General features: G+C 41.6%; 1 pseudogene; it reads left to right on the top strand.

The window, feature by feature from the left end:
* Positions 1-45908: 45908 nt before the first annotated feature.
* On the top strand, positions 45909-46310 carry LOC142439991 (ergosterol biosynthetic protein 28 homolog pseudogene; annotated as a pseudogene).
* The last annotated feature ends 242048 nt before the right edge of the window (positions 46311-288358 follow it).

The following is a 288358-nucleotide window of genomic DNA, read 5'->3' as shown; positions in this document are numbered from 1 at the left end:
GAAACACAGGGAATCCAGAACAGATGATCCCTTCAGGACCAGTGCTGAGAGTGGAGATACCAAGAGTGGGGGAGGGGGGAGAGAAAGGGGGAACCAATTACAAGGATCTACATAACCTCCTCCTTAGGGGATGGACAACAGAAACGTGAATGAGGGGAGACGTTGGACAGTATGAGATATGGCAAAATAATAATAATTTATAAATTATCAAGGGTTCATGAAAGATGGGGGAGTGGGGAGAGAGGGGGAAAATGAGATGCTGATACCAAGGGCTCAAGCAGAGAACAAATGTTTGAGAATGATGATGGCAACATTTGTAGAAGTGTGCTTAACACATGGATGGATGTATAGATTGTGATAAGAGTTGTATAAGCACCCAATAAAATTATTTTAAAAAGAGAAAGAAATGATGAAAAAGAACTAAACTGAAATTTTCAAAGGGCAGCTTGAGATGACAAGGTTAAATATTATAATGAAATGTCTAAAGACCTAGAGTTTGAAAACCAAAAAGTAAGAACATGTTCAGCATATCCTAAACTAAACTAAACAAACAAACAAAAAAAACAAGGAAAAATTCAAGCCTTGTACGACAATATCAAAAGAAGATGGAAAGAATAGTCACTCTACCAAAAAGAACTAGTTGACATTTAACCATTTCAAGAAGTAGCTTTCGAGCAAGAACAAATGGTACTGAAGAAAGAAATTCTAGCTGCCCTGAAAGCACTAGCCAAAAACAAGGCTCTAGGAATTGATGGAATACCAATGAAATGTGGAACAGATGATCTCATTGATGATATCAGATGGATCTGGGCTGAAAGCAGAAAACACCAGACAGATATTTACTTGTGCTTTATTGACTGTACAAAGGCATTCGACTGTGAGGATCACAACAAACTACAGGTAGCCTTGAGAAAAATGAGTATTCCAGAACACATACTGTGTTCATACAGAACCTGCACATGGAACAAGAGGCAGTTGTGTGAGCAGAACAAGTAAAAACGGTATAGTTTAAAACCAGGAAATGTTCTATCAGGGTAGCATTCTATTACAACATTTATTCAATCTGTATGCTGAGCAATCTGTATAGTTTATGCTTTATCAGAGAAGATGTATTATATGAAGAAGAATGCAGCATGAGGATTAGAAGAAGGCTTATTAACAACTTGTGATATGCAGATGACATAATCTTGCTTGCTGAAAGTGAGGAGGACTTGAAGCACTTGCTGATGAAGACCAAGGCCTAAAGCCTTAAGTATGGACTGTAACTCAATTTAAAGAAAACTGGACCAATAGAGAAAAGGTTGCGATTTTCAAGGATTTTGTCTTACTTGGATCAACAAACAATGCTTATGTAAGCAGCAGTCAAGAAATCCAGTGATGCATTGTATTGGGTAAATCTGCTGCACAAGATCTTTTTAAAACGTTGAGAAGAAAGGGTATTAATTTGAGGACTAAAGTGTGCCTGACTCAAGCCATGGTATTTTCAATGACCTCATATGGATGTGAAAGTGGAATATTGAATAAGGAAAACTGAAGAAGAATCAATGCATTTGAATTACAGTGCTTGCAAAGAAGATTGAAAATACCATGGACTTCTTAAAGAACAAACAAATCTGTCTTGTAAGATGGCCAACCATAATGCTCCTTAGAGGCAAGGATAGTGAGACTTAGTCTCATGTACTTAAGACACGTTGCCAGAAGAGACTAGTCCATGGAGAAGCATAGAGGGACAGCAAAGGATAGAGGGGCAGTAAGTAGATGGGCAGCAAAAGAAAAAGAAAAAGGAAGGCCCTCAACAAGGATTAACACAGTGGCTTCAACAATTGACTCAAACATAAGAACAATGGTGAGGATGCCACCGGACCAGACAGTGACTCATTCTGTTCTACAGAGGGTTGCTATGAGTCAAAACAGATTCAATGGCACCTAACAACAACACCAAGTATTGGGTCCCTGACCCTCAACAGCTACTGGTCCAACGAGAATGAGAGGTTACTTATAGACTAGACCCAACTCCAAACAGGAATCTGGAGCAGAGCTTACCTGAAGATCAAGTACAAGAAAAAGAAATATATATATTTTTTAACTTACAGGGTTTGAGGTTATTAAATAGCAAAAATTGACTGTCAGGTTCACCAGAAACTAGAAACACCCAATCAAAACCAAACATACTGCCATTGATTGATTCCAACTCATAGCAACCTTATTTGACAGAGAAAAACAACAACTTACTATTTCAGAGACGATAGGTCTCTATGATAGCATATAGCCTTATCTTTCATCCAGGGAATTGCTGTTGGGTTTGAACTGCCAACCCTGTGGTTGAGAGTCTAGTACTCAACAGACTGTGGCACCAGGGATCTTAATAGAAAGATGGAGCGAACTTTTAAAATTTGCATATAAAATTATATGTACATAAATATGTTGTTGTGGTTCTTGTTAGGTACCATCACATTACCTTTATGTATAAGGTAATATGAAAACCTTATATATAAGGTTATATATGATATGATTATGAGGGCTGGCTAGTTTGAAATTTGTGAGGCATTTTAACCAACCCCTTGCCATCAAGTCTATTCTGACTCATCGCAACTGTATAGGGTAGCTGGAAAGGGTAGAGTAGAACTGCTACCTGGGGTTTCCGAGGCTGTCTATCTTTACAGGACCACAAAGTCTCATCTTTCTATCACTGAGTGGCTAGTTAGGTCAAACTATTGATCTTGTGGTTAGTAGCCCAAAAAGCAACCTACTATGCTACCAGGGCTCCTGGAAGGTATGCTAGCAGGCTAACAATACAGGTATAATTTTTATGTTACCATTTCTGGGCAGAATTTCTTCTTTGTGGAACTTAAGACCTTGAATGGATTAGATGAGTCCCACCTAGAATATTGAGGCCAATCTCCTTTACTTCAAGGCCATTGACTATAGATGTTAAAGCACATCCAGATAATACCTTCACAAAAATATCTAGATTAATTCTTCATTAAATGACTAAGCACAATAAATGCAAAACATATTGTCATCAACTTGATTACAAATCATAGTGATTTTAAATAGGGCTTCTGGGCCATATAAAACTTATGGGAGCTTTTTATGGGAACATAAAGCTTTGTATAGTTTTATAGGAGCAAACGGCCCATGAAGCAAACAGCCTCATGTTTCTCTGGAGGAGTAACTGATGAGTTTGAACTAGGGGCATGTGGTAAGCAGTCCAAAGCTTACCCGACAGCACTAGCAGGGCTCCTTAGCTACTACTATAGTATATTCAAATTGCATATAAAACTAATCATCACACTGTTCTGAATGCACTTTTTCTAAGAATTTTAATTCCAAGTATTAGGGAGAAAGGATAGAAGAATATGTTACTAGGGATGGAGTGAATTCAGGACAGAAAGAAGAGACTTAAAAAAGCCAGAGGCACATTTGACGAACTTCATAACCATGATATTTGCAATCTCCTCATATGCATGAGAAAGTTGGACAATGAATAAGGAAGACCGAAGAAGAATGGATACATTTGAATTCTGTATTGGCAAAGAATATTGAATATATCATGGATTGTGGGAAGAACAAACAAATCTGTCTTGGAAGAAGTATAGCCAGAATACTCCTTGGAAGTGAGACTTTGCCTTGCTTACTTTGAACAAGTTATCAGAAGGGACCACTCCCTGAAAAGGACCATCATGCTGGGTAAAGCAGAGGACCTGCATTTAAGAAGACCCTCAATGAGACGGATCATCATAGTGGCTAATCAATGGGCTCAAACAGCAATGATGGAGAGGATAGAGCAGCATTAGGCAGGGTTTGTTCTGTGGTACTTGGTGTTACTATGAGTCAGAACTGGATCAATAGCACCTAACAACAACAGTATAGATTGGCCAAAGGGTCTGTTGAGCTTAAAAAGCTCTGATCTGACATGAGCATCTTTTAAGTGTTGACACTTCTCAGAGCTCTTTCACACTCCGCATACATTCTGCCCAGGCAATCTCATCCACTCTCATGTCATATGCTCATACTTAACATGTTACTATCTTCTAGAGTGCCGTTTTCGGCAGCTACAAGCCTACCCTTGGTGACTTATACTTGGATGGTCATTGACCCTCAAACCCAATGGTCCCAAAGAGAGCTTGTCAAATTGGTTCTGCTGAACCCAAACCCCTGCTCCTTGATGACATCCTGTCATCCCATCTCAATGAATGACACCCTGGCCACTGTGTGGCTGTTGGAATTATCCAAGGAAAAAAACTGAAATATCTTCCTTGACTTTCCCCCTTCTTCTCTTACATCAATCAAGCCCTCATTAGAATTGATCACTTAAAATCATGTTGTTCAGATAAAAACCAAGTGAGGACAAATCTTTTCCATCCCTTCAGCATCATTATTTTTCCAGCTATATTACACTTCCTGCCAGTGCCTTCTTTCTGTAGTCTGTGCCTTCTTTTCCTCTGGGTTCTTGCATAGTTCTTGGCTGTGCTTGACAGGCCTCCCGTGGTGAAGTGAAATTATCAGCATGATTTTTCTATCCATAGTCTCTGTAACTAATTCCCACCAAATAGCTAGATAAATAGGATGTATGGGCTGATATGAGAGGATTGGTGGGCTTGGCTATTCCACTGGGAATAAAGTATCCACCTCAGAAGTAGGAACCAATAATCTCATGACCACCCAAATCAAAGAGCCACAACCAAAGCAGAGTACATCTGAGCCCTCTGCGTGGAAAAGCAGTGGTGTAGCATAAGACAACATGCCACTCTTCCAGTCCACCGAATGAGTAAAGCTGAATGCCTTTAGGCAGGAGGCTGGCTTGCAGAGTGGGGTGCTCCTTGGGCATTTATCAGTGCTAACGGAGCTTTATAATACTTCCACAAGCAGAGCAGAGGCTAAGGGGCCTTGCAGCTGAGAGGCCAAGCACCAGAGAGAGCTGTGTCTGCTGACACAGCCGAGAAATGTTGCACACAAAAGAACTGCGTCCTTAATATTTTATCATCATTAACTTCGTGTACACTGTTACCTTCCCTAGTAAACCTCACAATCCTCACAATGTGTGCTGTCTGGGAATTCCGTGTTGGCATTGCAATGGATAATTGTACCCTGCAGAGAAGTAGAGCGCTGTCGGTGTCAGAATGGGAGACAGAAAGTTGGCGGGTACAGTCATGTCGGACCTCTGCCTTGCAGGTGGGGGTGGCATGGAAACTCTCTTCCGTGTGTCACAGGAGGCCATTCTTGAGTCCCATGCCTTGTCAGCACCTCCTAATCACTTTCTTCATAACACACTTTTCTTAGATGACTCGGAGTCATCTGTAGATCAGCATAGATCAGCAGTTCTCCACAGGGGGTGATGGCCCTTTCTCTGGGAAATCCTTCCCTGAGCTACCCAGGACGGGTCACGTGACCCTCCCATGGGGTCTTAAGCCCCTCTTCATAGTCTTATCATAACCCTTCCCCCCTGTGTTAATATTCTCCCTTCACTTGCCTGTCTCCTCCTCTAGAAGGTGACCTTCTGGAAGACAAGCATCACAGGCCGTTTCCCAGCACGCTGCACTCGAGGGTGTGCAGTATGCATTTCTTAAATGAGTAGACAAGTGGATAAACAAAAGTCTCTATAAATAGCTCTAGCACACCAGACTTTTTCCAGAATGAATGTTATTTACACGCAGTACAAAGCCTGTCTTCAGAAACTTAGTCATGGCAAAAGGATTCAGGCTGAGAGATAAAGCTCAGAGTGGAGAACTGCTCTAATCCATATCTTTGCAGTACAGCCAAGACAGGCAGTATTTCACAATTTCCTTGTATATGTGGGCGACAGGAAACTGCCCATGTTTCTGTAGGAAATGGGCACTTTAATTGTTATTTTGTTTTCCGGGGCTCCTCCTGCCAATATCGTTCTGGCCATGGAAATCTCCAGACCACAGCAGGATGCGAGCCTCAGGATGATCACTACTATTGATATTCCCACAACCTGAGGTTTGCATTAAATAAAAGCTAAAACGGTTTATGTCAAGACTTTCATTTATAGGTGAAAATGCCACATCATGCAAGTTAAGGCAGCGTAAACCAATATATTTCATCACCCAGTGCCATAATCTATTAAGCCTAAGATATTTTCAGGGAATTGTCTTAAATCCTTTGGTGGTTTAAAGTCGCTTCAGAGGGATTAGTGGCTTAGAGGTAATTGTTATTGCTAATATTTTATTTGAAATGTCCTGTTCCGCAAAGGTAATGTGACATTTTGCTCATTGGCAAGGCTGGTCTTTCACAGAAAAAAGATGAGTCAAAAGGTCAGTGCCCAGGAGAGGGAAGTCTGGGAGTATGTGAGATAAAAGACAAGGGCCTGAGCGGAGGTGACCAGCTCAGCTATCTGAGTCTGAGCTATTTTTATAGTGTTCCATGAGGAGCCAAATTAAAAAAAAGTTATTCTTGCATTGCGAGATTAATCTTGTTTGAGTTATCTAGTTCTGCTGAAGGAGAGTGGGTGACTTTAAAGAACAGAAATCTCTTCTTACAGTCTAGAGGCTGTGTCCAAATCACAGTCTGACTTCCATGAATTCCTTCGTTTCTTGTGGTTCCAGTGTTTTTGTTTTCGAAGGGACTCTCCAAATGGGTTTGGGGTTGTCCCCATCACCGGCAGCATTCCACATCCAGGTATTTAGAATTTAGGCCCTGGTTTCATTCTCTCCTCTAGATTGTCAATCCTTGGATCACACAGTCTAGTGTGCTTCTTCTGTGCAGACTTAGTTGATTCCTCATGTGGATACTTGTTCTGAGACAAGCCTTTAAGACCACTGATGCTATTTTTCAAGATAGCTGGGCACCGTCTGATTTCTGTGCCACATTTTGGTACAGTATTCATATTTTCAGAGATCGCCTCAGGAGAGTGAATACCAGGAAGGGCGATGTCATAAAAAATGAATGGTTTATGAGGGCTCTGATTAAGTGAAAGCTCAAAATCCATTCATTTAACTATTGCCTCTGTAATGCCCTGCTTCCCTTTTGGAGATATTATGGACATCCTATTGCAGTGCATCATAGATCCCTACCTGGTCTTAAGGTAACACCATTGATAGTAACATTATGTTAGTCTATGCTAAAGCTCTGTTGAACATAGGCTTTCATATGCATGTAGTACTTCTTAGTAGACTCTAATATATAAGTTGGTAACTTGTATAGCTTCAAAATGTTGGTGACTGGACACTAGTTACATATGCTGTGAGAGTTGTAGATATGACACTACTATCGGTAACACTCATTTATGAGGGTCTTAGCCAACTCTCGTCTCTTGTTTGTGTGTATGCAACTCACCTTTTTTATTAGTTAGAACATACCTTCTCAAACACTGAAAACTCGGTGCCTTAAAGTCAATGACAACTCATAGCAACCCTGTAAGATGGAGGAATTGCTCCTATAGGTTTCCAATACTGTAACTCTTTATGGGAGTAGAAAGCTTCATATTTGTCCCTTGGAGCTGCTGCTGGTTTCAAACAGTTGACCTAGTGATTACCAAGCAAGTTGTGCTCCTGGAACCCACCTTACTCTCATTTCATTAACATAAGAACAAAAACTCGCTTTTCAAATAGGATTCCATTTATAAGCATGGGGGATAGGATTCTAACACCTCTTATGAAAAGACACAACCTAATCCCTAACAATCTAGATAATCAGCTCTCAAAAAAACAACAACTTGAGTTCAGCTTTTTAAGGAAGAAATAAGAAGGGAGAATAAACACCTTGCAGGCTCTTTGCAGGCTCATTGCCTTTGATTTAGAAGACAATCCTTGGAGAGCTCCTAGAGGTTTTTATCTGTCCCTCTGCCAGGGATCTCAAAGGATGTTTGGAAGCCACATGAGACAGATGTTATAAACAAAGGTTACCCTGGCTCCATTTCCAGCAACTCTGATTCTATGGTTCTGAGATGGGTCCAGGAATCCTCATTTTAACGGGAGCTCCAGAAGATTATAATACAAGAGTTTCTTATACCACACTTGGAGAAGACCTTATTAATTTGTCTGCTTCTTGCACATGTCAGTATATTTCTCAATCTATATCTATGGCTCGGATGTATTCTCTTAGTTCTAGACGCACTTACCCAAACAACTATCGAAATCTCCACCTGAATTCCTCGTGGGATCAAAATTTTCAAGCTCAGCCAATCCAAACACAAACCTATTCTTGTTTTATTATTTTCTGCGTCTGTAAATGGCACAAGAACCCATCACCATCTAGAACACGGAAGCATAGTTATTACTTCCCTTTCCTTTCCAACAGCTAATCTGTCCTTGACAACTCACACCATCTCTTAGCATCCCTTGTTTGGACCACAGTGGCTCACTAACTAGTCCGTTTGCGTTCACTCTTTAATCTGTTCTTCACAATGAGCTCGAGGGATCTTTGCAGAACATAAATTTTGATTTGCACCACTCCTTGGTAAAATATGTAATGATCCTTCATGGCCTTTGGAAACAGGCCCTGACTCCTTTACTTGGTTTAGAAAGCCCTGCTCATTGGTACTCCTGCCCACCGGTGCAATCTTATCTCACATGATGTCCTCTCTGGCTTCTGAGCTGTAACCCACGGTATTTTCTTCAGGTCTCCAAAAATGCCCCACTCATCCCCTCTGCTCCACCCCGTTCACGAATTGGCTTTCCTCCTGCAGTCGGTATCATTGTGCGTGTTTAGTGAGATGGAGGAGGACCTTGTAGATTGGTGTTAGACATTTGTAGATTGGCGTCGGGCATATGGGCTAATGTTGGACTTATGGGCTTGGACAGCACTGGATTGGGATGCTTTCTTAATGTACATTTACCTTTACATAAAACTCTCTCTTATACATATGAGTTTCTGTGGATTTGTTTCGCTAATGTACCCAGATGAACACATACAACAACAAATAATAATGAAGATACATTTAGTTCTGTGTTTGATTAATGTCCGTATTTGCTTAGACTCTAAGATCCACAAAGGCAGTAGTTATGTCTTTCTTCTGCTTTTATTGCTCACCATGGAATTTCCAGTGTCTTTCAGGGTCCTTGGCACATGGAAGAAAACATACAACAACCCATTCCCGTGGAGCTGATTCTGCCTTAGGGTGACCCTGTGGATGTCAGAGTAGAGGTGTACTTCATAGGGGTTTCAAAGGCTAATTTTCTGAAAAGGAGTTTATCTCAAGGTGGAGTTACACCTCCAATTGAAACTCCAACCATGCAGGTAGCAACTGATAGGGTTTGTACCCACCATGAACTTGTTTGACGCATGAAAGTCCTCAGTGAATGTTTGTTGAATAGAGTGTGTGAGACATATCACTGGTAGAACAATTTCCATTGAGTTTCTTTAGACAGAAATCTCAGTTTGGCCAAGCATTCAGAACTTCAGGCAAAGTAAAGTGGAATGCCAAAGTCATTAGCTAAATAAAGTAGGCAGGTAAGATAACATAGTTTTAATTTATAGCATTAAATGTACACAAATATTATATCCAGTGTCTAATTTTAAGTTGAGTTGACTTCTTAGTAATAGAGAGATAGGTTCTATTACTTTTTATAATAGTGATCCTGAATAAGAGGGTCTTAGACTTCACTTGGCATTAAGGATATTTAGAGAAATAAGTGTTCTTGGTTTAATATTTAATTGGAAAGTCTGATGTTAGACTGTAGAGTTGGAAAGTATGATACTTGGTGTCATTCTTCTGGGCCATTTCCCTCAAAACAACACCAATCCAATTCTTGTGAGGGCCCTATGGGACTTGCTGACTCATTCAGAAAACCCTTTACCCTAATTTCCACACTTTGGTTTAAATATGCATAGACTCACACACAGAGTGATTTGCTTCAGAAGTCTTAAACCTATTTAAACAATAGCTGAACACACCCATTAAGTGGACTGATATTTTAGATTTACCAGATTTTGTGTGTAATGGAAATCTATTATTTATGATTCACAACTCCATCTTTATGGTGTTTCTCCCAAAGAAGTCCAGAGAGTTTTTCAACTAGAAATCATAAACTCAAGAGATAGAAGAAACACTTAAATACCCCAAAACTTTCAGGGTAAAGACCAAAAGGGAAAGTGGTTTAAAAAAATAGCAAATGGATAGGATAGCATAAGACATGGATTATGTGTGTGAAATAAAAACATACGTGATATTATATCCGCAGATAGAATATACTTAAGAGATAGAACAACTTTGAATTCTATTTCTGATTTTGCAGAATCCAATCTAAGAGCAGGAAGCAATTCCTTTAACACCTGTATTCTTTAAGAAGAATGTCTGGAGAAACTCCTGCTTTCTGCACATCAGTACCTGGCACCACCATCTTCAAAACTGTGCTAAATTAGTGATGAAAAACTGCGAGCCTGCTATATGACTAATGCTATAGTAGACATTTTTATGGAAAGTCAAATTTGTAAGCTAGAAGCTCATAGACACATTCTATTTAGCCTGCAGAATGCTATTAGTAAGTTTAAAACAGGGATATTTAATGTAACTTTGAGGATACTTAGTTTCTTTGTTATCTACTAGGGACACAGACTCCTATTGTGATTGGTTGAGCTGATACCACTTACCTTACTTAGTTTGCTTCTCTAACTTATAATAGTTGCCTGGCCTCCGGACTAATGTGTCCCTGACTCAACCTATAGCATTTTTCAAGCACTTCAAATGCATGCAAAAGCTGGACAGTGACTAAGGAGGAGCAACAAAGAATAGATGCCTTATGGTGCTGGTGAAGAATATTGAATATACCATAGACCAAGGGTCAGCACATTGCAGCCCTCGAACCATAAGCTGCTCTTTTGGTGCATACATGTGGCTCTGAAGTAAAACTGGGGGAAAATGGAAGAGTATTATTCAGATAATGGTGATTTCATTTATTTGTAAAAATATGTATGGTTCTCAAAGAATTTTTAAATTGTCATAAGGGACAGGGTTGACTCTTCAATTTCAAAAGTTTGCCAACCCCTACCATAAGCTACCAGAAGAACAAACCACTCTACCTTGGAAGAAGTACAACCAGAATGCGCTTTCGACGCGAGGATGGTGAGATTCTGTCTGGTTTGCATTGGCCATGTTATCAGGAAGGATCAATCCCTGAAGAAGGACATCATTCTCGGCACAGTAGAAGATCAACAAAATGAGAGAAAGATCCTCATGAGATGGATTGACAGTGGCTACAACCATAGGCTTAAGGATAGCAAGGGCGATGAAAAGGGTAAGACAGGGCATGCTTTGTTTCGTTGTGCTTGTTGCTGCGATGATTCAGAATGGACACAGTAGCACGGAACAAGTCTGTCCTACATACCTCTCCTTTTGCCAGCCTGTTAGAGCTGGCTCATTTCACTGTCACCACAATCCATTTTTTTTGTCCCTATTTGACAGATAACGGTGCTGCATCAGAGGTTGCTCACCTTGAAAAAGCGAGAGTCCTTACCTAGTCCACCCAATTCTGATCCCACGTTTTCCCATTATTTAAGAGTTGGCTGAAGGACAACATTAGCACGTCTGCAACCACACTCCTAATGGAAAACATTTTAGAAGCCTCTGCTTAAAGATTGTGGTTGAACATGTGCATTTACCTCTGTTCCCTCTACAAATCACCCTAACATGAAAGTAAGCCCAAAGCCAAACCCATTGCCCTTAATTTCATTCCATCTCACAGCATCCCTATGGGACAGGGTAGACTGGCCCCACAGCATTTCCGAGGCTGGATGTCTATGGAAGAAGACTGTAATCTTGTTCTCCCATGGAGCGACTGTGGGTTTTGCCACCAACCTTTGAGTTAGTAACTGAACACATAAGTGCTATGCCATGAAGGCTCCTAAATGTAGAACCAAGGGATTCTAAAAAGAATGTAAACCCAGAGAACTACAGAGGAAATGGTAACATTTGAAGAGCACGTTGGTAACTGTTTCCCTTGGTGGTTACTGACTCAATTGAACCGGAAGGGGGAAAGGCCAAAAGTGGGCTGTTCTATACCACAGACTCCATAAGAGACTCAGGAATTGGCAGTAACAGATAGGGAAATGGGGGATGAAGGTGGGGGAGATTCTGACAACTGAGGAGAGTTTAAGGTTAGCTTAGTAATAAGTACATAAAAATGGAGCCAATACACTCATATAAGGATAGTTACTAATTCCCTTGAGGTTAAAAAGTTATGCAAGAAAAGAAACCACTGCTTGGAATTTTTACAGTTATCATAACATAATATAATAATGTTAGGCTAATGTTCCTGCCAAAAATCTGGCACAGCTCTCTTGGGGGGATTGAGAGACAGAAAGGGCACTTGGGTGAGGAGGAAGGTGGTAAGAGAGAGTGGGAAGTGACTAGATAATGTCTAAAATGGAAAAATAAAGAAAACTCAGTGTAACTCTACTTTTCTGACTCTGTGGGTGTTGATACCGGGAGAGAATTCAACAGAATTATTTTATAGAATCTTGCATGTCTTTAAACTCTGTGTGTTTTTCATGAAAAATGAGAACAATGTTAAAAATATAAGCAAAGTCTTTTGGAAAGTGAATAGATAAGAAAGTGAAAACATTTGTTTAATAGGCAAGCAATGCTTCTTCCAAGGAGCTCTGGTGGTAAAATGTTTAAAGTTCTTGCCTGTGAACGGAAATATGAGCCATTCAAACTTGCAATTTGCTCATAGGTTGCAGCAAAGGCTTTAAGCACCAATAGCTCTGGGGTGGGGGGGAAGACGTGGTAGAGGGTGTTGCTTTACCTCTTTGCAAACTCAAACCCAAGCTCATTGCCATCAAGTGCATGTCAACTTGCAGTGACCCTATAGGACGGGAAGAACAGTCCCTGTGAGTTTCCTGGACTGTACCTGTGAGCAGAAAGCCCCATCATTTACAACCTTGGAAACACTATGGAGTAGTTCTCCTCTGGTCTATAGGGTCACTATTAGTTGCAATTAACTTAACAGCAGTGGGTGAAGTACATGTTCCCAAGAAGTCAAAACTGGCCAAGTGTGTATATGAATGCACAGTTCTTCCTCTCTGAAGGAAACACACTTCTCCATAGATTCATTCTAAATTTCTTTGTGTGTCAGGGTGGCTTAATCCTGCTACGGTCTCTTGATCATACCAGAGGTATTTCATAACCAAGAATGATACCTAGGGCCTGAATGGTAAGAAGATAATGGATGTGCTCATTGCTCAGGTCTTCCTTCCTCCATCCACCAAGAAATACTACTGAAATTCAGATACATGTTAAATACTTTGCAGATTAAAACAAAAAAGTAAGAATAGGTCTCTGTGTTGTGCTGTAGAGTTACCTTTGGCTAAAATCGCCCTGTTGGCCATTCACACTTTGCTCCTCAAGCCCTGGTCTCAGGTCAGAAGCATATTGAACCATTTGTAAATCCCATTAATTACAGATATACAAGACAGCGCTTCTCTTGCTTTCTTTTATCCAAAAGACAAGCAGTGTTTTGTTCTCTTTTCTACAACCTAGAAAGGTAATCTTCCCAAGTAATATTAACATTTAGAGTGCATATTTCCTCAAATGACCCATACATTACTCATACTAAGGATCAAATATGAATACCTTTTAACAACATCTGCACCTGGCCTCCAGATGTCCCTCTAGAGACCCAAGGAGAAACAAAGGAGGTCTAGAAATATCACATTGCATTTGAGGTGGCTTTGTTGGAGCATTCTTTAGCATTTGGATATTGAAGAATTCTTTAGCATTTCTGTCATATAGATTTTTAAGCATATTAAATTACAATTAATAACAGTCCACTTCTATATGTTTTATTGGACCATTGTGTTAATGTGGGTAGACTAGAGAAACAAAATTCGTAAACACTCATATGTGCATAAGAGAGTTTTATATTAAGGATAATTGTACATTAAGCATCCCAACTCAGTCCAGTCCAAGCCCATAAGTCTGCCATTAGCCCATATGTCCGACATCGATCTACAATGTCCTCCTCAATCTCACAAAATACAGGCAATGATGCTGAATGCAGGAGGAAAGCAGAATCAGAGAGCATGTAAGCATCTCAGCTCTGGCAGGGGTCTCCAAATGGCTTCTCCAGCACCCAGAGCTGCATCAGGATCCATGTGGCTTCTCTTCAGGGATGTCTCATAGGAAGTGAGCCTTGCCAGCCTTGCTAGCTAAGGCAGCTGCAACTGGTCAGACCATCAGAGAGCAAGAGATCAGAGAACAAGAAAGGTGAGGGTCACCGAGCCATTTATCTATCTACCTTTCAATTAATACCTCATGTGTTTATCATCCAGGTTGGCACAATAAACCTTAACTATCATAACTATATTACTGTAGCACGTGTTCTCTAAATACCCATTTATCTGACAGAAAAGCAAGCAAACAATTGCAGTGATCAAAATGTACTCACAAACTGACTGGTACAGGAGGATAGTCTTAGTCTTTTATTTTGCTTTCCCATGTAGTCTCCATCCCATCCGACATACATTCCATTGCACTATATTTATATAAGAATGAGCAGAGCTGCCTACACATAAAATGGTCATGCGATTTTTAGTCCTCTTACTTTCATCATCTGAACCTTTTAAGATACATTAATGGATTAATGGGTCATTATGATTTTACAATGATTGGGCCTAAGGGAATTGGTAAAATCCAGAGGTGCGTTATCAGAGAGACTTCCCAGACTTGAAGACAATCCTCTGACTTTGGCTACTATGGTCTAGTCAATTTGTACTCATAGTAATCCGATAGAAAAGGCTGGACCTGTCCCATAGGGTCTCTAAGACTGTCATGTGTTATGGAAATAGACTGCCACATCATTTTTTGTTTTCTCCATGGAGAGGCTGGTAGATTTGAACCATAACTTTTGGTTAGTGGTGAGCCTTAACCACTGTGCCACCAGGGCTCCTTGGGGTTGACTACAGATTGATAGAATTCATTGGTACAAAAGATAACAGTCTGCGAAGTTTTTAAAATGAGTTATGCTATCTGGGAAATTTCAAACCTAGAGCTAAATTTCAAAATAACAAGAGCTGGTGATTGCTTTTAGATCTTCCTCAGGCCCCAGAAATAGCACTAATAAAAAGTAAACTGCTAAAACAAGGACGTTTCTCAAATGGGTATTCTCCATTATGCCTAGCTCCATTGTGCTTATAGAAGACAATGGCCAAGAGAGCTCCCCTCACACGGCACATAGGAAGAAGAGTGATACCAAGATGAGGTGACTTAGGCATTTATGTAAACCAGTGATTCTTAACCTCCCTAATGCTGCGACCCTTTAATACAGCTCCTCATGTTGTGGTGACCCCCCCAACCATAAAATTATTTTCGCTGCTATTTCATAACTGTAAGTTTGCTACTGTAAGAAAACATGCGGCCCCTGTGAAAGGGTCATTCAACCCTAAAGGGGTCGCGACCCACAGGTTGAGATCCACTGATCTAGAACTTGACCTGAGCTCAAGAAGGATTCAATATTAAACAATCCACTGTATTGTTTCACAATATCTGTTTTTCCTAGATGGAAAATTAAAAAAGAAAAAAAATCCCTTTTACTTGTAAATTGGGTGAAGGTTTACATTTCAGATGATCACTTTGCATTCAACAACTTGAACTCAACTTATTCAACCTCCACATAATTCACCCTGTTTCTCCCCACCCCAATCTTTTACTCAGCTCTCCCTCTTGTAGGGTACTACCTTCCCTTGCACCTAAGCGAACAATTATCTACTTTCTCGACCAGCGGTTCTCAACCTGTGGGTCATGACCCCTTTGGGTCGCCTAAGACCATCGGAAAACATGTATTTCTGATGGTCTTAGGAACCGAGACACCACTCTTCTATCCATCTCCAGGTGGCTCCGCCCGCATGCAGACACGCCCATACACAAATATCCGGCGTGAACACTGTTACCCATGCTACACCATGCTTCAAGACAAAATTTCATTTATTTATAATTAGATATAAATATTTCACAATATATAATTACATATTGTTTTTGTGATTAATCACTATGCTTTAATTATGTTCAATTTGTAACGATGATTCATAATAGTAGCAAAATTACAGTTATGAATTAGCAATGAAAATAATTTAATGTTTGGGGGTCACCACAAAATGAGGAACTGTATTAAAGGTCGTTGCACTAGGAAGGTTGAGAACCACTGCTCTAGACTATTTGTGATAGGGAGGTTTGTTGTGCCAACATGGCCAATGAGCATGTGTGAGATTAGTTGAAGGGCAGAGGGATAAATGACTCGGCGAGCCTTCTCTCTGCCTCTCTTGCTCTTTGATCATTGGACGAGTGTGCGGCTGCCTTGCTTGTTCTGTGCCTCCATTTGTAAGCTACACTATCTTTAGGACACCTAACCCATGGACTGTGTTGCTCTAACTTGAGGTTCTAAGTCTTGCTTTGCCGTGCTGCTGGAAGATACATCTCTTCAGCTGGGGACTGTCAGACCCTGTCATCTGGTTGACTGTTGGTGACCTGCTTGCTGTTTTCTGCCTGTGGCCTGATAGTCTGAATTGTTCCACAGAGGACTGCCTAGCAGCCCTCAAGACTTAAAGGACTGCCAGTGTTTCACAACTGTCTCACAGGAATGAGTTGCACTGAGCCACTTGTACTATTTTATACAATAATTGTTCATTTCTTATGTTATCTATCTCTATCTATCGCTATAGCTATCTATCTATCTATATAATTATTAGTGTCCTGGTTTTGTTTCTCTAGAGAACCCTGTCTAACACACGATTGTTCCCCTTTCTTCCTCTTCCCTCTCACCCCTGTTAACCATCAAAGTCTGTTTCTTTGGGTAGGAAAACCTTTATCTGGACTTTTCATTTTTCTTTTATAATACTAGTGTGTTAGTCAAGGTAGACTAGAGAAAAAAATCCAGGAGAGACTCCTATGTGTATAAGAAAGAGCTTTATATACAAGAGCAACTGAATATAGAAAAAACATCCCAGCCCAGTCCAGATCAAGTCCACAAGTCCAATATTAGCCCATATGTCTGATACTAATCTATAAATTCCTCTTCAGACTCACAAAACACATGCAATGATGTTGAATTTAGGGAGATCACAGGCCAGTTGATGGAAGGTCTTGTGGATCCAGTGGCAGTGTAAGCATCTTAGTGCTGGCACGAGTCTGCACATGGCTTCTCCAGCTCCGAAGCTCTGGCTGCCATCAGCTTGTCTCCATCTGGCTTGTCAACAAGAATATATCACAGGGACTGAACCTGTGTCCCACCTTAAGCAAGCTATAGATCTCCTTAGTGTCTCTAAATGAGGTCATCAAACTACCACCTGATTGACAGGCTAAACTCCCCTCCTTCCCTCTTAATCCTTTCAAATTGACAGGGGATATGTAACTACCACGACTAGTCTTACAGAATATTCCTCCTTTTATCATTAACTAACTTAACTCTGTATAATGCCTTCCAAATCCATCCATGTACTGATATATTTCATAGTTTGATCATTTTGAAACTATGTGTAGTATTGTGTGTATGTACCAAAGCTTATCTAGCTGTTCTTCTACAAAGATTATTTAGGCCGTTTCCACGTTCTTGCTGTTGTGAATAGTGCTGTTATGAGCATGGGTATGCATATATCTACACATGCTTTGGTTCCAATTTCTTTATGGTATATACTGAGTAGAGGGATTACTGGGTCATAGGTTATGCCTATTTCCATTTTTTAAAAAGAAGTGCCATAGTGCTTTCCCCCGTGGTGTGCAGTTTCAAAGTGATACCAGCAGAAGGTGAGGGGGTTTTAATAGCTTCTCATCCACTCTAGCATTTGTTATTTTCTTTTCCTTTTTTATTTTTGAGTGTTGCTGTTAATGTACCATTGTCTGTTTGTGGTACTGTGTTGGCTTGTGTGTTGCCGTGATGCTGGAAGTTATGTCACTGGTATTTCAAATACCAAGAAGGTCATCCAAGGTGAACAATTTTCATTAATGCTTCAAGAGTGAGAACAGACTCCAAAGAAGGTATAGGCTGTGCATTTCTGAGAAATCTGCCAGTGGAAACCTAATGAGCAGTATAAAGCTGTTATCGATCCTGAAAACCTAAGGGATAGCGACAAAAGACTGTCAGCAATAGTGCAGGAAGATGAGTCCCTCAAGTCTGAAACTATGACTGAGGGAGAGCTGCCTTTTCAGAGTAGAGTCAACCATAATGATGGAGATGAGTGATACTTGTGGGAAACGAATTGGGCATAACTCAAAATGAGAAGAACAATTGTAAATATCTACTAATAACTGGAACTTGGAATGTCTTATAAATCTAGAAAAACTGGAACTCCTCAAAAATGGAATGCATAAAGAGTGATATTCTAGGCTTTAGTGAGCGGAAATCAATTGGAAATGGTCATTTTGAATCAGACATTGATGTCATTTACTGTGTTGCTAATAACAAATGCAAAAGGAATTGTATCTCATTCATCCTCAAAAAGGATATTTCAAAATCATTTTTGAAGTTCTGTGTGGTCTGTGATAAGATAATATTTATATGTACACAAGGAAGTCCAGTTACTACAAGTCTTAGTCAAGTTTATACACCAACCACTAAGGCTATCGATGAAGAAACAAGAATATCACCAACATCTTCAGTCTGAAATTGATCTAACATGCATTCAAGGTGCATTGATAATTATTGGCAATTGGAATGCAAAAGGAAATAAAGAGAAGAGTAGTTGGAAAATATGGTCTTGGTGAAAGAAATGAAGTTGTAGATTACATGATAGAAGTTTGCAAGACTTCATCACACAGACTTTTTTCAACAATATAAAAGGCAGTGTGATACACATGGACATCTACAGATGGAGGACACAGACATCACATTGACTAGATCTGTGGGAAGAAACCATGGAGAAATTCAATATCATAAGCCAAAATGAGGTGAGAAGCTGACTGTGAAAAAGACCATGAATTTCTCACATGCAAATTCAAGTTGAAGCTGAAGAAAATTAAAACAAGTCTATGAGAGCCAAACTATGAACTTAAATTTCCCCACCTGAAATTTAAAAGACTCCAATAAAATATTCAACACATTGAACATTAATGGCACAAAGCCTGAGAAGCTATAGGATTCTGACATAAAGAAGCAGAAGATCATTAAAAAGACAAGAAAGAAAGAAAAGATCAATGTGAATGTCAGAAGAGACTCTGAAACGTGCTCTTGAAAATGGAATTTCTAAAACAAATAGAAGAAATAAAGAAGCAAAAGAGCTGGGTGAAAGAGGAGGCAGTTTGTGCCCATAAAGATCTGTCTCAGGAGGGAGGAAGAGAAAAGGAAATCGGAAAGATCAAGTAAGTAAAGCTATGGATAGTGGTATACACATTGGTGTACACTTATGCAAATATATTAATTCATAAAAATAGAGGTATTGCCCTAGGTACATATATTTATATGGCAATACATTGAGGAAGTAGACAGACTTTGGGCCTCTGTTCAAGCCCTCCCTCAACGCAAGAACACTTTGTTTTAACAACCTGGCCTTTTATGATGCTCACCCTCCTGACATGATCGCTGAAGACAAATGGGTGCATAAGCAAATGTGGTGAAGAAAGTTGGTGGTGCCTGCCTATGAAAAGATATAGCATCTGGGGTCTTAAAGACTTGAAGTTAAGCAAGCAGCCATCTAGCAAGGAAGCACAGCCCACATGGAATAAGCACACCAGCCTGTGTGATCATGAGGTGCCAATGGAATCAGGTGAACAGGCACCAGGAGACAACAAACAAACAAAAACATATTGTTGAGAATGAGGGGGACTGGAGCAGAGACACAAATGCCATCTGTAGACAATAGAACATCCCCTCACAGAAGTGTCATAAGAAAGGGATGAATCGCCAATTCATAGCACCAATGAAACACACAATATGTCTCTGGTTCTTTGAGGTTTCCTCACTCCCCATGATCATGACCCCTGCCCGTCCTGATTTTCAGTTCTGGCTAGACCAAAGGAGCATGGACACTGGTACAGATAAGAGCTCATGACACTTAGAATCCAGGCCAGATAAAACCCATGGGAACAGAATTTGGAGTAGTGATACTAGAAGGGGAGGGAGAAGGTGGGACAGGAAGGGAGGAAGAGGGAACTGATCAGAATCATCGACAGTTAACTCTCCCCCGGTCCCCACCCCAGGGGGATGAACAACAGAAATGTGGATGAAGGGAGGAAGCAGTAATTATAAGACATGAAAATAATAATAATTTATACATTATTAAGGGCTCACGAGGGTGGGAGCGGGGAGGAAGAGATAAAAAGAGGAGCTGATACCAAGGACTCAAATGGAAAGTAAAGGTTTGGAAAATGATGGAAACATATGTAAAAATATTCTTGAAATAATTCATGTATGGAATATTATAAGAGCTGTAAGAACCCTGAATAAAATGATTAAAAAAAATAAAAACATGAAACAAACCAAAAAAATCTACTGTTTCAGAAACCGTATAGAGCAGTTTTCCTATGGTTTATAGGGTCGCTATGAGTCAAAATGGACACAATAGTAGTAAATAATTTTCCTTATTGATTGCTGTGGACCTAAATTAAAAAAAATTATTCATTTATTTTAGACACAGTCATAAATGGGAACAAATTTTCATCAGTTTATTAAAGACTGAAGAGAAGGTTGGTGCTTTCCCTTCTTTCATGAAAGGAAGCAGGAAAATGTGGGCAGGGAACTTGAAGGTTTGTTCCATGGTATCAGTGAAGAAATAATAAAACTTTCAATAATCTTCAGATGCACTTTATGGGATGGGTGGAGACAGAAATCCAGCATGGGGTTTATGCTGTTTTAGTTTAGATGTAAGGCCAAATCTGGAAGATTGTTCAATTATTTTTAAGGGTTGTAGAATTCAGTGGCTATCTGTAACCATGAGTCATGCTATTGGAGGAAATGAGTGTGAAACAAAAAGTGTGGGAAAGGGCTCTGTCCTTTGATTTCGGGAACTGTCCTTGTAGATTTAAACTCGAGGTGTGTGGAGGAAGCAGGTGGTGCCTGCCAATCATTTCCCATTGCAGAAATGCCCTGAGCCCGAGAAAGACAAAGATTTTTTTTTTAAGAGGCATGGTTTTTCACTAGGGATGAAGTCACAGTTTCCAGCAGATTCACAGGCAATGTTGCTCAAGCTTTGAATCCTCACAGCTACCCCCAGAGTGTGAATCTTTGGGGCTTGAGAATCAGCAAGCATCTGCCCTAGTAGTGAAATCCAGTTTCCCAAGGGACTGAACAGTATGAACTGAGCCCACCAGGAGTCTTGACGTCCCTTAGAATTTGAATAGATGCAAACTTCTGAGTTAAGCAGATGTTAGTGATGACTTAGACAAACTCTAGGAAGACTGGTGGCATTGTAAAAATAACAAAGCCTCCAAACCTTGGTGGTGTAGTGCTTATAAGTTGGGCTGCTAACTTCAAGGTGAACAGTTTGACACTACCAGCCACTCCTTGGGAGAAAGGTGGGACTTTCTACTTCCATGAAGAGTTACAGTCCCAGAGGCCTTTGAGGCAGTTTTCCCTGTCCTATACGGTTCTTATGAGTTGGCATTGACTTGATGGCAGGGAGTTTGGTTTTTGGTTTGGGTCACCCTAAATAGGGTTCCAATGAGTCAGCGTCAGCTCAATGATAGTTTTGTTTGGGGGATTTTTTGGGGTTGAGGTGGGAGTGAAGGGGTAGTGATAAAACTCTGGACATGGAAGGCTGGCCCCAGTACCAAATATTAAGTGAATGTCTGCCCCTCCCCCCAGAAGAATTTATTTCAAAGGACAGCATTGAATCTGCAGCTCCAGGAGAGGGACATATCTGATCAGAGCACACGGGAGCAGACGAACGGGGAGTAAGAGAGAGTGGAACACATCCTGGCCCACCAGGCCCTAGGGACGATGACCCAAATTAGAGCAGCCAGTCCACAGAGAGGACCACATGTCCAGCCCCACTATGAGACATGATGTCCTTCACTGACCCATGGCCCTTCAGGGGACAGCACCGGAGACACAGTAGGGGAATTGCGCCCAACCTGATCCCACCACACTGAGGCAAAGCACTTGGGGAGTGCAGTGGAACAGCAAGGGAATGGAGTGGCAAGGTCCCCAGGGAATGCTGAAAGTGGACTTTGGGGCCAGGGCATGGTGCCCCAACAGACTGGACTGGAAAACACTCCTAAAGGCCAACAAACGATCCTTGAACTAACTATAAGATTTTCTTTCTTGTTGTGTTTTGTTTTTTTGTCAGTGGTTTGTTGTATATTGTTGCTTGGTTTTGCTCTGTCTTGTTTTTGTGCATGTTATTATCCCCGCAGGTCTGTCTAAATAAGATAGGCTGGATGAACTATCTGGAGGAAAAACAACGGGACCGACAGTTCTGGGGGGACATGGGATAGGGGGAGGTGGGGGCAAAGGAAGTGGTGTTAACAAACCCAGGGACAAGGGAACAACAAGTGATCCAAATTGGTGGTGAGGTGGGTGTGGAAGGCCTGGTAGGGCATGATCCAAGGGTAATGTAACGAAGAGGTACAGCTGAAACCCAGGTGGAGATGGAGCATGATAGTGGGACAGGAGGAAAGTCAAGGGAAATAGAGGAAAGAACTGGGAGGCAAAGGGCATTTATAGAGGTCTAGAAAAAGACATGTACATATGCATATATATATGAGGTTGGGGAAATAGATCTATGTGCCTATATTTATAGGTTTAGTATTAAGGTGGTGGAAGGACATTGGGCCTCCACTCATGTACTCCCTCAATGCATGAACACTTTCTTCTATTAAATTGACATTCTATGATGCTCACCCTCCTGACACAACTGCTGAAGACAAAGTGGGTGAACAAGCAAATGTGGTGAAGAAAGCTGATGGTGCCTGACTATCAAAAGATATAGCGTCTGGGGTCTTAAAGGCTTGAAGATGAACAAGCGGCCATCTAGCTCAGAAGCAACAAAGCCCACATGGAAGAACACACCAGCCTGTGTGATCACATGGTTCCAAAGGGATCAGTTATTAGGCATCAAAGAACAAAAAAATCATATCATTGGGTACACACCTCCAGGATATAATCGCTGAAGACAAATGGGTGCATAAGCAAATGTGGCAAAGAAAGCTGATGGTGCCCGGCTATCAAAAGAGATAGTGTCTGGGGTCTTCAAGGCTTGAAGGTAAACCAGTAGCCATCTAGCTCAGAAGCAACAAAGCCCACATGGAAGAAGCACACCAGCCTGTGGGATCACGAGTTGTCGAAGGGATCAGGGATAAGGCATCATCAGAACAAAAAAAACTTACCAGAGTGAATGAAGGGGGAAGTGCAGAGTGGAAACCCAAAGTCCATTTGTCAGCCACTGGAGATCCCCTCGCAGAGGGATCTAGGGGAAGAGATGACTCAGTCAGGGTGCGATGTAGAACTGATGAAGAACACAGCTTTCCTCAAGTTCCTAAATGCGTCCCACTGCCCATCCCCCCCCCTCCGGTCAACTATCATGATCCGAATTCTACCTTGCAAGTCTGGATAGAGCAGAGGATGTACACAGGTTCAGATAGGAGCTGGAGGCACAGGGAATTCAGGGCAGATGATACTTTTAGGACCAGGGGTATGAGTGACAATACTGGGAGGGTAGATGGAGAGGGGGTTGAAAAGAGGGAACCGATTACTAGGATCTACATGTGACCTCCTCCCTGGGGGGTGGACAACAGAAAAGGGGGTAAAGGGAGACATCGGGCAGGGCAAGTTATGACAAAATAATAATTTATAAATTATCAAGCGCTCATGAGGGAAGGAGGAGCGGGGAGGGAGGGGAAAAAAAAGAGGACCTGATGCAAAGGGCACAGTGGAAAGCATATGCTTTGAAAATGATGAGGGCAAAGAATGTACAGATGTGCTTTACACAATTGATGTATGTATGGATTGTGATTAGAGTTGTATGAGCCCCTAATAAAATGTTTTAAAACAAAAAGAAAATGATGATGGTAACATATGTACAAATGTGCTCGATATAATTGATGTAAGGATTGTTATAAGAGCTGTCAGAAGCTGCAATAAAATGATTCATTTAAAACAAAACAAAAAATCTCTGGACAGTGTTAGGGCCTACCTGGGTTGTGAAAAAACATTATTTTAAAGGATATCAATGCAACTAAATCTGAAATGCAAACTTAATGTATGAATGGAGTCATGCTTTATAGAAATAAAGTCCTGTTCTTCAACATAGTCTAATATAGCATCTTAAATTATGATTTTTATTGATTTGGTAAAAATTCCTCAAAGACTAATATTTTATAGCAAAAGTTGAACAAATTGATTTTATAATGTTTTCATAGTATAGTCAGAATTTTTAAATAGCTTGTAGGATTTATGCCTAATTATTTTATCAAATAAAAATACATATACACATTTCTGATGGTATGAACCACTATTTGGAAGTGTCATTTTACTATGCCATTCTGTTTAGCTGTTTAGCAGAAAGAAAGCATCTTCGATGGCACAGTGGTTAAGTGTTCGCTACGAACTGAAAGGCTGGCATTTTGAATCCACTAGCTGGTCTATGGGAGAAAAGACCTGATACGTTGCCTCAAAATGTTTCCACCTAGGAAACTCTATGGGGTAGCTCCACGCTGTTGGAATTGACTCGATGGCACACAAGAATCACAAGTGAAAATGACTAATGTGCTCGAGAGGTTGAGGCTTCCTTGTACTCAGAGGCAACTTAGCAGAAGGGCATGGAGATCTATGTCTGAAACAGCAGTCACTGGAAACCTGGTGGAGCACACTTCTGCTTTAAAACACGCGTGGGTGATTGAGTCAGAGTCAACATGATACCAATTTTTGTCACTTAGCAAGGTTAGATCTCCTAATAGCAAACCTGTAAACACAATTTTCCCCATTTTTAAATTGCTATTTTTTTTAAGATCCTAAATGATGAATTTTTACAGTGGGCTTTGAGGTCTTGGGTTTGCTGTAGATCATATTTTGGAAACAAAATATGGGACTGAGGTAGGTTTGTCAGGGAAATTACTTTATCTGACACTTCTAAAAAATCTCATTTAGTTTCTTTGTAATATTGAAATGGAGAAACTGAGGCATAGGGAGCTAGTATCTATTTTAATCCTCATAGCAGCCTCAATTTTTCTTCATAACACTTATTATCATTGAAATGAAGTGATTATTTGTATAAAGTATTCAATATCTGTGCCCCATAAAAACATAAATTCTGTGTGTGCAGAGTTTGGGTCTATGTTGGACATGTTATCATCCCATCTCTGAGCCCAGTTCTGGACACTGAATTATTGCTGAATAAATAAATGGAAAAAGGGTAGAAAAGAACTCGCTCAAGGATACCAGAATCAACAGCTGAAAAGAATTTGAAGGGTAGTTATGAAGTAAAAGGACTAAGAATTAAAAATTCAAATTAAATGTAGCTTTCTTACTTAAAAAGTGAGGTAACAATGTTATGAAAAAAGCACATTTTATTTTATAAATGGTACAAAGTTTGTGGTAGGTTTACACAAATAAAGCAATGGCTCAATAAAGTTCTTTTCTAAACACCTGGTTAAAATGAGTATAGATTAAAATATATTCCAGAGAAACATTTTATTGCTTGAGCAAACATTTGTAAATGAATATTTGTAGTAACATGATTTATAATAGCTGAAATGTGTAAGCACTCAAATGTGTATCAAATGACAAATATATTGAGTGAGTTAATTTATTTTGCCAACCTGGCCAATAAACACATGTGGGATTAATTGAAGGGTGGAGGGATAAATGGCTCGGTGAGCCTTGCCTTTTGAGTTCTTGGGGCTCTTGCTTTGTGATGGTAGCACCAAGGTGCAGCTGCCTTAGCAGTTCCCTGCTTCAGCTTGCAAGGCTGACTGCCTGCAAGGCATCCCCGAGGAGAAGCCACATGGACCTACTCTGATTCAACCCTGGGTGCTGGAGCAGCCCTGGGTGCTGGAGCTGGACCCCTGCCAGTGCTGAGATGCTTACACATTCACTGATCAGTTTTCCTCCTGCAGTCGGCATCATTACATCTGTTTTGTGAGATGGAGGAGGACTTTGTGGATTGGTGTTGGACATATGACATATGGGTTGATAGGTTAATATTGGACTAGTGGGCTTGGGCAGCACTGAGTTGGGATGTTTTCTTGATACACACTTAACCTTTATATAAAATTCTCTCTTATACATGAGTATCTGTAGATTTGTTTCTCTAAAGTACCTAGACTAATATATGTCTAAATAAACTTTTATATACTTCCATATAATGAATTTTATTGAACCATAACATGGGACAGGGAAAGATATGACAAAATAATAATTTATAAATTATCAAGGGCTTATGAGGGAGGGTAGAGCGGGGAGGGAGGGGAAGAAAAAGAGGACCTGATGCAAAGGGCTTACGTGGAGAGCAAATGCTTTGAAATTGATGAGGGCAAAGAATGTACAGATGTGCTTTACACAATTGATATATGTATGGATTGTGATAAGAATTGTATGAGTCTCTAATAAAATGTTTAAAATAAATAAATAAAATGTTTAAAAAAAGAATGAAAAAAAAAAGAAATTCTGATGCTACAACATGAGCGAACCTTGAAAACTTTATTTATGGAAAGACACCTGATGTGAGAGGTCATATACTGTATTTTGTTGCTAAATCAATGGTGACACATGGTGACCACATTTATGCAAAGCTAAAATATTCCTTAAGGTTTTCAATGCTGTGACTTTAAAATTGGATCACTAGGACTGCCTTCCAAGATGCTTCTGGGTGGATTTGAGCTGCCAACCTTGCAGCTAGTAGTCCAGCAGTTAATCATTTTCACCATACCATTTATATGAAATGTCCAAAGTAGAAAATTCATAGAGGAAGAAACAGGTTAATGATTTTTAGGGGCTGGGGTGAAATTAGGAGGGAGGGTCAACATAGGTCAGAATCAACTTGATGGCAGTGTTTAGTTTTGAAGTTTTGGTTATAAATATAATGGTGCCCTGTGAAAAATATGTTTATGTCTTAAGTCCTTCACCTCTTGTCTGTATTTTTTTCTATGATGATATTTGGAGTAGGAAGAAATGCAATCTGTTTAAAAATATTTCTGTAACGACTTTTTCTGAGAAGTAATTTTCAATATAATAGAACTAGAACCTTCATCGAACAATTAGCTATTTAGTCCAAGTTCTATCTTCATCCATTAATCACCACGATGGCAACAGTAATGTGGCAGATGGATCTGTACAACCATATCAGAGGAAGCCTCTGTCGGTTCAGACAGTAAGTTAGCCAGGCATTCTGTATCTCGGTCACTTCATCTGACGCAATTATAGGGTGTTATTGTTGTGAGGTGTCATCAGGCTGGCTCTAGTGCATAGTGACACTATGCACAGCACAATGAAACAATGGCAGAAGTTCAGTCTGTATTCAGAACAGTGCATCATTGAACAAGGGGTATCATTGATGATGTTAGATGGATCTTGGTTCAAAACAGAGAACACCATAAAGATGTTTGAGTCTGTTCACTATGCAAAGGCATTTGGCTGTGTGTGCAGGTCATAACAAACTATGGACAGCCTTAGGAAGAATGGGAATTCCAGAATACTTTATTGTGCTCATGAAAAACTTTACACAGATCAAGAAGCAGTTTTACAAACAGAACAAGGGAGTACTGCGTGGTTTAAGATCCTCTCGCCATATTTGTTCAATCTGTATTCTGTGAAAATCATCAGATCCGTTGGCTAATTATGTGGCTCCTCCAGCTCCATGGCTCTGGTTCCATGTGGTTTGTCAGCAGGAAGACAAGCAGAGTGTCTGTGTGTCTCTGGCCTCCAGTCAGCTATTTATCTTCTTCACGCCTCCAAATGAGGTCATCAAGCTGTTACCTGATTGACAGGCTAGACCCTACCCCTGCCCAAGTTGACAGGAGATTATGTAACTGCCACAATAAGTATCAGGGATGAGGACTTGAAAATACCTTTTTAGGGTCATAAACTCATAACAAGGACCTTATGTCATATAATTTAATAAGATAGAATGTGTCTGTTACATCATAACAAGAGATGTGAGAGGTTAGGAATTTGTGTGTGGAAGGAGGAAATATTTTTCTCAGAAATTTTTATATTTTTTCAACAAAGATCATTGTACCTTCTGTAGTCAATATGTGTTCTCATCTATTTTATCAGAAACTCTCTGCTGTTTTATGAAATTTACCTACAAGGTTAATTCACCCAATATTGTTTAGAACCTTAATTATTAGTGTGTTTATTCTCACGAACCACTCTCCTGTTTTGGTGTACTTCATTAATATCCCCAAACCAAACTCAACTGCAATTGAGTTGATTCCAGCTCATAGCAACCCTGGAGGACAGAGTTAAACTCCTGTGAGTTTCCAAGACTGTAACTCTTTATGAGAATAGAGAGCCTTGTTTTTCCTCCCTCACACTCGTGGTGTACCCTGCACCATCTCAGAGGATGGCACCAACTGTCCCCAGTGTCACGCTCTCGCTGATAGTGGAGATGGGGTCGCTGAGTCCTGTGAGCCCCCAGCTGCAGGTGGGCCACATGATGGTGTGAACTGTGGCGAGTCAAGGTGAAAGTTGGCCACCTACTGGCCTAACCTTGGGCAGTACATGCCATCAGTCCTCCCAGTCCATGACTGCCAGCCAGCTGGGGTCCTGGGTGTGAATGCAGTGTTTCATGTGTTCATGCTGTATCTTCAGGCTCACCCAGAGCTGCCATTCTGAAGCACGCCACCATGCGTAGACCACCCTGCTGAGTCAAGCAGTGGTTACAGGACCAGCCAGTGCTTGTAGAAATGGTAACATTTTGGTTCACTCAAGTGAGGCCTGAAGATCCAGTGGCACCTTGTGGCGCTGGCCACACTCCGGTGTGGGCAAGCTCCATGCAGCTACAAAGGGCTGGCCTGGGGAGATGGGAGGTGCTGCAGGTCTGAGGTCTATGGCCCATGCCACTGCCAGCAACAAGATCTTGTGACAGTGAGGCTCCTGGGGCTACTCTCAGATGGTGACACCTGCTTGGCACCAGTTCAGTAACTGCCAGAAGGTTTTGAGTGAGCAAGTCAGACTGGAGAGACTTGTCAGTACCCCCAGAAGCTGATCCACCCTCCCCAAACCCACTCTGCATGCGCATGGTACCCATGGCTGTTCATACCATACGCGGGGCTCTATCCAGGATGTCCACAGGGGTCTTCAAGATTCCAATCCAAGGCTTGAGTTTTCTTCTTTATTCTTTCAGCTTGAGAGATACTGGTTCAGGTCTAACTCCAGGTCTTTGCACATTTCATTATAATGCTCAGTTTTTATCTTCTTGAGCTGCCCTTTGACTTCTTCTTTCAGCTCTTTTACTTCATCATTTCTTCCATTGACCTTAGCTGCTCTATTCTCAAGAGCAAAGTTCAGAGTCTCTCCTGACATCCATTTGGGTTGTTATTTTCCTTTCGTTCCTGTCTTTTTGTGATGACCTGCTTTCTTCATGTCCTCCCTCAGCTCATCAGGTCTCCTGTCATTGGTGCTCAGTGTCAAATCTCTTCTTGAGATGTTCTCTAAATTCTGGTGGGATATTCTCGACGTTGTATTTTCTCTCTTGTAGACTTGCTTTAATTTTCTTTAGCTTCAGCCTGAACATGCATATGAATGATGGATGGTCTATTTCAAAGTCAACCCCTGGTCTTGTTTTGGCGGAGCGTGTTGAGTTTCTCCATCATCGTCTCCCACAGATGTAGTCAGTTTGGTTCCTGTGTAGTCCATCTGGAGAAGTCCATGTGTTTAGTTAATGATTGCGTTGTTGAAAAAGGTATTGGCAATGAAGAAGTTGTTGATCTTGCAAAATTCTGTCATGGACTTTCCAAGTTTTATTTTTCTTTTCTATACTAAGGCCCATGTTTTCCAACTATTTTTCCTTCTTCTTTGTTTCCATTTTTACATTCCAATTCCTAATAATTATTAATGCATCTGGATTGCATGTTTGATTAATTTCAAATAGAAGAAGTTGGTACAATTCTACAATTTCTTCATTAGCTTTGGCGGTTGGTGAGTAAGTTTGAATAATAGTTTCATGGTTTCCCTTGTTAAAAAAAGAAAATCAAACTCACTGCTAGCCAGTCAATTCCCACTTACAGTGCCCCCAGAGGATCAGTAGAACTGCCCCTGTGAATTTCCGAGACTGTAACTCTTTACGGGAGTGGAAAACCTCGTCTTTCTTCTACGGAGCTTCTGCTGGTTTCAACCTGCTGACCTTGCAGTTAGCAGCCCAGCTCTTAAACATGATGCCACAGGGTTCCTCAGTTTTCCTTGGGGACACATAGACATTATCTCATCACAGCTGGCATGCTGCTTCAAGAAAGATCTTGAAATACGCTTTTTGAGGATTCGAGAGATACCATTTCTCTAGAGTCTGTCATTCCCGGCACAGTAAGCTACATGAATATCTGATTCAAAATGGCCATTACAGTCCATTTCTGCTCACGAATACCGAGAATTTCAATCTTTATGCATTCCCTTCAGTTTTGATGATTTAAAAATTTCCTAGATTCACACATTCCAAATATTAATGGACGTTCCTTCTCATTTTGAGGGGTGCTCTGTCAGCAAGTGAAGTCCCTGAAAGCTTTTCTCCACCCAAGTCATTAAAATCAACTCTACTTTGAGGATGCAGCTTTTACCCAGTCTTAATTTGCATGCTTCCCATGTGAGGGGTTCACCTTCCAGTACTATGTTTGCAATATCCGGTGGCCATTCATGTTTCAGTGGCTAATAGCTCTGAAGTGACCTATTCCTTCTTTGTAGTCTGTTCTTAGAGGGGAAGCTCTGCTGACACCTGTACACCTGCTGGTAACCCTTCTGGTCTTTGAAGCAGTGGTGATCTAGCTGTCAGCACTGGAACAATAGACAGGTCACCACAAATTGACAGTTGTGAAATTTGACTTTAGGTAGGATGACCTGAAGCCACTGCTGTTGAGTTGATTCTGACTTGTGAAAACACTGTAGGAGAGAGAGGCACTGCTCCACAGTGCTTCCGAGGCTGTAACGGTTTATGGAAGACGGCAGCATCTCTTCCCAGAGGAGAGCCTGGTGGGTTCAGATGTTGACCTTTCCCTGAGTTAGCATCTGCGAGACCCAGTCATTTGGTAGGAGTTTAAAAACTATGAATAGAAGAACTATACTCACGAATTTCACCTCCTGCAGCCATCAAAAGCATGATCAACAAAGGAAAAAAAAGATAGATAAATGTCACCTTTTCTAAAAGACAAATTTTTGTGTATGAACTACTGCTTTACCAAAGATCAAAACCCATCACCATTGTTTCCAATTCATAGCTACCCAATTGGACATTGTTGAACTGTTCCATAAGGTTTCTGAAGCTAAACATATTTATTAGAGCAGGCAGCCTCAGCTTTCTCCCACAGGGGCTACTGGATTTGAACTGCTGAGCTTGTGGTTAGAATCCAATGCTTAACCCATGGGACCACAAGGGAGCCTAACAATATATAAAGAACTTAAAAACTTTAAAAAATGGCAATAGACATGTCATCAAAGAAGACAAGTACATTGCTAATAAGTCTAGGGAAAGATATGCAACATCATTACTCTTACAACTCATGGTATTGGAATCAATTCTGGCTCATAGCAACATAGTTATGACATGCAACTCAAAACTCCAGTTAGATATTGACTCCCATATGATAGCATGACTATTACTAGAAAAACCCAAACCAACAAGTGTTGGTGAAGATGCGACCCCTTCCAATGTTACTGAGGGTGCCATTGCCGCAGAAAGCCATTTGGTGATTCCTCATAAAGCCAACCACAGCGCTTTGTGTTTGTTTGATGCAGAGATCCCACTCCTGGGGCTATGCACAACTCATGAAAGCAGGTACTTGGGCAGATATGTGCACACCAATGTTCACTGCAGCCTGATCCACAATAACCAAAAGCCAAGTGTCCATCAGAGTAATGGACAGGCGGTACATCCATATGATGGAATGTTACTTAGCCGTACAGAGAATGTGCCACCTGGGTAAACCTTGAAATCATCCTTAATGAGATGAATCAGACACAAAAGGACAAACACTGTAGGACTTCATTTGTAGAAAATAATCCCTACACCACTATTGTTCATATCAAGTTGCAAGACCATCCCCACTTCTGAGGCTATCTAGAAATATGCTAGAACGTGTGAACAAAAGTACTAAGGGGAAAGGATTGTTCAAATGAAACAGTATTGTATTTTAAATATTTTTCATTTTGGTTATATTTCTTTTTCTTTCATTTCATCTCACTATTAGTTATCACAGCTCCTGATTTCATACCATGCAATATTTTGGTTTGTGATATTACAAATGTTTATTAGAATGCAATTTTAAAGTACATAATGTTCAATGGTTTTTCCTGTTCTTTAAGAGTGATGTTAAGAAACATCTTTAGTAGTCCCTCCCCCACCTCCCCCGGGTGGAAATGTATTTCTCAAAGCCAACTTTTGATAATGTATCTACTCTATGAAATGAGAAAACTGTGCACTGCGAACAGATGTAGATATTCTTAAAAATTAGATAGCAGGTGCTTTGGGCCAGACATTTCCAAAAGTAATTATAGTGATCTCATGGATACATGGTAGCAAAAGAGGTAAAAGATTTTCCATTAAAGAAAGAAAAAATCAACAGTTAAGAATAAACGTGGTTACAAATCTAAAATCTGAACTTTTGACTTTGTCTGGGGTGAGATTTTGGGTACTAAGAAAAGATTCCCTGTAACTTGGAAAGATAGGTTCTACCCTCAAGGGAAAAATAACAGGATTCAAACCAAATCCCGTGGAGTCACTTCTCACTCATAGTGAGCTGAACTTGATCTGAGGGGTTGCTCATGTGGTGAATCATTGGGGAAACGAACAGCCTTCTCGTTCTCCAGCACGGCACTGGTGAGTTTGAATCCCTGACTTTACTTACAGTTCGCGGAACAACTTTTCATCCATTTTTCATTCAAGGGAACATATCTGTAGTGATTGCTACCATTAGATAAGTTTAGAGAGACAGACACTCAGATTCTTTTTGTGTCTTTCAGCCTTGTTCAGGTTAGGTATTCCTTTTAGTAACCATAGTGATTAGCAACTGTGATGTTGGGTTGTTTCTGTAAAGATCGCAACTCCGTGGGAACCCACATACGTCCCTTTGGGTCCTGCCACACTTCCCTACCTGCCCAAGGAAGTCATCATCCTGGTGAACCTCAAAGCCATGCACGCAGCAGTACCCTTGATGCTGTGACTGCTTCCCTAGGAGAAACTGCCCTTCACAAAGAATCGCGCCCTTGCCAAGCTTCACGAGTCGCGGCCTTTACTCGAACGACTGATTACAGCCTCACGTACGCATCATGTGACCCTCATGCTAATATTGTTAAATCAACTGTGTTTATTGAAAGCATAGTCACTCACTGTTCAGTTTTATATAATGTATTTAAAGGCTCCCAGAAGATTAAATGATGTTCAAACTCCTGTGTTGATTTTTCAAATGACAATAGCAAATTAGAGATGGTCTTGCAGGTGTCCTTTACAGATATTTTTCTACGCTTATTCTAGACTATCCCCTTTATCTTTATTGATTCTCAGTGCTTTGATAAAAGCCAATCTAATCATCCTATGCTAAATATTTTTCTTTTAAGCTACACTTTTCTCTGAGAGTAATTAGCAATTTTACAACAAACAGCACGGCTAATGTGTCAAGCAGCATAACTTGCATTGATTTCATAAATTGGAAGGTTAACTTTAAATTGTTTCTGTAATACTTTTTTAGTATTCACCACCAGGTTCGCACTGGTCAGCTCAGACTCTGGGGAATTCAGAGGCTATTTTGTATACTCAGTTCATCTTTTGAAACTATATTGGCCAACTTGTAAATTTATGTGTAATATGCCTGAATGGTTATGTAGAGAAAGCCCCGACTCTCTGGGGGCTAATGGCTCCTCTCCACCGATCGGAATACAGTTCATGATTCATTAGATTTGTTGACTAGATTATTTAACTTAATTCAACATAAATTTTTTAATTCCATAGGTCTTCCTGGTACTCAATGTGAATGAAACAATTATTCCTGGACACAATCATCCAAATAAGACCACACGGTTTGACCAACTCCCGAGGTGGTCGTTAAATCCCTCCTGTCCATTGCTCTATGTAAACTACTCATGCTGAGTTTTTAAGGGTTATAATGTTACTGACATTGTTTGGATTCAATAAGGGACTGTATGTTATTTTATATTTAATGAGGGAAGGTCCCAATTACATAGCATTGTGAGAAATCATAAATTATTTCTAGGTAGCAACTTCGCCCTATCAAGATACCTTCCTTTCTTTTGTTATTTGTTCTTGTCCATGGGGAAAGAAATGATTCAATAATTTTTTTCCAAATGTGAGTCTGCTGCGGAGAAGCCTTATTTTAGGTTAGCCACATCTTGACATCACTTCGTGCCGGTCGTTGACTATTGAAAGGAGCATGGACGGCAGTTCCGTCTCTCTCTTCAAGGTTAACTTTTATGGCATTCTTACTGCGAACACTCTCAGTTTGGTGCCGTGAAAACAGATGCTGAAGCATAGAATTTCCTGTCGAGAAATGATGAACACAAGTGTGATGGAAGTAATTGTGTCCCTCCAAAATATGTATTGGAATCCTAACACCTTTATCTGTGTGTATAATTTAATGTAACCACTTTCTATAATGTAATATAGCCAGCCAGCAGTCACAGCCATGTTAGTGTACAGTGTATGGCGAACCTAATCACCTCTGAGTTACATGAATAGCAATGTAGACATAGAGACACACCCCGCTAGGGGGGAAGATAGATACTGTGTGAGGATTGCCAAAGAACCAAGTAATGCCAGGAGATATTGAAAAGAATAAATTAACACATCCAGAGTCTTATTTTTACTTTTAACCTCCAGAATTGTGAGAAAATAAAGTTCTGTTCTGTAAAGCCACCGACTTGCCAGCATTAGTTAACTAAGGCAGCAGCAGGATTGAGTTACTGTTGTGGTTATTGATGTTAGGTGCCATTCAGTCGGCTCTGACCCATAACAACGCTATGAACAACAGAACGAAACGCTGCCAGCCCTTTGAGGACATCATTTTTCTTTTGCTTGAGCCCATTGCTGCAGCCACGGTGTCAATCCATCTCCTTGAGAGCCTTCCTCTTTTTCGCTGCCCCTCCACTTGACCAAGCACGATGTCCTTCTCCGGGGACTGGTCTCTCCTGATAATATGACCAAAGTCTGTAGTATGAAGTCTTGCCATCCTTGCCTCTAAGGCACCCTCTGGTCGTACATCTTCCCAGACAGATCTGTCGGTCCCTTTAGCAGTCCATGGTGCCTTCAATATTCTTCTCCAGCACCATAATTTAAAAACATTGATGATTCTTTGGTCTTCCTTATTCAATGTCTTTCTTTTCTTTTTAAACTTTTATTTGGGACTCTCATAGCTCTTATAACAATCCATACATCCATTGTGTCAAGCACATTTGTACATATGTTGCCATCATGCTTTTCAAAACATTTTCTTTCTACTTGAGCCCTTGGTATCAACTCCTCATTTTTCCCTCCCTCCCACCCACCCACATGGACCCTTGATAAATTATACATTATTATTATTATTTTCATATCTTACACTATCCACTGTCTCTCTTCACCCATATTTCTGTTGTTCATCACCCTGGGTAGGTGGACATGTGTGTGTGTGTGTGTGTGTGTGTGTGTGTGTTATGCATCTATCATTGCGATCAGTTTCCCCTTTCTCTCCCCACCTTCCTCCTACCTGCATGGTATCGCTACACCCATTATTGCTCCTGAGGGGTTTATCTGTCCTGGATTCCATGTGTCAAGAGCTCTTATCTGTACCAGTGTACATGTTCTGGTCCAGTTGGATTTGTAAGGTAGGACTGGGGTCATGATAGTGGGTAGGTGGGTGGGGGAAGCATTAAAGAACTAGAGGAATGTATGTTTCATAGGTGCTATACTGTACCCTGGCTGGCTCATCTCTTCCTTATAATCTTTCTGTGAGGGGATGTCTAACTTTAACACGCATATGAAGCCACTGAAAATACCATTGCCTGGGTCAGGAGCACTTTAGTTCTCAAAGTAACATCCTTGCTGTTCAACATTCTTAAGAGGTGTTCTGCAGCAGGTTTACCTTTTGCATATGTCTTTTGATCTCTTGACTGCTGCTTCCATGAACATTGATTGTGGATCCACGAGAGACAGAATCCTTGACATCAAACTTTTCTCCATTTTTCATGATATTACCTATTGGTCCAATTGTGAGGATTTTGGTCTTCTTTGCATTGATTTGTAATCCATTCGGAAGGCTGCAGTCCTTGGTCATCATCAGTAAGTGTTTCAAGTCCTTCTTGATTTCAGCAAACAAGCTTGTGTCGCCTGCATTGCAAGTGGAAAAGAAGTCTTTCTCCAATCCTGATGCCGCATCCTCTTTATATAAGCCAGCTTCTCTGATTATTTGCTCATCATACAGATTGAATAAGTACAGGCCCACACTTTTCCTGATTTTAAACCACACTGGATTGGGAAGAGGAAGAAATTCATGGGCACCACCATTGCAACTAGGTTCAGTGTTTTTCTGGGGAGCCCTGTAGCTGGGCTGGCCTTCTGGATTTTCCTGAATTGAGACAACAGGATTAAGTCTTTGTACTACCACACTAGTCATTGGCTGCAGGCTGCTTCTTGGGGAGGAGCCTAACCCTGTGGTTGACGGAAATTTCAGGTAGCAGTGAGCAGACAAAATCTGCAGGGGCTTATGAAACCAGTCCTAAAGGGAGCGACCTTGAGCACTAGCCATCCACCTCCTCATTCTAAGGAAAACCTGGGTGATGGATACAAGGGAACTTCAAAACATCTGTCAGCAATTCTATTATCTTTCAACTCCATTTTCCCGGAACTTTTTGAAACCCTTCGTACTGTACAAGACGGAACTGTCGAGGAACACCATTCGTCTACAACCATCTTGTTTCTTTTCTTTCCACAATGCTCAACGAAAATCCTTAAAAATTGAGGAATAGGAACAGGAAACACCAGGAAGAAGTAGAATAAACAGGGGTACTCTGTGGGCATTGACATGGATGAGTTGAACCAGAAATGTATATAACTTGTTGACTGTAAAATGGAGGATATACTCTATCTAAATCACAATAAAAAATATATTGACCTAGTTTCCTCTCTTCTTTTCTCTCTCTCCTTCCACCTAACACAGACCAGTAATGGAATAAGGAAGACCGTGGGGATTCTGACATCAAACCAGAGGAACAGCAAACAGTGTAGTGTCATTCCTGAGGCCGTTCGACGTATCGGAGTTGGCATCACCAAGGCTCAGAGAACTAAGAATAAAAGGCCACTTGGAAAAGGAGGCATGGAAAGGAGCCAGAAAGTAGGTCATGGTGACAGTTTGTCTCTTTCTTTCGCTGCTCCTTACTCAAGCAGTCAAACAGCAATTTTACACACATGTGTACTTCTCAGGCCAGCCACATGGAATCACTTTTTCTTAAAAGGAGTTTCTTCACAAGAACTCTCAGGTGGAGGGAAACGGCTGTCTTTGCTATCAAGGTTCTCCTTTATACCTGTCCTACTGGTTGCTTTTTCATAATTTTCTTTCAATTATTTATTCAGTCATTCAGTTACATATTCCTATATTGAACTCCAACTATATCCTAGGAGTCCCTTGGAGGTACAGATGGGGACCTCACTCATTAGCTCTCTGAAAGTTAGATGAGACATCTGGGTGACTAGACCAGAGAACACACGTTGGTACAGAAAAGAGCTCTCGACACATGGAATTCAGCACAGATAAATCCCTCAGGAATGGTGGTGGGAGTAGCAATATCATGAGGGTAGGGGGATGGTCAAAGAGGGGGAAAGGGGAAAAATGGGGAACCCATCACAAGGTTGGATCTATAGCTCCTCCACCCCCACCCCCGAAGGGGACAAATAACAGAAATGTGGGTGAAAGGAGACAATGGACAGTGTAAGATATGAAATGATAACAATATATAATTGATCAAGGATGCATGAAGGGGAAGGGTGGGCGAGGGAGGGGTAAAAAGAGGAGCTTATACCAAGGACTCAAGTAGAAAATGTTTTGGAAAGGATGATAGCAACATACATACAAGATATGCTTGATACAATTAATGTATTAATGTATAGAATGTTATAAGAGCTGTAAGAGCCCCCGATAAAATGTTTAAAAAAAAAAAAAGGTCTGGAGATTTACTTGTGGAAAAAACCCAGCCATTGATATCCCTAAGGAACAGGGTTCTACTGTGATCCACATGAGGTCACCTTAAGTTGACTGACTTTCACTTTTCGTATGAGCCACTCTTTTCTGAGGATCCCAGGTACTGTGGTGGATTAGAAGTTGGGCTACTCACTACAAGGTCAGACATTCAAAAACACCATCTACTCCACAGGAGAAGGAGGAGGCTTTATGCCCCCATAGAGATTTATAGCCTCAGAAACTCACAAACACCATTCTACTTTGTACAGAGAGTCACTATGAGTCAGCGTTGACTTCATGGCAGTGAGTTTAGTTTTGGGTTTTGGAGTTATATTCTACATACGCCACCTGTCTCACTCCCTCTGTGCTACATCTGTCACTGTGAGGATGAAAGTGCCCTTGGATCAGGCCATGCTATTTCCAATAGTCTCATGTGTGTGTGGAAGCTGTATAATGAGTAATAAAGACCAAAGGAGAAATGATGGATTTGAATTAGGTGTTATCAAAGAATACTCAATTTACCAGGAACAAATGAACAAAGCCAGCAAATCTCTTTTGGTAGAAGTAAAGTTAGAATGCTTTTTAGAAGTGGGGGTGGCAGGCAAGACTTCATTGCAATTAGTTTGGACATGCTATTAAAAGGTACCAATCCCTGGACAAAGACATCATATTTATTAGAGAAGAAGGTCAGCAAAAAAGCAAGAAGGCCCTCAGTGAGATGGATTGTGACATTGGCTGCAGCAATGGGCTCAAACACAGCGACACTTGTTACGATGGCAGAGGACTGGGAGTGTTTTGTTTTGCTGTGAGTTCTTATGAATCAGAGCTGACTTGACAGCACTTAAAATCAACAATAGCACTATTGTGGATATCCTGGTTCTTGATCAAGTGCTTCAGACTTTTAACCTTTGTTTTGCTTGGACTTTCTGATTATTTTTTTTCCTCCTTTACTTTAATTACTACATCATTCTAAAAAAAAAGTTGATATAGGTTCACAAATACTACTTACCACAATATTGTCGCTAACACACCAGGAAATTTGACATAATCAGTGAGTGTAAAACACTGGAGCAACAAAATCAACAGCCAGTGTATACGTGTGTGCATGCAGCAACCATGAGTTCCATTGTAATTGCACAATAAAGCCAACACTGTCCTGACCTTTGAACAAGGTTCAACAGGTCAATTAGCATAAAGTTTGAGACTTGTTAGGTATATGAGTACATAGAAGCTTGGTTTCCAAAATATTTTTTTCTTTTTAACTACTTTTAAAATTTAATTTTAACAGTTTTGTTTATATACAGTTTACATATCATACAGTTCAATAGTTTAAGTATATTGAAAAGGGTCATGCAGTGATCAACACAATCAATTTTACAACATTTCCTAATTTCTTATGCTCATTATTTATTAGCTCCCCATTTCCTCCCAACCTTCTCTGCCATAACCCAAAAAAATTATTAATCCAGTTGCTGTCTCTATAGAATTAAATATCTTGGATTTCACATATAGAAAAACATAGAAACAAAAATGAAAGCCAACAAAACAGAACAAAAACACCCAAAAATAATAACAAAATGAAAAAAAAAAACCTCAAGAAAAGAAAGCAGAAAATAACAAAAACTAGAAAACATACACGATTCTTTCTGATACCCACACACAGCCTGATTTTTTCACTACACTTTGCTGTAACATACATATCTTCACTGATCTCTTTGTACTGAGTAGGGTCAAACATATCTTCACTGACATCTTTAAGCACTGAGTAAGGTCATATCATAAGTACCAATTGCACTCAGCTTAGGGTTATGATTAACTACATACTTTAAATTCACTGATATCTTTATGGTTTATATATGTCTCTGGTCTACCTTAGAGACATCATTATCCATTTACTGGGGAACATTATAAAGCACCCTCATGAGGCATGTAGTAATTCTCTTGATAGTATCCTTAAGTTAGCCAATGCTATAGAAATTTAATGCTGTTTAGAAAACAAAAGCACACATGTATACACCAACTTTTTAGACTAAAATATATGGATTATTGACTTGTACAGATTAAAAACTAGAGTAGACATTATTTATAAAAAGTGGGGCTGGAGATAGGACAAAATTTTCAATGCTGCTCATTCACAAAGGCAGAAGTATGCCTGCTAGATTAAGACATGTTTTAAAAAAGCAGAAAGTCTGAGCATAGCAAGTCTATGGTTGTCTTGAGTTGCCATTGAGTGGACACTCTCAAAGCAAGAGATTTGAAGCAGAGTCTACTGTGTTTCATCTCTCTAACCGTGGGCGAATAGTCATCTGTTTCTTCTCACGCTGTGGTATTTCAGCTTTAAATCCAGGGAGTATTTCAGTTTCTATAATCAGCTGCAGACCTGTTTAGTCTTTTCGTGGGGTTTCCAAATTAGATCCTTCTGGTGTGACCTATAACAGAGTTTGTACACCTCCAAAAGACAGAATTTGAAGTCTCAGTTGTCGATAGCATGTGGTCCGGGTCACCAAAGACTGGACAGAAACTGGATCAGAAGTACCCAATGGTTATCTAGGCGTTCTGGCTGAGATTTCCAGCATGATGTTGGCAGAGGGGTCATCCTTGTCCCGTTGCGATTCCCAGGAGAAATAGTTTCAGTTTTGTCTGGTTGAGTATGATGTTAGCCATTGGCTTTACATATATCACCTTTATTATGTTGGAGAATTTCCCTTCTATTCCTATTTTGTTGAGTATTTTTAAAATCAGAAATGGGCGCTGGATGTTGTCAAATGCCTTTTCTGCATCTATTGATTTGATTGTGCCATTCTTATTCTTTGTTTTGTTTATGTAGTTGGTTACATTGATTGTTTTTGAATGTTGAACCATCCTTGCATCCCTTGGTGAATTACTTTTGAGGTATGTTGTTAGATTTCATGGACCACAGTTTGTTTGTTTTTTTGAGAATGTTCGTGTCTGTGGTCGGTCATGAGGGATATTGATCTTGTAGTTTTCTGTCTTTGTGGAATCTTTGTCTGGTTTGGGTATGAGGCTCACTTCATTCATAGAATGAGTGAACTCAGTGAATAGAATATTTTGGGATTTTGCTGTCCTTTTCTATATACTAGAATAGTCTGTGGAGAATTGGTGACAGCTCTTCACGGAATACTTGGTAGAAGTCCACTGTGAAGTCATCTGAGACTGGGCTTTTTCTGGTTGGGTGTTTTTTGAACTTCCCTATTTATTCTTTTGTTATGGGTCTGTTGAGGTTTTCTACATTTAGCTGTGTTCATTTGGGTAGATTGTATATTTATAGCCATCTGTCCACTTCTTCTAAGGCGCCTGGTGATTACACATTGGGCTACTAACTGGAGGTCAGCAGTTTGAAACCATTAGCCACTCGTAGGAGAAAGATGGAGCTTTCTACCCCTATTAAGAGTTACAGTCTTGGAAACTCACAGGAGGCAGTTCTGTCCCTTCTATAGGGTTGCTATGGGTTAGCATTGATTTAATGACAGTGATTTTTGTCCCCTTTTGGGTACATTTTCTCTAGGTAAACATGCTTTTCTGATTTGTGTCTATTTTCTTGACTTCCAATTTGTAGTTGACACTGATCTTTGCACTCTGTGTATGTCTTAGATTTAGGTAGTCTTCTTGTTTCTGATCAGAAACCATGGAAGCCTGCTTGACAAGCCTGGCCTAATAAATAGTTGACTTTTAAATCTATTATCCATTTCATTTAACCATTGATTATCCGCTTGTACCTACAATCCACTTCCAACAAAGGTTAGCAAAAGCTAAATTTCCCCAGATAATGATGGCTGTGGCGAACAGCCAAGCTATGGTGGCCAGGGGACAGCAGACAGGGATGAGAAAATCGAACGGCAAAACCAGAATTGATTTGTCATCAATTCTATTACATTTGAAGCAAATAACATTTGAATTTGTATCCATAATTATTTTCCTTGTTTTAAAATTTCATTTTCTTCCCCAGAAACCAAACCTAATTAAAAAAGTGTTTTACCTTAGATTGGAAAACATTTTGGTGTTTAGGATTTTATTCTTCTGTAATGGTTTTAGATTAGTTTAGCTATGGTTTGAAGTTGCTCATTTAGTGGATTTTTTTTTTCCAGATTAAAAAAAAAATCCCTTGCTACGAGCTATTGGATTGCTGTTTTAGGATGTATGGCCGAAATAATATGTAGGCACTTAATTTTCATTTTACAGAGAAGAAAACAGAAGGATGAGTAACTTGTCCTCCATCAACAGGAAATCAAACCTCCAAATTTGTGCTGTTATCCATTGAGTTATACTATTAATTAAAAATACACACAAAGATAATTGCAAACCAGCTATTCTGTTTTGAATGCCTCCTTGCTACTCCTTGTGCTATGGAAACCTTTTCTTATGCTGTTTATTCAAGCTAGTGAGCCAAAGCTGGTGAAAAACGCCTTGCAAGGAAACGGCCTGTTTCGCTTCTTTATTGATTCTCTCTCTATTTCCTATTTCCACTTGAAGATGTATCTAGAGTCCCTTGGCTACCCCTGTTAATTTTTTGCCTGTTGCCTTGTTTTGTTTTTTGTTTTTCATTTAAATTTTGTAACAGTATTATGTGAGTTAGTAAAGATAAGGGTTTATGAAAGACTCAATATCAAAATTAAGTTGCATTGCAAGGTATTATGGGTAAAACTGGAAGAAAGGGCATTTGAAAATCTCTATTGAGGTTCTCTAACGGAGTCTATTTGAGGCTAATGCAATAGGCTGTGCTTGATTTGTGATTATGCATTCTGACGTATGAAACATTGTTTGTAAATAGTTTAATAAAAGGCTATTGCTCAAAATTCCAAATTAGCACCGAAGGTGATTTCTATTAGAGAAGACATTTGTGGAGGATTTCATTCCTGATGCTTTATAATACGAGTCCTTTTTCTCAACACAGTACAGACTGGTGGCTTGTAGCACAGCCCTAGAGACATGCTGTATTCAAAGAATGAAAACATCTCGCTTTTCATTGTTTATTTACTACCTTTAAGGGTATGTATGGAAAAATTATTTTCCCTACAGTTCTTGCTTTTGTCCCCTTTAGATTATGCCTTTAAAATATGTGCATAAGGCTCCTTCATATCTCATTTTAACCATGTGAATCTCCAAGTCCCTTTTATTAAATGCCATTTCTAGTTTTTTAATGAGGGTTTGACATTTTCACATATTACAATTTTGTTTTATTTTTATATTCATTAAAGTGACTTTCACACTGCGTCTGCATGCTGTCGAACTATAATTTCTCAAGGTGCTTGGAAGCACCTTATGGAGAAGAAGTACCTCAGGAACTCAGTCAGGATTCTCAGTGCTTGGGCTCAGAGGAGTTCCTTTTCAACAACTGACTTGCAAGGCTTTACGGGTAGAGTTTTTGTTCTGAGGAACATCAAATAGTAGACTCTTTTGAAATGGCAAAGGCCATGCATGATTTAGACCAGGGCATGCAAATTTAAATACTCGGAGGGCTCCTGGGCGACATAAACAAAGAGGCGGGTCTAGGAACCTTGGAGGACTGTGACAGGCACGCCTGTCCTGTGAGTGCAGCTGTGAATTGGCTTTCAGATGGTGGCTAGAAGGAAGTACCCAATATCGTCAGATTTTTTGATTTTCCAAGGGAATCTGGGATTCTGGGTGCTTATGTGAAATACTGGGATTTTTAACTTTGGCTATTTCTGGCTGAGAATGTCTAGCACAGAATCAGACACATATGCTATGTTCACAGAAAATGACTAAATAAAGCGGTTTGTTTTCAAGTACTCAAGGCGCCTTTGCAGTGAAATGGTTAAGCGCTCACTTGCAAGCAGAATGATTGTCACTAACGGAACGTGATCCCAGCCAGGCAAGCCTATGGGGAAGTTCCACTCTGTCGCTATGGGATGGCTATAGGGCCATTACAAAGTCACTATGAGTCAGAATCAACTTGACAGAGCACAGTAACAGGCAAGTAGAGAAGGTGTGACTATAGGTCTGTGTTTCAAATAACCCAGAAAAAATAGAATTTCATCCCAGGAATCTTAAACTGCTCATTAAGGACAGAGCATTGTGTGATAGCCTGTTCAGGTAGTAAAAATAACCTAGCTGATCTCTCATCCTTTAAAGAACCTAGTGAAAGATCAAAGACACTACAAGTATTACTAAAATGTAAGATGAAGTCATAAAAATTGCCAAAGAAATTTGCAAACAAAATTTAAAGGAGAAGAGGCTCATCCACTTGGGACACGGGACAGATTCCTGGCTCTTGAGCTGGCCCTCAGCAACAGATCCACTTATCCGAGAGGTGGGCTGGAGGACTGTCCCCTAGAAGAAACAGCTAGACTGATGACATGGGCATGGGCGAACCCGGGATGGAGGGAAGAGAATGTCTAGTACATAGGGAAGAGAATGTCTAGTACATAGGAATTAGACCATCCAGCACAACAGTATCGGTGGTTCGGTGGTAGAAGGTTTGCCTGCCATGTGGAAGACTGGCGTGCGATTCCTGGCCAGTGCACCACATATGCAGCCATTGCTTGTCTGTTGTGTGTTGCCATGCAGTTTAACTGGTTTTTAATCCTAAAGCAGACTAAGAATGAAAGGCATGACAATCTGCTTCTGAAAACCAGCCAGTCTAAGCCTCCTATGGGTCACAATGGCCCTGGGGCCCATAATGAGCTAGCAGCAACATGGCAGTGGTGAGGGGAGATAGGAGGTCTCAGGGGCAAAATATATATTTTAACTTCGTTGTTCCGATTTGAATAAGGCGCTTCATTTTGATAGACTTCTCCCTTCTCCAAGCCTTGTCAGAGAAGCCCCAGTTTGGTGTCCATTTTCTGGTCAGCTGCTGCCATGCTGTTTATCTCCCCAAAGCACCTTCAGGTGCTGCGCGGGAAGCTATCACAGTCATGGATTTTGTCTGTGCCCCAGTATTCTGCCACGGTGCCATCTCTGAAGTGCAGACCTCAGAACAAGGCAGAAATGCCCTGTCCGCTCTGCCACTGTGGAGGAGCAGTATGCGATCTTAGTGTGTGACTCCCTCTCTCTGTCCCCGTGCCCAGAATTGTTCCCCTGACCTCTGAGGCAGGTCTCTGGATTTGTCTTGGACCCTCCTTCCTTGTTTTCAGTTTGAAGATGTGGTGAGTATAGGGGCAGGGCGGTGGTGGTGGTGGTGTTGGTTGGTGGTGGTGGGGTATCTTTATAAACTATTGGACCTCAACTATTTTTGTGGAAACAAAATATTAAAATGGGGACCCAATCTGTAGTCAATGGTATCATGTCATATCATCAGCTTCTTGGTGTTATCAGCTTCTTGGTCTGCTAGCGTATTATAATGGTCTAAGACGCTACCATCAGGGAAGCTGGTTAGTGGGTCCACGCCCAGGATTTCCCGGGACTATTTTTGTAAGTTCTCAATGGCACCGAATAATGCAATATAAAACAAAACTTTTCTCTAACAACTCAAAACGAAAGCCTACCAAGATAGGACTGGCAAAGTAGGTGGACAAAAACTTATTTTGTGACCCTTAACGGACCCTGAAAAGAAGTTTGAAAAGACAGAAAAGAGGTTAAAATGTGGGAATTGGTCAGATAAGTTCATGTCAGAGATGGGTGATTTTCGATCAATAGACTAGATAGCCAGGTGGACTCCTGGCTGGAGGTGTCTTGCGGGAGCTTCTTAGCCACCGCCGGCACTGCTGCGCTGGGAGACCAGTCTCCAGGGGAACACACCATGGGCCGGTTCCTGAAGGTGCCAAGCGGCTGGTGCTCCTGGTCCCCATCATAGCCATGGGGAACATGCGCAGAGCTTCCAAGACCGCACCTTCCTCTGCCAGGAGCTCTACACCGCCAGCCAGCCGGGCGAATGGCCTGCAAGCTGAGACCTTTGGGACAGGACCCTACTCTCGTCCGTGATTCGCGGCCTCTGTGCCAACCACACCCACAATAAGACGCTCTAGCACCTCGCGCTCTGGACCTGCCTCCTGGCCCTGGGCCACTTCCTCTCCGAGCTCTTTGTGTTCGGGACAGCGGCCCCCGGGCCCCCCTGATGGTGGCAAGCTCCGTCGTCCTCGGCATGCTGGCTGGGCTGTGGTCCCTGGAGGCAGAGCCGGTTTCAAGGCAGAAGAAGAATTGAAGCCAACACCGCCGCTGCCGAGATGCCACCGTCTTCCACGTTAGGCAGCCTCTTCCTCCGCCACTCGCGGCTCTTTCCTTCCTTTCTGACCCATCATTAGACTTCTGATCCGCATCTAGCTTTTTTTAGGTTGTTGGGTTCATTTTTGTACATTTAAAAAAAATTTTTTAAAGATATAATCCATCGCCACTGAGTCATTTCCAACTCACAGTGATGCGACAGGACAGAGCAGACCTGCTCCTGTGGGTGGGGTGTCCAGCCTGAGGGGAACTGAGTGCCTCCTTCACCCCAGAGCAGCCGGTGGGTTCACACGGCTGGCTTTGCAGTAACAGCCTAGCTCCTCCCCCACAGTCATTGCCACTGGGGCGCCCTTTCAGATGCCATCCTCTCCCCAAAGTGTTTGTGCACAGGGTGTAAAGTGAGCAGTGTAGCTCTGGGCCAGGGCACTGCCAGCACTGTGTTACCGCTCCCCCACCTTTGGCCTTTTATTTCCATCTCTGGATTCCACTTGTGGGGGGGGGGCACATGAACTGACTAAAGCGACGCTCTTGTTCCCGCCCAGACCAGGCCGCTCTGCTGCTGGACCTGGACTCTGCATCAGCTGGGGGACAGACTTCCTCTCCCGAGGCGGCAGACCCATGACTCTCCTCCCGGGTATTGGGGTCCCCGGGGTCAGAAGACTGCGTTTAGACCTTCTGGTCAGCTGCCTTTGTGTAGTAAATTTTGTAATGAAGAGAAAAAAAACCCCAGGCTGACCCCATGTGTGCCGAGTAGAGCGGCTTCACGAGGCATTCAAGGCTATGGCCCATCAGACGCGGATTTCCAGGCCTGTCTTCTACAGTGGCCCCAGGTGCGTGGTCATCACGAACGTTTCAGCTAGTAGTGAGGTGCTTAACTGTTGGAGCTACCCAGGGACTCTACACCCAGTTGCTGTGGTTATAATGGTGAAAACTGAGTTGGTTCCTGAGCGGGGGCTTCGGGAGAACTCGTAGAGCCCCGTCTGTCACTTCAGTGACAACTCTGCCTGGAAGTGCCAGCCAGCCAGGATGGAGGAGGGCAGGAATGACTTCGTTCCAAAGAGACCATGCTCCCAGAGTTTTCTGGGGTGATGCGACAGTTAAGGTTTTGTGTCAAGTTGGCTGGGCCTGGATTTTCAGTGGTTGGCACCTAGTGAGCCCCATGACCTGACCTAACACAATGTAATCAACACCCAGTCGGTTGTAAGCCCCCACAATGGCATGAGATTAGCACAGAATAAAACACGCTTACTTGTGCCACAGACTTGCTGCAATACATTTCCTGGGGTTGTTGCTTGCTTCCAACATAAGTGTGATGCAGTGGTTATGTGTTGGGCTGCGATCTGCATGGTTGCAGTTCACAATCAGCTGCAGCTCCTTGGGAGGAAGACTGGGCTTGCTACTCCTTTAAACAGTTATAGTCTCGGACACCCGCAGGGGTCTTGATGAGTCAGCATTGACTCTCTGGAAATGAGTTTGGTTGGGTTGGGTTGGGTTGGGTGGGAAAGCTGGCTTGCTTTTTGTTGGATCTAGATCCTGAGCCTGGCTCATTAATCTTCCTTTCATTGGCCTTGAGTCCATGTCCTGTCATGTTTACTGCCAGTGGATCCTGGGTGTCTTTGGTGGTTGGCTGTCCAACTTGCTGACCCTGGATTCATTCATTTCCGCAGTCACCAGTCTGTGACCTTCCTGTAGATCTCAGTTTTATCAGCTCCCCTAGATACTTGGTTCAGGAGAAACCTCCAACCTAACATCTAGCATTGGATTATATTGCTTCCACAACAATGTGAGCCATTTTCTTGATAAAAAAAAAACCCCCCAGAAGCACTGGGTTTGCTTCTCGAGCGCACCTAGCCTAAGACAAGTAAAAAGAAAGCGGTACTTCCTGTATTAGAAGTGAATAAATGGCCCACACAGAGAGAAACTAGTTTGAATTGTCTTCTATTCTGCCTACGAGGGGTGCCGAAAGGGGAAAGGAGACCTCATTAGAGAGAGGCCGAAGGTGTTTGCTCAGAGGCCCAGAGGCTTAGAGAATAATTGACCAGTCAGAGGAGACCCAGTCATCTGTATCAATAAAATCACTATTGAGAGGTCTCCAGTGATGGGGGTGAGGATTGTCTCTAATAGCATCTCCTGGAGAGTCTGCTTCTAATATCTGCCAAGGGCAGAGGAACCGGCCCCATCCTTTGAGGTTGCCTGTCAAGAAAGACTCCCTCTTGCATCTCCTCTTATCTGTCTAGCCCTTCTTGGAGCAGACAGAAATCAAAATTCGAAAACCAGGGGCAGTATGGAAGAAATGCATAACCTAGCAACATCGATGAAGATGACTCATCATCTTCCATTATAGATAGCAAACCTGAAAGAGGCTAGAGATGATGAGGGGAGTAACTAACTTTGAATTAAGCTCAGAATCTTGATTACTACTCAGGCTAAATATGCCAACAACTTAGCTGAGATAATTTACAGAAGGAAAAATGTAGAGCTTCTGCTCTGTAGCTCAGCAGTCTGACATGAAAGCACTGCCTGGCCCTTTGCCATTCCCACAATAATTACCAAGTTTGTGTCCATTGTTGCAGCCACTGTGTCAATCCATCCCCTTGAGGATCTTCCTCTTTTTTGCTGCCCCTCCACTTTGCCAAGCATAGTGTTCTTCTCCATGGACTGGTCTCTCCTGACAAAATGCCCAAAGTATGTAAGACATATTTTCACCATCCTTGCTTCTAAGGAGCACTCTGGCCATACTTCTTCCATATTGCTTATATTCTGGTACTTTTAATATTCTTTTCAAGCACCACAATTCAAACGCTTGATTCTTCCGAGGTCTTCTTTATTCAATATCCAACATTCACATGAGAAATTAGTCAGATTCTCCCAGACATACCTTGGAAGACTGGTAATCTACTTTGAAGAGATTATAGCCTTGAGAACCATTTGACACAATTCTTCTCTGTACACATGGAATCACAATAAATTGTAGGTGGATCTACGGTAGCTAACAACAACAAAGACTATTTTAATTCATTAACTCACAAAGCTAGCAATGGAAGGTCAAGTGTTTCCCACATTGTATCACTCTATCCTGATCTTCTCTTTCTTCCTGTCATAATTAGATGATTTTATGTCGACTAGATACTCGGACTCGGGGTAGAATAAAATCTGCTCAGTCAGGTCACAGACAGACAGGTGTGTCCTTAAGGGTTTGTCCTTATAAGTGGGGAGGCCTGGGTCCACCCTCTCAGTCACTCCCCTTTCACTTTCCTGCTTGCCGGCCACCCGAAGAGCTGTCGGAGCCCTGCCATGTTTATACTGCCCTTGGATCCACATAACTCTGCATCCACTTTCCTGTGATCCGCCTGCATTCTGCATCATTGCCTGTGGATGCGAATGCTGCCAGGGGGACTTATGGACTAGTTATCGACTTATAGACTTGAGCTGAACTGGGGTGGAATGCTTTCTTGATACATAATTACTTCTTGATATAAAGCTCTTTCTCATACATATATGAGTATCACTGGATTTGTGTCTCTTGTGAATCTGGCCTAACAGACTCCCTCTTCCACTTTTAGGGACCCTCATGGTTACATTGAGACTACTGATAGAATCATTGCTAATCTGAAATTAAAGATTTGAAAATTTAAAGTCAGTTTATTAGCAATGTTAGGTTATCTTTGCCATATAGTTTAACATATTTATATGTTCTAGGTATTAGAACAGAACATTTTTGTAGGGTTATTTTTCTGTCTACCACAGAAGGCTTGATAAAAAAACATGATGCTTGAACTAAGGTTTACAAGATCAGCAGTAATTAATTAGGTAAGAGGGCGGGAAAAGACCATCCTAGTTAGAGGAAAGCATATGTGCAAATACCCTGTGGCGAGGCAGAACTTGTTGGCTAGAAGAACTGAAAAATAGGTAGTCTTTCTTGTAATCTGACCTCAATCAAGCTACGCGACCCAGTTCACAGCCATGATTCTCGAGGGGACTGGATTGGAGTCCCACCCAGTCTTTTCTAGGGGTCTCCTGTAGGTGCAAAGTGTCCGTGAAGGAGCTCTTTGGCAACTGCTTTATTTCAACTAGCATTGTAGCATCTAATCCCCAGGCTTCCGGAGAGCCCAAATGCTTTGCTTCATTTTACTTCCCTGCACAATGAGTGTATATTTACCTTGAAAGTATAACAGAAATTAAGGTCATCCAAGTGATTATTTTCTCAACAGTGTCATTATGGCTACAGGCAAATTCTAATATCCACCCTCAGATCCTCTTTATCACCCCCAAACTGCTTGCTTTCCAACATCAACAGCCCAGTCTCTGCCACACCCTCAGTTCATAAGATTTTGGAAGAAGCCCAGTTCAGCGAGCATCTATAGAAGGCGTGTGTTGAATTTATTCCTTTTTTCTAAAGCTATCTCCACATTACAGTCATTTAGGATGGCAATTACAATACTCATACTGCAGAGTGAGTTCATGTTCTTGAGTAATATTTCCAATGATGTTAATGTACTTAAGATTAAAATGAATTTAATTGCACGATGAAAACATTGTGATGAAAATGCTAATGTGGCTTGTGGCACTTGCTTTATGAGACAGCGAAAACAAGGGACCTTGGTGGGCTTCCTTCTACAATGAAAGTCACCAACCAAGTCTCTGTTCTGCACCCTGTCTCTCACACAGAATCTGGCACGTAAATATGTGGTCAGAAAATACAGGTAGAAGAAATAAAGACTGTAGTAGATGGGTGCTTCTTCTCCCCATTTGAAATGATCTATCTCTCCTGAAGTCTAACTATCCTTTCATTCACTTGCACTTCTGCTACTGCTACTGCCACGCACGCCTTATAAATCTGGACTTAGAAAGCAAGAAGGGAAAGAGACGAGGAACAAAAGGGACTGGGGACGTCTCCACAATAGTACAGAGTGCACGCACATTTTACTAGCATGTAGGTTTTAAAGGCAGAACTGTCGGTAGGCAGATCAACATTGACTTGCTACTTCTAGGCCCTACTTGCTGTATTAAGATATGTATTATTTGTGATTGACATTGTCAGTGAATATTATTGTAACTTTTGTCTGACAACCAACTCCCATTGTTTGGGTAAATAGCGTCCAGTCACGTAAGGATTTATTCTGTACAAGTGAATAATTCAGGTATTGTGATATGAAGTAATCCTACACTTTTTCATTCTCCCACTCTCAACAGTGTTTTGAAAACTAGTACCATGAGCTAATCAATGACACCATAAACAGGAGGTCCGATGCTGCAGGGAGAGGATTGGGAGATTCTCTGCCATATGTGAACAAGGAGCTCTCTAAGAAGAGCCAGAGGCTGATAAAAAAAAAATAGGTTCTGGAATAGATTTGGGGCACATACTTGATCCTAGCTCCAATCTGAGAACAATGAATTCTTACATCATGGCCCTGCTCAATACTTGTCCTCAAGAAGAAAGCACAGGAGAAGTGGGTGCTATAGCAAAGTGTGGTGAATAGAGTAGGTGGTGTGTGGCTATCAGAGCAAATAGCATCTGGGGTCTTTAAGGCTTGTTTTCAAACAAGCAGCCATCTAAGTAAGATGTCAACTAAATCCACATGAAAGAACCACACCAACATCTCTAACCCAAGGATTATATATTATATAATCCAAATCCAAAGGAGAGAATGGGGTCAGAGTTTAAACTGTGACATTCTAGTTTGCAGAAGGCTATGGATGACAGTGGGAACCCAAAGTACATTTGTAGGAACTAAGCCTCCGGTGATTTCTCTCTGACTATTATTGGGGGATGGGAATAAACTGGTTACAAGACAGAGAGTACTGCAGAAACAGCTACAGTAGATTTAAGTGATAAATCTGACTTGAACAGTTAAAACTTTAAGTGTATCTCGGTTGCATTTTGCCATTGTGGGTAGCATTCTTAAAACTTTTCTATGTTTTTCTATGCTTTTTGGTGTATGAAATCCAGGATTGATGAACCTCTAGGGACAACTAGCATAAGACCCCCTCTTAAAAAAATAGTTTTGGGGGGTACGCTGGGGGAATTGGGTAAGTAAGGGAGAGTTGACATCAAGGAGTTCAAGAAGAAAGAAAATGTTTTGAAACTGATTTTAGTAGTAATTGTACCATACTGCTTGATGTGATTGAACTATGGAATGGAATGGTGTGTGGATTAGCATCTAATAAAATAGTTTGGAAAACAAAAACAAAGCATTCCACAATTCTCTAAGGCCTACTAAATTAGACCCATTTCGTCCTTGGTGTGCAAAGGTTCACCACAGAATTGCTTTTTGCTCCCTTTGCTGTTTCATTCCCTTACGGTCACCTTCGAAAACCCAAGACTGAAAAAAAAAAAAAGGTCTCTTCTTGACCAGTACCTGTATCTCGCCGTATTCTTCCTCTGTTTCTTGTTTCTTAAATCTCAGTTCCTCTTCCTCTGTGATCAGCCTAACTGTCCCTCACTGAATGCTGTTTCTCTAAAGCTTTTAAGTTTCTCCTCAAAATGCTTGTACTTTGTTTTCTGTTGGACCCACTCACTGTCCTTGAGGTTCTAGCTGCCAGGGAAGGACCTGTCGAAGGACAGGCGGATCCCGCTCACTTTGTCTTACACATCTGACCATTTCTAGTGCGCTCCCATTAAAAGGTCCTTTGTGCTGTCAGATCTCAGGAAAATATGTACTTCGACTGGTAACTAAGAGAACGACCCTTGAAAACATCCGCTTGCAGAGCTCTGAAAGAAACGTGTAGCTATTCACAGTCAGGTTCTGGAAACAGGGAAACCTAGATGACATTTATTTTAAGCAATATGCAAAGTTTCCTCCAGAGGAAAGAGATTATAAGGCAACATTAATTATTCTCGACTAAGAGACCTGATTTGCACTAATTGGTTAAATTTGCCACCTGCTTATTCTGCCTAGTGACATTCGACTGGTAGGAATCCAGGCCTGCGGAGAGAAGTTTTCCTTTTGCAAGGCCCTTCTAAGTCTCTCCAACATGTCTGATGTGTAAGGAGGCAGAGCCAGGACTAGGGAGTTCCAGTGACTGAATCTGAGCCTCACACCCTCAACCACCATTTCTCACCAGTAGCGACAATGTAGGAAACCCATCCTATCGTGCTCCATCGTGAAGCCATGTGACTTTGGTTCAAATCCCAGGTCCCATCTTTCTACCTGGATGACTTCATGACCCTGGACAAGTCACTTAATTTCTCATGCCTTAGATTCTTTAGCCCTAAAGGAGGGTGATTTTATGATGTGGCTTCAAAATATTTGCGGATAAATAGAATTAAAGAAAAATAGAGTTCTTCCACAAACTTTTTGAAGAGTTCTTTTAGGCTTATCTCAAATGATTGCTGTGAGAATTCAGGTGAAAAAATAAAAACATTGCAGCAAATTGATTCATGGAGATCCCATCTTTTGGAAATAGAGACTAGGCCCTCTTTTTCCCCAAGGTGCCCTGGGTGTATTAAAAATGCAAGCTTTTGACTAGTAGCCAAGCGCTAAACCATTTGTTAGACATCTCATAATCTGTCTGTCTACCTATAAAACCTAACCTACTGCTGTCAAGTCAATTCTGATGCATAGGGACCCCTATAGGCTAGAAAACCCCAGGTATCTAGGAGATATATGTATACATATCCCTTTAATCTATAAATTAAAATACCCAAACCAAGTTCACTGGCATTGAGTCAATACTGACTCATAGAAGCCCTATCGGATAGAGTAGAATAGCTCCCTGTGAGTTTCTAAGACTGTAACTGCTTAGGGAGTAGAAAGCCCTGTTTTTCTCCGACGGAGTGGATGGTGGTTTTGAACCATGGACTTGGCAGATCATGGCCCAATGTGGAACCACTGCACCACCAGGAATCCTTATATGTCATTATAATTAGGCTGTGAGGTGCCATTGAGTCCATTCCACCACCTAGCCACCTGATGTGACAAAGTAGAACGGCCCCTAGAACTAGTGCGTTCTAGACGGAATTCGTTACGGGAGCAGGTTTCCAGGTATGCTGCTGCAGAGCCACTGATGTATTTGAACTGCTGACCTTTTTATTAGCAGCCAAGTACTTAACTGTTGTGCCACCTGGGCTCTCAATTATAATCATTATCTATAATTAATATAATTGTATTTTCTGTACCTCAGAAAATAGATAAGAGTAGAATTACTATCAATACTATATTTACTTCCATTTCCCAGGTGTTTGACTAGATTTGAAGACTGTTATCTAAATGGCCCCTCTCTGTAGCTCCTTCCCTCCTCTAGAGCTTCATAAAGCTGCTGTCAGAATCTCCTGACATTATCAGGGGCTATCCCAAGCCTAGAAATAACTGTTCCAGGGGCTTAGTTTGATCCACCTTCCCCTTAGGGTTTCCAACCTCCCTGTCCGCAGGCTCGTTTCCTGTGTGATCTGCCCAATTCCATACTCTATGGCCTTGACTTTTCTTTAGCTGCTCTGCGTCAAACGGCTGAGATTCACAAATTACTGATGAAAGATCAGGCAGCAAAAAATGTAACCCCTGGCCTTCAATAGTATACAGTTTCCTTCCCCCATTCACTTAACTAGTATTTATTAAACACATACATGCAGCAGCTTAGTCAGATTAATAAATTCCTATTGAAGCTCCAGGGAGTGGAACGGCTGTGTTGTTCGCTGCTGTGGAGTGGATTCTAACTCAGGGTGACCCAACATGTGCAGAATAGAACTGCCGCTGGGTGCTCAAGCTGTGATGTTTAAGAATCGGATCTCTTTGGTTGAACACCTACAAAACATACCTACCAGGAGGTAGGTGCTTCAGCCCCACTCCCGAAAAACAGATTTTTTTCAAAGCTGTGTATTTTATTTTATTATTATTCTTTTACAAAACAACCTTATCACCTTCAAAGGACTCTCCAATACATGTAATACATGCGTCAAATATGCGATTCCATTCTTGGAAACATTTTTCAAACTCATCTGTTTGGATGGCTGACAGCACCTCCTCTGGGGTCCACCCACACACACACCTCTTCTACATTGTCAAATTGCTGTCCTTTCATGTCCCTCTTCATTTGCGGAAACCAAAACCAGTCCCACGGAGTGAGGTCAGGTGAGTAAGGTTCACAGGGCAAGAGAGGCCTGCTGTATTGTGCCAAATACTGGCACACTGAGATGGCTGCGTGAGCAGGTGCCTTGTCGTGGTGACAAAACAGACCCCTGTCTGCCTCAAATCAGCCCTTTTTTGTCATACACTGTTAGGCAATCTTTCCAGAACCTCTGAATAGAAAGCTTGATTAACAGTCTGACCTGGTGGAATGCACTCCAAATGCATTACAAGTTGACATTTTCATCTGTTCGGGAAGTTGATGGATGTCCAGAACGAAGTTTGTCATCAATCGACATTTTGAAATTTCACCTGTTTTGAATGAGAAAACCACTCCTACACTTGAGTTTTTCCCACAGTGCTATCCTTGCAAGCTGTGTTCAACATCACAACAGTTTCTGCAGCAATTTTCCCAAGCAGGAAACCCAATTTCACAGCCACACACTGTTCTCTTAAATCGGCCATCACAAAAGCACAAGGTTAGAGTGAAACTGCTTTTATGATAAATTCACCGTGACCAGAGAGAACCTTCCAAGGTGACACTACTCGGAGCACTAACTCTGAGCCAGTTGTTCATGCTCACCTGGCAGGGAAAACTGCTGCGACAGTAGCTCCACCCTTTTCCCCATTTTTTCTGGGGAGCTACCCACTCGTATGTAATACACAAGTCATGAACTTACTTATTAAGCATGGGGAAAAATGGTTTTATTCACACATTCAACTTATATGCTACTTCTATTATAGTGGGTTAGGTTGGGTTCTCTGACACAAAACCATTGACACGTGTATGTGTTGTAAACAGGAAGAGAGATATATTAAGACATGGCTTACACAGCTGTAGAAATAGGTTAAGTTCAAGTCCATTTAGTCTACTGATGGCTCCTGGGATCTGCAGGTGACCACCCCTCCCACCCCCACCCCCCTCTGGCTAGGAGACTGAGGAACCAGACCCAATATCCAGCTCTAGCAGAAGTTGAAGGGCCAAAGAGGATTCAACTCTCCCAGGACTCTAGTATGCAAAAAGGCTTATGGGGCCAAGGAGGTGTCATCAGATTGTTATGCATTTAATAGGGTAAGCTCCGCCTCTACCCTTACCCAGGAGTATCTAATCAACAAATCCCTAACCATTACATGTAGTCCGAAACCATGAGCACCAGAGTGAGGGAAATTCAGAGGGAATGTGGAAAGAGCAACTAATCCAAAGTTAGGACTTTGGAAGAAGTGGTTTCTCAGAAGAGGCCTGGAAATGAATAAAAGTTTAGCATCCAAAGATCAGGGCACTGGGGGATGGGTTTGATGTGTGCAGGAGAAAACGTGCTCCAGACAGAAGTATTGCACCTCCAGAAACATCTGACTGGTTTGGGTTTTATTTTCTTTTCTATGTTCTTTCCCTCATGTTTGGACCTTATTTATTGATGGTCATTGTCTAGGCCATTCTTTTGTGGGGGAAACAAGAGTTAAACTTTTCTTCTTCTATCCGCTACCAAGTTGTTCTTTTATCCACCCCCTCTCTGTAGGAACTTCTGAATTGTGTGCTCTGCAATATTGTCCGATTTCTTACTGTGAATCTAGTCTTTATGTGCCCCCAATGAGATTATTACTTCCTGACTACAACTTGTTTTATTCCACGTTGCCTTGGCTGCCCAGAATAACTTCCAAACGAATCTGTATCCTGCCCGTCTCTCTCCTTCAGACATCATTGCTCAGAGCCACCAGGATCCACAAAGCTCATTGCATTGACGCCCTCCTAATGTTTTTGGTCATCAACCAAACTGGACTGACTCACACATTTCAATCGCGGTCTCTTTCAGGCTTAGATTTCATTTCACTTTCTTGTTGTTGTCCACTATGTCTTAATAGCTCCAAAGAACCATGCATCCCTGGCACCCCATGAATAAATGCAATCACACACTGTAATAATGACGAGAGGCCATGCACTCCTCTACCTGCCAACAGGGCGAACCATTCTTCTGACTGGTTTGCAAAATCGTAATGACTCACTAGAGGTTTCTTCCCACCTACTTGATTCGGAGCCCAGTGAATTATAAACATATTTTATTTAAAAAATTCATTTTTATTACTACAGTCAGCTCCTATCCCAATTGTTAAAATACTGTTTGCAGGTTCATAACTCGGCTATAAAATTTTGCTTCAGGCAGATATTTTGGTCTAATGACTCTTGGCACAAAATGCCATTATTAGAAAAAAAATTAAGCACTAAAGAAAAAAATCCATTGACTTAAAATTTTTTTCACATTCCGTATTAAAGAAATACTTCTCTCCTATCCCAATAAAAAAGAAATGCTAAACCGCAGCCAACAAAACTTGTAAAGTAGAGTAGTTTGGAGTTTTCCTCACTGTTTCTTAATGGAGTGCTGCTGACATTCTGGATGGGACAGTTTCCTTTGTTCAAGTCTGGCCTTGCAGAGCAGGTCGTACGTTCAGCATTCTTGATGCCCCTATTTTTGCTACCTGTCTGCTCCGCCAACCCTCAAACTGGAAGGACTGCATAGGCAACAGAATTCACACATTGCGCCCTCTCTGTCTCATTCATATCTTGTAGGAGGATTGTGGCCCGTTGGCTTGAAATGGCTTTAATTATTCAGAATGGAGGACTGGAGTAGACAAGATACAACATTGACTTAATTACCAGGCCAGCTACCGGTGAAAGTATGCAATTAGACAGTGGTACAAAGGATTGACTCACTTGGCTGCTAACCAAAAGGTTTGAGGTTCAAGCCCACCCAAAAGTTTCTTGTCAGAAAGCCCTGGTGACCTAATTCTGAAAACTCAGCCATTGAAAACTCTGTGGAACCAATCCTACTCTGACACACATGGGGTCACTATGAGCTGGCGATAGTTTCTTTTTGTCCTCAGAAACATCCCACCTTCCTTTTTCTCCTCTTTCCCCATTTCCTTTTTAAGAGCACCTCCTACAAATTGGTTGTTTGGGGATGTCTGAGTCACTCCTAGTAATCTCTTCTTGGAAATCTGTTGTTTCTCCATGCATCCATCACAACATATCTGATTTTCACCCATGCTTCCAGACTCATGTCGTCCCAACATGGCAGATACCGCTATAAATAAACCTTGGAAATGACTCAGTTTACCATAACTCTTAGCTCCAAAGACGGAACCACTGATTGGCGGACTGGCAACTCAGAATGGTTACAGGCAGAGGCTGCTCCTGATGTCGTCTGCTCCATCTAGTGGTATTCCTGTAGTTGTTGAATCTTGAGGAGGTTGGCAAGATTGGGGTGATCACAATGGTGTAGAGAAGTCACTTGGGTGTCCCAGGGCAATTGCTAGTTAGTAACTAGAATGAAAGTGCTTCTATATTTAAACAAATGAGGAGGCAAATGATCACCCAGTGTGGTGCATGCTTGCTGACGATAAACTCTGCTTCTAGGGAGCTTTGAATTTTAAAAGGACATCCATTAGGTTCTCAATACCTTATTTTAAAACAACAAATGATATTTTAGGCACGATGGCATTTATAAGGAGTAAATTTTTACCTGAAAATATTTAAAATTTGTCTCTAGTTGAAATTTCCATTCTTATTGATTTCATACACCCTCGCCACACATTGAACATCCTAAACTCTAACAGATATACTTATATTTCCCTTTGAATTATATTGCAAGTGGAATTTATTCTGGTATATGGTATGAGTGGTAATCAAAAATATTTTTTCTAAGCCACTTTTCACAACACTATTTGTTGCAAAATATAACCATTTTTGTTGTGGATGTTATGTAATTGGTTTTTATTTATATTGGATTTGGTTTTTAAGGCAGCAGTTTCATTCTTCTACTTGCTCTGTCTTGCATCAGCAATACATAGTTTTGATTGTAGTGACTTGAATTAATGAATAAATTGAGTATAAGATTAAGGAGAATTAGCCACTATCAAACTTTCCAAGCTGTTTTCCTGAACAAAATTTTATACAGTTTTATCAAGTTTTTCTCTGTGATAGTTAGGGTTTTTTGTGCCAGCATGACCAATAGGAACATGCGAGATTCATCAGGTTACATTTTGATTGGAGGACAAAGAGATAAATGGCTCTGTAAGGGCTACCCCCTTCTCTCTTGCTCTCTGGTGATCAGACCAGCATGCTGCTGCTTTAGCTAGTTCTCTGCTTCAACCAGTAAGCTATACTAACTGTGGACCAAGCCAACCCATGGATCATGTTGCTAGAGCCTGAGGCTCCTTCGAGACCTGCTTTGCCATGCTGCAGATACATCCATCATTTGAGCTTGAGGCTGGTGGAGCCTGTTGCCTTGCATTGTTTGCATTTGATATCCCATTTGGGCCTGCTTCCCTAAGCTTTCAAGCTACTGACTGTTGCTACTCACCTTACTGTTTACTGCTTATGAGCAGATGCTGCATAATACACTCTCCCATAATAATATCCCCACATCATTTTATTACACTTTTGATTAGAAGTTCATTAAATACAGCGTTAGGCTGATTTTTTTTAAGAAGTGAAACCTTTGACAGACAAACTCACTGACATCAAGCAATTTCTGACTCACAGAATCCCAAAAAGCATTGTAGGCTTCCGAGAAGACAAAGTCTCATCTTTCTCCAGCAGAGTGGCTGGTGGGTTCAAATTGGCCAACATGTAACCACTATACTTCCAGGGAGGATATCTCTATCTCTATCTCTGCATCTCTGTATCTATCTATCTATCATATATATGGAGAGAGAGAGAGCTTACAACAAGAAAATGGCTTATAACATTTCTCATAAACTCTAGTGATGAAATGTATAATGTGCTTCTACTCTTCTAAACAACCAACAGGTCTGATCCTGAGAAATTCAGTTTCTCTCTCAAGGAGGTTGAGTTAAGACAGACTCACTCAAATTCAAGGAAAATTGACTTGAATAGCTCTCCAACATGAAATGAAATGGAACGGGGATTGAAACAGCTTTAGGGACCACCAACCTGTGCCTAGAAAAATGTGTTAGTTGTATTTGAAGTGCAAAAAAGAAAGAATTGTGACTACAAAAGCTGTACCTTAAAAGACTCTGGATTATAAAACACTGTAATTATGTCACTACATAAATAATTCCAGAATTCAAACTTTAGAAGTTTGCATCTGGTACTGTTTATTTTCAAGTGACAGGTGGAAAATGGAAGTAAGGTCTATTGCTTTTTGTTCCCAAATAAACAAATGGAATTTCTTTGCTTTGGGTTAAAATGATTATGGAGTGAGACAAAGTACTTTCCATGCTGATATACTAGATTATTGGCAAAAAACCCAAAGGTTAAATACATCAGTGGCTACAATTCTACTACAGCACATTCCTCCAGTCACTCTAAGTTACTGAAACATTTCAAGAGGTAGCAGATGATCAAGAACTGGTGGTATTGAAGGAAGAAATACAAGCTGCATTGTAGGGATCAATGAAATACAAGACTCCAGGAATTAGTAGACTGCTGATTGAAATGTTTCAACAAACTCTTGCAGCCCTGGAAGCACTTACTTGTCTAAGTCTGGAAATTTGGAAGGCAGCTACCTGATCAACCAACTGGAATAGACCCAACCCATATTTGTGTCCATTCTAGAAAAGGTAACCCAACCGAGTGTGGAAATTATTGGACAATATCATTAATATTACATACAAGTAATGTTTTTTTCTGAAGGTAATTTAAAAATTGTTGTAGCAGTACATTCACAGAGGAACAAAATCTCCAAAATCACTACCATTGAGTCAATTCTGACTCATAATGACCTTACTGGATAGAATAGAACTGCATCTGTGGGTTTCAGAGACTATAAATCTTTACAGGAGCAGAGAGCCTCCTCTTTCTCCCTTGGAGTAGCTTGTGTGTTCAAACTGCTGACTGCGTGATTATTAGTTCAATGCATAACCACTACGCCACCAGAGCCTGCAGCATCAACAGAGAACAACCAGAATTTAAGACAGATTCAGAGAAGGATGTAGAATTAAGGGACATCATTGTTGATGTCAGTTGAATATTGCTAAAAATGAAATCAGACATATATTTGCCTGTCTTTTATGAACTATGCAAAAGCATTCAGTTGTGCAGATTATAACAAACTATGTTCAACATAATGATGAACGGAAACCCCAGAACACATCATTGTCCTTGTGTTAGCCTGTTCATGGACCAAGAGGCAGGGTTTAGCAGAAAGAGGGTATACTGAGTGGTTTAAAAGAGGAACAGTGTGTACCAGGTTTGCATCCTTTCACCATACTTATTCAATTTGTATGCTGAGCAAATAACTTGCTGGATTTTGTGAAGAACATGGCATCAGGATTAGAGGAAGGTTAATTAATAACTTGTGAGAGTCTTGGGGGGGGGACATAGCTACTTAGCCAAATGCTCTGTAATTACCATCTCTGAGCAAGGTTAAGAAAAAGTGGAAAACAAGCAAGCCTGAGTTCTGAACCTTGGTAGAACAAAGGTCTGGACCAGAGATAGACTGAAGCCCCTCAAAAGAGCAGGTGTTTGTCTGTACCAAGAACACACTGATGAAAATAGTCTCTCCCCCAAGTGCTTTGGTCCCTAAAGCAATGGGAGAGAGGAAAGGGTGAGAAGACAACCTGTTTCACACTCCTGCCTGGGTTCCAAGTGACCCCATTGGGTCTGTGGAATTAGAAGAAGGGCAAAGCAGAGCTGGCAGATCTTTCCTCACAAATACTGGGACCTGAGCAACCCCTTCTCCCAGTGTGTGAGTCTATGGTGTCAGAAGAGGGGGGAAGGTGTGTTATTGGCTCTCTCCCCACACCTGCATGGTCCCAAGACTTGATCTAATCTGGAAAATTATGATAGCACCCCTTTCCCAGGAGGGGTGAGCCTGCCTTGAGAGAGGTAGAGATGAGGTAAACCTATATCAGGGAGGGAAGAACTTGGTTGAACCAATGCATCGAAAATTAGCATGGGAAAATATTGAGTTTATCAACACAGACTACTTGTCAGCTCCTGATCAGAAAGGGTTAATTTAAAGAACCCCTGGCCCCTGCTCTGGAATTTAAACTCAGAGAAGACAGGGTGGACGGGATATTGTATTTTGGATATTGTCTTCTCTCTCCCTTCATGACAGCTGTCTTAATCATTGGTATACATCCTTGAAAACAGAAGTTTTAAGACCTTGAGATTGAGACCTTCACAGGAAGTAGTATTTAACTTTTGTTGTCATCAACCCCTGCTCAGAATAATCTATTGTCAGATGATACACAGACCCTTGAATCTTCAAGAAGTACAGCAAGTGCACAGAGAATACTATACAGCCTATTATTATCTGAACAACAAACAGAGGCAAATAGAAAAGCAACTTCATGTCTCAGGAAAACAACCAGTTTTTGTACACATGAGAAAATAAGAGGACAAGTGAGTGGCCCTACATGCAGAAGTAGTTCAGAAGACATTCCACATAATAAGGCTTTGGGTACTTCCATAAGGGAATTTAGGAGAATGCTTTTAAGCTGCTTTAAACAGATGGAGGAAAAATTCAAGGGCCATGCAGCAAATACAGAAGAAAAATCAGTGGAACTTAGGACAATAAGAACAATCTGACAATATAAATGAAAAATTTCAGATAATTCAGAAATTTAAATAGAAATCCAGAAGACAAACATTGAGATATTAGAACTGGATAATATTCTACAAGAACAAAACATCATAATTGAAATAATGGAAGCACAAACTAATTATCTCCAAAATAAATTTCTCAAGAATATGTACTTTAATATAAGATCACCTTATAAAGAAGATTTTTAAAAGTTGAAGAAACTTAAGAATTCTATGGGACACGTGTAAAAGGAAAACTTACAATTGATAAACATTCTAGAGCAAAACGAAGAAAAATTAACCACAGGTAAAATAAGTGTAGGAAATATTAAAAGAGAGCTTCTCCAACAGTGTAACAGAACACAAATCACTGCACAGGCAGGTCAAAGAACCCTAAACAGAATGAACCCTGTGACACATCATAGTCAAACTTTCTAACATGAAAGGCAAGGTAAGAATCCTAAGAGAAATTCAAGAAAAAAGAATAGTCATGTATAAAGATGAACTAATAAGTATAAACTCAAATTTTTCACTGGAAACATGTAAGCAAGAAGGCAATGGAGCAATATATACAAACCCTTGAAAGAAAAAAAAAAAAACTTCTGACAAAGAATCCTGAAACTCAGGGCCATTGAACCTATATGGAAAGAAAAGAAAGTTTTCAGGGGGAGGGGGAATGTAGAAGAGTGGGGGAGACAAAGGGAGATGATGTCAAGGAGTCCAGAAAGGAAAAACATATTTGAAGACATATTTGGAAGCAATTGAACAGATAAGAAATAGAAGAGTTTGCAAAAGACAGCAAACTGTTTTAAAGTTGAAAATAATAAAACTAACCTCAAAGAAAATAATAAAAATCTCAACAAAATAAAAAAGAAAAACAAAAAGCCTACTAAACAGTAAGATAAAAAGCAGCAAAGAAAAAATTAACAAGAAAATCCACAACAAAATTGAAATCAGAACAAATTGCAATGAACAAAGAAATTAATAACATCATAAAATGTAGCAATGTGTAAACATAAAGCCAATAATGAATGTCAATGGGTTAAACTCAGCAATTAAGAGACAGATATGAAATTATAACCCATTAAAAATGCTGCTTACAAGACCTCATACACAAAGAAAAAAACTCAGATACTGCCATCAAGTTGATTGTGACACATAGCGATCTTATCGGACAGAGTAGAACTGACCCTGTGGGTTTCTGTCTTAGTAAATGATTACTGAGTAGGAAGCCTCATCTTTCTCTAGCACACAAAAAAAGCAGACTGAAAATTAGAAGGATGGAAATGTAAGACAGGCAATACTGCAATATCAGTAGGGGAGTTGGATGCACCACTTTTAAAGTAAAATCACTGGAAAGAAAGTCAACAAATATATAGAAAAACTAAACACAGTTAATTAATGTGATCTCAACACTTCATCCAACAACAGCATGCTAAACATTTTTCCAGTGCTTATGATGGTATTTTGCCCTCTAGAATAGATCATATGTTGGCCACAAAGCAAGCATCAATAGATTTTAAAACATTAAGATACTACAATAAATGTTTTCAGATCACAATGCTATAAAACAACAACAAACATAAAATTTTAAAAAAAGAAATCAATATAAGGATGATTATAAAAAAATAATTTAAAAAATTTAAAAAAGGACGATTATATAAAAAAAGAAAAACATGGAACTTGAACAACACCTTACTTAAAAACCACTGGGTAATTGAAGATATGAAGTGTGCAATTAAAATTTTTCTCATAACTAATGAGAAGGGAAATACAACTGAGTGAAACTTTTGGGACACAGCAAAAGCAGTTCGCAGGAGGTAATTTATAGCAATAAGAACTCACATCAAGAAGAAAGAAAGAAAGAAACATAAACCTTAACAAAACAACTACTGCAATTAGACAAAGATCAGCAAAACATACCCTTAACCACTAGAAGGAAAGAAATAATAAAGATGAAAGCAGAATTATAAACAAAGAAAAATCAGTAAGACAAGATAAACCACTGGCGAACATAACAATGGAAAAAGAGGAGAAAAAGCAAGTAAAATGAACAATAGCACAACAGAAACAGCCAAAATAACAAGATGATTCTCAACATTATTAAAGATGGTACCAAATTCCAAAACCGAAAAGGAGTGGATTAATTTCTAGAAGCATATTACCTACCTAAATAAACACTGATTGATGAGAACTACAGACTACATTCTTCAGTGTTGATTGAAACTCAATTAAACAAAACCAAAATTCTAACAATGGGAACCGTAGACAACATCACAATAAATGGAGACCAGATTGAAATGGCCAAAGATTTTATTTTATTTGGATCCATAATAGATACATAGGATGAATAGCCTGGCCACTTGGGAGGAATTAACCACGGAAAACCTTATGAACAGCAGTGGAAAAAAATCAGTATTGTCAGATACTGAGATATCATGAATGACAGTGGAATAGATATAGTGTCAGGAGATGAGCCCTCTGACTGGAATGCACTCAAAATATAACTGTGTTAAATCGAGTTGTCTAGAGAAAAGAGTCTCTGTCAAGCAGTAATTATATATCAAGAAGCCATCCCAGCCCAGTCCAAATGAGATCCATGAATTCAGTGCTAGTTCCTTAGTCCCTCTTCAGACTCACACGGCCACATGCTAGTGATGCAGAATGATGAGCTAGGGAGCAGGAAGATCACAGGCCGGTGGGTGCAGAGTTGAGTGGACCCAAAGTTGGGGGAAACATGGCAGGCACTGACAGCTCTCACTGTTGACGGACCTCACCCAACAGGTTGAACTCCATCCCTAGCCAAGAGTATCTAGTTGATTGAAAATCACCTAACTATGACAATAACTGAGGTGGAACTACCTTCTCAAAGTAGAGTTGACCGCAATGATTTGGATGAAGTAAAGCTTGGAAACAGATGTAAACTCTACTAATAATTGGAACTTGGAATGTACAAAGCATGAGTCTAGGAAAACTGAAAGTCATGAAAATGAAATGGAATGCATAAAGGTTGATACCCTAGGCTTTAGTGAGATGAAATGAACTGATATTGGCCATTTTGAATAGAAAAACCTTATGGTTTACTATGATGGGAATGACAAATTTAAGAGAAATGGCTTTGTAATCATCAAAAAGGACATATCAAGATCTGTATTGAAGAACAATGCTGTCTGTATAGGATAATATCTATCCATGTTCAAGGAAACCCAGTCAACAACACTTATTCAAATTAAACACAGTATTCATATTGTGCACAACTACTAAAGATAGTGATGAAGAAATTGATGAAGTCTACCAACTACTTCGATCTGAAATTGATCAAACATGCAATCAAGATGCATTGACAATTATTGGCAATTAGAATGTCAAAGTTGGAAACAGAAAGGAAGAGTAGTTAGAAAATAGGGCCTTGGAGATAGAAATGAAACTGGAGATTGCATGCAGGACAGAATCTGGAAGAATTTTGCAGTGGCTTCTGAACAGGAAGAACATGCTAAGCATATCTCAAGCTGAAAGAGCTGAAGAAAAATTCAAGCCTCCAGTTAAATGTTAAAAGATGCTTTGGGGAAAATATTGAACAATGCAGGAAACATCAAAACAAGATGGAAAGACTACAGAGTTGCTATGCCAAAGGGAGTACATGATCAAGAACCAGTGCTGCTGAAGGAAGAAGACTAAGCTTCACTGAAACCATTAACCAAAGCAAAGCTCCAGAAATTGACAGAATACCAACTGAAATGTTGAAGCACTGAAAGTACTCACTGGCACACTGTCAAGAAATTTGGGAAATATCTACTTGGCCAATCAAGTGGAAAAAAATAATATTTTTATTCATTCCGAAGAAAGGTGACCACACAGAATGTGGAAATTATTTTAAAATATCATTAATTTCACATTCAAGTAAAAATTTGCTTAAGATCATCCAACAATGGTTGGAGCAGCACAGTCCAGAAATTCAAGCCAGATTCAAGAAGAGGACTTGGAACAAGGGATAATTATTACTGAAGTCAGATGGGGTCATGGCTCAAAGCAGGGAATAATAGAAAAATGTTTCATTTTGTTTTACTGATTATACAAAGGCATTTGATTGTGTGGTACATAGCCAATGTGAATAACATTGAGAAAATGGGAATGAGCACCTGTGCTCATGTGGAACCTGTATATGTATCAAGAGTTGAGGGAACAGAACAAGGGCATACTGCATGGTCTAAAATCATGAAAGTCATATGTCTGGGTTTTATTCTCATGCCATACTTATTTAATCTGGTTGCTGAGCAAATGATAAGAGGAGCTGAATACATGAAGAAGAATTTGGTATTATGATTAAAGGAAGGCTTATTAATAGTCTTCAATATGCAGGTGACACAACTTAGCCAGTTGAAAATGAGGGGGACTTGAAGCACTTGCTCATGAAGATCAAAATTTTCAGTATGGATTAAAATTAAATGTAAAGTAGACCAAATCCCCACAACTGGAACAATCGGTAACATCATGATAATTGCAGAAAAGGTTGAAGTTGTCAAGGATTTTGTCTTGCTGGGACCCATAGTCAATGCTCATGGAAGCAGCAGTCAAGATATCAAAAGATGAGGTAAATCTGCTACACAAGGTCATTTAAAACTGTTGAAGAGCAAGGATGTGTTACTAGAGGACTAAGGTGCACATGATCTAAGGTATGGTCTTTTTCATTGCCTCCTACGCAAGTGAAAATTGGTTATTGAAGAAGAAAAACTGAAAAAGAATCAATGCCTTTGCATTGTGGTGCTGGTGAAGAATATTGAAAGTACAATGGACTGCCCAAAGACCAAGCAATTCTGTCTTGGAAGAAATACAGTCAGAATGTTTCTTGGAAGTGAGAATGATGAAACTTCGTGCCATGTACTTTAGACATGTTATCAGGAGAGATCAATCCCTGGAAAAGACTTCATGCTTGGTAGAGTGGAGCATCAACAAAAGAGAAGTCAACCAAAGAGATTGATTGACACAGTGGCTATAACAATGGGCTCAAACGTAACCATTGTGAGCATGGAACAGGACCAGGCATTGTTTCAGTCAGTTGCACATTGAGTCACTAGGAATCAGAACGGACTCAATGACACCTGACAACAAAAACATGTTAATAGAAGCATTAGTCAAATAAGCAAAGGATGTGTTATATTGGAAAACTCTATTGTCTATGACCTCTTTGAAGGTTTAAAGAGCAAAGATGCTATTTTGAGGACTAAGGGGTGCCTGACATAATCTATTCATTTTCAATTGCTTTGTATGTATTTGAAATCTGGACAATAAATAAGGAAAACCAGAGAAGAAATGATACATTTGAGTTGTGATATTGGTGAAGAATATTGGATATTCTTTTAGAGAACCAATAAATCTGCCTTGCAAGAAGTGTAGTCAGAATACTCTTGAAAATGAAAGATGGCAAACTGTCTCAATTACTTTGGTCATGTTATAGAAAGCGACCCTGAAGTAGGATATCAGACTTGGTAGAGCAGAAGGTCAGCAAAAACGGAGGTCGGCTTTCTAAAAGGTGGATTGACTCTGGCTTCGAAAAGTGGGCTGCAATGTCCTCCTGGTAAGGATAGTGCAGAACTGCCTAGTATTTTTACTCCTGTGCATACCAATATGGTTGGAGTGCATCAGATCCAACTCAGTGGCACCTACCAATTACAACCACCAGTTAGTGATTGATTGTCATGGTGCCTGGGATGCTGGGTAGTATCCCCTGCCAGTCACTTTAATGATCTCTCATCTTAACGCTAAGTACATTGCCAGGCCAGTGAATGTAGCTTGGTAAAAAGAATTGTCACATTTGAGACATCTGTTGGTTTAGTTGGTGGGTTATACTGCAAGGTGGGCACTTAGAATTAACCAGCCATCCTGTGGAAGAAAGAGGGAGTCCTGTAAAAAATATCAACTTCCAAACCCCAGGGAGGACTTCTACTTTGTTGTGTAGGGTTTCTATAAGCCAGAATTAACTCAAAATGGCAGTTTTTATTTGTTTAGTTCCTTTTTTGTTTATTTTCAATCCATGACAAGACTGACAGTGTGCAAAAACAAGCAATAAAACAGTTACTATCAACTGAACTTCATCTAATGACCAAATGTGTCAAAGCATAAATACGCTCTATTAGGTTTTCAGGCTGATGTTTTAGAAATAAGTCATTAGAACCTTTATTCAGAGGTTCCTCTAAAACAGCTGTTTAACTGTTTTCTAAGATCATTATGATCTGACTACCAGCATCAGCATTTCCTAGGAACTTGTTAGAAAGGCAAATTCTTAGACCTACCCCAGAGCTACTGAACATAAAATTTTGGGTATGAGAGCCGGCAATAATTTACAAATCCATACAGATGATTTTTCACCACTTGACTATCAGTTTGTCATACTCTAGTGGCTTGCAGGCTGCTGTGATACTGGAAGCTATGTCATTCGTATCTTGAAGAAGGAATAGGCTGTCCATTTCTGAGGAATTGGACACTGGAAATTTGATGAGTAACAGTGGAACATTGCTAGATAACAGTGCTGAAAGATGAGCCCTCAGATCGGAAGGCACTCAAAATATGGTGTGGAAAGAGCTGCCTCTTTAAGTCAAGTCAGCCATAACTGTGTGGCTAGAGTAAAGCTTTCAGCACCTTCATTTGCCGATGGGACACTACACAAAATGAGACTAACTATCTGCAAACATTCACTAATAATTGGGACATGGAATGTATGAGGTATGAATCTAGGAAAATAAGTTGTAAAAAATGAAATGGAATGCATAAAGATCAAGCTCCTGGGCATTAATGCACTGGTAGTTCTCATTTTGAGTCAACTATGACAAGGATGAGAAATTCAAGAGGAATGGTGTCCCATTGTCTCAAAGAACATTTCAAGATCTGTCCTGAAGTACAATTCTGTCTATGATGGATAATATCTGTATGCCTCCAAGGAAGTCCAGGTAAGTTCTCCAAACCACGCTTACTGCCATTGAGTCGATGCTGATTCATAGAAGCCCCCTGTGGGTTTCCTAGACTATAATTGTTTGCAGGAGTGGAGAGCCCAGTCTTTCTCCCAGGGAACTGCTGGAGGTTTTGAACCGCCAACCATGTGGATTGCAGCCCACATGGTGGTGGTGACCAGTATATCACCAAGACTCCTCCAGTTATGCTAGTGATGAGGAAGTAGAATAATTCTACCAACTTCTTCTATCTGAAATTGATCAAACATGTAATTGAGACACATTGATAATTATTGATTATTGCAAAGAGAAAGTTGGAAATAAAGTGGAAGAGACAAAAGGTCATGGACACTAAGTCAATTTTAACTCACCGTGACTGTACAGCAGGATAGAAATACCCCCTGTGAGTTTCTGAGTCTGTAACTCTTTACAGGAGCATAAAGCCTTATCTGTGGCTGGTAGTTTTGAACAACCTACCTTGTAGTTAGCAGACCAACATGTTACCACTACACCACCAGGGCTCCTCTCAGTTGTTGTTAGGCACCATGGAGGGGATTCCAACCCATAGTGACCCTATGAACAAAAGAAGGAGACACTGTCCTGTCCTGCACCCTCCTCACAACTGGCCTTACGTTTGAGCCCATTGGTGCAGACACAGTGTCAGTCCATCCCGTGAGGGCATTCCTCGTTTTTGCCTCCCCTCTACCAAACATGATGTTCTTCTCCAGGGACTGGTCTTTCCCGACAACACGTATGTGAGATGAAGTCTCACCATCCTTGCCTCTAAGGAACACTCAGGCCATACTTCTTCAAAGACAGATGTGTTGGTCCTTTTGCCAGTCTCTGGTACTTTCACCATTCTTATCCAGCGCCACAATTACATGCATTGATTCATTTTTTATTTTCTTTATTCAATATCCAGCTTTCACAGGTGCACAAGGCAAGTGAAAACAGCATGGCTTGGAATAGGCACATCTTATTCCTTAATGTAAAGTCCTTGCTTTTCAATACTCTAAAACAGTCTCATCAGCAGATTTACCTAATACTCTTCTCAGTATTTGGAAAATATAGATTTGGTGATTGAAATGAAGATGGAGATCAAATAATGGATGTTTGGAAGACCAATGACTTCTGAATCTCCATTAGCTTTTCAACAACATAAGTGGTGACTATACATGTAGACTTCTCCAGATGGAAGACACAGAAATCAAATTTGCTACGTCTGTGGGAGGAGATGATGGAGAAGTCAATATTAGCAGCCAAAACAATGCTAGGGTGTGACTGTGGAACAGACAATCAATTTAGCATAAGTAAGTTCAAGTTTAAGAAAATTTGAGCAAGTCATTGAGAACCAAAACATGACATTGAGTATGTCCCACTTGAATTTTGAGAACATCGCAAATGTGACACATGGAACACGAATGACAAAATTCTCCTTTGAACAAGTTATCAGAAGAGATAACTCCCTACAAAAGGACATCAGGATTGGTAAAATGGACGATCTGGGAAAAAGAGGAAGACCACCCAGGAGACGCATTGACACACTGACTGCAACCATGGCCTCGACAAGTGTGAAACTGGTGCCGGCCTTGGTTCTGGTGTGCAGGGGATCGCTATGAAGCTGGGCCCATTAACTACAATTACACGGATGATCCTCATGCTGGATGTTTGAGAATCGCTGACTCACATAAATTTTTTAGACCCTTCCTTTGCTTTGGACTTTGACTTTGACTTGGTTCTAGTCTCTTGCACATGTTAGCAATGTGTTACTTTCCTTGGCTCTAATCCTTTTGCGCTTATGTAACCTTTGGATGGTCAACTTGAATCTCTGAAGAGCCCACATCCCAGACTGACCTTTCCAGATCCATGACGGTAGACATACACGAATCTTTCTCTGTAATGATTGTTCCCATTTTAGCAAGATCAACATTTATGTCTCTGAGACTGAATGAGTCAGCACTGGCAACTATAAAAACAGGTCAATTCCTGATAGAGACAATATAGCAAAATAGTTAAGAGCCTGGCTTTGAACTCATGCGGACCAAATTCAAATCCTAACTTTACTCTGTACTAAGCAGGTGAACTTCAGAAGCAACTGAAGATACTGGTATCTACCTGTGATACAGTGAAACAATTGATCAGAGCCAAGGCACAATTGCATACCACATAAGGTGTAAATATTAATTTCAGTTTTGCCCAGCAGCCCCCAGGGTTGCTGTCTAGAATGGCGGGTGCTCTGAACAGCCACGGCCATCCCAAGCAACCTCATTATTTTTTCCCCAGTGTGCTGTAAACATATTACTAATTTACATGTGTATCAGGTTATAAAAATGGTGGGAAGCATATTTCTCTGTGAGCACCACCTTGTCCCTGGAGGAGGACATAATGCTTGATAAAGGGTCAATGAAAAAGAGAGAGACTTTTAATGAGATGGATTTACGTGGTGGCTGTAACAGTGGGTTCAAATATAGTGACATTGTGAGGACGGTGCAGGACCAACAATGTTTCCTTCTGCTGTTCCAGAGGTCCTTATGCATAGGAGCTGAATCAACAATGGCATCTAACGCCAACAACATAGCAATAATCTCTTAGCCACATTGGTGTTTCAGGCTGTGACTTTAGTCAATTTTTAAATGCAAATTGATTTAGAACAGTGGAAGAAATAAACATTGGTATTGTTTCATTTAGCTGCTTTGTCTCATTTAAGTAAAGCTACATTAGGTATCAAAGATAACTTGAAGAAGTTCTGTATAGCAGGAAAGGAAGACAGTTGAGGAGGTAACTAACTTCAGGTTTTCTCCTCAAACATTCCCAATTTATCTAATTTAAATAAGTGGATAGTAAAAATAACAAAGATATTTTTAAAATGAGATTGAAAAATAATAACAAACACATAAGAAACCTCCAGGGAGAAATCTGTACCAATATCCCATCATGATCTACAGCACGAACGAGTGTTCCACTGACTGTCTGGAAAAACAGGCAGGGCCTGCTAGCAGACTGGAACAAGTGAACTAACGGGCCACTGGAGACAGATAATCAATGGGTTAACTGTGAGCTCATGGATCTGTCATGACACAAGTATGACACCCTGCAGTTTACTTGCATTACAGTTATTCTTGGCTTGAGATTCCTAGAGCTGAGGCAAGAGGCCATTAGAGACGTTCCAAAGGCAGTGAAGGAGCAACCAAATTAAAACTTTTCTACCACTGGCTTATCAAATGAGCACCGGTTCTCCTGAAAGCCGATTTTTCCACTGAGCAAGAGACATGGCCTCAGATTGAATTCTGCAGCATTCTTTTCACACTTCTATTTAAGTGGTAACACGTTCCGCCCCATCTGCCCTGTATATGCCAGCAGAGGGGAGCGCTGTGGCGATCTTGGGGCATTGATGTTGAAATGCCATTTAGAAAGGCAGTGTCCTGGCGTCAGGGGTGAAGCCAACAAGAAGCAGCACCTGAAAGACTAGAGTTGGGAGAGTAATCCAGACTTGGGGTTCTCCTGAGATATCTAATATTGCTTTTGAGTCTCCCACTAGCGTTCCTCATATTAGACTCCTTTGATAGAACATTATTATGGCAACAAAAATGCTATCAAGAGTCAAACGGTTGGAAATATTAGATACAATAGATGTCACAGGTGTTAGACTGGGTTGGCTAGAGAAACGAATCCAGGGACACTCATATGTGTAAGAGAGAGGGTTTTTTTTTGAAATTTTATTCTTAATTTTAATCAAATCATGGATAAAATGATTAAAAACTGACTCCATTAACAGACATATATACAGGAATCAAGAAATATGCTGTACAAATCTCTGATATATTATCTTTTTCTCTCTCTCTTATTTTAGTATACACACGTGGTTTTTTTTTTTGCTCTTAAATGTCTTTTTTTTAAAAATCTTTTTATTGGGGCTCATTAGGCTCTTATCACAGTCTGTACATATATCAATTGAGCAAAGCACCCTTATACATTCGTTGCACTCGTCATTCTCATAATTCACCTTCCACTTGGGTTCCTGGAATCAGCTCAGTTTCCCTTTTTTTCCCCCTGTCCCCCTCCCTCCCCGATCCCACCCCTGGTCCCTTGATAGTTTATAAATAATTATTATATCTTATCTTACACTCCCCGGCATCTCCCCTCACCCGCCTCCCCACTGCCCACCTCCCAGAGAGGAGGTTACACATAGATCTCTGAGATCGGTTCTCCCTTTCTATACCTCCTTCCCTCCTGGTGTCGCCACTCCCACCGCTGGTGTTGAGGGGTTCATCTGTCCTAGATTCCCTGTGCCTCCAGATCCCCACTGCACCGCTGTACATCCTAAGAGAGAGTTTTATATCAAGAAGTAATGATAGATCAAGCAAACATCTCAGCCCAGTTGAAATCAAGTCCATATGTTTTCTACTAGTCCATAAATCCCTCCTCATACTCACGCAGCCACAGACAATGGTGCAGAATGCAGGAAGATCAGTGGCTGGTGGGGGCAAAGTTTTGTAGATCTAATGGTGGTGGACACAGGGCCCTGGCTGTCATCAACGTGGTTCATAGTGGCTCGGGAAGAGATAGAGAGAGAGACAGACAGACAGACAGGAGGTTACCAGGACCTTCCTTAGGAGAAGGCCATGCCCACAAGGAGGTACATCAGGCTGTGACCTGACAGACAGGCTAGACTCAATCCCTCCACTCTATTTGTCAAGTTGACAGGAGATTGTGCAGCTAACACAGCGCCATAGTGGTTATGTGTTGGGCTGTTAACTGCAAGGTCAGCAATTCAAAGCCACCAGTCTTTCCCTGAGAGAGAGACAAGGCTTTCTACTCCTGTAAAGACTATAGTTTGTAAAACTCGCGGGGCCAGTTCTAACCTATCCAATAGGGTCGCTATGAGCTTAGAGATTGATGCCAGGCCAAATTACCAAGATATACACTGCTCTCTTATGTGCCAATAGTTCTGGGCTTCTGCTGCCAGCACTCCAGCTCAGTCTGTGAGCACTCTTCAGGTGAACGCATGCTCAGCGTATCTGGAGCAGGCCAGAAGCAGGCCAGAAGGCCACACAAAGAGGCCCTGAAGCAATGACAGAGAAAAATCGGTGGATAAATCCTCAAATGTCCCCACCCTTAAGGGGGGCAACTCTGGGTGTGCTCTTTGTGTCATTTCCATTAGGACTGAGATTAGACTAAAGTGTAGGCTAATTGAGAGATAAGAAATGTGCAATAACAGCTTCCCAACTTCTTATTAGACTATATAACTTTAGAGGTGGACGTGAGAGACTATATTTCTGCCTTAGGAAAAGCCAGAATCTGTTGGAACGCATTTCTTCTTCTCAGGATTCCAACTTTGGCTAATATGACATTCAGTCAAACAATATGATTATGAAGATTCCAGTTCATACGTGCATGAGCTTATTTCCAATAAAACATATTTTAAAGTGTCTCTGTAGCCAGTGGATAGCTGGAGACATCTTTGTTCAGTAATGTACTTATCTCAGTCTAGTTAGGATGACTTCAAAATCAAAAGACTTAGACAAAACAGGGGCTTTTGAGGTGATCTAGGGGACTAGTTTACTGCGGACAGGCTGAAAGGGGTAACCTGGACAGATTTCCTCTAAGGACATAGGTAAATCATGGGGGCTTATTAAGAAGTAGTCTGAAGAAAATTGAAAGCAGCATTGGTGAGAAACAGACCAGATAGTTGTACTAAGAATGTCTTTTCCATCATAACAATACACCTGCTCATTCTTTGTAGTCAGCAAGGGCTGTTCTACAAGGCTTTTCTTAGGAAGCCTTAAGTGATTCAGCCTACTCTCCTGATCTTGTCCCTCCAGACTTTTTTGTTCCTCAAACTCGAAGAACAATTAAAAGGAAAATGATTTGTGACCCTCGAGGAAGCAAAACTGTTGTTTTGATGTGATAAAAATCTAAGAGCACAGAATTCTTTAGGGAAGGGTTACAGAGATGGAAGCACATCACCATCGAAAGTGTACAGACCTACATGAAGACTACGCCAAGAAACAATAGCTTCGTGTTTTGATATTTTTAAGAATTGTTTCTGTGCTATGATTTTCAAAGCACTTTTATGATAGGTAATTGCTAAGATTTTTAGTAATACTTTTGGCCACTATCATTGGCTCAGTTACTTAGGTGAGAAACCTGAGATTTGAATGGACAATGCTAAATTTTACCAGATCCCTGTACTCCTGAAATACAGTTATAGTTAAAAACACCCATCACTCCTTTGTGTTCTTAAAAATGACTTACTGCAAAGAACCATTCTACTTTATATGGATTTTTCAGTTTTCCTTTTCTTTTTGATTTCTAGTTTTATTTCATTTGGTTGAAACGGTCCCTGGGTGGCACATATCTCTCAGTAATACAAATAGTTTGTTCGCAGTGACTAATTAATAAAAGTTTGGAAGTTTGGACTCAGCCATTCATGCAACAGAAGACAGACATATGTGTCTCTATATCTATCAAGATAGAGCTCTGTATCTACCAAGGTTGTTGTTGTTGTTAGGTGCTGATGATTCAGTTCTGCCCCATAGTGACTGTAGGCACAACAGAATGAAACACTGCCTGGTCCTACCCTGCCTGGTCCTACGCTGCCCCACCTCACAATTGTTCTCATGTTTGAGCTTGTTGTTGCAACCACTGTTCCCATCCATCTTGTCAAGTGCCTTTCTCTTTTTTGCTACTACTCTTCTTTATCAAGCATGATGTCCTTTTTCATTAAGATTACAAATAAGAAAATCCTTTCGAGTTCAATTCTACTCTGTAACATGTGTTGTCACCACAACTTAGAATCGATTCAGAGGCAGTAGTTCTGCGTTGATAAGGTCTCATTAACAGAAAACAAAATAACCCTAATCACAAATGGAATTATATGCACAGGTATAAGGGTTAGGATTCTGTTTTTGTTGGAGATATTTTGTATGATTTCAATCATTTAAAATTTGCTAACTAAAATTGTGACCTAGCACATGCCCTATATAACATATGTTATATAGTGGAGAGTGTTCCTTTTGCACTTAAGAAAAATGTGCATTCTGTTGTAGCTAGATGGAATATTCTATAAATCTTTTATGTCTGGTTGATTTATAGTGTTGCTCAAGTCCTCTATTTCTTTATTGATCGTCTGTCTAGTTGTTCTATCTAGCTTCAAAAGTGGGGTATTGAATTCTCCAACTATTAATGTAGAACTGTGTATTTCTCCCTTCAATTCTGTCAGCTTTTGCTTCATATATTTTTAATACTCTGTTATTAGGTGCATATATGTTTATAGTTATTATATCTTCTTGATGAGTTTACCTTTTATTTAATATATAATATCATATTTGGTCTTCTGTTGTAATTTTTATGTATTAATATACACACACACATATATATATATATATATATTCCTGTGTATTTACCACATTGTCTAGCTTCTGTAATACAATGTTTTAATATCCACATCCAGGCAATCATCTCCACCTGTGTCTGGTATACCCAGAACGGAAGCTCTCTATTTCTCTTAAGCCTTAGGCAAGCATTTCAAATATCAATAAATTCCCTGCATGTTTTGACCTCTTGCTATCACATTTACCATGAAAATCACAACTAAGGTGTTTGCCCATCGTTCCATTCCATCTCGGTCTTATGACCTTCCTTTGCATTTCCCCCCATGAAATCTAATAGGGCAAGCTGTGAACATCACAGCCATACCTGCTCTTTTTCGGGTTACTATTATGTATGAACTATCTTTGTCTATTCTTCCTCCTTTAATTTATTTATGTATCTGGCTCTAATGTGCATCTCTGCACACTGAAAATCCACTGCCATCAAGTCAATGAAACTCATAGTGGTCTCATAATTTGGAGTAGAACTGATTCACAAGCTTTCCAAGATTGTAAATCTTTATAGGAGCAGGCAGCTTCATCTTTCCCCATTGGAACAGCTGGTGGGTTTAAGCCATCGACTTTGAGGTTAGCTATCCTTAACACTTAATACATGCATAACCCAATACTTAACTCATTACTTAACTAACTGCACCACTAGGACTCTTATGTAAGTCTCTAGTAGAGAGCATGCAGCTTGATCATTGTTAAAAATCCATTTGCCAATCTCTGCCTTTTAGTTGGAGAGAGTTTTACCTATTTGCATTTAAAGTAATTACTGCCAAGGAAGAATTTTTGCCAAGCTGTTTTCTATTTGTCATATTTTTTCATCCCTTAATTCCTCCAATATTGTCATCATTTGGGATTAAATTTCCCTAGTATACCTTAAAATTTTTCTTTCTTATTTCTTTTTTCAGCATGTTTCTTAGTATTTTTCCTTAGTAGTTTCCCTGGGGATTACAATTACTATCTTTATAACAATCAAGTTTGAATTAATATCAATTTAATTTCAACAACATACAAATTCTGCTCATTTATAGCTCCTTCCCCTGACCTTGTTATGTTGATATTGTCATAAATATTTAATTAACATAATAATTAACATGTATGCATAATTGTTGTTTTATTTGTCTTGAATCATATAGGAAGGAAGGAAAAAGACATTGAAAATCCAGAATGTGATAATCTGGCTTTTCTAGTTACCTCTTTATTATCTTTCACACCAACCTAAAGGGATTCCCATCACTATTTTTTATAGGGCAAGTCTAGTGATTAATGACCTCAGTGTTCATTTATTTGAGAATGTCTTCATTTATCCTTCATTACTATAAACTGGCTCTACTGAATATAGAACTCTTAGTCGAGTTTGTTGGTTTTTAACACTTTCTGATATCAGAAACACTTTCTGATATATCACCTTCTGATACAAAATACTGGTGAAGATAGAAGTGCTACCTTGAAAAAGTAGGCTTTTCACAGGATGAGGTCCAGGAATGGTTATAACCATTAGTTCATATGACATGAAAGAACTTGGTTATTCACTAACCAGTAAGGTTTCTATACTTGGAGCTCGGGTTCTCAGTTGGCCCCAAGTAGGGTATCTTGAGGCAGGGTAGATTTTAAAGGCAATTTCAGTCTTAGGTATGGGTGTGTAAGGGGATTACTCAGGCGGTCCTGTCTTAATTACCAGCAAGGTGAGTTTATACAGTATTCTCTGAAGGATATTTCTACAACTTCACAGTGAGAGCACAATCGTGTTGCTAGACTGTGAAAAACACATGTAGGGGGGTGGGCGTCCATCCTGGAAATCTTCCCATGGGACCTTGAAGGTTCAGTGGTCCCCATGACCTGGAGTCCAGGTCAAGGCTCATGAAAAGCTGATCTGCAGGAAGTTGTTATTTGAATAATTTCAAAGTAATCAACAATTGCACTGATTTTCTTGTTAATGAGACATTTATCTTTAGTTGGAGAGAAGTAGGTGGTAGTGATGGTACTGACGAGCTTACAAACACAGTAGTTTCTTCCAATCAAGTTTCATAAACTACACTTAAAGATCTTGTTGACACAGACAGTCATACAGTGTGTAAGAGATCAAGCCAAAGCATATTGCATAGGAATTATCATTTGTGCATATGTGTGTGTGTGTGAGATCAACAGTGATATTGATTAGAACATAGAGAAAAGCCCAAACTCTCTTGAAGCATAATTAATCCCTTTCCAGGTAAAGCTACATGAATGTAGCCTTCAGAATGTATAAGGGCTTGACTTACTTTGTGTTTTGAAAGATAAAGCACCTATTTGGTGCTTTAGCTGGTCTAGCTCTGTTTTTCCCCTTTTTCTTTAAAATTTTTTATTTTAATAAATAATTGTATTGAGGGCTCTTACAGCTCTTATAACAATCCATACTTCAATTGTATCCAGCACATTTGTACATATGCTGTCATCATCATTTCCAAATATTTCTTTCTACTTGAGCCCTTGGTATCAGCTCTTCTTTCTTCCCCTTCCCCCACCCTCCTACCCTTGTGAACCTTGATAATTTATAAATTATTTTTATTTTCATATTTTACACCATCCTCTGTCTCCCTTCATCCACATTTCTGTTGCTTGTCCCGCTGGAAGTGGGGGAGGTGTATGTCAATCATAGCTATCAGTTCCTCCTTTCTCCCCCTTTTCCCCCCACCTTCTCCCTACTCTCATGGTATCGCTTACTCTCATTATTGGTCCTGAGGGGGTTATCTATCCTGGATTCTGTGTGTTGAGAGCTCTTATTTGTACTAGTGTTCATTCTCTTTCTACCCAGATTTGTAAGACAGAAGTGGGGTCATGATAGTTGGTGAGGGGGGGGGGGTAAGGGAGGGGGAGGAAGCATTAAAGAACTAGAGGAATGTTGTGTGTTTCATTAGTGCTATACTGCACCATGGCTGGCTTGTTCCTTTCTTGTGGCCCTTCTGTGATAGGATGTTCAATTTCTACAGATGGGTTGGGTCTCCATTATGACTCCTCTCATTCACATCAAAATGGTTGTTTGCTTTGGGCCTTCTGATGCCTGATATCTGATCCCATTGACACCTTGTGAACATGCCATAAAGCTGGAGATAAACAAAAGGACAATAAAAAAACCAAGGACAAACAATTGGAAGATAAATAAGGATCCTTTATGGAATGAGTGGGTACTGGCCCAAGTTAGAGAGGAAATTAGGAGTTTTTCAAATGTAATGAGAATGAGAACACAACATACCAAAACCTATGGGACACAGCAAAAGAAGCTATCAGAGGTTGTTTGATAGTGATTAATACACATATGAAAAAGGAAGAGACTGATACACTATCACAAAATCTTCAGCAACCAGAGCAGAGTCAACAGAACAATTCCTCCAATAGCAAAAAAGAAGAATAATAAAAATTAGGGCAGAGATTAAGGAGTGGGAAGACAAGATAACAATGTAAGAATCAATGAAGCAAAAAGACTGGTTCTTTGAAAAGATGAACGGAGTGTTTCTCAACCTGTGGATCATGACCCCTTTGAGGGTTGAACAACCCTTTCACAGGGGTCACCTAAGACCATTGGAAAACACATATTTTCCGATGGTCCAAGGAATTGAGACACTGCTCCTCTATCTGCCTCCAGCCGGGTCCACCCACATGCAGATTCGCTCACATACAAATACCCAGTGTGATGACAGTTACCCATGCTATACCATGCATCAAGACAACATTTCATTTATTTGTAATTAGAAATAATTATTTCACAATATATAATTACATATTGTTTTGTGATGAATCACTGTGCTTTAATTCTGTTCAATTTGTAACAATGAAAATTTATCCTGCATATCAGATATTTACATTAAGATTCATAACAATAGCAAAATTACACTTATGAAGTAGCAATAGATATAATTTTGTAGTTGGAGGTCACCACAACATGAGGAATTGTATTAAAGGATAGTGGCATTAGGAAGGTTGAGAACCACTGGATTAATAGAATCGTTAGACTGCTGGCAAAACTAACCAAGGATAGGAAGGAGCAAACATCAATGGCCAGGATGAAGGATGAATCAGGGGAAATCACAATGAACCCTAATGAGATTAAAAGGATAATTACAAACTACTATGAAAATCTGTATTCCAATGAATTCAACAATGTGGAAGACATGGACAAATACTTGTAAAAATAATCCCTTCCTAGAATGTTCCAGATAGAAGTCAAGAATCTCAATAGGGGAAAATAATTCCTTCCTAGAATGTTCAAGATAGAAGTCAAGAACCTCAATAGATCTACAGCTATAGAATAAATTGATATGCTTATCAAGAAACTACCAACAAAAAAACCTACCGGGACAAATGGCTTCACAGGAGAATTCTCACAAGTGTTTAGGGTGAGCTGACACCAATCATACGCAAACTATTCCAGAACATAAACACTCTTTCTACAAAGCTGGGATAGCACTCATACCGAAACTGGGCAAGGATCCCACACGAATAGAGACCAAGAGATGAATATCTCTAATGAACAGTGCTGCAAAAATCCTTAACAAAATATTGGTCAATAAAATTCAAAAGTATATTAAACAAATCATCCATCATGACCAGGTGGGATTCATTCCAGGGTTGCAGGGATGGTTCAACACCTGGAAGTCTATCAACATCCTCCATCACATTGAGAAGAAAATGGATAAGAACCACATGATAATATCAATAGATGTAGAAAAAGCATTTGATAACATCTAACACCCGTTCCTAATTAATATATTCAAAAGATAGGAATGGATGAAGAATTCCTCAAGTTAATACAAGCTATCTATGAAAAAACAACAGCCAATGTCATAGTCAATGGAGAAAAGACAAAAGAAAATCCCACTGAAAAAGGAGACCAGACAATGATGCCCCTTGTCCCCGTTCCTATTCAACATCGTATTGGAGGCTCCAGCTAACAACATAAAGCAATGAAAGTATATTAGAAGCATTTGTCTGGGGGAGGAAGAGGTAAAACTATTGTTATTTGCAAATGACATGATTCTATACATTGAAAACCCCAAAAGCTACACAGCAGGAATGCTGGCAGCAATAGAGCAATATGAAAGAGTGCCTGGATACAAGATCAACAAATAGAAGTCAATTGGATTACTATGTACATCAGACAAGACCATGGAAGACTAGATCAAGAAGACAGTGCCTCTCATAATAGCCAAGCACAATATGAAATACCTAGGGATATACCTAACCCCAAAAACCCCAAAACAAACCCCCAAACTAAAAGATTTATATGAGGAAAACTACAGAACCCTACTACAAGAAGCCAAAAGTGACCTCCACAAATGGAAGAATATCCCATGCTCATGGATTGGAAGAGTCAATATAGTAAAGATGTCATTCCTACCCAAGGCACTATTTAAATTTAACACTATACTGATACAAATACCAATAACCTTCTCAAAGAAGTGGAAAAATTGGCTACCAATGTCATATGGAGAGGGAAGAAGCTCAGAATTAGCAGACCACTCCTCAAGAAGAAGACAAGGTCGGAGGACTTGCTTTACCTGACTTTAAAACAAACTACAAAGCAACAGTGGTCAAGACAATGTAGTGCTGGTACAATGACAGATACTCAGAACAATGGAAAAGAACAGAAAACCCAGAAATAAAACCAGCAACAAATATAAAACTGATCTCTCATAAAGTCCCCCAAAACATCAAATGGGAAGTGGTGCTGGGAAAAATGGACATCTACATGCAGAAAAATGAAGCAAGATCTTACCTCACCCAATGTACAAGAACAAACTCAAGGTGGATCCCACACCTTGAAGGAAAATCCCAGACTATTAGGGCCATCAATGAAGGAATCAGGACAAACATGAGAACTTTGGCACAGGGAATACATAGGTTAACCGAAATAAGGACACACACACAGAGAAGAAGCTAAAATTGACAAGTGGGATATACTAAGGATAAAACACCTGTGTGCATCGAAAGATTTCACTAAGAGAGTAATAAGAGAACCCACAGACTGGGAGAAGATCTTTAGCAATGACACATCAGATAAAGGGTTTATTACTAAAATATACAATATACTAATATCTTGCAACAAGTAAAAAGCAGAGTGCCCTCTGAGGAGGTGGACAAAAGATCTGAACAGAAGTTTTACCAGGGAGTAAACCCAAATGGCCAATAAACATGTGAGAAAATGTTCATGATTGTTAGTCATCAGAGAAATGCAAATTAAACCAACTATTAGATACCACCTAACACCCCTGAGCTTAGCACCGTTCAACAAATCAGAGAGCAATAAATGTTGAAGGGGACGTGGCAAAATAGGATCTCTGCTCTTGTAGATATGTACAGCTACTGCGGAAAGCAATTTGGCAGTATATAAAGCAAATAGAAATTGAGCTGCCTTATGACCCAACAAAACCCTACTGGGCATATACCTAGAAGAAGTAAGAAGCAGACCAGGACCAGTCATCTGTGCTCCAATGTTTATTGTGGTGCAATTCACAATCACAAAGATCTGGAAACAACCCAAATTTCATCGATAGATGAGTGGATTAGAAAACTCTGACACTTACACACAACAGAGTACTATGCATGCCTAGAAAACAGCAATGAACACTTGATGCACATTGTCTCATGGGAAGGGTTGGAGGAAATTTTGCTAAGCAAAGTTAGCCAAGCACAAAAAGACCAGTACAAGATGAGTCCACTGAAGTAGGTCCAATCCACGCAGTGGTAACAGAATTAAAACTATTTAATTTATGGGTTGAGGGACAGGCACACAGGCAGGGGAGAGACCAAGCCCAATGATGCATACAGCATACCAACCTAAAGAAGGGGGAAAGAGGGGCTTGGGGGCAAGGGTTTGGAGAAGAAAAAAGGTGGGGTAAAGATGAAAGCATTGAAAGTGGGTGAACAAGTAAATGTGATGAAGAAAGCTGATGGTGCCCAGCTATCAAAAGAGATAGTGACTGGGGTCTTAAAGGCTTGAAGATAAACAAGCGGCCATCTAGCTCAGAAGCAACAAAGCCCACATGGAAGAACACACCAGCCTGTGTGATCGAGTGATCCCGAAGGGATCAGTTATCAGGCATCAAAGAACAAAAAATCATATCATTGACTGCACACCTTCATGATAGGATCGCTGAAGACAAATGGGTGCATAAGCAAATGTGGCGAAGAAAGCGGATGGTGCCCAGCTATCAAAAGAGATAGTGTCTGGGGTCTTAAAGGCTTGAAGGTGAACAAGCGGCCATCTAGTTCAGAAGCAAAAAAGCCCACATGGAAGAAGCGCACCAACCAGTGCGATCACAAGGTGCCAAAGGGACCAGGTATAAGGCATCATGCAAAACAAAAAGATATATGTATGTGTATATGTATATATATATGTGTGTGTGTGTGTGTATATATATATATACCATATTGAATGAAGGGGGAAGTGCAGAGTGGAGACCCAAGGCCCAAGGGTCAGCCACTGGAGATCCCCTCAAAGAGGGATTTAGGAGAGGAGATGGGTCAGTCAGGGTGTGAGGTAGTACCAATGAAGAACACAGCTTTCCCCCAGATCCTGGATGCTTCCTCCCCACAACTACCATGATCCGAATTCTACCTTGCAGGACTGGATAGGGCAGAGATTGTACACTGGTGCATATGGGGGCTGGAGGCACAGGGAATCCAGGGTGGATGATACCTTCAGGACCAAGGATGTGAGGGGCGATGCTGGGAGAGTGGAAGGTGAGTGGGTTGGAAAGGGGGAACTGATTACAAGGATCCACATGTGAACTCCTCCCTGGGAGATGGACGGCAGAGAAGGGGGGGAAGGGAGACTCTGGATAGAGCAAGTTATGACAAAATAACAATGTATAAATTACCAAGGGCACATGAGGGAGGGGGGAGCGGGGATGGGGGGGGGGGAAGAGGACCAGATGCAAAGGGCTTAAGTGGAGAGCAAATGCTTTGAGAATGATTGGGGCAGGGAATGTGCGGATGTGCTTTATACAATTGATGTATGTATATGTATGGATTGTGATAAGAGTTGTATGAGCCCCTAATAAAATGTAAAAAAAGAAAAGGAAAAAAAAAGAAAATGATTAGGGCAAAGAATGTACAGATGTACTTTATACAATTGATGTATGTATATGTATGGATTGTGATAAGAGTTGTATGAGCCCCTAATAAAATGTTTTTTTTTAAAGATGAAGGCATTGGGGGGAACAGGGCATAATCCATCACAGGAAGGATATTGTTTTTGTCTCCACAAGAAAGGGAGAGAGGGACCAGACCTCAATCTGGTGTGCCAAGCCTTGAGGGCAACATACCAACATGAAGTAGTGAACTAACAGAGATCTGTGGGGCCAGCCCTTATCCAGCTATGTCCAACCCTCTCCCAAGAATAATGCACTACAGAGGAATGCACTGAAGATCTAGGCAGGGGAGAGTGGCAATTCTGCCCAGACCACATGGGAGCAAATTAAGAGGGAAAGAGAGAGAGAGCGTGGACAGCATCCTGGCCCATGCAACTTCAAGGACAACATTCCTGCTCAGAGCAGTCAATGCACAGAGAGAACTGTAGGGTAAGCCTTACCATGAGACATGACGTACATCCCCTTACTGACCCACACCACTATGGGGGCAGCACTGGAAACACAGTGCGGGAATTGTGCCCAGTCTGACCCACCCATACCAGGGCATAACACGGAGTGGAGTGCAACAGAGCAGTAAGGGGGGGGGGGGGAACAACAAAGTCCCCGAGGAATTCTGAAAATAGACTTCAGACTCAGGGGATAGGGCTTAGCACTGCATCAGACCTGATCGGAAAACATTCATAAGGGTCAGCAGATAGACATGGAACTATTCATAGGTGATTGTTTTCTTTTCACGTCCATCTATATAAGATAGGCGTCATAAACAATGGGAAGAAACAATGGGAAGAATGGTTCCAGGGGGACAGGTGAGAGGAGGAGGTGTGGGAAAGGGAAGCCAACATACCCACGGACAAGGGAGCAACAAGAGATCTAAAATTGATTGCAAGAAGGGGATAGAATGCCTGGTGGGGTTCAATCAAGTGCAATGTAGTCAAAAGGAAGTAGAGAGTCGAATGAAGGTTCAACAAGATAGTGGGACAAGAGGAAATTAAAAGGAAATAGAAGAAAGAAGTAGGAGGCAAAAGGCATTTATAGAGGTATAACAATAGGAATATAGGTCTATGTACATATATTTACATGGCAAATATTAAAGTAGCAGACAGACAGTGGGCCTGTACTCAAGTCCTCCCTCCTTATTGTAAAAACAACTTGTTCTAATAACCTGCCATTCTGGGATGCTCACCTTCCCAACATGATCACTGAAGACAAAATGGGTTCATAAGAAAATGTGGTGAAGAAAGTTGATGGTGCCTGGCTATCAAAAGATATAGCATCTGGGGTCTTAAATTAAGGTGACCAGACGTCCCGCTTTTGGTGGACAATCCCGATTTTTAACAATTTTTCCTGCTTCCCAGGGCATTTTTGAAAAGTCCTTATTTTTGGAAAGAATGCACAAAAAGCTATGGTATACGGTTTTAGGCTGCCATGTGGCTATTTCTTCAGGATATGAGTTTTATAAATGGTGTCCCGCTTTACCAATGTTAAAATCTGGTCACCTTATCTTAAATGCTTGAAGTTAAACAAGTGGACGTCCAGCTGAGAATTAACAAAGCCCACATGGTCCAGCTCTAATATGAAGTCAGAGACATGGTCATTAACATGAGATGCATCTAAGTACCATCAACTCTCCATTATTTGTGGAAATTTATGCAAGGGGGATCACTGCCATGGAGTTGATTCTGACTCACCATATCCCTATGGGACACAGTAGAACTTCCCCTTTGGATTTCTGAAACTGTTTATCTTTACAAGAGCAGAAAGCCTCACCTTTTTCTTGAGCAGTGGCTGGTGGTTTCGAACTGCTTGCCCAATATGTAAGCAGATGGGAGCAGAAAAGATGGAAGGGGGGTTATGGATGACTCCCAATGGCAACTAATGCAAAGCCAGACAAAATTTGGTCTACAATGAATTTAATGAGCAATAATTTTATTAAAATAACATTGAATATTTTGGGACACATTTTCTGTTCTGCAGATGACTTCAATGTATAAACATAATATAAGAATTTTACTTTAGGGATTCAAAGAATCACATAAATTGCTTGATGAGAAGTGGCAAAACAGTCTGCTATTATTATGTTTCTTTGTGGAGTTCTTTTGTGGAACATTAGAACAAAGTGGCATTAGTTTGTCACTTAGCAAATGATACTCTGTTTTTAATGCCCATCCAGCGCACAGGCTAGGTGATAAAGCGTGGCACCAGCTGGCTCTGGTTTCCTCACAGCCTTTCCCCACGTTCCCGTAATTGTTCAGCTCTTCTCTACCAGCACACTCATCCTGGTGTCAGCGCTCAGCATCCCACAGTCCAGTTCACATGCATCACCGTCAAGCCAGGTGCTCCGAAGTTAAATCACACGCCTTTTTAATGGCAGCTTCTTCAATGGCTTTGCCTCCTCATTCTTCACATGCTCTGTTGCTCTCTGTAAGATTGCTTTCTCCATGTTTCAGCACTAAACCAAAAATCCTCGTTCCTGGGTTTCTGCAAGAAAAGTTGAGTTTTACTCTGCAGACAAGTCACTCCCTACCATTCTCTCTAATCTCAGATTAAAAGAATGTCGTTTGAGGACCAAGCAGAGCAAAGCACACCTTTAACTTCAAAGTAAAAGAAAAGATTTTGCACAGATGTAAATCTTTAATCACCCAGAACTGTCACAGTGCTGTTGTTTGGCCCTGGTTTTTCTGGCCTCGCTGTAGAGGGTGACTTACATGGTTTTAAGCAGGTAAGAGTTTTCACAACTGGTCAATGGTAGCAGTGGCCTTGCATCTTTGGTATATAGCTTCAAAAATTAACTCTAAAATGTAGACGTTTTTGTTTAGTTACAGTGTTACTTTTCCCCAATAATTTATTAGGAGCCTGTCTTGAAAGGAGTATAGCCAGAATATTCCTTAGAAGCGAGGATGATAACACTTTGTCTCATCTACTTCGGACATGATATTAAGAGGCACCAGTTCTTTCTTTTTCTTTTTTTTATTATTAAAAGACCATTTATTATTAAAAGATTGACACAGTGATGTCAACGATGGATTTAAACTTAGCTACAATTATGAGGATGGCATAGGCCCAGGCAGTTTCTCCTCCTGTTGGACATATGATTACTATGAGTTGACACTGGTTCAACAGCACCTAACATCAACAACTGAGAGTGATTTTTTTACCCCATGGCTAGTTTGCAGGTCGGTTAATTCAGTCAGGCACAATAATCAAGAACACAGTGCACTATCAATAGCAGGAAAGAGGAAAGGGGAGGGATGACAACTCCCCAAAGATGGCGCTGCCAAGATCTGTGGTGTTCTACTCATCCCACCGGGGGAAATGCAGCTGTGCATTTAGGTATAGAATCGTGGTATCTGAAGGCATATATTTAAATTCTGATGCCTACGAGTAGCTTCTGATAATTATATGTAGTTTGTTGATGTTAATAAATGTTTAATGCATAAAACATGAGATACTGTTATACTTTAACTTCAGAATTATGGTAATATCAAGAGCTGAATGCCGATGTGGATGTAACCCACATGGTATGCTCATTAATTGTATGCATCATTCACCATCATTCACTGCCACCAGCCAATTCTGACTCATAGAGACCCTCTAGGGGAGGGTGGGACTGCCCTTGTGGGTTTCTGAGACTGTCCCTCCTTATGGCAGGAGGAAGCCTCATATTTCTCCCTGGTGCCCTCACTAGTAACTAAGCTCCTGACTATTTATGCTGAAGGACAAATGGTTGGGAAACAAGGGAGAATGGGTAAGCAAAGATATAAGAAACAGATTTTTTAAAGTAAAAAAGGTAGAACTTGGTTCATGATAGTTGTGGGGAGGAAGCATTAAAGAACCAGAGGAAATCAGGGTGCAGTGTAGCAAAGATGAAATATACAACTTTCCTGTAGTTCCTAAATGCTTCACCCCCCCTCCCACTATCATGATCCCAGTTCTACCTTACAAATCTGGCTAGACCAGAGGATGTACACTGGTACAGATAGGAACTGGAAACACAGGGAATCCAGGACAGATGATTCCTTCAGGATCAGTGCTGAGAGTGGTGATACTGGGAGGGTGGGGGAAGGGTGGGCAAAACATTTCTTTCTACTTGAACCATTGGTATCAGTTCCCCATTTTCCCCTCCCTCTCCATCCCTCCTTCATGAACCCTTAATAATTTATAAATTATTATTATTTTGTCTATCTTACACTGTCTGATGTCTCCCTTCACTCATTTTTCTGTTGTCCATCCCCCAGGGAGGAGGTCCCATATAGATCCTTGTAATTGGTTCCCCCTTTCCAACCCACCCTCCCTTCACCCTCCTGATATCGTCATTCTCCAATTTTTATCAGACATCTACACTGGTCAAATGGAAAGTTAAAGGATGATGTGATAAGAATGACCACTTTTGCTTTTCTTAGTGTTTGAAGGTGAGATTAATCTCCATAATACTCCAGAAATTCAGTATTGCTCTGGCTTACTTTCTTGGTAGGAAGGGGCGTTCCTCATAGCTTTTTTTTACTGATATACTCATACTGAATAGGTCAGAGAGCTAATGAAGGGTTTCTGGTAGGGGACAAGTTTTACATATTCAGGAACTGGGGAAATAACTGCATTGTGGGTTTGGGACCAATGTGGCTCACTGTGAGTCCAACTTGAGCTAAGAACCCATCTATCACCTGATGTGGCATTTTGCATTCCCAGAAATTAGCATCAAGTCAGAGCTAGTGTCTAATAATTCCTAAAAGCTTTGGCTATTTTATTTCCTCAGTGCACAGTCACACTAGTGAATGGCAGAAAATACCTTTGGAGAGTGCTTGTAGGAAAATTTATGGCATATACTTGTGGCAAGTGTACAAGATTTTTGTTTACAAAGACCCAGACTCACTTCAGTCAAGAATCTCTGAGTCTGTTGAGCCAGGTACGCACATTGGAAGAGGGGCCATGAGTCACCAATGTAGCATCTCAATCCAAGATTTGGGGTATCTGATTTATTTATTTTTCTGTTATATAGATCAGCAAATAACCTAGTAATTTGAACACCTATATTATTCCAGGGCACAGAGTAACAATAAGGCATTTCCAGAGATTTCTGTAGAGCAAGACCTTCTGATTACCTGGATGCCTCTGCTGCCATTCATGGTAGATGCGGCCACTTCATCTTTGGAAGTTGCAGCTCTGCGATCCCATCATTCCCACTGAAAGCAGGGCACCCACCTCAGTGATGGTACCCCCCTGTGGTTATTCCTCAACTATCATGAAAGAACAACTTGAATTCTCAAGGATGTAGGCACTTACTAAGGGATTTTTCCCATCTTCCTGTCCTCCTGGAACAGAGTGGGAAATGAATGTGCAAGATAAATCCAATTCAACCTTCCAATCTCCATAAGCATTTGAATTCCATCCTCTATTTCATTCTGGGCAGCTCTGACATCGTAATATTATTAGTCGTAGGTTACTTTAAGTCCAGTTACCTAACTAAGGAAGATATTAGAACTATTTCCAGAAGCACAAACTTATGTCAGTTTTAAATCTCTAGTAAGTTCATGCTATCAGTGAAGTCAGCTTGATTTAGTTTGATATTGTGCCCTTCTTGTTCAAACACGCAAACATTCCTACACATATTTTGCATACATAGGTCCACATACATTTATACATTTTTGCCATTCTTCTATGTGTTATCTATTTTTTCCTGACCAATTGTGTGTACCTGTGTCCCCGGAGCGTGATAGGATCTGACAGCAAGAGATGGTGGATGAAGTGAGTTTTGAGGCAACATGTCCTTCAGATGAGATTGTCACATAATTTTAAGTAAAGAAAGGCTAGTCTCTTCAAACGCCACAGGGCAAAGTATCTGCACTAATGATGGAGGCCACTGGGCTACATGAGATCTCCTTATTCCAAGTTTCAAGGTACGATTATTACGTCCAACTTGATGCCCTAGATCTCACATGAGAGAATTGATAAGATTATGAATTCAACTGTCATTTAGTAGCTAACTCAATTAAATTTTGATTTTCGACAATATCAGTCCTATTGCGACAATAACTATGAGGTTCTTCAGGCTTGTCATGGATGATTTCTGGTTCTCAAGTTGTGCCTTTAGTTTTGATTTTAAGGATATGAGTCTGTCATTTTCTTTCATGAAGTACTGGAGGGAATTTGCAAGTATTCACATATAAAAAAATCCCTCTCCTATTACAGTCCTCATAGTAATTATCACTACCATAATGGTCAAGAGCAGCAATCACTTGGGATTCAAAGGCACTTGTCTTAGATGGCAGTCCATCACAATCAACGAGTTGATAGCTTACATCATTATGGTGTCCCGGCATGCCATAGATCACTAGCATCCCACTTTTCTTGACAAAGAGCTCAGCTTTTCACTCGTGTCTAAGGACATGACCTTGAAAGTCGCCAAATTTCATTTCAGGACTGTCTTCTGGAACCAATTCTCTAGCAGTCTGGCTTCAATCAGGAGACAGAAATCATTATCAACAAGGAGTCGGAGGAATTGGTTAACACGCTCAAGGGTGGAGAATACAGGAATAGGATTCATAAGAAGCAGTCCCTACAGAGAGCTGAGCCAGAACGGCCTAGGCAAGGCCCTTGCCGCACAAGGCTGGCATTCAGACTGTGCAGAAAACGCAGCCCAGGTGCCTTCCATGGTGCTGAAGTTTCATGTCTTGGAACTCTACACAGAGCCACTCCTGCGGGTTTTCAGATACCTTTCTGAGAGGACCGCCTGGCTTAGGAGGCTCATTGGAAAACCATTCTCCTAAGTGTCTGGGAAATTCCTGCTTTACTGACAGCACTTCCAATCTGAAGTCAGTCGCGGCGGATCCTCGGGAAAGCTGCCTACAGGAAGGTGCTGATCGTGGCATGCTGCAGGAGCTGAATGTGGCTGACACACGTGTCGCAGGATCCAGGCCCGGCAGAAACTATGCACGCCAGGAAGTGCGGGCTCCATTAGTCAGAAAAGAGGAGGGTATCAGAACCTGGAAAATAATGTCTTTCTTATTCACTGCCCCCCTCTCCCTGGGCCCCATCCCAGTGCGCCCCCCCCCCCCCGCCACGCTAAGGAACGTAAGTAATTGTGCCAGCTATCCAAGAAGAGATATTCACAGGGCCCATTTCGATATAGCAATGATTAATGCATCAATAATTGGTACTCAGGCACGCGAGGCCAATGGGAAAGAATATTAACAAGTAGCCCCAAAGGAGATTATCGGGAGAACGGGGGAGTCTGGGCAGAGCAGCCAGCTTAGCACAAGGCTCCTTTGCTGCTGGTGGACTCATGGTGAGAGTGAGTTGGTTCTAGCAGATTATGAAGCTGAGGCCCAAATTCTGTTGACCTGAATACTCTTGGTTGACTATTTCTCTGACTTGTGCAGTTATCTTAACTACAAAGGACATCCCTGTCTGTATGCTCTGAGGCCACAGTCAGGCTGCACAGTCAACAGTGACACACAATGCGGCAACAGGAAATGATGACATTATAAGCCGGTCAGCTTTGACATTCTCCCAGTTCCTCATTTGGAAGCTGTTCTGAGTCTCCTCCAGACTGAGTAATTCCCTTGAGCAATCGAGAGTGTGGGAGGCCTAGAGAGATGTACAAACTTCTCTTGCAAAGGTTAGGAGGGATCATCAGCAATTAATGGGGTGAATGGCAATACTTTCGCACTCCAAGTTCAAGTAAGTTGTACCAATTACCCGAGGAAAGAAGTTGGTTGTGGCAGACCTTTTTCTCAAATGCAACCGCAATGCCGCTACCACTACTTCCTCCCACCGCAACTCTGCCGCCTATGGGAGGGAGATCTGGTCTTAAAAATCTTGCATTTCAGACTACAGACCTGACCGGTCTAAAGAGATTTGGTGAACTCTGTCTGCTTGGTCAGAATCATGCTTCATTACCTGAAGCAGACGGTCAGACTGCGAGGGTCAGCGAGGCCTGTGACAGCAATAAGTGATTCTCTTGATAGACTGTGGATGTCTTGGGGTTTAGCTGCATCTAATGGCAGTGAGGAACTGTATTTGTTCAGTGTCCCTGCAGGCCCTTTGATGGGGTCTTTTATACATACGTTCTTTGTTGTGTAATTAAAATAGTACCGGCGAACCCCTTTACCTTTTTAAAGTGTTAAAAGCAAGGTTGATACTTGGAGGAGTACGGTGTACCTCCCCCCAGTGCTGCCATCGGCACGTGAAAGTGGGACACTGAACAAGGAAGATCAACGAAGAATGGAGGCATGTGAATCATGGCGCTGGTGAGGAATATGGAAAATGCCAGGGGCTGCCAAGAGAAAGTGATGTCAGCCCCTGGAGAAGGACAGCATGCTTAAAGCAGAGGGTCAGCCCCCAAAGAAGACCCTCGGGGAGGACGGCAGCTGGGGGCTCAAACATCACCATTGTGAGGATGGAGCAGACGGGACAATGTTTCCTTCTACTGTCCCTTTGGGTAGCTATCAATCGGAGCTGACTCAGTTTTGTCTAACGACAACAATGTTGTTGGGTTCTCTAGTGGCACACGGGGTTGAGCGTTTGGGCTGCTAACCATACGGGGAGCAGTTTGAATCCACTTGCTGCTCTGCTGTGGAAAGACGAGGCGGCCTGCTTCCATGAAGATTCAATTCTCTTGGACCACTCTTATCTACAGGATCATTATGAGTTGGGATCAACTTGACCAGCAGTGTGTGTAGTCAAATATTGTTGTTGCTCAGTGCTATTAAGTCAATGCCAACTTATAACGGCCCCATGGGACGTGAAATGTCCCGGTGTTTGTGACTGCTGACTTTACGGGAGCAGAAGGCCGGGTCTGTTCATCGCGGAGCCCTGGGAAGGTTCCAGCTGCCCATCTTGCAGTTAGTGGTTTAGCATTTAGCTGTGGTGCCACCAGGCCTTCGTTACCATCTATATACATGTATACTTTTTGTCGTCTCCAAAATTTTATTTTACCATTTAATATTGTTTCTATTTTGGATTTAATATTGGACAGGAAAGAAAGGAAGACGGGGAAAGAACAGCATAATATTTACAGTTCCCAAAATTCCCTGAGCAGATGAGGGTCTGGTTGGTTAGTCCAGACTCTGCGGGTCAAGGCAGAGGCTGGCTTGTGGAATAGGGTTATGGATTACGGCCTTGTGCAAGCTACCTATCCGGCCCAGGTTTACAGGGGCTAGCAGTGCAGAGGACCAATGTGCAAGTGGACTCCATGTGGCCTGGCTTGGAGTCCTCGTGTCTGCTGAGAAGGGATTAGCTTGTTTCACAGCCTGAGATGGGTTGTTCATTCTGATAGAGCAGTCAAGGGACTTGACTGAGGACAGAGGAATACATGAAGCAGAAGCTGGGCAGGACTAGGAGCATCCTTTGCAGGTAGAAATATCAGTAAATATGAAAGGCCAAGATGGAATGTGTGTTGTATACTGGGGGAGGGAAGAGCCAGCTAGAGGCTACTTTGGGATATTTTTTCATCTTATTAGGGAAAAATCAGCCCAGTGTTAAGAATGGGAATAAAGCATTGTTGCTATTTTGTTGAAGTCCAATTCCTGTGTGCCACCACCACTAACTAACAAAGAAGTGTCCAGTGTGGTCAGAATGATATAGAGTGAAGATCGGCTTAAAGGAAGAATAAGAACAAAGGAAATTCTTCCAGAATCAGAATCAGAATATCCAAAGCACTTCTACGCAGGCAGTTGAAGTCCAGGTTTCATTCCCTAACTTTAAAGCTTGGTGACCCTGACCTTCACATTAAGCTGAAAAATTGGCTTCTGGCTCCCCGCTGGGTGGTTAGGAGGTGTCATTGTCCCCGCTGTCTCTAGCCTTGGTCATTAATAGTGGCCAGGGAGTTGTTCCCTGGGGTAGACTTAAAAACTCTTTGGATGAGTACTCTCTTTGCGCAGCCCCTTCCCACCTGTGGCCTCCTCTAACTGTCATGCACTGGGAATTGAGAGGCTGGGATGCAGCGGTTATGCAGTGTGGATTCCAGCACCCTAGGAGGCATGCACCCTTTGGGGATGACTCCCTAGGTCCCAGTGTGAGGATCATCCCATGTGAACGATCCTTTGCTTCTGTGTCATGGATTTCATCTTGAACTTGACAGTTATGCTACAGCCTATAAAATATATTGTTTATCTAAATATTGATCATTTACAGTTACTCTAGAAAATATTTACATGGGAGTATTTTCCTAAAGATACTGTATTCTGAAAATGAATTCTATGTCACTGTGCATTGAACTGGTTGTCAGGGACACTGGATTCTGGTTCTGCTTTTGATTACCTGGCTGTGTGACCTTAGGAAGTCAATTGACATCTCTGATTTGCTCATGTGTTAAGTAGGGTCCTGGACATTAAAATAGCCATACCTCTTTTAGCTCTATCACTGTACACTTCTGTTAGGTGTCATCAAGCCCGTTCCAACTCTAGCGGGGCTATGTGCACCAGAACAAACCCTGCCTGATCCTATGCTAGTCTCACAATTGTTAGTATGTTTGGGCTCATTGTTGAAGCGACAGTATCAATTCATTTTGCTGAGGTTCTTCCTCTTTATCATTGAACCTCTGCTTAACCAAGCAGGATGTTTTTTCCTCCAGGGGCTGGCCCCTCCTGACAACATGTCCAAAGTATACAAATCAAAGTCTTAACATCCTCTCTTCTAAGGAGCATTTTGGTTGTACTTCTTCCAACACAGGCTTGTCTGTTCTTCTGGAAGTCTGTGGTACTTTCAATATTCCTTGTCAACACCATAAGGCATCAATCAGTTCCTCTTTGATCTTCTTCATTCATTGTCCAGCTTTCACATGCATATGTTGGGTCAGGTGCACCATAGTGACATCTTTCTTTACTTTTTAATGTTTTAAAGAGGCCTTTGCATCAGATTCCCCAATGTAGTATGCCATTCGATTTCTTGAATTCTGATTCTTTGAGCATTGATTACGGATCTAAGCAAAATGAAATCCTGTCAATAAGCAAAGTTGCATTATCTGTACACTGCAGGTTGTTAATGATTCTTCTTCTAATTCTGATACGATGTTCTTCTTCATATAGTCCACTTTCTCAGATTATTTCCTAAGAATATAGATCGAATAAGTGTGTCCAGAGGATACAGCCCTGTCTCACACCTTACTTAATTTTAAATCAAGTAGGATCTCATTGTTCTTCTTTGAATGACTCCCTGTATATACAGGTTCTACAAAAGCACAATTAAGTGTTCTAAAATTTTTTTCTTCACCCCAGTCATAAGTTAGAATCTAAATATCACATTCGTGTCTGGGGCTAACAAAAGAAAACAAAACACCTTTTCTTAATTATTTTGAGCAATTGGGATCCCTACTCCAAAAACAAGACTAAATAGGCATATAAACAGCACACCGTTCTCAGAGCTTCCCTATGGAGTGTGCAGGCCTGAGCCACGCCCAGATGGACAGAGGCCGGTGGCACTGCCGGCCCATTGGTGAGGGGATCCAGTGTGAAAGCTCTGGCGAGATGACTGCAGAGGCTCCAGGCCGGAGAACATTCCTAGAGACTGTCCCAGGGATCCTTTAAAAGCATCCCTCGCAGAGAAGGACATTCTGCAGCTTCCCTTGGTGACTTATTCTCTGCTTACAAACTTCCGACTGACACAGTAATAACAGGATTACTTAAGGATTACTTTGTAAAAAGTCCTCATACGGGTACTTAAGAAACAGCAACTTTATGTTCTGTAGAACTTCAAGGCATCATTGCCACAAATGCTGGTGGAAATAAGGAGTTCCTTTGTATTCTTCTTAAACTCAGGGAAAATGGGCCACATTTCCACAGCAGTGGGGGATGCTGAAGAGAGAAGGGCTCTGAAATAGACTATGCAAATTTATGAAAATAACATGCAAATCAGTAGAGTTCCACTGTCTGAAAACAAACAGAACAACAAACAAATGATGGGGAGCAGAGTGATTACTGTGCCTCCTGGAGGATTCCTGACCTCATTCAGAGAGCTGTGAGTGTGGGGTGGGAGTGGAGGTGGAGGTGATGATGGTGGTGCATGTGTGTGTGTGGTGTGAGAAGGGGTGAAGATGTAGTGCATCAGTGCCACCTGAACACAAAGGACATGTTTTTGTTGTTGTTATTTTCTGTCACCTAAGAGCTCCTTCCTACCAGGAATAATGATGACCAGGTTAAAGTAGAGTTATGTGTGCATTGAAAGGTGTAGAAGGGAGAGCTGTCAGATGGAAAGGATATCCCCAGACATCCAGACAGGAGTCAGGAGAGGAGCCCAACACCAGAGGAACAACTCTTAAACACTGGCAAGAGAGTTTGCCAGGCCAGGCTCTGGGGACCTGGCTCAGGTACTCCCAGGCACTCTTTTGAGCGTTTCTCTGGCCCTTGGGAGAGGAATTTGCAGCCCTGTGTTCCTCTAGGCCTCATGTCCCCATTTGAATCACATCCGGGTGCTCACTGCCACTGAGTCAATTCTGACTTGAAGGGACCCTCTAGGAGAGATCGACCTACCTCCGTGGGTTTCTGAGCCTCTAACTCTTTATGGGAGCAGAAAGCCTCATCATTCTCCCTGGGAGGGCTGGCTGGTTCAAACTATTGACCCTGTGGTGACAGCGCAACTCATAACCACTACACCACCCGGAGACCCAAAACCCTCTGTTCAATGATTCTAGGCTAACGAGGTTCAGGACCTGTATGTGTCCATTCTCCTGAGAGCTAGTTAGGCAGTAGGTGTGGACAGAACTTAGGCACGGCCTGTGCTCATCCATGTGAATGCAAACTGGAATAGGCATGCCAATAGGATGGAAAAGTGGGTTTAAAGACTGTGACTTTTCCCAGGATACTGCTTTCTGTAGCAGGACTCAGAAGAATCTAAGAATACGAACCTTGGACTTGGCTGTCTGTGTTATTAAGGTCTGCTTGTTAAGGAAGGCTAGTGGACTAGATTCCATAGCTTGCTAGCCTGACTTTTAACATTCACACAGCTTGTCCATAGAGGGTGAGCCTCAGTTTGTACTTGAATACTGGCACTTTCTCTGATAGGAGCAGACCTCGCAGGGGATGTGCTCTGTCTAGTCTTAGGTCAGCCTCTAATGGGTACGTCAACTGGGGCAAATTTGTTTCCTCTCTGGACCTGACACCTTGGACTGGTGATCAAGATCAGGGTGAACACTAAGATGCTCAAATAATAACATCTCTGAGAAAAGGTGGAACATTCAGAAACAGTCTCCCGAGCACAGTGACCTGTAGAGGGCATGAGGTCAGCGGGAGGCTGTGTGTCCTCAGGTCCACGTCAAGTTTGTTTTCGGTGTTTCTGAGCCAGAATGAAATTCCGTGGTTTAAAATTCTGTTACATTCTTCATTTACAGTAGTAGTCTTGAAATATTAGATTTTCACACAATTGTAGGGTATTACACTAATTAATTTAATCTAATTTAATTGTGCATACTTGGAGTTAGAACCTCTGAACTGGACATGTAAATTTATGTAAATGACATGCAAATAAGACTTCAAGTGCTTTAAATAACACACCAAAATAGGACTACAGTACAATAACCCAGAACTCACAATCATCAACATTTATCCAATGACGAAACACAGTACAAGGTGATATAGCTTATGAAAGCATTTTCACACATCTTGCTCCCTGAGGGAGCCCTGTGCCTAGTGAAATCTGAGGCACACTACTGAAAAGTTATAATTAATAAATATTTTCATTTCCCACACCCAGGTCAGTCTCCCCCCCACCCTCCATACCCACACATACTCCCAGGTCCATTGTCCTCATACACACACCTTTTAGGTCAGAAGCCCCCTACACACACACATACACACACACACATGCACACCAGTCAGATACCTACAGAAAAGGGATTATGGTAACATTTTTTCCCACTTTAAAAATAAACCCATTGTCAGCTAGTCAATTCCAGTGACGTTATGACAAAATAGAATTTCTCTACAGGCTTTCTGAAACTGACTCAGTATTAGAACAGACAGGCTCATCTTTCTCCTGAGGAGTGACTGTTGGATTTGAACTACCAACTCGGCACTTAGCAATCCAAATGCTTCACCCAGTGCACCTCCAGGCAAGCAGCCCTCAGAGTGCAGCCTGCCCTACGCTCAGAACCCAAACTGTTTCTCATCGTGTCCGTTCTGACTGATGGCGGCCCAGAGACGCAGAGCGGAATTCCTCGGGTCCTTCTGGGAGCAAATCACCAGGCCTTTCTTCCCAGGAGCACCCAAGTGGGTTTGAACCACCAACCTTTTGGTTAGTAGTTGCGTGCACAACTGTTAGCCTTCTGCCCTTTGGTTTTCATGAGTATGTTGGTGTGAAAAGTTGTGCATCCCAGGTGCATGAGGGTGGCCTGCCCAGTTGATTCACCACCGTTCTCACAACAAGGGGAAGAGGCCTTGGTGAAGTTATCTTCTCATTCGCTAGCAGAAATGTTGCGGGGCTAGACGGTGGCCTAGGCAGGTCCAGGGGAACGTCTGTCTCTGATTTCTACTCCCACGAAGTTGGAGTCAATTCTCCAGAGCAGCATTGCCTACTAAAAGCACACTATAGGCACAACTGTGAGCCACCAGCATAATGCCAAGTTTTCTAGTAGCCATATTGAAAAGGTAAACTAAATAATTGATCAGTTTAATCATGTATCGATTTGTAATCAATACAAAATTCTCGATATAAAAATGATCAGGGAGGCATTTTATGTTCTCCCCCCCTTTCCAATCTAAACCTTTGAACTGGGTGTATCTTTTATATTCACAGACAGTCTCATTCGGGCTTAGTCATCTTTTAATAGCCGCCCGTGGCTCGGGGCTACTGGCCACCACAGAAGAAAGCTGAGGTCCATCCAGAGTTTTCATCTGCCCAGACAGTTTGTTTAGCAGCTGTAGAAGACCGAAGATGGGAGGCAGGGAGAAGCCTGTATTTGTGTTTATCTTTGCAGTAATATGAATAAGCATTCCCAACCTGGATGCCTACTTATGTAATTAATTAGCATTTATATAGCAGTTTATATTTGCAGAATGCTTTATTGATATCATTGCCAGTATATTTATCAACTGGCATGTTATACATTCATGTGTGCCTACCTGTGCTAATTGCTGCTATAATTATTGAGGTTATTTAAAAACACAACTCGGTTACCTCCAAGAAACCCAGCAAACATTTGAACAGCAACTCTAAATCCCATCCTCTGAGTACCCTCTATTTCTCCAAGAGGTTTCTTGCCCTAACCCAACTCTCCAAGTTCTCAGTCAGTGGAAACTGCATTTGCAAGCAGTCTTATAATGGCCTTTTCCTCCCCCTGGTCAGCTTAAATTTTATATGACTAAGATAGAAACGTGACAGTCACAACGGCAGCCGTAAAACACAGGGCTCTAGCATGGAAAGGATCGGTTCAAATCACGGTCCCGTCATCAAACAAGGCTACCTTTGATATCAAATGGCATTTCCCAGTTCCGCCCAAAACCTCTTTCTGAGAAACAGCAGAGCGCCTGGGCAGGAGAGACAAAAAGGGTGCAGGATGCAGGTCAGAGGACTCTACACTCCGACCAGCCAGCATAGGGGTGCCCTCTTGCTCTGCGACCCTGGTTTTCTGTGGAAGGAAGGATTTGGGTCTGTGGCCAGCAGGATGGAGAGACAGGAGAGCTTGACTCGGCGGTTCTGTGTTCTGGTTAGGAGATGCGAAAGAACATTCCGCCTTACCCTTTCCCCTCACGATCCCCTCCAACCCAAAGAGGGGAAATGGCAGTGCTTCTGCAGCTCTGCTCTCGGGGACTGGAAACGCAAGCGAGGGAATGATACACATGGCATGATGAAAGGCGAGAACAAAGTCCTCACCTCGGCACTGACCGGAAGACCCTCACAGCTCGGCCCAGAACACAGCGCACAGCGCACAGCGCCGCCACCCAAGAGACTCAAGACCAACTCCCGCGCTGAGCGATTTTGTGAGCCCAATATTGGGGATTAGAGACAAGAACACGAGAAATTTTCTGCCACAAATCACTTCCTACCCAGTGCTTCCGCGGCCTCCTTCGGTCTCTCGTGGGGAAAATCATTAAGCCTCTTTCTGTCCCTCTTCAAAATGGGAGTTAAATTAGCAACTTACCACAAAGGAGCGTTTTCTTAATGACTTGCGTACAAATTGCTGGGCATTCTTGGGTGAAAGGTATCAAGGAGGATGCGGCTATTACCATGCTTATTTTTGTTCTAATATGAAGCAGCGAGCCACAGTCTTTTCTATGTCTCGATTCGGTTGCGTTCAGCGGTACATCAGGGAATGGCCTCCTAAGACTCCAATTGCCATTAGTACACCTATCATTCCAAAGGCGAATTAGGAGAAGCGACGATCCCAGCTGTGGAGTCGAGATTGGTGGGAGCGGGAACACTGGAAGGAGAGAGCAAATCTGCAAGAGTGGAAGGTCTGAGTGGCGGCCCTGACCAGGATGGACAACCCCCACGTGGATCTGGGCAGCGTCCTCGCTCTGGGCCCTCTCAGAGACTGCACGGTGTGGACGCCTAGGGACCTTACAGGACAGGGTAGAACTGCCCCCTTTGAATTTCCAAGACAGTAACTGTTTACGGAAATGCAAAGCCCAGCCTTTCTCTCTCAGCACCTGGTGGTTTTGAACTGTCCACCTTTTGTATTGCAGCCTAATACCTACCCATTACGCCACCAGGGTTCCTCCTGGGTTTTTTACAAAAAAAAAAAAAAAAAATCCTCTTTTAGTTAAACTGTGTTTATGCGTCTCCACTAGGAACGTGAGGTTAATGAAAACGTGACACAATGTGGCGATGACACTAGAAAATTGGGAGACACTAAGATTCAGTGTGATCATTTTGATCAAAACATTTGCTTCATTGTGGATAATATGCTCGACAACAGGAAACCTTTGAATAATTAGACAGGCTCCCTGGCAGGATGGCAGAGGCAAATGAGTTTATCACAGGGCTAATCCCTCTGTCACAGAAAGAGCCCTCTATTCATTTGCTAAAAGTCTTCCTTATGAGTCTCACGATATTATTTTTTTTGCTATTAATGTCTTCAGTTTAGTGACAGGAGAATATTTAAAATCCTGCTTAGCTCTAACTATGTAGGAACACTATTTTCCCTCCCATATGCAATCTTCTGTCCATTCATTACTTGTACTGTTGCTTTTCAAAGTTTATTTACGGCCTCCTAAATACTTGTCTTCATTTGCTCTTCCAGTCCCACTGGGAGCTTATAAAATGTAAAATCTTATATAATAGCAGAAGTAGCCACAGATATTTTAATATCCACGGCTGCTTCTGAATCCTAACTTTGCAGATGGCGTGAAGTTCATTTTATAGCAGCTATTGAGAACTAATAAATGCCATCCACATCACTCAGCATTGTCAATAATCCACCAGATTGTGTGTGCAGGGAAGCCGGGGAAGGAAGTCGGAGCAGCCCCCAACCCTCGCCTCACCAGCCTCCACTAGAGACTCCAGAGCAGGCTTGCCTTATCAGCTGCAGCAATTCTATTTAGGTCAGCGGTGAGGCGAATCTTTTTGAACTTGTAATCTGCCAGGAGAGATACTCAGGAGAGAATCATTGCTGCACAGAGCACGTAGAGAAGGGAGGCGAGCAGGTCCCACCCTCTGCATATTCGATTTGCATTCATCCAGCATAAGGGATGTGCTAAAAGAAGGAGCAGCAGGCAGGTGATCAAGGAGCCAGGTGTAGTGGTGAGCTAGCTGTTGTTAGATGCAGCCACCCCTCACTCCCCACGCAGAGCCATCCTGTGTACAACACAGCGGAACACTGCCTGGTCCTGCGCCATCCTCACAATCGTTCGGATGTGTGAGCCTATTGTTGCAGCCAATGTACCGATTCCCTCTGCGTTATCGAGCGTGATGTTCTTCTCCAGGAACTGGTCTCTGCTGACAACCTGTCTATCAGATGCAAAGTGAAGTCTCCCCACCCTTGCTTTAAAGGGCATTCTGGCTGGACTTCCTTCAAGACAGAGATGCTTGGTTTTTATTTTGGGCATTGGAGCCCTGTTGGTGTAATGGTTATGCGTTGGGCTATGATCCGAATGGTTGGCAGTTCAGAATCACTTGGGGGAGAAAGACTGGGCTTGCTACTCCCGTCTCAGAAACTCACGGGGCGCCAGTAAGAGTCAGCACTGACTCGATGGCAGTGAGGTTTTTATTTATTTATTTATTTATCGGTTTGGCAGTCTACGGTACTTTCAGTATTCTTACCCAACACCACAATTCAAAGGTATCGGTTCTTTTTTGGTCTTTCTTTCACATGCATTCAATGTCCAAGTTTTACACGGATATGAGGCAATTGAAAGTCATGGCTTAGGTTCCTCAAAGTAACATCCTTGCTTTTCAACCCTTTGAACAGATCTTGGGTAGCAGATTTACCCAATCAGTGTGACTTTTGATCTTTTGACCACTGCTTCCATGAGCATTGATTGTGGATCCAAGCAAGATGAAATCCTTGACAGTGTCAATCTTTTTTCTGTTTATTATGGGGGTTCCATTGTGAGGATTTGGGTTTCTTTACATTGAATTGTACTCCTCCTCGCTGAAGGCTGCAATCCTTGATCTTCATCAAAAAGTACTTCAAGTCTTCCTCACTGTCAGCAAGCAAGGCGATGCCATCTGCATAACAAGGTTGTTAATGAGCCTTCCTCCAGTCTGGATGCCCCATTCCTCTTCATAGAACCCACCTTCTCTGATTAGGTACTCGGCATAGTTTGAATAAGCATGGTGAAAGGACACAGCCTTGTCCCACAGCTTTCCTGATTTTAAATCATGCAGTATGTCCTGGTCCTGCGCGCACAGCTGTCTCTTGATCCATGCACACATTCCTCAAGAGCACAACTGGGTGTTCTGCAATGCCCATTCTTTTCAAGGCTGTCTATAGTTTTTATGGTCCGTGTAGTCAATGCCTTTTCATAGTCAATAAACAACAGATAAACACCTTCTGGTATCCTCTTTCAGCTAAGATCCAGCTAAAATCAGCAATGATATCCCTCTTCTATGTCTTCTTCTGAATCCCGCCTGAATGTCTGGCAGTTCCTTGTCAATGTACTGTTGTAACCTTTGCTGTATGATCGTCGGCAAAAGTTTACTTGCAAGTGATATTAATGATACTGTTCTACAATATAAGCATTCTGTTGGGTCACATTTCTTTGGAATGGGTACCAATGTGGATCTCTTCTAGTCAGTTGGACAAGTTGCTGTCCTCCAGATTTCTTGTCGTCGATGAGTGAGTGCTTCCAGTGTGTCATCAGCATGTTGTGTTGGTATTTCAGCAATTCCTAGAACCTTGGTGTTGGCTAATTTATTAGTTACAGCCGAAACTTCTTCTTTCAGTACCATCGCTCATATGCTGTCTAGAAGTGTTCTTCTTGGTACAGTGAGTCGTGGATTCTTTCCATCTTCTTTTGATACTTCCCATGGCATTCAATATTTTGCTCGTAGAATCTTGAACTCGAGGCTTGACTTTTCCTTCAGTTTCTTCTGCTTAACTTATGCTGAGCATGCAAAACTTTTTGGCTTCTAACTGTAGGTCTTTGCACATTTCATTATAGTGTTTTATTTTATCTTCTCAAGCTGCTCTTTGACATTCTCTTTTCAGCTCATCACTTCATAATTTCTTCCTTTTGCCTTAGCTCTTCTATAGTTTTCTTTGCTGATGCTCTCGACCTTAAATAGTCTGAATCTTTTAAAGAGACAATGCTATCTACCTATCAACCTTATTCCAGGAGAAAGATAGAGTAGTGTACTTTCCCGGCAACTGAGAGTCTGAAGGAGATAGACTGTTCTACGGGATTCCAGGGCTAAAATTATAAGCTGGGGTGGTTCACCACAGAGAACACCCTAGAAACGAGCAATGAGCTCGGTCCAGCGTGAGACAGATGGGGCTAAAGGAAAAGCACATGCACACGCCCTATCTGTGGAGGGGTTGTTGGCGCTGAACAAAATGTCAGTGAAGTAAAAAAAAAAAAACCCTCCCTTTTTTTCCTTAAGGTAGCAACTTTTTCTGTATTTAAAATAATCATCCTAGATAAATGAAGAGTTGATAAACGAGTTCAATGTGCATAGTGCCTTGTAAGACCGAGCTGTGGATAATTACAAGATTACCCTGGGGGCCGTTGCTTTACTTAACTGAGTGGAGACGACAGCAAAGCTTTTTGAAAGGGCAAGCCAGTGTTCTTGCAGTTATGCAAAAGGAGGAAATCCTTTTACCCATTGCTGCCTTTGCTTTGTCATGGGGCTCCCCAGGAAACTCCTCCCAAAGAAGCACAGTATTCTTGCCCCTAATTGAATGAACCCACTCATTATGGTTTGAGATGCTGAAGGACATTCCTTTTAACACACATACAAAGTAGCTATAAAGGACTACTGACAGAGCTCTATTGAAAAGATGCGAGGGGAAAACTATTCAAAATCTAAAAAAAAGATAGAGATGGCAATAACAGCAAGAATGACTGTAAATGGAAATTAGAGGAAAAGAATTCCAAAGAAAAGTGAAAGCAGTCCAGGAAAGAATGCCACGTTCTCTGATGTCATGAGCTGTGTAGTTCTTACACGCAGCCCTTCCATGAAGGAATTATTTGCTTGGCTCTCACCATTGTTGGGCCCTCACTCGTCACTAAGCTTGTTTCTCAGTTGAGATTTTCCTACTCATGGAAGAATGCTGAAGGCCTTGTGATATTGCACATTTAGACCCAAGAGCAAGGGCTTCAGACTCAAATCTTCCTTCTTTGACATTGCTTGGGGGTTGATTCTATCGCACCAGCTATGTGTGACAGCATACATCTATCTGTGCTCCTGAGGGTCCTCTTGGCCGTAACCTTGACAGAAATGGATTGCCATGCCTTCCTTGTGTTGTGAGTTTGAATTGCCAATTTTGGTTAGCGGTCAAGTTAATCGTTTGTATGCCACCCAGGGACCTACAGTTAGCGCTACTCAAACTCACAGCTGTCCAGTCCATTCTGACTCAGGCCGACCCCATAGACATAGTAGAATGGCCCTTGTGGGTTTCCTAGACTGTAGCCTTTACAGGAGTAGACAGCTCCATCTCTCTCCTGTAGAGCAGCAGGCAGTTTTTGAACTGCTGATTTTGCGGTTAGCAGCTCAAGGCACAATATCCTACACCACTGGGGCTCCAAACAATTAAATTCTCTCAAAAACTCAGTTGATTCTGACTCATAGTGACCCTATAGAGCAGAGTAGAGCTGCCTCAGTGGGTTTATGATGCTGTAGCTCTTTAGGAGATAAGATAGCCTCATCTGTTCCCATGGCATATCTGGTGGTTAGCCGAACAACATGAAACCACTATACCACTTACTAAAAATAATTAGGCTCTGTAGTTTATTCTTGAATGGGCTTAAGTATTAAATACTTTCTTCTCAGGCCCCTCCCATTTTAATATGAACTGATTCATTTTGTTTTAAAACTGGATCGTGCTGTTTTCTCAAAAGTTTAAAAAATGTTTATAAAATAATTTTATAAATTCCAAAGTGCTATACAAATATGGCTTTAAAATAAGTTTAAAATGGCGTGAGAACTTGGTGGTCCGGGATAGCAACTGCTTGGGGACAGTTTGGGAGGCATTTGGGAGACTCAATTTGGACACCAGAAAATATTGTTCTTCAAACAGCATCATACCAAACAAGACTCACTATGTGGCCACTTTTGTTTGGTGTACTGTCTAGCAGTCATTTCATTGTCTTCCCGAATTCCTTCCCTCTCTATTTCTTAGAAAAGCTAAAGCAAAATAGAAGTCTGGTTTATTGTTGGACAGAACGGTTTCACTCAGTCATCAAACAGGTCAAAAGTAACCAAACAGACAAAATAAACAACTCTGGAGACCAAAACCGAGGCGAGAGAGAGAGAAAGAAATCTTTTATGGGTCATTTTCACTATTCACATATACCAACTACTTGTCGTACAGCTAAATACATAACAATGGCTCCCTGTTGTAGTCATACACTGTCAGTGGGTCTGTAAATGTGTACAACCATTGTAGCAAGTGATATGGTGTCCCCTCAAACCCCTAGGAATAGAAAGCCCATATGACTCAAGATTAATTCTGCTGGGTATATACCCTAAAGGAGTAAGAGCCTTACGCAGACCTATGCTCTCTCATGTTCATTGCAGTACTGTTCATAAAAGCAAGAAATAGGATACCGTCTAAATGCCCCTCGGCAGAAGACTGGATAAAGAAAATTTGGTACATGTATACAATGTAATAGATGCATTGCGAAAGAACAATGATGAAACCATGAAGCAATGCGTGCCATGGATGGGCCTGGAGAACATTATGCTGAGTGAAGGTAATCACCAAGGACAAATGTTGCACGAGAGCACTCTATAACAGCAAAAACTAAGACAAAGACTTGCATACCAAAGAGAACAAACTTTGGAGGTTTCCCAGGGTTGGAGTGTCAGAGTGGGAAGATGCAGTAATGAATTAGAAGGTTGACAAGGGTTGACTTAGGTAAAAGAGAGGAAAGAGATCTTTAGAAGGGAGAAGAGAAATCGGGGCATGGAGGTTTGTGTTGATGAGTGCTATGAAATCTTGAAGGTAGAATTAATGTTGATGGTCTGAAATATAAAGCCCTAGCATCACAACCTAATTCACAATAAAAAAATCATTTTAAAAATGCTGAGTGGCAATAAGGACTGCTTCCACTCTTTTATATCATTATTGTGAGGATCAGTGATATGATTTTATGCTGTACTTATCTGAAAAGCAAAAGTCATTTTAAAGCTTCAGTGTGTTATGACTGGTTTAATAATATGCAAAAGAAACATTATCCTATGGAGTAAAAGCAGATGTTTTGATGAAGATGTCTCATAGAAGAAACTGTTCAGTTTATAGTCTTCTAGAGACTTACCTGTTCAAGAGTAAAAGTATCTGCAGGAGAAATTGTTTGTTGCCAAACCACAAAACTTGCCTAAATTGTTAGTGGCCTTTTAGTGATCCCCATAAAGAAGGGCTCTTCTGTCATTAGCAACAGATAGATTTCCCAGTTTGAGAAATTTGATGAAAAAAAATCATTCTGCCAAGGAAACAGACAGATGTATAACAGCTGTACTAATATACAACAGGTTGATTGTCATGGTGGATGTCTGTGTACCTGTATTGGTGAAGTTGAAATTGGAGACCCCTGACATTGAAAAGCTCAATGACAGTTGTTGGTGATTCTGCTCACTGTATATACTCTATGTTGCTTTCAAATGACCCAATTCATCTTCCCCACACTCGACAAGATCTTCCCATTATGAATGCCCACAGAGGCTTCTCTTAAATATGGCATCCCAAGGCTAACCTCATTACTTGACCTTCTGCATGCATGGGGATGCAAAGTTGGGCATCTTCAGTTTTAACCTATTTAATCATCATCACTTAAGTGTCATAAGGTAGCATTTGAACTGTCTTTCAAGACTCAGTGTAGTTTATGGAGTGGGAAGGATGTTACATGGCATGTAATAAGTCGAGGGAAGGTCTCTTTAAAATGGTCAATCATGAGAGATAAAAGGACCCTCTTCTCTCCTCTTCCCTCTTCTCCTCTCCTACCCCACCCCATCCCATCCCCCCACCCTATCCCATCCCATCCCACCCCATCTCATCCTATCACACCTCACCCCATCCCATCCCATCCCACCCCACCCCATCCCATCCGATCCCATCCCATCTTATCCTAGCCTTTTCTATCTTATGCATAAATCCAAGGATAAGACCTAGCAGTATTTGCAATAAAATAAAAGGAAAAAGAGATCAAAGTAATATGATGATCTTCATATACAATTGCCAAACTTTGCATAGACATGTAGAATTTTAGACTATAATATTCATGAAGTCCTGAAATTTGCCACAGAAACAAGATTGCTGAAATACCTCATTACTCTAGTGGGACATATGCTGGAAGTATCATCTGCTAAAATCAGAGCATCTGGTAAATTGTTTACTTGCCTTCCTGACAATTGCATTGTTTAGATGAGTAAGAAATGAGGGCATTTTCTACTTGCTTCTCAATTCTGCCCCGAAAAGAGGCTAGGGATGTGAGAGAATGATAAAAAAGAACTTGGGAAATACTGACCACATTGTTTTTAAATTGGTGATAGCAAAGAATATTGAGTAGCATGTCATAGTCAGGCTTGTTCTCTAGAATTCATCAAAACAGATTTGCATCAAGTCAGAGAAATAAAATCTACAATCTAATAGTAGGAATATGTCACCTCCCCCATAACCCGTTTTCTAGGAGTTTTATGCAACAATGAGCTTAGCTGAGGAGGTCAGCCTAAGCAAACATGTTTGTACGCTGCAGCCTGGATTAGGAATAGCCCCTGACCCAAAGCCAATCAATGGCCAGCTACAAATTTCTAGTTGGTACACACTTGAAAGGTCTCAGGGAATCAGAGGCGAATTCTGGGTGACATGGTGAGCCAAGTCGTACCTGTTGAACTTACTGAGGAGCAGAGACTAGGTGAACCAGAGATACTCATTTCTAAAAAGAAGAATGCAACAGGTGCACAGTCAGCTGTAGAAATGGGCAAAAAATGTAAGAGAAGAAAGCTGGAGGAAAATGTCCTACAATCATGGGATCATTGTATGAATTGTTTCTTGATAAAGTGTTAATAAAAGTGTAATGATTAGGAAGGAGAAGGAGAGAGTGATTTCTCAGGACCTCAGTTACCAACTTTCCAAGACTTCAAACTGCTTCTCAGCAGATTGAGTCAGTTGGAAGCAAAGAGTTTTAGTTCCAAGTTTCCGCTCTATGGGGCCTAACTACATGACCATGGGTGTCTATGATTGCCTGGTGAGGTCTACTGATTGCTGACTTTGATTCTTTCTTAAATCGAACTAGTTAGAGTGAATCTTTCTCCTTTGTAGTGAAACATTCCTGACAACTGGTATATATTTCCATGTTTAAACTCCTCCCAATGGATCTTAGCTAACAAAATTCTCCTTGCATATCATCCTCCCTTAGTTAACTGTATGGCTAGTGTTCCAGGAAGTCTTCTTCCAGTAGGGAACCACTGGAAGCAATTTACTGAACAAGGCCTTCTTGACCGTCAGAATCCTACTCTTTAAACAATTCCCCCTGCTTCTCCACAATCGAGGTTCTGCTTTTTAGATAGTAGTGTGTATAGCCAATCATTTACTCACTACTCTCTCACATCTTTGATCAGATACTATGTATTAAACTGCTTTTTGAAGCTTCAAATGGAAGCTTCTCCATCTCAAATGGAATACTAAGCCCTCAATATCTCAACTATCAGGTGTCAAAGTCCAAATGAATCAGTCCATGTTAGTGAAAACATTCCTAGTTCAGAGTCCAGACAGGGATGGTATTCCATATATTACTGATGATTCCATATGCTTTCTTAAAATGTGATAAGAGGAAACAAATATAATAACACTTTCTAATATTTTCTTTCTCTTAAAATTTTAATCACTTATTGGGAGCTCTGACAGATATCATAACATTCCATAGTTCCCTCACATCAAGTAATATTGTACGATTACTACCACAATCAGTTTCAAAACATTTTCTTTCTTCTTGAACTCTTTAACTAAATTTCAAATTGTTATTTGATGACCTCAAGCTTGTTTATTTTATTTCTATTGTGAAGAATCTGGAAGTAACTGATCCTTTTCCTATTATGTCTTACTAAAGCCTGTAGATTTCTATGGACTTGGAAAATGCAAAAGAACAGATATCCCTCAGTGGCACATCTGTTGTTGTTAGGTGCCATAGAGTTGATCCCAACTCATAGTGACCCTACGTAGAACGGAATAAACCACCGTCTGGTCCTGAGCTATCTCACAATTGTTCTGAGGTTTGAGCCCATTGGTGCAGCCACAGTGTCAATCAATCCCTCTTGTGGAGCATCTTCCCCCTTTTGCTGCCCGCCTACTTTACCAAACATGATGCACCCCACCCCAAATATCTGTAAAATAGGGATATTGACTTAGGTGATCATCTCTAAATTTCCTTCACTTTTAGTTATTTTATACAACGCATTGAGATCAAGTAAGATCAAATAGCAAATGGAAAATAATGGAGGGTCTTGTTAGGGTCTCGTCCAGCGAGACCCTCACACGGTCACCCGGAGGGGCAACGAACCTGGATGGGAAAAAGAAAGAGAGACATGGGGCAAGACAAGTGCTGATCAAGCCCGTTTATTTTGCCAAAACTCTGGGTATATATTCACAACAGAGAAGGAAGTGGGAGGCACATATTCCAATGAAGCACACTGTGTAACAACCGCACACTGTACAACAACCAATCAGCCACATGCTCCTAATAAGGTACAAAGGGTGCGCGACAGTACTCAAAGACGTCCGTGGTGACGTCCGCATGCAAATTAAGGCTTACCGGGTGAATTTATCACGATGTTCCTAATATGGTATATCTGCAGTTCAATGGGTGCTCAGTACTTTGACTAATGGCAACAAGGTCAGTTATCGGAACTGCCCATACTACTGAGCACGTAGTTTGGAATGTGGGGGCAAAGTTGGGCAGGAAACAAAGCCTTGCTGTTAGAAAGCCGCCAAGTTTCTGCTACGTGTCTGAGGCCAGGGTCTTAATGGCTATCGGCTCCCAACAGGGTCTAGCCCTAGGAGGTATGGTCTGTCATGATTGGAACAAGATGGATTTAGTTTACTTGGGAAGAAAACTTCTGATCAGAACAGCTGATGTTTTCTTTGTAGAAGCTTCAAAAAGAAAAAGAAGTGACGAACTAAATGTCTACATTTGCTCCATCGGGTTCAGAGATGTTGAGGCTCTGTTAGAGGTCTCTCTCAGGTTTTGTGGAGAAAGACAATGGGAAAGAACCCATGCATTGGTGGTGACCTGCAGTTCTTATCCAGATTCCTGCTTCCCTGTTGTAATAATCCCCAGTGAGAACCCAACCTCTTCAAAACCAGCCTAGTGTGGTTGCTATTCCCTTCTTGTTTGTGTTTTGTATGAATTTTTATATATGAAGTCCAGACCGGTAAAGAAGTCCCGATGCTTTTGATTGGTTCAACTCGATGCTTGTCACAGCATTGAATAGCCTCTCTCTACAAAGGCATCTCTTTGTGGTAATAGACCATTGTGGTTGTGACAAGATCGTCTATTCAAACTGCCTTTTACAGAAACTGACTTCAAAAAAGGTAGAGGCAACATGACGCTTCAATTGTCTGAGTAAAAAAGAATCAAGCCTGAGGTTTCCTTCCTCTGTTATTTTGTCCCTTTCTTCTTCTTACCTACATTTCATAAAAGTATTTGGTCCACGACTCCTTGTATTTCTTTTAAAAGGGAAACCCAGTGCTTTGGAAAGAGCATCTTAAGAGAGCAATTGGACAGAGAATTAAAACTTGAGACTTTTTACCAAGTAGAAGTAAAATGAAGTCAACTATCATGCATCTAGCTGGCTCAGTCCCCTTAAGACAAGGTGAGGAAGCCTGGGGACTTAAGCACAAAGACCTAGTTGCGTTTAGCATGTTTCTCTTAATGTTGCTTCTATGGGAGAAGCCACTTGGATGATTGCTAGTTGGAAAAACTGTGCAGGCAACTCATTTGCACTCAGAGCACCAAGTATGATGTCCTAGCTTTGAGACGCTCTCCTCCCACCCCACCCAGCTTATTCAAAGGTATGCGTTGTTCCTCATTAAGTCCCAAAGGCTCTTAGTACCAAAGGAATTGACGCTAAGGCAAGGGTGGTGTGCTTAGACCCAAACCCTAGGTAGGCAATTGGAGGCCTGCACACTTGTGACCGACACCAGGAGCCACTGGATGGCACTGTGGGTCCACACAAATGTGCATGCAGGGGCATTTATCTTTCTTCTAAAAAGGCATTTTAGCCTTGACAGGTAATTTGGCACATTTTTAGTTGAAATGTGCCAAATGGTTTGGCAACTATTTCACTTACCTCTGAAAACAGGCACACCTGCTGTTCTGGCATGCAGAAGGGTGGAGGAGGGTAGCTCCCCCCTCTACTCCCATAGTTGTTAGTTTCAAAAACTGTGGAAGATTTTGGTCAAAAATACACGAGTCAACCGCATGCTAAATGTGGTACCATGTTTGTAGGAAAGAGGAGGAGTTGGTTTTCCTTACAAAGCCAGTGTCTTCTGCCTCAAGGGAGCCGCTTTTTCTCATACCAGCACCATCAATCCTGCCAGTAGCTGGCTCATGATGAGATCAACTTGGATTTGGTTGAAGATATAAGTCCCCAACAGTTCGTGGAACCAAAAGCATTTGGGAAATGTGCGGCCAAGCTTTCTTGTTCTAAAAATATGTTTTGGAGAATCACCTCTGAATAATCCAGGGATATGAATAGCCTGGCCATCGGACAGGGAGCACTGGAAAGTTGATTATGGCAGACGTAGTTAGGCTACAATGTCATACCTTATCATCTGATTGCTCTTTGGACATTTTTAATGTTGTTTCAGTTTTTAATACTTTCTGCTTTCTTTTTGATTGAGGCTTCTTTTTTGCTGTGTCTAATCATTTTTGTTGGGTTTTGGTGTTGTTGCTATTCCCTTCTTGTTTGTGTTTTGTATGAATTTTTATATATGAAGTCCAGGACCGGTAAATCTCTAGTGACAATAACTAGATAGATTATTACCTATGGGCAGATGGGGGACCGTTGGGGGAAATGGGATGCTGAAAACAAGAGGACGAGAAAGAAATGTTCTGAAATTGATTGTGGTGGTGATTGCACAACTCTTCTTGATATGATTGAACAATTAAATGATATGATATGTGAAGTATATGCCAATAAAACTATTGTGAAAAATAACAATGTTTCACACAATCTTTGGTGTGTTTAGTAACGACAAGAATAAAGCAACGTGAGAATATTTCATAAAGAACATCTGTGCTGCCTCTGACCATCATAACAGTAATTTACCATCAACGATGGTAACATTCACCAGTAGAGAATTACTCAATTATCTAAATAAGCACAAGTAAACCTATGCTTATTTTAGATCAAGTTCACATGTTTTCATCACATCAAATATTTTTCTTCTAAGAATGACTGTCATCTGGCCCTGGACAATCCCGTATCACCTTCTTACATAATTATAATCCTTGACAGGGAAGGAGTCCCCAGTAAACAAGGTGAACATGGACTTATGTGGCCTACTTACTAATCCCAGCAAAATTTCACATTTTTCACCACAGATGTGAAACTATTCACAAGTAAGCCTTGTTTATTGACAAAATTTCCCCTGACATTCATTTGTGAGTATTCTCATTCTCATGGGAAAATCCAGAGGACAGGCTGAATGAAGTGTCACTAAAATAAGCCTGGAGTTAGCACTAGCTTTAACTCCCATGTATTTGCTTCTCAAGAAAGCTTATTCAGGTACAAATGAGAAAAGAGACATTATTTTGGGTAGAATGTGGAATTTAAAATTGAGTTTTAAAATAGTAGAACATTTACAATTCTGCAAACTTCATCTATCACTTCTATAATAGTGGTGCCAGGATGGGGTTTGACTTCCTGCTACTGACTTCACGAGGAGGATTATTATTGCGAGGTGCCATGGAGTCGGTTCTAACCAATAGCAACCCTACGCACAACAGAACGAAATATCGCCTGGGCCTGTGCCGTCCTCACGGTTGTGCCTTGTTTTACAAAACTCTAAGAGGTCCCGTGTAGCAGATAAATCTAATACAGTGAGCCTTTTGATCTCTTAACTGCTGCTTCCATGAGCCCTGATTGTGGATTCAAGCAAGACAAAATCTCCTTGGGAAGTTCGATCTTTCCTGCATTTACTATGATGTTGCTTATTGGTCCAGTTGTGAGAATTTTGGTTTTCTTTACATTGAGTTGCAACCCATTCCGAGAGGTGCAATCCTTGATCTGATCTTCATCAGCAAGTATCTCAATTCCGCCTCACTTTCCGCATGCAAGGTTTGTCATCTGCATATCACAGGTTGTCTAATCCTGAAACCACATTCTCCTTCATATAATCCAGATTCTCTCGTTCTTTGCTCAAGATACAGCCTGAATAAGTATGGTGAGCAGATACAGTGCTGGTGCACACCTTTCTTATTTCAAAACATGCAGAATTCCTTTGCATGTTCCAGCGATTGCCTTTTGATCCATGGACACTTTCTGCGTGAGCACAATGAAGTGGTTGAGAATGCCAGTCCTGCATAAGGCTGTCCACAGTTTGTCATGATCCTCGCAGTCGAATGCCTTGGCGTAATCAATGCAACGCAAGTGCTTTCAGCCAAATCCACCTGACATCAGCAATGGTATCCTTTGTTCCATGTCCTCTTCTAAAACCAGCCTGAACCTCTAGAAGCTCACTGTCAATGTACTGCTGCATCTGTTGTTGGATGATCGTCAGCAAAATTTTTACTCACATGTGTTATCAATTATATTCTATAATGGTCACATTCTGTCGGGTAACCTTTTTTTTTTTTTAGAATGGGGTATAAACACAGATCTCTACAGAGCTATGATTAGAAAAGCCATATGAAGTAAATCATTGCATCACAATATTTTTAAAATGTCTTGAGAGTATGTAGTCAAAACACATCCTGAAAATAGTTTAGGAATAAATGAGTTAGAGAGGAGTGGCTTAGATATTCCTTTTTTATTATTACTATTAAATAATTTTATTGGGGGCTCGTACAACTCATCACAATCCACACATCCATCCATTGTGTCAAGCGTTTTTGTACACTTGTTGCCCTCATCATTCTCAAACACTTGCTTTCTACTTGAGCCTTTCTACTTGAGCCACTCCTCATTTTCCCTCCCTCCCTGCTTCCCTCTCCCCGATGAACCCTTTATAATTTATAAATTATTATTATTTTGTCAAGATATGCCTTTTTTGTCTTTGTTTGCTCATCTATTGCTAACAAAACGCACCTTTTATTGTATTAAATCCACTTCACTGTAGAAACACACTAAAGGACATAGATGACTCTGATTTTGAATTTTGAGACTTGGATTCTAGTCTTCAAGCCAGTTGTGTGGCATTACATAGAACAGAGGATTGAATTGGGCCTCTCTGCTCTGAAAAACAAGGTGTTGTTTAACCCCAGTACCTGCGAAGGTGATCTTATTTAGGAATATAGTCTTTTAAGATGTAATTATCTAAGCTAGCACAAGGTCAGATTGGAATAGAAAGAGTCCGTATTTAATATGAATAGTGTCCTAATAAAAAGAGACACAAAAAGACAGAGGCAGGAAGTAAATGGCTTTGTGAAGATGGAGGTAGAAATCGGAGCAATGACGCTACAAGCCAAGGAGTTTCAAGGATTTCCAGAAGCCACCAGCAGTTAGGTGAGAAATATGGAACCGATTATTAAGTAGAACCTTACAGGGGGCATGGTCTGCCCAAAACTTGATGTTTAACTTTCAGCTTCTAGAACTTTGAGAGAGAAATTTTTGCTGAATCAAGCAACTCAATTTGTGGTGCTGTGCTATGGCAGTCCTAGGAAGCTAATCGGCTCTCATTGGCTTTCATACCGGGCTGTGAGGAAGGTCATTTAGAGCATCTGTGGCTGGGGAACATTAAGAATTCCTTAGTTTGTGCAGGTTTTTTAAAAGTCAGTCTCATAATAGCATCAGAATATGTTACGGTAATATGTAGCAATTGTGAATTAGGAGAGCACATTTATTTCATGAAAAACTAATGATGCATATTTGATTTTTGCAATTAGCAAGATTAAGATTTCTTAACAAGAATAGTAACTTAAACTGCTGTATTGCTTCTGTAACTTTTTTTTAGTTACTCCTGTTTCTTCCTACACCAAAGGAAGGATTCCTTGGAGTTGTAGGTGATCACGACAAGCGATATTTCTGTAAAATGGTGAATGTGTCAGACTAGGTTCTCTAGAAGTGATATCTATGTACACACATATATACATCTCACTGGTTTAGATCAAGAAAGTATCTCACACAGTTATAGAAGCAGGGAGGTCTAGTCAAGTTCAAGTCCATGGTGGGTAGGCTCTAATAGCTCCCAGATTTGATAGACAATGTGGTGGTCCATTGGTACAACTCCAAAGAACTGGGGATTGGTGAGCCAGATTCAGGAGACAAACTAGCAAGAAGCAAAGCAGGTCCCCACAGTCTCTATTTATACATGAAGTAGACTGGACCCCTGAGGAGGCCTGGAAACTGAGTAATGGGTTGTGGTCTACCCTAATCACAACTGCTTGGCTGTTTACAGCATATCTTATCATGGGGTTGGTTATCTTATGTTGGATCACATCATGGAAAGGGCATTACTTGCCAAACTACTGAGAAGCTTAGACCAGTCAAGTTGAAATAAAACCTTACTATCACCATGGGGCTAAAGCCTGATTGGAGTAGGTTGAGTATAGAAAGAAGAAAATACGGTGACAGCAAGTCTGGACTACGCTTCTGAGACGTTTGCTACATGAAGGAGCAAAGAAAAGGGTGTAGCTGGAGTGATCCATAACATTGAGAGAGGGACTTTTTAAAGATAGTAAGGCATTCTAAGATTTACTACACAGAGTAGGAAATTGCTGATTCACTTATTCATGAACCTACCTGGAGTTTCAACCCAAAGATTCAGATCTAGTTGTAAATCTTGAACTCTTGCTTTAATCAAGATCAAAGCTGTCTTGCCTCTGTAAGTAGAGTTGTCATGGTTTTCAGGGAGCTGATGGAGAAGGGACCAGAACCACTCTTTTTCCTGCTATGTTAGCAGGACTTCGTTTAACAAATCATTTCAGAACTGAAAGATAGTATCATCCAATCCTCTCATTAAACTGCTCGAGGAATCTGATGCTCAAATAAATTAGGTCTTGAGATTTGCTCTCAAAGCAATTGGGAATGTATTAAGCAAGTGGCTTTGGGGTTGAATCCCTTCTCTGTCCTCACTAACTGGGTGACCTTGGGAAAGCCATGAAATCTCCCTAGGTCTCAGTGTTCTCAGCAGTTAGGGAAAGGGTTATATTGCACAGTTAGTGATATTAATGGGTGGCGTTGTTAAAGGTTGTGAGAATAAACTCAGGCAAGACGGGGAGAGGGTTTAGTACCACACCAGGGTATGCCCAAACTGCTGTGGTTGTTGTGAAGTCCACTCCGACTCAGAAAACCCACGGGCCATAGTACCACTGTGCTACTAGGCCTGTCCTTGCCTTGGCGGGTTTGAAAGAAGATCAGCAGGCCTGGAAACTGTTGCTCTGTCAGCCCTAGAGTGCTCATACCACTCTGTTTACACCTTACTGCGTAGGCAATAAGCATTAAGAAGTGTTAGCTAATAATATTGCTTTCATGCATATGAGCATCTGCATTCACAGAAAAGATTCAATGCATGCTTACCACATTTAACATGTATTAATTTTTTAAACTTCATGTGGAGATTTATACAAATAGAAAATAATAGACACTGAGAAGGTACCTTTGCCACAGTGGCTAGTCCAAACTTTCCTAAAAAAAAAAAAACCCACCTACTGTCATCGAGTCATTTCCTTGAGACTGCAACTGTTTATGGGAGTAGAAATCCTCCCTTTTCTCTGAGGGAGCGGCTGGCTGGTGAGTGGGTTTGAACTGCTGACCTGTGGTTAGCAGCCCAACTCATAACCACTATACCACAAGGGCTCCCCTAGGCCCTCTTTAAATCATCTGTCTAGCTTGCTGGTGTGGAATCAGTAGCTCTTATTTTAAAACCCTCGAGCTATGTACTTACTATCTGGCTGCTGTCTAGTGGTTCTTTCTGTTTCCCCCCCTCATTTATTTTCTCCCTCTGGCTTTCCCTTTTGAAGCCAGCTATGGGCTTAAGTACAGCTGGCTGTGGTTGAGGACTGCCAGGTGGTGGATGGAAGCTATAGTCAATTGTCTTTATGGTACAGCCTCAGCGTTGGCTCTATCGGAGTGAAATGAGGGAGAAGCAGACATGGGCAGAAAAAAGGTCAGGAGTCGTAGTAATGGCAACCAGTCCTCCCTCGCCCTTCTGTAGTCTCTGAATGTGTGCCATAGAGATCTCTGCCTCTAGCATGCCAGCCAACTGAGATCCTTGATCCCATCAAAGCCACTGGGTAGGTGCCCACCTTTGTTGTAGCCCATTAGCCCGAGCACCGAGAGGTGATCAAACATTCTGTGTGTGATAGTCAAAGTAGTTTAGACTGTTTGTTCTATCTCTTGGGGACCAATTTTTTTTTTCAAACAAATTCTCAGGCACTACTTTGCTTAAACTCATTTCCTATGTTGGTTTTCTTCTCACTGGAGATGAGCAACACGGATCTGAATTAAGACCAATGTAACGGCAAAAGTTAATTGGAGTCTGAAAGGGTCAAAGCCCTTGAAGCCTGCCTTGAGAAACCCCACCGGGTTTGGAAATGAGGCCGATGGGAACCAAAAACCTGGTTTCCATTGCCCCAGGGATCCACTTACCAACTTCCCGTAGTAATCCCTCATCTATAACTGAATGTTTTGTCTCAAATAAACAAGATAGCTATGCCTCTATTTTACATATGCTGTCAAAAGGGTTATTCCATGAAGAAATTCCGAAGAAGCATTTTGTAGTCAGCTCCTGAGGTAAGCTATAATGCAATAGGAAAATAAGGAGTCCCCCCCCCCCCCACGCCCAATCGGAGCCAATGGATTTGTCTTGTTTAAGTATGCCAAAACAGGGCTACAGGATCTTATTCTTATATCTTAAATAGCTTTGCTCAAATATATTCCCGCTATTTTAAAAAAACATTTTTAAAATGTATTTTTCCTAAAAAAATTGTTTTTCATACTAACTAGAGAGAAGGTCTTCTAAGCATCAAGCGGTAAGAAGTTTAACCAGGAACTTAGTGGAGGCTTTTCGCAATGTGAATAGGAACGACTGGTGTAGGCTTCTTGGTAATGGGAAGCGAAACTGCTAACCTTAGCCCATCAGCCGAATTTTGGCTCTGTATAGAATGACACAAAGTCGTTACCCCCTGAAGGTCCGTGGTCTTTGGGGAAATGAATGTATAGTGGTTTCAGCTCCATCCTTAGCAGCCAGAGTCTTCGTCAGCCTGGCTGCCATTACAATTAGAGTTAATTGTCAGTAGAGCAGCCGAGGAAAGGCATCGAATGAGATAGGAGAGTAAACTGCCTCTCCTGGACTGCTCGAGGTGGTCCCTGGGCAGCCAAGGGCTGCTCTTCTCCAAGGCTCTTTGAAAACTGGATTTGGAAATTTAGAGAAAATGAATGGGAGGCATGAAAATGTCTACTCATATGTTCAATCACAAAGTCTTGCTTTACACGCAGAATAACATTTTAATAGCAGGTGTCATTTCAAATTATGTTTGATTAAAATCCCATCTGTGCTCCGTGCTTAGATGAGGGAATGACAAGTCAGCTACTCCACTTCCAATAAGAATCAAGTATCTCTTTTGAAGGGTACCATTGAGTCTGAGTTATTGCAGATTTATTTTTTTAAATTGCTTATCCAGCAACAAGAAGTCAATGCTGTCTCTTTGGAAAGGCTTCCTTTGTAGAGCTTTTAAAATTGGCTTTGGTTGAAGATTTTAGATGCACAGTTTGTTCATTTCCATGTTTATTGCAGGTTGTGCTTAAGCCTCACATGGGAAATAGCATCCATGATGTAGCCTTAGAATAAAAGGGGTAACTAAATATAAAGGGTGGATAGAAATAACCCTAGCCTATGTTCTTTACATATTTGTAAAAGATTTTTCCTCTCTTTTAACCTTATCCTGTGAAACACCATGAGAGATCTTGGACAACTTCCCTTCTGATTGATGTTTCTAAATTGGTGACATGCAATTACGTTTTCCATATTCACACTGCTGAATAAGCTGAATTTTTAAATTATACACTTGTAGCTGGTTGAAATCTTTCCCTAAGTATAAAATGAATGTTAAGTGTCTTGAGAGTTGATTTTGAGAGGTTTAATTCTTTGCTCTTCTGACAAGCAGAACTAGTCTTATTGGAAAACTCTTCACAAAGATTACTCTTCTGCTATCCACTTTTTGATCTTTGTAACTATCCTGTGATTGTATTTCATTGCCTTGTTCCAGTATCATCCGATGAACTCTATCCAATGGAAAATTCTGCTATGTTTACAATCTGGAAACCAGGGAATTCTAATGTGAAAAGTATTCAGGTAGTGGAGGTGTTGGATAGATGAGATTCTATGATCACATATTTGGTAATCTCACATTTTAAGCTAATTTGTAGAACAACCAAGCAACTCGATATAATTGGATATATTCTAGTACAACTCTCGGCTTCAGAAATTGAGCTACTCGGTCATCTGAGTGTTTATTTGTTTTCAAACTGGCTGATTATGAAAAGGGAAATAATTATATGGAGAGCTGTCCTTACCAAGAGACTCTCATCTCTTCCACCAACACACACATCCAGTCAAGTGGAATTGGCTGGAATTTAAGGAAGAGGTAGTGATGTTAATGAGAGAACCATGTCCATCCCAACACATGGAAAGAAATACACACAAGAGAGTGAATTATGGTCTCAACAAGTATGTCTACGGAGAGCATTTGGTTTTTGAAGGTATAATGATATAGAAACCCAGAAACCATCGATTTGGTCAAATTCATGTACGAAGCATGTAAGTAGGTGAGCAAGGAAGTATAGCAGTGTTTTAGGGGAAATAAAAGGATGAATAAAGGAAGATGAGAAAGAATAGCTAATTAGGAGAGCAAGAAAAGTAAGTTTTTAGTGAAAACAGCTCATTTGTTGCTAACAATAGCTTGGAGATTCAAATCCATCCGGAGGCATCTCAGAAGAAAAAGGTCTAGTGACCTACTCAGGGGGTAGGTGGGTGGAGGGGAATCAACCAATGAAACTCTATGGAGCACAGCTTTACTGTGGCACATATGATATTGTCAAGAATTGGAATTGCTTTGTGGGTAATTAGTACTGGTTTAGTGTCCCTGAAAGAAATAAAATGAATTTCAAGCAGGCAGAAGTTGTCATGCTGCAGAGTAGTAAGATAAAGATGGAAGCATCCAGTAGCTATGTCAATCCTGAGACCATTATAAACTCTAGGCTCAGAAAGTATCCATGGAATAGTGGGGCAGAAGACGTGTGGCAAAACACAGAAATTAGTGGGAAGGGAAGTAAAGTGAGAAGATAAAGAAATATGGAGTAAATTTCAGTTGTTTTAGAATTTAAATACTTAAATGTTTCTTAATTGTATTTGAAGGAGTAGAGAACCCTGAGGTTATGGGTCCATCCTGCATAGGAAGAGGAAAGGTTAGATGTACAGGGAGGAGCATTTGTGACATAGACAGTTAAATCCTTGAGATGTGGAATAGCTGATGATGTAGTAGTTAGTAGCCAGTGGTTAGATGGACAGGGTGGGAGAAAGACTGGGCTTTCTACTCCCATAAACAGTTACAGACCCAGAACCCCACTGGGAGTCATTGTGAGTCAGTATTGACTCAATGACAGTGAGTTTGAGTTTTGCGATGGAGACCCAGGGGAGATCAAGAGCCAAAAAGGGATGAATGATTATTGCCTGTTGGAGGGGAGAAAAATATAGGTATGTCGTTGTTAAGAGCCCTCAAGACAGTTCCAAGTCATAATGATCATATAGAAAACAGGCTTGCACAGTGCTCACAGTTTGAGCCCATTGTTGCAGCCACTGTGTCAACCCATCCTGTTGAAAGTCTCCCTCTTCTTCATTGCCCTCTACTTTACCAAGCACGATGTCCTTTTCCAGGGATGGCTTCTTCTGAAGCAGATAAACTCAAAGAACTTAGAAGCCGGTTTAAGACACACAGTTCCATGGGAGGAATTTAGACTCCCTACCCAGATTCTCACCCACAGGGAATGCAGCACAACCATGCTGACATCCCCTTTCCAACACACCATTGGAATTCCCTCTTTGGCACTGGCTGGAGCTCTGCACCCCTACCAAAGCAGGCAAGCACATGAACTTAGAAACTGGACTCAGACGCAGAGCAATTTAGACTTCCCAGCCAGAATATCACCCATGGGGAATATTGCACAACCATGATGAGATTCCCTTTTCCCCGTGTGTTAGTCCAGGTAGTCTAGAGAGAAACAAATTCATAGACACTCATATGTGTATGAGAAAGAGGTTTCTATATGAGAGCAATTGAATATAGAGAAAACATCCCAGCCCAGTACAGATCAAGTCCATAAGTTCAATATTAACCCATATGTCTGATACCAATCTATAAAGTCCTCTTCAGATTCACGAAATACATGAAATGATACCAAATGCAGGAGGATCAGAGGCCTGGATCACAGGCCTGTGAGTTAGAAATCTTGTGGATCCAGTGGTGGTGTAAGCATCTCAGCACTGGCAGGGGTCTCTATGTGGCTTTTCTGTCTCCAGAGGTCTGGTTGCATCAGGGTAGGTCCATGTGGCTTCTCCAGCTGCCAGAGCACAGCACCAGGATCTCCATGAGCCTCCTTCAGTTCCCAGGGCATGGGGTCTATCAATGTAGTGTCATGTATCTTGTCAGTAGAGCATCTCCAAAGGAGTGAGCTGAGAGTGTGTGTCTCCTGCCTCCAAGGAGGAAATATATGAGTTCCCAGAATTCTCAGGAGGCCTTTCCCACACAGAGGCCTCATTGGCTATGACCTGATTGACAGACTAGACTTCACCCTTTCACTCTTAATCCTCTTAAGTCCCAAATTGACACCAGATGATGTAACAACCACCCTCTTCAAAATTGAAATTCTGCTCTAGCTCTGGCTGGAACTCTACCACCCTACCAAAGCAGTCAAACTCAGGGAAGTAAGAAGCTGAACACATACCAGGGACCATGAGAGCAATTCAGACTTCCCACCCAGATTCTTGCCCATTGGAGTACAGCGGAACCTTGCTGAGCTTCCCCTCACCCCAGCTTGCCCAGTGCCTCCCTTGCTGCTCACGACCAGACTGGAGCTGCTGCTCTTGAACACTGCCTTCTACCAGTCTGCGCCCAGGTCCCCGGAGTAGCTACCTCACCCCACACCCTATGAGGTCTGTAAGCAGCAGCCCACTCTGCTTGCAATTGGCCGGCTCAGCACCATCCTTGTTGCCTGAGATTTCCCTGCCGAAGCTGCCTGAGAAAGCCACCTACACTGCCCTCCAAATAGATAACTGTGGCTGTCTAGGGAGAGAGTCAACCCAAGTGAGGCGAAGAAGCAGCTGCAACAGTGCAGCTGGCTCCAGGTAGTCTTTAGAATCATTCCTACTAACCCCTGAGAAAAATCAGAGGATTCCTGGATTCCCAGGAGAATGTCACTGAGCTCCACAAAAAGGCACGTAGACAACAACCCATGTCAGCAGCCATTACAAAAGAGCAAGAGAAACAAAATGCAATATCCAGGGAGTACCTGAACCTAGCAACATACATAGAAGAAAACTTTGGACTGCCACAGAAACAAATTTTCAGAATGCTGCTTAGAATCATACAAGATATGAGGGACTCAATACAGAAAAAGGACTAAAAAATATTGAGTCTGCTTATTGAGGGAAATACAAGAGTTAAGGGAAAATGAAGCAAAAATAAAGCAAATAGTAAAAGACCTTACCACCAGGCTGGAAGAGGCAGAGAATTGTATCAATGACCTCAAAAATAGTCCAGTAGAATTCATCCAACTTGAAAGACAAACAAGCAAATCAAAAAAGCTGAAGAAAAACAGAACAATAAGCAATGCTTTGAAGAGAAATGATATTTCAATAACTAGAATACCAGAGCAAGACATAAAGGGGAAAAATCAACAACCACAACAGCAAGAGAATTCCTGGAAGAAAACTCCCCCCATTTAATGAAGGAGAATCAGACAGTCATCCAGGAAGCAAAGAGGACATCAATTAGATTTAACCCCAAGAACACTTCAAGTCCTACAGTAGTCAAATTTATCCAACTTTGAGCAAAAGGAGAAAATCATAAGGGCAGCTAGAGGAGAAAAATACAGTCACCTATAAGGGTATTTAGAAAATAATATGCTCAGACTTATCAGTAGAGACCATGAAGAAGAGGAGAGAATGGAATAGCATCCTCCAAATGTTGAAGGAGAATAATGACAACCCAAGAATCCCCTATCCTGTCAACCTCTCCATCACAATAGATGGAGAGGGAAGTGTTTTTCCAGATCAGGAAAAATTTAGAGAATACATAATTTTTTAATTAAAAAAACACACCAAAATCAACAACAATCACAACCAAAAAAACCCCCCAAAACTACAAAAATTATTTTGCAACTCCCTTTGGTCAGAAGACATAAACACAGAGCACAAACATGAGACCAGTGCATAATGTAACGCTATCCAGAACTCAGAGCACTAAAAGCAATTCCCAAGACATCTTTGACCCAGTGGTGAAAAGAAGGCAAAAATTAATTCCCCATAAATACATAACACACTGCTAAGGAAGGAGGGAGGAAAATATCTATCACAAAAGATATGAGATGACAGCAAAGAATCCACAGATGGATGTAATAACCCTGATTGCCAATGGTCTGCATTCCCCCATCAAAAGACAAAGTCTAGCAAACTGGGTTAGGAAAAAACCCCCAGTAATTTGTTGTCTACAAGAGATACATCTCAAGCTCACAGACAAAAACAGGTTGAGGATGAAAGGTTGGCATATATCAAGCTAATAGGAATCTAAAAAAAGCAGGATTCAAAATTCTAATCTCTGACAAAATCAACTTCAAGGTATAGGATATAATAAGAGATACAAATGGGCATTATATAATGCTTAAGGGATCAGTATACCAAGATCTAGTTAACATAAGAAACATGTGCACAACTGTGTTCCTGTGTTAGGGTTCTCTAGCGAGACAAAACCAGATTGCTAATAATTTTATATATATTTATATTTATAAAGATATATATATAACACAAGAAATGAACTGTTAAATTATATGCAGATAGATAGATATATAATACAAGAAATGAACAGTTAAATTATAAAGCAGTACAATGGCTCAATGCAGCTCACTCCCATGAGAGAGTTATGAGATACTGGCAGCCCTTCAAGTCTTGAGGGTTGCCAGGTAGTCTTCTGTAGAGAGAGCTAGGCTATCCCAGTACAGGCAGCAAACAGCAAGGCAGGTCACCAACTGTCAGTCAGGTCACCAACAGTCAGTCCCCAGCTCAAGGGATGTAAATTCCAATCATGTGGTCTTAAAGGGACCTCAACTTACAGCAACACAGTCCACAGGCTAGGCATCCCAAAGGTAGTGTAGCCTGTAAATTGAGGCACAGAACAAGCAAGGCAGCTGCACACTGGTCCGATGATCAAAGAGTAAGAGACAAGCAAGGCAAGACTCGCTGAGCCATTTAGCTCTCCGCCCTTCAATTAATCCCACGTGTGTTTATTGGCCAGGCTGGCACAATAAACTAATTATCTCAGCACCCAATAAGAGACCCACGAAATACATTAATCAAGGAAGAAACTCAACAAGGAGGCTACAGAACTAAACTCTACAATTAGACAACACAACCTGAATCGAGCTCAACTCGAGTCAGAGCTCTCCACCCAAATGCCAAAAATTCAAATTCTTTTCAAGTTTATATGGCACAGATTCTAAAATAGACCACATGCTGGGACGCAAGTCAAGTTTGAGCAAATTAAAACATATAGAGGTCACTCAGGCATCTCTCTCTGACCACTATGCCACAAAGCTGGGAATCAACAAAGGAAAGATAAAAAAACAAGGGCAAATACTTGGAGGATGAATAACTTACTTCTTCAAAAAGGAGTGGGTATTGGCTCAAATTAGAGACAAAATTAGGGCGTTTCTAGATACCAGGCAGAATGAGAATGCAGCATACCAAAATCTATGGGATACAGCACAGGCAGTTATCAGAGGAAGCTTGATAGCAATAGATGCACATATGAAGAAAGATGAGAGACTTGTGGTGGATACCATGTCACAAAATCTTTAGCAGTTTGAAGAGTCAACAGAATAGTCCTTCTAATAGCAAAATAAAAGAAATTATGAAAATCAGGGAGGAGATAAAGAGTGGGAAACCAAAAACTATGAAGAAAATTAACTCAAAAAGTTGGTTCTTCAAAGGGATTAACAGAATTGACGAACTGTTGGCAAACCTAACAAAAGATAGGAAGGAGAAGTCGTCAATATCCAGGGATGAAACGAGAAATTCCAAAGGACTCTGACACAATTAAAAGGCTATTTACACCGTCGTGTGAAGTATTTTACTCCAATGAATACAACAATGTGAAAGACATAGACAAATATCTGGAAAAACAAACTCTGCAGATTATCTCATGTAGACATCAAGAACTTCATCAGACACATAGAAAGAACAGAAATAGATAAGGTTGTCAAGGAACTACCAACTGAAAAAAGCCCTGGCCCAGATGGCTTCACAGGAAAATTCCACTAAGTGTTCTCAGAGGAGATGACACCAATTCTACCCAAGCTCTTTCAGAACACAGAAGATGGGAGACTTCAAAACACCTTTTCTGAAATTAGTGTAACACTGATACAAAAAAAATCAGGCAAGAATAGAGAACAACAGGCCAATATCTCTAGATGCAAAAATCCTTAACAAAATCTTGGTTAATAGAATACAACTGTATAAAATGAATAATTCATCATGACCAAGTGGGATGTATACCAGGGATACGGAGTTGGTTCAACATTTAAAAAACCATCAGCATTATCCACCACATTGAAAAGAAAAAGGACAAGAACCACATGATAATATCAATAGATACAGAAAATCATTTGACAACATTCAAAACCTTGTCCTAATTAAAACACTCCAGAAGAAAGGGGTGGAAAGAAATTTTCTCAATATGATTAAAACTACATATGAAAAGTCAACAGCCAGCATTACAAATAATGGAGAAAAGACAAAAACATTCCCACTGAAAAAAGGAACAGTTAAGGATGTCCCTTGTCCCCACTTTTATTTACCATCATCCTGGAGGCCAAAGCTAATCACTTAAGGCAACAAAAGAATATCAAATATATACATCTGAGTAAAGAAGAAGTGAAATTAATGCTATTTGCAGATGATATGATTTTAAGTATTGAGAACCTCAAAGATTCCACAACAGGAGTGCTGGATATGATAGAGGAATATGGTTTAGGGTCAGGATACAAGACAAACAAGCAGAAGTAAATTGGATTGCTGTATATTACTGATGGGATTACAGAAAAAGAGATCAAGAAGGTAGTACTCTTCACAAGAGCCAAGCATAAATTGAAATATCTAGGGATATACTTAACCAAGAAAACAAAAGATCAGTATGAGGAAAACTACCGAACATTATTACAAGAAATCAAAAGAGAGCTACACAAATGGCAACATATTCAATGCTCATGGATTGGTAGAATCAATATTGTAAAGATGTCAATCCTATCCAAGGCACTATATACGTTCAATGTAATCCCAATACAAATACCAGCATCATTTTTCAAAGAAATAGAAAAACTGACTACCAACTTCATATGGAAGGGAAGAAACCCAGAATTGGCAAAGACCTCCTCCATAAGAATAAAGTGGGTGGGCTTGGATTACTTGACTTAAATTTTATTATAGAGTCACAGTAGTCAAAACAGCATGGTACTGGTATAATGATAGATACTCAGAGCAATGGATAAGAACAGAAAATCCAGAAATAAAAACAGAATGCAGGCAGCAGATCTTTATAAGGTCTCCTCCAAAATCAAATGGGAAACAGATGCCTTTTTTTAACAAATGGTGATGGAAAAACTGGAAATCAACCTGCAGAAAAATGAACCAAGACCCGAACACAAGGACAAATTCAAGGTGGATCACACCTCTAGGTAAAACCCAAAACTATCAGAATCATCAATGAAGAAATTGGGACAAAACTAAGAACCTTAGTGCAGTGAATACATGGATGGGTGTGTTAGTCTGGGTAGACGAGAGAAATAAATTCATGGACACCCATGTAGGTATAAGAAAGAGCTTTGTATACAAGAGCAATTGAACATTGAGAAAGCATCCCAGCCCAGTCCAGATTAAGTGCATAAGTCTGCTATTAGCCCATATGTCCAATACCAATCTATAAATTCCTCTTCAGACTCATGAAACACATGCAATAATGCCAAATGCAGGACAATCAAAGGCCAATGGGTGGAAAGTCTTGTTGAGTCAGTGGCCGTGTAAGCATCTCAGCGCTGGCAAGGGCCTCCACGTGGCTTCTCCAGCTCCAAGGCTCTGGCTGCCATCAGCCTGTCTCCATGTGGCTGTCAGTAGAGAGTCTCTCAGGGATTGAGTAAGTGTCCCACCTCCAGCGAGCTATTTATCTCCGTCATGCCTCCAAATGAGTTCATCAAGCTCCGGCCTGATTGAGAGGCTAAACTCCATCCTTTCACTCAATCTAGACAACAGTTAGACTGGGAATTATTTGTATGGTCTTTTTTTCCCCTTTGGGTGTCTATCTAGATAAGATAGACAGGATAAGCAATTCCAAGGAGACAGCAACGGGACCGATGGTTCTGGGGGCTGGGGTGGGGGAAGGAGAGTAGGAGGTAGGAGGAGTTGAGGGAGAGGCCAATAATGACAGGGACAGAGGCATAGCAAGGGATCTAAAATTGACAGTGACAAGGATATTGGTCTTTATGTATTCCATTTCATGTTTTGTGTTTGCTGCTATTTGTCCTCAATTTGAGCTGTGTTCTAATATCAAATGAAGGTCTCAAATATGTGACTCCTGTACTTTGAGGAGCCGTCTCTTCCTTGGTCATATTTTGAGTGGATTCATCTTGAAACGGTATATGAGACAATGTTCGGTATTATTTGTAAGGTTTCAGTGGGTAATCCCTCAGAAGTGAACAGATTATATCTTCTTTTAGTCTGCTCTTACGCCGAAAGCTTTCATGAAACCTGTTCACCTTGGGTAATAGCCCTGTTGATATTTGAAATATTAATGCCTTGGTGTTGGTATTTGAAATACTAGGGACTTAGCTTTTAGTATCACAGCAACATACACGACACCGTAGCACATACAGCAAACAGACAGACAGACAAGTGGTAGCAATATAGGTCTACTTATAGATTAATTTGTTGGGATGGAATGTAAAATCAACTGAGCTTGCTTAATCTTGCTTTTTTTTTCTACAAAGAGAAAATATGCTTTTCTGCTGACAATAAGAAAGAAACTAAAAAAGAAGGACTTAATTTTGAAAACTTTTTATAGAGGCCAATATCTGCAACAGCCACCAAGGTGAATAAAGGAGGAGACTATCTAGAGAGATGGAAAGTCAAGATTTTTAGTTGAAGAATGTATTTGTAGCTGAATGGAGGTACTAGCATCAGTGAACTTTAATTTGCATCTCAGACATCAAAAGAGGAAGCAGATGGGCTATGGAAAGGTTTAGAACATTTGGGATGGGTGGGAAAGCAGCAGGTAATGATATTTGAAAAAATAGTTTATGATACTATTCAATATGCATATCCTCTTTTGGGAAATCACTGGGTATATCTTGTATTTGAAGCATGGCACCATTTTCAATTTTCAGTCCTCAATACATTTTAATTTCTGAACTGGTTCTATAGTTTAACAAAGTAAAATTAGAAAGAGGGATATCATTACTGATAGTAGATGGATTTTGGCAGAAAGCAAAGAATACCAGAAAGATGTATACCTGAAAGATTTTATCTGTATTTACCTGCGTTTTATAAACTATGCAGAGGCATTCAACTTTGTGAATTATTACAAATTATGGATAACATTTTGAAGAATGGCAATTCCAAAACACTTTATTCTGCTCACGTGGAACCTGTGCATACCAAGAGACACTTCTTCAAATAAACAAAGAGATACTACATGGTTAGAATCCAGGAACGCTGTATGTCAGACTTGTATCCTTTCTTCATACTTATTTAATCTATATGTTGATCAAATAGCCTGAGAAGCTGGACTATACGAAGAAGGATGTGGCATCAGGACTGGAGGAAGATTCATGAACAACTTGCTACATGTAGATGCTTCCTAAAAATGAAGAGGTCTTGAAGGCCTGATTGATGAAGAATGACTATTACTGCCAGTATGGATTATAGCTCAACATAAAGAAAACAAGAATTCAATAAAACAATAAGCAACATCATGATCAACAGAGAAAATATCGAATTTGTCAAGGATTTCATTTTACTTGGATTCATAATCAATGTCTATGCAAGCAGCAGTCAAGAAATTAAGTGTGCAGCCAATGATATGAATTTTTGTTCTTTGATGCCTGTTAACTGATCCCTTCAGGACTACTCGATCACACAGGCTGGTGTGTTCTTCCATGTGGACTTTGTTGCTTCTGAGCTAGATGGCCGCTTGTTTATCTTCAAGCCTTTAAGACCCCAGTCACTATCTCTTTTGATAGCCGGGCACCATCAGCTTTCTTCACCACATTTACTTGTTCACCCACTTTGGCTTCAGCAGTTGTGTCGGGAGAGTGAGCATCATAGAGTGCCAATTTAATAAAAGAAAGTATTCATGCATTGAGGGAGTGTTTCAGTAGAGGCCCAAGGTCCTTCCGCCACCTTAATACTAAACCTATAAATGTAGACACTTAGATCTATTTCCCCATCCTCATATATATGTTTGCATGTACATGTCTTTGTCTAGACCTCCATAAATGCCCCTTGACTCCCAGCTCCTTCCTCCATCTCCCTTGACTTTCCTCCTGCCCCACTACCATGCTCCGTCCCCACCTGGGCTACAGCTATACCTCTTCTCTACGCAACCTTACCCTTGATCGTTCCCCACCAGGCCTGCCACTCCCCCCTCACTACCATTTTGGGTCCCATGTTGTTCACTTGTCCCTGTGTTTGTTGACACCACTTCCTTACCCCTTACCCCACCCCCACCCCAAATCCCCCGGAACTGTCTGTCCCATTGTTTTTCCTCCAGTTAGTTCATCCAGCCTGTCCTATTCAGACAGACCTGTGGAGACACTAACATGCACGAAAACAAGACAGAGGAAAACAAAGCAACACTATACAACCAGACAACAAAACAAAACAAAACAAAAAAACCACTGACAAAGAACAAAACAAAACACTTCACAAAAGAAAAGCTTGTAGTTCATTCAAGGATCGTTTGCTGGCCCTTAGGAGCGTTTTCCAGTCCAGTCTGTTGGGCACCACGCCCTGGCCCCAAAGTCCACTTTCAGCATTCCCTGGGGACCTTGCCACTCCATTCCCTTGCTGTTCCCCTGCACTCCCCCAGTGCTTTGCCTCGGTGTGGTGGGATCAGGTCAGGTGCAATTCCCACACTGTGTCTCCGGTGCTGTCCCCTGTATCGCCCTTAGTCACTGAGGGGCATCATGTCTCATAGTAGGGCCAGCCATGTTCTCTCTGTGGACTAGCTGCTCTACTCAGGAACATCATCCTCACGGCCTGGTGGGCCAGGCTGTGTTCCACTCTCTCCTCCTGCCCCTTGATCTGCTCCCGTGTGCTCTGATCAGATATGTCCATCTCCCGGAGCTGCAGAATCAATGTCGTCCTTTGAAACAAATTCTTTTCGGGGGAGGGGCAGGAATCCACTTAATTTTTGGTGCTGGGACCAGCCTCCCAGACCTCTGCATTGGTTCCCTACTCCACACCGGGATATTGCATTCACACCTTGCGGCACTGGTTTGAAGTCTGGTCCCACTTTCCCTGGGGAGATATAAACAATACCCTCCCCTTGGGTGGATTAGTGCCCCATGACCCCACTCCCCTTTTCTTCCTTGTATTCATCCTTTTGTTTTCCTTTCCCCACCTCCTCCACCATTGTCTACCATGTGCATCCCTGGTTTTGGTCTGGTCTCTGCCGTACTACACAGTCTTCACCCCAGAAATGTTTGTATACAGTAGCTTTTTCCCCTATGACACTTTTGCACTAAAAAAAATTTTTTTAATACTTACCTCAGCAGGCTCATGTTGTACTTGTCCTTTTGTGCCTGACAAACAAAAAATCATATCATTGGCTGCACACCTCCATGATAGGATCGCTGAAGACAAATGGGTGCACAAGCAAATGTGGCGAAGAAAGCTGATGGTGCCCGGCTATCAAAAGAGATAGTGTCTGGGGTCTTAAAGGCTTGAAGATAAACAAGTGACCATCTAGCTCAGAAGCAAAAAAGCCCACATGGAAGAAGCACACCAACCAGTGCGATCACGAGGTGCCAAAGGGACCAGGTATAAGGCATCATGCAAAAAAAAAAAGATATATGTATATATATATGTATGTGTGTGTATATATATATATATATGTATGTGTGTGTATATATATATATATTATACACACTATATTGAATGAAGGGGGAAGAGCAGAGTGGAGACCCAAGGCTCAAGTGTCGGCCACTGGAGATCCCCTCACAGAGGGGTTTAGGAGAGGAGATGTGTCAGTCAGGGTACGAGGTAGTACCGATGAAGAACACAGCTTTCCCCCAGATCCTGGATGCTTCCTCCCCACAACTACCATGATCTGAATTCTACCTTGCAGGACTGGATAGGTCAGAGGTTGTACACTGGTGCATATGGGGGCTGGCGGCACAGGCAATCCATGGTGGATGATACCTTCAGGACCAAGGGTGTGGGGGGCGATGCTGGGAGAGTGGAGGGTGAGTGGGTTGGAAATGGGGAACTGATTACAAGGATCCACATGTGACCTCCTACCTGCGAGATGGACGGCAGAGAAGGGGGTGGGGAGGGAGACCCCGGATAGGGCAAGATATGACAAAATAACAATGTATAAATTACCAAGGGCACATGAGGGAGGGGGAGCAGGGAGGGAGGTGGAAAAAAAAGAGGACCTGATGCAAAGGGCTTAAGTGGAGAGCAAATGCTTTGAGAATGATTGGGGCAGGGAATGTGCGGATGTGCTTTATACAATTGATGTATGTATATGTATGGATTGTGATAAGAGTTGTAAGAGCCCCTTATAAAATGTTTAAAAACAAACAAACAAACAAACAAACAAAAAAGAACAAAAGAAAAAGAAATTAAGTGAAGTTTTTCATTGGGCAAATGTGCTGTGCAGGATTTTTTTTCAAAGTGCTAAAAAGTAAGAGAAGTCATTTTGAGGACTAAGGTGTTCCTGATGCAAACATCATATACATGGGAAAGCTGGATAACGAATGCAGAAGACTAAAGAAGAATTGATGACTTGGGATTTTGTTGTTGGCAAAGAATCCTGAATGTGCCATGGAGAACTAGGAGAAGGGGCTGAAGTTGTTAAGGATTTTGTCTTGCTTGGATTAAGTCAATCAAAGTTCTTGCAAGCAGCAGTCCAGGGGATCAAAAATACACTTCACTGGGTAAGTCTGCTGTACAGACCTCTTTAGAACATGGATGCTACTTTGAGCGCTGTTAAGGTGTGCCTGAGCCAAGCCCGTGGTATTTTTAAGTGCCTCACATGCCTATGAAAGTAGGACACTGAATAAAGAACACTGAAGGAGAATTGATGCATCTGAACTGTGGTGCCGGGGAAGAATAGTGAACACACCATGCCAAACCGACAAACACATCTGTCTTACAAGAAGTTTGGCCAGAGTGATCCTTAGAGGCAAAGATGGTGAGACTTCGGTTCACATACATGTTGTTAGGAGAGACCAGTCCCGGAGAAGGACATCACGCTTGGGAAAGTACCAGGGCAATTAAAGACAGGAAAGTCCTCAATGAGATGGACTGACACAGTGGCTGCAACAATGGGCTAAGAAACATTGTGAAGACAGTGTTGTGCATAGGGTCACTAAGGGTCAAAACCAACTTGATGGCACCTAAGAACAACAATCAGAAGAACAAACAAATCTATCTGGGAAGTAGAGTCAGACTGCTCCTTAGAATCAAGATTAATAAGACTTCATCTCTCATGTGGACTTGTTATCAAGAAGCCCAGTTCCTTGAGAAGAACATTATGCTTGGTAAAGTAGCGGATCAATGGGAAAGAGGAAGACTCTCCAGGAGATGGATTGACATGGTGGCTGCAACAATAGGCTGAATCATAGAAGCCATTGTGAGGATAATGTAGGTCCTGGCAATGTTTTGTTCTGTTGTAAGGAGTCCTTCAGAACTGACAACAACAGCAACAGTAGTGCCATGTTAAAGGAGCACTGGTAGCACAGTGGTTAAGCGCTTAGCTGCTAATTGAAAGGTTGAAAGTTTGAGTCCAAGAGCTGTTCTGCCGGAGAGAGATACAATGTTATGCTTCCATAAAGATTTTGCAACCTATGAGTGAAGTTAGTCAATCACCAAAGGACAAATACTGTGTGAGTCCACTGCTGTAGGGACAAGCAGCAGAAGGGGCATAACCTCCGGTTTGTAGGGCAACCAGTGGGTGTCCAGACAGCCTAGTAGAGAGCCTGACCAGTGCCAATGAACCATACACCATCAACTCTAGGAAAGTATTTGGAAGATCACTTGGCCAGAGGGTGCCTTATGTCAACTGGGATCAAAAGGTCAAGAGAGAGGAAGGGGATGTTGTTTACTGAGTGGCTGGAGCAAAGCTATGATGAGGTCCCTTAGGTAGACAGCCTTATCAGAGGGATGACAGATACTGATGGAAAAACAAGTCAGGAGAGGGGGAAGAGAACAAACTTGTCTGGGGAACACAAATGCACGTCTCTTGGTAGGGAAAGAGGGAGGACTGACCTCTGATGGCAGGAAGAATAACTGAAAATGCTTTGGGGCACACTAGGGAGGAAGGGTCTTTGGTGGTATGCACCTGTGATAGTTACATAGTTTTATACAAACCTGATAAAAGAATTAAGGCATGGAGTCTACCCTGTCAATCAGGTCACATCCTGATGATCTCTCCTTGTGGATGTGGCCTTCTCATGAGGATTCTGAGAACCCTGTCTTGATTCTGCTATCAGAAGAGGCAGGTCTCTCTCTCGCTCTCTCGCTCTCGCTCTCTTTCTCACACACTCTCTCTCCTTCATATTCCTATTGACAAGCCACATGTAGCCATGCTGATGACGATCGGAGCCCTGGAAATGCTTCCACTGCCACTGGATCAACAAGACTTTCCACCCACCAGCCTGTGATCTTCCTGCATTCAGGATCATTGCATGTGTGTGTGAGTCTGTAGAGGAATGTATAGTGTAGTATTGGACATATGGGCTAATATCGGATTTATGGACTTTATCTAGACTGGGCTGGGATGTTTCCTTAATATACAATTGCTCTTTAATATGAAGCTCTCTTTGACACCTATGAATGTCTCTGGATTTTTCTCTAGTCAACTCAGCCTAACACAGCACCAAATGGGCCATATTGACGCAGGTTTCTGGGTGCATCCTGGGGACCCAGGCTGGGTGCTATGGAATACTGGGACATTGAATCCTGGATCTTTAAGGCACTTAGCATGCTCCAGAGACGGCATCAGTGAGATTTGATGCAGAAGCTCCATTGCTAAACTTGACTCTACCTCAGAAACACTTGTAACTTGAGGTCTTGAGTTGGAAAATACATGGTGTTGAGGAAGTAGAAGATAGCTGTTGAACTTCTGGTAGGCAGACAAACGTGGTCTTGCTACATCAAGGTCCTATATGTTGTCTTAAGATATGTATCATTCTGGAAAACCTGTGACTGACATTCTCAGTGATTATTATTGTAAAATTGCCCTGACAATTAACTTCTGTTGTTGGTGTAGATAGTGTCCCGCTATGAAAGGATGGATTCTGTACAATAAATAACTTAGACCGTGTGATATAGATAGAGTTAGCATACATCGACCCAATATCCCTCTCTCAAGAGGGCTTTAAAAAATTAGTACCATGGGCTCATTAAGACAATATTAACCGAAGATCATTATACCTCAGGAGGATGCTCAATAAGACTCTGGCCATAAATTAGCAAGGAGTTTTTGAAAGGGAGCCAAAGGCAGATAAAAATAAAGCATAACATAGATCCAGGAATGGGTCTTGGGCTCACACTGAATCCTAGCTCCAACTTAAGAACGAACAATTAGTTCTTACATGATGGCCCTCAGCAAGGGATCACAGGAGATATGGACGCCATAGCAAAATGTGGTGAAGAAATTAGATGGTGCCTGGCTATCAGATAAAATAGCATCTGGAGTATTAAAGGCTTGTCTCAAAACAAGCAACCGTCTAAGTGAGACGTCAACTAAGTTCACATGGAAGATGCACAGCATCACAGTCAGCGAAGGATTGTAAATCATATAATTGGTAGTTGAAGGAGGGATTCGTATCAGAACCTAAATTGTGGGACTCTGGTTTGCAGAGGGCTATGGATGACAGTGGGAGCCCAAGATACATTTATGGGAACTACATAGGATCTAGGCCTCCAGTGATCTCCTTCTACCCATGAGAGGGATGGGAGGAAAGCAATTGCTAAACAGAGTGCATTGGAGAGATGAGTATAGAAGATCAAGGGGCTAAACCTGACTTGAATGATGGACTTGGTCAGTTGATTTCCACTCTGCTGCATGCTGGACCGGATATAGCTTTCAACATTTCTGTATTTTTTGTCTATTCATATTAGGGTTTATCTCAGATGTGTAATGTCATTCGGGGGGGTCACCTTCTTGAATTTGTGTTATATGTTTTTCTTTTTTTTGGTATATGAAACCCAGGATTGATGAACCTATAAGGACAGCAAGTAGAATAAATTTGTTTGTTTGTTTGTTTTTGGGGGGCTGTGTTACAGTGATGGTGGGAGGGGAGGGATGGTAAAAGAGAGACAATATCAAGAAGTCCAGGAAGGAAAAACAGTATTTGGAAACCAATAGTGTTAGCAATTGCACACTACTTCTTGACGTGATTGAACTATGCCATGATATGATATATGTATTGACTCCAAATTTAGCAAAATAGATATGCAGCCTAGAAAAACATTATTGGGTAGTTCTATGCTATCGACAGAGTTGCTTTGTGTTGGAATTTACTTGACAGCAATGGTTTTATTAAATGGGTTTAATCTCACATAAAAGTCCTTTCTACCCACTGGATGTTGGTGACCAAATTAACTTGATTATTTTATGATTCTTCAACATGGGTTAGCCACTTATTAATTGTAGCATAGAGAAAATGTTTTTCTTTTTAGGTATAATCTGAGAATTTCTGTTTGTTTTCAACTGTTAGGGTATTTAAAAATTCTCAATATGGTGGAAGGATTTCTGTTTGCTTCACTTAGGAGAAAGGGTGGCTATGATGAGAACTTAAAATGTGTGGCTTACAATATTTCACTTATGCCCTTTGCATGTTCTTTCTGAAAATTAGGGAAGGCCAAATTATCTTAAAAAGGAGACGCAAAAGGAAAGATTAATAAAACTATTTTCTTATTTCCCTTCTTTGTGCAATGGTTGTATTAGAAACACATTCACACCAGTGGGGGATGTAGTTTTCTACCTGTCTAAGTTCTCATTCTCGAAATAAAGTAGGGAAAGTGGCATTGAAATAATCCATTCTCGAAAGCATCTTAACATTATAAGCAGAACAAAGTGGTACAAAATGTATTCAACCTCACGGATTTCTCTAGATTGTAACCAGAATAGAAAATGGCAGAATGTATTAATTCCTAAGATAAAATGATAATGAGAACAGAAAACGGTGCGGGATGAATTAATGTAGTGGCAGGCTTCTGCTTGCAGAGCACGAGTGCTCTCTGAATGCCACATGGCAGCACTTTGTAGTCCGCCTCTCTCGTGTAATCTATATTTTAAAGATGCTCTATAGATAAAACTAGCCCATCGTGTCATCGTCCAGGGAAGTGCCACAGTGCTCTGGACATGGACTAGCCCCAGGGAAGTGGGGAATGGATTTACCTGGTGGGAACAAAGGAGACTTCAGTCAGGCAGTGAATAGATCTCTATTACTGAAAATATTGAAGTTGACATGCTGCCTTCACTAGCGGATTACCTTTAAGCCTGGCCACTCCAAGGACAATTTAGTTGCTGTGGTTGTGGATATAAAAGAAAAACTTTTCTCCTTTGCTAAAAACATTTCATTAATTTACAATGTAAAAAGAACGACTTTATACTTTCTGCCATCACCGCTTAGGGGCGGGAGGGGGTGTCTAAGTTTTAAACACGGATGGGATGGCCACTTATTTTCCGCGGTGGGCTAAGGGGTGCTGCCCAAAGTGCTGAAGCCTGATGGTCTTTTCAGGTATTTTGCTCTCATCTTATAAATAGGCATATGAGTGGACGCCGTGGGCTCAGGGGGAATGTCAGTAAATGCGGGGCAGCAGTCCAGTGAGGTTCCCACAGTACCCTTCACATGCCGATGTCTGGAAGTCAAGCAGATGTGTCTCCATCATGAGCAAGGGAGACTCAGGTTCAGAGACTTCAAAGGGGACTCGAGAAGCTACAGTGGGAAACCTCAGGTGGCTCCATTAGAACTCTGAACTGTATAATAATGCTTGCCCCACGTAGCTTCGTATACTACCAAAACCTGATCGGATTGCAGATTTTTAATCAGCAAATCTGGTCCTTGGCTCAGAATGGCTGTACCAACTAGATTGACGGCAATAATTTATTTTGCTAGGAATTTTCATGATGCAGAGAATTTGGATCCAAATTTCTTTCTCTCTGCATTAATGTTGTGGCACAGGGCATGGGTAGGTTATCTAAACTATAACTTAGAGTTTTTAATAACATCAAAGTAGGCCATTAACGGTCCTGACTTATCATGTGGCTGTGATTTCAGAAAAAAGAAATCTGCTAGCTCTGGATAATAAGCAAGAGCAAATTTTGACTTGTCAGAGTGGGCAAAACACACATGGTTTTACTATGTAGGCTGAAGCTCTATTTCTTTCCTTTCCCCACATATTAGCCCCTAAGAGAGTTCTGAGATCTCACCACTTCAAGTGAATCTGGGGACTTATGCCTGTACTTTGTCTGAGACAAATTCTTAGCGAGTCTCTGCCTATTCCTTCTCACTTGGCCCCTAATCCTACCGACAAGGATGCCTTCCTTAAAAGCATCTTGGAAATGGAACTGTTTATTTCATCTGGTGGTACAGTGGTTAAGTGCTTGGCTGCTGACCAAAAGGTCAGCAGTTCAAACCCACAAGCTGCTCTGCAGGAGGAAAATGTGGCAATCTGCTTCTATAAAATTACAGCCTTGGAAATCTTGTAAGGCGGTTCTACTTTGTCCTACAGAGTCGTGATGAGTTGGAATCAACTTGACAGCAGCGAGTCTATTTCTTCTGAACCCTCTAACTTGTTTCTCGAGTTTCAACCAATCACATCGCAGCCTCTTTGATATTTGATGTAAAAAGAGAGAAATTCAAAGAGTGAAAGCCCAAGATGGCCTCACCGCTTTCAGTTTTGAAAAATCAAAAACATTTAAGCAAATAGTGTAAATGAGCCTGTATTTCGCAACCCCCAAGTGAGTCAAACAGCCTCTCCTTCTGGGGAAATTTAAACTAAAGTATATTCTCCCCACTGTTTGCATGGCCTGTGCCTGAAACATTTGCATTTTCTTTGAAAAGATAATAAGGAGAATTAGAAGCCTATGATTAAACATTTAACATAGAATTAAAGGACCATGGTTATTCATTAGGAAAGTACTATGCACCTAGAATTCAATTAGATTTCAAATGGACTTCTTTCTTTCTATACAAAATAGCAATTTATGGATTTTACAGTTTGCATTTTTCAGTCAGAATTTAGAGTATTTTATTAGTGTCTGCAGTATTTTAGGGATAGGGGGACTCATTTTGGCAAGTTTAACATGGGCTGGACTTCCAATTTCCTGTAGGAATTCAATTCTGCTATGCTCTCCTGAATTTCACAAAACTGAACAGAGAATGGTAGGTGATAGATAGAAGGTGGCACCACAATAAATGCACCTGCCTGCATGAAGTAGGGAAGGCAAAATTAAGAAACAGACCTCTGAGCACACAATTTAATTAAGAAACAGATTTCTGGATATAAAAGGAACTATGAAATTGACCACAAATTAACTCGTTTGCCACTTTCCGTACTTTGGTGGTTTGTGTGTTGCTGTGATCTGAAAGCTAAGCTACCAGGGTTTCAAATCCCAACAGGGTCATCTATGGTAGAACACCCATTAGTGAGGCTTTTCGTCTAAGGCACAGTAGAAAGAAAGCCTAGTGTCTATTGTCAGGAAAGACTGTTGTCATCCATCAGGGAAACCCTATGGATCCTAACAGAGTGATGACTGACATTGCTGGAAAGAGGTGCCCCCCTACATTGGAAGGGACTCAAAATACAACTAGGGAGAAGCTGTTTCTTAACAGTTGAGTGCGTCTTAGTGGCTGAGCTAGTTAGTTTATTGTGCCAAACTGGCTGATATACACAGGTGGGGTTAATTGAAGGGCGGAGGGATAAATGGCTCAGTGAGCCTCGCCTTTCTAGTTCTTGGGTCTCTTGCTTTCTGACGGTTGGACCAGGGTGCAGCTGCCTTAGCCAGTTCCCTGCTTCAGCTGGCAAGGCTCATTTCCTGCAAGACATTTCTGAGAAGCCACATGGACTTACCGTGATGCAGCCCTGGGTGCTGGAGCAGCTGTGTGGAGACCCCTGCCAGTGATAAGATGCTTACACATTCACTGACTCGACTTTCCTCCTGTAGTCAGCATCATACTGTGTGTTTTGTGAGATGGAGGAGGACTTTGTGGATTGGTGTCGGACAAATGGGCTAATGCTGGACTTGTGGGCTTGGGCAGCACTGGGTTGGGATGTTTTCTAGATGTGCACTTAATGTTTTTATAAAACTCTCTCTTTTACATATGAGTTTCTGTGGATTTGTTTCTCTAATGTACCCAGACTAACACAGTGGCAGTGATGGGTAAAACCTTTGGGATATTGATTTGCTGAAATGACATGACTCAAAATGCAAACTCAATGCTGCAAGCAATGTTTAAATGTACCAGTGATCATGCACATTACACAGGACCCAGCAGCATTTTGTTCTGTTATACATGAGCTTACCATGACTGAGAGCCAGCTCCATACAACTCACATGATAATGTCACAGGAGAGGCTGAACACTTGGAATCTAAATTCAGTGTAGAACTTTATTTCCTGCTATATTCCATGATGTTGTTGTTAGAGACCATCAAATTGTTTCCAACCCATAGCAATCCTATGCACAACAGAACAAAACACTGTCTGGTCATGCACCATCTTCACAATTGTTCCTATTCCATGACACCTCCCACGTAAATTGACAGAAAAAATTAATTACCATATATACTTGTGTTTAAGCTGAGGGTTTTTTCCAGCACATTTTAAATGCAGTTTTGTGGTAAAATTAGGTGTCTCAACTGATATTCAGGTAGGTTTATAGTCGGATATGTAGGCAAATAGTAAAAAACTAAACAAAAAACAAGGTGATTATTTATTGGTTCTTTGTGTGGGGAAGGATTATGTACATTTGAAAATGAGAGGAAAAAATGTTTTAGACTTGAGTTAAAAAAGGAAATCCTAAATAAAACTAAGAGATCAGAAAGGGAGCAGACAAATTACAGAAGAGAGAAATCAAGAATACAAAGTGGGATACTCAATGCAAGTACACGTTGTTCTATTAAATTGGCATTCCAGGGTGCACACCTTCCCGACATGACTGCTGAAGAAAAATGTGTGCATAAGCAAAAGTGGTGAAGAAAGCTGATGGTTCCCGGCTATAAAAATATATAGCATCTGGGTCTTAAAGGCTTGAAGATAAACAAGCGGCCATGTAGCTGAGAAGCATCAAAGCCCACATAGAAGTAGCACACCAGCCTGTCTGACCACGAGGTCTTGAAGGGACCAGTTATCAGACATCAAAGAACTAGAAATCATATCAGTGGGTTCCCACCTTCTTGATACGATCACTGAAGACATACGTGTGCATAAACAAATATGGTGAAGAAAGCGGATGGTGCCCAGCTATCAAAAGAAATAGTGTCTGGGGTCTTAAAGGCTCGAAGATAAACAAGTGGCCATCTAGCTCAGAAGCAACAAAGCTTACATGGTAGAAACACACCAGCCTGTGTGACAACGAGCTGTCAAAGGGATCAGGTATCAAGCATCAAAGAACAAAAAATCATATTGTTGTCAATGTGGGTGAATGCAGAGTGGAGACTCAAAGCCCATCCATAGCCAACCGGACACTCCCTTACTGAAGGGTTGTGGGGAGGAGATGAACCTGTCAGGGTGCAGGTTAGTAATGATGAATCATATAACTTTCCTCTAGTTCTTAAATGCTTCCCGCCCCCCCAATATCATGATCCCAATTATACCTTACAATCTGGCTAGACCAGAGGCTGTACATTGGTACAGATAGCAACTGGAAACACAGGGAATCCAGGACAGATGACTCCTTCAGGACCAGTGGTGAGAGTGACGATGCCTGGAGGGTAGAGGGAATGTGGGGTAGAAAGGGGGAACCGATTACAAGAATCTACGTATAGCCTCCTCCCTGGGGGGGTGGACAGCAGAGAGGGGGGTGGGAGGAGACATCTGACAGTGTAACATATGATAAAATAATAATAATTTATGAATTATGAAGGGTTCACGGGGTAGGGGGGTGGGGAGGGAGGGGGAAAGTGAGCAGCCGATATTAATGACTCAAATAGAAGGCAAATGTTTTGAAAATGATGATGGCAACAAATGTACATATGTGCTTGACACAGTGGAAGTATGTCTGGATTGTGATAAGAACTGTATGAGCCCCCAATTAAATGATTTTAAAAAACTAAAAAGTGGGAAACAATCCAAGCTCATGAATGTGCTAATCAATATGAAATAAAACTATAGTAAGTTACCATTTTGAAACTGTTAAGCAGCTTATAGCAATAAGGATTGAGAGAGTTACTTCAGACTCTGCTGACGAAGAGCCCTTTCAGTTCGACCAGCAACAAAATCCAAACCCCTGCCATTGCGCCTCTTCCATCTCAGAGCAAAAGAGTTGAACTGTCTCTTTGAGCTTCTGAAGCTGTGTATTTTTTATGGGAGTAGAAAGCCTCATCTTTCTCCCATGGGAGAGCTAGCTTCAAACTTTTGGCCTTGCCATTAGCAGCCCAGTAGGTAACCCACTATGCCACCAGAACTTGTTTCATAGCAAGAGCTTTATAGGAACAATGCCTCTTGTGTCCATAGTACAGTGTCAGGTGAGACAAGTAAACTAAACAACAATTGTGTAATAGTATGATCTCATTGTTTTTCTTAGCAGGAAGGGAAGGCAAGCAGAAAGAATGGGGAAAAGGCAGCAGTGCTTGAAAGCAGAAAAAACGACAAGAGCTGTTCATATACAGAGACAAATTTTAGTAATTGTGTTTTCTTTTAGATAGGTTGGTTTCTGTTTCTATAGTGAGTCTGTATTGTAATCGGAAACAAGAATAAACTTATCTTTGGAAGGGAAGGATGCTTTCAAAAATGTCCGTGGCCTTTGGCCATGTAGAAAACCATCTAAAGTAAAAGGCAGATACAAAGATAATGATTTATGGACAAACATATAGTTCACATGGAAAGAGCACCACGGAGAGTGGCGCGATAAATTCTGAGACATCCAGAAGGTAGATATTATGCAGGAAATAGTCTGATGGAAGAATTTTCAATGACAAGGTAACCTACATTCGACACATTTTAAACAAACAGAATGAAACAAAACACAATACCAAATTACCCAAAAAGAATGATTCCAACCTCAAAAAATGTGAAAAGACAAAGCAGAAACACCAGAATGTTCGTGGTGACTGTTCCTGGCCAGATTAATTCTGGAGGATTTTCGTTTCTTTTTTTCTTTGTCCTTTGCTATGCTTTACAAAAATAAGCATTATCTATTAAAAACAAAGCCAGTTGCTGTGGGGCCAATGCTGACTCTTGGGGACCTTGCACGTGCCAGATCATGCTGTGCTAGCTAGGGGTTTCCATGGCTAATTCTTTAGTGGATACAAGACCTTTCTTTCAAGACACCTCAAGGTGGCCTTGAACCTCCAATGTTTCAGTTAGCAGGTGAGTGTGTTAACTGTGTGTACTACCCTGGATCCTCAAGTGTTGGGTGGTGTTTGTGTATTTTTAAAAACAGATTTTATGACCCTCCAGTTAAGTTATTTCTACTACCAGGTAATCTCCAACTTACAATGGGGCTCTGTTCTGATGACTCCCAAGTAAGTTGGTTTGGACGTAAATAGAGTATCTTATAAAAAAAACAATGTTTTCATTATTATTGTCTTTCATCATCAGTCTTTTTATAAATATGTTCTTTGTTTGCCTTTGAAGGTTAGAAACTTACATGTAAACTTATACAAACATTTTAAGACACACATAAAAATACACGAATGATGCAGAAGAGTTGGTAACAACTCGACAGGTGGAAGGTTCTCAGGGTTACCCTTGAGCATGGGGATGATGGTTTTAGTCAGAAAATAGTGAGAGCTAGCTGTGTGACCCTTTTCTTTTTCCCTTCATATGCATTGTGGGAATATCTCGGGGTTTCCCTAATCTGTCTATCCACTTTAGCCAAGTGATCAGCATTTCAGTCCATGTTTTTAAGCAACCGAAGCCCCTGATTTAGTTTAGACAGCCAAATCAAAATGGCAGTGTTGTCAACAATAAATTATAAAATCGAACATCTGCAAATGAATATTTGAGTGATAATATCAACAAATTGCATACTGCGACATTTTTTCACTAACCATAAACTGTACCACATATATATATCTATATTTGATGTGGTTCCTCATATCTGGAATTCATTGTAAGTCAGGTCCTACCTGTACACCAGAGTACCACAGCTGTTCTCTTTTCAAATAAGGCTCTCACTACCTTGCCTTGGACCAGATATAATGAAGGATCAGAAACAGGACATAGAATCTGCATGCCGTTTGGAAAATGAAAGTTCTTATAATAAGTAATACTGATGCATATCCTTCATGTACTTTGCCCAATGACACAGCAGCCCGCTAACATCCACTATTTAGAGTGACAGGCTGTCATCCTAAACCCAAAGAGCCACTAATCTACACTCGGGGGACATTATTTCTAGAAACGCAGCCTCCAGAAGGTCTGCTTCCCATAAGTGGTGTTCTAACACTGAGAAGCAGGATCAGTGAGCGCTGCTGAACACAGCACCTAGACTGGCTGTGTGACTTGGTGCATCAGGTAATAACTGGGCAAGCAGCAGAGCACCAAGTGCAAAAAGATACTCTTGTGGGTAGTAAAAAATTCTCTGTTTCCAAGCCGAGGCTTAACCCTGTGTTTTGGAGATACCTGAATTGGTTTGGCTCGTTTCCAACTACAATCTGTTCGTAATCACCCAGGGTCTGTAACATCAAGCAGTGTTATGAGGGAATTAATTCTTTCTATGTGACAGTTGTTAGCGTAATTCATGTCCTTGTTTTTAATTGCTGGATCAAATTACTTTGTAGATTATTTCATATTTCATCCCAAGAGAAAGGACTAGGGGAAAAATGCACGGTGCCTGTGGTGACTTATTTGTTTAGTCTACACAGGGGGAAAAAAGTAGAATTAAAAAGATTGATTTTCTAAACAAAATGACTCTTCCCTATCCTTGGAGTGTATTTTGGATGGCTTTCGGTGGAAAGTTAGCGTGAGCACATTCTTCTGTGGAAACACTCTAGGAATTAAGTTTATTTTCATAGCGGTTCTGCCAAAATATTGGCCATAAAGGTCACAAAGCAGTGTCTCCTAATAAATACTTGGGAACGGATTTACAAGTCAATGCTCTTTCATTAAAGAAGCACCTGGAAGATAAGAAATTAATGAGATTTAGAATAATTTATTAAGGAACACCTAATAGACTCTCATGAGATTCAAATGTCAAGATGTTAAAAAGAAATGTAAAAAAAAAGTCACAAAGAAATTTAGAAAATGCAAATTATATTTGGGAGTACAGACAAAGAGTTTTTTGAAAACTCTTATAAATGTTTGTTTTTACAGCACTGGAGTTTAATTTTTGTATTTGAATACAGACCCAGGAGGCATTTTATCCTTTTTTGAGTCATGCACACTGCTGAATGCTTTTCACCCGAATATTTGGGTTCTCAAAGAGAACAGAGGCAGTTACTATTTTTTAGGTGTCTTTATTTAGCTGAGAGTTTACTTGTAGGCTGACAGAGAGGTGAAGGCCCAGATAAGACCGGCTCGTATAACTGAAAAGCCATAGAGAGAATTCATTATTCTATTTATTTCTACCTTGTGTTGAGTTGAGTTGAGAATGAAATATATTTATAACAATGAGGCACTTGAAATAAACGGTTGCTGTAACTAGGCAAGGCCAGCCAGCACTCATATTCCCGCATAAATAGTCATGTTATAAAGTAGACCTGAGCAATAAACTAAAGAGGAATTAGAGATCAGTGATCACTTAAAAAGCAAGCAAGGAAATTGATAAATACTGCCTGGCAAATAAAAACCACGACCATCATTAGTTAGAGTGGAAGCTTGCTGATTGCTGGGAAACTGCAGCAGTGGGTGAAGGAATAGATCCGCTTGTGTAGGGCAACGGAACCTTGGAGTTGAGGCAACCCTGAAAGTATGTCACTATACCAAGGTCCTGGAACTAGGAGCTGACCCTAGTACCCAGGAAGCAGAAGACACACATGCAGACATAGTGTGGAAAAGCTAGCAGCCCTGAATCAGTGTTCTCAGGCAAACTGCCGATTGCTTGCCATCCATGAATGGCGTCTTTCAAAAGGGTACAAAGATATCCATAAGAATTGATCCCCTCAGGACCAGTGCTGAGAGTGGCGATACTTGTAGGGTGGAGGGAAGGTGGGGTAGAATGGGGGAACTGATTACAAGGATCTACATATAACTTCCTATCTGGGAGAGGGACAGAAAAATGGGTGAAGGAAGATGCCAGACAGTGTAAGATATGACAAAACAATAATAATTTATAAATTATCAAGGGTTCATGAAGGAGGGGGAGCGGGGAGGGAGGGGAAAATTGAGGAGCTGATACCAAGGGCTCAAATAGAAAACAAATGTTTTGAGAATGATGATGGCAACAAATGTACAAATGTGCTTGACACAATCGATGCATGTATGGATTGTGATCAGAGTTGTACAAGCCCAAATAAAATTATTTAAAAACATAATAAATGTCTTGTACATTGTTGGACGGTCACATATGATATCTCTCATTGTGAACACAATCCACTCTCATCTATTTGGGAAAATCAAGAGATTGGTTTAAAATTCATCTCTCTTGCTCTCTATTTAAAATCTGTTGTTTGTTTGCCTATTTGTTCATCGAAAGAAATGCTATCTGCTACAAGCTAGATGGATGGATGGATATGAGTTTTCTAGCTTAAGCAAATCCCCAATGTTAAGCTGGCTGAAACGCCTCGAAACAAACTTCTTTCCCAAGTGAACAGGAGGGTGTGGAGTTGCAGGCATCCCAGGCGGAGAAGCAGGCCGCATGGCTTTTGTGTGTCATGCCAACTTCCTTTTGACTGGCTTGGAAAACCATCTGACTACGTAAGGACTGCTGCTGCTGCAGTACCGTGCCTCAGTGTTTAACTCGGGCAGGCTGGCTCTTCTCTGTTTCCTTTTAGAAGGTAAGCTTAGCCCATCTCCACCTGAAGGACAGGGCTAGCTGCGAAACAATCGCTGCAGCTGTAAGGCTGGCTCACCCCTTCAAGCAAAGAGAGCAAACTGACAGCCAGACGGCCTGTCTCTTAAACCAGCCCGTTCCAAAAGACCTCTCCCCCACATGCCCGCCCCCCATACCCTGGCCACTGAGCGTGCCCTTACCTGCTGCTTGTGGAAGCATGCCACTGTGAGTCTACCTCCGTTGTCAAACTCCGTTCATTCTAACTTCGTGTTCGAACATCAAAATAGTCACGAACCGAATATATTTTTCCCATAAAGAATCATGGAAAACCAAATAACTGGTTCTGAGGTCCCAAAATTACACTAATAAATTCGTTTTCCCAGAACTTTTCTATCCCCAAGGAGGCTTTCGTCTTCTCACACATCACTGGCTCAGTTAGGCGATCATCATGGAGTTGTTTCTGATTTATCCAAACCAACTTGAAGCCTCTTTGATGGTTTGGGTTCTTTGTTTAGTGATGAACCATTTCACACTTTTCATTACACTAGCCGCTACAATCACATTTTTTCCCTCAAAAATGTTGATAAGGTCCACTTGGCCAGGTTGTATTCAGTGGCCCAATCAGACAAGTAGAGACTTGATTCAAATTTCGCACTGATGGCTTTCTGTAACTCTATCCTGGTTCTCACAGTCCCCCTTATCTTTACTGCTGGGATCTCTAATTTTCTTTGGAGCCATAGTGACCGTATTTTATGCAAATAAAATGCAAAAATAGCACAAGGGCGGATGTTTTAATGCACACGCACTACATGTGGTCTCAGCAAGAGTGGCGCTTAGACTGGAGCAACGGCCCTTCATGTCTGTGGCAGGACGCAGCACATGACTCACTCTCGGTCTGTACGGGTTTTTCATGTCAGAATTTTGATTTGTCTATTGAGCAAAGCTATGAACACCAAACCGATTTTCCCATCTTTCTTATTCAAGTAGTGGAAAGTTTGAGTTTGAGGCCATTCAACAAAGTAGCACTGTATTTTGCAGGGTAAGGTCCGCTCTGTTTTGCCTGGGTGCGGGCACTCAATAAACATTCTGCTCTCTTCTCTGCCCCTGGCGCTGTTGAGTCAGCAACATTATGTACACACAGAAGGAAATATGTTCTGGTCCTGCGCCATCCTCATAATTGTTCTTAGGTTGGAGACCATTGTTGTAGCCACTGTGTCAATCCATGTTGTCGAGGGTCTTCTTTTGTTTTTTTGCTGTCCCTTTACTTTTAAAAAAATAATTTTATTGGGGGCTTGGACAACTCATCACAATCCATGCATACATCCATTGTGTCCTTTTGTACATTTGTTGCCATCATCATAATCAAAACATTTGCTTTCTACTTGAGCCCTTAATATCAGCCCCTCATTTTTCCCCTCCCTCCCTGCTCACCCTCCCTCATAAACCCTTGATAATTTATAAATTATTATTATTTTGTCATATCTTACGCTGTCTGATGTCTCCCTTCACCCACTTTTCTGTTGTCTATCCCCCAGAGAGGAGGTTATATGTAGTTCCTTGTAATCTGTCCCCCTGTCTCCCCCACCCTCCCTCCTCCATCCCAGTATGGTCACTCTCACCATTGCTCCTCTACTTTATCACACATGATGACCTTCTCTAGAGGCTGGTCTCTCCTGACAGCATGTCCAAAGTATGTGAGACAAAGTCCAGCCATCCTTGCCTCGAAGGAACATTCTGACTGTACTTCCGCCAAGAAAAATCTGTTCATCCTTTTGGCAGTCCATGGCACTTTCAATAACATCGATTCTTCATTGTCTTCCTTAGGAAGAAGGTATAAGCTATCCACTTATGGAAAGTTGTCATTGAAAAGCTTCTGTGGAGCATGGAAACATTGTCAGATATTGAGGAACTAGTGAACAGAAGTGAAGAGTAGACAATGTTGCTTTATTCCTCACTGTCTTTATCACTGACAACTGCAGTCCGAATAACCAAGATAATTATAGAATTAATGAGTACATGGCAGCATTAGCCAGAGAAAACCTGAGCACAGGGTAGGACAACTTACATCCTGGATGAAGTAAAAAGAATCCAGAAAACCAAGAAGAATCACAAGTGTCAAAGAATATAATAAATTAATATTCCCTGGTTCTTCATATTGTAAAATTATTAGTAGAGAGTCGACATAAGTCACCGTGTAAGTTCTTTTTGTATACTTGCTCCAGAATGAAAACTTTGATTTCAAGGATAAGTCATAATGATGAGTTATTTCAGGATAGCATGATGATTTACTACATGATGAAACAAAAGGATTGACCATTTTATAGGCTACCTTTTGCTCGATAACCAATCATCTAGTGCTTAGTGGCTTAAGACAATATCTACTTAATGTAGTTCACAACTTTGTGGGTCAGTTAAATAATTGAGCTATTTGTGACATCTCTTTTGGGTAGGGTCAACATGGCTCGGTATAATGGTCTAGGGTGGCTTCATTTGCATGCCATGTGACTGGTTAGCTAGATGGTTTAAGGGTGTCTCCATTCTGCTCATGTAGTTTCTTATCTGTTTCTGGACCTCCATTGATTTCTTTGAACTTTTAGTGTCAAAGTCCCAGAATGAAAAGAAGAGAGAGGGCAAGCCCTAAAATTCTGTCAACTTGTTTGTCTGAGTATGTATTTATTTGACATTCTTTTTAAAAGATTATTTGTGTTGAGCATAGAATTCTAGTTTATCTGTTATGTAACATTTTAAAGACACATTTCCTTCAGATGATTCCGTCCAAGGCAGAAAGAGAAGGCGGGAAACCACTTGCTAATTTCTGCAGGGCCTTTCGATACTAGCAGCCACAGAGAAACACAGATGGCCGGATTTAATCTAATGGGGATACTTCTCAGCATGGAGAGGCCCAATCATAGACACAAAAGCGGGTATGATACAGACTTCCATAGTAAAACCAAAAACCTAATGACTAATGCTAATCAAGTGTTTAATTTATATGTACTTTATATATGCCAGACTATAGTGATCATATCTATGAGGATAAATCATATCTATAAGGATATACTGCACTTACATTCCCCCCCCCATCCCCAATGAACAAACACAAAAGTTTATTTTTCATTTGAATTATTTGTTTAAAAGAGGCTGTTGGAGGGCTCAGGGACTCGGTTGATGGTAACCCTTTGATCTTGCAGGTGCACCATCTGGACTATATTACCATCCTGGTGACACCATGGGGCAGCGGTTCTCAACCTGTGGGTTGTGACCCCTTTGGGGATGAAACAACCCTTTCACAGGAATCACCTGATTCATAAGAGTAGCAAAATCACAGTTATGAAGTAGCAATGAAAACAATTTTATGGTTGAGGGGTCACCACAACATGAGGAACTGTATTAAAGGGTCACGGCATGAGGAAGGTTGGGAACCACTGCCCTAGGGGAAGAAAGTCTTTCCCTCAGAGCCCACTATTAGTATTGTCCACATTGTCCTACCTAAGTTTACTTGTGCCAGAACATATGAAGGACACATGGACTATTTGGTGGGCATTACTGATGTGCTTCTCATGAACTGCATCATTTACCTCGATACCAAACCCGAGGTCTTCTTACAGAGGACACTGGGATTTAATTCTTCTACACAGATAACCCTGCCACATAATGTCTGGACAGTCTTTAATTGTGCTCATATTACACCGATCTCTCCTGGAGGGCAGTTTTCATCCCTACCAGTATTGTTCCTTCAGATGACGACTTCCAACTTAGCAGGTAAGTCAGCTCTGGCCAGCTTCTAGGAACCACTTCAGTTGTCTTCAATCCGTCTGCTTTATTCCTTAACCTTAGAGAACAGGCATGAAACCAGATGATCATAACTAACAAGCAGCTTGGGGACACTAGAAGAGAAACTGAAGTGTTAGCCTTGCTTCAGGGTCTATCCTTGAACTGCAACTCTTTTCTTGGGCTCCTCGTTCTACTGTAACATTTAATGCTCAGCCCGCAACAGCAGTGCCTTTCTAAGTCCCTCTTACTCAAACGAACACATTTGCTCCTGGAACTCAGAAGAAAAGTGCTTCACTTCCTCCGTTTTACAGCCATTTGCTTCAGGGGCAAGCTGTGTTCTCATGGACAGTGTGTGGTCTGGCCCTAAATGCTCAGACAAAGCAATCACAAAACTTGAGGGTAGATTTTCCAAGTCTAGATTATGCCACCTGAAATAACACCACATGTGGGCTTTTGGTTTAGGATAGACTGTGGCATGTCCCATCTGGTTCCTTTTAGATCCCTATTTCCAGTTTAAGGTAAAGATATGCCCCCCATTCCTTCTACCGTCATCTGATTTCTGCTCCTGACCACCTATGACTACTTTTAAGAAGAAACTCATGTGTTCCCATACACAGGAGTATCTTCCAAAAACAGTAATAATCTACCAAGGCAATTTAGTTTTAAAAGGTCACATTTAGATGGATAATCTTTTCAAGGGCACAATACTGGTAAATATATATATATACTAGCTGTTTCTAAACAAAGCATGTAGCATGTCAGTTTGAGGAATGTACATCTATATTAATGTGTAACTTCCTGATCTCCAAAAATGGTTCATGCATATTTTCTCTTCTTTGGGGTCAAAAAAGGATCCTCTCCTATTATAAAATAAGGAAAGTCTTCTGCAAAGATAAATTGGTGTCTTTACTGGTAGAGATAGAAAGTTACTAGCAATTTTTAAAGGACATCCAACTAGTTTTTAAATAAATGTATATTCCATTTGGGTCTTGTAATTAGGAGAAAGGACTGGGCTTTATAAGATGTCAACGAGCTGTCTGCTCATATTTATTATTGCAGGCTGAAACAAAGAAGCCGGTTTTCAATCATGGAACTAAAAAGTCCAAAGCAGCATGGGTCAATAGAAATATAATTTCACGTTCTAGGGACTATAGGATATTAATTTTATTACAATATTTTAATTTAACTCAATAGGCCAAAAACACAAACATTTATTTAATAAATTAATAGGACATGTTGATGGTTGTTGTTAGGTACCATTGAATCAGTTCTCACAAAACACTGCCCCGTGCTGTTTCATACTTAGAATTGTTGTTATGTCTCAGCCCCTTGTTGCAGCCATTGTGTCAACGCATCATGTGACATGTATGATAGATAAATGTAATCCATCATTTGATAAATGTGATGTATAAATATAATATACATTAAAATACACAAAATTCAGTGGCCATATGTGACTAATGACTACCATGCTGAAAATTGTAGGTCCAGAGACACACCTTCTGTTAGTCTGGATTGTCTAGCAAATCAAATTCATAGACTCTTATGTGTATAAGAAAGAGCTTTATATAGAAGAGCAATCGTATATTGAAGAAACATCACAGCCCAGTTCAGATCAAGTCTGTAAGTCCGAGATTAGCCCATGCAATAATGCTCAGTGAAGGAAGATCACAGGTCAGTGGGTAGAAAGTCTTGTGGATCCAGTGGTGGTGGATGCATCTTAGCATTGGCGTGGGTCTCCATATGGCAGCTCCAGCTCCAGGGCTCTAGCAGAGCTCCTGTGTCTTGTCAGCAGGAAAGGAAGCAGGGTGTCTCTCCCACCTCTAGGGAGGAAGACAGAAGTTCCCAGAATCCTCAGGAGAAAGTCATGCCTCACAGAAGCCTCATTGGCTATGACCTGATTAACAGACTAGGCTCCACCCCTTCACAAGTTGACAGGAGATTATGTAACTGCCACAAAGCTAGATGCAAGATCTATTTTGTCCCCCTGGTTTCTATATCCTGCTTCCTCTCTGTTTACTCCATTCTCCGAGATGTTCCCTGGTGAAGGTGGCAAGATGGCTGTAGCAGCTCCAAGCTACAGTTTTTTCAGGTGTGGGTCCCCTAGTAAAAGGAGATTCTTCCAACATTTGGAATGAAATCCTGAACTAGCTGGTCATGTGTATGTTTCCAAAGGAATCCCTGGAGCAAGACGTGTAGAATGAAGGGTTACTTTAGGCCCAGAGCACACGGCCACCATGGATGTGGCAGTTACATAACCTCCTGTCAACTTGAGTGAAGGGATGGAGTCTCGCCTGCCAATTAGGTCATAACCAATAGCATGGCCTTCTTCTGAGGATTTTGGAATTTCTGCTCTTCCTCCTTGGAGGCAAGACACACACTTTCTCTCTGCTACTCATTCCTGTTGACAAGGCACATGGAGTCATGCTGATGGCAGCCAGAGCCCTGGAGATGCCTCCACTGCCATTGGATTCACAAGCTTTTCTACCCACTGGCCCATGATAATCCTGAATTGGGCATCATTACATGTGCTGCATGAGTCTGAAAGGGAATTCATGGGCTAATATTTGATGTATGAGATAATTTTGAACTTATGGACTTGATCTGGACTGAGCTGGGATGCTTTATTGATGCATAATTACTTCTTGGTGTAAAGTTCTCTTACACATATATGAGTGTCTCTGAATTTGTTTCTCTAGTCTACCTGGACTAACACAATGGATTTCAGTTCCACTAACCATGTGTGTTGAGATTCAAAGTAGATGAAATTCCTGAGAGGAAAATTAGGTGCTAGACTGGAAGAGTAGCTGATGGTGGGAAGAAAATATTGAAACAGAAACAAAAATTGTGATCTTTCTAGAAATCAAAAGAATGCAGACGGTCTCTGAAGCCTGGATGTTGATAAAATCTTTCAGAGATAAGTGGAGAGAGAATGAAAAAAGAAAAGGGTTTCAAACTGAGCCCCAAAGGGTCTTCATATCTAGAGGATGGATCAAGCAAGAGGAGACTAAAGAGGAAAACAGAGCTTTCAGTTGATTCATGAGAAGATCAGAACGATGCTTGCCTAAATAAGTCAGAGCATTTGTTATGAGAATTCAATGGTTTGACTGCGGCCAAACAAAATTAACTTTCAGGAAACCAACTCTAGATTGAGTGAAATATTGGCTGTCGCTAACTCTGGCAAGAACAGTTTGGGTGAAGGGATGGGGCAGAAGCTAGGTTGCACTGTTAACGACCTTTACTAGGGTGCATATAGAAGTGGGTGGTAAAGAAATGGACGCGCAGAGTGGAAAATCCTGAGTGTGAATTCAGAAAAAAGCGTGACTAGGAAGATAAACCTAAGATGGTCATTTAAGGAGTTTATCAGGTTGAGGAAGAGTGTATTAAACACACTGTATACATTATTTAAATATTATGCATAAATATGTTGAGGGAAATAATGTGCATTATTGTGTAGAATTTGGTTTGAATTTTAACTCAATAACTGATTACCAGTACTCCCCCCAAAAAGTCAAACGACAATGCCATTGAGTCCATTCTGACTCTCAGGGACCCTATAGGACAGAGGAGAACTGCCCCCGTGGGTTCCGGAGACAGTAACCATGGGAGTAGAGAGCCTCCTCTCTGTCCTGTGGAGCTGTTAGTGGTTTCAAATTGCTGACCTGGAGGTTAGCAGCCCAACTCGTAACCACTAGGCCACCAGGGCTGCTCACTGTAGTATCATTATCAAATTACTTGACTTCCCTGCCTTGGCTCTCTCATTTTGGAAATGGACATACTTATATTTATCCCATGGGTATGCTAAAAGAATTAAATGAGATAATGGATAGAAGAAGTACTCAGTGAATGTAGTTAGTATTATCCCGCTTTTACTAGGTGAATGAGCCATACAGTTTGGATTTCTGTGCTTTCAGGTTTCGTTTGGAAAATTTGCTCTCTTCCATGATCCACTTTCAAAAGTAAGCAAGTGTTGGCTGCTCAGCTGCCCCTTTGTGCCACAAAAGTCCTTACCACAAAGGACATACGGCTCTGTTTCCCTCTTTTCTGTTGGCTTCTAACCTTCTTCTGTAGACTGACCCACATTTCTTGTCAGAATGTGGATCCGTCTTGATCTCCATCAGATCATCATCCATCCTTGTGAATGTCATGTTCCCCAAGGGGCAGTGGGGCTCTGTGGATCCTCTTGCCTTCCATGTGGAAAACTCTATGGATCACAATGGTCTGATTTGCAATCACAGGGCTGCCTCAGGACTGGGAAGAATTTTATTTTGTTCCATTGTACGGGGGTTACCCGAGTTGTGGCCTACTGGATGACAAGCTCAAGTTTACTGCCATTGAACCAAGTCCACTCACAGCGACCTCTAGGACAGAGTAGAGCTGCCCTTGCGAGTTTCTGAGAGTGTAACTCTTTACAGAGTAGAAAGTCTCATCTTTCTCCCATAGAGCAGCTGCTGATTTGGAACTACTGATCTTCGCAGCCACCAGGAGATGACAGTTAACAGTAATGATTCTAAGTAGCCCAAGTCTTTCCTCCTGTAATTGTGGAAATGTAGTCTTCTTAATTCAGGGTCCTTCCCTTTTGAAGTATGCAGCCTGGCGTATTTGCATTTCACTTTCTAGCTTTCCTGTTCCTATATGTGACCATCCGTGTCCCTGGTGGTATAGCGTACGACATGCACTCTCACTGCCATGGACTCGATGCCGACTCCCAGGACCCCAGAGGACAGCGTAGAACTGCCCCTGTGAGTTTCGGAGACTCTCACTGTTTATAGTAGTAGAAAACCACTGGTGGTTTCGAACCGCAGACCTTGTGAATCGCAGCCTAACACATAGGTGGACAGCACAGTGAACTGCTAATCACAAAGGTCAGCTGTTTGAAACCACCAGCCACTCTTTGGAAGAAAGGTGAGATTGTCGGCTCCTGTAATGATGTGAAAACTTGAAACCCGAAGAGAAAGCTCTGTGCTGTCGGCATCCACTGGATGGCAGTGTGTTTGGCTTCGTGTGTGTGTGTGTGTGTGTGTGTGTGTGTGTGTGTGTGAGACCTTACAATTCTAGGCAAAGCTGAAAAGCTAGAAGGGAGTTTTTTGATAACAAATGTGTTCTGTTAGAGCCTTGGGCAAAATGCCTCCTTCCGAATGTTACTCTCTGTGACTAGCTCTTCCTATGCAAGGCGGGCTGCGGTTACAGGGTGCAGAGTTTACTGTGAGAAAATACGTCTGCATTTCTCTCTTCCAATTACTCAAAAGTTCACTTCTCTATATCTGCTTCCTGTTACCCAGCCTCAGATGCTCCTCCCGAGTCCTTTCTGGGGTTAAGCACAGATCTGCTTGCTGATTCGCTAGGGTTGTGTTAGTTAACTCTTCCATGGCTTCTTTTTAAAAACAAAGTTGTGGCTCGGAGGAGGCATAATTCAGTGAGGCTTGAGGAGCTCCGATCTTGGTGTCCTTTCAGCATATTCTACATTCCTAGTCCATTTAAACTGGAAGACTAACTGCCTGTGATTGTTCTCCATCCATTCCTTCTGTTCAGGGACAAAACTGCGCATGGACGTTCTGAGTTCCTAGCCCTCCGGAGTTGAAGCCCAGATGTGAAGAACCTGAAGAAGACGAGGCACAGGGTGAGATCCTGGGGACGGAAAAGTCTCTACGAAGCAGTTGCGCACTGGGTTGCTATCTGCATGGCCGGAAGTTCAAAGAGCCCAGGGGCTCCTCCAAAGAAAGACTGGGCTTTATGCTCCTGTAAACAGTTACAGTCTCAGAAAGCCACAGGGGGCAGGGCACGATGAGTCAGCATTGACATGATGGCAGTCAGTTTGGTTTGGGTTTAAACGACTCCAGCTCTCAGTGACTTGTTATAAAAAAAGAAGTTCAGTGAAGAATAGATTTAGGTACATAACTGTGTTGGCCATTTTAAAATACTGCCATTGCTTAGAAACCACTGAGAGAGAGAGTTGCAAAGATAGAAGTAGAAGGAAAGGAGGGAGGGAAGAAAGAAGATGGAAAAAAAAGAGGAAGTTGAGAGGGAGGGAGAAAGGAAAGACCATGAAGGGAAGGATCGACAGATAGATGGAGAAAGAGGCAGATAGCTAGCTAGATGGATAGATAGATAGTACAATATTGGACACATCTAACTCAAACCCACTTCTGTAGAATCAATTTTGACTCATTGCAACCCTATGGACATATAGATCTAGCAAACTGTTCATTTGTAGATGTTTCTGTGATTGATATGTGTTAGTCTGAGTGGACTATGGGGAAAAATCCATAGAAACTCATATGTGTAAAAGAGAGCTTTATATAATGGGTCATTGTACATTAAGAAAACACCCCAACCCAGTTCAGTCCAAGCCCATAAATTTGATATTAGCTCATATATCAGATACCAATTTATAAAGTCCTCTTCAGACTTACAAACCACATGTAACGAGGCCAAATGCAGGATGCTCACAGGCCAGTGGGCAGAAAGTCTTTGGATCCAGTGGCACTGCAGGCATCTCAGTGCTGGTAGGGGTCTCTACGTGGCTTCTCCAGTTCCCAGGGCAGGGGATCTATCAGCACAGTGCCATGTGTCTTGTCAGCAAAGAGTCTCCAAAGGCGTGAACCAAGAGAGAGTCTGTCTCCCACTTCCAAGGAGGAAATACAGGAATTCCCACAAGTCTCAGGAGAAGGCCATGCCCACAAAGATTATTTTGAAGTTTGGGTAGGTTGAGTTTTCCATATATTCTGGGAAATCAGAACAATCAGAAAGACCATGCCGCCAATGAGGCCGAGTCTGGCATGCGCAGGATGGTGTCTGGACCATAGCAGGAGCCCAATAACTGTTTATGGAAGGACCTAAACTTCCATTTGGCCTTCTCCGGTTCGAGCCAGCGCCTCTGTGCTCTGTCCTTGTCAACAGACTCTCTCAGCCGTGGAGGCAAACCAGAGCAGATTGATGGATTTCACCCAAAGTTGTTAATCCGTTAACAATTGGCTGTAAGAGTATGCTTATGGAAGGAAACAAACGGGAAAACTAAAAAGCAGATTTTCAGCTGCAGTGTAAAGTCGTAATTGGCATGCATTAGCCAAAAGAAAGGCCTGGCACAGATTGCAAATGTAATTTTAATACATGAGGAAAATATATTGGGTTTAATGGATTTGCTATGACTTTCAGCAAAATGGAGTCTGGGATTTGAAGCTCTGAACTTGATTCTTTGTTATGGCTGCTCTCATTGTTCTTTCTCCCCCCCCCTCCTCCCACCCCCATTCGGTTGCTTGAAAAAAAATGTGCTGCTGACAAACCAACTAGGCAGTTCTTTCATTTATTGGGTATGTGACCTTGGGTAAATCACTTACACCCGTGCCTCTTGATTTCCTCCTATTTTAAATGGGTGTAGTAATATATGTGTCTTGGATGATTGCATGAGATGATGTGCATCAAACACCTAGTAGAGTGCCTGGAGCACAGAATGGGTGCTTAGTAAACAGTAGAATGGGCTGCCACAGCGGCTGTGTCAGTATTGCGGGGGCTTATGCCCCTCTTTCTTTATTACGCAGCCCTGTATCAAATGACCATACTCTCCCACAGTTCTTCCAATGTTCACTCTGATTTCCCTTCAATGCATTTTCATACTGCAGCAAGAATAATCTTAACCTGAAAGCTGGATCCCTTCGCCCTCCCGCTTCAAATCCTTTAAGGAGTTAATATTGCCCTTAGAATGAGTGCGAGTTTCTCATCCAAGCACATAAGGCATGACACGGCCTGGCCTGTTCTGACCTCTCTTCACCAGAAACGTGTGCTGCTACTTTCCCTCGGCATCGCTTACGGACATGGTAGCTGATACAAGAGTGAAAGCCTAAAGTCTCCAGGACTCAATTCAATAGACGTTTATGCCTTACAGTGGAAGGCAGCTGGCTTCTGACAGGGCTCCCAAGAGTCCCATCTCAAAGTACGCATGCCTGTGTACAATCCTTTTCTCTTGGATGTGCGCTCAACCTAGTGACTTGCCTCGCATGAATCCACCAGCCGTTACTGTGAAGTGGATTGCAACTCACGATGACCCCATGTGTATCAGAGTGGAACTATGTTCCACAGACAGAGATTTTGATGGTTGGGTTTTGTTTGCTTTAAATAGATGACCAAATCTAAAAGTAATCAGATGTTACTTGCATAATTAGATTATGAAAGACTGTGACTTACATCTTGCTAGCATTTCCTCATTCCCTCTTTGATTCTTTTTTGTTCACTTTGTCTCCTGCAGCTGGAAACAGCTCTCCCCTAACCCCTCACCACCACTGAGTCTTGACTCGATAGTCACAGCTACCCTATAGGACAGGGTAGAGTTGCCCCTGTTGGATTATGAGACTATAATTCTTTACAGGGACAGAAAGTCTTATCTTTCTCGCACGGAGCAGGAGGTGGTTTTGAACTACTGATCTAGTTAGTGGTTAGCAACCCAATGTATAATTACCACATCACGCAGACAGTCTCTGGTCAATTATGAGCAAAGAACTGAGGTCCACTGTCCAACAGCCTTTAAGAAATTGAATTATGTCCAGAACTTTTTGAGTGAAATTGGAAGCAGATTCCTCCCCCATTGAGACTTCAGATAAGACTAATTCACGCCTAGATTCAAGTCTTGTTGAGGAACCCTGAAGCAGAGAAATGAGGTAAATAGGGCCTTAAATCCTAACCCACAGAAATTGTAAGCCATTTAACCTTTATCCTTTCTAGCCACTACCTTTGGGGTTAATTTGTTATGCTCAAAGCCCAAACTCACTGTCATAAAGTCGACTCCAACTCACAGCCCCCTGATATAGGGTGTTGACGCTATACAACTGTATCGGAGCAGAAAACCTCATCTGCCTCTGGTGGAGCAGTTGGTAGCTTAGGAACCCCAGCCTCATAGTTCTCAGCCCATAGTGCCACCAGATAATTAACACACATCCATAATATCCTCAATGGACAGGGGTGGTAAGGACGGTGCCCTGGGCAGTTATTTAGAAACTTGGATTGACTGATGGAAATTATTATTTGCAACATATGACTGTCAAGTCCTCCTTGAGTGCTGACATTCAGAGAGTATAGAAAGAGTAGGGGACTGAGAGTGAGGCTGCACTTGGCCTGCAGGTGGTATAAATTACTTCTTGGATATAACTCAGTCATGTGGCCCCAACAATCTGGGTGGGTAAGGGAAATCATGCCTGGCCAGGCAGCCACTATCCTGCCACCAATCAACACTGTGGAAGGAGAACTTTGGTACAAAGAGAGTGGTCTCTACCATATCCCTCAGCCTGCTTTTCTCAATTACACGAAGCTGACAAGTTCTGGTCTTCCCTTGGGGACTTTGCTGGTCTTTCTGTTTGAAATACGCTTCCCTACATGGTTAGCATCCTTTCATCTTGTACACATCTTAGTTTAACTACTACTTTTCCCTTTGCATTGCCTCTTCTGAATACCCTACATAGAAAATTTCCCCATACCACTATTTTTCTTCAAAGGGTCCTTCTTCTACCAGAGCACCTGTCATAACTAGTGATGGTCGTATAAGTCCATTTGCTTGTCTTTAACTCTCCTGGTTTGGTGGAAGCTCCCTGAAGGCAGGCGCTGTGTCAGTCTTGCTCACTGCTCTCGTCTTGTACTTTGAACAACATCTGGCACCGGTTATAAGAATGCTGTAAAAAATGCTGATGTGCCACTTTTCCAGATGATCAATTGTGCAACCAGGTAAAAAAATTAGTCTCTTCTCAATATCTTTCAGAGAAACACCTTGACACACTACTGGAGTCTGGAGAAAGGAGCTCAAGAAATGGAGTAGAACCGCTGTCTTCTGTTTGAGGCAAACAAAGGAATTAGAGATTTTACCGCAAGGAGTGAGACTCCACACACTCACTGCCGTTGAGCAAATCTGACTCAGAGTGACCCTGCTGGACAGGACAGACGTGCCTCTGTGAGGTTTCCAGAGTGTACGTCTTCACAGGAGTAGTAAGTATTGTCTTCCACTCATGGAAAGAGACACTAGGGAGGAAAGCCAGAAAGCCAGTGAGGTATGAGGCCATTGTCTTAGGTTCACAAACTTATTTGGCCTGCCTCGCCCTTTTCAGGAGAAAAAAAAAAAGACTCAGTGTCTCCTGGCAATTAAAAACTTTTGTACGATAGCCCATAACCCGGGATAAAGCGTAGGTGTCTGCTTTTGCAGTCTCCCTGGATTGTTTCAACACTGCTCAGGGGACAGTATCGCCCACTGTGGGTACCACTGAATTGGACGATTCTGGGGGTGCCAATGACCATGAGAAATTCTCAGAGGCAGTGCTAACACATGGGACATTGTTTGCCATGGCAATTGAATGTGATCCACAAGTCACCTTGACCTATAATCTTAACAGTGTCTATGAATGGGGTCTACATCGATATACAAATGGAGCTTATGTGAGTGGGACATGTGTATGTGCAGAGTCATTCCCCAGGAAAGACGGGTTTGTAGATTTACACAGACTCTTTCACTGCAGAATGGAGACGAGTGAGAATCAAAAGGCAGCTTTCATCTTGAGAAGTTAAATCCCTAAGATTTCACCCAAACCTCTGTAAATACTTCTGACTGTTCATGGGATATATGTGTTGGCTGCGACCTGTGTGGTTGGCAGTTCGAAACCACCAGCAGGTCTGCTGGAGAAAGATCGGTCTGTTTTGCTCTCATAAACAGTTACAGTCTTGGAAACCCAGAGGGGTTCACTGTGAGTCAGCATTGACTTAATGGCAGCTAGTTTGGTTTTCGAGAACTTGTAACCACTTTTCAGACTATGACAGGTGCATGGAAGGGATATATCTTATCTTGGGCTTGGTACATGACCAAACCACTCTTCATTTCCAATGTTTTCTTGTTTCTACTTTAGAGCCAATTTAGGGATCAACCTCAAAGTCCATTGTGCCTTGATGGTAGCAGAGTCTCTGTGAGGCAAGGCCCTTCAAGGACACAGATCAGAAAATCTCTCTGGGAAGAATAAGAAAACCAAACGTTGACTCAGAAGCATGAAGAGATGTACAAAGAGAGAAGTCATGAAGTCAGTCTTTTGGAATATTGGTTCCAAGAGCCGTTGGACCAGAGAGTCTCCTTTACTGCTGGGTCCTTAGAAGGGTCAGCTCATCATAAGAGGTGTGTTTCAAGTAATTTAATTTTTTTGTTTTGTTCTATTTCTTGATTTTGTTTCACATGATTTTTCCATATTTGAAATACAGGATTGGCAAAATGGTGGGGACAGTAACTGAACTGATGATTACCGGGGTCTGGCAGGGAGTGGCAGGGGAAACGGGCAGCTGACGAGGAGTCCAAGAAAGAAGAAACTGTTCTGAAATTGATCGTGGTGATGATTGCACAGGCTTCTTACTATGGCTAAACGATGAAAGGATACGATTCACGGATTAGATGCCAATAAAGGGACTAAAAACACTTAGTAAGTGGGATCTCCTCTCTGGGCTGTTCACACTCCCCTTTCTGAGGGAACATGGGAGCTTTTCACAGCACCACTTGTAGAGAGCAGAAATGAAGTGATTCTCCCATGTGCCACTGAAGCATGCTGTGAGTGTAACGTTGGGTAGGAAGAGGCTCAGGGTCATTTTTAGCCAAAGTCTTTTCTCTTTTGAGAGAGTTTAGGCAAAAGTCAATGAAGCTAGATTTTCTCGTCCCCAAATATCCAGGGATGGAACAGAGAATGCCTTGCCATTCCAGGATGGAACGAGAGTGGAGGCTGTGGTGTTTCTTTACTACTCTCAGAAGTGGTTTCTCGGGAGTTACTGGTCGCCCATACAAACTTGAAGGGAAGTGGCCTGAGTGACTTCCTGAGCATCTAGGGACACATTGTTGTTAGCTGTCATGGAGTGCTTTTGACTCATGGAAACGTTTTAAAACCATTTATTAACATGTCACTTACATATCATACAGATCCACAGTTTGACCATTTTTTAAGAGTTGTGCAATCACCAACATAATCAATTTTAGAACATCTTTTTTTTGTTCTTCTCATTTTTATTAGTTCCCCACTTCCCCCCTACCCTCTGCCCTACCCTTAAGAAATTTAGTCCAGTTTCTATCTATATAGACTTACCTATCCTGGATTTCATAGACAGAAAAATGTATAAAGCAAACAACCAAAAACCCAACAACAAGAACAAAATACAGCCTCAATTGAAAAACTGAAAGCAAACTCCTAGCTGTGGAATCGAATGTGCAGCACAACACCAGGGAATGTCGGCTGTGATCCGTAGTGAAAACTGACTGACTTAGTGTAGTAGGCCTCTCCTCCTAGTTTGCCTTGGTCATGAAACTGCTCAGCGGGAAATTCTGCATAGCTTTCAGCATGCTACCAACATATATGCTACCACACAGGTCAACCTGGCAGACGGATAGTGGAGGGATACTATAGGCTCTGTCTATTCCACAAAAAATTTGCAATGCCTCTGGAGAAGAGGTGCCATGTAACTTTTTTTTTTTTTTGGTAAGCATCACCTTATAGAGAGTCCTATGCCATACCCTCTCTTCCTTAAATAAAACACTTTAGAGTGAAGCTTAGCAGAGTCTTCGTTCAAGGTTATCATTTCGCAAGTCAGCCTTGCGATGTTAAGTAAAAGGAAAGAGACTGTGTTTTTTCCATGTCAGCTCCGGGAAAGCATTTGTCTTCATCACCCTCGTCCTCAACCAATCGAAGAGTTTGTGCTAAGGAAAGACAGATGTGTCCTGCAGGTCTTCCCCACCTCACAAGACGAAGCCAGCCGTGCATCATTCCTGGCTTGTGAACAAACAGAAAATCTCAGCCTCCATTTCACAAATACATCCATTCACTCAGACGAGAATTTTTCCTCCAGCTGAGGGAGCAAAATGCCCATTGCAGCGTATTCTCCGTGTCCCCAGGCTTTAATATATCTCTGAGCAGCTCTCCTCAGCAGTCCACATTATAAAATCAATCTCTATTTAAGTAAGAGGGAGATATTTATTTCTTAATTTTTTAATAATGTATTTTGTGATTTGTTATCGCTTCAGTGTTGTATTATTTATTTATTGTGCCTATAGGGTTCACTGCCACTTGGTAATAGAGGAGCTATGGAAACTTGAGACCTCAGCAGAAATGAGTTCAGTAATACTGCTGCACTCTAGACTTTAATCCAACATTCACCAAAGAACAAAAGTGCCAGGCCACGGTAATCTGTCTGACGGCATGTGGGGAGCGCTTAGAAACCAATGCCGGTGGATGCTGTGAACGAATGGCAGGCCAGAGAAAAGTGACAAATAGATCGTCTTTTTAAATTCAGAGCCATTTCATAAACTCCTTAAAACGGAATTTACTGGATTCTGAGGGTAGGTCTGTGTGTGCACGTGTGTTGGTTTAATGTTTTATTTAAAAAAACAAAAGCTGTCCAAGGACCTGATCAAATGGTCCTTTCAAATGGTCACTTTCCTTTTCCCCATCTTCTCGTTCTTCTTGCAAATAGAACATGCAAGGGCGCCAATGCCCGCAGCTCGGGGCGGAGATGCCTTCCTTTGGATCCCAAGAGCTGCTGACACAGTACTGAACAAGACGGAGCTCTTCCAACAGAAAACAGCGCGCCCTTCGGCTTTCTGCGCTGACCCTTTATTCAACCGCCTTTATTTCTCTCCCTCTCAAGGGACAAGGAAGGAACTGTAGTGGGAAAGTGTCTAATCTATATACAGATGATGTCATGAAAATTGAGGACATTTAGAGAAAAACCAGGACTTTAGTAATGTGTTTAGCCCACAAGCTTTCTATATCTGTAAGACATTCCTCAAGCTCTATTAGTAATAACTCTATCCTAATGATAATGAGTACCAATACCCTCCAATAATCCTGAATTCTTTAACTCTCTCATTAATCCTGATGTGCACTTCAGGAAAATGATATCACGCTGAATATGCCGCTTGACATTAAGCAATAAATAAAGGCAGCGAAGGACACTTGCCCTTGGTGGAGATATGCCATCTTTGGTCAGTCAGGCAGTCAGCCAGTCTGTCAACAACATTTATTGAGTGCCTAATGAGCGGAGGTGCTGTGAGACAAAGAGGAGACTTGGGCTCGGGCATTCAGGGGCAGCCAGGACCATGATGGAGACAGAAAAGACAGGATTCTTCTCTGGGCAAAAGAGTGTTGGAGAAGCACATTGCAGCAAGGACAAATCGGAAGATGTGGCTGTGGCATCTCACATTGGTTGAGCACTGACTGAACAGGGCCCCAGGAGATGTTGTTTTTGCCAAGTCAGCTCTGACTAAAGTGTATCTTCTATCTAACTGAAGAAAATGTCTGCACATGCCCCTCGTCACAGTCATTGGTATAGTGCAGTCCACTGTTCGTCTAATGAAGGTTCTGCATACTCCAGCAACCCGTGCCTTAAGCGTCTGCGCTGATGCTACTCTCAACTTGCTTAACTGCCAAATGAACTCCGATGAGTCGCCAGAGAGTCGAAAAGCCAGTGTGTTTTCGCTGCTCACTTTACCACACAGGAGGCGAGGCGACCTGGAGAATTGACACAGGAGAGGAGATGAAGTGAAAGCTTCTCACTCCTTCAGGTTCATTAAGAAAATAGAGGATTTTGAATGTTTGAAAATGAAAGGCAGAGATCTGGAATTATTATTTTCAGACTGGTTAAGGAGATTATAAAGGAATCACATATGCGCATCGGATTTTAGCAACTGCTTCAGTCCTGTTACGTTTGTGTGATTTGTGTCAGTGAAAGCAAATTCTGAGCTGGACGCCTCTGCCATGCAGTAACTAGCTTCTCCATTGCATGGCAGGATAGAACCTGCTGACTCTCCATTCTGTTTTCCCCAGTGTGGGTGACAGAAAGTTTAAGAGTGGAAAGTTTCATGGGTGGAAGATGGTCATTCATTCCCTATGTGTTGTGGGTATGTATCCACAAAGAGAGATGAGATGAGGACATTCTTGTTGTAGAGATGGCTCTTCCAAGATATGCTCACTGACAACATCTTGGTGCCCTTTGGGGATGGCAGCACTGAGAGAACATTCCTTGACCTTTGTGAAAGGACAAGAGTTGTGCCGTCTTTCATGGCAGTCCTATGCCACCTATAGAAACTGGTGGCAACTGTAGACACAATTAGCTAGTTTTATTCATTCTTCACAGAAATGTAAATAAAACTGTTTTTATTATTTTATTTATTTTTTAACATTTTAATAATTTTATTGGGGCTCATATAACTCCTATCAAGAGATATAGCGTCTGGGGTCTTGAAGACTTGAAAGTAAACAAGTGGCCATCTAGCCCAGAATCAACAAAGCTCACATGGAAGAAGCACACCAACCTGTGTGATCACGAAGGGTCGAGGGGACCAGGTATCAAGCACCAAAGGGAGGACAAAAATCAGATCATCGTGAATGAGGGAAGCACGTGATGGGGACCCAATGCCCATCTGTAGGCAAATAAAAAATTTAAAAAATGTTTTCCTTTATCCTTTTTCTCATTCTCATTCAAATAACTGAGTTGGAGTTGGTAAGGCTTGGAGGAATGTGTTCTTATTAGACAATTAAGCCTCAGGGAAACCTGCACCCAGTACCACCAAGTCCGAGGCTATAATTCTTTATGGGAGCAGATACCCTCATCTGTCTGTCTGAACCATCAACCTTATGCAAATCACAGCATAACTCTCATGCAAGGGCTCAGAGATCATAAAAAAGATGTATACATATAACAGAGCCATATTGGTCCCCTGAAAGACATATGGGTGTACTTACTCTTAATTTCGAAGGAAAATTCTTCCAAATCAGCTGAGAAGGGATTAAGTTTCATTGTAAGTATACCATTCACCCACTTAACAAACTATGGGTCAAAGATAATCCCAAGACGAGAGATTTAGAAAGGATGGTCTCCTGTTTTCATGAAGCTTCATCTGTGGTGAGGGATCTGTATAAACAAGCACGCAGAACATAACACGACACCTGTTCATGGTGGCCGGATGCACAAGGTAGCATGGTGGTACAGAGAAAGACCACATTTCTTGGAAAACATATACACAGTGAGTCTAGGAAGTGACTTTGGGCAAACATTCTGAAATAAAGTAAGTGACTTACTGGTTTATGTACGGTCCCATTACAGTTTAGAAATGTATGGTCTTGCTAAATGGAGGTGTAGACACTCTTTGGTTAATACAGGTTAATGCATGAAAGCAAGGATGGAGATGAAGCTAGAGGGTCGGCTTGAGGTTGCTCAATAACTGAGTGTGCATTGTCCCCAATTCCATCGCAAGGGCGCCAATTCCATCGTGTATCCAACTGGAAGTGGAGAAATATGCACAATTTCCTGGGACGCATCATGAGGACATGATCCTCAGAAGGCTGAGAGGTGTCATGGCCACAACAGCAAGGGAAGGACAAGCACTAATGAGGATCTCAAAGTCAACAGGAAGGGCATAGAGAGGCATATTATGTAATATACTCCTCAACTTCAGAGTGAATTTTTATCAGCTGAATCATTATTTCAATGGATTTGGAAATTTGGCTTCTTAGAATAGCTCCATGAATAAGATCAAAGCATCCTAGTTCGAATTAAGAAATTTTACTCATATCAAATTTATCTGGATTTTTAAAAACCAGGGCATTCCTAGAAGCAATGATAGGCAAAATGAAAGGAGACAAGAAGCTGAGGGTGCTAACACTGCTTTATTCCCCCCTCCTTTTTAAAGGACAGATCATTTCAGGCATGACAATAATGGAGCTTATGCAATAAATACATATGTTCTCATCACCAGCCTCAATACTTTCATTAGTTCATGAGCAAACGTGTCTCATTTATCCTCCACTTCCCCCACCGCCCCAGGAGTTCAGACTGTTTTTGAAAGGGAAACAGCACCAGGCATAGCAAGTAAAGAGAGTGGTGAGCAGGAAGAGTCTATGCCAATTGTGAGGCTGTGCCAGGTGGCACCAAGTGAAGCGGCAGCATATGTGGGAATCAGCTTATTTGTTCCTTTGTCGACTCTCTGCTTTTGTTTCCGTCTAGTGCTTGCAGGGATAGAGATCCAGCACAGGTTTCAATGGCTGTCGCTCTAATGAAGGACAGTCTCTGAAAAGAAAAATTGAGGGGGAGGAATAGACAAGAGGTGGAAGAAGAAAGGAAGACTTGGAGATGCGGCGCAATGATCAGGCTTTTAAGTGACAACTTAGTCCTTGGAAGGCTAATAGACTTACCCCACCTCAGCCCTTTCCTTCCTTCTATTGTCCATGTGAGCATCAGTTCCGTGGTAGTCTATTGTCTCTTTTGATTCCAACTTTCTTCAAATGCTGTCACTCAGCTTGGAATGTCATTCTCCCCTTGAACGTTCCCTTTGCCTCCTCGCTCAGTCTCAGCACTTCCACCACTTCCACCATGAGGTCCCTCAGAGCTCCAGGTCTAGGCACAGGACCATCCCAGGTCATCCGACAGCGTCCTCCACCCAGTCCCTCCAGTGCAAGCCCCACATTCTTGTTTGGTTACCCTCTGAGTTCCCTGATAGGCGGTGGGGGTCATAAGGGTAAGCGTGTGATTGTGTGGAAGTTGTGTACTCAGTATATGCTAAATACTCACCCAAAATGTAGATGCTAACTGTATTTTCAGTGACTGTATTAAAAATGAACTGATACACAATCTGTGGGATATGTGCATTCTGAGAGTAGGGAAATAACCCAGGGCTCGCTTTGTGGGAATTGCACGATAGACCGCTCTGTTTTGAGAACGAAGCCGTCCTCAAACCAAAGCACATTGATTGATGAGCAGAGAATGCACTGAAGTTCAGTCCTCACCAAATTCTTCCAGTATCCCTGTGAAGTTAACAACCTGCCCAAGCTGATTCGGCTGATCTGGGAACAATGTTTACACCACTGGCTTTTAACTCTGGCCGCGTGTCAGAACTGCCTGGGGAGCTGTTTGAAAATACCTATGCCCAGTCCAATCTCAGACATTCTTCACCAGTTGATCTTGGGGCACTGCTTTGAAACCTAGTGGCACAATGATTAGAGTGCTCAGCTGCGAACGGAAAAGTCAGTGATTCAAACCCACTGGCTGCTTTGTGAGTAAAAGATGTTGACAGTCTGTTTCCATACATGTTACGGCATTGGAGACCCTGCAGGACAGTTCTACTCTGTCCTACAGCATAGCTAGAGATCAATGGCAATGAGTTTGGTTTTGTTTGGTGGGAATGAGGGCACATTGGCTTATTTTTAAAGAACTCCAGGCATTTCGATGTCCAGTCCAGGTTGAGAGTTGCAGCTAGGCTTATGGTGATGAATATCCCAAATTAGTCTCTAGTATACATGTGTGTTTACATCAAATAGGCCTGCACAGAGATGCTGATAGGGTTCAATACTGAGCTAAAGTGCTGATGCCACCACCAATCACTGACACTTCCAGATGTATGATCAGGAGACCACTCCCGGATGTTAAGACATCCCCCATATTGATGGGGACGCTGACCCGGAAGTGGACCATAGCAGTGCAGGAGCAGGGATTCTGAAGTGAAGTCCTTGCCCAGCCCGAACCTGACTGTGACCTTGACAAAGTTACCTAACAATCTCTGCTTTGGTTACCTTGGCTGTGCCTTATTATTAAACTAACGGTATGTGCCTGCTTGCCAGAAATGTCATGAGATTTCATGAGTAAATAATTGTAAAGTGCTTCATAAATATAAATGGTTGTGCAATTGCTACATAGTCTCCTTGTCTAAAATTCCTCAGAAATCTAGGCTGTTTCTTTGGGTTGTTCGTTTGTTGTTGTTGTTGTTGTTTTTAAATCACTATGTATTTGATTTATGCCTACAAGACAGCATTTGCCTAAAACCCCTTTCTTATATGGTATTCTCTTTGATTTATTCTCTTTCACTCTGCCGGCACACAGCCTGACATATGTATAAAGGATTTGCAAGAAAAATCACTTAATGCACAGCGTTTCCTTTGTTGTGACTGTCTTATCACGAACTGTTAGAGTTGTCACTTATTCTCAGAATTGTTTGTCTAGTTTTCGCTCAGGCTTATAAATACTCACCTTGGACATGGTTTATAGACAGTGTGGGGGAAACAAATACATATGCTGGAATAGTCAGCCTAGATTTATTCTTACTCAAGGTAGGGGAAAAAAAGAAATGAACGGCTTAAAGGTTTCATGTGTCCTTGATCAGCTGTAATTCAGCCTGAGAGATGCAAGTGGTTTCTATTGACTCTCCTGGGTGAGCTTGACATTTATGGTTTCATCCCTTCTCAGCACTTCTTTGGTGGGTTATACCTTTCCCGGAAGGACTGATCTCAAAGTACAATTTCTAAGAATATTATTGTCAGTGGGTTGGGGACTTTAACCAAATATCTACTGTGGAGGAACGCAGGGGCTCAAGAATTTGAGTGTTTGTTGAAGGTTGGTTTGGTTGCTGATATACCTGGGGCTTAGACAAATTTTTAGGTAGAAAACCTCAGGGTCGTCAAATCACCTGACAACAACCTCCACCCCCAGACATCAATGTGGTGCTAATAGTTAACAAGCTCCGCAGCTTACCAGGGGGTTGGAGTTTCAAGTCTACCCCGGAGTGCCTTGGGAGAAAGATCTGGTGATCTTACTGCTGAAAACCCCATGGAGCACAGCTCTACTCAGGCAAAATGGAATTGCCAAAAGTTGGAGCTGATTCAATGGTGGCTAGAACTGGAATTCTAGAAGAAAACCATCCAGTGTTCTAAGGAGCAATGGAATGGGTATGGTGTGTGGTGAAGACCGGATCGCCAAATCCAGAAGCCACATCCCACCATCCTTCACCAGCGAAGGTGTGGTTTATCTTGGAGTCAGAGAACTTGGCTTTTCCTTCACATTCTGAAGCTTTGGGATTTCCTGGATCTGTAAGTGAGGATGCTAATCCCCAATAGGATTATTGTGAAGACCCATGAAATGACCTATGTGATACGGCTAACCCTGTATCATACACCTAGAAGGAATTCATCAAAGATTTCCCAAATATCATAAAATCCAAGACCTGTAATCAAAAAGAAAAAGGAAATTAAAAATTAGAGATGGGCTAATGCATTGGGAAGGAAACACCTGCCCTCCCGACCGGCTCCCGCCTAAAAAACAACAAGAACATAAAAAAAGAGCTGCATACCTCTCTCTACCACTAACTAAACATGCGTCCCTGGGTCCGTCAAACAACCTGTCCCGTCCGATTCCCTCCCAGAGAAGGGGGATAGTGGTACCACCTCAGGGTTGCTGGAAGGATTACATGAAATGACGGAAGCGCATCCCTGGGAAAATTAAAGGGTGTGATAGTGTCAGTGGTACTGCGTTGACTCCGGTTTAGGAAATGACTCCTTGAAAAGGTTGCAATGGATGATGGGTTGTAGATTTAAAAGGAAACAAACATAATGGTATCTTTACAGACCGATGGACTCTCTGTGGACCAAACGTGGGGTGATGTATTACTAGCTACTTTTTTGTGGTCTCAGATATACAGATCAAAAGCTTCATACAAGGCTGGCATTTTTCTCAGCCAAAATATTGCACAACAGCGCTGATGAAGGCCCGTTGAGCCTCTTTTCCCTTGTAGCATGTTAATAGGTTAAGTTTCCTTCATGATTACTAATTTTATATGACTTCACGGGATGATTACATATTTATGTATTATTTATTATGCAAATCTAGCATGATACATTATTTAAAGCCATATTAAGAGTATGTATTATTTATGATCGAACTGTATTAATATATATTATTTCAAGTAGCTTTGGCTAGGGCTTTTTCCCCCCCTCCAGTGGATCACTGTTATTGGATGTTAGTATTCCACACAAGCATCAATGCAGCTCTCCTTTCGGGGACATTGCCCTCGAGTTCTCTACCGTTGCCCCTTCTACAGAGCCATGGTCCTTTAGAGGACTCTACCATTAAAGGCAAAGACTATAGGAGCACTCAGGGCTGTGGCTAGATAGTGCCACCCCTTTGAAAAGTTATACAGAAAGAGGCTTGCCATTTGAATTTCACATTTTTCTGTTAGAAACCTTCACTCCTAGGTCGTTTCTTTGCTCTGCCAGTAGAAAGCCATCAGATCAATCCGAGTCACAATAAAATGGACTATCAGTTACAATGTGTGCGAACCTGGAAAGCAGTGCCTTGAATCCGGGGAGTATCTACAATACTACTTACCAGGGAGTCCAAAGAGAGCGGCGTTGAGGTTTTGTGTTTCAAGTAGGGTGATGCTCTTATTCTTTCTGGTGCCATAGAGGTTATGGGAGGCTAGCCTCAAGGTCAGTAGTTGGAACGACCAGCTGCTCCTCAGGAGAAAGATGGGGCTTTCTGCTCTGGTAACTCACAGCAAACCACAGGGGCGGTTCTACATGTCCAGTAGAGTGGCTATGAGATGCAATCAAATTGATGACATGGAGTTTGAGGTTTTGTTCTTCCAGAATCACAGTTGACCCCTGAATATAATGGGAAGCTAAGGGTATTGACCTCTTATAAAGCTAAAAACAAACAAACAAACAAGGGTGCATAATTTGCACAGTTGGCCTTTGAACAATATGGGTTTGAATTTCTCTGGCCCACTTATGGGATCACTAGGAGTCAGAATGGAGTTGCAGTGAGTTTGAGGGGTTTTTTTTTTGACCCCCTATAGATACAAGATGGCTGACACAGATACAAGCATTAAGTCCAACCTTAAAACGCCCCAAGGGCAGAACAAGGGTTGGAAGGGATTACAAAAGGACCCTTTATCCTGTCTCCAGCCCTAGGTCTCATCTGGGAGAAAATATTTTTCACAAATCCCTCAGCAGCTTATGCCACATGCTCACATCTTAACCAAATCATTTGCAATGAATAATCGAGCTACATTTAAAATAAATGATAGCATAAAACAATCAGTTTTACTTCCCAGGGCTTGGAACATTCCCATCTAAGCAAAATTTTTGCTTATGTTACCAAGGAAAAAGAAATAACACCTATTAGATGGGTAGCCAAATTTATCTGTCCAGGGGTTTAATGCACCATCCTTCATGATAAATGTTACGTTTGGAAAAGGATTGAGATTTGTAAAAGGGACCTAGAAGGAATGTAAATTTTCTGCCAAGAAGGAGTAGAATGGACCAGATTTACTTTCCCACCAAGAAGGTGAATCACACTTTTTTTTGTTCTCTGTAGTATATTATAGTCTGCAACAACATCATAAACAATTAGAAATCTTGGAACAATTACCAATACATGACACAGAGTCATCAAGTGAGCGCAAATTGTTGGACATATGTCATTGACAACCTTACTCAATTCCAGGTTGCCACAAATCTTAAATTTGTAAAAATTCATATCTGTGGAAAATGATAAAGTAAAAGTCCATAAAATGAGGTATGTCTATGTATGTTAGAGGGACAAAGTTAAGTATGATAACAGTTTTTAAAAGAAATAATTTCTTAAATAAGAATTAATATCAAACTAGTCTCCCAAGAAGTTAAAAAATTGAAAAAGTCCCCAAAGTGTAAGTACTGCAAGATGATAGTCCACTCCATTTCCCTACCGCCCCTCCCACCCCCCGCCCCTTCCTTGAACATATTACCTCATGTCTCTGGGTTCTACAGTGAATTGCTCTACTGTCTTGCAGAACTCATGAAAGTTCGAGGAAATGTGTCAAGCAGTGGTGGGTGTAGTTCAGTCCAAACTCTGTAAAGCAGGCAGGGGGTAAGCCTGCCTGAAGCTGGGGCCAGAGGATGCACTCCAATCCTGGCTCTTTGTTGGTGCTGAGATCACACCCCCTGATTCTTAGTGGACTCATTTTATATGCAGCAGGATGGCATTTCAGGGAATTAATATTCAGGGAATTCTGATCACAATTACTCAACAGGAAAATCCTATCAGTATCTCCCCCCTTCCTTATCAGATCCAGCAGGGAAAGGTTGTTTGGTGGAAGTTACATGGAGTAATCAAATTTTACCCACATATAATAATCTGTTCTCCATCCTGGGACGATATCTTATTTATGCATAAATGATCTGGGGCCTCTGGTAAGATGTTTCCAATAGGCCTCCTACTAATCTTAATGAGTCACATTCCCCCAGCTCCCAAGGTCACTCCAGAAACAGTTTTCTTTCTCCTCTCAGCTGTAGTATATGCTTCCTTACGTCCATTGTAAGTCATAATGATTAGAACTAACTATTAAGCAATGAGGTCTGATTTATACCTTGTACTCAGATCAGAACTCAGTCTCATCCATTCCTAGCAGATAATCCCTCCAATATGGGACCAAGCCACAGGTATGTGAAACCCAGAGCTATTATATATCACATAAGGGATTATGGCTAGAAGATCCATATTACTCGAGTACAACTCATTTATATTGTTTAAGATAAAGGTAAAGAAGTTTATTAACACCAGATGCAATTCAAACCAAGGAGTTGCACGGAACACAAGAAATGAAATCAAATAGTCCATTGCAGCAAAGCTACAAACACATTTTTATCGAGTTAATAAGGAATTTTAGCTTGCACTATTTTGATTGAAGAGCATGCCATTAGAGACGTGAGAGGTGGGACAGCTGAAAGGAGGGCTTGTACTAGAATTGGTCTGAAGAATATATATGTAGGTTGTAGGGATTGGTTACAACGTATCATTGCAAAAGTATGTGCTTTTTAGGGAGCTTCAGGGGAGTCACCAGAATGTCACCAAATGTCTTTCTCAAGTCAAAAGGTGTTTCGATAGCCCTCAGGCACACATGTTCCTGGTGTTGGTTAGTGTATGAAATTTCTGATAAGAGCCTTGTATCAAGCCCCTCAACAAAGGTATATCCTTTTCACATCTGTGTCTGACCACAAAGAAAACCATTTATTTCACTGCATCCGTAAATTTGTTTAAAAGTCAGCATGCGTTAAAGAAGCAACTTAAAGAACTTTATAAGAAATTGGAACTGATGTCAACAGCAAAGGAACGAGGCCCCAGCTGCGGGACACGGCTCCTCAGAAACCAACGACTTCAGAATTTGGGACCGCATGCATTCTTTCTTTCTGAACAAGGGTTTTATTGAAAATTAGTTTATCATAGTTAGGTTTGTGTGCTTTCTTTTGTGGAGACTGAATAATAGCTCCTTTTGATAGGCCCTTGTTTAGAGACAAGTCTCTAAGACAGTAGACCTTTATAGCTAGCTGGCCAACATCTAATTTCCTCATCGCGATCTCATGTACTCAGTTTTCAGTGGTTGTCCTGTGAGGGTCAGTATGTGGCATGGGCAGATTGGATGGATGAATTGGCATGTGGATGGGTTCTGACCCAAACTCACTGCATCGCGTCTATCCCGACTCATAGCAGCCTTCCTAGACACAGTAGAACTGCTGCACTGGGTTTCCCAGGCTGTAAATCTGTGCAGGATTAGGAAGCCTCATCTGTCTCCCTCAGAGCAGCTGGTGATTTCAAACAGCTGGCCCTGAACACCTGAGCACAATGCATAACTTACTTAAAAAAAGAATGCAGGCCTATGGAATATATTGGCTCAACACATAATCCAGTTCACGAACAGCATGTTTGTTAGATCAGATTAGAAGTAAATTTCATAGAACATTTGATAGTTCTAATAACAATGAAAACTACAATGCGTATCATTAATCTAGTTACTAGTGCAGATCTAATCCAAGAGTTCTTATCCTTAAAGACATTAAAGGAATGAAGGTCCGTTTGGGGACTCATGGAGTCACCTGGCAGATTGAGTTACTATCTTGTTACATGTTATCAGATGTAGAAATCCAAGTGCAGCAGAAACGATTGGCAGTAGCATAAACTATTGAGCTGAAAGGAGATCTAGTTATTTTGTTGTCTAGTACAACCTTGGTAAGGGAATGTAAAGGTGTGTCTTCAGTTGGCACAGTATTTTCATTGTCTCAGAAAGGCTGAGGATAGCAACTCCATATAAAGTAACAAAGAATCATAAAGAGAAATATCTTAGGCCAGGATTTACATTAAGTGTAATTCCATTTTTACCTTGTTTATCACTGATGATCTTGTTTTTCTTTAAAAACAATTTTTAATCCATGGTCTGCTATATACGGCCATTACATAAACAGAGATTTAAACGAAAGTGTCCCATCCGCTCATCTAGGCAGGGTCATGTTCAAGTGTGGGGTTCAAAGTTCTTCTTTCTTCTTAAGTAGACTGAACTCCCACATAAAAAAGAGACCCATAGGTACCAACATGAATACTGTTATGGTTTGAATATTGAGAAAAATAATAATCTGGTTTGCTTCATCAAAATCATTGTTCCGTGAGGGAATCATGATAAATGAACAATCCTTCTAATGCTTATTGCTCCTTAACATGGGAGCAAGAAGGAGTTTCTTGTCTATTACAAAAGTGCACAAGCGTCATTTAATATTGACCATCAGCAACAATAGGAATAGAACGTCAATGGGCATACATAATTTTGTGGTGTGTTCCAACGAAAGAGAAATAAAACAGAGCACTGAAGAATAAGTAGGGAAATTAGATGGGTACAAGAGTTTAACACAACTACCTCTTTTAATATTAGCATTATCGCCATGGTAGCAGGGGGTACAAAACTGTAACCTTTCATTACATTTGCCATGGAGTCTGACTTCAAATCCAGTTTGTGGTAAGAAATGACCAATGGAACATTTTGGCACATTGGCTGTATTAGCTATGTTGTTGTTAGGTACCTTTGAGTTGGGTCTGATCCACGGCGACCCTAACATACAACCTAACGAAACACTGTCCTTTGCCCACCTTGTTTCTAAGCTTGAGCCCTTTTCTGCAGCCACTGTGTAAATACATCTTATTGAGCGCATTCCTCTTTTTCTCTAGCCCTCTATTGTACAAAGCGTGATGTCCCTCTCTAGGGACTGGTTTCTCCTGCCAACATGTACTAGATGAAGTCTCACCATCCTTGCCTCTAAGGAACATTCAGCCTATACTTCTTCCGAGATATGTTTGTTTGTCCCTTTGACAGTCCATGGTGCTTTCAATATTCTTCACCAGGACCATCATTCAAATGCACCCATTCTTATTTTGTCATCCTTGTTCAATGTCCAAGTTTTACATGCCCAGGGGGCAGTTGAGTCAGGCGTACCTTCGTCCTCAAAGTAACATCCCTGCTTTTCACCATTTTAAGCACGTCTTGTGCAATGGGTTTACCCAAAGTAGTCTGGCATTTGATTTTTTAACTGCTCTGTCCATGTGCATTGATTGCGGATCCAAGCAAGATAAAAATCTTTCATAACTTCAGTTTTTCCTCCGTTTATCATGATATTATGGGTCCATTTGTGAAGAAGTTGGTCTTCTTTACATTGAGTTGTAATCGATACTGAAGGCTGAAATCCTTGATCTTCATCAGCAAGTGTTTCAAGTCCGCCTCACTTTCAGAAAGCAAGCTTGTGTCGTCTGCATTTCACAGGTTGCTAAGAAGCCTTTCTCAAATCCTGATGCCACATTCTTCTTCATAAATTCGAGTTCTTTGACTACTGTATATACAAATCTGGGCCAAACCTCTGGCAGCTCCCTGTCAATGTACTATTGCAACCATTTTTGGATGATCTTTTGCAACATTTTACTTGCATGTGTTATTATTGACATTGTTCTATAATGTGAGCATTCTGTTAGGTCACCTTTCTTTATAATGGGTACACATACGGATCTCTTCCAGTCAGTAGGCCAAGTAACTGGTTTCTAAACTTCCTAGCATAGATGAATACATGCTTCCATTACTTCAAAAGCTTGTTGAAACATTTCAATTGCTATTCCATCCATTCCTGAAGCCTTGTTTTTGGCTCATGCTTTCAATGCAGTTTGAATTTCTTCCTTCAGCACCATGGGCTCTTGCACATATGCTGCCCCCTGAAATGGAAGCATATTGACTAGTTCTTTTGGGGACAGCACTCTAGTCATTCCATCTTTTGGTGTTTTCTGCTTCATTCAATATTTTGCCCATGGAATATTTCAAGACGGCACCTCAAAGTTTTAACTTTTCCTCCAGCAGTTCTTCCAGTTTCAGATAGGTTGCGTGTGTTCTTCCTTTTGGCTTTCTAACTCTGGGTCTTTGCATATTTCATTTTCATCTTTGACTTTGTCTTCTGGAACAACAGTTCTCTGTTCAGTTCGTGGACTTCATTATGTCTTCGACTTGCCTTAGCTCACCCTACTATGAAGAGCAAATTTGAACATCTCTTCTTTTTTAATTAAACAGTCATTTTATTAGCTCTTATATTAATCCATACAACAATTATATCAAGCATATTTGAACATATGTTGCCATCATTATTTTCTAGACATTTACTTTCTATTTGAGCCTTTGGTATCAGCTCTGCTGTTTCCTCTCTGTACCTCCTCCCACACTCATGATCCCTTGATAAATTAAAAATTATTATTTTCATATTTTACACCAACCACTGTCTCCCTTCCCCCCACAATTTCTGTTGTTTGTCCCCCTGGGGTGTGTGTGTGTATGTGTGTGGTTATATGTCAATCACTGCGATGGACTCTCCCTAACTTTCCTCCTCTCCCCACCTTCCCCCTACCCTCCTGGTATCCCTACTCCCATTCCTGTTCCTGGATTCCATGTGCCATGAGCTCTTCTCTCTTATCTGTACCTGTGCATATGCTCTGGTCTAGCCTGCAGTGAAAGGGTCATGATAGTGGGGGGTGGGGAAGAAACAAAGAACCAGAGGAATGTTGTATATTTCATGAGTGCTCTACCACGCACTGGTTGACTCATCCCTTCCTTGTGACCCTTCTGTGAGGGGATGTCCCATTGTCTACAGATGGGTTTTGGGTCTCTGCTCTGACCCACCTCATGCTCAACAATATGTTTTGTTTGTTTGTTTGGTTGGTTGGTTGGTTGGGGTCTTCTGATGCCTGTTGCCTGATCCAGTTGACACCTAATGATCACATAGGCTGGTGTGCTTCCTCCATGTGGGCTTCTTGTATTTCTGCTAGATGGCTGTTTGTTTATCTTTAAGCCTTTTAGACGTCAGACGCTATAATTTTGATAGCCGAGGACCATCAGCTATCTTCACCACATTTCCTTATGCACCTGTTTTGTCTTTAGCGATTGTGCCAGGATGGTGGGCATCACAGTTTGCCAGGTGATTAGAACAAAGTGTTTTTGCATTGAGGGAGAACATGAGCAGAAGCTCAAAGTCCATCCACTACCTCAGTGTATTGCCATATAAATATATGTACATAGACCAATACCTCTATTATTATGAATTAATATATCTACGTATGTGCACACCTATGTTTATACCTCTATTTATAGCTTTGCTTCCTAGATATTTCCCCCGTTTCCTTTTACTTTCCTCCTGTCCCACCATCACGCTCACCCTTCTTCTGCCTTTTAGTAATTCCTCTCAGCTAGATTGCTGTTGCTCACGATGATTTTTTCTTCTTTTCTGTCTTTATAATAATCTTTTAGTTTCTTTGTGAGGGATGTTCTTGATATTCTCCCATAGTTCATGAGATCTTCTGTCATTAGTATTTAATGCAGCAAATCTGTTTTTGAAAATCAGGCAGAATACTCAAGATTGCATTTTGCCTCTTGTGGAGCTGTTAACATTTTCTTCAGCTTCAACCTGGACTTAGGTTTGAGCGATCAATGTTCTTTTCCCTAGTCAGTCCCCAGCCCCTAGTTTTAGCTGCTAATCCTGAGCTTCTCTTCCCAGTCAGTTGGTTTCTGTGTATTCCATATGGAGAAGTCCATGTATGTAGTTCTCACTTGTGTTGTTGAAAAGCATTTGCTATGAACAAGTCATTAGGCTTGCAAAATTCTTTCATGTGATCTCAGGTTTTGTTGCTACCCATATTTTCCAACTACTGTGCCTTCTTCTTGGTTTCCAATGTTTGCATTTCAATCCCCAATAATTATTGTGCAGCCTTTAAAAAAATCGTTTTATTAGGGACTCATGCAACTCTTATTACCATCCATACATACATCAATTGTGTAAAGCACATTTGTACATTCATTGCCGTCATCATTCTCAGAACACTTGCTCTCCACCTAAGCCCCTGGCATCAGCTCCTCATTTTCCCCCTCCCTCCCCACTCCCTCCTCCCTAATGAACCCTTGATTATTTATAAATTATTATTTTGTTATATATTGCACTGTCTGATGAAATTATCAGTTCATCTTGGTTGCATGTTCGCTTGGTTTCAGACTGAAGCCTTGGTATAATTCTCTGATTTCATCACTAGTTTTCTTGGTTGGTACATACATTTCAATAATAGTTTATTGGATTTCTTTGAATTTGGATAGATACAGCTCTGTCACAGACAGCATGGTGCTTCAAGGCACGCCTTGCAATGCCCATTTTGAGCATGAATGAAATCCCATTCTTTTTTTATTGTATCTCTCCAGGTTTAGTAAACCATATGATTTTTCTGATTCAAAATGGCCAATTTCAGCTCACTAATGCCTATGATATTGATATTTAATTTCATTTTGTTGACTTCCAACTTCCTAGGTTCATATTCATATTTTAAATTTCTGATGATTATTTGATGTTTACAGCTGAGGTTCTCATTTTGAGTTGTGCCCCATCAGCAAATGATGACCCTGAAGGCTTTACTCCCACGAACTTTATTTAATTCATGTCGTTATGGTCAACCGTACTTTGAAAAATCAGCTCCTCCTCAGTCACATATCAAGTGACTTCTGACCTGAAAGGCCCATCCTCTGGCACGATCTCTGACAATGTCCTGCTTCCATTTATTAGGCATTCACTATCTGACAGTGTTTCCATCCTATTCATAAGGTTTACAGTGGCTACTTCCTCCAAGGTGGCCAGCCTATTCCTTCTTCATAGTCTGTTCTCAGTCTTGACACTCCACTGAAATGGATTCACTTTGGGTGACCTCGCTGACATTTGAAATACCAGTGAAGTAACTTCTAGCAACACTTAAGTCATCCCAGTGTAATAAACTGGCAGGTGTGAGTTGGATATACTAATGAGCACATTCTCAAGACATGAATTTCAAGAAGTTATGCAGACGCGTAAGTAGACCTAGGAAGAATTTCATAGTGAAGAAACACAATGCAAAAAGAATATAATGCAAATACCATGAAAAATAACTATATAAAATAAATTCCTTCAGATGCTAGCATGGGAATGAAGGAAGTTTAAATGGCATATTAATATAAACAGAAATGTAATGGGAAGAATACAAATAACATAGTAAATAAGGTCTAATTTATGAAGGAACTTCTGTTTAAAAATTAGAAAATTGGGTACACAGGAAAGAATAAACTGTCAAAACAAAGAACAATGCTACAGCATCTAATACTAACTACCATGAGAATACCAATCAGCAAGAATTAAAGGCCCAAAGCTCCTAAAGTGAAGCAGGTTACATGAAATCTTGGTCAGAAGGTCCTGGGATCAGCTTTCTACCCATGAGGTTGTCTGCTTCTGGTCAGTAAGAGGCCCCAGATGACTTTCAAATCTCTAGTGGGCTCGTTGGTCTATACCAGGAAGTTTCTTTGCATTTCTTAAACTGTCTAAGTTTAGCAACACAGGGACTGATGAAAAGAATTAAGTAAGGTCCCTTCTAATAAGGCTTAAAGAATCTGTCAATCACCCAAGAGGATGCTTAGCTTATTAAGAAGCTCAAGTTGTTATTTACCAAATGTATCTTTGATGAAATATGCAATTGGCGACTGGGAATATTTTAAAAGACCAAGCTGGGTAACACTGTTGTTGTGGGTTAGCTGCAGTTGAGTTGGCTCTCACTCGTGGCAATCTTACACACAACAAAACACTGCCTGGTTCTGTGCTCTCTCCATAGTCGTTTTTAAGTTTAGCTGGTTTGTGCAGCCAGTGTGTCAATGCATCTCCTTAACAGTCCTCCTCTTTTTTTGGACCCCTCCAGTTTGCCAAGCAGGTTGGCCTTTTCCAAGAACTAGTCCCTTCTGATAACATTCTCAAAGTATGTGAGATTAAGTCTTCTGGATATAAATAAAATTTGAAGGTTTATAGGCCCCCCCCCCAAGGAGTCCTGGAGGTGTAGTGGGTTGTGCATTGAACTGCTAACCACAAGGTTGACTTTAAAAGTACTAGCCACTCTATGGGAGAAAGAGATCTCCAGGTAACAATTTTTTTTTTTACTTTTATTTTATTTTTTTCCAGGTAACAATTTCATGTGAGATGAAACCCAAACAGTATAGGCCTGTGTAGTCTAGGTTGACTAAAGAAATAAATTCATAGACACTCATATGTGTGTAAGAGAGAACTTTATATGCAATAATAATTGAATATTGAGAAAACATCCCAGCCCTGTCCAAATCAAGTCCATAAATTTGATATTACCCCATGTGTCTGTACTAGTCCATGAATTCTTCTTTAGACTCATGCAGCCATGTGATGACTCCAAATGCCGGAAGATCATAGGCCAGTGGGTGGAAAGTGTTGTGGATCCAGTGGCAGTGGAAGCATCTCAGTGCTGACAGGGGTCTCCACGTAACTCCTTCAGCGCCAGGGCTCTAGCGTAGCTCCATGTGTCTTGTCCACAGTAATGTCTCACAGAGAGTGAGCATGTGTCCTGCCTCCAGCGAGCTATTTATCTTCTTAGTGACTCCAAATGAGGCCATCAAGTTGTGAACTGATAGGCTAAATTCCATCCCTTCACTCTTAAGTCTCAAATTGAGAACAGATTATGTAACTGACACCAGTCCTGATATGCAATTAAACCAAGAGGAGGATCTTGGTTTACAGTTAGCTTAAAGAATCACACAGTGTAGCCAATTTAATTGTAATTATCATTAAGTTCTTCAACTAAACCAGAGGACCATAAATGATAGAGATTACAACCACTGGATTTTGCAGATTTGTTCAAAAAGCGTTTTAGTCACAAAGATAGCTATAACATTGCAGCCAGGGAAAATTTCCACTCAATGAGAAAGCATATTTGAAGGTGGAAATTGTAGAAAATCAAGTTACCATTTTAACATAGCCAGAGAATAATGAATATTTTCCAGGTAATACTTTAATATGATTCTCTAAAAATATGTAAGATTCAATAAGACTTAAAATATGTCCATATTTTGCCATAACAAAATGCATTAAATATTTTAAATATAATATCTCTAATTTCTATAAATGTTATTTTGTCTTTAGTTATTATTACTCTTAATAATTCTGAGTTCAATGTCTTAAACAGTCAAGACCTGCTTTGGTAAAATTAGCCTTATTAGTTTTTAAATTCATTTAATATTCCTTTTATAAAACTGAATCTGAATTTTTGAACTATATATAATTGAGTGTTTTAATTTTAAGTTATTTTGGAATTTGTAACGTACTCTTCTGCCTTCTGACGATGAAACTATAATTTTAATGGCTCTTTTCTTTTATCATATCTTGCACTGTCCAATGTCTCCCTTCACCCACTTTTCTGTTGTCCATCCCCCAGGGAGGAGGTTATATGTAGATCCTTGTAATAGAGCTAGGATTTAGTGTGAGCCCCAAGCCCATTCGCTTTTTTTCCTTTTAATTTGTTGTGTTTTAGGAGTTAATATGTCATATCATTCCACCGTTCAATCACATCAAACAAAATTTTACAACTGCTTCCATAATCAGTCTCCAAGCATATTTTTCCTTCCTGGACTCCTTGAAATCATGTCCCTTTGACTCCTCCACTCCTCTCTTTACCCTCTCCCCCAAAACCCTTGTTCTATTTGCTTTCCATATAGACCCAATGACCCTGGGTTTCATTTACTGAAAAACAGAAAAACAAATAGCACAACTTCAAGAGGTGATCCCTAATGGCTATAATAACAATTTTTAAAAGTGAAAGACTTGATGGGACTTAATGAAAATGAATGTGAAGACAAATAAAGTCAATTAAAAAGAAACCTTAGATAAAAATAGCTTGAAACATAAATGATATGTTTCTCTAGTTAAACCATTACCTTTGATGATGTTCGAATTAGAGTGACGGGCAATCAAAATAATAAAATTATGACATTATGTACTTTAATATCGGGAAAATATTAATGACATACAACTTAATTCAAAGAAAATGGGGGTACTTCTAATTTCACAACATGTTTCATGTATTTTGTGACACATTAAGGAAATTGTGTAGCATTTTTTCTTTACACAACAGAAACAAATATTTTGTGTTTTCCTAATAACTTTCAAAGTTGTCAGGGGGTATCAAAGTCACGTAGAACCAATATTGAGTTATTTAACTAAAAGTCTTAAAGATTTTAGAAAACTTCAGTTTTTCTAAAACTAAGTAGTTTTAGTTCTTAGTGCAGGTAGCAAAAAGTAACACAAATTAGAGACTTGAAACTTTTACTTTGAGGCAGATTACATAAATAAACATTAAACTAAAGTAGCAAGACAACTAAAATTGAGAAAACTTGGTTAGGATTTTAACATATTTCATAGCTTTTCAGACTTAGTAACTTATCTTGCTGAACCCCTACCTTTAAGACAGTCTGAATAAATTACAAAATTAACTCTTTAACTGAGTAATCAGAGAAAATTTTACTATCTTAGTAGTGAGAAAGTCAATCTTTTTTTGGTTATTTGACATTAAAACTTTAAAATTTATCATAAATTAACCTATCAAACTTTTAGCACAACCTTTTAAGTGGTAAAAATTACTTGACTTAAATATCAGGCTATCTTTTCTCATGGTATAAAAAATAAGAGTTTATAAACTTTAGTTATAATGAATATTTATTAAGTTACCTAAGAATCCTGAAAATTAATTCAAGTCTCTATAAATTATTGTTAAAATAAACTGTGCTTAAAGAATTTATATGTCTATTCAAATTTTATCATTTCTCTTATTTTTTCAATATAACAAAATTCTTTCTTACTAAGAACTCTTTTTTTATTGTTATTTCTTGGTATGTTAATTTGTTCTCTTGTTTCTAATTCTCCCCTATCAGATAATTGTTTATACTTTAAAAAATCTTTGTAACACTTATCCTTAGTTTTAGAAGGAGGCTGTAATCTCCTTAATGCCACTAGCTACAAACCTGCCTTGTAAAGCTTTTTCCTCTCTTTCAGTATATTTCTGCTGTTTTAATTTTTGTTTTCTGTTAGATATTACAGGGTGTTCTCATCATGGGGTGGGGGTGGGGGGAGTTTCAGAGAACTATTATGAGAGTTTAAATTGTACCAGTTTTATGAGTCTTCTCTTTTCATTCTAAAAATATAAAAATCAATTTTTTTACATAAAACATTTAATATAATTTTTACCTTAAGTTACTTAGAATGTTTCACTTTCGAGGTGAATATAAACGTAATAAACTACTGTTATTTTTTCTCAGGCATACTGCTGCTGTTAGATGCGATTGGGTGGGTTGACACTCACAGCAACCTTATGTACAATGGAACAAAATATTATCCAGTCTTGTATCATCCTCACAATTGTATGTCTGCTTAAGCCTACTTTGTAGCCACCGGTCACTCCATCTTACTGAGTCTTCCTCTTTTTGGCTAATCTCCAGTTTACCAAGCAAAATGTCCTTTTCCAGACAATGATCTCTTCTGATAACATGTCCAAAATACACGAGACAGAGTCTTGCCATCTTTGCTTCTAAATAGCACCCTGGCTGTACTTCTTCTAAGACAGATTGATTTAGTCCTCTGGCTGTCCCTGGTGCGTTCAACACTGCGATTCCAGTGTGTCACTTCTTCTGTGGTCCTCATCCATTGCTCAGCGTCCACATGCATACGAGGTGATTGAAATCCCGCAGGAAGCCATCTCAGTCTGCAAGGTGACATCCTTGCTCTTGTACAACAGTTCCTCAAAGCAATACTTCATTTGATTTCTTGACTTTCATAAGCCTTGACTGTGGACACAAGCAAGATGAAATCCTTGAAAACTTCAATCTTTTCTCTGCTTATCATGCTATGTACTGGTCCAGTGACCAGTGAGGATGTTGATTTCCCTTACATTGAGTTGCAGTCCACACTGAAGGCTGAATTCTTCGATTTTCATCATCACATGCTGAAAGCGCCTCCTCACTTTCAGCAAGTAAGGTTACATTATCTACATAATGCAGATTGCTAATAAGCCTTCACCCAATCTTGACACCACATTCTTCTTCATGTAGTCTAGCTTTCTGGGTTATTTGTGCAGCATGAAGATTAAGTATGATGCCATTCATATGATTTTCTGTAGGTAATCCCTCACAAGTGTATGAGTTACTCCCTCTTTGTTCTTAGTCTGGAAGATCCATTGAAACCTGTTTACCATGGATGACCTGAATGGTATTGAAATACAAGTGACACAGCTTTTAGAATTACAGAAATATGTAAGTCTTGACAATACAAAATATGACAGACACGTGGTATCTGGACTATTTATTTTATATTGGTGTGTATTTTATTTTAAAACCTGAACCTTGAACTAAAATCTGGATAAGAAGGGAAAGCCAGGCTCATGTATCAATGACACTTTAAAAGTGTTTTTCATCGGCAATTATTTTGAAATGGCTGGTTTCTAATTGTTTTTGGTCAAGTGATACTAACTAGGAGCTGCTAACTCCTGTTGTGAATTTCATGAAATAGGTCAGGAGCTTCCATCTCACTCTATAAATTGGCATTATCAGTCTTCTTGCAGAAAATGGTGGTTTTTCACCCAAAAGGGCAAAGTGGGTGAGAATCTGGTGCAGCAGTCACGCTGTGGTGTTCATTTCTTAGAGGATTAGTCACGACACTCTGAGATCCCTTGTTGCAGCAGTTATCAATATGCATGGAACTTAGGTTAACAGAAAATTTGAAAACTGGCATATTGGAAAAATATATCAACCAGAGATCTGGCAGAAAAGAAATCAAACACTTACTAGAGTGCAAACAGAAAACAAAACCCTCAAAAAATTACACAGAGAGAAGAAATAGAGTTCAAAAGTATAGGCTACAGCCGTGATTCTCTCCAAGTTTACTAGTGTCTTATAAGACCTGAAAGTATCTCACAAATACTTTCATTAAGCTTAATATGACAACGAACTCTCCAAAACCTTCAGATAACAACCCTAAAGTAGCAGAGATAGAAAACCAATAACAAGCTTCAAAGACCTTCAATGAAAGGAGAGCAGAGGGTCAATTCAAGAGGGCCTACCTAGACACAACCCACAAGACCCAGGGGACATGGACTGAGCACAAACGGCTTATGTTGACGCCAGATCTCCAGGGCCATGGTTCTCCAGAGTCACAGGAGATAAGATAACTTTGGATGCCCTGTCTGATAGAGATTAAATGATAACAAGACAAAAAGTGTACTCTGTTTAAAGCAAAAGTAGAAAAGTTTCTTAAGGCTTGATCTTATTTGAACTGCTGAGCTATGTGGAACATTAGAAGCAGTTCAGGGCAGCATGCTATAAATACATTTTTATAGAGTTAGATCAGAAAGTTTCACTTAAAAGAACATGCAACAGGGAAATGCAAAGTAGTAGGTCTGAAAGCAGGTCTTTTGCCAAAATTGGTTTACAGAATATGTATTGGGTGCAAGATTGGTTACAGCACATCATTGCAAAAGTACGTACTTTTTAGGAGGCTTCAGGATAATCATTAGGATGTCCCAGAATGTCTTTCCCAAGTCAAAATATATTAAGATAACCCTTAGGCACACATGATCCTGGCATGTGCTAGTGGATGAAATTTCTGATAAAAGTCTGTGTCAATGGAACACGCTTCCCACATCTGAAGCCTGACTATATCTATATCTGTATCTATATCGACATCATCTATCATCCATATCTATTTAGTCATTTAAAAGTCAATAGGCAGGATTATGGTTGAGATCCAGTGGAAGATGACGTCCAGGGAGATTTATCCACCTGGAGCTCCTGCTGCCAGACCAGAAAATTAAGAAGTAAGGTGAATGAAACTGGGAGGCGAGTCCTAAAATCAGGGTACTAGGGTCTGGTCCAGACCCCTACTTAAAAAAAATTTTTTTTTCACTCACGAAATGAACCTAGAATGCATTGAAGTTTTCTAGATTCATTGTGCTCTGCCAGCTCCCGCAGCAAGTAGTGATTACCACAGACTGCTATCTAGATGTGGTCACAATCCCATATTCAAGAGAACCTCTGAAAGCTGGCCACAAGACCCCACACCAGAGCTCAGGAAGTTTACCTGAGTCAGATCACGGGGTGGCAGAGCACAAGTGGGTAGCCATAACCCTGGGGGGCAAACTCAGTTCCCCTTGGCTGAGAAGGAAACAACCTCTCTGATAAGCAATATCTCCTCTGCTGGGGGTCAGCAGCGTGATAGCCACAAAATCAGGGTACCCCACAAGCCCAATATAAAAAAGAGAAAAAACGTTTTCTCAGTAAAAACTGCACATCCCAGGCTTATTGTTTAACAACAAGACAAACCTGCAGAATAGGTCCTTTAACATATATTAACATAATAAAGGGACCCAGAGCTAAGGAATGTCAGAAGTTAGCTACAGAGCCAGAGACTTTCAACATAACGAAGGGCCTGTGGAGCAAGCATCAGTCTCAGAATAATTTCACTGAGCAGGAACACAGGCCACAGCAAGGGGGCCAATTTAATTTAACTCAATTCCAGCTGGCCAGGAAAAAACCCCAAACTTCTCTGAGTTATTGGGACATCAGGGGTCTTGGTACAAGGTAGGGCAAGTCCACAAGCCCAACAGGATCAGCTACTGTCCACCTTCAGTGGTCCTACATGCAGCCGGACAGGTCCTGCCTACCCTTCACATGGTTGAGGGACCTGCCTACCCTTCACATGGTTGCCTGTCCTGGGGTCCTACACGTGGCTGAGGGACCTTCCCTGCTTGCTGCAGTGCTACATAAGTCACAAGGCAGCTACACCAGTGGTCTCCATTGCTCACCACCACTGTGAGAACCGCTGACTGGCCTCCACTGGGACCTTACATGTGAGGGTAATTCTACCTGGCATCTGCGGGACCTGCACTAAGTGGGCACACCACCTGCTATCTTGAGACAGGGTTGTAACTCCTCCACCCCCTTGGTCAGGTGATCCGGGTTTGTAAGGTCTGTCTCTCCGGACTAGATTTCAGCCTCGGTCCTTGGCTCCGCATGAGAAAGAATTCACGCCAAAGCCGGCTTGTGATCCATGTGAATTTAATGAGAGTTCAAAGAAGCTTCAGGTTTTATGCGGCACCCATAGGATTCCTTTTGACCTTGTGGCCTGGCAGAGACTGCTCAGGGTCATGCAAAGATCTCTCTCCCAAGTTTTCCTCCGAAACAAGACAACCAGCCAAGCCAAGACCCTCTCCCTGTCGGTTCCTGCCTTTTCAAGGATTCCCGGCAGAAGGCGTGGTGAACGACCCCAAGTCAATCCCATTGGCTGAATTGCTATCACCTGGCCCAGGTGGGCTGCTCCAGGTTTAATGCCCATCCGTGCCCACCAGCGGGAAAATCCAGCTTTGTCCTGTGCTGGCTCTCCTGGGCATGCGTCAATAGACTTCCCAAGCCCTAGGCTAAGCTGCCTAACAGGTTCAGCTATCTCCTTACTTACTAGTCCTTTCCTCGCTTTCTTCTCGCTTTCCCACCGCAGTCAGTGTCCGTGGGCCCAGTTTTGTTTTTGTCATTTTTTCTTTTTCTTTATTCTTTCATCTTTTTCTTTTCCCGCCTTTTTCTCTCCCTCTCTTTTCTTTCACATGCCACTCCTGGCTTCCACCCAGGACAACTTGCAGTCTGAAATTTATCAAACATGTAATCAATACATATTGATATTCTAAAAATGCAAGTTGATTTTTATATTAGAAAATCAATTAAATGATTCACCAACTAAAAAACAAAAGAAAATCATATATAAGGTTTATTCCTGATAAAGGTTGTCATTAAATTGGGAATTGAATTGGGAATTCAACTCACAATTAAAAAAAAATTAAGTATTTGAAGGGACTAACATAGCTTTGATAAAGGAGATCTATGAAAAACCTATACCTGCCATCAAATTAAACAGTGAAAACCCGATGCATTTATAACCAACTCTCTAATAAGAGCAAGGCCCTTGACCCCTTGCTGCAGCAATGGGTTCAGGCGCAGGAACAATTGTGAGGGTGGCTCAGTATTGGGCAGTGTTCGTTCTCTTGTGAATCGGGCTGTTAGAGGTCGGAACCAACTTGATGGCACCTAACAACATGTAATTTGACGAGAATTATTTCAGGCTAAGGCTATCTAAGTTCACCTTGACTCAAGCTAGATTTTCCTTAAAAATGATGCTGGCCCCTCTTCTGCCTATTTATTGTATCTGATTTTTAAAAATTATGTTTCGTTAAGATCCTCCAGAATAGAGGTCTTACCCTTGCTTTTCCCATTTTTATTCTATTATTAGATTGCCTACAGATTTGGCGTTTGAGGTTATTTCCCAGTAACAATGGAGGCTGTTACCACTGACTGTGATTTCAGGTCATATCCAGATCCAAGCATCTGCTAGTTTGTTGTTTCGTACCAGAGCGAATGCGATAGCACCCTAACCTGATCCACATTCAGAACAAAGACATGTACTTCCCTGGATACCAGGAATATTGCTTTCTGACAGCTGACAGCTCAGGATCGAAGAAAGCTGGCGTACTCAAGGCTAAGGACCCATCCTTAGAGGCAGATTACTTCAGTGGCTGCAGCGTAGGTCATCCCAGCTCCTGCACTCCTTGTAGAGTTGGCTGTGGCCTCTGGTGCAAATTAATTCCACTTCAACATCTCCCTCTGCACAACCTTCCCGGACTCTCACAGACCCTGCTCCCAATATTCTGAATGTGTGTGCTATCCGTCTGTTTCCTAGGGAGCTCAGCCCATCACATTGGATACTGGGAGAACGTGTTCCTAGAAAGCAGGTTCTCAAGTGGAATTTCAAAACGGAATCATTATTGGCCAGCTAGTAATAAGGACCTCATTACTGGTGGTAGGTAGGTCATTAGTAGCCTGTGACAGGGTTTGGAGGGGGAAATTATTAGAAGTTCCACCAGTGCTGAACTGATAAAGAATTCTGTTGTGAGGAAATGGATGTACTAGTATGTACAATTTCCCAGGTCTTGAGATAATCAGGAGAAATATTAATTACAAGAGCTAAGAAATCATATAGTTGTCCTTGATAGTCATTGATGCATTGAGAAAAGGCGAAATGTAAAAGTCAGGGCCCCCTTGCCAAAATGTCCAAAGACTTTCATCTCAAGCTGCCAGAGGCACAAATAACTGAGGATCAGGCCCAGAACTTAATTATAAGCAGCAGAGCTCCAGAGAGGATTAAATTCTCTACTCCAGCAGGTCTGCTGCAACAAGGTCAAAGCCTTGATTGCAGAGGAGCGAAACCTTGAGCTTTGACATGAGGAAATCAGAGTTGAGCTATGAGAAATCTTGAATCTTCAGCTTTCCCTGAACTTCCTGGGATTCAAGAAGTATCCTTGTTCAAGGTTAGCACTCCTTACTCCTGAACTTACTTAAAATGCAAAGAATTCTGTCTTGTAAGTAGATGCTTTAGGATCTACTCCCACCTCTTTTCTGTCTAATAGATGAATAACTAGTGTCAAGCCACAACATAACCCACCTGGGGAAAATTCTGAGCCTGCTGAGGAAGAAATGGGATTATCTCTGAAAAGATTTGGAAGACTTAGTTGATGAGGTAGTAGCAGGAGCTATGCACAGTTTCAACAACATGCGTTCCCATTCATCAAGGATGATCTAGTTCCCATCACTGGTGACTACCCAACCTGCCAGCAGCGAATACAGTGCTAAGCCCCTGACACCATCCTCTGAGGAGAGCAATGAGCTGCTTGGTCACAGATGATTAAATGGGATCCCTCCCAAAGAAAGTTATTTATTTTGACTGGAACTAGAACATATTGTAAATATGGATTTGAATGATAGAGAGTTCAATACACTAACAAAGGTTGTACACAACATCACGTTGGACTTACTTTACTACAAAGGAAGTCCAACTGTTTGCACATGATCATAAGATCCACTGGTTTTATCGTCTCCCTTGCTATCCAGATCCAGAATCTTCTGTAATGAAAATGCATGGGAAAAGTCCTTTGACAGGACAGTTGAGACACTGTCACAGAAAAGATGCCCCAACAGACCGGGGTGCAAAATGCACTCTCATCTGCCAAACGGACCATAAGTCAATAACATCGTATAGACTCCCGGGAACCAGGAGCCAACTGGAGACATTCTATAGCTGTGCCTGTATTCTAGACTCTAACCACACCAGTTCCCAAAGGAAGGCGATTTCCATTAGAAAACACAGTGAGAATCTCTACAAACTGCAGCCAATACTACTAACTACCTATTCCCTTTGGGTCCCTGGTGACAAGAGAGTGGAAAATTGTCCCAGATCTCTAGGAGTTTGCAACATGAGGGTGGAGAAGAATTTGGCACCCTGCTGATCCACTGGAGCACGCCATCTTAGTTCCTTGGTCAATTTAAATGGTAAATGGGCTCCAGGAGCCGCCATGTACTGAAATAGGCATATTGACCAGTGTCCTAGAACCATCAGGAATGAGGACCTGGGCCATCATTAGCTAGACCACGCATAATATATACTATTGAGTGGAAGAAATGGTCAGCAAAGAAGGGAGGTGAATATCGGTTTTTATGTTGGCAACACCTGTAGCAATGGGGAATGTACTTTATTGCACTATTTCTGTCGTGAATGCTTTCCCATGAAGAGAAACGAAACAAAGTCTTAGAGGCCATTTCCAGAGAGGGTTAGCTCGATTTGAGAGAGAATGCAAATTGTACAAGAGGAAGATGGTCGTAGACACTGTGACATGTGTGCTTCCTAGATAGCCACTCTGGATCAAGATAATAAGTTTCCAGCCGTGGAGAGTGGTGGTTGCTGACAGCTTATACCTCAGCCCCTCTTCAGGAACCTCCTTCCCCTGAAGGAAACTGCCCCACCAAGTTTACACCCTCTACCTCGGACAGCCTTTCTCCAATGACCAGTTGATTGAGGAAAGGGGAATGCAGTGATAAAGGCCCAACTTCTTTCCCTCAATCAGAGATTTGGTTCAAATTGAAGGGGCCATTCCAGCTCCATCCTTACCTATAGGAACATCTGAGGCTCTCCTTGCAATTGTATCATAGTTCAACCTCACCTTCTGCTGAGTTTTATTTCTCTCACTCAAAAGTGTTGATCCTAAGGGCATTCCCCCTTAAACCTGCATGCAAATGCAAGACCCTCTCAGACTTTCTTTGAGGTAGTCCAATATGAGACGAGGCCTGGTGGTGTAGTGGGTTACGCATTGGGCTCTAACGCAAGGTCAGCAGTTCGAAACCACCAGCCACTCTGTAGGAGAAAGATGGGGCCTTCTTTCCCCATAAAGAGTTACGGTCTTGGAAACGCACAGGGGAAGTTCTATTCTGTATTACTGCATAGGGTTGTTATGTGTCGGCATCGGCTTGGCGGCTGTGTGAATAGATGACAAATTAGGTTGGGGTAGAGATAACTTCGCGTTTTCGGCTACCAGTTCTTCTCACTTGCAAGTCTAGTCCTGGTTCTTCGCAGAAATGCAAAGTGAGTTTTTTTTTTTCAGTTGGAGATTTAGGGACTTCTTTCTAGGTAGAATGGCAGCCTTTTAACATTTTTTATTGTGTGCATGGAAGAATGTAAGCTGAGCGAGCGATATACCACAGGAAGGCATACATTGTATGTGCCAGTCTATCTGCAGCAAATAGCACTTGAGCATCCGCAGACAAGATACTCGAACTAGTACCAGCCTGGCCTGACCCATCTCTGCTGATAATGGTGCCTCATGATCCTGCTTCCAGGGGAGTGTTTTAGTTTTAATTCTCCCTACCAGTTTTACTGGCTATAATTCACATGTCATACTGTTCAATAGTTCAATCCCATCAAGAAGAGTTGTACAATCATCAGCATAATCAGTTTTACGACATTTTCTTCTATTTTGTACTCATCATTATTAGCTCCCCATTTCCCCCCAACCTCGCCTGGCCATGCCCTCAAGGAACCATTAATCCAGCTATTGTCCCTATAGAGTTACTTATCCTGGATTTTATATACAGAAAAATGCTAAAAAACAAACAAACAACCTAACCAGCATAACAAAATAAAACAGATAAAAACGGCAGGTCTTGGAAAGGCTCCTAGATTTTTCTACACCATCGGTACAACCTGAGGGCAACTTTCCTTTCCCAAATAGAGAGCCCAGCCTCTGCCCAGAGTGGGAAGGAAGAGTCAGGTGAAAGGGCGGCTCTAAGTCCACTGGGGCCTTCCTAGCCTGTGACCTTTCAGAAGCAGACGGTTGGCTCTTTGACTCGTAGCCAAGGACTGAACACTTTCTGCCACCTAAGGATTCATCGGTAAAAGGGAAACACAATTAATCTATTTTAAATGCGCATCTAGATTGGTCTTCTAAGACATGCCCCAAACAGGGTTCATTTGCACATAATGCACATAGCATACAATTCAGTAGTTCAATCATATCAATCATTACCACAGTCAATTTTAGAAGTCTTTCTTGTACTCCTTGTTATTAGCACAGTCTAATAGCTTCCCTCCAATCTCCCCTGTCATGCCCACAGCAAGAAACCAGCAGTTCAGTTACTGTCTCTATAGATTTACCTACATAAAACATAACCCCCAAATCAAACAATAGCGAAATAAAATGAAGCAAAATTTTAACTTTAAAAAGTAGCAAACATTAGAAACTAGAACAACTTTAAAATGAGTCAAAAGAGAAATATAATGATGAGGTGTTAAATTTTAATCTAACTACACTGGCCATAATTCACTTTCCAATGCAGTTTGAATGATGGCAGGTTATTCACATCCCTGGTTTATAGCCAAAGGGGATTTGCCGGAGGTTTAATCCAGGTGTATTTCCCCTTCACTTTATTTTTTTTTAACTGAAACAACTTTTAAATGAGTCAAAAAGGAGATCAAATAAGATATTACATTTTAGTCTAACTATATCTTCCGTAATCAACTTCACAGTGCTCTCTCTCTGATCACAAGGCTATCACACCCCTCAACTATAATCAGAGGGAAAAGAATCCCGTTTAAACTTAATTAATTATTCTCCCAATACCAAACCTTTGGGCAGAATCTCTGATAGTCCCCTGTAGACCATCTCCACATTCTTGCCTTTCCGGTGACAAAGGATCCAAATGAAGATTGTTCAGGAAGATCATCTTCGAGATGAGGGGTTTTCTGGAGGAGGGAAAGCAATTATATGAAGAGTATTCCATTAATTTTTATTGATTTATTTTACATGTTTATTATCCAGTGCTTTTGTACTCTGTCTGCCCAGTGAGTTTTCAAAAATGAATTTTTATGTAGGAATAGTTTCAGACAGAAGAGAACAATTGCAAAGATGGAACAAGGGGTTCCTGTATATCTTTCATCCGACTTCCCCTAATGTTAGCATCCTACATAACCACGGTACACTTGTCAAAACTAAGAAAGTAGAATTTATATAATGCTATTAACTAAACTGCAGATTTTACTTGTCTTTTACCAACCTTTCAACGATTGCCTATCTTCTGCTGTAGAATCTAATCCAGGTTATATTTATTCATCATGTTTCCTTATTCTCCTCCAATAGATGACAGTTCTATGTTCCCCTGTTTTCATCCTTTTCAAAGTTCAACACTGCTCTTAGGTATCCTGTAGGTTTCCTTCAATTGGTTTTTGTCTACTGTTTTCGCACTAGATGAGGTTTGTCGGTTTGAGGGAAGAGTACCACAAAGGGGAAGTGGTCTTTTCATTGTATCGTATGAGGGAGTATATGATTTCAGGATAATTTGCTACTCCTCAAGTGAACCTTCATTATTTGGTTAAGGTGGTGTCTGCCACACTGTCCACTCATTATTCTTTGTTTTCATGTTCTATTTTTGGGAACCAAGTCACGAAATCCAGTCCACATTCAAGGACTGAGATACTAAGCTCCGTCTTCTAGAAGATGTATCTACACATGTTACTTGAAATTCTTTTAAGATTTATCCTTTATTCTCCATTTAAAATAATTTTTGAATCATTTTATTGGGGGATCATACAACTCTTATCATAATCCATATATATATTCATTGTGTCAAGCACATTTGTACATTTGTTGCCATCATCATTCTCAATACATGTGCTGTCTACTTGAGCCCGTGGTATCAGTTCCTCATATTTCCCCTCCTTTCCCACTCCCCCCTCCCTCATGAACCCTTGATAATTTATAAATTATGATTATTTTTTCATGTCTTACACTGTCAGACATCTCCTTTCAACCACTTTTCTGTTTTCCGTTCCCCAGGGAGAGGGTTATATATAGATCCTTGTAATTGGTTTCCCCTTTTTATTCCACCTTCCCTCCACCCTCCCAGTATTGCCACTCTCACCACTGGTCCTGAAGTATTCATCTGTCCTGGATTCCCTGTGTTTCCAGCTCCTATCTGTGCCAGTGTACATCCTCTGATCTAGCCCAATTTGTAAGGTAGAATTGGGATCATGATAGTGGGGGAGGGAGGAAGCACTTAAAGACTAGAGGAAAGTTGTATGTTTCATCATTGCTATACCGTACCCTGACTGGCTCATCTCCTCCCCAAGACCCTTCTGTAATGGGATGTCCAGTTGTCTACAGATGGGTTTTGGGTCCCCACTCTTCACTGCCCCTCATTCTCAATGATATGATTTTTTGTTCTTTGATGCTTGATACCTGATCCCTTCGACACCTCGTGATCACACAGGCTGGTGTGCTCCCATGTGGGCTTTGTTACTTTTGAGCTAGATGGCCACTTGTTTACCTTCAAGACTTTAAGAATCCAGACACTATATCTTTTGATAGCCAGGCACCATCAGCATTCTTCACCACATTTGCTATGCACCTGCTTTGTATTCAGCAATCATGTCTGGAAGGTAAGCATCATGGAATGCCAGTTTAATAGAACAAAGTGTTCTTGCATTGAGGGGGTAGTTGCGTGGAGGCCCAATGTCCATCTGCAACCTTAATACTAAACTCATATATATATGCACATAGATCTATTTCCCCATCATCATATATAAATATATAAAATCTATTTCCCCATCATCATGTACATATGTACATGCCTGTAATTAGACCTGTATAAATGCCCTTTGCTTCCTAGTTCTTTCCTCTATTTCCTTTTACTTTCTTCTTGTCCCATTATCATGCTCAGCCTTCATTTGGGTTCCAGTAATTCCTCTTGGTTACATTGCCCTTGATCAAGCCTTACCAGGCCTCTTACACCCTCCTCGCTACTGATTTTGGATCATGGGACCAATGGTTCCAGGGGGATATGGGAGAAGGGGAAGTGGGAGAAAGGAAATTGGGGGGGGGTGGGGGTGGCAACCCAGGGACAAGAGAACAACAAGTGATCTCCATTAGTTTTTATTGATTATCTTCTATTAATATGGATTAGTCTATATTTATTTTATTCTTTATAATATCTATCTCTCTATCTCACGGCCATCAAATTGATTTCAACTCACAGCAACCCTACAAGACAGGGTAGAACGGCCCTCATGGGTTTCCAAGACTAACTCTCCTGGAGTACAGAGCCTTGTCTTTCCCCAATGGGGCAGCTAGCTGGTGACTTCAATCTGCTGACCTTGTGATTAGCAGGCCAGTGTGTAACCACCAGTCTAATGAGCAACCACTCTGCCTCCAGGGCGCCTCTCTTCATAAGCCTATCCAAGAAGTATTTATTTTGTCACTCAAAAAGTTCCATCTTTGGCCACTAGGAGTGGCTTCTATGAACTTAAAAGATTTTTATGTTCTTGATTGTTCTTTCTTTATTTTTTTAGTATTTTGTAGTTTCTATCACTACAAGATGTTCCATGCTTATCTTGTACTTTTCCCTTTTCCAACTTTAAGGTAAACCATTTTTCCCAAGAGCAGTAGTTCCTTTTATTGGCGAATGGTATGTATAAACCAAGATCTGGGTACTGGATATGTTGTTGCTATTGGGTCATCAATATATTCATGTATACAAATATTTCTTTCTTTATATCTTCATTTGAATATATAAATTAAATAGATATTAATTCATACTTAAAACTCTGAATCTAATCTAGTTCCACAGAGTTAATTCTACCCTTTTGCTTATTTGTAATACTTTTCTCAACCATTGGGAATTTGGCTCCTGTTATCTATGAATTAGCTACTTATTTGTTTAACCCTAGTACACATAATTTCAGAATTGCTAAACGTCCGCTCTCTGAGAAGCAAATGTATCAATTAGGATATAATATTGATGTATATCTCTTTCTGTCTTTAGCATTATATTCATAGCATGCAGTCAGTACACTGCTTTCCAAAGTCATTTGAGTAGCTCCTTTTCTCCCACCTCTTTCAATCGGGTTATGTCATACTTTTATAATATACTTAGATTTGTCATAGTCTACATTCCTGTATGTATGTCAGAAATTCCCCTAAATCTGGACTGCTTCTTCTTTAATTTACATAAAGCTCATTCAGTTGGGTATACAGTTTAATGAGTCATAATGTCTACCACCCAATACCATACAGAACAGATACATCATGCTAAAATTTTTTGTATGGTTTCTCATAGGCAACTACTTCTTGCTTCCCAAATCCCTAGCAAACACTGTTCTTTCTCTATAGTTTGCCTATTCCAGAAAGTCGTATGAGTGGAATGATGCAATATGCAGTCTGTGGGTTTGGCTTTTTCCCCACTTAGTATTTAAGATCCATCCATGTCGTTACATGTGTCTATAATGGAATGATTAGCATTCTATTATATGGTTATAACGCATATTGCTTACTAATTTAACTGCTAAAGGATATCTTGTTTATTTCCAGAATTCTGGCAATTATGACTAAAATTATAGACACTAAAGCATAAGTTAAGTTTTTGTGTAAATTGAAATGTTTCGTTCCCTTAGAAGTGGATTATTAGATTTAGTAATAAGTATGTTTCTTTATAAGAAATGGTCAAACTGTCTTCTAAAGTTGTACCATTTTCCAATCTCTCTAGCAATGTGTATGTAAGAGTTCCGGTTGCTCAAGAAATTTTAATAGATATGCGGTGGCATCTCATTGTTGTGTTACTTCATATTTCCTTAATTCTAGTGGCCCCAACAATAGCTAAAACATTACAACAGTTATCAGGACGGCGCAGGACCAGGCAGTGCTTCATTCCATCTTTCAGGGTCACCATGACATTAGCTTTGGGGAAAAATGATAGCAGGAAAGCGTATAGAAAATCTGAAGTTGGTGAGCCAAGAGCAAAGGAAAAGCAAAAGTTGAAAGAATGCCTGTCATCGAAAGACGTAGACTCGGACACTGAATTCAGCGCCTTTTAAGCTGGGTGGTCTTGGAAATCATTGAACTTCTCAGGGCCTCAGTTTCTTCTTTAATAAAATGGAGGCAAGTGGGCTAGTGCCCTCTTCCCCCACTATCCACATCCTCTTTTTTCCCTTTTCTCCTCCTTTTTAGTTGCCTATTACTTTGTTTTCAGTTCAGGTATTTCTCTATTCCCTTCTGTCCTTCTTGTTGGGCTATTGTTTGTATATTGTCTGGATTTTGTATGTTATTCTGTAAACCCAGATTAGGTAAATCTACAGAGGCAAAAAAAAAAAAACTGGGTTAATAAATTCGAAAGACATAGTAGGGGAGCCTGGTGGGCAAAAGGAAGCTAACAGCGAGTACAAGGAAGAAGAAATACCCTGGAATTGATTGTGATGATAGTTACACTCTTATGAATGTGATTGAACTGTTGAAATGCATATATTAATTAGCTGTCAGCAAAAATATTAAAAATAAATGAATTTTTAAAATGAAGGTAAGTTATAAATATCTGGCTAATGTACGTGAAGATCATTTGCAAATTGTAGTGCAGGGATACATGACTTACCTGTTTAGTATCTCTCCTCCTTAGTCACTTAAACTTTACATGGTATCTGTACCCTAACTCTCCTTCTACAGTGCCCTTGAGCTAGCAGTGGTTGCCCAAGATGTCATTATCTGACACAATTTGTATTCCGGATCTTCACTGCATTTGCAATTGATCTTTCCTCTGGGCCAATGAAGAATGAAGAGGAGAGGGCCATGAATGGTGACGGACTTCAATTGCAGCCGTGTGAAAAGAGCATGGTGAATAAACTTACAAAATCTGTAGCTCTGCCGCCCAATGCCTTTGTGATACCGAGCAAGTCATTTAATCTTTCCAATGCTTAGTTTTTCATCTTTAAAGTGGGAATATTCAAGTTAAGAGTTGTAACAAGAGTCAGATGAATGGATAGTCACTGTTCCTAAATCTCATTAGAGTATGATATTTAGATAATACGGTTTTCCATGGTCTATAAGCTTCACCTACAGGATAAAGGTTTTCAGGGCCCACACCCAATTAAAGTAGCTTCAGTTATTTCAGAAAGTCCTTGAAGCATCTCATCTGTACTCATGTAAAATCCCCTTTTGGTTTTCCCTCAAGGCCCCCGTTGAGATCTGTGGTCTCTGTGAGAATACTGTTAACTGGCTAGATTGCAGTTTGTGTCCATGTGACTGGGCCAGGAGTCTCAGCGACTTGGCTTTTAATATCTAATCATCCCCATGATGTTACCTAACGTATATCAATCTTCAAGTGTTCCGTGACACTATTATTATCATGATTCCTTTATCCATGCTGCTGTCTGAGCTTTCTAAAGGAATTTAGGATGTCTCTCCAATGGAATTAAACTTATGGGAATTTGAGATCACGAGTCAGGAGTCGCAGGTCACAAATGTTCCTTGCTCAGCACACATTCCCGGCAAGGCTCGCTCATCACTCTTTATGCCGCAAGCTTGAGTTTCTTCCTTCTTTTTAAAAAAATTTTTTTAATCATTTTATTGGGAGCTCATACAGCTCTTAGCATAGTCCATCCATCCATTGTGCCAAGCACATTTGTATATTTGTTGCCATCATCATTCTTAAAACACTTTCTTTCTACTTGAGCCCTTGGTATCAGCTCCTCATTTTCCCCCTCCCTCCCTGGTCCCCACTCACTCATGAACCCTTGATAATTTATAAATTATTGTTATTTTGTCATGTCTTGCTCTGTCTGACGTCTCCCTTCACCCACTTTTCTGTTGTCTGTCCCCCAGAGAGGGGGTTATATGTAGATCCTTGTGGTTGGTTCCCCTTTCTACCAACACTACCTGATTCCTGTGAGGAGCAGCGTGCATCTAGGCTACCAGATGAAACCAGGCTGAAGCACATCCAGCAGCAGCTATAAGCATTTAAAGAGTTAGAAAATGTGGGGTTTGGGTGGTTGTTCTTTTTTAATGAAGGCAAGCAAGCTGAAAGGACTGGCTTCTTATCTCTTCCCAAACTTCGGGGGAACCTGCTGGAGGCTTACGCCCAGGAAACACAGAGCACAGCTGACAGTCATCTCTTCAACATTCAAGGTGTGTGGGAAGAACCACCTAATACTGATTCTGAGATAGAAACAGACGCTAATGACATAATTTGCTTGACTGCTTGTCTCTTGTGACTGCCCATCAAAAGGCAGGCCAAAGGAAAGGCATTTGTCAAAATACTTTCTTTCAATTGTCTCCTTCTTCCACCATCAATCTCTCGCATCAGGTTTGTTGTAGAACAGGTTGGCTTAACACAGAGACTGATTTCTTAAAGATCAGGAGGCATAACCAGGCTCAAGTCCCCGCACTTGGCCAAGAAAGGACTCAGTCCAAAGATACTGCTGGATAAGTCAGCTTTCAGTTGTTCTAAGTTTCTCCTTTGCTGCTTAATTTTTATGGAAAGAACCTGTGTAGAGATTGCCATGCAAGTTTGTTTGATGGGTAGGGGGAAGAGGAAGAACAGATGGTATTGTTCCTCTTCAAAAAGCAAAGCAAAGCCAACAAGCAGCAAACAAAACCTTTTCAGCCACCCTTTTCTCCACTCTTAAAAGCAAAGATGTTTAAAACACTACCTCCTGTCTCTTCAGGCACCCAGGGCCCTAACCTACCTGCCTCCCTTAGCAAACTGATGAACTGTCTTCTTCATCATTTAAAATCGATGAGAGCATCACTGACTACACTGCCAGGCTCAGTGTTTAAGTTATCAAATGCTGCTGTAACAGAGTCACAAGTGGATGGTTTTAACGGATATGAACTCATCATTTCACAGATGGGAAACTAGACATCCAAATTCAGCTCTAAGTGAACCTTTTCAAGTAACATTTCTCAGGAGGTCTTTGGTGATCTCTATGTGTCTTAGTATTGTGTTTCCCACAAGTCGAGGGGGTTCTCAGCACAGGGACCCTGGGTCCAAAGGACACATCCACTCCCAGCTCTTCTTGTTAGTGATATTGTGCCTCTCTCTCTCTCTCTCTCTCTCTCTCTCTCTCTCTTTTAACTTCATTTAAGATAAAGTGCTAAGCAAGCCACACACCAGGGAAATCCCTCTTTATACCAGATCAGGGCTTTGAGTAAGGGTGTTGAATCACACTCTCTTCCCCTTATAGGTTGATCGGCTGGTCATGTCAGAGCACATTATGGGGGAAGATTAGATCATTATATAACTGCCAGACTATGATAATCTTGGTCCAGCCAAGTTGACACCTATATTTGGGGAAACACAATTCCATCTATAACACCCAGACATTCCCAGCTACTGGCGATCCTCACCATGGAAACTGGAGTCACATCTGTGTTTATGCCCATTCATTATGCCTGTCTCCTTCCCATTGGCTCGGGAGTTCTCTGGTAGAGGCTGAGTATTGCACGAGGACCAGGGGCCAATAACAGGGCAACAAGTGGGTGAAGGCTTCTGTTGAAAGTCCAGGCTTTCCTTAATTCTCTGCTGTCCGTAAAACCCACTGAGGCCAGTGGAAGCTTCCTCTGGTCCCAGAAAGTGATTGCCCCGGGGAAGTGAGTGGATGCCCCTTTGGAAGAGATGGCCCAGATCGGTAGCTCCCCATCACGTCCATGCGGAGGACGCACAGTACAATATGCTGAAGTGGGGTAGGTGCAATTTCAAGCTCACAGCTGAAACTCCTCCACTTCTCCCACTCCGGAAAGCAAACTGTCATGTAAGAAAATGAGAGTTGCAGTATTTTAGGTTTAACTTTGCTCTAGCCTCATGTATTAAACTTAAATCCATTTCCAACTTTGGTATTTGTCACAAATAACTTATAAAATAACTTTTAAAATTGGCAAAGAGAGCGTGACTGAAGACCTGAGTGTAGAGAGAGGGCAAGCAGCATGCTTGGCAATCCCAGCGGAAGCCACATGTATGAAAAGTGGAAATTCTCTACTTTGTTGTCCTTTCCACTCTCCCCCATTATCTTGGAGCTGGAGCCTCTCCTCCAGAAATGTGGGAAGACCAGAAACAGAACCAAAAGAAAAAAATTGCCTCCAATTGAGAAAATACAAACATAAGATGCCTTAAAAGGCTGACTGTAGGTGCTGAAACTAAGCAGTCACAGATGTGTGCCACTGAAGTGAATGTATGCCACATAACCATACGGCATAATTTTGAATATTTGGAGACAATTAAGAAAGAGTCATCGTGATCATTTTTTAAAATTTTTTTCACAAGGGATTATATAATATCTCCCGTTAGTAATTATGACCAGGCTTCCACCAGGTTCTACCTATCTTGATGGTTTCCTAAACCAAGCAGGTGGTATCCCTTGGGGGATATTAGTGTGTATCTGAAAGAGTTTTAAACTTCAGACATCCTATGAATAATGCAAATTGTTTAAATGGTCTTGCTTGTTTGTTAGCAGAATGACTCAGACCCAAATCAGGAAATAGTCAAATAGAAAAGTCCAGAAGGGCCTGAAAGGAGTGGTGGAAGAAATCCGACTAATCAGCCCTTAATTCACCTCCCACTCCTTCTGGGGAAGACAAGAGTCTGCAGCTCTAATAGTTTTGTGAGTGAACAAAAAACTCTGGAAATATGAGTCAGAGCAGAAGCAGTCTGGGAGCCTGGGATGGACTGGCACACTACTCAGGCTGACCCATTAATAATAGGAGGTGTGGGTGGAGAAGGATCAATGGCCGGGAAGCCCCACAGTCAAGTGGAAAGCAGTGTTTTGAGAGATGTAGAAGGAGCCAGACCTCACCAGAGATGTGGATGCTGAAATTCGGAAGAAGAGGCTCATCTAAAACCAAGAGGCAAAGCAGTATTTTGACTCGGTTTCCACCAGATGTCACGGAGGAAGCAGGGTTGGAAGCTATAGTTCACACACACACACACACACACACACACACACACACACACACATTTGGAGCCCCTGGAGAACCAAAAAATAAAGATGTATCTGACTCCCTCTGTATCTCTAGCACCTACCAGAGTGCCTGAAAACAAATGATAGGTGCTTAGTGGATTCTTTTGCAATTGAAATTAAGTAAGTGAGTTAGACTCAATGGGTGGCCTATCCTGGGAAGATGTAGATGCAAGGGTAAGGTTAGGCATGGTGATAGGTCGCTCTGGCTGACGCTCCGGGAGAAGGTTGAGAGGGATGGCGAGGCTGCAGGCAGAGCAATGTAAGAAGCCATGTCAACTGGTTCCGGCGCTGAGCTGGGGCTCCAGTGAGAAGGATCTCCGTATCGAAGACACATTTAGCCAGAGTCACTGCAACCTCGTCGTCGAGAACGCACGACTGGGCTCATGGCGGCTGTGTTCTAATTTCTGTGTGCTGCATACCAAAGGTGACACTGTGGACTAGTGATGTACTCTCTCGATTCTCACTTTCCTCCTCAGTAAAGTAAACAAAACACACAAAAGTCAAATAGACCAAATATGCAAAGGACCACTTGGGATCACTCGCCATCGAGAGATGTGAATCACAACAGCGACAGCACCGCACGCTGATGGCAACATTAACAACCAAACCAGAAAATACCAAACACTAGAATGGACGTGGAGAGACCGGGAACCCTCCGACGCTGCTGCTGGGAGTATAAACGACGGACAGTAGACGCTGCTTCCTCAGACCACCGGGAATAGACACACCACATGACCCAGCAGTCCCTCTGCTTGGTTTCTACCCGAGAGCTGTAAGACCCAAAGTGCAAACAGACACATGCAGACTGTGTTCATCACAGCGTAGTCATAATAGCAAGAAGATGGAGGCACCCTAGATGTCCAGCAGTGGAAGAATGGACAAATAAACGCTGGTACAGAAACACAGTGGAGAACATTTTGTTAAATGAACTTAATCAATCACGGAAGGGCACATACAATATGAGACCACTGATGTCAAAGAAAAAAAATCAAGACAAAAGTGTTCATAGCCAAAGAAACACAGCTTGATGGTTACCAGAGACGGGAAGGGAAGCAGGAGGTTAGAGGGCCAACCGGTGTTAACTTGGGTGCAGGGGACGGTGGTATTCCGCAAGAGGGAGACGAGGAAAGAATGGGCGAGCTCCTAGGACAAGCCATTGGGAGATTTAAGTTCTAGTTTAAATTGTTGAATACAAAAATAATGATGCGAAGTGTAAGCCCCCACCTAATTCAAAGTGAAGTTTTGTGTCTTTTAAAAGCATGGGATTTGGTGAATGCTAATACATCAGTGTTGTCTCACTAACTGAGGAACTGGCAGATGCTAAGCAATAGAGGACAAGGAGAGTCCTGTCTGTGGAACTCGGTTCTATTGTGCAACTGCTCTGTAACTCTAACGCTTTTCAAATACAACGTTTACTTAAAAAAAAAAGAACAATGGGTAAAACTAAAGGAAGCATAATGAAGTATAAACTTAATAATATGTTGCAACATTGGTGCATCAATTGTGACAAATGTACCATAAAAATGTAAGATTTCTATAATAAGGGGAACTGGGTACAGGCCACATGGGGACCTTTAGGTTTTTCTTGCAAAAATAAAAATTGTTTTAAAATTTAACTTTATTAATGTCACAAGGTAAACTTGACCTGTATCAGAGCTCTGGTAGGCACAGCGACTATCACACAAAGTTCAAGCTCAACCCAATAGCAACACCTTCCTCATCCACACCTGGAACACCCAGTTCTGCAGAGGAAGGACTGATTGCTTCCTCTTCTTCAAACCGAGAAATAACTCAGCTTTCTCATCCCACCACCTAGAGGCCTCCAATGCACAGAAGTAGTGGAACAATAGGCCACTGGAGACAGGCGGATCTGTAGGAATTCTGGTTCTGCATTTGGGGTAATTACAAAACTCTCTAAAGTTTTTTTGTGTCTGTCTGTAAAATGACAAACAAATAATACTTAACAGACGACTGTTGAGATAATATATTGAAATAATTTATTAAAATGTTTAACTCCATGAAAGGAGAATTATCATGCAGGAAGAAAACGCACAATGACTCCTGCTGTCTAGAAGTTCCTGTCCAAACATAAAGGGTCAGGTTGGGGTCGCCGGGTCTGAGCTGGAATACCTGGGTGGCACAAATGGCTCACGGTGGCCGTCCAAAAGGTTCGAGAGTCAAGATCTTGAGAAATACCTTAAAGAAAGGCCTGGTGATCGAGCTCCCTTGATGGCTCACTCGCCCATTCCCTCCCTCCATCTTTGGCTTGGAGTTGATCCCAACTCAGGACAAGCCTTCAGGGGAGAGCAGAACTGTTCTTGAGCGTTTCAGAGGCTACACGTATTGACGGGAGCTGGAAGTCCCGCCTGTCTCCTGCAGGAAGACTAGTGAGTTTAAACTGCTGACCTTGCAGTTAGCAGCCCACTGAGTAACCCACTTTGGCACCCGGCGTCCTTGCTTGGTGTGGTACTCATTTAAAATGCACCCACTGAGAGCCCTAAGGAGCACAATTCTACTCGGACACACATGGCATCGCCACGGGTCCAAGTCAACACAACAGCAGCAACCCCCCCTCTTTTATTTGTGTGGATATATTCTGCCATGAATTGTCTAAGAGACTTGCCAGAGTTGAGAAGCCCAAGCTGCAGTTTATTAACTAGCTCTTTATCTTCTGGAACTACTTTCTGAGGCAGTCTGCTTGGAAGAGAAGCCACGCTGAGGTCTAACATTTACCCTGAAGCAACCCACTTGGCCATTCTCTGATTGAATTGATTTCCATGGGATCAGGAAGCTCTGCTTTAATATGTTCCAGCCCGTTTTCAGCCTACATGATGATTGCAATCAGATCCAAACCAGTTTGAACAGAATTTGCCAGTAAAAAGTCATGAGACTGCAGAGCCAATGCCTTATTACTTCAATAAATCTAAACACACAACAGCTACAGTTTAACCAGCAACCAATTGTGTTTTAGTAATTTTAACACAAACAGCCATCAAGAACGTCTGGCATGGCGTGTGCTCGCCATTTCAAGGGCCATCCTGCAGACCGAGCAGAATTCCATCCTCCCCAGTGATGTTTACAAAAGTTCTTCTTTACAACCTTTGGGCAACGTGAATGGGTAGAGAGGTCAGCGGAACAGACCACTGTTGGCACCACTGCCCTTCCTTTCTGAGGACCAGCAGAGCAACACCATGTCCAGCTGGGCATTTTCCCGTCAGAGCAGAGCAGCTCCTGGAACTCCAGGCCTGGAGGCTGTTTCCAGTCCTTTCTGGCCCCTGTTTGTGCTCTGCTCCCACGCCAACCTCTCAGGACAGCGCAGAAGAGAAGGTCTCCATTGTCTTCAGGCAGAAGCTAAGCCCTGGTGTAGAATGTTACGCAATACTGCTTTCTTCTGGAATTTTACCACACTCTTCGTTATTTATCAATAAGATGAATTGAAATTCACTATGTGTTCACTGGGCACCCTTGTCAGTTCCTTTTAATCCAGTGCAAATTAATCTTTATGCATGCATTGAAAATCGATATACTTTCTAAGAGAGCTTGCTGTTAGCTGCTATTAAGTTGACCCTGACTTATGGTGTCCCCAAGCAAAATGGGATGGATTTATGATGACCCCATGCGCAATGAGATGGGACTATCGTGATCTATAGGGCTTTCAGTGGTAGATCACCAGGTCTTTCTTCCTAGGCGTTCTTTGTCTGGAACCTCTGCTGAAGTTTGTTCTGCATCACAGCAAAATACACATCTCTGTGGACAGATACACACTGGCTGTGTTTGAGTAGCACTGACCAATCCATGAGGATTTTTTTTTAAGCATTCGCTTTCTTGTTTAAGTGTCTCACACATTTCACAATGGTTTCAATGTTTGATATTTATTTTTTCTTTTCGTTTTATTTCTTTCACATTATATAGTTAATTCTGTGTCCCCACAGGGGAACTAATTAATTAAACATTTATCTAATACATTTATAAAACAGAATAACAATCTGGTCCTCCTGGTCAAATGAAAGGAGCTCTAAAGGCTCAGTGGCTGACTACTTTCCTTCTCACGGAAAGGTTGGTGGTTTGAATCCATCAGCTGCTTCTTGGGAAAAAGATGTGGTAGTCTGCTTCAACAGAGATTACAGCTTCAGACACCCTGTGGGGGAAATTCTGCTCTGCCCCTTAGGGTAACTATAAGTCAGAATTGTCTTGGCAGCCGTGAGTTTGGTCTTTTGGTTTGGTCAAGTAGAAATGTTTCATTCATTCACCTTTATAATGATCAGGTCTATTTTTAGTTCTATTTTCATTTCCCATCAAGTAGAGCTTTCAACTCTTAGCAGCCACGTGTGGCATAATCAACACTTACTGGTCCTTCTATTAGGTACTTTGCTGGTGATGTTTAGTTTAGGGACTGGTTACAGTCAAATTAAAACAAAATTTTAATTTCTTTCATTTTCTAATGGTTTATTTTCACATTTCTTTAAAATCAATCTTTATTAGTTACCCAATGCAGTTGTGCTACAGTGATTTCTGGCTCCTATAGGTTTAGTCTTTGTAACTCCTACCAAATGATTGGATGGGACCCTGCAAATAAAGTGCATGGAATTCTAAAGTGGGGATTGGTCAGTTTTGCCATCCTGCTGGGTATAAAATGAGCCATTTCAGAAGCAGGAATTGGAGATCTCAGAGTCATTAAGGAAGAAGAGTGGAGCACATCCTTTGGACCCCGAGATCCCTGTGCTGAACCTTTATGGTCCAGGAGACAGGTAGCTGTGACATTGGAAAAGCGGCAGCAGGAGAGGCAGCAGAACCAAGAGTTTAAATCAGAGCAGAACTGCGGAAAGGAAGGGTGAATGCTTTCAGGAAATAGGCTCACTTGTGGGAGTGAGGTGCCTACATCCATTTAACCAAGGAAGTTAGGTTTCTGACTCATGGAACTGGAGCTTAGTGTCTCCAGGCTGTGGCTTATGGGTGTCCTTTGGGTATTTATCAGCAGAGGTTTTCCTGATCCAAGAACGTCTGTTTCCTGAGCAGTTCAGATCCTAAACTGTAATTTGACAACTTCTCTAATCAACCCCATAATCCTGAGTGTTGTCTGTGAGTTTTGTGAGGCCATTGACACAGATTGTTGGCTGGAGCCGAGAAGATGAGGGCTGTGAAATGAACAACAGGTGTCAGAAGGTTGGGAGGTGGAGGCGTGCCTGACCCCAGCCTCACAGAAATCAGCCTTGGGCTGATGATGTTGAATTGGATTTTCCTTTCTCCTTGTGACGTCAGAGGATGTCCATGCCATTTGTGCAGCTGTTATCACAGAAATATTGCAAGTGGATGGATTGAACAAACAAAGCTCTATTCCCTCACAATGTAGGAGGATAGAAGTCCAAATGCAGAGTGCTGGCTCCAAGGGAAACCTTTCCCCCTTTGTCAGGCTCTGGGGAAAGTCTTTGTCTTCTTTCAACATCTGTAGACCTGGCATTCCTTGGAGATGTCCATGTGTCTTGGCATCAACCCCCCCCCCCCACTGGATCTAGGGGGTTATTAGTGCAGGGACCCAAGGGCCAAAGGACTTACTCTACTACCATCTCGTCTTTCTTAGTGGCAGTAGGTACCCCTCCCTGATCTCTGCTTGCTCTCTTTCCTTTTATCTCTTTGGAAGAGAAAAGGTGATGCAGGCCACACCCAAGAAAGCTCCCCTACATTGGACCAGGGCTGTGACAGCGATAAACCTTAATTCTCTAACTGTTTTTTCACATTAGCTAATATTAAGGGGATCATTACAAAACCACCACATGGCATCATTACTCAATTGCCAAACCACTGAGAATCCTGGACCAGTCAATTTGACACATTGGGGGAGGGGCGTGCAGGGAGGCATTATTAAATTCATGACAGTACATTAATGCTTGATCTCCCTAGAGGAAATATTTTCATACTTAAGGTAGCTTTGTCATGTATTAGCTATAAAGTGATATTACATAAAACATATGTTCTTAATTTTAAAACTGTAGAGATAATCATTTCTATTTTTGTACAATCATGTAAACCAATCTTACATTTAAAAATATCTAAGTCAGCACTAATCATTATTAGAAATATATCCATATATTTTGGAATGATGTCTGTCATTAACACCTATGTTCACCCAATGGTTGGATGTTCTAATAAAAAACAAGAACTAAACCAACATTTGAGTTGAAGGATCAGGTGATATGTTAACCTGCTATTTTGACTGCAGAAAAATCCAACTGCACCAGTGAAAATTGAATACCAGCAAAGACTCAGCCGACGTCAGCACGCACAATCCACACTGGCTTTCCCCTTCTCTCCTTTGCAATATCAATCAAATGTACTGATTCCACGTGATGGACTCTGTTCCTATTGTATCACACAGTATATGGAGGAAAACAAGGCATTTGATCTGTCAACTAAGAAGGGTTCATTGAAAATCTATTATATGTTTATTTGTAGAGCATATTCAGAGGTATACAAAGAATGAATAAGACAGAATTGTCTCTTCATGGAGAGATAAGACTAGCATACTTTAAATAAAGGTAGAAGAACACAAAATTGGATACATTTTAGTACAATCTTTCATATATATGTGCTTTAAACTTATTAGAAATTCCATAAATTTTTTTGAGCATTTACTGCATATAAGGTTTACTTAGGAAGGCCTGTCCTGCTTCCCTCTGAACCCTGGGCCTATAAGGTGCCTGACAATTATTATGTAAATAACACTTTGTGAATGCATAAATGAATACATTTCACTGTCTGAAAGAAGCCTACAAGGGAGTAAAATAGCAAAGTTAATATATAAATAAGTCTAATGTTGTTGCTAGGTGCCATTCAATCTATTTTATAATAAATTATCATTAAACATCTAGGTAGAAAGTCATTGCAATGGACAATTATATGAAGATTTTGAAGAGGAGAAGATGCTCCATATTGAAATTTTAAAATAGAAGTTCAGAGACCAAAACACAATTTGACTGAGTTGCAGGGGAGTGGTAGACAGGGAGGCAGTAAAGGTGAATTGTGAAGGCCTTCCTGTATTGAGGCCATCTTAGGTGGTGGAAACAATGAAGTGCTTGGTTGTAACTGAAGAGTCGGTGGTTTGAGTCCATCAGAGATACCTTGGAAGGAGAGCCTGGCGCCCATGTCTGAAGAATTCAGCCATTGAAAACATGGACTTGTGCTGCTTCTCCAGGAATCAGGATCGCCTTGACGCCAACTGTCCTTGGTGTTCGTGGGAAGCAGAGACCCAGAATAAGAGTTTAACCAATCACACAACCATCTGGACTACTGGATATTAAGAATAAGCTGGAAATCGGGTCCAATCTATTTGAATTGGTAGATAGGAGTGAGAAGAAACCAGAGGTAGGAAGTTCAGTTAAGGAGGGTCTGTTACAGTTGGGTAGACACACACACACACACACACACACACACACACACAACTGAACTATGGCAGTAGAAGGAGCGAGGGGAATGTAGTTGTTTCAACTACTTAACCAAAGAAAACGCAAATGACCCCTCTTTAGGGGAGAGTCTATGGAGTACTGGGGTGAGGGAACAGTGAGGTAACGATGGTGCCACCTTTATAAAGAATATGGGGGTGGCAGGGGAAGTAAAGGAGGAAATAAGGTCTTTGTGTTTTCTATTACGAGCCAAAGATAATATAAATTTAATGAAAGGAAATCCCACTCTGAGCAAGAGGAATCTGGGATAGTGAGGACTTGAAACATGAACTGAATTGCACAGAAAGACAAGGAGCTTATTGCTCAGAATAGTGAAGAACAGCAGGCAATGGAAGCGAAGTTCTCGCTAGGGATGTCCAACTGGCAGCCAGGATATGACCTAAGATCGCCTGTGTGCAATAAAGCAAATGTTTAGATGTAGGCCTACATAATAGCAAATATATAAATATGTATGGTATTTTGTAGCATCATAATAAATTATGAAGCTTTGTATTTTTTTTTTTGTTTTGTCCAGGAGTTTCAGATCATGCAGTGTTAGCATGTGACCAGTTTTTCATTCAAAGGGTTTCAGTCACTTACGGAGATTCATCCAAGCAGAAGCCCTCCATTTACTCAGGACCCCCAAGGGAATCAGAAATTATATAGGATATGTATTTTGGAAAATATAATTTACCAGTTGAATTTTTTTGTATAAGGCAAGGTATAAGAAAAATTAAGATCTGTAAAACCAAAAGAAGACAAAAAATATATTTCTTTTGAAGTAAACCACCAAAATTTGAAATTATTTTCCAAGAAGCAGGAAATGATGAAGATGGCTTTACATTTAATTCCACCAAGCACACATGTCACACTAGTAGGCAATGGTGGTTATTTAAGAATTAAATACAAATAGTAGTTTCCTGTCATTTCTATGTATTATATATTTAAAGGCTACTACATTGTTAGGACATAAGGACTTAGTAGGTTTGGGGAGCCTAGCTACTTAATAAATGGAACCCTTGTGTATTTATTCTGACTTATAGGAACTGAGAGGGAAATGCTAACACATGAAGAGTCCATGAACCATAAGTGTTTGGAAATGTCTGTTCTAAAGGGAAAAATAACTAAGACCCAGTCCCTGGCTTTCAGTCGCTCAGAGATGCATTTACGCTACTAACCACAGCTAATACCAACTACGGTATTTCCATACTGAGAGTATACACAAAATTCAAAGATGAGGGAAAACTCTGATATCATTCTGTTAAAGGCAAGAAAGGAAGGATGAAGATGCCACATGAGTTTAGCTGTTAAAGAAGAGTAATGATTCAAGTGAGAAAGAACAGCATTCCTCACGGGAGAGCAGCAGGAACAACGATAGAGGCATGAAAGGGACACCAAGGACTGGGCGCATGGGGGAGTCTAGATTGGCTGGGGAAGGCAGATCGATGACCTTGTAGAAAGAGCTTTCACCTTTTACTATGAACAGTGGGGAGGCATTCGAAGTTTCTGGGTAAGGAAATTGCATGGCCATAATTTTGGGTTAGATGTGATTTTTACAATTAGGTGAAAAGTATGGTTAGAAACTGAAGCTAAGATAGCGAGAGAAAGGAATTTTGAAGATGGTTATTGTTTTTTAACATGGACAGGTTCTCTTGTTTGTATGTTGTTGTGTGACATTGAGTCAATTCCAATTTATAGAGATGCAATAGGACAGAGTAGAACTGCCCCGCACCAACAATGTTTCATCAGTCTTTGTAGTAATGGTGCTGAGAAACACCCTGGTAGGTTTGAGGCCCTGCGTAGATTTTGAATTTGAGGTACCTGGGGAATGAAGACATAGCTCACAATAACCATGGAGAAATATGCAGGTCAGATTGTGGTATCAATTTGAGAATCATCCACCTAGAAATGAGAGAAAGAACTGACAAAATTAAGTTTTACAGATAGGTTGAAAGAGAAGCAGCTCAATGACAGAACCCTGGGGAATGCCCACCACTGGGAACAGCGGAAGAGCTGCCAGCAGAGGAGGCAGGGAAGGAGGGGAGCTGATGGGGAAACAAGCAGGGAGCACTTTGAGGATTACTCTCCTAGGATACATAGGAGGAGGTACTTTCTGGGGTAATTAGCAAGTCCTAGGAGAAGAAGAATTCAGTCAAATATAGAAGTAAAAGCCAGTGTACAGTGGAGATGAGAAAAGAGGTCCTTTTTGGTGAAAATAGGCAGTGAAATAGATCTGGGATAGGAGTATTAGGTGAGAAAAAAAGTTTAAGGTAAGGGGATTTTAGGGCAGGAGCAACCCAAAAAATGACCTAGTAGAAACAGATGGGTCCATATGCAGAGGAAGGACATTTTCAAGAAGATAAAAGAGAGTAAACAACAATAATACAAACATAGGAAGAGTAGACAGCGAGAGTTCTAGGACTAGAGAGAGAGAGAGAGAGAGAGAGAGTGAGAGAGAGAGAGAGAGAGAGAGAATGAGCCAGCGAGAGCTTGTAGGGAGGGAGAGTGGAAAGTCTAAAACTGTAGGTCAGGTGATGGATTAGAGATACTTGCAGCCTTGATCCCCAAATTCATAAATCTGGCGAGAAGAGTAAATCGTGAGGGAGTTCTGGCAAAATGTCTGTTTATCACCTGGAGGCAGAATGCTCCCTAGGGAAATCCCCCTCTTGCTCCTCAGGCCGACCATTATTGGGGTGAGACTCACCCTCACTATGAAAGGTAATCTGCTTTCCTTAAGGCCAAGTGACTTAGTCACCCATAGTTATGCATGCTTTATACCTGCCACCAGACAGGTCTTTGACCCAAGAGCTGAGCACAATACTCAGCCAAGTTGACACACAATGAAGCACCACCGAAGGGTATGTTGTGGGTGTTGGTTCATGTGGTGAGCAGCCCAGGACACTCAGAACTATGAAATTCTCCTGAGACATCAAAATATTTCTAACACATGCCCTCAGGGTAGAGCTTATAAGCTGGGATTTATGGACGGGCTTTAGGAGTCCATGAAACCCATGGATGTATATGCAAATTTTTTTAGCATCTGGGATGTTTTCTGAGGGTAGAGTGGTCTGCCGAGTCTCAAACACTGGCTAAGATGCTCAGAGCATCCAAAACCCACACAGCCAGCCTGAAGGGTCTTCTACTAGCAAAGTTGATGGCAAGTTGAGATATTGTAATGAGGATAAAATGTTATATTTATTCAATAAAATAGGAAACCACACACAAAACCAAACAGGGAGGCTCTAAGGCCTCCCTGTCTTAGATGCCAACTCATAGCGACCCTATAGGACAGGGTAGAACTGCCCCTGTGAGTTTCTGAGACTATAACTCTACAGGAGTAGAAAGCCCGTCTTTCTCTCACAGAAGTCATACATCCATAAAAAATACATGAAGAGACAAATAGTTTTCTGTAAGTAGATAGAGTATTTGGCAAAGAACAGGTTATTTACATTGTTTGAAAGTATCTTGTTAACTACAAAGAAGCAGAAGAGTAGAATCGCAACAAGATCCCGGCAGACGGCATTTTCATTCAGCAATGCAAGTGGACATCACCAGTAACAGATCACATGGAAACGGCGTGCTGCTGGCTAGGCTGCAGGGAGGAGAACACTCCTGGGACATTCCTGCCAAGATGCTGAACTCCAGTCTAATCGGGGGGAAACAGCAGACAAACCAAACACCCTGTTTATGATCTTCAAACGCGTCAAATCATGGAAGTCCAGAAGAGACCAGGGCCTGTTGCATACGAAGGAGACTGAGGGGACTCGGCAGCTGAAAGCAACAGGATATTATAAACGGGATCCTTTTTCTAGAAAGAACCTGATCGGGACAATTGCTAAACTCGAATGGAAACTGAGGCTTAGACGGCATCACGGATCATTGTCAATTTCCTGCTTGTGATAGTTGTGTCCTGTCGATATTGGGGAAGGTCCTTGTGTGCAGGAAATGCCAATCATGTTTGGGCCTGCGATGAGGGTCAGGTTGGCAACTGAGTCCTTTTCTTGCAATTTCTCTATATGTTTGAGTTGGCTTAAAATTACTAAAAAGGAAGCCTATTTGGTGCTTTTCCACTTCTGCCACTGCCACGGATAGCTTCTCCCAAGTCGGAGCGAGCCCTGGTAGCGCAGTGGGTTACAGTTTAAAGCCACCAGCTCCTCTGTGGAGAAAGCCAGCGCTTTATGCTTCTGTAAAGATGGACAGCCTCTAAAACCCCCAAGGGAAGTTCCACTCCGTCCTATAGGGTCGCTATGAGTTGGGATAGACTCATGGAAGGTGAGGATGGTTTTTGTTTTGTTTTGTTAGAAGGAGCTGATACTCCACCAGTCTGAGCCCTCGGCTGACGTGCCTGCAGCAGACATGTGCTCCATTGGTAGCGAAGGCCCAACCCTGCCTTCCCTGGAACTTGAAGTCAAGCGGAAGCATCGACGTGCAGGATGGAGTCATCACAGGAACTGCAGCTTCTTCTAGGACCAGCACACCAATAGCTGCAGTTCTATATCAGGAAGCTGGCAGGTTCATCAAACTACTCTACCCAGGACACCGCTAGTTGGTGCGCCAGAAGCAGGCTACACTGGCTGTAATCCACACCGGCAGGACAGAGCTCTCATGCTCTGCTTCTCCAGCATGAATCACTTCTCCTGAGTAGCTGATGCTCCATCAGCCCAAGTCCTCGGATGAACCTACATGGAGCAGACATGAGCTCAAGTCCGTGCTGGGCACTAGCATGTCCATCGCTGTTGCAGAAAAACAGACCCCTCCCCAGAGATGCTTGCCAGCAGAAGCAGCCAACCCACAGTCGCTATCCCAAGCCCAGGGTTTTGAACTGTTCCTTCCTGGCTCCATCATCACCAATGAGGTGAAACTAGAATGGACATGCATTTTTAAAATGAGGGGGTAATGGCATGTTAGCCAGCAGGAGAAAAGATTACAGGTGGACACACTGTTCAAACATAAGCTCCTAGTTAGAAAACAAGGGCAGCATGAGTGATGTTGTTGTTAGGTGCCATCGAGTCAATGACCCATAGTGACCCTCTCTGCACAACAGAATGAAAAAGTACATGGTCCTGTGCTCTCCTCATAATTGTTCCTATGAGACAGATGAACCCCTGGGGACCAGCGGTGAGAGTGGCAATACGGGGAGGGTGGAGGGAAGGTAGGGTAGAATGGGGGAACTGATTACAAGGATCTACATATAACCTGCTCCCTGGGGGAGGGACAGTAGAAAAGTGGGTGAAGGGAGACGTTGGACAGTGTAAGACATGACAGAATGATAATAATTTATAAATTATCAAGCGTTCATGAGGGAGGGCAAAAATGAAGAGCTGATACCAAGGGTTCAAGTAGAAAGCAGAGGTTTTGAGAATGATGAGGGCAACAAATATACAAATATGCTTGACACCATGGATGTATTTATGGATTGTGATAAGAGTTGTTTGGACCCCCAATTAAATGATTTTTAAAAAATTGTTCCTACGCTTGTGCTCGTTGATGCAGCCACTGTGTTGATCCTTCTTGTCGAGAGCCTTCCTCACTCTGAGCGAGGCCCATCTCTTGACTGATAACTGGAGAACTGCCGTCATCAGCTATGGCGGCCAATGGTGCTGTAGTAAATGTACGTCACAGTCCACATACCTAGCAGTAATCCAATTTCCCATACAAGGCCTCTGAAAGGTCTCCCTTTACCTCTTCTGAGTCTTCCATTTCAGAGCTTCAATCTTCAATTTTCTCCATTCTGGTGACTGTTACTTTTCACCCACATTGTATATATTTGAGACCAGTTTCGCTGCATCAGTCCTAACTGAACCAGTCAAAACCAGGTGAAAGTCCTGCTTAATCCTTTTTTTTCCCACACATTATGTAAATGTACCAGATTTCCCAAACCTAAATCACATCCTTATCACTATATCCTAGGAAGTCTCACAAATGCAGACTTTTATCTTTCAAACTTCTGAATTCCAGGAAGGCATGACATAAGGAGGACAGAGTACATGTTGAGTGCCACATCCTTTCATGCAGCAGGAAAGGTGAAGGGGAAAAAGAATGAAGGAAAAATATATTATAGTTTATTTAGATGGTGGAATACTATGTAGTAGTGAAAATAGTTGAGCCTTGGATTTCTCAGGAAAATCAATCTTCCTAAAGCTCAATATAATAATGTTAAGGACAAAGGAAGTCAGAAGATAATATAGAAAATGTATTGCCATTCATAAAAGTTTTAAAAACGGTAAAACAATACTGTCTATTTTTAAATGAAACAAATGTGATGTGATAATTATCAAATGCATGCATTGGGATAACAGATGGTAGTTACCTTTTGGAGGGAAGGATTGGAGCATGAGTCCGTGAAGGGTGCATAGTGTGCTCCAGGTGTCTGTTACTGCAGTAGCAGTCTACTCAACAGCGTAATGGCTTGTGACTACAACCATTTATGTGAGAATGATTCTGTGGGGTGGTAAGTGAGCAGGGATTGGCTAGGATGGTTCATCTCCAGTCCTTGTGATGTTTACCGTGCTCACGCATTTGTTCTTGCTTAGTTGATTTGTCCGGTACAGGCATCTGGTCTCAGATGTCCTCACCCACGGGTGTGTGGTCTAAGTGTGGATGGTTGGATCTCTCTCAATAACGTCATCATTTTTCTATGAAGTCTCTCATCCTCAAGGACACTAGCCAGAATTTGTTCACAAAGTGGCAGCCTTCTGGAAGTGATAGAGAAGCTTGTGAGGATGCTCTCTGAAGACCAACACTTAAAAGTTATACGGAGTTACTTCCACCACATTCTGGTGATAGAAACAAATCTTAGGGCTAGCCCATACTCAAGGACTAGAGATATAGGCTTTACATGGTAGAAGGTGCAAAGAATGTGCAACTGTATTTAATCTAGTACTCAAAAGCTCCCATTGGATATAAATATTTTATTTAAACATATATCACAACAAAATACATGTATGTATAATTTGATGCTGCTGGGATAAAGTTATTTATTGCCTTATTTCCTATACTGGGTTCTTATATGTAAAGTATTTCACATTTAAATAAAGGAAATGAAATAGCTATAGCTTCAACTGATTCGTCTCCGTATTGCTCAGGTTCATGCCTTCTCAGAGACAAATTGTTTAGCTGTCTTTTCAATTCTGGAAATGTAACCCGTAGACCTCCAAAGTGTTTACTTTATGACAAAGCATAGACTGAAATTGGAGAAGAGTTTTGGTGTTACCAGAGTTCAAACTGAGCAGGGGTTGGGACTCGGTGCTTCATGTATTTATGGCACTCATAGCCTAAACCCTATTTATGATTAGGGTTCAAAAGTTTTCAGGTAGAGGTGAACTTGCCAAGATAGAAGTCAGATGATAGGAAATGAGAGTCCCTTGATGGGAAAAGGATCCTAAGGAAAAATAGGGGGCTGGCACAGCACGGCAGGCTCACCGTCAGGGCCTAGTTGTGTGCATTTGCTTAGGTTTTTGACACTATGAGTTAGCCAGTACCGAAACTGACCCCCTGTGTTGTAGGTCAAACTATGGACCAAGAAGAGAAGCCATGGGGAACTCAATGGGCTCCTTTGCTAAGGGCTCTATGGACCAAGAAGAGAAGCCATGGGGAACTCAACGGGCTCCTTTGCTAAGGGCTCAGTGTCCAGTGGCTCCAGCAATCATGCTGGTGACTCCACGAAGGGATAAGAATAGAGGAGTGATTTCTCCTCGCTTCATATAAGCTATAATGAACTCTGACCCCAAAGAAAGCATCCTGCTGGTTTCTCATAACATCAAGATGACTCAGTCAAATTGACTTCAACTCATGATGATGTTTATGTACGACAGGAGAAGACATCACCTGGTTCTGTCATATCCTTACAATCACCAGTATGTTCAAGCCCATTGTTTCGTGCCTTGTGTCAATCCATCTCACCAACGGTCTCCCAAGCCTTCGTTGACTGTACTTCACCAAACATGATTGACGCCACTAAGGAGTGATGATAGATCTAAGCAAGTGTGTCAGATAATGTTCAGTTGTGATCCCAAAGGATTTTACTGGATAAATGTTTGAAGTATACTGCCAGGCATTTCTTCTCAGTCTACATCCATCTGGATCTTCTGAATTCTGTCTATTTGATACTTGAAATGCCAGTGGCATCAATTCCAGCATGACAGCAACATGCAAGCCACTGCAGTACAACAGACTGGCAGAAAAATGATGGACTATCCAGATAGGCTTGGGAATTTTCCCATTATAAATGGTGTTGGAAGTATTGAACACATGACACACCCAATGGTTTCAGTGCTTCCAGCTTCTCTGTGAAACTATAGACATAGCAACCTGGGTTTAGGGATTGGCCAGCTGGCTACCAGGCGGATGTGCAAACAAAGACATAGGGTTTCTGGGAATGTTTTAGGAGATGGGGTCTACAAAAGGCAGCTCTTCAAGTTAAGGAGAAAGGAACATGGATGCATCCAGATTGGAGTTTTACTCTTAATGAAACTACTCCAAATGGCTTGAGACACTGATGTTGCGTTTGTATTTTCTCAGCATTAATGTAACTGACATTTAGCATCTCTTTAATTACAAGATGTTTATGGCATCTATATAGAACTCATTTCAGATTCTAAAGCCTCGGGACACTGAAACATGTTTAGAATGTGCTTTCGTTAAGTACTAAATTTAGTCAAATGATGCCACAGAGCAAATGATCCCTCCACAGTGTTGGGTTCTTGGAGTTGTTTCTTTTATAATTTCATGAGTATGATGATGATAATGATGATCCCCAGCTGCTTCCATGTGTCTGATACCTTTTCTTCTTTGTTTTTATATCAGTGCACAATGAATCCCAAACTCCTCTACTTTGGGTCTGGCTTATTGAGGCATACTTAACATATAATAAAATTAGAGCAGCCAGTCCACAGAGAGGACCACATGGCTGGCCCCACAATGAGACATGACATCCCTCACTGACCCAGAGCCCTACAGGGGACAAAACCTGAGACACAGTGTGGGAACTGCACCGGATCTGATCCCACCACACTGAGGCAAAACACTAAGGGGGTGCAACAGAACAGCAAGGGAAACAGAGTGGCGAGGCCCCCAGGGACTACTGAAGATGGACTTTGGGGTCAGGGCTTGGTGCCCCAACATACTGGAGTGGAAAGCACTCCTAAAGGCCAACAAACAGTCCTTGAACTAACTACTAGTTTTTCTTTCTTGTTGTATTTTGTTTTTGTTTTCATTTGTTTGTTGTTTTGTTGTATATTGTTGCTTGGTTTTGCTCTGTCTTGTTTTTGTGCGTGTTATTATCTCTGCAGATCTGTCTAAATAAGCTAGGCTAGATGAACAATTTGGAGGAGAAAACAATGGGACCGACAGTTCCGGGGGGACATGGGAGAGGGGTGGGGTGGGGGAAAGGTAGTGGTGTTAACAAACCCAGGAACAAGGGAACAACAAGCAATCCACATCAGTGGTGAGAAGGGTGCTGGAGGACTGGTAGGGTGTGATAAGGGTAATGTAACCAAGAGGAATTACTGAAACCCAATTGAAGACAGAGCATGATAGTGGGACAAGAGGAAAATCAAAGGAAATAGAAGAAAGAGCTAGGAGGCAAAGGGTATATAGAGGTCTAAACAAAGGCATGTACATATGAAAATATATGTATATATGAGGATGGGGAAATAGATCTATGTGCATATATTTATAGGTTTAGTATTCAGGTAGCAGATGGACATTGGGCCTCCATTCAAGTACTTCCTCAATGCAAGAATACTTTGTTCTATTAAATTGGCATTCTATGATGCTCACCTTACGGACACAATTGCTGAAGACAAAGTGGGTGCATAAGCAAATGCGATGAGGAAAGCTGATGGTGCCCAGCTATCAAAAGATATAGCATCTGGGGTCTTAAAGGCTTGAAGGTAAACAAGCAGCCATCTAGCTCAGAAGCCACAAAGCCCACATGGAAGAAGCACACCAGCCTGTGTGATCACAAGGTGCCAAAGGGATCAGTTATCAGGCATCAAAGAACAAAAAAATCATCTTATTGTGCGCTCACCTTCCTGATATGATCGCTGAAGACAAATGGGTGAATAAGCAAATGTGGCGAGGAAAGCTGATGGTGCCCAGCTATCAAAAGATATAGCATCTGGGGTCTTAAAGTCTTGAAGGTAAATAAGCAGCCATCTAGCTCAGAAGCAGTAAAGCCCACATGGAAGAAGCACACCAGCCTGTGTGATCACGAGGTGTCGAATGGATCAAGTATCAGGCATGATCAGAACAAAAAATCATATCATTGTGAGTGAGGGGGTTAGTGCGGAGTGGAGACCCAAAGCCCATTTGTAGGCCACTGGACATTCAGAGTCAAGCCAGTCAGGGTGTGATGTAGCAACAATGAAACATACAACTTTCCTCTAGTCCCTAAATGCTTCCTCCCACCCACTATCATGTTCCCAATTCTATCTTACAAATATGGCTAGACCAGAGGATGTACACTGGTACAGATAGGAACTGGAAACACAGGGAATCCAGGGCAGATGATCCTTCAGGACCAGTGAGTAGCGATACTGGGAGGGTAGAGGGAGGGTGGGTTGGTAAGGGGGAACCGATTACAAGGATCTACATGTGACCTCCTCCTTGAGGGACGGACAACGGAAAAGTGGGGGAAGAGAGATGTTGGACAGGGAAAGATATGACAAAATAATAATTTATGAATTCTCAAGGGCTCATGAGGGATGGGGGAGCAGAGAGGGAGCGGAAAAAATGAGGAGCTGATGCCAAGGGGCTGATGCCAAGGTGGAAAGCAAATGTTTTGAGAATGATGAGGGCAATGAATGTACAAATGTGTTTTACACAATTGATGCATGTATGGATTGTGATAAGAGTTGTATAAGTCCCTAATAAAATTATAAAAAAGGGAAAAATTCACTAAGTAAAAAAGTTACAATTTCATGGGTTTGGAATATGTAACTACCATTATGATCTTTATAATGGAAACTTCCTTTAGCCCCCAGTGATTCCTTCTGTCCTTTGCTGGAAATCCCCTGCTCACCTCCCCAGGCCCTTCACTACCCCTGGTCTTCTTTCTGTTACTCTAATTTGGTCTTTTTCTAGAATTTCATGTAAACCTCTGGCATCTGGCTATGTCATTTGGCACACTACATGTGGGAGCCTCCAGATTGTGCAGTGCATCAGCAGTTGAATCCTTTTCATTGTGAAGTAGTCTTCCATGATATAGGGATGTACCGCAAATTGTTCATGAGACCACCCATTGCGGGACCTTTGGATTGTTCCTATTTTGTTGTTGTTGTTGAAATTATTAATAAAGTGACTAGCCATATTTGAGCTTGGGTTTTTATATCAGCTTAAGTTTTTATCTCTTGATGATAAGTATTCAGGGGGAGTGTGTTAGTCTGGGTAGACTAGAGAAACAAATTCATAGACACTCATATGTGTATAAGACAGAGTTTTACATAAAGGATAATTGTACATTAAGAAAGCATCCCACCCCAGTCTAGTCCAAGCCCTTAAGTCTAATATTAGCCCATATGTCTGATGTTGATCTATAAAGTTCTCTTCAGACTCACACAACACATGTAATGATGCCAAATACAGAATGATCACAGGCCAGTGGGTAGAAAGTCTTTGGATCCAGTGGCGGTGTAAGCATCTCAGAACTGGCAGGGTTCTCTGCATGGCTTCTCCAGCACCCAGGGATGCATCAGGGTAAGTCCATGGGGCTTCTCCTTGGGGATGTCTTGCAGTGAATCAGGAGAGAGAAAGAGTCTGTCTCTCTCCTCCAAGGAGGAAATTCAAGAATTCCCAGAATTCTCAGCAGAAGACTATGCCCACACAGAGGCCTCATTGGCTATGATCTGATTGACAGACTAGACTCCACCCCTTCACTCTTAATCCTATCAAGTCCCACATTGACACCAGATTATGTAACTATCACAGGGAAATTGTTGGGTCATATGATAAATGAATGTTTAATTATGTGAGAAATTGCCAAATGATTTCCAGAGTAGCTGTATCATTTTTTAAATTTTAATTGGCAATATCTGAGATCTAGCTTGCTAAGCATCTTCCTAATAACTAGCCTTTCAAAGTACTCATGGAAAGATATGGATACCCACCACCACCTGCCACCAAGTCGACTTTGACTCACAGCAATCCTGTGTGACAGAGCAGAGCTGCCCATATGGTTTCTGAGGTTGGGATGCTTAGGGAAGCAGCCTGCCATGCCTTTCTCCTGTAGAATGACTTGTGGGGGCCACCAGGCTGCCTTTCAATTAGCAGCTGGGTGTTTAAATGCTGCACTATCCCAGGGCTCTTGGTGAGGGGAGCAGAGGGAGAGAAATGTGCCAGAACCACAGTGTTCCAGAAACAAGCAAGCTAAGTTATTGTAACTGAGAGAACTTCTGAGTTTAGATACTGGAGGGAAAAGTGAAATGGGGGGAGCGGGGACAAATAGTGATAAATAGACAATTACTACTTAAAAATAGCAGCTGAATACATACTGAAACCAAAAGAATGTATAGGCTGTGAAAATGACCTGTGACTGAAAGTTGGAAGAAAAAACAAAACAAGCCTTGTTCCATAAAACAAGCTAGGAAAAACAGATGTGGTGACAGGAACAACACAGAAAATTGGGCACTATAGAGAGTTCTTCCCCTTTCCTTTTTTTTCCCTTTAACATTACTCTAACTGTGGTGTGTTCTTGCTATTGAGAAGTGATGGCTGTTCTTAATATTAATGGATTGGTATAGAAGATAGGAGTCCTGGTGGTTCTCTTCGATAAGCACTGAACTGCTAATCACAAGGCTGGCAGTTCAAACCCACCAGCTGCTGAACTGATGAGCCTCAGAAACCCTGTTAGGGCCACTATGAGTTGGAACTGACCTGATGACAGTGGGTTATCAAGTCTTGTGGGCTATAACTCTCAGAAGCAGTTTAGCAGAGTGCTCGAGCCAACCAAATCCACTGCCACTGAGTGGATTCTGTCACATCTTCCCTCAAGAGTAGTTCACCTTGTGGGTTAGAACAGACAGCCTTGCAATGAGCAGCAAGCCCATTGAACAACTATGCTACCAAGACTCCTTAAAGTCCTGCTTTGGTGAGCATCGCAATCATCTGGGGATTTTGTCAAGCTGCAAGTTCTAGTTCTAACAAACATGTTAGAATTTCTAAGGAGCTTGTGTCAAGTTCCAACTCATAGCCATCCTGTGAGCAACAGAGAGAAACACTGCATGGTCCAGAACTATCCTTACAATTGTTGTCGTCCTTCAGACCACTGTGCTCGTCCATGATGGATGTTTGCAACTGTTTCTTCTCGGGTTGGCTATTTCAGGATTGGAAGGATTCCACTGATGAAAGTTCCAAGTGCTTTGCTCCCTCTATGTCTTCAAGGTCAACTCTACTTTGAGAAGGTAGATCTTCTCCATTGTATTTTGAGTGCCTTCCAACATGGGGGGGGGGGCTCATCTTTCAGTCCTGTTGGAGGCAATGTGGCACTGCTATTCAAAAGGGTTCAGTGGCCAATCCCTCAGAAGTGGTGGTCAGCTTGTTTCTTCTTCACCATCTGTCCTTAGTCCGGAAGCTTCACTGAAACCACTTAGCCATAGATGATCCACCTGGTATTTGAATTGCCAGTGGCATAGTTTCCAGCATCACTGCAACGTGCAAGCCACCACCATGCAGCAAACAAACAGGCAAGCTTGTTGGCAAGGACAATACTGCTGAGTTGCAGATGGAGTAATGATGAGCACACAAGCAGAAAGGGAGACACCACACATTTAAATCCTATCTCTATTACTTGCAGATGTATGAACCAGAGCACACTTCCTATAGCTCTCTATTTCCTCATCTGTAAAATGGGAGTGACAGGAGTACACTGGTCCTCAAAGGAATGCTGTGTAAATGATGTTTTCAGTAGGTTCCAATTTCCAAGGTAGTAACATATCTGATCTGTCACCTGTCTTGTCAGGTTTATGGATTTATTTTTGTGGTCTCTTGTGTTTTGTGATACTGAAAGCTATGCTACCGGGATTTCAAATATGAACTAAATCACCCATGGCAGATTGGCTTAAGCTGAACTTCCAGAATAAGCCAGACCAGAAGGAGAGGACTAGCATTCTACTCCAAAGTGAGCTGATTAAAATCCTATGGAGCCCAACAGAATGATTGTCTAACTCAGTTGTTGTGGCTGTATTATCAGGAGAGATCATTCTCTGAGGGAGAGCATCGTGTTGATCAAGTAAATGACCAGTGGGCATGAAAGAGAACCTTTGTGGAATGAATTGACTCAGTGATGGACTCAAGAATGCCAACCATCCTGAGAAGGACATAGGAATGTACAATGTTTTTTCTGTTGTGCATGAAGTTGCCCTGATTCAGTGTCAATTCTAGGACAGTTATCTATCTATCTATCTATCTATCTATCTATCTATCTATCTATCTACCTATTATTTGTCTGTTACTAAGTATGTCTCGTAACGTAAGGCTGTTGCAACCAAGGCGAGCGAGTTCTATGCAGTGGTTTATTTCTTGCTTAGTACTGTGCCCCACTACTGGTGGCAGCCACCAGTTCCCCTAGTGGTGCTAATTAAGAGAGCCAGTTCAGAACCACTAGACTGAAGACTGTCTCTGAAAAAGAAAACCCACTAAAGGGACCCCAAAGAGGGGGAGATCATTCAATATACTACACCTGGTAGAAATGTCACCAAGTTCAGCCTCATGGGGTGGCAGGGGCTTCACACACAATAGACATTCCTACATTCAGAACTAGTGCTGGGAAGGCACTCAGATCATGATTTGAAAGCATTTCCAGTGTGACACGAGGGTCCAGTTGATAGCTGAGAGCTGAGCCAGTATGCCCTTCTCTCCAAGATCCAGGCTGTGGTTCAGTCGTACCAGCCAGTGAATACACTATTGTTGTTTTCATCTGTGCTGTTTCATCTCTCTCCAGCACCCCTGTAGACTTCCTAATTGGTCCTCTGGCTTCAGTCCTCTTTGGCCTACCAGCATGGCTCTGGGGTGGGGTGTGCTTTAATCTCCCTGTTTGCTGGGCATATTGCTCCATTTTCATAGTTTTCTGATGTTACAAAGCAGCTTGCAGAGCTTGGGTGAACCTCATCTTATTTCTGCTCCCTGATAGTAACTGTACTAGAAAAACAGCTGTTAATCTCAATTAGGTTTTGATTGCTAATTAATAGCTACCTGTCAGGATCAAGCAGCCTTTTTCTTGATTCCATCAGCTATTTCTCATGCAACTAATTGGCAGACCTGGTTTCCATGAGAACCATTTAGCTAGATGGCTTCACAACCAAAACTTCCACCTCTTCTGGGCTCGGACTATCTGTGTCTGATTCTTTGTCCACTCTCCACTTTTCTTTTTCATTTCACTGTCCAGCCAGAGTTTCCAACAAACATCATTCCATCTCCATTGCTATCACCAGTGTATTTCAGAATGGGGCATCCTCCTTGTCTCCTCTCTTACTCAGCAGCGTACTTGAAGTCCTAGCTAACAACATAAGACAAAAAAGACATTAAAGGAAGTCATCTGGGGAAAGAAGAGGTGAAACTATCACTACTCACAGATGATATGATTTTATATATAGAAAACCGCAAAAGCTCCACAAAAGGAGTGCTGGAAGTGATAGAGGAATATAGCAGAGTGGCAGGATACAGGATCAACAAACAGAAGTCTATTGGATTGCTATATACACCAGACAAGCTCATGGAAGGGGCACTCAAAAAGATAGTATCCTTCACAATAGCCAAGCACAAATTGAAATATCTAGGAATATACCTAACAAAAAAAAAAGATTTGGATGATGAGTATAACTACAGAATACTATTAAAAAGAAACCAAGAGTGACCTCCACAAATGGGAAAATATCCCATGCTCATGAATCAGAAAACTCAATATAGTAAAAATATCAATTCTACCGAAGGCATTATATAAATTTAACACTATCCCGATAAAAATGTCAGCATATTTTTTCAAGGAATTGGAAAAACAGACTACCACCCTAATATGGAGAGGGAGGAAGCTCAGAATTAGAGAGCTCCTCCAGAAGAAGAAAAAATTAGGAGTTCTTGCTTTATCTGACTTTAACACTTACTATACAGCCACAGTGGTTAAAACAGCATTGCATTGGTATAATGAAAGATACTTAGAAATGGAAAACAACAGAAAATCCAGAAATAAAACCATCAGAATACAGACAACTGATCTTCAATAAAGGCCTCAAAAATATCAAATGATAATTGGATGCCCTCTTCAACAAATGGTGTTGGAAAAAATGGATATCAACTTGAAGAAAGATAAAGCAAGACCCTCACCTCACTCCATGCACAAGAATGAAGTTGAAGTGGATCCCAGACCTTGAAGTAGAACCCCAAACTATTAGGGCCATCAATGAGGGAATTGGGACAAACTTAAGAACTCTGTTGTAGGGAATACACAGGCTATCAGAAATAGGGAAGGACACAAACACCGAGGAGGCACAAATTGACAAGTGGGATACACTGAAGATAGCACACTTGTGTACATCAAAAGACACTGCCAAGAGAGTAAGAAGAGAGCTCACAGACTGGGGAGACATCTTTACCAATGACACATCAGACAAAGGCCTTATTACTAAAATATAGAATACTTTGCTAGCCTACATCAAGAAAAATACAAGTAGCCCACTGAGAAAGTTGGCAAAAGACCTGAACAGAAGTTTTACAAGGACAGAAACCCAAATGGCCAATAAAAACATGAGAAAATGTTCCTGATCATTAGCCATAAGAAAAATGCAAATTAAAGCAACTATGAGATACCACCTAACATCCTCAAAGATAGCCCAGTTCAAAAACTCAGAAAGAAACAAGTGCTAGAGAAGGTATGGTGAGATAGGATTCTCATCGACTGCTGGCGGGCCTGTAGATACATGCAGCCACTATGGAAATCGATCTGGTGATACCTAAAACAGATAGAAATCCAACTACCATATGATCCAACAATCCTCCTACTGAGCATTTACCCAGAGGAAGTAAGAAACAGACCAAACCCAGACATCTGTTCTCCAATGTTCATCACAGTGAAGTTCACAACAGCAAAGAGCTGGAAACAATCTAAATGTCCATCAACTGACCAATGGATTGAAAAACTCTGGTATATATATATATATATATATATATATATATATATATATATATATATATATATATATATATATATATATATATTAATAAATCTTCCAGGTAACTTAGATTCATACTAGGGCTTAAGAGCCAGATGCTGTGGGTGGAACAAATGGCTATGTGTTCAAATACTAGCCGAAAGAGGTGATTTGAACTAAACCCGGCACCATGGAAGGTAGTCCTGTCAAATGGCTTCAGAAAAAAATCCGTCTTCTAAATCTTATGAAGCCCAGTTCTATGCTGCACACTTGAGTCTCGATGAGTTGGACTTGACTCAGCAGTAACTGGAAGAACCATTCACTTATATGCAAAACAAACAAATAAAATAACTTGCTGCCATCGAGTCAATACTAGGTTCCTGAGACTGTAACTATTTATGGGAGTAAAAAGCCCAGCTTGTCTCCCAAGGAGCTGTTGGTGGTTCTGAATTGCAGACCAAGCAGATCACAGCCCAACACATAACCACTACACCTCCAGGGCTCCTCTTACTTCTACTAGTGAATCTAATTTTTTTTTTGTAGGTGAAAGAAGGGAATTTTCAGCTTAGTACCTGGTCTACTTTCATATCATAAATATCTGCATTCAAGTTTGGTTGGTTTTTATGGAGGAGAATTCAGCCAGAGACATAATTACAACATATTTCCCCTCCCCTCAAATGATCGAACTCTGTTATATTTCATTAACTCTAATGTTGGTATCTCATAGAAACTACCCAGCACTTTTTGACTTTCCTTGTGAAAATTATCTCAGCATGCTCTTTGACCATTTATCTACTTGGACTAAAAACACTTAACATGAGTTCTTTTTTTTTGCCCTTTAAATTCTAGCTATCTACCATTTAAATTTTCTGTTGCAAGTGTTTACTAACTTATTTCTAGAGTTTTAAATTAGTTTTATAGACTTTAATGGGCAGATATTTTCTATTTTTATTTAGACAAATCCATCAATGTATTATCCTCTTTGATGTCTGTGAAGATTTCTTCTCCACTTTTTATTCCTTATCTAAATGTCTATTAAACAAGTGTTAAAATTCAGGAACTAGGCTCATGTCTCAATATTTTTGCCATATTGCTCATATCTTCCTCTTCTTATCCTCCATGCTAGAAGACAGAATTCTTCCTTTCTATCTTTCAGCTTGCTTCAGTTAGTTATTCAACTTATTAAGTTATTATTTTGGTAAACATATCTACAATGGCCAAGAATTATTTTACTTCATAGTACTTACTTCTTTATGGATACAATATCCTCACAGCTCTCATCAAGTGTTAAGGTTTCATGCCTATTTTCTTCTTATAGGAATTCTTTCCTCATAGATTTATTCTGTTTAAGTTTCAGAGTCTCTCTTTCTCTATCTCATGACATTGGCTTTCCTCAATGTTTGGCTCTTGTGTGTTCATTTTTAAGCTTGAGAGTCTGCTCTGGACTTTAGACCTGAGCTCAACAAACTATGGTGAATGGGTCAAATCTATCAGCCTGCCATCTTTTTTTACAGTTGAGGTTTTGTTGGAACATAGTTACATTCATACACTTATGAATTATCGATGGCTACTTCTATATGGCTGTTTTCATGCCACAATGGTGGAATGAAATCCTTGCAACAGAGAACAAATGGACTACAAGAGCAAATATATTTACTACCTGAGTTTTAGAAGCCCTGGTGGTGTAGAGGTTAGGTGTTGGGCTGTGACCTGCATGGTCGACTGTTCAAAACCATCAGTATTTCTGAAGGAGAAAGAATCGGCTTTCGATTCCTGAAAATAGTTACAGTCTCAAAAACCTACAGGCGGTCGCTTTGAATCAGCCTTGACTTGGTGGCACTGAGTCAGTGAGTGAGTGAGTGACCTGATCTTTGAAAGAAAAACAATTACTGCGATGGCCTGAACAAAAATTGAATGAAAAAATAGGCTCTGTATTCACCAATTAGTGATTGTGAGCTCTTGATATAGGTGAGTAGAGTGGATCGAAGGATTGAGTACTTGCCTGCTAACTGAAAGGTCGATGGTTCACCCAGAGGCACCTTGGAATAAATATCTGGTGATCTACTTCCGAAAAACCAGTCACTGAAAACCTTCTAGAACACATTTCTCTTCTGGCACATGGGGTTCCCATAAGTTCAAACCAACTTAATGGTAACCAGCTAGCGGGCAAGATGATAACAGATGATAAAGTTATCACTTCTAAAAGAGGAGACTCCATTTCTTCTTGGCAACCCTCGGATTCTGGCTTGTCTGAGAACTACCATGTCAGAGAAGTTTAAGCCCAATGCTGTGGAGCTGATTCCAACTGGCACTAGGACAAAGTAGAACATTCCCATGGATGTCTAAGGCTGTGAATCTTTATGTCAACAGACTGGGACATCTTTCTCCTGGTTGAGTCACTGGTGGGGTTTGAACAACTAGCCTTTGTGTTAAGCAGCTAGGTTCTTTACCAACTGTCCCAACTGGACTCCCCAGAGAGTCATAATGCATATAAATTATTCTGGGGAGAAAGATTCTTATTTTCCTCTCTTTTTGCTTTCAATTGGCATTAAGAAAGTAAAAAGGTCAGGCTCTGCTCTATTCCTCTCCATCCCACCGCCCAGATCAGGAGGCTTCCCATTGAGAAAGTACGTTTAATTTTGAAGGTCATTCCTGGGACTTTATCCTCATGGTACATGCACTGGCTACCCCAATTTAGTGTCCTGGACTTCAGAGAGGGGCTGTTGGGCCCGGCTGCTCTGAATGCAGCTCTTTATTGGACTATCTTGCTGATTGTCCTAGGACCCCTCCAGCTTCTGTATTGACCATGAGCTTGGAGTTTGTGTCATACAAGAGTTCTCTGGCTTACCTGGAAGGCTTTCGAAACTGCAGATGTTTGGGCTCCGCCCTCAGGATTTCCAATTCATTAAGTCTGGATTTGGGTCCAAGATTTTGCATTTCTAACAGGGTCTTAGGTAATACTGATGCTGCCAGGCAGGAGACTACCCTTGTGAAGCCTGATCATGGGCAATCAACTGGAGCGAATAGTGCTTACTTTGGAGGTAGATTTTTCTCTTTTGCTTTGAACTATAGTTTTATTTACTGGCTATCCTCCAAAACATCACCAATTGCTGGTACATTGATGGCTCTTATTTCATATATTTGATTCCCAGTGGTCTCTATTCTTTCAAACTACTCTATAACTTCTTTGGGTGCTGGCGACATGAAAGGAACTTGATCCAAGCATCCTTTGTGATGCTTTTCATTTACTTATATTTAAAGAGGACTTCTAATTCTCTATCTCTTTCTCGCTTTTATAGTCTTTCATGTGGTATATGTAATGGGTTAAAAGTCATCCAGAAAGGAAGGTTAGAGTGCTGGCTTAATTTTTTTTCTCCAAGTTAACTATTTATTCCAGCACCATATATTCATTAGTAGTCCCTTTCCTCACTGATTTGTGATTCTGCCTTTATTATATACTAAGTTTGCAATTATGCTAAGGTAAATTTCTGAACTATCAAATCTATTACACTCATCTGTCTGCCTGTCAATTCTCTTACCAGACTGCTACTTTAATTATTGAAATTATATGATCTGGTAGAGCAAACTCTCTTTCATTAGTTTTTACTTTCAATATATTCTTGGTTATTTTTGCCCTTTTGTTTTAAAAATTATCTTGTCAGTTCAGATTTTAAAAATTTTAATGAGGAGTTTATAAATCTATAAAGCATTTTAGGAAAGATTATCATTGCTTTCTAATGCAAAATTTGTATCAATTTATTTTTCTTGATAGGTATATATTAATATTTTGTAGTGTTCTGCAAATAGGTCACATACATTCCTAAGTATTTCATCTCTCTTGTATTGCAATTGTGAAATGGGACTTTATGTTTTATTACAGATTTTATTCTCTTTTGGAGAGATTTGGGGGTGGAGTAGCAGGAACATTTGCAAGAAGACCCTTTTGTAACACACAAGTTCAATGTGAGCTGAGGGTTTTGGCTCCTAAGAGTGGGTGTTTATTTTGGATTTCAATATGTTAGAATTCATGGCAATGCTTGGTGGCTCTTGACTTAAAACCCATAATAATGTGCTTGCATTATGCTGAATTTGTACAATAAAACAAAAAGAATGTTAAAAATCTAATAATAACAGAAATGTAATTCATAGTTAAGTTGCCCTTCAGTAACTGGAGACAATGGAGTGCACCAAGCATACAATTAAGCAGATACCCTCTTTTTCACTTTCTCCAAGGCCAGCTCACTCAGTGCCTGTGTACTGCTGGAATATGTCAGCCCCTTAACAATCTTTTTAATCTAGTTGATGTTCCCAAATGATCTTTCCAATTTTGGATGATGCTTTGCATATTGCTTTTAGTTCACAAAACAGAATGTCTTCTTCGTGTAATGAAATCTTAGTCTGGCACTAAAATTCAACCAGGCATGCTCTGAAGACATGCTAACACAAAAATGCTGTTTTACAATGCTGGGGAGGTGGGCTGCAGGGGTTGGGTGGGGGTGTGAGGGGATGTGTGGGGGGAAGGTACATAAATTTGAAGAAAAGACTATCTTAGATGAAAATTTTAAGTTAAAAATATTACGTGTTGAAGGAAAAATCAAAAGCATTAAATATTCATCAAATGTAAAGTATTTGATCAAATCTAAGACATTGATCATAAGATGCATTATTATTTTCAGTACTCCAAAGAACAGAAAATAGTCTACCAGATAAACTCTGTTATTCAGTAAGTCGATGGTAAGACTCGTCCCAGGTTTAGAGGTTTTAAAATAAAGGTAAAAGAAAATGCTTTCTGGCGTCAAAGCAATATACATAGCAAGTAGCCTGCTTAGGATTGCACAGAACCTGATTCAGACTGGCTTAGGGAGTATTGTGTGGGGTTAGGGTGGAGTGTGTGTGTGGACATATTGGCTTACATAATCAGAAGCCTAATAACAGTTCTGGCTTCAGGAAGGGACTGATGCAGAAGATCAATATAATGATTGAAGACTTACTCTCCTATTTGTAGGATCAGCTCTTGTCTCCCATGTAGTACAAACATGGATACAAAAAACAAACAAAAACATGGGATACAAGCAACAAATGGGCTTCAATTTTCGGCATTCACATCTGGTCAAAGGGAGATGGTTATTACTTTGAAAAAAACAAAACAAACAAACAAACAAAAAATACCCCACAATATTTCCCAGCAAAATTCTTTTAAAAATGTTTTATTAGGGGCTCATGCAACTCTTATCGCATCAATTGTGTCAAGCACATTTGTACATCCATTGCCCTCATCATTCTCAAAACATTTGCTCTCCACCTAAGCCCCTGATATCAGCTCGTCATTTTCCCCCTCCCTCCCCATCATCCCTCCCTTATGAACCCTTGATAATTTATAAATTATTATTTTATCATATCTTAAACTGTCTGATGTCTCCCTTCACCCACTTTTCTGTTGTCCATCCACCAGGAAGGTCACATGTAGATCCTTGTAATCGGGTCACCCTTTCCAAACCACCCTCCATCCACTCTCCCAGGATTGCAACTCACACCACTGGTCCTGAAGGAATCATCCTCCCTGGCCTCCCTGTGTTTCCAGGTCCTATCTGTACCAGTGTGCATCCTCTGGTCTAGCCATATTTGTAAGGTAGAATTGGGATCATGATAGTGGGGGAGGAGGAAGCATTTAGGAACTAGAGGAAAGTTTATGTCTCATCATTGCTACATCACTCCCTGAATGGCTCATCTCCTCCCTGAGAACCTTCTGTAAGGGGATGTCCAGTAGCCTACAAATTGATTTTGGGTCTCCACTCAGTACTCCCTACCTCATTCACTATGATATAAATTTTTGTTCTGATGATGCCTGATACCTGATCCATTCGACACCTTGTGATTGCACAGGCTGGTGTGCTTCTTCCATGTGGACTTTGTTGCTTCTGAGCTAGATGGTCACTTGTTTACCTCCAAGCCTTTAATATCCCAGACACTATATCTTTGATAGCCGGGCACCATCAGCTTTCTTCACCACATTTGCTTATTCACCCGCTTTGTCTTCAGCAATTGTGTCGGTAAGGTGAGCATCATAGAATGTCAGTAATAGAATAAAGTATTCTTGCATTGAGGGAGTACTTGAGTGGAGGTCCAATGTCCTTCTGCTACCTTAATACTAAGCCTATAAATATATGCACATAGATCTATTTCCCCATCCTCATATATACATATATTTGCATATGTGCATGCCTTTGTTTAGGCCTCTATAAATGCCCTTTACCTCCTACCTCTTTCCTCTATTTCCTTTGATTTTTCTCTTGTCCCACTATCATGCTCAGTCTTCATTTGGGTTTCAGTAATTCCTCTTGGTTACATTACCCTTGATCATGCCCTACCAGGCCTCCTACACCCGCCTCACCACCGATTTAGATCACTTGTTGTTCCCTTGACCCTGGGTTTGTTAACACCACTGCCTTCCCACCCCCCTTTCCTCCTCTCCCATGTCCCCCCGGAACTGTCGGTCCAATTGTTTTCTCCTCCAGATTGTTCATCCAGCCTATTTTATTTAGACAGACTTGCGTAGATAATAACATGCACAAAACAAGACATAGCAAAACCAAGCAACAATATACAACAAAACAACAATAACAACAAACCAATGACCAAACAAAACACAACAAAAAAGAAAAGCTTGTAGTTAGTTCAAGGACTGTTTTTTGGACTTTAGGAGTGCTTTTCAGTCCAGTCTGTTGGGGCACCATGCCTTGGCCCCAAAGTCCACCTTGAGCTTTCCCTGGGGACCTCCCCGCTCCATTCCCTTGCTGTTCTGTTGCACCCCTTAGTGTTTTGCCTCAGTGTGGTGGGATCATATCGGACGCAATTCCCACACTGTGTCTCTGGTGTTGTCCTCTGCAGGGCTATGGGTCAGTGAGGGACATCATGTCTCATAGCGGGGCCGGCTATGTGGTCCTCTCTGTGGACTGGCTGCTCTAATTGGGAACATCATCCTAAAGGCCTGCTGGTCCAGGATATCCTCCACTCTCTCTTCTTCCCCCTTCAGATATGTCCCTCTCCTGTAGCTGCAGATTCAATGCTGTCCTTTGAAATGCATTCTTCTGGGGGGAGAGGCAGGTGTCCATGTAGTAGTTGAGCTTGGGTCCGGCCACTCAGACCTCTCCACTGGGTCCCTACTCCATGCCAACATGTTGCATTCACCTCTTGGAACACTGGGTTGAAGTCTGATCCTTCTTTCCCTGTGGAGATATAAACAATACCCTCCCCTTGGGTGGGTTAGTGCCCTGTGACTCCGCTACACATTAATTTTTATTATTACTATTTTTCCCTTTCCCTACCTCCTTTTCAGTTGAGTACCATATGTATCCCTGGATTTGGTCTGGTCCCTGCCATAGTACCTGGTCCTCACCCCAGGAATGTTTGTATACAGTAGCTTTTTCCCTATGCCCCTTTTGAATTATTTTTTAAAGCTAACCTCAGTTGACTCATGTTGTACTTGTCCTTTTGTACTTGGCTTACTATGCTTAGCATGATTTCCTCCAATTCCTCCCATACAGCGATGTGCTTCTTAGGTTCATCACTGCTTTTTAGCTATACACAGTACTCCATTGAATGTATGTACCACAGCTTTTTAATCGACTCGTCAGTTGATGGAAATTTGGTTTGTTTCCAACGCCTTGCAAATGTGAACTGTGCCACAATGAACACTGGAGCACAGATGTCTGGCTGAGGTTGAGTTCTTGCCTCTTCTGGGTATATGCCTAGTAGGGGGATTGCTGAGTCGTATGGTAACTCGATTTCCACCTGTTTTAGATATCGCCAGATCAATTTCCATAATGGTTGTATATACTTACAGGTCCACCAACAGTGGATGAGAGTTCCTGTTTCCCCACAGCTCCTCCAACACTTGTTGCTTTCTGATTTGTTGAATTGGACTATCTTTAAGGGTATTAGGTGGTACCACATTGTTGTTTTAATTTGTATTTCTCTTATGGCTAAAGATTGGGAATATTTTCTTATATGTCTGTTGGTCATTCGGATTTCTGCCCCTGTGAAACTTCTGTTCAGGTCCTTTGCCCACTTTCTCAGAGGGCAATTAGGTTTTTTTCTTTTTGGAAGGTAGCAGAGTATTGTAGATTTTAGTAATAAGGCCTTTGTCTGATGTGTCATTGCTAAAGATGTTTTCCCAGTCCGTGAATTCTTTCGATGTACGCAGGTGTTTTATCTTCAATATATCCCATTTGTCAATTTGTGCCTCCTCTGTGTTGGTGTTCTTCCCTATTTCTGATAGCCTATATATTCCCTGTGCCAAAGTTCTCAAGTTGGTCTCCCAGTTTCCTCATTGATGGCCCTAATAGTTTGGCGTTTAACTTCAAGGTCTGTGATCCACCTTGAGTGTATTCTTGTGCATGGAGTGAGATAAGAATTTTTCTCCAGGTAAATATCCATTTTTTTCTAGCAGCACTTGTTAAAGAGGGCATCTGCTTCCCATTTGATATTTTTGGGGCCCTTATCAAAGGTCAGTTGTCTCTATGCTGATGATTCTATTTCTGGGTTTTCAGTTCTTTTCCATTGGTCTGAGCATCTGTCATTGTACTAATATGTGGTTTTGACTACTGTGGCTATATAGTATATGCTAAAGTCCGGTATAGCAAGCCCTCCCACTGTGTCCTTCTTCTTGTAGAGTTCTCTGCTAATTCTGGGCTTCTTTCTTCTCCATATGAAGTTGGTAATCAGTTTTTCCATTTCTTTGAAGAAAGATGAGGGTAATTGTATCAGGATTGCATTAAACTTATATAGTGCCTTAGGCAGAACTGACTTCTTGACTATATTGTGTCTTCCAATCCACTAGCATGGGATATTCTTCCATTTGTAGAGGTCACTCTTGGTTTCTTGTAAATAGTGTTCTGCAGTTTTCCACATATAGATATTTTGTTCTTTTAGTCAGGTATGTCTCTAGATATTTCAGTTTGTGTTTAGCTATTGTGAAGGGTACCACCTTTTTGATCTCCTCTTCTGTGGTCTTACCCTCTGTGTATAGCAATCTGATGAACTTCTGTTTGTTGATCTTGTATCCTGCCACTCTGCCAAACTCCTCTATTGCTTCCAGAACTCCCATTTGAGCTTTTGGAATTTTCCATATATAAAATCATATCATTTGCAAATAACGATAGTTTCACCTCTTCTTTTCCCCAGATGAATATCTTTGATGTCTTTTCTTTGCCTTATGCTGTTAGCTAAAACCTCCAGTATGATATTAAATAGGAGTGGGAACAAAGGACATCCTTGTTTGATCCCCCTTTTCAGTGGGATTGTGTTAGTCTTTTTTCCATTGACTACCACGTTGGCTGTTGGTTTTTCATACAAAGCTTGTATTGTCTTGAGGAATTTTCCTTCCATTCCTATCTTCTCAAATGTCTTAAACAGGAATTGATGTTGGATGTTGTTGAATGTTTTTTCTGCATCTATCAATATTATCACGTGGTTCTTATAGTTTTTCATGTCAATGTAGCAAATGATATTAATGGTCTTTCATATGTTGAACCATCCCTGCATCCCTGGTATGAATCCCACTTGGTCATGGTGAATTATTTGTTTTATATACTTTTGTATCCTATTGGGCAAAACTTTGTTAGGGATTTTTGCATCAATGTTCATTAGGGCTATTGGTCAGTAGTTCTCCATTCTTGTGGGATCTTTGCCCGGTTTTGGTATCAGAGTTATACTATCTTCATAGAAGGAGTTCAAGAATTTGCCATCTTTTTAAATGTTCTGGAAGAGTTTGTGCAGGATAGGTCTTAGTTCTTCCCAAAATGCTTGCTAGAATTCTCCAGTGAAGCCATCTGGTCCAGGGGATTTTTTTTCTTGGTAATCCCTTAATAACCTTTTCTATTTCTTCTATTGCTATGGATCTGTTGAGATTCTTGACGTCCATCGAGGATAGTCTAGAGGAGGATTATTTTTCCAAGAATTTGTCCATGTCTTCCAAGTTGCTGTATTCATTGGAGTACAATCCTTCGTAGTACTGTGTAATTATCCTTTTGGTTTCATTAGGGTCTGTTGTAATGTCCCTTCTTTCATGCCTTATTCTTGCTATTGAATTTTGTTCCCTCATTTCTTTAGTTAGGTTGGCCAGTGGTCTTTCAATTCAGTTTATTCTTTCAAAGAATCAGCTTTTAGCAGAATTAGTTTTTTTCCATAGTTTTCTTATTTTCCCTCTCCTGAATCTCAGCCCTGATTTTTATTATTTCTTTTCTTTTGCTATGAGTAGGATTGTTCTGCTGACTCTGTTCTAGTTGTTGTAAATGTTGTGCCAGCATATGAATCATGGGTCTCTCTTCCTTTCTCTGGTGTGCAGGTATTGCTATGAAACTTCCTCTGATGACTGCCTTTGCTGTGTCCCATATGTTTTGGTACATCGTGTGCTCATTCAAGTTGGTTTCTAGAAATTTTCTAATTTCATCTCTGATCTGTGCCAGCATGCACTCCTTTTGCAGTATAGAGAGTTATTCATCCTCCAATTTTTTCTCTTGTTTTCTTTGTCTTCTTTTTGTTGATTTCCAACCTTATGGCACAGTAGTCAGAGAGAGATGTCTGTATGATTTCAATGTGCTTAAATTTATGTAGATTCACCTTATGCCCCAGCATGTGCTCTATCTTCTAATATTTGCTATGAGGGTTTGAAAAGAATGTGAATTATTTTGTATTTGGATGAAAAGCTTTGTAAATATCTATCAGGTCAAATTGTCTAATTGTAGTGTTTAGATCTCTTGCCTCCTTGTTGAGTTCCTTTCCCTGTGATCTATCTTTCTCAGAGAGCGGTGTATTGAAGTCACCCACTATAATTGTTGAGCCTGTGATTTCCCTTTTTCATCTTTTGGAGTGTTTGGTTGATGTATTCAGCAGGTCTCTCGTTCAGGGAATATATGTTTACAATGCTTGGTGATTCCTTGTCTACTATTCCCTTGAGCATTATATAGTGTCCCTCCTTATCTCTTTTTATGATTTGCACTTTGGGGTCAATTTTAGAATTGCAGCCCCTGCTTTATTTGAATTGCTGTTTCCTTGGTATACCTTTCTCCAGTCTTTGATTCTCAGACTATTTTTGTCTGTAGCCTTGAGATGTGTCTCCTGTAGGCAGCAGATTGATGGGTTGTGCAGCAGACTGATGGGTTGTGTTTTATAAGCCAGTCTGCTAATCTGTCTTTTAATGCCCGAGTTCAGGTCATTGATATTCAGGGTTATTATCTCCATCTGCAGACTCTATAATGTCATCTTATACCTTTTGTGTTTGGTGTTTTCCTATTTTCCTTTCTCATTAGTGTGTGTGTGTGTGTGTGTGTGTGTGTGTGTGTATCATTCTTGACTTCTTTCCATCCTTAAGCCAATGCTATCTTGGGGTGTGATTTCTCTTTGTTGCCCTCTGGGTTAGGTTGTTCCACGTGGTGGTCTCTTATTTATGCTTGGTGAGTGTTGTTCTTCTGCCCATACTGGGTCAGCAAGGATCTTTTGTATGGTTGGGTTTCTTCTAATGTATTCTTTGAGTTTTTCCTTCTCTGTAGACTCTTACTTCTCCATCTATCTTTATTCGATATTTTGGGTGGGTAGAGTATTCTTGGGTTTGTGTTGCTTTCATTCAGTTTTTGGAATGTATTACTCCACTCTCTCCTCCTCTTCATAGTTTCTCCTGATAGGTCTGTGCATATTTTTATTTGGGAACCTTTATATGTTATTGCTTGTTTTTCCCTGATTGCTCTGATGATTTTCTCCTTTTCCTCAAAGTTGGATAGTTTAACTATTGTGTGTTTGGTGGCTTCTTCTTGGGATTCAGTTTAGCTGGCATTCTTCCAGCCTCCTGAATGGTTGCCTGGTTTCCATTCATTAAGCTGGGGAAGTTTTCCTCTAAGAATTCTCTCACTATTGTTGCAAATGACTTCTTTGTTGTGTTTTCCTCCAGAAAGCCAATAATTCTAATGTTGTTCTTCTTCATAGTATCAGACAGAGCTCTTATGTTTTCTTCAGCTTCTCTGACGATCTTATTAGATTTTTGTTCATGTTCGTTAAAATCTGCTTGACTGTCCTCCAAGTCACTGATGTGTTTTTCTGCTTCCTCCAGTTGATTCTCGAGATCCGTCTCTCTGTTTTCTGTTATCTTGTCCCTAAGCTCCTGTATTTCCCTTTGGTGTTGGCCTCTATCTCCTCTATCATTTCATTCTTTTTTTGGGTATTGCTTCCCTCATATCCTGTGTGACTCCAAGCAGCATTTTGAAATTTATTTCTGTGGCAGCTCGATGTCTGCTTCTTCTATGCATATCGTTATGTTCAGGATATCTTCTGCAATTGCCTTTTGTTTCTCCTGTTTTTTCATTGAGATTGTTGGGGCTGATGACTGTTTGTGTTGCGTTGCTTTAGAGGAGCCAGGTGCCATTTCTCAGGGAATCAAAGAGCACTGGCTCTCTCTGGGAGACTTGTAGGAATGCTTCTTTGAAGTGCCTACAGCTAATTTCACTATGGAATTAATCTACCACTTTACCCTCCTGTGGCTTCCTTCTCAGTGGACTGCCCCAGAGGGCTGGTGGGTTGCCTGCTTTGGTGTTGTGGCAGTTGGCCAGAGGTCTCTGCAGCCGCTTGGAACGTTTAAGAGTGTTGGCTGAGCTGCCTTAGGCCCCCAGGCACACAAGCAGGAATTCCCCATTAAAACGTTGGGTGGAGTAACCCCTGGTGGAGGTCAGCAAGGCTTTCCCCAGCCTCGGGCTACCTGCACAGGGAGGAGCTCTCCTAGCTGGGTGTGGCACAGGTGTAAATGCCCTAGGCTAGGGGAGTGGTCTGGAGGTCAGAAGTGGAGTGAGAGAGAACAGGAAAGAGACAAAGAAGAGAAAAAAATAACAAAGTAAGCCTGCTGAGACTGTGTGGGGATATAGAGAAGAGAGAAATAAAGGTAACAATGTAGCTGAATCCAGATCCCTGCCCATGGGGCTGCAAGGGTTTAGCCCTGCTCCAAGGCAGTGGCAAACTGTGGCTGTGTTGAAATTATGCCCCCTCACAGGCTCTAAATGGTTCCAACTCTGGCAGAGACAGTGGCGGGCCTAAGGTCAAGTCCTGGCCGGCCTCCATTGTGGTAAGCCAAAAGCTCCCAGCCCCTCAAAACCTTGTGGGTCTGTGCCTACTTATCTTTAGGATGTTCCTCCTGTGGTCCTGGGCTGAATTCTGCAGAGTTCCTTTGGTGTGTGTGACTCCGTCGCCATCTTCCCTGAAGTCCCTAGCAATATTGTTTTTAGCATTTCAGATGGAGTCTCCTTCCCATTCCTGAGCTATCAACTATCTAGGACTATGTTGTCCAGATGGTAATGACTAGCCACATGTAATTATTTAAATTTAAATTAATTAAATTTAACTTAAAATTTAATTCTTCAGTCTCCCTGGACACATCCAAGTCCTCAATTGGCATGTGTGGCCAATGACTATTCTATTGGTCAGCACAGACTTATTTTGATAGCCATAGGAAATTCTACTGGGCACCACTGGCCTTGAATAGGGGCCAGCAGGCTAAAGCCCACAGGCCAGCTTCAGCCCAGTATGGTTTTTTTTGTTTTTTGTTTTTTTTTTACAGACTACTAGCTACTATAGCTCTTATGTTTCAAAATGGTTAGGGAAAAATTAAAAGAAAAATGATATTTTATGATGTGAAAATTATATGGAACTCAAATTTTTGTGTAAACACTACCAGGTTAATTAATTTATGTATTGTCTTTGCTGGGTCCACAATACAATGACATGAGTGTTCACAACAGGACTGTGTAACCATAGAGACTAAAACATTTACGACCTGACTCTTTACAGAAAACATTGCGACCCATGGTCTGAGGAATAGACCTTATTTCCCAACCAGGCACACTCCTCTTGGTACCACAGTGAGCCAGATTCACCTGTATCTCATGGATTGACATTGAAATGAAATCATATCTTTGTTGTGAAAGAGAGAGACAGAGTTGAATACTGGCTAAGGTGTCAACTTTGTTAACGATCCCTAACAAGAAATTCAGACTAACATTTAACCTCTGAATGGAGCTCACAGTCTTCAAAGGGAATCTTTCTACTACTTAAAAAATATTTTTATGCTGTAGTGGTACAATCTCTTCACACTAAGACAATACATTCTCGTCCTATTTTATATTTATAAATTCACTCAATATCCATACTTCCTTAAGTGTAACATATACAATTTATATTCATGGATTTTTCCCACTACTCATAATTTTATTTATAATATTCAAATATCCAAACTAATCCTTGCATCATAACCTTTTTCTCGCTTTCCTCTGCCATTTGCCCCACTTTTTTGTTTTTCTGTAATCTGGCCTGATGAATAATGGCCAGATAACTTAAATATGTAATACCCAAAGGAAAAAAATGAAGACTTCTGCTCCCATAAAGCATTGTACTCTTAGAAACCCATGGGTATTTGAGTCAGAATCAACTCAATAGCAGTCAGTTTGGTATGGTTTTTTTTATATATCCAAGGGATAATATGTCTTTTAAATATTAGATATTATTGATCTTTTACTAATAGAAATGTAATGACTACCCATTGATAAATCATATCTTTGTTTGTTTCTTCAAAATAGTGTGCATATTCTAAAATAACCACTAACACAGAAATAATTTATGTTATGGAAACAAGTTACTAAAGCATGTTTTTGGTGAGTTCTGTTTAGGATAGCATGATTGTAGATACCCAGTTGTTGTTGTTGTTGGATGCCATCAAGTCAGTTCTGATCCAAACAACTGTCTGCAAAACAGAATGACACACTGCTCAGCCCTGTACTATCCTCGCACTTGTTCCTATGCCTGAGCCCATTGATGCAGCCACTGTGTCCCTCCATCTAAGTGAAGGCCTGCATCTTTTTTGCTGCCCCTTCACTTTACTAAGCATGGTGTCTTTCTCCAGGGATTTGTCTCCTGATAACATGTCCAAAGTATATAAGACAAAGTATCACCATTCTTGCCTCTTAGGAGCATTCTAGCCATATTTCTAAGACAGATCAGTTTGTCTTTTTAATAATCCATGATATTTTCAGTATTCTTCTCCAGCATGACAATTCAAATGCATCAATTCTTCTTCTGTCTTCCTTATTCAATGTCCAGCTTTCACATGCATATGAGGCAATGGAAAATATGACGTATTAAGTCAGGCATACTTTAGTCCTCAAAGTAAAATCCTTGCTTTTCAATACTCTAAAGAGGTCTTGAGAAGCAGATTTATCCACTGTGAATGCTTCCTCTGATCTTTCACTGCTGCTTTCATGTGCATTCGTCATGGATCCAAAGAAGAAAAAATGCTTGGGAACTTCCATCTTTCTCCATTTATCATGTTATCTATTGGTCCAGTTGTGAAGACTTTGGTTTTCTTGACATTGAATCATAATCCACACTGAAGGCTGAAATCCTTTATCTTCATTAGCAAGTTCTTCAAGTCCTCCACTTTCAGTAAACGCATGTCATCTGCATATGGCAGGTTAGTAATAATCAGTCTGATGCCATTTCAATTAGTATTCCTTCAACTCTTGCAGCCTTTTTTGTGGCTAGTGCTTTCAGTGCAGCTTGAACTTCTTCCTTCAGCACCATTGGTTCTTGCACATATGCTACCTACTGAAATGGTGGAATGTTAACTAGTTTTTTTTGCATACTCAGATTACCGTATATATTCAAGTCTAAGCCAACCTGAATATCAGCTGAGGCACCTAATTGTACCACAAAAACTGCATTGAAAATGTGCTGAAAAGCTTGGCTTATATGCAAGTATATATGGTATATTGTAAATGAACTTTAGTTAGAAACGTTATTCTCAAAATGGATCTCTTATTGAGAGAATGTGATGTTTGACTCTAAAATGTCTAAAATTTGTTGATTTATTTATCCTCTTTCCCAACCACTCCCCCTCCTTTCTACCTGGAGTTCTGTCAGAGTAGAATTCCATTACCAATTCAAAGAGATCTTGTGAGTGGGTGAGGGTGAGATTTGAACAAGAACCCCTGTGCCTGATTTTGCAAGCATTATAGCTCCATAGTTCTTTGCATTGCTTGCCAGTGAATGACGTTTATGGATTTTACAAATTGTGAGTGGAGAAAGAATTCACCAAACCTGATGCCATCGAGTCACAGGAATCCTATCCAACACTAGAGAGTTGCCCCTCTGGGTTTCTGACACTGCACATCTTTACCCGAACAGAAAGCCTTCTCTTTCTCCCCTAAATGGCTGGTAGGTTTGAACTGATAACTGTGGTTAACAACTCAGAACATAATCCACTACACCACCAGGGCTCCTGAGTGTAGAAAAGGGAGGAGTCAAATAAACTAAAAACAGAATGAGGGTGTCAGTTTAGAATAATTCAACTTCACTGCTTTTGGAGAAGCTACTGTCATATTGGGAGTTCCTGGGTGCTCAGCTGCTAACTGAAGGCTGCAGGTTCAAGCTCACCCCATGGTGCCTTGAAAGAAAGACTCAATGATCTACTTCTCGAACCGCATCATTGAACACCTTATGGAGCACAGTTTTACTGCGACATAACAATAATAACCGGGATAAGCCCATGTGCTGCCCTGATTGCTAATGTATTTTTGATGTAAAAATTTTGGATTTTTAAATTGATGTCATCCCCAAAGCTATGCTCTTCTTAAAAACCAAAGAAACAAAAAGAGAAATATGTCTTTATTCCAAGCACAGATAGCTTTGGCAACGATAAGAGTTTGTTTTGTTTGTCCCGAAAGGCATGTAGCCTTATTGAAACACCTCCCCACCTCTTCCTCCACTCAGCAGTGTGAGAGAGTAGCAGGTGCTTCCACCAGGCTGCTGATGTGGATCACTGATGGGAGGGAGGCTGCCGTGTCCCTAAGGAATGGACTGTAGGAGCCACCTGGGACTGAATTTCAGAAGAGAATGGGGAGGAAAAGCAGGAGCATGCTTACATCTGTCTGATTTTCCTCCCTGCTCCTCAGAGTATATGTGGCTTAATCCTCAGATGGCTAATATGACAGTAAAAGGAACCTGTTTCCACAATGCAGTCTGGACATGTTGCTGATGCATGGCACATCTACTTGTGCAGTGCTTTCTGAGAAGTGCTTTCTGGGAGATTGTCCCCAGTGGCTGACCTGACTGGGAAGGCCAACCTCTACATCCCCCATTGCCAGCCAGGGCCACCCTGTTATTTCATGTTCATCAGTTTTCCTTGCCAATGAAAGAGCAATGGACAAAGTCAAACTGGACTTTGTTTTTACCCTGTATGACAGAACAAACTGGTCTGGGGAACGGAGTAGTGGAAAAGAGGACTGTAACACTTACTGTCATCTGAATCCAAGATGCTAAGACTTACCGTACCTCACACATCGGATTTTCTAGTTTGCACATGCTTTTTTTCGGTATAGCCTCTAAGCTCTGTGAAGACGGGGTCACCCTATAGCCTTTGCCCGGAAAAGTCTTTTATGCAAAGAGGCCCCTTCAAGTAAGCTTTTAATCACACCAGAGACAGGTTTCACCTCTGATTTCCTATATGTGGTTGGCATACTGCAGGCCTCGGGTTTTCAAATTGAAGATGTTATTTCCTGGTACCTGGCGATTATGTGACTAGATATTTCAGAATAGAAGGGCTGTGCTGATAACCACATTAAAATCATAAAAACACCATTATGTTTTCAAGGTAGAGTCAGGTTTAGTTAATCAGAACTGGTTTGCAAGATTCCATTTGTTTCTGTGTTTAAAATAGTGTCAGGTTGACAAGTCTTTTGTTCCCACACTATCACATTGGCTTCTCTTCTAATCTGTGTGATTCCTGAACAATACGGATAAGCTAAACGTGGTTTAATCAATCCTGACTCTTCTGATCTGACTGATATTTTTGTATGGATTTTGACTAATCAGATATGTATAGAATATTCATGCCTTATCCTGTAGTTATGACAGGTGCAGACTCTGCATTTTAATGTACAGAATGATGCCACAATTCAAAGTGTCCCTTTCATCTGACGTACTACTAATTGGACGATTTCTCCCCTCCTGTTTTGAGAAAGCGGAAGGGTCTATTGGCTTTATGCTTTTGAAATGAGAACTGGATAACGCAGCCGAGAAAAGCTTCTTGAGGTGTTACCAGGGTAAATAAATTTGTAATGATTTTATTCACATACTCCCTCAACACAAGAGCGTTCCTGAAGATTTCATCGAATTGATAAGGGGCATAATGGAAAAAAATTCAAAATGGCTTTACACCAGGGTCAAAATATTCCAACCACCACGGGCATTAACTATCACTTTACCTACAGGGGGAGTATCCTTTCTGTTCTCCACTAGGACATTTACTTCCAACCCCCTGGGGGTTCCGACAAAGGACAGATCGTGGCATCGATGGACAGAATGGGGTCTGGATTCAAACACACACTGATCAAACACGGGTAGAACCATTTCCTGATATCATTTGCAATGCAGAGAGCTGCGAAGACCATCACTTTAGCCCCTTATGATGACTACAACCACCACCAATAGACTAAACAGACAGAAAATTAACTCTTATTATTCTTATCAGAGAGCCGAGGAGCCCTGGTGGTGTAGTGGTCATAAATTGGGCTTCCATCTGAAATGTCAGCAGTTTGAAACCACCAACCAACCTTCAGGAGAAAGGCGGGGCTTTCTACTCCTGCTAAGAGTTGCGGTCTTTGTTACTCACAGGGGCCGTTCTACCCTGTCCTGCAGGGTCATTTTGAGTTGGCATCGACTCAATGTCAGGGTGAGAAAGAGTGATTCGGGAGCTAAGGAATAACAAGTACCAGAAAAGCGGCGCTTCAGACAGCTTCGTTCCATGTACATACACATGAGCATCACCATGGGATCTTGTTAAAATGTATGTTCTGATTCAGTCTCTCTGGGATAGGGGTACCTCAGGGGGTGAACAAGAATGAACCAGATTGAAGTCTTGTTGTAAAGGGAGGTCCCTGCTTACCTGGGACAGATGCAGCTGGAAATTTTCAAAAAGAGGTCAGCTAAAATTTCTCATGCATTGTTCCAGGATACGTGTAGGTTGGCAAGAAAAGAGAGAACGGCTGGGGCTCTAGCTACCAGGGAGGTTCTCGCTCATGCCATTTCGTCCCCAGCACTCTATTTGCTCACACGGAATAATAGTGAGAGCCCGAGAGCATGTCCCTCGTAGTGCCTGCTTGCAGGAGGGAAACAGGTGGATTTTTGACAGGGGCATTCCCCCGAAGCCAGATTCCCCCACCCCCCAAGCTCGTCTGTAGAAGTAAAAGCCTTACTTTATGGAAACATGGGTAACAAGCATTGCCACCCTGGCTCGCTTAAAAAAACCTATTGTATCTGGAGAAGGAAATAGAAAAACAGTAAAGCTGTGGAGGAGGATGGGAATATCCAGAAGACCCGGGGTGATTCTCTACGTGGGAAGTATCACCTCATCTACAGAGACCCCACTTCCACCCAGAAGAAGCAAGCAGCAGTGAAATGCTGTTTGGAAAATTATGAAAGTATGAAAATAACCCCTCTATAAGTTCCAGCAGAAAAGGGAAAACCCTAACCTAAAGGTGAAGCTGAGAGCTTTGAAAGAAATAAAGCTAAATTAAATCGGGCTGTCTGCTTTGAAGCATCACAGACTTGAAAGCCTCCTGGAACAATTCTACACTGCACACATAGGGGTGTCCTGAGACAGAATCAGCGTGATGGCAGCTAGCAACAACTATGAACAAAAGTCCCCTAGTAGCACCAATGTTCGCACTCAACTAAAAGTTGACAGTTCAAAGCCACCCAGTGATATCTTAGAAGAAGGGACTGGATGGAATTGATTAAAATGAACAAAGAAGATTCGACAAGGATGACTAGGAATTTCAACATTCCACTCTCAGTGATCGATAAGACAAGTAAGCAGAGAATTTAAATAATGCTTTCAAACAGGTTTTGCACTAAATGCCAATTATTTAACACTCCAGCATTCTTTTTTAAAGTACATATTGAAAATTCTCTCCGATAGATCATATTTGATCCATCAGAACAAAATTTAAAGAACATAAATAGAAATAAAAATGTTTTCTTTGACAACAACATTGTTAAATTAGAAATAACAAAAATGTCATCAAATATTCAGAAAATTTAAAATACCTATAAAAAATGAATCAAAGATATCTCACAGAAATTTTCAAATATTTTGAAATGACTGCGACCTTTGGTAATGGTAGCTGGGCACCATGCATTTTCTCTGGTCTCATGGAAAATGAGCCGATCGATCAGCCATGCATTCCATTTTCACATTCTATTCTTCACGCTCCATTGTCCTTTGCTGCATCATGTACATAGAAATCAGTTTTTGTAACTTGGAGAGTCACTTGCAAGCTTTTATATTTTTGATCACAGATTCTATAGAAGAGTCTTGATAAGAAGAGGAGGAAATCAGAACAAAATTAGTATTTTTCACAGAATACAGATTTCCTGACATTAGAGAGTCCGTATGAATCCCAAATTACTGTCCTGAGATCATCTTTAAGCTTCAAGGCAAAAATCTACCCTGTCGTATTCTTAAAATCAAAGAATAGTTCTACTTAACTAGTAATGACTGTTTGTGTTGAGCATTGTGCTCTTTTAAGATCTATCTACATGGGATTAAATTGACAACTGAAAATGATTCACATAGTTGTAGAAGCAGTTAAAGCCAAGTCCAGGCAGGGATGAAGTCCATGGGTCAAATGTTATTCTGGAGACATCTTTTGACTCATGTAGCTGCCAGGGATGATGAACCCAAGAACAGAAGGAAGGAAAACGGTTGGTGACTGCAGAGGCTAATGAATCCAAGATGAGCAGGTTAGATGTCACAGGTTAGATGTCACAGGTTAGATGTCGGGCCATAGCCTCAAGTCTAAAGAACGGGATAAGCTAGATGCCGATTGCCAGAGAAGCAAATAAAATTTCCTGACACATATCAAATCTCAACCAACATAAGATATATTACATTTCTCTTTACCTATCAACAAAGCTAAACTATTGCTATGGCATGATGTGTTTCTTTGAAGCCTCTGCTACTTATTTTCCTGATATTATCACTCTCCTGCTACTTACAGAGATAGATGAGCCCTCGTGCCTTAGTGTTTCTAACTTGGTTCACAAGGTCAGCAGTTCTAAACCACCAGCCACTAATTGGAGAAAAATGAGGCTCACTACTTCCATAAAGAGTTACGGTCTCGAAAACCCACAGGGCAGTTCAGCCCAGTCCTATAGAGTGGCTATGAGTAAGACCAACTCCATGGCAGTGATCTTTATCTATATGTGGATATGTGTATGCTTGTATACATATATTTATGTGTATACATAAACATATAATTCTTATTAGAACTGGAATTGATGTTCACTGGGTGATAGTTTCCAGAATCTAACTTATCTTTGTTTTTCACTTGGAAGATTAGGCTCATGTTTCATATTCACATCAGTCCATTCATCTGGTAATTTTCCTGATGCTACTTCTAGTGCTCAGCCTGATTTTCAATGGTTACTTTGTGAATCTTATTTAACTGAAGGAGGCCAATCCTCTGGACTTTGAGCTATAGCCCTCATAATTCAGACCAATGCATAGAAGGCTCCCGATATGTCACAATGTCAGTGAAAACTTCTGTTCCAAAAAGGGAAGCACAAGAATTCTAACTTCTGTCATCGGTGGCTACACACACACACACACACACACACACACACACACATTAAATGAAAAGTACTAGCACTAGGGTTCCGGTTGCTGCATACACGAATTTATTCCAAACAAAACCTATTTAGACATATCTCCGCTATGAGTAGGTGCTCGGCTACTAGGCAGCCAGCAGGTCTCAATAATTCACTCGTCTTATCCTCCTTAGAGTGTCTTCAGGAAAAGGGTCCAATCAAAGCAATGGCTTCTGAGGGGATCTTGTGAGCCATTCATTTCAAGGGAGAGAAGTCAGTTCAGGAGGTTGTGGTGATGGATTTGGGGCTCTCTAAAGGGGAAATCTCAATAGATTTTCTCCAAGGACACAGGATAATCACTAGGGCTTGTTATGAAGATGTTTTAAGAAAACGGAAAATTTCATTGGTAAGAAAAAGCCCAGGAAAGTTGTGCACCAAGGAAAGGTTTTCCCTCATCACAATGCGCTTGCTTGGTCTTCAAGGATGTCAAAGCTGTGCTGGGAGGACAAGCGTATTTCAGTAGGGAGCCTTCCCGTGTCCACCGGCATCGCAGATCTTGCCCTCTAGACTTCTTTCTGTTCTCCCAAAGTAAAAGGACATATATTGCCACTGTCGTTGTTAGGTGCCATCAATTTGGTCCCGACTCTGCCCACAGCAGAGTGAAACACTGCCTGGTCCTGCACCGTTCTCACATTGCTTCTACGCTTCAGCGCATGGCTGCAGCCACTGTTTCAAACCATGTCACCGCCCCTCCACTTTATCAAACATGATGTTCTTTTCTGGGGACGGAACTCTCCTGATGACATGTGCAAAGGATGTAAGAAAAGTCACCCCATCTTACCTCTAAGAGGCACTCTTAGTTCTTCTAAGAGATTGGTTTGTCTTTGTAGCACTTCATGGTACTGTTAATATTCTTCTCCAGCACGACAATTCAAATGCATCCATTCTTCTGCAGTCTCCTTTATTCAGTGTCCCACTTTCACATGCATATGAGGCCATGGAAAATACCATGATTTGAGTCAGGTGCACATTAGGGTTCAAAGTAACATCTTTGCCTTTCAACACTTTAAAGAAGTCACGTGCAGCAGACTTACCCAATGTGATGTGTTGTGCGCTCTCTTGACTGCTGCTTCCATGAGCACTCATTCTGGATCCAAGCAAGATGAAATCCTTGACAACTTCAATCTTGCCTCCATGGATCTTGATGCCATGCTGCTTGTGTAGTGCTTACCACATTGTGCCGTGGTACTACAAGGTCAGCAGTTTGAAACCACCAGTTGCTCTATGGGAGAAAGGTGGGGCTCTATACTCCTGTGAAGAGTTATCGTCTGGGAAACTCACAGGGGGCAATTCTACGCTGTCTTAAAGGGTTGTTATGAGCTGACATTGACAGGATGCTAGTGAATTTGTTTTTAACCTATTGGTCAAGTTGTGAGGAGTTGTAATCCACACTAAAGCCTGAAATTCTTGATCTTCAGCACAGAGTGCTTTAAGACCTCTTCCCTGTCAATAAGGCTGTATCATTTGAATATTGCAGGTTGTTAATAAGCCTTCCTCCAGTCCTGATGCCACGTTCTTCTTCATATAATCCAGTTTTCCTGCTTATTTGCTCCACATACAGATCGAATACATATGGTGATAGGATACACCCCTGACACACACCTTTCTTGATTTTAAACCATGCAGTGTTCCCTTGTTCTATTTGCACAATGGCCTCTTGATCCACGGACACGTTCTACATGAGCACAATGAAATGTTCTGGAATTCACATTATTCTCAAGGTAATCCACACTTTGCTATAATCCACCCATTGGAATCTCCTGACATTGTCGATAAAACACAAGTAAACACTGCCTGGTCCTCCTCTTACATATGAGTGATTGCTGATCTGTTTCATAGTAGTCCCTGGCCTGGTTTTAGCTGCTGATATTGAGCTTCTCTGTCGTCTCTTCCTACAGATGTAGTCAATTTGATTTCTGTGTATTCCATCCGGAGAATTCCATGCGTATAGTTCACCTTTTGTCTTGTTGAAAAAGGTATTTGCTATGAGAATTCTATCATGGGATTGCCATCTTCATTTCTATCACCAAGACATTATTTCCTGCTTCTTCCTCTTTGTTTCTGATTTTTGTATTCCACAAGCTAATAATTATCAATGCATTTTGAGTGCTTGTTTTTAACAATTTCAGACTGAAGACGTTGGTAGAATTGTTCAATTTCTTTATCATTCATTTTCATGATTGGTGCATAAATTTGAATAGTAGTCGTACTGATTGTAGTTCCTTGAAGGCAGATAGATATAATTCTATTGCAGGTGCTTCTGTACCTCAAGATGGACCTGAATGTCCTTTTTGACAATGAATGCAATGGCACTCCTATTGATGGTGTCCTTCTCAGCATAGTAGACCATATGGTTTTCCGATTCAAGCGGGTTGTTCCAGCCCAGTTCAGCTCATCAATGCCTGAGGTATCAATCATTGTGCATTCTATTTCATCTTTGGCCACTTTCTCTTTTCCTAGATTCCTACTTCGTGTATTTCAAGTTTTGATTATCAGTAGATTTTTGCACCACTGTCTTCTCATTTTGTGTTAGGCTCCATCAGCAAATGAGAGTCCCACAGGGTGGACCCCATTCCTGTCATTGTGGCCACTCTGGGAAAGCAGCTCTTCCTCAAGCACACTTTGAGAGCCTTCTGACCCGAGGAGCTCATCTGCTGGTACTGTCTCTGACATCGCTCTGCTTCTACTCTTAGGCCTTCGGCATCTGACAATGTTCCAATACTCTTAGATTTCCAGCAATTCCTCAGAAAGTGATAGCGTATTCCTATTTCATATTTTGGTAACTCTGCTTTACTTGGTAACTTGTTCCCTTTGGGTGGCCTCGCTGGTACTGAACTAGCAGTGACACTGTATCCAGTATCACAGCAACACATAAGCCACCAAAGAACGTCAAACTGACAGAGGTGGTGGTAGAAACCAAAGATCGTGTCGCTATGAGTTGGAATCGACTAGATCGCTGCAGTTTTGGTTTTCTTTCAAGAAGCTCAAACTGCCATTTTGAGTGGCATAAATCAAACTCTGCAGAAATAAGCGAAAATAAGAGAAAAGGAAACACACCACCTTCAAAGGCTTCATGAGGATATGCTAAGAAACAACAGTTTTCACACTTTGATATTTTTGTTTAATATAGGTTTCTATGATTTTTTTAGCAATTCTTTTTTACTTGCCTTCATATATATGACATACAGTCATTGAATGCCATCAAGACTATTCTGACTCACAGAAATTCTATCAAAGAGAACACAACTGGGTTTCCAAGGTTGTCAGTCTTCATGGGAGTAGAAAGCCTGCCTTTCTCCCCTGGGATGACTGGTAGTTTTGAACTGCCGACCTTGAAGGTAGTCCAACACATAACTCACTGTATCACCAGGATTCCTCACGTAGACATGCATACATTCCTAAATCTATATCTTTTTTTCTCAAAGAGTTCCTGTGAAGAGATAAGATTTTTTAAATTGACTATATAGACAAAATACATAATGGGAATATCATGTCTTATCCCCCCACCCCCACCTCATCCCACCTTCCCTAGCCTTGAAAACAGAGCTTGAGGAGGAGCTAATATTTTTGGTTGCTTCTCTCTGAAATCTTAAGTCTGCTTCTCCTCTTTTTTTTTGAAAAAGCATTTTATTGGGGCTGTACAACTCAACACAATCCATATATCGATCCATTGTGTCAATCACATTTGTACATTTGTCGCCATCATCATTCTGAAAACATTTTCTTTCTACTGGAGCCCTTGATTTTTACATTTTTAAAAACATTTTATTATGGGCTCATACAACTCTTATCACAATACATACATATACATACATCAATTGTATAAAGCACATCTGTACATTCTTTGCCCTAATCATTTTCAAAGCATTTCCTCTCTACTTAAGCCCTTTGCATCAGGTCCTCTTTTTTTCCCCTCCCTCCCCACTCCCCCTTCCCTCATGAGCCCTTGATAATTTATAGATTATTATTTTGTCATATCTTGCCCTATCCGGAGTCTCCCTTCACCACCTTCTCTGTTGTCCGTCTCCCAGGGAGGAGGTCACATGTAGATCCTTTTAATCGGTTCCCCCTTTCCAACCCACTCACCTTCTTATCTCCAAGTATCGCCCCTCACACCTCTGGTCCTGAAGGTATCATCCACCCTGGATTCCCAGTGCCCCCAGCTCCTATATGCACCAGTGTACAACCTCTGCTCTGTCCAGTCTTGCAAGGTAGAATTCGGATCATGGTAGTTATTGAAATATAAGGATTTATAAATCAAATTTTTAATAGAAATCCTACCTCTTTTTTTTGTATCCCAAAATAAATTGGGAAACTTGGCCATCTTAATCCTCTAGACATTTAATCAGTTTTGGTGTCTTCTCCGTTAAAGAACAGAAATTGACATTTATTGAAAGCTAATCAATTCCTAGACATCCTTCTAACTCTGGCTTATTCTGCACAATGGGTAGTAATACATAGTTTCCTATCTCTACTTTCCCAAGGAAGGCATTGAGACTACTGTCAAGTGGTTATGTCTAAAGCCACAGAGCAAGGGGTATATCTGGGACACATAGACAGTCTATCCTCAGACACATGTTGTTTGTCCACAACCATTCTGTTGTTTATTGTGCAAAAAATAATTCAGTGAATGTAGGCATGTCTCCTTATTTGACTGACTAGAGTGTCATCGTTTGTGAGATGGAAGGATTGTGAAGGTCATCATGAAGATCCTGTCTTGCAAAAATATCATGGAGGCCATTTCTGACCTCCCTGTCTACACACGGGAGGAGAATCCATTTCGACACTTGTTCTCAGCCAATTGCCATATGGAAGAGGGAAGACACGCCTCTACCCTCCATCCTCTTTCTCCCTATTCATACACCAGTGGTTCTTCCCACGGCACCACTTTTCTGCTGGGTTCGGTAATTCATTGTGGTGAGCACACAGAACTCACAGACAACACTAACACGTCTGGGGTTTGTTAGGGAAGTTTACCGGTTACCTAACACCAGGATCAGGAAACATTAAGGAGACAGTCATTGGTCGACAGCAACACCTCTCTGTAGCCAACAGCTCAGTCATTCTCTCTGGTCCTCAGACACTCAGTGCTCTGCCTCACGGTCCCATGGCCTCAGCGGTGGTCCTCTGCTCTATCTCATGATCGCCTTGCCTAGGCCTCTGGTCTCGGTGTGGCATGACCTCTTCTTGTTCCACCACTTCCGGCAGGGAGTTCATACGTGCTTCACAGGTGGCACTTCTTCATTGACAGTTCCAGGAATTCTCTCTGAGAATTCTGAGATGGCTGTCTTATACACAAAGGAATGAGGACCAAAATTGAGCAATCCCCCATTAGTATTTCACAAATCTCTTTTGCTGGTCTCACTCAACCATTTGGTGGGAGTTACAGAGATGTGAATAAAGGAGCCATATTAAGAGATTTCACCTCCCCACATATCTACACTAACCCTTTGAGAACCTTGATTTGAATTCAGGACAAAAGAATACCTCATTGTGTTTCCAGTGTTGTTGTTGTTGTTAGGTGCCCTATTTAGGGCTTCTGGGGGCTTGTACACAGGGTGGATTTGACTTGATGACCTTGTCGTTAACAATTTAACATTTACCTGACAGCCCCCCTAACTAGTTTTCCCTTTTCTAGATAATAGCCACCCCTCTCTTTGCACATCATTAAAAAAGATGACTTCACACATAATATAACACCTTCAATAGGGAGAATAGAATCCAGTGTAATAGGGGTTGCCAACACAATGGTTCACCCCTTTCCCTTATTGTCTCCTTTCTTCAATCTCTCCTCCTTCCTTTGTTCCTCTTTATTTCTTGCCTCCCTTCCTTTCTTTGGCTCTCTCTCTCTCTCTCTCTCTCTCTCTCTCCCTTTCTACCTCTTTGTTTTTGTTTTGTTTTTAATGACCAAAATTTTGCTTTCAGGAGCTGCTCTGTGTCAATTTATATCTTTGGCAAATAGAACCTTATATTTATTTCTTAATTTCATTATTTTATTTTTAGAGCCTTATTTTAAAAGAATTCCAGGGGCACAATTTTACATCAAAATGCATTCTCTCTATTTCCAGGATGTGAATCAAGCCTCACTCTTTTGAAACATTCTGATAGACCAGCAAGGATTCCTTTTTTGGTAATTTAAATAAAATGGAATCTTCTAGAACAGATCTCTGTGTAATTATGGATGCTAGGTTAGGCATGTAGAAATGTGAACTAGGTGGTAATAACCCAAGACCAAAGTACCCCTTCATTCATATTGAAAAAAATATGTATTTTAAAAATTGAGATTCATGTAATTTTCTGACTTGATTGAACTAGAAACTCTCAGCAAGAGCTTGATTTCTAGCCCATTATTCAGACCAAAGAGGTTTGGATGAGCAGCTTCTGTTAAGTATGCAATTCTTAAGCTCCCTGAATTCTGCTCATCAGCAGTAAAAGCATGTTGCAAACGGCAAGCGGAGGAGCTTTTGTGTCCTCTAATTTCCATGGTATGAGCCACCAGTAGCAGAGGCGTAGCCTTCTAATACACAGAGCCAGCACAGCACCCTGCCCCAGCATGGCTTCTTTGCTACTGATCTTTGGTTACTTTTCTGGGCTGGGAAGATAGAAAGATGACAAATCCAGGATAGCAAATGTCACTGCGCAATCTTGTTGTAGATGCAGGCTGATTAGGCAGGTAGGGGAGGGGGAGACTTGGAAATGTGATTGAGTCACTCAGACTCTCAGCTTTTAAAATGGGGACTATGCCTACTTCTCAGGTGTCATAACAATAAAAGGTGTCATGAAATGTGTGTGTGGGGGGGCGGGTTTAAGGTGGGTTTAGGGTACTTCTGCTTTCCCCTGCCCCCACAAAAATACAGTTGTGGAGTCATTCCGGATGACAGTTGTGGTGTCCTTCAGATTAAAACTGTCCACTAAAACACAGATGCTGGTCACCATGCTTTCTTCGGAGGCACCTCTGAGCTCGTGTGCACCACCCTCTTCTAGTTAGCAACCCAGCACTTGTCCATTGGCGCCATTTGGGGACCCCTAAGGAACTATGTAAAGAGCTCAATGAAGTGCCCATGGCATCTGGTAGTTGCTGGTATTCTTTACAGGGCCTCCTTCATGCCCATTCCATGCCAGGCTCTGTGGTGACAGACCCCAGGGTCCCTGTCCAGGCAAGCTTGCTGAGGTCCCAAAGCCGGCCGCCATTTCCCACCCCTGCCAGAGCTCCATTTGTGCCCTGTGATTAGTGTGTGACAGCATCTGATCCAGCACGCCAGGCCTCTCAGCCAGGTCACTTGGGACAAAGAGAATGAAAGAGGGCTTCTTTCCCTCTCTATTCCTGAATCTAGATGATCACCAAGACTTAGGTGCATGCTTCTCCCCACACCCCAGTGTCTCAGAACACATGTGTCTCTTAACTGAGTCCTACAGGCGATTTGCTCACCTGGACATTGAATAAGGACGACCTAAGAAGAATCGCTTGTTGCATTTGCGTTGTGATGCTAGAGAAGTATATTGAGAGTACCATGGACTGAAAGGACAAGCTGATCTCTCTTGGAGAAAGTCAGGTCAGAGTGCTCCTGAGAGACAACGATGGCAAGGCTTTGTCTTACAGACTTTGAACATGTGGTCAGGAGAGACCAATTCCTAGAGAAGGACATCGTGTTTGGTAATGTGTAGGGACATCGAAAATGTGGAAGGCCCTCAACGAGATGGACTCGCCCAGTGGCTGCCTCAATGGGCTCAGGCACAGGAACCATTGTGAGGGTGATGCAGGGCCGTGCAGTGTTTCATTCTTGTGTGCCTACTATGGGTCGGAGCCGACTCGATGGCACCCAACAACAACAACAACACCTCTAATATTCCTGGTGTCAGTGTTCAATGTGAACACACCTTAAAGTTATATACATAACTATTTTGTATGAAAAAGTGTTAGGAAGCTGTGCATACTGGTAGATTAAATATAGATGTAAATATATATATGTGCGTAGACAGTTAAGTGAAAATATAGTGTGACGAGAGTTCCAGTTCATCCAGGCTCATAGAAAGCATTAGAAATCAGGTTCTTGTGTGTACATCCATGCCTGGGTTCATTCGAAACAAAATGTGTTCACGTCTGTTTCCGCCCTCAGCGGGTGGCTGCAGACAAGTGGGTGGCCCAGCACTACACTTGTTCAGGTCTTCTTCGGTTGGCACTGTCCACAAAGAAAGATCCGGTCAAAACAGTGGTTTCTGAGGGGATCTACTGGGCCAGTCCAATTCAAGGGAGAGCCATTGGCTCAGAAGGTTATGGTAAGTGTTTAGGGAGATTTCAAAGGGGGTGATCTTGATAGATTTTTCTCAAATGACTTAGAGAACTCACAGGGGCTTAGTGTGAAGTTTTAAGAAGCCTGAACATGGCATGGTTGAGGGGAAAAGCCAGGGAAGTTGTGCCAAGAAATTATTTCCAGCCCCTAAAGCACCTGCCCATTTTCTGAAAGCTGCGAGGGCTGTCCTGTCTGCGCTTTCATGGAACCTTGCCCACCTTGCCCACGGTCCGGATCGTGCGCCTACAGGCTTATTTTTGTTCCCCAAACTCGAAGAATCTTTAAGGGAATTTTATCTGCACCCCTCAAGGATGTCAAAGCTGCCATTTTCACATAGATAGAAGAGTATACTAGTCTTATTGGAAAAGTACAGATTTCTCTGGGAAAAGTGTGAGGATACTCAAGTGTCTTCAGAGGGGCATACACCTCCATCGAGGCTGTGTGGAGAAACGGTAGCTTTATTTTTTGATATTTTTGTTTAATAAATTTCCAACAATTCTGTAGCAATACGTCTACACATATATGTGACACATGCAATATTAGAAAAAGTATATAAAGTGTGGTAGACAGAACTAAAAATGACTCCTACTCTGATTCTCCAGAGGCCATTTAATTAGAAATCCTACTAAGTGCTTTGGATCATCCATGTTTATATCCATAAGTTACAAATGTAGATATTCTATATAAATATAGAGTTTTGACCTATGAACTGAATTTATTTCCCTCAGTAATGTTAAGACTTGATTTACTTGTTGATATATACATCGTCATTCTAAGTTACTATAAACACCGTCATTTATTCAATCAACTTTCTTCTACCGCAGTTTATTTTAATTTTTTCCTTTTATAAATGTCACACATCTCCAAAGATGCTGCACTAAAATGTGTGTAGCTCCAATGTCATCAATGTGCTTCAAAATTGATAAACTTTATTGGCATTATATACCCTGGGAAGTGAGATAATACACAAGTTTCACTATGTTCAGCTAAGGATTAAGTCGGCCCAATGTATCCACTATTAAGTTATTCAGCTCTATCAATTACTGCATAGCTTCTTTCTCTGAGTAGAAAACCCTCCACAGTAGTTAGGGTTGAGTCATTTCCAACTCACAGTGCCCCTTTAGGGCAGATCAACAGGGCTCCGTCTGGCTTCCTTGGCTGTACTCTTACGGGAGTAGATCAAAAGGTCCTTTCTCCCGCAGACTTGCTGGGAGGTTCAAATCACTGACATTTCAGTTATTCGCTAAGCGCGTCACCACTGTGTCACCAAGGATCTTCCTAGTAGAGAACTATGGCAGTGAGCTGGGATATTTCTGGTTTCAGCACTCAAAGCGCGACATCCCAGGAAAGCTCTCAATCCTATGCATGCCCAAGTGGTTAACCACTAGTAGAGGTGTGCAGCAGCCCTACGGCAAATCTGTGCAGCGACTAGACCCTATTGGTGAACCTGGCTTCGCATTCAGGGTCCTCTCACCCTTATGATCTTCCCCGCCGTCTGGTTAGAACTAGTCAGGTATGTGTGCCTCACAGTCTCAGAGATGGGAGAGGTTCAAGTCTTCTATCCTCAAGAAGCTCTTCGGTTATGCAGTCAACTTTGTGCTTGACCTTTAAAATCAGCGGATGTCAATGCACACATGGTGGAAGAGAGGCTGCCCAGCCTCTCTCATTAGAAACTCTGGAATCTCGGGTCTTTAACATAAACAATGCAGGCATTCCTCAAAGATATTTCAGGATTGATTTGCGATCACCACAATAAAGCATCTATCAAAATAAACTGAGTCGCATCCTTTTTTTGGGGGGGGGTTCTCAGTGTATATAACAGTTACATTTCAATATACTATGGTCTGGTGGCACTTCTGATTAGACTTTGGGCTACTAACTGCAAGGTCAGCAGTTCAAACCCACCAACTGCTCTGTGGGAGAAAGAAAGAAAAAAAAAGGCTGTCTGCTCCCATGATGATCTGCAGTTAAGAAACCCTGTGTAGGATCATTGGGAGTTGGAATTGACTCAATGGCAATGGGTTGGTTTTCTGTTTGTTTGGTTGGTTGGTAGTCTATTTCGAGTACAATAGCATTATGGAAAGTCTGAAATGTGATAATTCCCAAAATGTGACAGAGACGTGAAGTAAGCACATGTGGTTGGGAGAAAATGGGGCCAATAGACTTGTTTGGTAGGGTTGCCACACACCTTCAATTGGTAAAAACAACAACAACACAATATCTGCAAAGTATGATAAAGCAAAGTACAATAAAGCCAGGTATGATTGTACTGTGATGGCCATTCTGGTACTTACAGATCTGTAAGTTAGAGATCTATGCGTGTGCCTGAGTGCTTCTCTAGGATAAATCACCCCAAACATAATATTCCTTACATGACAATTTTTTATTTGAAATTAGGCTGGGCTTACAGTTCATATGATCAACAGTTCAAACTAATCATCAACCCCCCAAGGATGTACCCTTCCCCAGCTCGTGGAGATCACCTCTCCCTCTTGGGGACCATCTGTTGATATATATTGTCAAATTAGCTTCCAGAAAGTATTCCAATGTATTCTTTGAGGATTATCTTTTAAATCATACACATCTGTGTCCAGAAAGAAGAGAAGTTCTGACTAGTTTCTAGGAAAACAGTATTCTCGTGGTAAAAACTCTTTACCAGAAGAGCAAGGAAGAGGATGGGCGAAGGAGCTGGGCAAGAACAGGTCCAGACTCTTGTGAGTGTGAAGCCGTAGTAAGCCCTGTGGGTCTGTGGCTCATAGACTATCTGTGCAGGCTACCAGAATAAACACAACCTCTCCTCTTTCATTCAGGCACACATTCCTGCGGGCTGTTACATGCAAATCCCAGTTCAGGACACTACACATAGATGCTCTTCAGATTTGGGGGCTCTCCAAAAGACCCCGAAACCTATAGGGCAGAGTAGAACTGCTCCATGTGGTTCCTGAGACTATAAATCTTTACAGCTTCATCTTCCTCCCATGGTGCAACTAGAGGATTTGAACTATTGATCTTGCAAGTGAGCTCATGAGCTGACCTGTGCTTAACTCACAGCATCACCAGGGGCTCCTTTAAGAGGGAACTCAGTCACTCTTCTTGTTTCCGCCATCTCTTGTTCATGGTGGCTGGCTGTTTGGTTATCATCTCATATTCTGTGAAAGGTTTCCTGTGATAATTATTTGAAGCCTGTGCTTTTCAGAGAGAGAGATGCTCAAACTTGGGCCACTAGTACAAATATGGATAACACCGCTTTGGACAATACCACATTCTTTGTGCATTCAATTCAGTGAGATCAATGCCTTCAATGATGCTGTTCAACCCTCATGGACATCCTTATCCAACCTAATTTCTTATTTGGGTATTTTAGGTCATTGAGATATATAAATTTGAGTTTCAACTCCCCAAACTAAGACTCAGGTAAACAAACATCCCTCTGCATGGCAGGTTCTTCCACGGAAGAGGTACCTTTAAGGATCGTGGATTATTCAGAGCATCCCAGAGCTTCTTAAACTGTGGCTTGAGACCCCATATGGGCTCACATAACAATGTGGGGATGACAACAAAGCTTGTCAAGAGTCAAACCTTTCTGAACACGTGAAGACCCAAAAGTATTTCCAAATCAAACGCATTATGAGTCTGCGACGTTGGGCAGTACTTGCCCAGGTTGGGTCACGTGACTTCCCTGTAGCCCTGGTTCTGAACAAGGCAACATGTGCTTGTAGTCACTAAACTACCTGTCTCTAGTCAGGACCTCTGTCTCAAACTCTAAGCTTTATGTTTAACGTATTGATTTTCATTTCCATCTGTATTTCCCATGACCTGTTTACCATCAGATCAGTTCTGATGAGTACAGGGCTTCTTAAATATTTTCTACTCTCTGGAAATTTTTAAGCAATCCCAAGTATACAGGTATATTAAGAAAAATATACAAATAAAACCCAACTTCTAATACAATTTGTGATTTTGAAAGTTGCGATGGTTAGGGATTTGGGCAACTAGAGACTCCTAGGGAAGGGTGTAACCTGTAAGTTGGATTGTAGTCTAATGACCCCACCTAAGTGTGCAAGAGAGAGAGTGTGAACAGAATTGACTCCTCTTGGCCCTTGGCCTGCTGGAGTTGAATCTTGCATCTGGTTCCTCATCTCCTCTTGCGTTGCCTGCTGATCCGTCCCAGGAACCATCAGCTGACTGCCTACAGTGCATTCATCCAGCCAACTTCAGATCCATATTGCCTTTGCATCCGCCAGCCTGTGCACCTGCTATATCTGCGTCATCACCTTGCTTCCTATTCAGCATCCCACTGTCAGGAGAAGTCTGACTTGAGCTGGATAGGGCTTACCTATTTCTACAACCGTGTGAGCCATTTCTTTTTTCTTGCTATAAATCTCTTTCGATAGATACACTTACAAGGGTCACTGGTTGGCTTCTCTGGAGAGCCCAACCTAACACAATCCTATGGTGAAGCACAGCACCTAAAGTCTGGTTCACAGAGTTTGCATACTTTTTTGGACTACACTTAGATGTTGCATATTCAGAATCGAGGCTGCAAGGAAGTCTAACTTTGCATCACAGGCAAGCACTTCCAGAAATAACTCCGATTCATTACAAGTTTGATTATGAATTACTTTTTGGTTGTTGCGGCTTCAGAAACCTTTTACCATTGCCAAATTTTTCACCAACGCTGCATTCAGTTATGTGACGCCATGTGGGAATTTCCAGCCATGCTGTAAGAAACTCTGCAGCCCCAGGACCATCGTTGCCCTTGGGACTAATGCTAGCCGTACTAGTTTTAAAATATGTCCACAAAATGTCCCATCTTCAAAGACTGCAAAGGATGTCCTCTCTCTTAGCACGTGAGCTGAATTTAGTTACTTGCTGCTAATAAACAGAATATGATGGTAAGTGAGCAGTGTTGGGCTTTGATGAGTTGCTGTTCTGAGCTCATTCGACCTGGGTGAAGCCAGCTGCCAGAACAGGAGGACTCTCAAGTACAGAGAGGGCTCCATGACAGAGGTCTGAGGCTGCTGGCCAGTAGCTGTCCTCACATGTCACTCGTGTGAGAGAGCCTTCTCAGAAGCAGATCTTCCAGCCCCAGTCAAGCCTGCAGGACACTGCAGCCCTGGCCAATAGATGGGCCCAAACTACCCAGCTAAGCAGTTCCAAAATTCCTGGTCCACAGAAACTAAGAGATCATAAATGTTATTGTTCTAACCCACTATGTTTTAGTAATTTTCTACTTGTCACCAGTTTCTCTTCCAGAATTCTGCTTTCTCATCATTTCTGGCATCCAGTTTTCCCTTTTACTGCCAGCACAACTGGGTTCTTTCTAAAATAAGAAAAGTTTGATTACATTGTGTTCAGTATTGGTGGCAGTTATTTACTGGAAATGGGATCTGAGCATGTTCTGAAGCAGAAGGCTTCACACATGTTAGGTGTTATCCAGACATGGTGAAATAGATTCCTGAGCATCATTGTATAAGCAAAGAAGCAGGTTCAAGAAGGTAAAGTATCTGCAGCCCCCCCAACCCCAAGGTCAGGGACTGGGACCTGGGTATGGAAAACTCTAAAGTCGATGCTCTTGACAACACGATATGCTGTTTTCCATAGAAAATGCTGTCTTCCTCTGATCCAATCTAATCTAGCTGCTTGTCCACTGGGAGGAGAGGAACAGAAGCAGAAATGGGAAGTTCTGTGACAGGTTCCTTCAAGTAACAGGGGAGCCTTGTGAGTCCTGAGCAGCCTTCCAGACTGTCCCTTTGAAAGGTCATCTGGCTCCATGGTGGCCTTCTACTCTACTTTCTAAAGTGCCCCCAGGGACCGCCTCTAAGTGCAGTCTTGAGCATGTTTGTCTCCCACTACCATAGCCTCCAGGGGTCCCAGGCTGCTCACATGAGCTCCGTTTGTGCTCATTCACAGACAATTCTCCGCACTCACTGCAAATCCACCTCACTGGATGTGGCCGTGCTGGCCACTCTTGCGAGTCAACCAGAAGGTTCTATAACTAAACGGTGAGTTCATATTATCACACACACACAGCGGACCTCAGATTTCTCCTCTACAAAGTGGAAGCACAGCAGTGCCTACCTCATGTCCTTGTTATAAATGTTTAGTGCTATAACATGTATAAAACCCCATGCTTGGTACGTGGTAAAAGTGGACTAGAGAGTGCTGGGTGTCCAGCTGGCATCAAGTTGGCACCTACCTCATAGTCTCTGACTCCACGAACCAAGAAAAATGTCCTGCATCAGCTTCATGATGGGTTTTCACTCAGAATACTGTGTTGCATGGGACTTTCATTGGAGGAGTTTTGGCCTTTCTCCTGAGTCTCTTAGTGTAGAATCCTCCCCGCCCCACCCCCACCCCCTGAAACCTGTTTGGCATCAAAACAACATGAAAGCCACCACTAAGATAGGCACGTGGGTGGTGGTACCTATGAGGTGCATTGACTAGGAATTGATTGAGTCAAGGCTTCCTGAATCGAAGGCTAGAGTTCTCCCACTGACCCACCACCGCCTCGGGACCAGATGGCGGGTCTCTAAGGGTGGAAATAGGCTTACTTGTCAGCGCGTAACACCAGCATCCTCTCAAAAGGTTTGCATATTCAATGGCTGGTGGCTATTGGCCTAGCACACGCTAGAAAAGCATGTGTTATTACATGTTTTGAGGCTTCCCATTTCATTGTAACATCAACATCATTTCAGCAAAAGCACCAGGAATCTGAAGTTTTCCCTCTGGCCCTGATCAACTCTGGGACTGAACATCATTAAGGGGGCACTTTACAGTTTAAGGCTACAGATTGGCAAATGGGTTTTTAACCCCTAGGTGTTTAAACAGCCCTGCAATTTGATCTCAAATCCCCCTCGCAAGATTTTAACTCCCCCAGTCTTCTGCCTGCCAATCTAAGTCCCATTTCCAGGTCCACCTGTCAATTGCTGTGGTGGCTGGGGCTTTGGAGACTTCCAGCTGTAACCGGATCCCACAACTGTTGAGGGGATACGGCAGCTGCTGCCAAATGTGTCAGTTGACAGTGGTGTGCGGTGGCTGGGCTTCCGTGGAATGGCACGCTTCTGGCACATCTCCAGTCATTCGTGTCCTCACTCACAAAAATGAACCCAGTACTTGGCGAGGCCCAAGGCTGCGCTTAGTAAGCCCTGGGACTATGAAAGGTCTCTGCCTTCACGGAGCTCACAGATGAGGAGCAGTCATTGACGGACAAACACATCTTACAGCACAGCAGCAGGGCACAAGAGTAGAAACAGATCCACAAAAGTACACGGCGGGAAGAAATTTACCATCCGCCGTGCGAGGAGGGGACAGAATGGACCATTTCCCCCTGAGGTGGCGTTTGAGTGGGCTTTGAAATGTTCCTCCTGCTTGTCCCTTAACTCACTGCCATGAGTTGATTCCGATTCACAGTGACCCTCCGGGACAGGGTAGAACTGCCTCTGTGGGGTTTCCGCGACTGTAGCTCTTCATGGGAGTAAGAAACCTCCTCTTTCTCCGGGGGTTTCAAACTGCTGACCTAGTAGTTAGCAGCCTAATGCACAGCCTCCTGCTCCATCAGCACTCCACCCTGGCTGCCCCATCAATTCCTGAACTGCAGGGGGCTCTGCCCTCCTGTCTTTGTATTTCCCACCTCGCTGCCCCAACCAGTCGGAGTTCCCCTCTTATTGCCACCACATTCCCTGTTTTCCATTCACCTCATCTTTTTATCTGCATCTCCCACCCCCACCACACGCACTGAAGCACTTGAAGTTCAACACTCAATCCTACCATTTCCTCCTCTGTGGGCCTTTTGCTCCCTGCAGGAAAGCCCTCAGCCATCATCCCCTCACATCTGGACTCCTGCCTCCCAATTAGCTTGCCGTTCCTCCGGCCTAAGTTGGTCTCCTTTTGTCCATTGGACACACATCATCAAGAATCATCTGCCTCCAGTGTCACTTAGATCACATCACACTCCTCTTTATACACCCATAAAGGCTCCCTGCTGCCTCCCAAATCATATTAAAACTCCTACCGTCTAGGGCTTCAAAGCCCGCTACCAATTAACCCTGCTTTACCGAACTGCTGTCCACGCCTGCTCAGCTTTGGTTGGCTTGCTCCACTCTAGCCAAGCAGAGCTGCTTCCACCTGCTTCTTTCCACCTGCACTGCCATTCCTAAGCACGGGTCTCTGGTACTCTGTGTGTGTGCCCCACAGATGTGTGGGGGGGGTGGACAGGGGAGGGGGTCGGCTGCCCTCTCCCCAACATTCTCTTGTAGAGAATAGCTCTAAAGTGTGGGCGTTAAGGGTAGATGTGAGAGGAAAGGAGCCCCCGGCAGCCCAAAGGGGACTTGTGCTTAATGATCCATGGCCTCAGCTGCTAACCAAGAGGTTGGGGTTTTCCGTTCACCTAGAGGCACCCAGTAAGGAGGTCCTGGTGATCTACTCTCCCCCAAACCAGTCATCGAGAGCCCTAAGAAACACAGTTCTATTCTGATACCCATGAGGTGGCTACAAGTGCGAGTCAACTTGATAGCAACGTTTCACTGTTGTGCAAGGAAAACAGAGAAGGGGAGGAGTGGACAGAGAGCAAGAGGGGAGGGGCTGTCGGCAGGTGAGGGGTGCATGCGCTCACCCCAACTACCTCTGCTCACTGTGTTTCACTCTGTTCAACTCTTGCTTCTGTGTGTATTGCCTTCCCTTCCCGTGGAGTGACCTCGCCTGTCTTTCAAACCAGTCAATTGAATCAGATCGTTCCCATCCTGGAAACTTTTCTATCGCTTCCTTTCAGGGCAGCAAAGGCTTTGACTTCTTACCCAGAAGGCCTTGCAGGGTCTGACTCTACCTCTTTTCCAACATAATCCCTTACCACTCTCCGCTTCATTCATCACTCTGGTGGTTCCTTCAGTTTCTGGAATATTCCAGGTTGTCTGCATGCAGGGCTTTGGCACGTGCTTTGGCCTGCACCTGGCCTCTCCTTGAACCCCCCCCTTCATGGAGGACCTTTGTTGGGCCTCAGCTTATGCTCCCAGATCACTTGTCACAAAGTAGAAACCTGCCTTACAATCTTCTCGGGCAGCACCACTCCAGCCAATTCTCCCGTTAGCACTGGTTAGTGTGCCCATCAACATGTCATAGTTAGTTGGGTTGTTGACTGACCATTTTAGCGAGTCCGCTGCAAGCTCCATCAGGAAGGAAGCCTTGCTCACTGTGTACTCCTTTAAAGGGTGTGGCACAGAGGAGGTGCTCAGTGAGCGTGTGGGGGGGGGGGGTCACTAAAGCCTCACTTGCTCAACGTCACTGGGTTTCCCAAAGCACAGATACTGTGTCATGGACCAAGTTTGGAAGGAAAAGAAATTAGCCACCCTAAAAAGGAGCTTCACCCAAAATGCCTTGCAGAGCCAATCGACCAGACCACTATCCCTTCGAAATCTGTTCACGAATCTGCTATTTCTTACACACTTTTCCAAATCGATCTTCGGCCTCAATGTCCTAAGGCTGTCATGATAAAACACCACAAAGTGGGTGCTGTCTACGGATGAACCTTCATTCTCTCATAACCCGGGAAAGTCAAAATCTGCATTCAGAGCATTCGGCAGAGCTGCTCTCTCTATCACTTGTAGGGGTAGTTCCTTCCCCATCTCTGTTTCCTACAGCCTGGAGCGCTTTATTTATTTAGTTATATTTAGCTTTCCTTAACTCACAGTTGGATTTTCACATGTCTTCTCCCCTTGCATGTGACCTTGCATTCTCCCTTCTTATAAGACACCCTGCAGAAGGCTAGGACCGCCTGTACTCCTTTACTCAACTGATACTATCTGCTGAGAAAGATCTTATTTCCTAAAACACAGTCCCATGGTCAGGTACAGGGGGAAGAATGTCAACTTGTCTTCTGGGGGAATACAATTCAATCCACAATGGCTTCCTAGATCTAGTCCACAGGCATCCTGGTGAGGCAATAGTTAAGCACTTGAGTGCTAACCAAGAGGTCAGTCGTTTGAGCCCACCAGTTGCTCTTTGACAAAAACATGGTTGTCCGCTTCTGTAAAGATAATGTCCTTAGGACTCCACGGGGCAGTTGGACTCTGTCTTAGAGGGTCGCTCTCAGTCAGAATCAGCTCGATGGTAGTGCAAACCTTTTTGTTTTATTTTGCTTTTCACGTCTTGTCCTAGACTTGCAAACTCAAATGCTTATAGCGTATACAGGCCACGTAGGTAATTAAAAGGTGTCATCCATGGGTGACACAATAGAGTATGTTGGGACTGTGGTTAACTGCTGAGCTTTTACCTCATGTCAAGGGAGCACTCCCTGCTCTGTTCCAGTATGTTCTTCACAGGTAAGACAAACAGACCTTTTAGTGTTAAACATATATTTTTCTTTCATTTTTAAAGAAGCTAAAACTTTTTTTCTACATGAAACATGAGGTTATAAACACATGCCAGGAGCCAAACAAAGTAGTTCTGCAATCTTAATGGTTCTGACAGTCCAATTTTGCTCCATTCTTTCAAGGGAGCAGTTGCTTGGAACTTCCCTTCATATGTGGTGGACACATTTACGTAATTTCCCCAGTCCTGTACTTAAGCCTTGTAGCCACGGCCACACTTCAAACTCCCCCGAGGGCACCCATTCACCTCAAGCCCTAAACTCACTGCCTCCGAGTTGATCATGATCCTGCCGGACAAAGTACAACTGCCTCCGTGAGTTTCCAAGGCTGTTAGTGTTTTTGCCTCCAAGGGGCTGGTGCGTTTGAATTCATGACCTTGCAGTTGGCGGTCCCACAGCATCATCAGGGCCCACCAGAGCATCTAGTGGGCATTGTACACAGTTCTTGCCAATGCTGCTGCCAGGCAAAGTATTTCATAAGAAGGCAGCAGCCAGCCTCACGGTGTGATTAAAAGAGAGCCAGAGCTCGTGGCACAAGAGTCACATATTAACTTTGCTGCTCAAGCCTTCATCCCTCAACCAGTGGACCAGTTACAGACTCCCCTCTACCACTCTCCTCCAACCTCACCAGCTTTGTTGTGAAGGATCTCTGTCCTTTGTTCCCAACTCCCCTCTCTTTGTGCAATGATGATAGCGCTAACTTCGTAATTGTGCACCAGTCAGCAAACCCGGGAATGCCTTATTCATCCAGTATCGTCAGGAAATGAGGTGTTCCACATAATTAAATTGTCCGGATAACTAAAGTGAACCGCTGTTTTAAAGATCAACATCTAAATGGAAGCATCCTAAATGTATTATAGACCCCTTTCCTTCTTAAATTATATATGGATATATAGACACACACACACACACATATATATTCTTTTCCGTTCTCCCTACCCCATAACAGAAACAAAAGAAGTTATATATAGTTATAGCTATGTCTTCCTCCCACCCAGTTCCCAGCCTCCCATTTCCCTGTCCCTAATGGAGTCTGCCATTACCACATTCAGGCAGTCTAGAAGTTTCCAGCACAGTTTGTTCCACCAAAGGTGACATAGGATGTCACGTTCATGCACCTTGTTTTTCCAAAAGTCCATCTTGACAATCATTACTCATCAATACACAAAGAGCTGCCCCATTCTAAATCACAGCAGCCTCCGGAGTTACTTATGGGTGTGGCATTGTGCACCTAAGTAGTTCCCTAGCGACGGCCACAGTCTGCTTTTATAACACATGCCGGAATCATCGTCATCTCTGTACTTACTCCATTGGACACATGTTCGAGTAACGGATTTATAGACTAAGTTTCCCAAAAGAGCATCTCTGGGTCTAGGAGAAAATACACGAGCTTGTCATTTGGACAAGTTGAATCGGGCTCCTCAGAGCGTTCGCACCCATTTCCGCCCTCCTCTTCGGGCTGGGGGAGAGGGGCTGCTCGCCCCCGCCTTCACTAGCCCAACTGTGCAATCAAACTAAGAAGAAAGCTCTTGTCCATCACTAGGTGAAGACTGTTAACTCGTTTACTTTTAAGCTGCAGCTCTCTCCCTACCAGTGAGGCGGGGATCTTGGTATATTTTAAGGGTCATTTGTATGTCTCTTCCTGTGAACTGTCTACTCATACCCATTGGTCCTTTCATGTTAATGGTTTTTTGTAAGCATACCACAATTTAATGAGTATTTAAGAATTGAGTTGTACTGTGAATTCTTTTTGAACTTTTTTCTCCATCTACCTGTCTATCTATCTTTTCATGTGTCTCTCTTATCTCTCTCAGTCTTTCTATATCTATCCATCTATCTATCTACCTATCGATCTATCTATCCATCCATCCATCTATCATTCTACTATCATTGAGGCAGTTCTGACTCATAGCAAACCTGTGCTTTATAGAGCAGAACTGCTCCATAGGGTTTCCAACTCAGCTGCTAACAAAAGATTGGTCGTTCAAACCCACCAGCTACTCGATGGGAGGACACCCCTCCCGCAGACCTTCCCCAATAAATCCAGTAAAGATTATTGCCTAGAAAAACCAGCAGGGCCATTGCAGTTCCACCCTGTCACAGAGGGTCGCTCTGAGAGGGAACTGGCTAGATGGCACACAACAAAGCAGCAGTCCTTTCAGAAGGCTTTTCTTCACTGTTCCTCGTGAGGGCGGGGCTTGTTAATGACCACCCTTTCGGTTCATAGCCAAGAACACATCCTGCCCTACCCTGGGACCTTCCATGCACACATACAAGCCACACCTTTCCTCTTCTCTCCTCCGATGTTAGGTTAGGATCCATCATTTCTGGCTTCTTTCGGAAGTCTATCTTTCAAAGGCCCCATCTCGTCCGTCAAGTGTAGTCTCTAACACACAGCGTATCTGATACTTAAACAAGGGCTTCCTATGATGGGCTGGGAATCTTGTGGTTAGCAGGCGCTGTCAAAGCGAATGAGCACTGCCCAGTAAGTACTGTGCTGCCCTCACAACTGGTGCCATGTTTGAGGCCCCACACAGACACAAGAAGGCCTGGTTTGACCATTTTGTGGCCTGGATCAGTTCCTGACCCTTGGCCTTTCTCCTTCTAGTCAGAGTTGCAACTGAATCAAAGACCCAGTTCCAGCGTTCTCTGCTAGGACCTTTGAGACTAATCCCAGGCTGGGAACCCTGGTCGTGGGAGAGTCCGGGGCATGCGTGATACTCTACACATCATTGCCAGGACCCTGTGGGACATTTGCTCTTTTGCGCCTTAAAGTCGCCACTTGGACTTATATTTCTGGAAAACTTTAAAGACATGCTCTTCGGTAGTAATTTGCAGGACGGGCGGAATGCAAGGCCAGTGCTCTCAGAACAAGGGATATTCCTTGAGACTTGCTGCCTGAGGTTCCCTGTAAGGAGCAGACAGGGAGCCGGCCCGCTGCAGCTGCTGTGGCCCTGTCGCCTCCCATAGATGGCAGCACACACTGCTTCTAGCGCGTTCTTCCTCTCCATGACCGCCTTCTTGGGGCGCAAATGAGTGCCCAATCGGCGGAGTGATCATTAGCAAACAGACTCTAGTCGTTTGAAAAATTGGCAAGGAGCCTTATTAGAGGAGGTAATAATGGTCATATTTTGCACTTCTAATAGGGCTTTTTATCTCTAGACCTCCGGAGCTTGTCTGAGTCATGTCAAGAGAGGGCGAAAGAAAACAGCCCCACCCTGAGCTGGGTCCCAAGTCAGGGGACGCTGGGGCTCTGTTTGACATTCTGACGCTCTCCTTTCAAAGTGAACCAGTCTCCCTTGCATTTAAATGTGAGGAATTTATGCAGGTTGGGCAGGAAAAGGCCTGGTGAGGGAATTCGAGGAAAACAGGCTTTCCTCCAAGTTGTTTTTCTGTGAAAGTCACAATAGCCGTTAAATACTTTGCCTCCTGTAAACACAGGGACAGCATTATTATTCACCAGGGCGCTAGACAAATGAGGATTTCCCTCCCCCCCCCCAATCCAGGCCTAATTATCAGAGCATCCTTGTATTTCTTCCTGTGAAGCTGAAAGAAATACTGCCGCAGATGAGTATCAGCCCTATAAACGCAGCATCATTCATTCTTTATCTGTGGCCGTGGCCGTGGCAGTAGCAAATGGCTCCTATCGTGGATACACAGCACACACCTTCAGTCTACAAGATAGGGCTGTTCTCCTTGTCCCACATTAACCCAGGGCCCCCCATTTCTTACAGAAACGCCAGCTCCAATGAGGTCTTGGAACGTTAACATTCTCCTCTATTGTTGCCAAGACAGAAACCCTGACTATTTGAAGCACGCAGACTTGGAAATAAAGAGCAACTCACCTCTCGCTGGAAAACTGGCAGGTGACTTGGACAGGAGCCACACATTGTATGGTAATCACTTTGGGCAGTGCGACGCGGACTTTGAGCAAGTTTACTAACTCTCTGACCATCAATTTTGCACCTCATAAATTAGGCTGAAGGATTAAGTCACAGTGGGATCATGAACGTAAAAGATATTGGTCTAGCACCCTGCCTCCTAAAAAAAAAAAGAAAGAAAACTCACTGCCATCAAGTCGATTCCTACTCATGCTGACGCGACAGGGGAGGCACAACAGCCCCTGTGGGCCCCAAGACTGCGACGCTTCCGGGGAGAACGTTTCTTCTTTCTCTCTCAGAGCAACTGATAGTTTGGAACTGGGCCTCATAGGCCAGTGTGTAACCACCACACCGCCAGGGCTCCCAATAGGCATTTAATCAATAAGTATTGGCCAATAATATGAGAGAGAGAGAGAGAGAGAATATGAATTTCATATTCTTCGGCTCTCTTAGGCCTCAGAGATTTTATTAGGTAAATCGGTCCAGATTCTAAACCCATCAGTTTTGCTTACAATGCCTACAAATTCATGACCTCACTTCCTCAGTATTTTTTCTCCAGTTCTTCTTCCTCTTTTAAAAATCTTTTTAAAAAAATCATTTTATTGTGGGCTCATACAACTCTTAGCACAATCCATCCATTCATCCATCCATCCACCCATTATGTCAAGCACATTTGTACATTTGTTGCCGTCATCATTCTCTCAAAACATTTGTTCTCCACTTGAGCCCTTGGCATAAAAAAAAAAGAAAGAAAGAAATCCAGTTCTGCTTCTAAGTCAAGGAGTCCCAGGTTAATTTGGGGCCCAGCCATCTAGGACATAGTCCACAGCTCCCTAGCCTTTTCTGCACATGGTGAAATCTCTCCCTCTCTCACAAACTGGGGGAATCTGGAAACCATGCACTTGAAGATTTGTATTTGAGGAGACATCAGGTCTTGTACATCACAGCCATCTGTCATTCTACTGCCCCCCCCCTTGGCCTTATTTTCCAAAAGCCCAGGTTGCCAACATGGGACGCACTCACTTCATCAGCCCACGCCCGGGCTGAGTAGCCAGGCCCCCTGCTCACCCTCTCCACCGACTGCTCCAGGGGCCAGCAGTTGGTCGCACCTAACAGAATGGTCCCAGCCTCTCTAGAATTCTGGAAAATATAATTTCCTCCCTCTGATTACATTATGATTATTTAAACATTGTAAAGCTCAGACACCAATATAATTGTAGCATCATTCTAGGAAATAACCCATTCTATGTCCTTATAAGAATAAGACAAAATTGCAAAGTAAACAGAGCTACATTATCTCTTTCATACTCTGAGATATTCTTCTGTGACTGAAGTTATTCTTTACGTTTCAGAAGTTTGATCAGGTTTTGTATATAGCATCTGCTGATTGCATTGAGCTGTGTCTGATTTTTTAAAAAATTCTCAATTGAACAAAAATTCCTATTTTTCTTGATGGTCCAGAGCCCAAACCCAAACCAAACTTCGTGCCATCGAGTCCATGAGGATGTATAGTGAGCGACCTTGGGAGAGATGAGAAGTCGCCCATGTGAGTTTCTGAACCCGAGCTCCTTACAGGAGCAGGAAGCTCCCGTCCTCCCTCAGAGCAGCTGGTGGTTAGCCACTTGGCCCCCAGGGCAGCATCACACCAGGTCTGCATCATAGATTATATATGTATAGATGTATGTATATGTGTGTGTGTGTATATATAAATGAATGAAAGTTCTCTGTCCTCTGAGGTATTGATCTGTCCTCTGAGGTATTGAATTCATTAGGACATACAGAGCAATTGCTCTTCCACTAAATGGCCCTAGACAGTTGTGTTGTGGGAGGTGGGACATCTGGTTTCTTTCCCCCTGTTCTTCCCCCACCTCTATTTGCTGTTACCAATGTCCTCTTCTCCAGCAGCAATTCTCTCCATTGTGATTTCCATTTGTAACTTCTGTTAGGTAGCTAGATTTAGGGATAGGGGCGTTGTCCCTTCCATGCCTTCAAAGGCCCCCATAAAGGAGGTTGGAAAGACATCAGGCAACCATTAGACACCTATGAAGACCCCAAACTGAGCGTGCACACACTCAACTCCCTGAGCCAGGTGGGAGGTACACCTGGGCAGTCCAAATGAGGTCCGGGCTCATGACATCACCCAGGGCGGCTCAACCCAGCCAATGGGGTCAACCAATACCTTTAATCACACTTTCTGCAGTCGGGAGGTAGGCTAGAATGACGGCAGCGAGCAAGCTCTGGGACTCTCTCTTACCAAGCTCCTGGTCAGTGGCAGGTCAGAAGGTGGGGGCACACATGTGGCACCTTGGCACGCCCCCTCAGGGCCTGCTCGGGGCTTACATGCACTGGGGCTCACAGGCTCTTCTCTCTTGCCCTCGCGCTCTGACCCATTTGCTCTCTGGCCTCAGTGCCCTCTGGTTCCTTGCTCCCTTGACCACTCATTCCATGGGATTCTCCCCCAGTTCCACACATGTGAGTGCTCTTTTCTACGTGGTTGTTCAGGCCCACTTGTGAACCCCTTTGAGACTGTAAAATCTGAAACTTGTCCCGTCCTTCATCAAAACCCACTTGGATTACAAAATGGGCTTTGGCGTGAATTCGTGCATTGTGCCAAGCCAAGAATGAATGGAGGTAATGCTCACTCCAGAAACCTAACACTTCCCGTCTACTGGCTGATGGAAACAAGGCAAATATTGAGTGGTTTTAAAGCCAAACCCATTGACCAAGCACACCTTGTAGGAACTCTTCTCGGAGCAGAGTGCGTGAGCATGCTGTGAAGACTTTCCACTGTGGACTTTGGCTGCTCGATGGCCTTTTTGTGGTGAGATCCTAGATCCTGGCTGTGGTTTTGTCATTGCTTGTCCAGCCAGTCGGTTCTGACCCATGGTGACCCTGTGCACAACACAGCAAACCACGATCTTCGCGATTGCTCCTGTGCTGCGCCCATTGTCGCAGCCACTGCAGTCACTCCAGTCATCAAGGGCTTCCTCTTCCTCACTATATCTCCCCTTTATCAAGCTGATGCTCTTCTCCAGGGACTGGTCTCTTCTGATAACATATCCAAAGTATACAAGACGAAGGCTCACCACCCTTCCTCTAAGGAGTCTTCTTGCTGGGGCTGAGATTATTTAGATCCTAGAAAAGGTGACCTCCGGAGGAAGGACCTGCTGCTGTGTCATTTTCCCATTGGTCTCATTAAATGATATTCTAATTTCCATACTGTCCTAATTCACTGCATGCCCTAGTTCATGTTCCTTCCCTCATCCCTCCCCTCATTCATCTATTTGCATTTCTTCTTTTCTTCCCTTCATCTCTAAGATCAGTGCTTCTTTCACTCAGGGCAGGGCAATAAAACAGGAAGAGGGTTCTCAAAATATTTTACATTTAGGCAGAGACTATAAAACTACTAAAAATTGCCAGCAACCAGGAAGTCCCCCCCTAACTTTGAGTGTTACTATGCTAACTAAGGAACCTTAATATCTTGTAGGAGATCCACAGTGTGGTCATGTTTCTCCTGAGTTTCACATTATTAGCACTTGAAAATTAAGCCCTTCCTATAGTTCAGGAAATATTTATGATTGTTCTCTCACAGTGTGTGAGATTGCAGCACCCAGGATGACTGCAAATTGATGTGTGCCTGACTGTCATTCCAAAAGTCCCTGGCAATTCGGCTGGATTTAAAATCTACACCCCAGAGGAAGGACCAGAGAGGTGTCCAGAACCAGTGCTGGGTATGTCACATTCCTGATTTAAAAAAAATTTTTAAGTCCTGGAAAGGCCTTTCCTTGAATGTCAGGTAAGTCTGTGTCTATGTGCTTTTCCTTTGTTTTTTAAGGAGTGGTGCCCTGACATAATGATTAAAATCCAGACTGTCTGAGTTAAAATTCTGAGCATAGGCAAATTACTTAACCTTTCTGTGCCTCCATTTTTTTATCTATAAGAAATGCCCAATAACAATGGTTACATCAAAAGGTTGCAGCAAATCAAATGGAACCAAGCCAGGAACTAGTAGTGCCATGTCGGTGTTTATTCCTAGTATTTTCATATGTGTGTTGGCCTCAAGAATAGGACAATATAGAATACTGTGTGGATTTTGAAGAGCTGGGGTGTAGAGTCAACCCCATCCAGATGGAGCATTTGCTCTGTAACGCTGCAGGGTGGCCTTTGGCAAGTGTGTAAGTCTGGATTGACCTAGAGAAACAAATCCAGAGACACTCATATATGTGGAAGAGAGAACTTTATATCAAGAAATAATTATGCATCAATACAACATTCCACCCTAGTCCAGATCAAGTCCATAAGTTCAATATTAGCCCACAAGTCTGATCTTAGCCCATGAATTCCTCTTCATGCTCACGCAGCACATGCAATGAAGCTGGATGCAGGAAGAACACAGGCCAGTGGATGGAAAGTCCTGTGGTCCCACTGGCAACAGAAGCATCTCCCAGGCTCTGGCTGTTATCTGCATGGCTCCATGTGGCTTGTCCACAGAGAGACTGTGTCTGGGTCTCCACTGAGCTATTTATCTCCATTGCGCCTCCAAATAAGGTCAACAAGCAGCGATCTGATTGACAAGCTAAACTCCACCCCTTCACTCTATTTATCAAGTTGACATGAAATAATGTAACTACCACAGCAAGTTACTCAACTGCTCTGAGTTTTAGCTTCCTTGTCTCTGTTGTTGCTGTGAGGTGCCTGTAAGTGGGTTGCAATGCATAGCAACTGTATCCATAACAGAACTGTAGACTGGGCTTAATCAAAACATTTCCCTCATAGGACTCTGAGGAGGATTAAATGCATGCAAAGAATGCACATGCAACCAGTTGCCCTCAAGTCAGTTTGTGACTCATGTTGACCCCATGTGCTTCAGAGTAGAATTGTGCTCTGTGGGGTTTTCAATGGCCAAGTCTTCAGAAGTACATCACCAGGCCTTTCTTCCAAAGCACCTTTGAGTGGACACAATTCTCCAACCTTTTAGGAAGCAGCCAAGCACATTAACTGTCCATACCACATAGGGCCCCCCTAACACATAGAATTGTATTCCTAGTATTTTCACAGTGTGTGTTGGACTTAGGAATAATACTGTCACAAACTATGTGAGCTTTAAAGAACTAGGATCTGGAGTCAGTCCCAGTCAGATGGAGCATATGCCCTGTCATATCTTTCTGTGTGGCTGTTGGCAAGTTGCTCGACTAATCTGAGTTTTAGCTTCAGTAAACATTCATCATGGAGATGTTGAGGAGGAGAAAGAGGTCAGCGACCTGAACATGTACTGTCGAAAGAAAAATTTTAAAGGTGTATTCTTCTATCTCTCTTTGGTAAGGTGGAGACAGCTGGAGCTCTTCTTGGGGTACAGTTTGTGTAGCTATTTCTGTGCTTCTCTGAAGATGGGGTGGACAGGGGGCAAGCAAATAAGACTTAGGGGCTTTAAATTTTTCAGATACCTGAACTCAGCAATGACCAGAAAAGCAGGCCTGGACTTCACAGTGCATCTCTAGCTGGCAGCAGAGCCCCTGGCTTGGCCTCAGGACACAGCAGAAGAAACTGGGAATCTCTATTATGGGTTTTCCTTCGGCCCGATTCTTAAACCCAACTGTCTCAAGAATGAGATCATTGAAAAGGAAACATTTTCTCCATAAGAAATGACTCAACATTCAAGTTTGCACAGAATATTTGGCCAAGCATATAAATGTCCTTGTCTTGAAAACGTCATACAAAAAGCTTATGAGAAATATCTGCAGGTCCAGGCCAGTGGGTGCTATCATTGTCCTCACACAAATGACCAAGATATTAATCAGAGTGTGGACAAAAGTGCAATTTCCAAGAGTTGCCACCCATGTCCCAGTCCCCTCTGTACAGTGTAGATCACTGTTGTGCCCAAGAGTTCACAGCCAGGTGTCTACACCACTGCAGTCATCAAGAGGCTAGGGGTGAGGAATCATGCTATCATCCACTGAGACCGTGTCTCAGTTTCCAAGGAAGTCTAAGTCAGAGTGGCAACCACATTGACTTCTGAGGTCTCCAGGACAGAAACTATTTTGCGAGGAAGGGCATGGGGGTGATACCTAACCTCCTCTAATTTCACAAAAGGAGAGGAGGAGAATCACCAGAGATCAGCCCAAGGCTGATTCCTGAGGCTGAAATCAGACATAGCCCCACTCCTCTCCAACCCTTGTAAGCAAGTTGCCAAAACAACTGCTCCCACAGCACTTCAGGTCTTTGCTGGGTTCAAAGTTCATTGCATCGGCCATCCAAAACGCACAGACGATACTCACAGGTATGTTTTTGTTGTTGTTTGTTTTTTTAAGAAAGTAAAAAGTTTACCATTTGGAATCAGTAATGCCCAGGACATAGTTCTTCCAGAAAGGCAGCCTCTTCTCAGCAGTGCCTGCAGACACGCCTCTCTTTTGTTCTTGTCCTCTCAGCTTCATGTCTCTTAACCTTTGCCCAGCGTAGCTATGTAACAGAGCTCTTTCAGCATTGCCGATACATGCTCAAAAGGCATGCTACTCTGCTATAGCCTCTGCCTGAAGGAACTCAGTTCCATCAGTTCCATTCAACAAACCTAGCTCCCCTATTAGATACCTGGAGGCACCCCATTATATAAGCCCAAAGGCAATCAACTTTGCTCAATCGATGGGCTGGGAAACCCACTGCACCGTCTTGTGCTCCAACTCTTGGTTCTACTGTTATTGCTTCTCTGTCCCTTTGCTGCTGTCACCAATTTCTGTCTCTGGATGGAGGAGGTACAAAGTGCAGAGATCTTGAAGTCCAAAGGATATGCTCCACTCTGGGCTCTCCTTTGTAAATATTTATGAAACCTCCATCTTGCTTCTGAGACGGCTTTTTAAGAATCCAGCAAGATGGCAAAATTGAGTTACTCCTGCATGGCCTCATTAACTAAGAGCATGCTCAAAACAAGACCTCCTTCATAGGTACAGGGTTACCTGTTCAAAATTTCTTTTTAGAGAATACTCTTTAATCCTAAACCCCAGCAGAATTCACCCACTCCAACCTCCTTAAAAATTTTAGGGGAAACAGTCCTGCTATCCTCAACTGAGCTACCTAAGCTGACTGAAAGCTGTAACTCGACAGTTACCACAGCCTCACCCTCAGAACCAAACACCCCCAGAGAATCAGGACATAGTCTTTTTTCTAGGGTATCAGCACTTGTCCTAATAGTCCAGAAGGCTTTTTAGCTTAAATGAGTCTGTCGTAGAAATGGAACTACTGAGTCCCCAGGGCAGAAGATTAGTATTAAGTAAATGTCTCCCACACTCTCCCGAAAATCCTTATTAGAGACCTCTAGAAGGAGCCCTGGTGGCATAGTGGGTTACCTGTTGAGCTGCTAGCCACATGGTCAGCATTTCAAGACCACCAATAGCTCCAGCAGGGAAAGATGAGCTTTTCCACTCTCATAAGAAGTTGAAGTCTTTGAAACCCACAGGGACAGTTCTACTGTACCCTATAGTAGGGTTTCTATGAGTCAGATTTAACTCTACGGCAATGCGTGTTAGTTCGGGTGGTTAGAGAAACAAATCCAGGGAAACTCATAGAGACTCATGTGTAAGAGAGAACTTTATATCAAGGAACAATTGTATATAAAGAAAACATTCCAGCCCGGTCCAGATCAAGTCCATAAGTCCGATATTAGCCCCTATGTCCGATACCAGTTTATAAATTCCTCTTCAGACTCATGTAACCCATGAAATGACACCAAATGCTGGAAGACCACAGGCCAGTGGGTAAAGTCTTATGGATCCAGTGGCAGTGGAAGTATCTCAGCACTGGCATGAGTTTCCACATGGCTCCTCCAGCTCCAGGGCTCTGGTTCCATCAGTGTGTCTCCATGCGGCTTGTCAACAGGAATGTCAAGCAGAGAGTGGGTGTGGGTCTGGCCTCCAGTGAGCTGTTTTTCTCCTTTGTGCTTTTAAAATTAGATCATCAAGCTGCAACCTGATTGACAGGCCAGATTCTACCCCTTTGCAAGTTGATAGGGGATTATGTTTTTTTGTTTCATTTTGATTTTTGTTTCATTTTGATTTTTGAGGTATATCTAGAACAAAAGTTCAAACCTGTGTTTAACCTGCCTGCTCTCTTATTTCCCCATTTGATCAGTCTTAAAATGAACTCCCTTGATTGCAACAACTGCCCCATACTCAAAAGAGGCAGAGCAAGGAAGGAGGACCGCGTTTACTCTTGTGCGTTCACTACATCTAGATCTCTTCAAAGTATGTGTTTCGCACCAACACTGAGGTCTCTATAAGCAAGAAGACAAATAGTCCCTATGCCATTGGACTAGACCTTTATATTCGTTCTTCTTGTGTGTATCTTAGTTCTTCTTATTGGTAACCGTGCTAGTTGGGAATGATGTCAACTTGACTGGGCCATAATTCTCAGGGCTATGGCAGCTAGGGCCTGGTTATCACCTATGATGTAACCTAACAGTATAATCAACTCCATGGTGGGATCTGTTGTGAGCCACAAAGCAATTGTAAGAGTATTAGGAAAGCATGCAACCTCCATACTCGGGTCACAATTCTGATGCAATTGAGAGGAAGTTTCCTTAAGGGTGTAGCCTACCCTTATTTAAGCAAACTCTGTGGAAAGTCTTAGCTCTTCTTGCTGGATTGATCCACCATGTATCTCATCAACCTCTGGCTCATTGGTAGCTATCCATGACCTAATAACTTGCCTGTCACCTTGGATTCATTTCACTCTGCAGGTATGAACCAGACTAGATGACCTTGGATTTATTCACCTTTGCCTCTTCTTGCTTCCTTCAGTTCAGCAGCCATGTGAGTCAGGAAAAGACTCTGGTGTAACATTTGACCCACAGACTTGAACAAGAAGACTGGACTCACATACATCTACAATGGTGTAGCCATTTTCTTAAATATATATTTAAGAAAAGCCAGTGAATATATATATATGCACATATATATATGTATATGTATAATATATATCTATTCACTGGTTTTGCTTCTCCAGAGAATCCAGACTAACACAATAACCTTGTGGGACAGGTTGTTAATTAATTCAAGATTTTTGAGTAAATTTATTCATTCCTAGATTCATTTAGCTAAACTGATTGTGCATTTATCATGCACCAGATATTGTGCTAAGCCCAGAGAGATTTCCTGATGAATAGAAAAGACCTGATCCTTCACTCATGGCACCTATAATCTCCATGAAGAAAGACAAACATTAAACAAGTAATTACAAATGTGACAAGTGCAACAAAGGGGAAATCCTGAATTAATGGGAAGATCTAACAAGATGACCAGCATAGGCTCAGGTAACCAAGAGAAGTGAGGGAATGATTTTTAAGCAGAGACCAGAAGAGTGAATGTGAAGTTAGCTAGATTCAATGAGAAGAGGCTAGAGCTTTACAGTACAAGAAATGACACGTTACTTTAGAGCAGTGCCTCTCAAAACTTCCTAACGCCATGACCCTTCAATACAGTTCCTCATGTGGTGGTGACCCCCCCCCACCATAAATTTATTTTCATTGCTACTTCATAACTGTAATTTTGATACTGTTATGAATCATAATGTAAATATCTGATAGGCAGGATGCATTTTCCTTGTTACAAATTGAACATAATTAAAGCATAAAGGTGAATCACAAAAACAATATGTAATTATGTATTGTGAAATATTTATTTCTCATTACAAATAAATGAAATTTCGCCTTGAAGCATGGGGTAGCATGCGTAACAGTCTTAATATAACAACAATAAACTACATTGCTACATTTTGTGACAGTATGCGTAAGAAGCCAACAACAGTGTGAAAGTTGAGATAGGTTCTTTTTCACCAGATCAGAAATTCTCAGCACAGTCTTCGCAAGAGCATAAGAAGGATCATCTTCCACATCAAGTCTACTTCTGTATTTAGACTTGATAACCAACAAGCTGGAAAACCCTGTTTCACAAAGATATGTTGTTGGAAATGGAAGAATAAGGCACAACACAGTCTCGGACAGAACAATATGACTGCAAACACTTGATCTGAAATTTTCTAACTGACATTGTAGAGAAATCAGTTCTCACAGCATCGCTGTTAATAAGTTCAATGAACTCCTCTTGGGCCACCTCAGGAACATCTTCCACTTTGACCATGAATGGGCTTCTGTAAAGTGCTAATGGGGTGTCAGGTATATTTGGAAAATACAATGAAATTTCACCTGCAAGCATGTGCAAGTGTTCTTCCACAGTAATTATCATCATACTCCTTTTGTCTGGTTCAATGCCATGTTCCTCAAAGAAAGCAGATAAGGTAGGCAACATGTACATTTTATTTTCATCTTTTTTTTGCCAAAACTGAAGTTTCATCTGAAATGATTGCATCTTTTCAGACAAATCAAGGCATGTTGCATTTAGTCCTTGAAGTGACAAATTTAACTTATTCAAGAGGGCAAAGATGTCAACCAAGTAAGCTATTTTCTGCAGTTCACTTTTATCACTGAAAGGTGCTTTAAACTGCGGTCTTGCTTTCTGATTAAAAAATGGTTTGAGTTCATCACAAAGCTCAAAAACACGTTTTAAAACTTTTCCTCTTGACAACCATCTCATTTCAGTGTGAGATAGCAGAGCATTATTTGGTGCATCCAACTCGTTGCACAGTTGCAAAAACAGTTAACTGTTTAAAGTGCTCGCCTTTACAAAATTGACAGAACTTGTGATGCTTTTCATTAGTTCTTGCAACTCTTGTGGCAATGTCAAGTCTGGCTTTCTTGAGTCCATCAGCTTTGCTCCTAAAATAGTTGGTATCCTTGCTGGCAAAGCTTGGATCCTTGCTACAAATTGGTGTTTTAGTTTGTTCAGCTTCATAGATTCGGCTGAAAGAACTTCACAACAAATAACCCATTGCGGTTTCTCAATTTCTGCTGTAATTATTGAGGTAAAACCATACTGTAAAAAATCCTCACTATATTTTCTTTTCTTAATGTTCTTCAGTACACAATGCATTGTCATGGGATGGTTTGCTAATAAAAATAATGTATAACTATAGCTTTAATAATACCAAAGATGCTGGATGGCATAGTTCAGTCAATACAGTTCATTAAAGTTTCCTATGATTTACCATTCTCTGTGTTGTCTTATTTACATACCGGGTACTGTCATGAGGAGGCAGAATTCACGTCAACCACAGCTGAATTTAAAAAGACTGATCAGCATCCAGATTAAGTTCCCATGGTACAGATATATATTTGCAGTAGTTTATGATTTTACAGTACATTATTTTACATTTTCCCAGTAATTATAATTCATGAAGTATCGTTTTACCTCCAATACTGGCTGCTTTCATCACAGTAGCTTCTTTTAACAGAGTAGCTGCTTTCTACACAGCAGCTGTTTTCTACACAGTAGCTACTCTCTACGCATGTATGACTGGTCCATATAAGTACATTATGTTGCCAACCCTGTCACATACACCTATATTTGTATGGGGTGTATGTGATGAGGTTGGTGTGATGATGTCATCACTCCAGGGACTCTTTTGTAGGCGTATCTTCATGTGGGCGGACCCACCTTGAGACGGATAGAGAAGTGGTATCTCAGTTCCTAAGATCATTGGAAATGTGTGTTTTCTGATGGTCTTGGGCAACCCCTATAAAAGGATCATTAGACACCCAAAGGGGTTGCGACAGATTGAGAACTGCTGCTTTAGAAGAAGTTAGAAAAGGCTAGTGTAGTGGGAGATAAAAGGCTAAATAAAACAATAGGAGGCTCATGAAAGACCTATAAAGTCTTACTGAGTAATGCAAAGGCTTGAGGGACTCCTAGGTGCCCTAAACTTGATCTTGATTTTTAGGATCTAAAGTTTCTTTGGAGGCAAAAAAGATGAGCATCATTAATATTATAGTATCTATCCCTAAAATGCCTACTTTGGTTTGTTGCCTTGCCTTCTTAGGTCCTCTCCAGATACCAGCTTGAAAGAAAGATGCTTCCTGATCTCCAAAAAGGAGGTGAAGAATCTTGTTTCCAGCATTGATGGGATCCAAAGTTAAACCTTAAAGAGGAAAATGGAAGCCTAAAACATAGCAAGTTCCCCCTGAAGATGCTCCTGTCTTGAAGGAACTCACTCTCTGTGCTAGGATGGATGAGACATCCATCATGTTTGAGCAGTTGTATCATTGTGATGGTTCCTTAGCAGGCCTTTTAGGGCATGGCTTCAACTCTCTGATAATGGGGTTTGTCTCTGGCTGGACCAGAGCATGTACATGGGTATAGAAACACAAGGAATCCAGGACAGATAAACTCCTTGGGACCAATATTGAGAGCAGCCATACTAGGAGGATAGGGGAAGGTGGAGGGGGGGGGGAGGGAGAAAAGGGGAAACTGATCACAATGACCTACGATAACCCCCTTTCAGGGGGATGGACAACAGACAAGCAGGTAAAGAGTGACATCAGACAGTGTAAAACATGAAAAAAAAATAATTTCTAAATTATCAATGGTTCCTGAGGAGGTTGGGGGGCAGTGAGGGGAAATAAACTGAGGAGCTGATACCAAGGGCTCAAGTAGAAAGGAAACGCTTTGAGAATGACGATGGCAACATATGTAAAAATGTGCTTGACACAATGGATGGATTGTGATAAGAGTTGTACAAGCCCCCAATAAAATGATTTTAAAAAATAATGGTGTTTGTAAAATATAAATAATTTGTGCCATAAACTTCTTTGATTGGTATGCACATTGAGGACATGAAGATAAATTGTTATATTTGTAGCAAATAAAATGACCCTGGTCAATATCTCCTGCCTTCTGAAAGGGGGCAAATGTAATGATTGAGATGATTTGTCTTACATTTGGTGACTCCATTCACCTGAAATGACTTCCCTTTCCTTCCATTAGAAAATGACTTTTCCTCTCAAGGCTTGGTTCAAATAACACTCTAGAAGTCCAGTCCTTTATAGCTGTATAAATATGTGTATATTATGGAGTCAGATACCCTTTGGGGAAAAAAATTTCAAAGGGAAGCTCGAGAAGACAGTGCCAAATATTTTAAGGAAATGTGCAAAGACTTAGAATTAGAAAAACAAAAGAGAAGAACACACTTGAGATAGTTAAAGTTTATTGTGCCAATCTGGTCGATAAATACATGTGGGGTTGATTGAAGGGCGGAGTGATGAATGGCTCGGTGAGTCTTGCTTCTCCAGTTCTCAGGTCTCTTGCCAGTTCCCTGCTTCAGCTAGCAAGGATCACTTCCTGCAAGACATCCCCAAGGAGAAGCATGTACCTACCCCGATGCAGCCCTGGGTGCTGCAGCAGCCGTGTGGAGACCCCTGCCAGTGCTGAGATGCTTACATGTTCACTAATTCAGGTTTCTCCCTGCCGTAGGCATCATTGAGTGTGTTTTGTGAGATGGAGGAGGACTTTGTGGATTGGTGTCACACATATGGGCTGATGTTGGACTTGTAGACTTGGGCAGCACTGGATTGAGATGTTTTCTTGATGTACACTTAACCTTTATATAAAACTCTCTGTTATACACGAGTTTCTGTGGATTGGTTTCTCCAAAGTACCCAGACTAACACAACGCTCAATGTATCACCAACAGAAAGAGCTCAAGAAAAAACTCAATCCTCAAATTGCAATTCTGAGAGATTCTATTGGCAAAATATTCAATGATGTAGTAAGCATTAAGAAAAGATGTAAAGAATATTCAGAGTCACCGTGCCAAAAAGAACTAGACCTTCCACCATTTCAGGAGGTGGCAAAAGAGCAAAAACCAAGGGTGCTCACGGAAGGAGCTCAAGCTGCATTAAATGCATTAGCCAAAGGCAAGGGTCCAGGAATTGGTGGAATACTTGGTGAAATGTTTCTGAAAGCTGAAGAAGCACTGTAACCACTTACTCATCTATGCCAGGACAC

Source organism: Tenrec ecaudatus, chromosome 2, assembly GCF_050624435.1.
Source record: "Tenrec ecaudatus isolate mTenEca1 chromosome 2, mTenEca1.hap1, whole genome shotgun sequence".
NCBI classification, from domain to species: Eukaryota; Metazoa; Chordata; class Mammalia; order Afrosoricida; family Tenrecidae; genus Tenrec; species Tenrec ecaudatus.
The sequence above is the reverse complement of the archived record's forward strand: the minus strand, read 5'-3'. Positions and strand labels throughout refer to the sequence as shown.